The 288358-nt window shown below is 38.1% G+C and overlaps 1 protein-coding gene and 1 long non-coding RNA gene across 2 annotated transcripts; both read right to left on the reverse strand.

Annotated features, from left to right (window-relative positions):
- Positions 1-4251: 4251 nt before the first annotated feature.
- On the reverse strand, positions 4252-5667 carry LOC145127638 (uncharacterized). The gene is made up of 2 exons (XR_013716454.1): positions 5629-5667; positions 4252-4886 (listed from the first exon to the last, which is right to left on the reverse strand). It is a non-coding gene; the product is annotated as an uncharacterized LOC145127638 (long non-coding RNA).
- Positions 5668-53375: 47708 nt separating this feature from the next.
- LOC145126420 (uncharacterized) lies at positions 53376-54301 on the reverse strand. The gene has a single exon (XM_079061791.1). The coding sequence runs from the start codon at positions 54192-54194 to the stop codon at positions 53610-53612; it is 585 nt and encodes a 194-aa protein (XP_078917917.1). The 5' UTR covers positions 54195-54301; the 3' UTR covers positions 53376-53609.
- Positions 54302-288358: the final 234057 nt, after the last annotated feature.

The following is a 288358-nucleotide window of genomic DNA, read 5'->3' on the forward strand; positions in this document are numbered from 1 at the left end:
AGCATGAGAGCTTGTCAAGATGGAAACTTTATACCTCCAAAAGGTTGACAACAAGATGAATGATCTGGATCTACAAGGCCTGGAACTCTTAGATGCTTCTCTAAAGTCTTCTTCTTTAAAAGAGCACATGCAAAACAATTTAAAACCTCAAGGATCTCACATAAATGGGTAAGGTTTCGAAGGAACAGGATGGGAGGATGGAGGCTAGGTATGAAGAGGCTCTCAAGAGGTTTAGAGCCTTTAAATAGGCTTACAACCCCGAAAAAAGGGTTTGAGCTTCTACGAAATACGCGTTGTGTAGCTGGACTTACGCCCAACGTAAGTCATTAATTCCTCACGAGGAATCTTTCTCCTACGTTGAGCGTAGGAGGCCATCCTACGCCCCACATAAGACTCAAAATAGAAATAAGGCCTTAAAAAATTCAAGAAAAAATTAGACCTGTAGGATCGAGTGTTACAATCACCCTCAAACCTCAGAAAATCCCTAACCCTAATTCCCTTGGTGGTTCTTGGCCTTTTGGTGCAATTTGTTATCTTGAAGAAGAATAGAAGAAGGAGTAGAAGGGGTTTTATTAATGGAGCATCCAAGGAAATATCATCATCATCTTCTCATATTCTTTCTAGACCTTTGTAAGTGTCAAAGGCTCAAACTTTATTACCCTATTTTGCTAGATCTAGGATTTTGTCCCATTTTCTTCATGTTTGATCAAGTTGGAATGGAAGAGATCCATAAAGTTGGCAAATATATGGATTCTAAGGGTCCCTTGAGTGTTATAGAGTCTAGATCTAGAAATTGGTGGAATATTGGAGTCATGTATGAGAGTTTTGGTGTTATCTCTTTACTTTTGACCTACATTGGATTGAGGACATGCATGGAGCATGCATGTACATAAGGTGAATATTGTTATGGACCTTTGGAGTCCCCTTAAGCTTTTGGAAAAGTTAGGGTTGGAGACTTAATGGTTTAAGGACTTAAGTCATTAAGGGATGGTTCAGAATGAAGTCACAACGTGACACTAATGGTGTCACAACGTGACCAAGAAAGGAGTCCATGACTATTTTGTCTTTTTATGCTCACGACGTGACAGAGGAATGTTCATGTCGTGATGTTTGCTCAATGAGTTGTTCGTGAAGAGTTGGCTGAGTTGGAACGGAACGAGTTTGGGATCGAAGTGGGTGAGTTCTCACGACGTGACCAAGGGCTGGTCACGACATGAGGCTGAATGGTTAAAGTTATTGGCCGTTGACTTTGACTTTGACCATTGACTTATTGACCTGGCTTGACTTCTGGTCAAACTAAGGGTTTTTGAGTGTAGACTGAAACTCTTTATTGTTGTTAGGTGCCAAGTAGGATCAGTCTTTGATGGATGAGAGTTGTGGTGTTTAGCTACTACTTGCAAGGTGAGTCTTCTAGCTATACTTGCTTGTGTGGAAGAATATACATGTTGACCGGCTGGGTCTTATTTGTTGATTGTTGTTATATGTGAACTGAGTTGATGTTAATTCATGGACTGCTGATAGTCCCCAGAGATTCTGATAATCCGTGAGGCGTATTGTTAGCCCATTGGCATTGCTGATAGTCCCCAGGGTTGCTGATAACCCACAGTTGTTTATATTGTTGTGTTGTATGTGATATTCAAGACTGCTGATAGTCCCATGACTGCTAATAACCCTTAGCTAATTATTATGTTGTGTTGTATGTGGTATTTTGGGGAACTCACTAAGATTTGTGCTTTTATGGATTAACCATTTTGTAGGTGTTTATCAGATTGCAAAGGTGGGACTGTACACATACATCGACGGTTTTATGATTCGAGATTCCGCATTGTCTTCATTATAACTCTGATTTTTGAATACTGGTTTGTGAAAAAATGGTTTATCGTGGATATGGTTTTATTAAAAATGGTTGTTATATAATTTTAAAAATGAAAATTTTTGCCTGGTTTTTTGGGACATTACAACGTGAGGGGGATGGAGTGATGTTGGCTACACGGAGATGTCAGATCAAGCATCACGTTTAAGTGTAAGGTACATATGGTGAAAATACTAATTTGTATCACTCTCGAACGACAACGTATTGGGAAACGTCAGAGTAGTGAATGCAGAGAACCAGAGACAGTGTTACGGGTGAGAGTCGCACCTCACTTAGTGCACTAGGTCTTCAGGTCATGCTAGTAGCGAACAGGGTCTTTTGTGTAGGATTAGTGATGTTTTAGACCCAAGATAATGGTAGACATTAAAAGTAATTATAACGAAGATAGACAATTAATATTTACAATGGTGAAATGTCAAAGATTAATATATACGTTATATATTGCTAATAATAAACGGTGTAATGTAATTAATATGAAAGATATTGCGTGATTGTATGCGTGACTGATTGCATTGTATGAAATATGCATGTTTCCATACCTATTGTATTTGAGATTGACTCGTTGTGTTGTTGCCAACACTTGGTCTTGTTGTGTTTTGCCATGCTTGCCTTATAATTGTACATGTAGCTAAGGAGTAAGGTATGGTGAGTTTGGGGTGCACTTTTTGGGTAATTGTTATCTCTTAGTATTGATACCACTTGGACATATCAAGTTGTTTTTTTTTGGATTTTGAACTAGTTCATTCTTATGGTTTTGGACATGGTTGTTTTTACATAACGTTGGTGATTGTTAAACATTTTAATAAAGTCTTCCATTGCATTTTAACGTTAAATGATGTTTTAAAAAAAGGGTGAAAATCATGGCATTACAAATATTTATACCACATACACGTATCACAAGAGTTTGAGATATTCAATGGACCAGCCAAATTTAAACATGAGGCAGCGTAGATGGCTTGATGTGGTGAAAGATTATGATTGTGAGATTTTGTATCATCTGGAAAAGGCCAATGTAGTGGTTGATACGCTAAGTTGCAAGTTGACTGGCACACCTATATGGGATCTATGTTTGAGGATGACTGTTATGAATCCATTACTATAAATTATTAAGGGAGCGTAGGCTGAGGCAATTAAGGAATATAACTAGAAAAGTGAGAGGATACTGGATCAGGTCTCAACATTTGTTATAGACAATCGGGGTTTATTGACTCTGCATGGTAGAGTTTGGGTTCCTTATTCGAGTAGGGCCCAACATACTTTGGTGGAGGAGGCCCATAAATCAAAATTTTCAATCCGACTGGTTGCCGTGAAGATATAGGGATTTGAGACATGATTATTGGTGTCCATGCATGAAGAGGGACGTCGTTTGGTACGTCGAGAGGTGCTTGGCTTGCCGGAAGGTCAAGGCCGAACATCGGAGGCCTCACGGTAAGTTCCAGTCGTTGGACATCTTATTGTGGAAATAGGAGTAGATCACCATGGATTTCATCACTAAGCTACCACAAACTGTAAGGGGATTCAATGGTATTTGGGTCATCGTGGACCGACTGATCAAGAGCGCCTTTTGACAAAAAGTTGACTTTTTGACTAAGTTTGACCTTGGGTCAAACTTTAGGGTTTTAGGTCATATACTCAGGTTTGACCTTTATTTAATGTCTAGGTGGTTCATGAGACTGACCTTTACATTATTCGCGTGCAGTTGTGATCTTTGGATTTTTGTGAGGTGAGTTTTCTCCCTGTATACTTCTAACATAGTTGCTATGATATATTCTTAGCTAGACTAGTAGGGTCTTGGTTGTTGCTTGTTTCTTGTATGTTTACATGCTTTGTTCCGTTGAAATAGACATGTCGGGTTGCAACAGACGTGTTCGGTTGAAACATACATGTTGGGTTGAAACAGACCTGAAAGACATGTTGGGTTGAAGCATACCCGTTCGGTTAAAATAGACATGTTGGGTTGAAACATACTCGTTCGGTTAAAAAAGACATGTTGGGTTGAAACATACCCGTTCGGTTGAAAGACTTGTTGGGTTGAAACATACACGTGCGGTTGGAATAGACATGTTGGGTTAAAACATACCCGTTTGGTTGAAACATACATATTGGGTTGAAACAGACATGTTACTATTATGATTAGTTATATGTGATGTATGTGATATTTTGGGGAACTCACTAAGTCTTATGCTTACAATTGTGGATTAAAATATTTCAGGTATTTCTGAGGACCGTGGGAAAACGAATGCATGACTATTAATAGTCTGATCTTGAAATTTTGTTTGTGAAGAATGGTTTTGCTTTGATTATCCCTTTAATGAGATTTGGGAATTTATCTTGATTTTAAAATGAAAATTTTATTGTAAAAATTGGGACGTAACACATAATTAAACATTCACGGTTTGTTTCAAGCTGATACAAACGAGAAAATTTATCAGACAAAACCCGGTCACCCACCCAAATTTATTTACAAAATTTATCTGAGAACCATTACCAAGTCTTCTTTTTAAACCGAATTCTTAATAATGTTTTTTTTCTTGCAACAAATTTATAGACTTGATAATTCGAACCTATGACCCATTTCCTCGAACTCTGTTAGCAGCCAAATCAAAACCACCTTGATCCCCATATAAATCTTTAACAACCTTCACCCAGATCATATAATTACTATTAAGGAAACGCCATCTCTATTTTTTCAATAATGAATAATTTAGTGTTGCTAAACTTCTAATATCCAAACCACCTTTGTCTCTTTCGGCTAAGACCATATCACATTTGACCCATGACATCTTACCAACCTCACCATCCCCTCCCCCAAAAAAAACTTAGCTTCGTGCGAGTCTAGATCTTTAGCAACCTCAGTAAGAAGGAGAAAATAGACATGATAGGTGCAAACTAAACCAAGAACCGATTTTAGCAACATTGAGTGGCCACCAATAGACAAATTCGACACGTTCCACTTAGACCTAACACAATTATACAACATCAATCTGCTCTTGACCGGAAGAACAACCTACACCTAACATATCAAAAGAAATATATGTTGCAAATTAATTCCTGGTACAATATATAAAATATGACACGATGTCAGAATTGAAAAGAAACAAATTCCATATAAAAACAACTTTTGAAAAAATATACCAACATAAAATTACAAGAATTCATGACTGTGCAACATCTCATCGACCACCGGCTTGCATGGGCACCTTATCTTGGTTCAAAAAGAGTCCATTTCTTCATCACATGGACTATTGTTAAGAGGGCCCACTTGGTTTCGTATCTATTGGACTATTGGATTTTTGTTGGCTTTTTCCAATAATACTAGTACACATACATACTTAGGCACTTTCCATAGTACTAAGGGTGCACATCGGGACGATTTTATACTTTTATATAGTGTACCAGCAACCTCTCTCCTTATTGTAAATAATTTCGATTTTTTTTTACTATTATGTCACTATTATTTTTTTTTCCTTGGCATACCTACTATGAATCTTGTGTCCGTCTCTAACATCAGACTCGGTCTGGACATGTCCTTAACTTTTGTATATGTATGAGACCATTTCTAAAGGGTTCCTAGAGCAGGAAGTCTAAAGTCGGATCAAATCCACAGTACGGATTCAGTGCCATGTTTCAGCAAACTGATGGTCATCATCGAGCCTGTCTGGTCTCACCTAAAACTGGTCCGAAGAAACACCAAAAGATGGTCCAAAGCTTGTCCATAATGGTTTAGACTAAAAAAAATAAATTGGAGTTTGTACCTTCACATGACACTTCTTCCTCTTATAGCAATCTTTTCATATATCGTATTAAAGCTATAAGTTTTTTTTACAATAAATTTATATATAGAATTATGTACATTCTCAATGTCACCATTAACGATTGAGGTTACAGTATTACATTATTTTATTTATTCTAAGACATTCTATTAATAAGCATTTATTAATATTTAAGACATTTTGTTAATAGTCAATTGATGTATTACATTATTGTACTTTATTATTGTAGCGCGTTGAATTTGGAATAGTTTTATGCAACTACAACTAAATAAATTGTTCACTAAATGTAATTGGCGTGGCCAAATTTTTATTATTGTTGCTTTAATAGTTCGTTATGTTTCATTGTAGTTTAACTAGTTAGTTTATAATTTGTTATGTTTAATTATTTTAGTACAATTTATAAGTAGGTTAAAGCAAACGAACTGAAACCTAACCGGAAATTACTCTAAGCCAAAGCGAATGAAGGGAATGAAAAGACCATGAGAGACCATATTGGTCTATAACAAGACCGATGAGACCAGTTCTGAAAAACCAGTCTGAAAAATGACCGGTCCAAGCAAACATTGGTCCTAGAAAGGACCCGATAGTTTGTGCACCTCTACTTGCCACTACTATTTTTATATATAAGTTATAATTCTTAATTTTAAACTCTGGAGGATAACAAATATTAGAAAAAAATATATTGTCATTGCTATTATGCTATATCAAAAGCCTAATTTTAAAAAATAAATCTAACTCTATCCTAATATTTCGCTTGATAACTAATATTTCACATTCAAATAAATATAGATCTGTCAATGGCTTCTAACTTATCATGTACTGTCCTTTCCTTTTAAAGTCGAAAGTTCAAGTCAGAAACATAAAATAAAATAAAATAATAATAAATAAAAAAAAAAAAAAAAACCTTACAGATCTGCCCAACCATTTGATTCTTCTCGCAAAGCATGGCGAGGCAGTAGGGGCCTAGGGGGCAGCGGGGATGTTACTCACTTACTCCCCCTCTAACTCTTTAAATTGATGTAATACAGAGCCCTAAATAATTACCCCATTTTCAGCCCATCTTTAAAGCCAGCAACCCCCTATATGGCTATATGTTTAATATGTTTAGTTGGAAAACGATCATATCATAAAATGGCACGTATTAAGATTACACTGATTTTGCTTACCCTCATGCTTTTAATTTTTTTAACAGCTGTACGAAGGCTAGCTAAAAACTAGCAAAGAAACAAACAATTAGTTATAAGAAGATTTTGCATCTACTCATTTTAATTTTTTCTTGCCTTACGATTTCTATTAAAAAAAGAAAAAAATATATTTTCTGTATTTTGAAAGTCGCATATTTTTTAAAACCAAAGCAATATGGGCAATACCCGATCACCATTATTAAAATCTGTGCAATACTGAAATGGATTCTCCATTCAACACAAGGTAATTTTTTATTCTTATTATATATTTAATATTTTTTGTTGCTTGCAATTAATAATATTAGTATGATTGGTAAGCCCTTCTTATTCAAAAATTCTGAATCCGTTCCTACTTCCTATTGCAAAGTTAACATTTTTTTTTCCTTTTTGATGATTTGAGGTCTAAAAATAGTGGCAATGTCTACAACATCAAAATATCTGTTGGATTTACTTTACTTGTTATTCCAAAAGATTCCTACATGACAAGTGGGTCGTGTTTTTTGCATTTTCATGGCATCCCACACACCTTTGGCTTTCATGGCCCGTATCCATAACTTCAAATGGCCAAACCGTTTGTGGTCCACAAAAGGATCATATAGTCAAATACATGAACAATGAGAGTACTAGGCCAAGTGGCCAACCTCAAGTGGATATATACTAACTTAAACTCATGTTCTACGCTTTGAAGTTTGAAATATCAACTCACCCTTAAGAGCTTGATAACGACTAAGGATATATACAAGTATAGAGCCACAAGTTGACATATTTGCTTGATAACCTGCATAAAATGTTCTGGTTGTCCATGGTCATTCTTTATTATCTAAACTAACTGCAACAAATACAAGTATAGAACCTAAGCATCTATAATTTCCTACACACAAAAGGGTCGTCTTATGGGACTGAACTCTTTTACTAGCCATATAAGTATATAACAGGTCATTGTGTATTTGATTTCAATTTGATCATGTTGGGACAAGATGATGGGAGTTAGGGATTAGACGAAATAGTAACTTTTTTTCTTAAAAAAAGTAATTTAGAACCTTAATAAATTCATAAACATCGGGAAAAGTAACCTTAAGATTTTGAAAGATATAAATTGCATAAAGGGAAATAGTAACACCCCGTTTATTTATTAGATAATTACATAAATTAATAAACGAATAGTAGTCCTAAAATAAATAATTATATAGCAAGTTGTTGGTTTCCGGGAGCCAAAGGTTACAATGTTAGAAGTCGGGGGTTAAAGTGTAAAGTTTCAGATTAGATTCGTAAATATCTATGAAGGCAGGGACTAAAAATGTTAACATGGCTGAAGTTTGAGCATTGGACCTTAATTGAAAAGAATTTCTCAAACAAGGGGTGGTTTTGTAAATTCTGGATTAGTTTTGTAAGGATTTTAGAAGATAGAGGCTGTTTTAGTAAAATCTGGATTTAAAATGTAAAGGATTTAATGCTGAGGGTTTATATGGTAAATATAGGATCTATTTCGAAATAAATGGGAGCTGGAGGGACCATTTTGGTCATGATGGCAAAATCGTATAAGAGACGGTATATAAGGGTAAGGGAACCCTAACCCTAAAAGCATCACCCCTCTTGCAGCTGTCGGGTATCCTCCAGCCGCCACCACCCATTGCGTGCATCTCCCGGCCACCGGCGGTCTAGTTGTCGGACGTCACCGCAGTGTCGATGCCGGACATGTTGGGCCGCCGAATGAACCACCGAGCCATTGCTGTTAGTCGCGGTTGTTGTTCCGAACCACCATGACGTGAGCCGTTGCTGCCGCCCTTCGACGATGACGAAAGAAGAACCATCAAGAACGACTTCCGGGCGGCGTTTCTCCTGCTCCGCCTTCAGCCAACGTCGCCGACGTCGCTAGGGTTGCTGCTCCGTCGCCGCTTCGTCGACCTGTTGCTGCTAGACTCGATGTCGCGGTTAACCGCGGCTGTCGCCGCCATTCGCGCTGCTGCCACCGCCAGACGTTATGTTGTTGTGGCTGCCATCGCCGAGAGCCACCAGGTGGGTGGCTAAACCCTTGGACGGATTTGTTGCTGCTGCGTGGTCGTGAGCAACCGAAAACCTTCGGGAGCGGGAAGGAAATTCATCGCAGCCACCTGCTGCCGCCATGCGCCACCGCCGGCCACCACAAGGTGGTTGTGTGTGTATGTGTTTAGCCTAGTATGTGTGTGTGTGTGTGCGGTTTGGTTATTTCGTTGTAATTTTGTATTAATTGGAATAGTGAAGAAAATCCGTCACCACCATCGTTAGGTGGTGGTTGCCGCCACAGCCGCCGTGTCGGGTGGCGGTGTGCTTGCCTCGTTGAGTTTGATTCGTTTAGGGTACTTGAAACCCTAATGGGCCTTGTAAGCTCTAATGGACCCTAATTGACCCAAATAAAATCCTAATGGACTTAATGATATTCTAGTGGGCCTAATAGGCCTAATAAAGCCCTAATTGACCTAAAAGCCCAACAAATTGATAAATGGGCTAGTATTATGGTTGGAAACCCTAATTAGGGTTTGGAAAACCCTAATGCCAATAAACCCCTAATTTTGAGAATTAATCGGGACACACACATGAGAATTATTTAATAGCTTGAAATATTAAATAATAATCATTGGCAAAGATTAATCTAAGCAATATTCGACTTAATGGATTAAGTCCTTAGTGGATTAAGTCCTTAATGGGTTAAGTAGGAAACTTAACCCTAATCATCATTTTATGTGAAACCCTAATTTCACTTGGGCCTTAAGTTGGGCCTTTCTATTGGGCCTTGATGATTGGGTTATTAATGGGCCATCCAAAGTCAAGCAATTGGACTAGAATAATTTAATGGGCCTAGGGTAAGGCCCATGTAAGGGGTTTGGGCCCAATTTGGAAAATTGGGCCATAGATGGGCCATAGTTTGGGCCTTAATGATTATATGATGTTGGGCCTTAGAATAAGACCATGTATAGGCCTGGGCCCAATTTGGAAAATTGGGCCATGTGTTGGGCTTTGATTCCTATTTGAATTTGGGCCTATGGATTGGGCCTTGGGCTTGCATAAAGCCAAGCTTGGGGTAATGTAGTAATTATCCAAAGAATGCACTCATGGTTATGTAGTGGAACCTAATTATTAATTGGGTGTTATTTTTGTGATTGACAGTTCGGAAATATGTTATCCAGCAGCTTGGGTTGAGTCTGCGGGACTTCAGCAGTGTGGGATTGTGTCTACGGGACTTCAGCAGTGTGAGGTGAGTTACCTTCCAGTAGCGGTGGGTCTACGGCCACAATGTCGGCCCACCAGTAGGAGTTGTATGTTAGATGATTGTCTTTGTGATATTCATCTAGGTTTGCTACTACCTGATATGTTTATGTGCTCGCATGATATGTTATATGTGATAGTGGTAGTATGAGGGGAATAGTCCCCAAGTTCGGTTGTTAGGACCGAAGGGCAGTTCGGGCACCCCGGATATGCCCGACAGTATGTTTATGCTATGTTATTATGTGGTAGTAGTAGGAGGTGAAATAGTCCTCGTATCTCGGTCGTAGGGACCGAAGGGTAGGTCGGGCACCCCAGATATGCTTGACAATATGATTATGTTATGATATGTGTGATAGTAGTAGTAGGGGGTGAAATAGTCCCTGGAGTTCGGTTGTTAGGACCGAAGGGTAGTTCGGCACCCCAGAATGGCTTGACATGGGTAGGTCAGCACCCCAGAATGGATTGACATGGGTAGGCCAACACCCCAGAATGGCTTGACATGGGTAGGTCAGCATCCCAGAACTGCTTGACAGGGTAGGTCGGCACCCCAGAATGGCCGGACCGGGAAGGTCGGGCACCCCAGAATTGCCTGACAGTATGTATGCTACGTGATTGTATGGTATGTGGTAGGATGGGGGAACTCACTAAGCTTTGTGCTTACGGTTTACAGTTTTGGTTTCAGGTACTCGTTTTCAAAGGAAAGTAGTCGGCTTGATCGCAGCGCATCACACTATGTTTTCCGCACATGAGATCTTTGGGATTACACTCTGATATGGTTTTATGATAATATGTTTTGATTATTGACACTTTGGTTTTGACATGAGATATTAATATGAATGTTTTTATACTGATGGTTTTATATAATTACTTAATTAAAACGAAATTTTTGGTCTTGAATTTTGGGATGTTACAAGTTGGTATCAGAGCCTTGGTTTGAGGGATTCGGACACACTCCCGGGTGTGTCTGAACTCAAACTAAGGACTTGGTATGAAAATTTTCAAAAGTAAAACCCTTTTATAAAAAGAAGTTTGAAAGGAATTTGAAAAGAGAAAAGAACTTTGAAAAGAACAAAGTGTGTGATGCGTGCAATCAGCCGAGCTCAAGTAAGTTTTCCCCAAGATACCCATACATATTATGATATGTTATGTTATGACATGATTATGAGAACTGCATGCTAGTTTAGGGCTAAAGATCTAGGAATGATGCCTTATATGCCTATTGTATGTGCTTGTAGACTTTCATGCTAGTACTGATCAGTCAATGATAGGATAGTCTGTTTAGGTTATGCCTGATTGTATGAGCCTTTGAATTGCATGTACAGATTCCTGATTAGAGGATAGAATGATTTGATTGGAATATGATGGTTAGAGTTTCCATTGTCTGAATGCTGCTTGCTTTGTGCTTTGTGGGACTTTTAGTAATATGAGCTAACTATTAAGTGGATATGCTAAGTCACATGTGGCACAGGCTGGATAATCTCAGAGTGATAAATCTGACCCTATTGCGCAGCTCTTGTCTGAGTCCAACCGTTCTAGGGATGGGTCTATTACTCGAAGGATTATCTGATCTCTGTTGCATGTGGCTATATTCATGAGGTAGCTAGTTGACATTACTGGAAATCTTTTAGCAGTTGAGGACTGGGTGGGTACAGGAACCTAGGAAAGCCTTGGATATGTTTTGGTGGGTTAGTAGTGAGGCTCAGTGAGACTTGGGTGTACCAGTTGAGGAAGTGACTTGGAGGATCCGGGAGGATTGCTGAGGAAAGTATGGATAGGTGTGGAAGGTAGTATTGGGCCCGTACTACTGAAAGCACAGGATCCCTACTCAAATCGGTGAGAGTCTTGGAGAATCCGAGAAGCTTCAGGGAAGAGTTTGTGACCCAGTTTGGGGACAGAGGATGTTCCAGTTGTTGCAGCTTAGCCATTGGCAAGTGAGCTAGCGAGCGTGATAGGGTGTCAGACCTTGAAGGATATGACTTCCAAGAAGTTGCAGATGCGAGATCGTTTGGAGCACCCTGGAAAGAGAGGTTTGTGCCAGGTGCGTATAGTAGATGGTCCCGGGAAGAGACCCATGAATTTTGATCATCGGGTGAAAGGCCAGCAGGGTCGGAGTCAGTGCAGCACGTACATGAAAGTGCACAAGGGAGTTTGTCGCTCCAAGGGTTTAGGCTACTACAGGGTAGCGGGGTTGGTCATGTCAGCAGAAGGTGATTAGTATTCCTCCAGATGTTGCGGGTATTATTTAGAGGATAGTCGCTCAGGGTAAGATCGGTAGTTCTTCAGTGAAGACAGCGTTCAGTGGTTCTATCATGGTTCGGGTGTGGTCGACAATTGTCTATGGATGAACTTCGGAGTTCAAGGCACTACTGTTGTTAGGAAAGGACCGGTAGCATGAAGACGGTGATGTCAGCTGCGGGTGTTAGATGCATAAGTGGTTGGTCATTAGATGTTCAAGAAAATTGTATTTTCGCATGGGATGTGTTTCGGTTAGAGTTCTGTGGTGCTGCAAGATTGGAAGTGGGAATGAGGATTCGTCAGCCAGAGTGAAGATTAAGGCCTTCAGTTGACAGCATGGGAGATGGACTGAGGTGTCCGATTGGACCAGATTTCAAAGTACTCTTCAAGACTTCCGAGGATGGGCGATCTTAAGGTTAAACCGGTGATTAATGGCTGTCATCGGTAAGAACAGGTTGTCATCAGTGGGATACTAGAAAGCGAGAAGGATTGGGAATCCTTCAATTCTCGCGTACAGTGAAGACTTAGTCGAATCTAAGTGGGGGAGAGAATTTTTGTAAAGTTCTCCAAATGTGAGTTCTGGTTGCGCGAGGTGCAATCTCTTGGGCACCTTGTCAACCAGAAGGGTATTCTGGTCGATCCGGCCAAGATAGAGGTCGTGATGCAGTGGGAGATTCCGAGGTTTCCAACCGAGATTCGGAGTTTCTTGGGTCTAGCGGATTATTACCGGAGATTTATACGGGACTTCTCCGAGATTGAGGTTCCTTTGACCTGACTGACCAAGAAGTCGGTGGCCCTTCGTTGGGGGCCTGAGCAGCAGGCAGCCTTCGAGGCTCTCAGACAGAGGTTGTGCGAGGCACCGATTCTCACCCTGCCAGAGGGTGTAGATGATTTCGTGGTTTACTGTGACGCTTTGATCATGGGCATGGGTGCGGTACTGATACAGTGGGGTCACGTGATAGCAGGTTTCGGAAACCAGGTTAGAGTTTCGGTTAGGACTCAAGTTCAGTGGTGTGTTAGGTCGAGTGCGTGTTCGACCCAGTTTGGAAAGTGTTGTAAGACTACGGGGGTAGCCGTAGCATTCACTAGCAGTCAGATAGTTTGGAAAGTGTTGTAAGACTACGGGGGTAGCCGTAGCATTCACTAGCAGTCAGATAGTATGGAAAGTGTTGTAAGACTACGGGAGTAGCCGTAGCATTCACTAGCAGTCAGATAGTTTGGAAAATGTTGTAAGACTACGAGGGTAGCCGTAGCATTCACTAGCAGTCAGATAGTTTGGAAAGTGTTGTAAGACTACGGGGGTAGCCGTAACATTCACTAGCAGTCAGATAGTATGGAAAGTGTTGTAAGACTACGGGGGTAGCCGTAGCATTCACTAGTGGTCGGTTAGTATGGGAAATGTTGTAAGACTGTGGGGGTAGCCGTAGCATTCACCAGTGGTCAGTTAGCATGGGAAGTGTTGTAAGACTGCGGGGATAGTCGTAGCATTCACTAGCGGTCAGATAGTGATAGAGTGTCGTGAGACTGCGGGTGTAGCCGTAGCATTCACTAGGTTGGTAGATGGCATGAGCGTGTTGTTAGAATGCGGAAGGAACAGTAGTACCCACCAGTTCGGGTGCAACAGTGAGGATATGGAAATCCATAGATTGGATTTTGGTGTTACCCAGATGGATTAGATATGTTTGAGTCAGTGATAAGACTGTAGGAGCGCCACTACAGTTATGGGATCAGGAAAGCAATGGACTATATAAGATTGCTTGTGATATAAGGCTACCATCGGTTAGGTGGCAATCACTTTTAGCCTTGGATTTGATGATGACAGGATTCGATGCATGGACCCGCTCGGTTAGATCATAAAGTTGTTAGAGTCGCAGTGGCAGGGTAACTAGTGGCAACTAATTCCAGAGAAGAATTTCGTTCGGGAGTCGTGTGAGGCGACTAAGTAGGAGTCCTTTGGCTCCGCGACCGGGCCGGAACCCGGTATTTCAGGCGACTGATGGACGAATTTAGACCAGGAAGGTCTCGATAGATTTTGGGAAGCAGTTATGTAGCAGCGTATACTGCTTCAGGCAGTTCAGTGTTCGGGCAGTTTCAGCATTTGGGCAGCGATAGTATGTGTGTTTTAAGTTGCATGTACGCACGTAATAGCTGGTTTGTTGGGGAGTGAAAAGTCACCCACAGCGGGATTAGCTGAGCCTTGGCTAAGTGTAAGTGATTTGCAGGGATAGTTGGGTCTGTGAACCTGTTTTATAGTGAGAACCTAAAGCTATCAGAAGTTGAGTAGCCTGTTGAGGAATGAACGGACTGGATTCAATGATAATGATTCAGTATGAGTGGTCTGTTAAGGATTCAGGCCATCCCGAGATAGCAATTCCCAAATGGAGTAGATGTGATTTTGTTGCAAGGAGTTCGTTCGTTTCTTGGTTTAGAACCCTGCGAGGGATGATTTAGAATGCCTTGGAAAGGCTGGGGCTATGCTCGGAGTTGTGGCCGTATTACTAGAGTGGTTAGCGTGGAAGGAAGGGTAAGGAATGATTTCGAGGACGAAATCTAATTTAAGTGGGGGAGAGTTGTAACACCACATTTATTTATTAGATAAATAAATAAATTAATGAACGAATAGTAGTCCTAAAATAAATAATTATATAGCAAGGTGTTGGTTTCCGGGAGCCAAAGGCTACAATGTTAGAAGTCGGGGGTTAAAGTGTAAAGTTTCAGATTGGATTCGTAAATATCTATGAAGGCAGGGACTAAAAATGTTAACATGGCTGAATTTTGAGCATTGGACCTTAATTGAAAAGAATTTGTCAAACAAGGGGTGGTTTTGTAAATTCTGGATTAGTTTTGTAAGGATTTTAGAAGATAGAGGTTGTTTTAGTAAAATCCGGATTTAAAATGTAAGGATTTAATGCTGAGGGTTTATATGGTAAATATAGGATCTATTTTGAAATAAATGGGAGCTGGAGGGACCATTTTGGTCATTATGGCAAACTCGTTTAAGAGCCGGTATATAAGGGTAAGGGAACCCTAACCCTAAAAGCATCACCCCTCTTGCAGCCGTCGGGTATCCTCTAGCTGCCACCACCCATTGCGTGCATCTCCCGGCCACCGTCGGTCTAGTTGTCGGACGCCACTGCAGTGTCGATGCCGGACATGTTGGGCCGCCGAATGAACCACCGAGTCGTTGCTGTTAGTCGCGGCTGCTGTTCCGAACCACCATGACGTGCGCTGTTGCTGCCTCCCTTCGACGATGACGAACGAAGAACCACCGAGGACGACTTCCGGGTGGCGTTTCTCCTGCTCCGCCTTCAGCCAACGTCGCCGACGTCGCTAGGCTTGCTGCTCCGCCGCCGCTTCGTCGACCTGTTGCTGCTAGACTCGATGTCGCGGTTAACCGTGGCTGTCGCCGCCATTCGCGCCGCTGCCACCGCCAGACGTTATGTTGCTGTGGCTGCCATCGTCGAGAGCCACCTGGTGGGTGGCTAAACCCTTGAACGGATTTGTTGCTGCTGCGTAGTCGTGAGCAACTGGAAACCTTCGGGAGCGGGAAGGAAATTCATCGCAGCCACCTGCTGTCGCCATGCGCCACCTGTTGCCGCCTTGTGCCACCGTCGGCCACCACAAGGTAGTTGTGTGTGTATGTGTTTAGCCTAGTATGTGTGTGTGTGTGTGTGCGGTTTGATTATTTTGTTGTAATTTTGTATTAATTGGAATAGTGAAGAAAATCCGTCACCACCATCGTTAGGTGGTGGTTGCCGCCACCAGTCGCCGTGTCGGGTGGCGGTGTGCTTGCCTCGTTGAGTTCGATTCGTTTAGGGTACTTGAAACCCTAATGGGCCTTGTAAGCTCTAATGGACACTAATTGACCCAAATATAAACCCTAATGGACTTATTGATATTGTAGTGGGCCTAATAGGCCCAATAAAGCCCTAATTGACCTAAAAGCCCAACAAATTGATAAATGGGCTAGTATTTGGGTTGGAAACCCAAATTAGGGTTTGGAAAACCCTAATGCCAATAAAACCCTAATTTTGAGAATTAATCGGGACACACACACGGGAATTATTTAATAGCTTGAAATATTAAATAATAATCATTGGCAAAGATTAATCTAAGCAATATTCGACTTAATGGATTAAGTCCTTAGTGGATTAAATCCTTAATGGGTTAAGTAGGAAACTTAACCCTAATCATCATTTTATGTGAAACCCTAATTTCACTTGGGCCTTATGTTGGGCCTTTCTATTGGGCCTTGATGATTGGGTTATTAATGGGCCATCCAAAGTCAAGCAATTGGACTAGAATAATTTAATGGGCCTAGGGTAAGGCCCATGTAAGGGGTTTGGGCCCAATTTGGAAAATTGGGCCATAGATGGGCTATAGTTTGGGCCTTAATGATTATATGATGTTGGGCCTTAGAAAAAGACCATGTATAGGCCTGGGCCCAATTTGGAAAATTGGGCCATGTGTTGGCCTTTGATTCCTAGTTGACTTTGGGCCTATGGATTGGGCCTTGGGCTTGCATAAAGCCAAGCTTGGGGTAATGTAGTAATTATCCAAAGAATGCACTCATGGTTATGTAGTGGAACCCATTTATTAATTGTGTGTTATTTTTGTGATTGACAGTTCGGGAATCTGTCATCCAGCAGCTTGGGTTGAGTCTGTGGGACTTCAGCAGTGTGGGATTGTGTCTACGGGACTTCAATAGTGTGAGGTGAGTTACTTTCCAGTAGTGGTGGGTCTACGGCCACAATGCCGGCCCACCAGTAGGAGTTGTATGTTAGATGATTGTCTTTGTGATATTCATCTAGGTTTGCTACTACCTGATATGTTTATGTGCCCGCATGATATGTTATATGTGATAGTGGTAGTATGAGGGGAATAGTCCCCAAGTTCGGTTGTTAGGACCGAAGGGCAGTTCGGGCACCCCAGATATGCCTGACAGTATGTTTATGCTATGTTATTATGTGGTAGTAGTAGGAGGTGAAATAGTCCTCGTATCTCGGTCGTAGGGACCGAAGGGTAGGTCAGGCACCCCAGATATGCCTGACAGTATGATTATGTTATGATATGTGTGATAGTAGTAGTACGGGTGAAATAGTCCCCGGAGTTCGGTTGTTAGGACCGAAGGGTAGGTCGGCACCCCAGAATGGATTGACATGGGTAGGTCAGCACCTCATAATGGCTTGACATGGGTAGGTCAGCACCCCAGAATGGCTTGACATGGGTAGGTCAGCACCCCAGAACTGCTTGACAGGGTAGGTCGGCACCCCAGAATGGCCGGACCGGGAAGGTCGGGCACCCCAGAATTGCCCGGCAGTATGTATTCTACGTGATTGTATGGTATGTGGTAGGATGGGGGAACTCACTAAGCTTTTTGCTTACGGTTTACAGTTTTGGTTTTAGGTACTCGTTTCAAAGGAAAGGAGTCGGCTTGATCGCAGCGCATCACACTATGTTTTCCGCACATGAGATCTTTGGGATTACACTGTGATATGGTTTTGTGATAATATGTTTTGATTATTGACACTTTGGTTTTGACATGAGATATTAATATGAATGTTTTTATACTGATGGTTTTATATAATTACTTAATTAAAACGAAATTTTTGGTCTTCAATTTTGGGATGTTACAGGACATTCGGATGAAAAGATACATGTTTTTAAGGACATCATCGTAATTCTTTAAACCTAACTTGAAGTAGCTTTTGAATTGATATTCTTTTTATTCTCAACTAGCATGAAACCCAACTAAATTATTTGGGCATGATGCGTTTCACCCGAATAACAAGGACGAATAAGTGAATAGCTCGCTACCATCTAGTAAGCATGCAAAACCGCGTACTTCGAATATAAGGCTTGTATATCTAATAGACACAATACAAGATATATGGCTTATATGATTTGCTAGGACAAGGATCCTATATAAATAGAGAAAATATACAAAGCATAATGAACCCTATTCAAAAAAAATAAGGCTATGCGTGGTACTTCCCTGATACACAAGTAAACCATCCGATGAACCACTCCATGTATAAACTGAAAGAAATCAATGTATACGGTAAGCAAGATATATAACTCTCTCTCTCTCTCTCTCTCTCTCTCTCTCTCTCACTTTCACATAATACTTCGACCCTTTGAACCTAACTTAGGCATCAGAGAGTATTACCGAGAATACTATATAATGTGCCTGGCCATTTCATTGTGATACACATGAACTACGACGATCTCCTCCAATAACAAGAACTGGACTTCCAAACTGATATAGCATCATTGGCTTCATCTGTAGGATGATATGGGATTAACGTTGCACAAAACATGACACACTATGATAGAACACCTACTACATGAGACTTTCAAATCACTAAGAAAGACCCAATGGAACAATACAAGAGTCGATAATGTTTTCACTAAAACATTCATCTCTATAACAAAAACAAAAATAGAACAATACATACCTTAAACCCCACTATTGAATCCATCGAATTATCTGGTGTATTGGCCAACAACAAAGCAAACAATAAGCTATGTCCACGATAACAACACCTACAAACCAATTGTTCACTCAACAATACAGGTGTATGAAAAAATGCAAGCATTAGCAAGCCGTGTCGATCATTTCATACATGAAATGAGAAAATACAAAACTAATAGACAACTTTAGTTGATATTATTCATACAGACGTTGCAAGGCTCAATGTGATCATGATACAAACAATTACTAGTGAATGTTGTGATAGAATTTATGGAAATTATAGATATTGTTAAGGCTACGATACAAAGTCAGATCAGAAACATGCTCACCATCAGCGGAGAGTTCCGATTTAGTGTCAGCTGAAATGGCGCAGGGATTACATGTATCCATATCATCATGTGTAAGAATCTCCTAAGAAAAGGAAGTATAGGAAAGAAATAGCCTAGATGAGCTGCAGGAGGCGGCATTACCAAGAAAGAAAGATAGAGGACCCAAGTCAAACATGCGAAATTTAACCTAGAGAAGGGAAATAACTCAAGTGATGAGGGTAAGGGTAAAAGAAGTGAGAATGATGTCATCAATGTAACAGAAGAATGTATATTGTATCAGATCTGTGATGATAAGTGAATAGAGAGTTATCGGATTTGTTGCACCTGTTTGAGGCCATATAAGGCCTTTCACAGATGAAACATACAGTCAGGGAACTGAGGGTTAATAGACCTTGTAGGTTGGCACATGTAAACAGTTTCAGTAAGATCACCATGAAGGAAAACGTTTTTGACATAAAGATGTTAAATAGGCCAATGCCTAAATATGGAAATACTAAGAACCGTGTGAATGGTCACATGTTTTATAACAGGGTTGAAGGTGTCATCAAAATCCAAACCATGTTGTTAATAGAATCCTTGTGCAACTAAATGAACTTCGTACAGATCAATACGACTTTCACTGTCAAATTCATGGAGATAAATCCACTGAAAAACGACATTGTTAGCCGCGAGAGGCTTTGGAACAAGATTGTAATGCCCCAAATTTCAATCCAAAATTTTCAATTAAAACTATAAGTATTTATTTAATTCACAACTGCAAGATCTTAAAACATTTATCAGAGTATCATTAAAGTTATCAAGTACACAAGTCACCTATTGATGTGATGCAATCGGGTCGTTCCCCTCCTTTAATATAAGAAAACCTAAAACATGTAAACCACAAATCGTAAGCACAAAGCTTAGTCAGTTCCCCAAAATACCAAACACAACACAACACAAATAAACAGCTATGGATTATCAGCAACCCTGGAGACTATCAGCAGTCTTAGTAGGCTAACAGCACGCCAACAGGTTATCAGCAACCCTGGAAACTATCAGCAGTCTCATTCACATATAAACAACATAACACAATAATAATAGCTAGACGCAGCTGGTCATCAAAAATACAACTATTCTACCATACAGGCTCATACAACATGTGAGAGTCACAAAGGCAGCTAGTATCCTACATACATGATTTAGTGAGTCCACATTGGTGCCTTCGACTCACGAGCACCGGGAGAAGACTCAACTGAATCGAAGAACCCTAAGACACTACGACACAATCCCTTTTATGCACTGCTCGCACCCGCGTATCCACTAATACCAGAACCAGATAAAATGTTAAATAATAACCCGAAACCCTCAAGTTTAACCCACGGTCAAACTTGGTCAAAAATTCAACGGTTAACGGAAGTCAAAGTCAACAAGTCAACTTCAGGCTGAGTATGCCCAGCATACTCAGCTCATACGCATGGTGTACTCACCATCCAGAATCGGGACCCCATATGAGTACGTGCAACGTACTCGAAGGTACGCCTGACGTACTCGGCCAAAAGGCACTTTCCCATTAAGTGCTTAATCTCTTAACTCCTTTCATCCAACACTTAGATCTAGTCCCATAAAATCATTCTAAGTCATAAAGTTTCCACCCTTATGACTTTCCATGTCTAGAAAAAGGTCCAAAAGCCAAAACCTTAACTTATTAATCCATTAAGACATCATGACACTTTCATCGAAAGTATAGAAGGATCAAGATCACATTTTTATGGATCCTAAAAGCTCCATAATGGATAAAGTTTCCAACTTTATCCATTAGAATAGTCCAACCCACCAAGATCTAGCCTTTAAGCATCAAAGGGACCAAAAGTGCATCTTCTTCAACTTAATCCATTAAGTCCAAGTCTCCAACCTTCAGGTCTGAATCACAATGATGTTTAGATGGATAAAGTTTCCAACTTTATCCATAACAAGGTCACAAGCTTTCAAGATCTAAAATTTATGCACTAAAATGACCAAAAGCTCATAACATCCAAACCTAGCTAGATCTAACAAATACATCATCAATATTCAAACTTTATACCTCTAAAAAATAGATCAAGGTGAACAAAGTCTAGATCTACAAGCTCCAATGCAACCAACACTTCTCCAAGAAATTCCCTATTCTCCAAGGTACACCATGCATACTCCAAAGCACTCAAAAACACCTTCTTTTAGCTCACAATGCTCAACTAGGGTTAGGGTCTCATGAAAGGGGTGTTCGAGAGGTGGAAGCTGAGAATGGAGTGGGTTTGGGGAGTTAAGGAGCTTAAATATGGCTCAAACCACAAAAATAGGGTTTGAGCACTGATTTCATACGCCCAGCGTACTCATGGTGCCTCAGTATGCCCAGCGTACTCCCCTCTGTACACCCAGCGTACTCAACTTAACCCAAAACCAACCAAACTTCAAACGGTCATAACTTCTTCATTCTAACTCTGATTTCGACGTTCTTTATATCCACAGAAAGGTATTGAGGAGCTCTACAACCCTATCTAATTACTTTTAACTTAAAACACATCGAACTAAAATCCATAATTCATAAAAGAAGTCTGAAACACTATTTTCCCATTTTACCCTTTGACTGCAAAGCGAAAACCGAACTATTGGATCACATATCTACATTACCCACATCCAAACCTAATCCTATATTCCTACAAAGACCGAAGCCTTATGATACTTGATCTTTGGGTCACGGCCCCGGATTGTGAAACGACTTGAAACAGGGTGTTACAAACATCCCATATGTGATTGGATTGAAGGACCATGCATGTCTTGCATAGTAAACCATGGGATGGGGAATATTTATAGTGACAAAGAGATTAAGAAATTGTCAAGGCTTAAGAGAGTTGATGTGAGATCTAGTAAGCATGGGATAACTTATGGAAGAAGGAGAATGAGGCGGGGAAGGAGTTGAAGGTTCATTAGTAGTAAACGAATAAGTGTTGTGGGAGTGTCAGAGAAGTACTAGGTGGAAAAATATGATAAAAAAGGAACAATATGGCTGAGAGAGAGTGAAGATTGCTTATTATCAGGAATTAAAGTGTCATTGGCAGTATAAAGAGATGAAGGATGAAAATTACAATAAGAGAAATTAGTTTCGTCAAAAATAACATGCCAATAGATGATGACCATTTGTGTGATGATATATACGCAAAGTTGTATCAGCGGTGATCGGTAGAAGGACCGAGGTAGACACACGCTAAAGATGGAGGTTGAAACTTGTGAGCAACATTGGAAGCAGTATTTGTTGGGTTTTGAGCATTCTAACACTCCTATGGTGTACATGCAACCCTAAATACCTTGGATCTATGTTTTCTCTATTATACATGCAAATATCAATTTCCAAGGTATTGTTCTAACTAGCATAATATAAAGTACATATAATATAAAATCTGGTAGAATTACATACCTCTTGTTTGGTGCTTGATTCCATGGAGCTCAAGAGCCTAGTGCCCCAAGTGTGACACCTCAAATGGTTCACACAACATCATATGCACTTGGAATAACTTAGAGAGAAATCATCACTTCATGAAATCAGTTTGCCCTCCACACATAGACTTAGTGGCCTATTTTGACAAGAATGATATGTTTATATAGTGTGACACTATTAGGGTAAACCATAATTGTCATGGCTTTCCATTTCCTTGGATCCATGGGTTCAAATACACCATGGAGCATCCATGGAGCATCCTAATGGGTTTTAGCCCAACTTGACAATCCATGGAGCATTAGCCCACTATATAAGTATGGATGATTTACACAATCAACCCATATATTTAATTAGTCTTCTTTTGATCACTTAATTAATTCTAGATTAATTCTTAATCAATACTAATTAAATAATCTTATTAATATATTAGAACTTATAATATATTAATAAACCTAAAGTGTTATTTCTCTCATTTTAGTATATCCAAATGCACGATGCCATGCAACCCAAATGGACCATGCCGGGTCGGGTCAAGTATATACCAATTATAGTTATGGACTTAGACACTAATCCAACAGTCTCCCACTTGAATAAGTCTAATAACTAATATTGCAAGTACGCCTTCACAACCTGACCAGCAATCGTAGCTCTTAAAAGCTGCTGCCGAACTCTGAACAAATCAATGACGCGTCCATTAGATAAGTGATCATATATTCCTCCATTCTAGATATCATATGGACTGAGACATGGATTATAATCATTCTCTCTGTCCATTTGTTGTTTCCCGATTTCCGATTTATGACGACTGACTAATTGAACAAATCAAATCAGTCCAGGCCCGACCGAGCACTTACATTTTGTCATCACTAAATCATCGAGGGGCCCACAGATATCGCTTTTATCCCGAAGGTAAAAGGAATGGATAAACTTCGACTCATATGCTTGTACTGACTACTTGTTGAATCATACAAAAAGGCACGTTTTATAACATCGAGTTACCAATGCGTTTACATGCAATCAATGTATAACCAACTCATAGTCAACAACTCATATCTCTAGGTTTGAAGAATATAAGATATTATCGTCTCATGATTCACTCGTGATAAAATCCATGAAGTGATTCAAATGAGCGTGGGTTTAATCCAATACTCATAACTTATGAGCACTCATGAATGTTGTAGCAACCACTGCTATGTCTAATGCACATTAGACAAATCATACAAGCCAAATTCATGACAGTCTTGATTCATATCTAATTCCAACATATGACCGACTGTGGATGGTTTAAATAACTTAGTCATTCGGGAAGAATGGCCTAGTTATTCTGGAAGTCAAAACATGCAAAGTGAAACACAAAAATAATACTAATCCTGTATGGCCCCAACACTTTGAGTGTAAATAAAAACCCTTTTATCTAAGCACCATATTGATTACTCAGTATTCATGTTTCGATTAATCAACGTAATACTTGAATTGAAACAATAGTCATGCCATGCTCCAAGCATGCACACTATGTTCCTCCAAATAATAGCTATGCCATACTCCAAATATGCACACTATGTTTACATGCGGTCCTCTCTTTGTGAAACAGATTGATTGACAATATTTCAATGATGCTCATTTCACAATCCCAAATCCTTTACAATAAATGTAAGAACACCAAAATTCTTGTCATTTACCGTAATCTTGTTAGATTCTAAACTTATATGCAATGATCCTCTTGTAATGAATATGCACACAAGTCACAAAGACTTGGCAACAGACATTACAAAGTATTCCAATGGAAAGCAATTCCATGGAAACGAAGTCTCAAATTCAAAGTACATTCCTTTGAACATCCTTCTTTGCATTAAGTTCTTTAATCTTACAGATTCAAAAAATAACTTCCACCTATGGAAACAATTCCATATTCCTATTTTGACCATCACTTTTTGAACAAGAGTTGCCTCTTTTCAAAATATGTCAATATGATCCTTACTCTATACTTCCAATTGTCCATGAGTAACCAATCTTTGGTAAACCTCAAATTGTCCTCGACAATTGCTTAATCATTTTAGTCATATCCAGTTCTAATCCCTTTTCCCTTCTTAATGCCCTAAGCATTAGGAAAATTTAGAAAGGATAACTATTATAGCTCATGTAATCGATCCTATACCCGAAGCATATGGGACATGATTCATGCTATAAATTTTTTATTTGCCATATTCTCACAATTCGAACTATGAAGAGGTATGCCGTAATCATAAACGAACTTTAAGAACGCAACATATATAGAATTTCCTTATGTTGAACCATTCCAACATAACATTCATATATATTCTTGACTAAAGTTGATTAAAATCTCAATCTAAGCTTGTAGAATTGGAATGAAGCATAAAATCCTCTCCCTTAATTATAGCAAAACAACTTTTTCAAGGCGAATTGAAACTCTTGTTTTCTATAATTAATATTGCTGACTTGCAACACTTAACATAATAATCATGCTCCCACTAGCATAATGATTATTATCTTACTAGCATAACACTTATGCTCCCACTAGCTTTGACATGTATCCAGAGATCAGTTGGACTTTTAGAAATCAATACTTTATTGACTTTCTTACCAAAGTTCAGATTTCTGATACGCAATTGCTTTGATAAGACTTTATCAAAATCCTACACCTTTCCTTAGATAGCTCACTTGTGTGTCTAAACAATTATGAAGAGGGATGTCGTAATCATAATTTTTAGACCTTTTGTCATTCTCACAATTGCTATCTACTTAAAATCTACTTAGTGAAAGAGTTTCCTCACCATCATTTTCATGAATCGGAGAGAAACCTTATGACACTTAGATTTTATGGTGTAAGTGTTCCTATCCATGTGAATTTGTCATAACCATAATCACAAGACAAGGTTAGTGGCAAATCCAAACACATATGGACTGAACTTGTTCAATCTTAATTTCTTGCCACCCGGCAGCATAAGGGCCTACCATTGCTTCCAGGTTGTTATGCAAACAATTGAGAACTCATAGAACTCACATGCATAGTCAACTTTTAACTGGAATAGACACAGAAATAAGAATATGTCAACACGATAGGTTACAAACCTCAAGTCGTGGGTTAGTGATTAACAAAACTCTTGATTAGTTCTTGAAACTATTTCAGGATCTTTTAAACTCCCACTGTCCTCTTGACATATAAGACTCACTTGCCCAATATTCAAGAGATAGTGCAAATTCTTTTACAAACACTTCACACAATTGGCCTTAGTTGGTCTTTGTTTTATCCAAAACATCACAACTTACCAATTTCAAATGTACAAGAGTAAGAAAACATTTTACTCTACATTTGACAAGTGTTTTAAACCTTTCTTAAGGTTATGTCACTCAAGGCTCAATCTTGGAGTATGACTCTAAGACACAAGTACTCTCCCATCTCTTCAGATTGGAGAAACTTTTATCTTTCTGCCTTATTTGATTCTTCTTATTCAACCTTTGTGGTGGACCTGACTAGTGCACAACCTAATGTACCCGATCCTTTAATCCTTCGCTTGGCTCACATGCGAATGTGACCAAGGAATTAGTCTTAATTTACCAAAGATGAAAAATCTCATTCATCACACAATGCAACTTGCATGATTCCAAGTTTCTATCCAACTGAAACTTGGGTGATGAGAATCTTTCCTTATTTGATAAATTATGACACTACCACAAACGAAAGAATCAAATTCATTTTTCCAATATTGCTTATCAATGGAAACATATAAACTACAATTTTTCACAAATGCCTTTGTAAGGATACTTAAAATAAATAAAATCAAAACTTTTCTTTTATTTTTAAAACTTGCGGAAAAAACTTATCCTTACAATGCAAATTCATATGAAAACTTTGTTTTTATCTATTCCTAAGCAATATCTCATAACTCTTATGCAGTGGCTCTAAATTCTGGTCATCGAACCATGCGATCAGAATCAGCACACCTTTTCTTTAAGCTTCCTTTGATTCTTCAAAAACATCAAAATGTAATTACATTACATCATGTATTAAGAATCTCCAAAAGAGACTTAATAGAGTTAGATAACGGACTTTACCTGAAGTAGAGTCAAACTTTTGACTTTACCATCCTTATGAGGTTTCAGGTAAATTCGGCAGCTTCGCAACCAATGCCCCTTTCCTTTGGCAATAGGCACATATGGACTCTTTGGGAATGGTACATGGGACTATCTCAGAATTAGTCTTTTTCTTTACCATTTGGTCAACCGAGTTGACTATGGCCGATCCCTTTCCATTGGGAAGAGAAAGTTTTTCTGGATTTCCAGTGTTACCATTGTCAATGTCCATGAAGTTTTGGGAAGTCGATCTTCTAATCAAATTTGCTTTACCAGTGTTCCAAATCATTGCTGATTTAGCAGCACCAAGCAAATAGATAAGATCATTAAAGGGTCATGTCGCGATCTGTCATCAGGGAGTGACTGAAGAACCAAGTCAACAGCCAGCTACCTCGAGACTTCGACACCCGACTCTCCCGGCTTGTCAATATGTGACTTAATCTCCAAGACCTAAGCACATATAGACTTTGTTTTCCAATAGGGATTGAGTGACTTAGAACTTATCAAGTCTTGAAACTTGTGGGATAGGGAGATTTATTGGAGGAGGTGGAGGAAGTGAAGTATGATTTTCAGTCCCACTAATGCTCAATAAAGGGATTGATCTTTCACCTTGATTGCCATTTGGGATATCATCTTCATTAGGATAGCTTGTTCCTAAAGATTTGGGAAGACCATAGTTGTCTGAAGGAGACATCTATAAGGGAGAAATTCAAGTTAGTTGATTTAAAGTCCTTAATATAACACCCAATATGAAATATTAAGGCTAGGATCCAACAACCTATTTATAATTGGAAGAGGGATGCCGTAATCCAAATTATAAAATAGTTGAAGGTAGGTAAATGACGATTTACCAATTTCCACCATAAAAAACGAAATATAATTAAGTTTTAATTGGATTTGAAACTCCTAGATCTTTTGAGATACATTGAACTTTCAATGGCATGTTTGAATCTCGATTGTGCCCTCTCAAGTTTGTGACTGGGATGCCGAGGATCACAAACAAGGTGTGAATAACCATGCAAATTGACTTGGTACCCTTTAACTTTATCACCTAATCGATGTGCCGGTTAACCACACACGCTCCACCGATCTATAATAAACTCAAGTTACCCTTTGCCACTCTTACTAGTCCTTATTAATGTGCCGGTTAACCACACACGCTCCACTAACGACTTGGTAAGGTACAAAGTGTAATTTCATGGGTTAGCACCTATTTCACATTTTCCTAAGTAACCAAGATTGGGAATTTATAAGTGTTTAGTTACTTAGTATTTATCATTATACTTTTAATGAAGGGAGAATTATAGTCCTTTCCTACCCGTTCGGCTAACGACCCTCCACCAGTCAAGGAAGCGGTGGGTGAGAGTGGACACCCATTAAACTGCCATTTTATAGGCAGTAACCTTATACCCCCTTATAGACCGGCTTCGTGAATGAGGCCTACTAATGGTAAGATTGACTTTATCTTATACATATCTATATAATTAAAATTATAATAATAGTATAAGGGTGTATTTTAAACATTTAAAACACTTGGTGGTTTAATCTATTAATTAAACTATACTCTTAATTTAATTAAACTTAAACCATGTCTTTATGGAATTATTAACTCTTTTAATTAAACACTTTAATTAATTTAATGAAGTCCATAAAGTTTGAATTTTAGCTTTTAAAATTCTAAGGGTTCAATTTTGGAATTAAAGTATACATGAAGAGTAACTTTACAAATTCCAAAACTTGAGGGCAAGTTTTGAAACTATTCAAGACTTTTCATTTCATAACTTATGAGTTTTATGTACATTAAAATGAAGACTCTTCATTTTTATGTAACTCCTTATCTTTTAATGACATCTTTTAAAGAAGTGACTCTTTAACATCCATAACTTGAGGACAAGTTATGGAGTCATAATACTATTTAATGAAAAAGACTCTTCACTTTTATGTAACCTATGACACTTTTATGAGTTTTAAGATTCATAAATATGATTTTTCATATAAATTGAAGACAAGTTACAAAAACATATTTTATGAACTAACTCTAGATTAATTTGGATAAAAAAAAACTAAAACACAATTTTTTTTTCATTAATCTAAACTAACTCATAAATCAAGGAAACATAAAACTCTTGGTAATCCATAATTTGAGGACAAGTTATGGACTCCATACAATTTCATTGAGATCAAGAATTATACTAACAAACAATCTGCACATAATTCCTATGATCTACCAAAACTCATAAGCATGAACATTCATAATCAACATTTTTCAAGAATTACATAAACACATATAAAACTTGAAACTTTGATTATAGCATTGAAATTGGTTTAACATAATCATTACCACATTAAAAACAGGTTTTATAATACCAAAACAATCAAAGGTAATGATTCTAGACCAATTCCAGCACCAAAACTCGAAGATATGCTGTTTGGGGGTCCAACTCGTCGAGTGCACGAACCAACTCGGCGAGTTGGATGCATTTTGTCTTGGACTCGTCCCTGTTCAGACAGCACAAAACTTCGATTTTTAAGCAGTTTGCATCAAGTATAAGTGAAAACAAGCCTAGGCTCTGATACCACTGTTGGGTTTTGAGCATTCTAACACTCCTATGGTGTACATGCAACCCTCAATACCTTGGATCTATGTTTTCTCTATTATACATGCAAATATCAATTTCCAAGGTATTGTTCTAACTAGCATAATATAAAGTACATATAATATAAAATCTGGTAGAATTACATACCTCTTGTTTGGTGCTTGATTCCATGGAGCTCAAGAGCCTAGTGCCCCAAGTGTGACAGCTCAAATGGTTCACACAACATCATATGCACTTGGAATAACTTAGAGAGAAATCAGCACTTCATGAAATCGGTTTGCCCTCCACACATAGACTTAGTGGCCTATTTTGACAAGAATGATATGTTTATATAGTGTGACACTATTAGGGTAAACCCTAATTGTCATGGCTTTTCATTTCGTTGGATCCATGGATTCAAATACACCATGGAGCATCCATGGAGCATCCTAATGGGTTTTAGCCCAACTTGACAATCCATGGAGCATTAGCCCACTATATAAGTATGGATGATTTACACAATCAACCCATATATTTAATTAGTCTTCTTTTGATCACTTAATTAATTCTAGATTAATTCTTGATCAATACTAATTAAATAATCTTATTAATATATTAGAAATTATAATATATTAATAAACCTTAAGTGTTATTTCTCTCATTTTAGTCTATCCAAATGCACGATGCCATGCAACCCAAATGGACCATGCCGGGTCGGGTCAAGTATATACCAATTATAGTTATGGACTTAGACACTAATCCAACAGTATTAGGGTAATAAAGGTACCCAAAAACACGAAGGTGATCGTAGGAGGGAAAGAAACCAAAAATATTTTCAAATTGGGTTCGATATTTGAGAGCTTTGGTATGAAGAAGGTTGAAAGTGTGAGTGGAGAAAAGAAGGGCCTATACTTAAAACTTGGGTGGAAGGGAGCCCTAAATAAGAGAATTGTGAATGATATTATTAAGAGTTTCAATGGTGCGTTCAACTTACCCATTTTCTTGGGATGTGTAAGGTCTTGAAAAAATAGATATTTATGCCATTAATGTGAAAAAGATCAAGGAGAGGTTGATTTTTGAATTCTCTTCCATTGTTACACTAAAACAATTGAATATCCGTTTTGAATTAATTAATAACATAAACACGAAACTTTTTGCAGACAGAAAAAACATCATATTTAGAACATAATGGAATAACCCATAAAAAGTGAGAAAATTAATCAAGAAACTGAACATAATACTTGTATCCACTAAAACTGGTAAGTGGAGAAGACCAAAGATCAGATTGAATAAGTCAAATATAAAAGTAGTTTTAGTACATGGCAAAGACAAAGCTAAATGACAATGTTTTCCTATTTGACATGTGTCACATAAAGAAGAACTATGACTATAACAATAAATAAAGTTGCATGACTGAAGAAACTAAAATATAGACGAGCGAGGGTGGCCAAGTATTCGATTTTTGACATCAAAGAAGACAACAAAATGAAAAACAGGATAAAGATTAGAGTGGTTTTATTGCAGTGCTGCAACGGAGTACCTGTTTTAAGATCCTTCACAATGAAACCAAACGGATCAAACTCAAAAAACACAATATTTTTAATGGAAAAACGACGAACATAATTGAGGTTTTTGACAATTTTTTTTGATACAAGGACATTATTCAATAAGAAACGGTTGTGGAAAAAAGGAAAATAAGTTAGACCAATAAACTTATCAAGAAGGACAACCACATTACCAACCATTATGAATTTAAAAGTATAAGGGGTTAGCGAACACATTTTACCTTGACTAAAAGTCCTTTGAGAAATGGCATTGAAGTCCATGTAGTAGTTGTCATCTTAAGGGGGTTGAACAAACATAGCCTGAAAAATCGATGCAAAGTCCGTGTAATTTTGTTATCCAAAGTAGAGTAACATCCCCCCCCCCCTAAAAAAAAAGGTGTTGTTTGCTGTTGAGTTGAGCCCATGATCGGAGCATGTTAGGGTTGTACCAGGCTGAAAATGATTTTTAAGGATCCAAAAAGAGGTTTTTGTGTTGTTGGGAAAAGCTACTGGTGCAGTTGTCGATTGGTTGTCGGATAGTTGTTTGGAAGAAACCGAGAGCAGTTGAGGATGGTTGTTGTTGACCGACAACAGGAGGCTGCCAGAAGTTGTTGTAGGTTGTCAGAAGTGCATGGGGAGGGACAAGAAGGTCGTATTGTTGTAGAGAATGATTATCGCTTGCATTTTGCACTCCAAAAAAAGTTTAAACTTATGGTAAAGCGCCTTGACTAACTGAAAAAGAATTGGAACTAGTGGAAACATTAGTTTTACTACCTGGAAGCAACCCACTAATTTTTTTTACCTTTATAAAACGTAGATTTCGATTTCCCATGCGAAGAAGTGGAGTATAAAGTCGTAGCCGAGGAAAGTGAAGCATCTCCGGTAGGGTCAATGATTTCTTCGCGAGATTCATGAATAAGACTCTTGTGTTTGACATGCTTGTCTTGCGTTGGTACAAGTAGTTAAGGAGTAAGGCTTGGTGAGCACTTTTTGGGTAGTCGTGTTCTTGATGTTTCTTTAGTAGACGATATCATCTTGGGCATGTTGTTTGAGTTTTCATATATTGTTGGTTTTTGCAAACTTTAACTTTAATGAGGGTCATTTTTTACAATAAAGTAACATTGGTGATGTTTTCAACATAAATGTTAAATAAGACTTCCACTAACGTATTCTGTTAAAATGTTCTTTTAAAAATAAAATAAAATGAGTTGAAAAATCACATAGTTACAAAGAAACATGTTTTAGACTCAAGAAACAATATAAACGACTTTATATTGGTAGTGACATTGACAACTCTATGATAGGATGATGGAAATTAACGAAGAATTTACATTACCAGTTCCACTTCATTATTTTTGGAGTCACAGTCTGCTAGTGCATCGGCTAAGTTCTTCAAAGAGTAGAAAAATCAGTAATGGGGGAAGCACCTTTCTCGGTGTTGCGAATATTAAAGCATTCAAGATATCTTGTTGTTGAGGAAGAATTCATCGAGCTTGTCACATAAGTCCCTAGGGATACAATTTGTCGCTAGATATGATATGTAAGAGATTAACATCATAAGTAGAATAAAACCAGAATTTAATCTAAAGTCAATAGATGTCAATCCTCATCCTCACCTTGAGGTTGGTATTTTCCAGTAATATGGCCATGAACTTTATCACCTTTGCCTATGTCAAGAAAAATACATCGTCATTATCTGTACTTCGACTTATCAATCGACAGCTTAAAGCTAATTGTGAATACATATTAGTGAGGGCAAAAACAAGTTGGCTTACACTAGAAGTTAAGGCCATGTTAGTGCTATATGAGGATGCAAAAGTCATCGGCTCTTCCAAAGAAATCGAAAACAAGAATAATAAAATAAAAAACAAGAGACGGAGCACTTAACCGTGGGAAGAGGGACCAATCCACAGTGAATATTGTTGAAGAAGAGACCAGATGAACTCCATGAGAAGGACGGGTAGTAGGTGTGACAACCCGAAATTCCTATCTTGTGCAACCATTCAATTCAATCAAAGTCAGACTTGTTTCTGCTATCTATTAGCACTGTTTAGAGTCTGTTTGAGTGTTCTAAGCCTAGTACCTTCAAGAGGTAATTTTAGGAAGTATACTCTAGAGTTCATTGTGTAACATTTAAGCCATAAAATTCCAAGAATTGGAGTTTACAGCCATAAAATAGAGTTTACGGCCGTAAACTCTATGATATATATATGACACTTAGTCATTTTTTACCACTTTTACCCTTTCAAGCCAAAGAACTCATTCTCTCTCAAGTATCATCGAGTTCTTCACTTTGATCTTCAAAATTGTAAGAATTCTTTCCATTTAAATTGTTGATATAAAGCTTTATCTAGTACAACCCTTTGATTTCATCCATGAAATCTCTTCTTTTGGGTAGATCTTCAAGTGTTCTTCATTTCACCAAGAACACACACTAGTGTTTTTGGACCTTAATCACCCTATCAAGCTTCTATATCGTAAGTACTCTTTCCTTAGCTTGATATATACTTGAATCACATGATAAACACCTTGAAAACATCAAGAATTCAAGAACAAAAGGTGTTTACGGCCAAGACAATCTCCCTTGGCCGTAAACCCTAGTTAGAGGTGCATTTGAGCCATAAATCCACCCTAAAGGCTTCTAAACTCTTGAGTACCTTCCTATGTGTAGTACTTACTAGTTATGCTACTTGAAATCATCCAATATCCAAGATCAAAGAGAGTTTACGGCCAAGAGCATCTCCCTTGGCCGTAAACCCTAATTAGTGTGGCATAAGGACCATAACTTCTTCCTAAGGCTTAGACAAGAGACTAGAACACTTCCTTCATGATTTTAAGACCTTAAACACACAAAATGGTACAAATTACCATGAGTTTACGGCCGTAAACTCATTGGGCCGTAAACTCATGTTGGTAATGCCATTTGGGCCGTAAACTCCTATGTGAGGCCCTACACCCCTTATATGCAACCCTATGTGGTTTAACACTTCATTACAAGTGTTTCCTAGTCCCTAAGGTTGTTCCATTTCATGATTAGATGTTATAAACACTATATAGATACACATATTTGTCATTATATGCTAAATAGGATCCGTGTGTGCTCAAGCCTTCACTTGACACTTAGCATCCTTACCGATCTTTCATTCGTATCACTCACTACATGTGAGTTCATACCCCTTTAACTTATCTTTTAAATGATTTTAAATGCTTTTATGGGGGGGGGGGAATACAAGTAGAAAACATATTAGTTATATAATCAATCACATATGATTTATAACTGTGCTTCAAACAAAGGATTTCATATACTTCAAACTGTGTTTCAAACAAAGGATTTCTTATACTTAAACTGTATTATCAAACAAACTGTTTTTAAATCGTTTTATAAACTGGCATCAAGTCATTAATATTTATTGTTAAACTCTTTAAATGTATTACAAAACCTCTTTTAAACTTATATATTGTCAAAAGCATGTCTATATATGTATAGTTATATAAATAGTGTTTAAAGGACTTAGGACTGATAACACGCCTTACTTCCTGTTCCTTGTTTGGTTGTGGACTTAGGGTATTCGGTTGTTTGTCCGAATGTCGTCTAAATATTAGTTATATATTATGTATACATATGTAGGTATAAAAGTTCTATCAATCAGTTCAGTACCTTTGGGTAGCAAAGGTATACATTCATTCATTCAACTACAGAAATCACTAGTAAACTATAAAAGGTATAGTTTAGGAGAGCACTATTACTATAACAGAGAATACATAGCCTGATCACAGGTAGGCTTGGGGATGTGTGGTCAGTTCTGGGAATGACATAGCCTGATCAACTATGTTGGTCCGAGAAGTGATTAGCATATGCCCAAGAATGTTTGTGACGTTGCAACAAGTCTAAAAACTTACCAACACTACTACAATGATAACATTAGAACAGAACATAAACCTAAAATACTATAGGAGTATTTTGAGTTACTATAATTACTTATTTGAGAACTAAAAAGGTCTTTACTAGTAGGTCAATAGTTGCTAAGTGGATACATTAAGGTTATATGAGACTAAGGTGTCATAGACTTAGAATTTGTGATCTTTGCTTTACTTCCTGTTCCTTGTTTGGTTGTGGATTTGGAGTTAGGGTCACTTATTCGAAGGTCTATCCTGTTTTGATTTCATATAACTGGTATGCACTATGCAAGTATTGAAGTAACTGGTAAGGATCATCTTATAATTATCTTAAGTAGAACGTCTATTTATATAAGATTCTTATACCCCTTTTCTCGCGTAGATATCATGGCTGGATTCCATATCCTCGGAGACCCGTACTTCCCAAATCAAGGCAATGCTGGATGGCTTGAAGAAGAGCCAGAAGATGACCATCCAATCCCTTTGGATGATCACCATGCAGAAGGTTTTTCGGATGGTTCTGACTCCGAACCAGAAGTCAACAACCTACCTCAAGGGGTTCAAGTCCCAAATCTCAACCCCCGACCAGCATTTCAAGGTCCCACACCCTTGTGGGCGACAAACTTGAACCGTTGGAGTGACGAACAGGGTCAACCATTACCCTTCAATGGAGACCGAAGCTTTTACAATCTTGACGAGGGAGGCTCAGCCGACCGATTCCTGCCCATTATGGTCCGCAGGATTGCTCGAAATGATGAGCAAGGTCGGGCAGCCATCGATCGAGTTATGGAAGTTAACGCCAATTCGTGTGTTAACACATTCCGCATTCGCCATCTCGAAGAGGCTATGGAAGGGACTAGGAGAGCCAATAGGGCTCTGCAGCAGCAGCTAGCTGCATACCGAGCAGAAGTCATAGAACTTCGAGTGCGTCAAAGGACACATGAGCGACATCTTCAAGACGTAGTGCATCAACTGGAAGAACGGAGGGTTCGCCCAAGGAGTACCCGTCACCGGTAGAAGATGTTTGGCTCGTCTTTTCTTTTGGTTTAAGGAATAGGCTTCTTATCTGTGCTCTGTGAAGCACTTTTCCTGTAAAATATTCCTGTCTTTCAAGTACTATAACTAGACTCCATTGCTGTCAAAATTTTGCTACTCCTGATATGATGTAAGACCTACTCTTAGGTCCAATTTTCCCAAACTTATTACATCTTTAATATCAATGATATTGGCATTCAACTAAACTCCTGTGGAAATCTTTGTTCAAAAACTTTCATTCTTCTAAATTCTAGAACTCTATGGAACTTATACTCTCATCTAGTTGTTGAACTATGGCGATTTAGTTCATGGGATTCATTCATTAACTTCACTATTGAATTCTTATCATTGTACTCATCTTTTAAACTTATAGTTGAAAGATGCCTCCTCGTAAGTCAACAAGGCGTAATCCTCCGATTATTCCAACTCAAACACCACCTCCTCCACAATTTGATACGGAAGCTCTTAATACTGCGGTAGCTGCGGCTGTTGCTACAGCCATGGCACAATACCACAACAACCAGGGTACTAGCGGAGGTGGAACAGCCGTTCATTCCACACAAGGTGATGTCATTGTGCGCTCGCGAGAGTGTTCTTTTAAAGACTTCACCAACTGTAAACCCCGAGTCTTCAACGGGATCAGCGGAATCATTGCTCTGTCGCAATGGTTCGAAAAGACGGAATCGATCTTCGAGATCTGTTCCTGTACTGAAGGAAGCAAAGTCAAATTTGTTGCATGCACCTTTAGTGATAGAGCCCTGACGTGGTTGAATAGCCATGTCAAGTCACTAACTTTAATATTGGCTAATGCTATGGGCTGGGAAGCTCTTAAAGGGCTGATGATTGAAGAATACTGCCCGAGGGGCGAGGTTCAGAAATTGGAACAAGAACTCTGGAGTCTGACCATGAAGGGCTCCAACATAGTGGCTTACACTGCCAGATTCAGTGATCTGGTGGCACTATGTCCCACTATGGTTCCCAATGAGGGAAAGAATATTGAGAGGTACATTTGGGGGCTGGTGCCTCCATTTTAGGGGAATGTATTAGCTTCAAACCCCACTAACTTCGACAATGCCAAGCGATTGGAACAGCGACTCATCGATCACGGAGTCCCTACCCCGACAAAAACAACAACTCTGGCTATCTCAGAACCCTCCAAAGCCGCCGACAACAAACGGAAGTTCTGGGATAACAAGAAGGGAAAATCGGCGCAGAACTCTGCCATGAAGCAGCAAGTTGTGGCTGTTCATGCCGCGATTGCGCCTGCTGCTACTGCGCCGAGGAAGCAGTATACGGGAAATTTGCCCAAGTGCAACAAATGCACTTTCCATCATAATGGTGCCTGCCGAGAAATGCAGTGCGCAAACTGCAACAGGAAAGGGCACACTGCCCGATTCTGCAAGGCTCCGGCGAGGCCAATAAACCAAGCCCCCGACATTGTTGTGGGCCAGGCTTGCTATGGTTGTGGCGAGGTTGGTCATTTCAAGAGAGACTGCCCGAAGGCAGGAAATGCTGGTGGAGTGGGAAGAATTCTGGCAATAGGCCACGAGGAAGCCGTAGCTGAACCTACGGTAGTTACTGGTACGTTTCTCCTCGATAATTCATATGCTTGCATACTATTTGATAGTGGAGCGGAGAGGAGTTTCGTGAACCAGAATTTTGCTCACTTACTTAAACAAAAACCACGTGCACTGGAGGAATCATTCACTGTAGAAATGGCAAATGGGAAAACGGAAAGCACTAACTGCATATACATAGGTTGTACTTTAACTCTAGATAGTCATTCTTTCCAAATCGACCTCATGCCGGTCTCAATTAAAAGTTTCGACGTCATAATCGGCATGGATTGGTTGAGTCTTCTTCGCGCCGACATCATGTGCTTTGAGAAAGCAGTTCGCCCTAACCTCCCTAACAACGAATCACTAGTTATCTACGGCGACAAATCAAGTACGAACCTTCGTATCATTTCGTGTATTCAAGCTCAGAAGTTCTTGCGAAAGGAATACCACGCATTCCTTGCACACATCGTTGATACGAGCCAAGAAGTGAAAGACCTTCAGAACATCCCAGAAGTACGCGACTTTCCCGACATCTTTCCAAAAGAACTACCAGGATAACCACCACAGCGTCAAGTCATGTTCCGAATCGACTTAGTTCCAGGGGCTACCCCAGTAGCCAAATCGCCTTATCGTCTGGCACCAGCAGAGATGCAGGAACTTTCCAGTCAGCTTAACGAACTTCTCAGGAAGGGATTCATTAGGCCAAGCTTCTCACCATGGGGAGCACCGTTCTTGTTCGTGAAGAAGAAAGACAGCTCGTTTCGTATGTACATCGACTACAGAGAGCTGAACAAACTTACCGTCAAGAATCGTTACCCTCTACCCTGCATTGACGCCTTATTTGATCAACTTCAAGGAGCGAACTACTTCTCGAATATAGATCTAAGATCCGGGTATCACCAATTACGAGTGCTAGAGGAGGATGTCCCCAAGACAGCCTTCCGAACTCGTTATGGATACTACGAGTTTGTAGTGATGCCATTCGTATTAACCAACATACCAGCTGTATTCATGGATCTAATGAATAGGGTGTGTCGTCCTTACTTGGATCAGTTCGTCATTGTCTTGATTGATGACATACTTATCTACTCTCGAAGTAAGGAGGAGCATAGTCAGCACCTACGAAGAGTCTTAGAAACATTACGATCGGAGAAGCTCTATGCGAAGTTCTCTAAGTGCGAGTTTTGGAATCGAAGAGTCGAATTCTTGGGCAACGTTGTTAGCGAGAAGGGAATTCACGTGGACTCTTCCAAAATCAAGGCCATTGAGAACTGGTCAGCACCGAAGACACCTACTGAAATTCATCAATTTCTAGGTCTCGCTGGCTACTATCGCAGGTTCATACAGAACTTCTCTAGCATCGCTAAACCGCTTACTACACTGACCCAGAAAGGCGTGGCCTTTGACTGGGAAGAGAAACAAGAGAAGGCGTTCCAAACACTGAAACAAGCCTTGTGCACCGCACCGATATTATCCCTCCCAGAAGGGATAGAAGACTTTGTTGTGTATTGCGATGCATCTAACCAAGGGCTTGGTTGTGTTCTTATGCAAAGAGGAAAGGTCATTGCCTATGCCTCCCGTCAGCTTAAGACACACGAAGTCAACTATACAACACACGATCTTGAGTTAGGAGCAGTGGTATTTGCTCTGAAGATCTGGAGACACTACCTGTATGGTACAAAGAGCACTATCTTCACAGACCACAAGAGCCTTTAGCATATATTCGATCAGAAGGAGCTCAATGTGAGACAACGACGGTGGGTCGAGCTACTCAATGACTACGAATGCGAAATTCGTTATCATCCCGGTAAAGCCAACGTGGTAGCTGACGCCCTAAGTCGGAAAGAATACTTTGGACGGAGAGTCAAATCATTGACTATGACTATCCATTCACACTTGTCCACACAAATTAAGGAGGCTCAACTAGAAGCCTTGAAACCTGAAAATGTGGCGAGTGAATCCCTGAGAGGGATGGATAAAAACTTGGAAATCAAGGGTGGCGGAGCCTTATATCTCATGGATCGTATCTGGACACCGAAACACGGTGGTTTCAGAGACCTAGTCATGACTGAAGCGCACAACACTAGATATTCCGTCCACCCAGGTTCAGATAAAATGTATCTGGATCTTAAGAAACTATACTGGTGGCCTAACATGAAAGCAGATATGGCTACCTTCGTGAGTAAATGTCTTACTTGCGCAAAGGTTAAGGTCGAGTACCAGAAACCCTCAGGATTACTACAAAAACCGGAGATACCGGAGTGGAAATGGGAGCGGATTACTATGGATTTCATAACCAAGTTGCCCAAGACAACGGGTGGACTTGATACCATTTGGGTCATCGTCGATAGATTGACCAAATCGGCGCATTTCCTACCTATCAAGGAAACTGACAAGATGGAGAAACTAACAAGAACATACATTAGAGAGATAGTACGACTGCACGGTGTTCCCATATCCATTATCTCTGATAGAGATAGTAGATTCACTTCGAGGTTCTGGCAGTCGCTACAAAGTTCCCTAGGGACTAGGTTGGACATGAGTACAACCTACCATCCTCAAACTGACGGACAAAGTGGGAGAACTATCCAAACCTTGGAAGATATGTTGCGAGCCTGTGTGATCAACTTTGGGAAGGTATGGGATACTCATTTACCCCTTGTCGAGTTTTCCTACAACAACAGTTATCACACGAGCATAAAGGCTGCTCCATTTGAAGCCCTCTATGGCCGTAAGTGCAGATCCCCTCTGTGTTGGGCTGAGGTGGGCGACACACAGTTAGCTAAAGGACGCGTTCCTGACAGCACTCTCACAGGTTCGGAAATCATACGGGAAACGACAGAGAAGATCGTTCAGATTCGTGAACGATTGAAAGCCTCTAGAGACCGACAGAAAAGCTATGCTGACAAAAGGAGAAAACCTTTGGAATTCCAGGTTGGAGACCGCGTTCTATTGAAAGTCTCACCCTGGAAGGGCTTGATACGCTTTGGAAAGTGTGGAAAGCTAAATCCAAGATACGTAGGGCCTTTCGAGATTCTCGCTAGAATCGGTCTTGTAGCTTACAAACTCAATCTACCGCGTGAACTCAGTAACGTACATTCTACTTTCCACGTCTCGAAGTTGAAAAAGTGTCTGTCCGACGAGACTCTTGTAATTCCACTCGACGAGATCGAGATCAACGAGAGCCTCAACTTCATGGAAGAACCTGGACCGAGAGGTCAAACAAACGAAGCAAAGTCGTATCCCGATAGTGAAGGTTCGCTGGAACGCCAAGCGAGGACCTGAATTCACTTGGGAGCGCGAGGATCAAATGAAATTGAAATATCCTCATCTTTTCGCTTAGTTATTTTGTAACTTAATTGCTTAAACTCTAATTTCGGGACGAAATTCTCTCTAACGGGGGGATGATGTGACAACCCGAAATTCCTATCTTGTGCAACCATTCAATTCAATCAAAGTCAGACTTGTTTCTGCTATCTATTAGCACTGTTTAGAGTCTGTTTGAGTGCTTTAAGCCTAGTACCTTCAAGAGGTAATTTTAGGAAGTATACTCTAGAGTTCATTGTGTAACATTTAAGCCATAAAACTCCAAGAATTGGAGTTTACGGCCATAAAATAGAGTTTACGGCCGTAAACTCTATGGTATATATATGACACTTAGTCATTTTTTTACCACTTTTACCATTTCAAGCCAAAGAACTCATTCTCTCTCAAGTATCATCGAGTTCTTCACTTTGATCTTCAAAATTGTAAGAATTCTTTCCATTTGAATTGTTGATACAAAGCTTTATCTAGTACAACCCTTTGATTTCATCCATGAAATCTCTTCTTTTGGGTAGATCTTCAAGTGTTCTTCATTTCACCAAGAACACCAAGAACACACACTAGTGTTTTTGGACCTTAATCACCCTATCAAGCTTCTATATCGTAAGTACTCTTTCCTTAGCTTGATATATACTTGAATCACATGATAAACACCTTGAAAACATCAAGAATTCAAGAACAAAAGGTATTTACGGCCAAGACAATCTCCATTGACCGTAAACCCTAGTTAGAGGTGCATTTGAGCCATAAATCCACCCTAAAGGCTTCTAAACTCTTGAGTACCTTCCTATGTGTAGTACTTACTAGTTATGCTACTTGAAATCATCCAATATCCAAGATCAAAGAGAGTTTACGGCCAAGAGCATCTCCCTTGGCCGTAAACCCTAATTAGTGTGGCATAAGGACCATAACTTCTTCCTAAGGCTTAGACAAGAGACTATAACACTTCCTTCATGATTGTAAGACCTTAAACACACAAAATGGTACAAATTACCATGAGTTTACGACCGTAAACTCATTGGGCCGTAAACCCATGGGCCATAAACTCATGTTGGTAATGCCATTTGGGCCGTAAACTCCTATGTGAGGCCCTACACCCCTTATATGCAACCCTATGTGGTTTAACACTTCATTACAAGTGTTTCCTAGTCCCTTAGGTTGTTCCATTTCATGATTAGATGTTATAAACACTAATTAGATACACATATGTGTCATTATATGCTAAATAGGATCCGTGTGTGCTCAAGCCTTCACTTGACACTTAGCATCCTTACCGATCTTTCATTCGTATCACTTGCTACAGGTGAGTTCATACCCCTTTAACTTATCTTTTAAATGATTTTAAATGCTTTTATGGGGGGGGGATACAAGTAGAAAACATATTAGTTATATAATCAATCACATATGATTTATAAATGTGTTTCAAACAAAGGATTTCATATACTTCAAACTGTGTTTCAAACAAAGGATTTCTTATACTTAAACTGTATTATCAAACAAACTGTTTTTAAATCGTTTTATAAACTGACATCAAGTCATTAATATTTATTGTTAAACTCTTTAAATGTATTACAAAACCTCTTTTAAACTTATATATTGTCAAAAGCATGTTTATATATATATAGTTATATAAATAGTGTTTAAAGGACTTAGGACTGATAACTCGCCTTACTTCCTGTTCCTTGTTTGGTTTTGGACTTAGGGTATTCGGTTGTTTGTCCGAATGTCGTCTAAATATTAGTTATATATTATGTATACACATGTAGGTATAAAAGTTCTATCAATCAGTTCAGTACCTTTGGGTAGCAAAGGTATACATTCATTCATTCAACTACAGAAATCACTAGTAAACAATAATAGGTATAGTTTAGGAGAGCACTATTACTATAACAGAGAATACTATAACAGAGAATACTAGACAGATAATACTATAACAGAGAATATTATAAAAAGAGAATACTAGACAGAGAATACTATATAGAGAATACTATACATATAATACTATTACTATAACAAGGTTCAGAAATAACATAATGTGAGATACTACTTCATGACACAGCGACCATTTCGTTGTGTCACGTTTTGTAACCAGAATCTCCTGGAGGGAGAACGTGAGTTTGCGTATAGATCTATACTGGATTGACTATCCTACACCTTACTGTTCGCTACAGTGGGACTTGCAAGTCTACGGGTGCCAAATGTCATTTCTTCCGACGTCTTTCATCGTCGTGTTATAGTCGGTTTAGTATGGTAACAACCTCATCACATTTTACCTTATATAAGCCTTTTTGGTTTAAGGTAGTTATTACTACAGTGGTTACTACATATAATACTGTACTACACACACAGTTTCCCATTGCATTCAAATTGTGATCTTCTCACATAAAGGGTAATGTAAAACTTTATTTTGGTAATGATAGTCATATTTGGGAAAAACATTCATTTTTACAAAGGAACAAACATAAGAAACAGTCGAGTCTTGTTAGAAGACTACTTTTTATACTAGTAGAAAATATAGGATTTTCTAGGAGTTTTCAAACATATACAAACATTGACACTAAATACTTATGAACTCACCAGCTTAAATGTTGATCTACGTTTTCAAAATAACTTGTATTCTCAGGTCATCAGTAGACAGGTACAGCCGACCAGGTTTTGAGAAGACGGAGCATGTTCAAGACTCGTCTTTTATTTTGATTATTCATTTTGGTGTCTTATTACTATGAAAGAACACACTTGTATCAATTTATACTATTAATGTAATGGATGATGTTGTTGCTTATTTACTATTTTGCATTGTTATGATACTGTACATGACGTCCTCCGCCCCCGAACGTTTCCGTCGTTCCGGTTTTGGGGTGTGACAGTCGGTAGTTGAGGCAAGAGTGGTAGCTGGACAATGTTGTGCAATGGTAGGCAGCCGATTGTGATGATGACAGAGGAAGGAGTAGTCGACAACTAACGAAAAAATAGTGTTCCAAGAATTTTAGTAAAAATCGTAAATCATATGGTTCAATACCATTATAGATTGTATGGAAACCCACAATTAGGGTTGTCTCTATAGAAATCAATATAAATATACATTTTAAAAGGGGCCCCTATACTATATAAAGAGTATAAATGTAATATAAAAGTGTATAGAATAGTTGTCTAACAAAACGAAGCCAGCAAACAAGGAATTAATGTCTATGACATGGTGCTTTTAAGCTAACGGATTGTCACCGACAATGGGTTTTAAAGGACAATGGGTGTTAGAGGACTTGACCAATCAATTTGTTGACTTTAGAGGACAATGGGTGTTAGAGGACTTGACCAATCAATTTGTTGACATTCTTACCCATGACACAATTTAGCAAACCATGACATAATTTTTAAGACAGTGGTTCTTACTAAAATATGATTATCTAATATCTACCCAACTCTTTGTCAAAACATGACATACAATAACTTCACATAGATTACTTGAACTTCTGACTGTGATCTTTGTTGTTTAAACGATCTTAGGTGCCGTTTGTTTTTTTGAAGCAAAAATTGATAAAGTCTGCAGACCACCTCTGCAACCCTCTACAGTAGAAGAAGTGGACCAAACGGCTGAATACTGTAATAAGAAAGCGTGTTTGTTTTTTAACATCTGCATGCTGCTGTAGATATTAAAAAATTAAAATAAACTGATTTTATAAACCGAAATAGTTTTTTAATATCGAAAAATTAATAATGTATGACATTTCAGCAAGAATTTATGATATTTCAGCATAAAATAATGATATTTCAACAAAAAATAAAGATATTTTAGCAAAATAATGATATTTCATCAAGAAATTATCATTATTCAATATAAAAAGTCGAAAAAAAAAAAGAATTCAACAAGAATAAACAAAAAAAAACTAAAAAAAAACCTAAAATAAGATTTCAGTATCATATAATCAAGATTTTAGCAAGAAAAAATAAAAAGAAGAGGTTGGAAGAGGCTGGAAGAGACAGTACAAGTGTTGCGTCAAACATAATACACACATATGTTTTTTACTCTGAAGACTTCTAAAAAACAAACAGCTGCAAGATTAAAAGTGTTGCGCGTGTGTTGCGCCGCACAGCATTAAGAGGTCTGAAAAAGTTTTTTTTCAAAAAACAAAAAACAAACAGCACGTTAGTCATTTTAGGTCAATTCCAAATTCTATTTAACCAGCTATCAAGCGAAACAAATGACTTAGACTTTGAGGAGGTTTCATTAATACATATCACATTTATTTAGTCATAGAAAACACAGTAACATTGTAAGTTTGTAACTTTAGTAAATTTTCATACCCCATATAAAGTAAGAGATGTATATGTCACAAATTAAGCATAACATATCCGATATAGAGAAAAACAAAATGAACACGCTTACTTGCACGAAGCTGAAGCTACCACACCCACTAACCCAAGTCGCCACCTGCCAGCCGCCGAATGTCTCAAAAACAGCCCAACCCACAAAACCATGACTGTCAAACAGCTCACCAAGACCGTGACTTACATGGGCCCCACATTCTGGTTCAAAAGTTTAAAAAAGTCACTTTCGTTATCATGTGGGCTTCCGCTAAACGGGCCCACTTCTTTCGTATTTTTTTTGTTTTCTCGATTTTCTAATTACAATACTAATACTTGGTCTTTAAATACAAATAGACAGAGAAACGCAATATTACGCCGTTTGGGTCAGATTCAAGAAATAAACTTTTTGTAAAGTGCACATTTTTCTTAATGATTATGTAAGTTGATTTTGTGTCTTAATATCTTACTCTATAAAATATCTTCTCAACTAATTCAATGAGATTCTACATAGCATGTGGGTCGTTTTTTGCTTTTGCACTTTGATGTTGATACCCTACCAAATGTCTCCTAACTTAAACCCAAAACTAGAGGTCATTTAGATAAGAACAAGTTATTTGTATAGGTCTATCCAAATTACATGTATGCATAAAACCTAAATGTTGCAAATATCAAATGAAATAAATATGAGGAAAAATAAAAGATAAAAAGAAAAGCTAGTCTTAGATCAAAGACAAATATGGCACCCCACACACCTTTCGCTTTCATGGCCTTATCCATAACATCAAGTGGCCTAACCTTTTGTGGTCCATAAAAAGGATAGAAAGATTCAATCACATATGCAACCTAAATTGGATATCAAGTTTATCTAAAATAAGTTTTTTTTTTTTTTTTTTTTTTTTTTTTTTTTTTTTTTTTAATTAAGTTTTTTAAATAGTTCAAACAACACAACTTTTAAAAATTGAAAAAGCTATATTTTCAGGTTACTTGTTAATTGATAAAATTTTATTATGAGTATGTGTGAATCTTATAGTTTTTTTCAACTAAATATAACTGTAAAACATATACAAGAATACAATAAAAAGAATTAGAAAAAACTCTTTTGTCAAAGATACAATAAGCTTATTTTTTTTAAATTTTTAATAAAAAAAACTACACTAAAAGTTTTTTTGATTGAGGATGCACTAATAGAACAAAACTAGTTCATAAACCTCGCTATAACAAGAGATTCTTAACATCGAAATGACTATTTTTCATTTTTGAAAATCAAATTGTTTCTCGCCTTCCATAAATATAGAGAGTGGAGTAAGCAAGGGACGTCGCCAATTTCTGCATATTCTTACTACCCGACACCAAATTGATTAACTCCATCAGGTGCCCACTTGATGAGCCACGACCATAGATCTGAAGCAAAGCCACATGAGAAAAAAAAACGTGATATGTACTCTCCTCTACATTGCCACAAAAAGAACAGAGAACGGAGGAGATATGCACTCCTCTCTTGATCAGATTTCTATAGATAGGTATCCTATCTCTATACAGTCTCCACACGAAGCAATTAAGATTTAGAGAGATCCAATTAATCCAATCAGTTGGATTACAAACTTTTTGGTAGAAACCAAAAATTGAATGTTGAACCATTGATCTAAATGATTAAGTGTTCTTGGTAAAATCACTGAACATATCTCCTAAATAGAAAAACTTACCATTTTAACCTTTAATAAAAATAACTTCAAAAGACACGTAACTTAATTCACAATCTCTTTCCAAAAATGAAGATTCACATATTAACATTTTTTATTCCAGATTTAACTTCAAAATACACATAATTCAGATACAACACTCGTGGTCGGTGTGATTTTTTTTTAATCTCTAAGGACTCGTGGATTTGAATCTACTAGAATGCTTGAACTTGATGGATTTTACTTGAACTCGATGATCCAACAACAAAAAGATATGAACAATAATTTAGAAGTGTTAAGAAAATAATTCTAGAAACTTATGAATCTAAGAACTCACATATATTGACAGAATGAGGCAAGGTCCAAAGTCTAAGTGTTTAGGACGGAACGATGCTAGGTTGTAACATGAGGTCGTGATCCACTGGTTTGTATGCATTATATGTGTGACAAAATATATGATATACCGAGAAACTCATTAAGCTTTATGTTTATATTGTTAAGTTAGACATTTTTTAGGTTGTTTACGATGTGAAAGGAAGGGCGTGACGTGACTATACATTCACATCAATCATACATTGTCTTTTTGAGACTTCTGTTGGTTTTTATAATTTACTCTAATTTAACATTATGCTTTTGAAACAAATAAATGTTATGTTATATATTTAAAATAATGAATTTTGGATGTTTAACTTTTGTTTTACAAATAAAAATTTTGGTTTGAAATTTGGAACGTTACATGTAATTTCACAACTCTCTAAATGGTTCATACTCATTAGACTCATTGACAGAATCGATATCAGGTATTGCCCTCCTTCTTTGAGTTCGAAGGTTCATGTCTCGTCGTGGACATATGTGGATTTAAAGAGCGTTTAGGAGTAGATTAGATTTTTCGTTAAAAAAAAAGTCGGTCATAGTACTAAGCCAATTTATTTAGACCTTACTTTTAATTTAATCGTTGTCTCTCATAATGGTTCAGACTCATTTTTTAACTTAATGGTTCATATGCCTTTGACCGATTTAGAGGTTCAAATTAGATAATTCAAACGGTCTTAATAATTGAACCATTAAGTAGCTACCTCTACATAGAACAATTAAGAGGCATCAAACATGGCCTTATATCAACTCAACCCTAACCAAGGGCGAATCCAATATAGAGCCCGGGATACCCCTAAAAAAAATTCAGTGTAATTTTTTAGGAAAATTCTATTTTATGTAGTGTATATATATGCATCCCTTCACTTATAAACACGAACAAATAGTTGGTTTGTTGGTTAAGACATTGGCTTATTGAAGCAAATGTCTCAAGATTGATTCTCGCTCCTTACATATCTTTTGTTACCTTTGTTTTTAGTTTCCCAACTATTTTATCCCACATCGCCAAATACATGTTAACTCAGTCACTTTCGTCTATTATATAAACATGTTATCCTCATAGATATCTACTACTTTAAGCCACACATCGATTCAAGTATCAAAAGATACTTCAACTTCATGTTTATATAACAAGACTTGAGGTTAGCTAAAGATTCAATTAAGGTTTGGGTTTAAAACTGAAACAAAGCCGGGTAAAGCCAAGTATAAACCAAAAATCAAAACTCCGAACCGATGGGTTTGTATTAAGATACCTCTTTATTCTGACATTGGCTCCCCACTGTCCCTAACATGTTTAATCAAACGGATAGAGGCTCGTTCCACATTAATCCAAGTGGATAATAGATGAAGTTTTTTCTTATATTTTTCATCTGAATTTGTTAAATGAAAAGGTTAAAAATGTTGACTATATAAGAGAAACGACAAAGGAAGTGTATGATATGAAGCAAATATGATGGTAGATAGAATAACTTTAGTACAAAAATTTAGAACCAAGGTTCTAGCTTTTTTACTAAATATAAGATAATTAAATATAATCTTCCTCTTTACTTTGAAAATGGTATTCCAAAATTCTTTTTTCTCTTTTTGGAACGGCGAAAAGTTTTGTTAAAAAGCTAGTAAGATCTTAGAAAAAATTCATCACAACATATTACAAGCTAAAAGGAGGATTATGTAACCAAAAACTCCAATTTATCTTAGCTTTGCCACATCATCAAAAAGTAAGGACTTACGCATTACATATCCAAAAAAAAATGGAATTACAAAAAGTCCATAAACACCGATATATGGTCATTACCACAGCATCAAAAGTCTTTTGTTGACTGCTCCTTAACGCAATAGAATATAATCAAGAAAGAAGAGAATCATTAGATAATTGGTGAGGGATTTGAATGTCCAACCAAGGGCGTGTTTGGCAAAAATAGTTGTTAGCTGGAAACGAGTAGTGGTAGCTGGTAGCGTGTAGCGGGTAGCTGGTAGCGGGAAGTTGTAACTTTTATTTGTTATATAAGTGTTTGACAAAAGTAGCTGGTAGCTTTTGAAATATATAAAATTACATAAAAGGACAACTGATTAAAAATAAATAAATATATAAATATATTTTTAAGTGTAATTATGGAAATTTATTTCAAAAGCTCAGTAGCGTTTTGTTAAACGCTACGTGAAGTAGTTTTTAGATTTGGAGCGTTTTGTTTAAACTAAAAGCTAAACGCTCGTACTGCCAAACGAAGCTTTTTGTTTAAACTAGAGCGTTTTGTCAAAAGCTAAAAGCTAGAAGCTCTCAAACGCTTCTAAAAGCTCTGTGTCAAACACGTCTCAAATAGCAACATGGCTCCATAACTCAATCAACTAAACCTACAAAAAGATGATCAATAGACTCAACAAAAAGGGAGAGATGACATATGATCGAATCCACATAACGCCTCATAAAAAAATGTTTTCTTAAAAAAAACTTATGATTTTCCCAGTTAAATCTGCAGAACCTTTTATGATTTTTTTTTAAAAAGCAATGTTTTAAAAACCTTTTTTTTAGTTGAACCGGTATGGTGACCGGTTCCCGGTTTAACCGATTCGACCGCCGGGTTAACCGATTTCTATTATTTTCATCTTTTTTTTATATTTTCCTATACATACATACATACATACATACATATATAAATCATAAATTTGACGTTTATAAATTCAAACATTAAAATTACATATAAAAATAAGTCGTAGATCAATCCAAATACATTAAAATAACACATAACCATAAGTTTTAGTGTTTTACATCAATTCATATACGTCAAAAAGAAAATAAAGTATAATACCGAAACAAAATATAGTTTTAGATGAATACAAAAACACATCAAAAAGCTTTATAACATTTACCATATGTTTTTATTTAGAAAAAAACTAAATAGATTTGAAAAAAATCACTACAGTTTATTATGCAAATGGTTCTTATCCATGTATTTTTATTCGGTTTAACCAGTTTATTTTGACCGGTTCAACCGGGTTTTTCTAAAAACCGGCCGGTTCAATCCGGTTCAGAATCGACGTAAAACCGGTGATAGTTGAACCACTCAATCCTCCGGTTCACGGTCCAACCGGTTCGACCGACCGTTTCAAACCGATTTTTAAAACATTGAAAAAAAGCGCATGTTAAAAACTATGAATTCGCATGTCCAACCTGCATAATATTAATATTATTATTATTATTATTCATTTTTACATATCAAACCTACGGAAAAAGAAAACTTCTTATTTCAAAACGACGACGTTCTAGGATTTCGAAAGTCCCAGCAACTTTATACACATTGGTGATTGGACCAATGAAATTAGTGATTACTTGTGATAAAACATTTAAATGTGTATAAAATATTGGAAAAACATTAGCATTTTATATTTTTATTTTAATGATTACGCATATAGACCCGATAAGTTATATGTTAAAAACATCAATTTAAGTAGGGGTAAACATAGGCAGGTACCCGGCCAATTTTAGTGGAACCGGAACCGGAACCGGTGGTTCCTAAAATTTTGGAACCGGAACTGGTTACATCGGTTCCTTAAGTTTTGGAACCGCTCACGGAACCGCCAGAGCCGGTTCCGGTTCCGGGTACCCGTTTGTTAAAATCTTTCAAACTATTATAAGTCAAAAATCATGAAAGTTTTAGAATTTATTTATTTCGAGGGCTCGTAATCATTGTTTTGAAAAGTTTTAAAGTTGTTGGTGTTACCCTTCAAGCCCGAATACTTCAACCCATATATAGAGGTTTTATTCGAAACCATGTGATGAAGTGGAAATGAATTAAAGCGCATTCTCCATTTATAAGCAAAATAGTCTTCAAAGATTTGTTGCAGCAAGCAATGTGGGATAATATGCTTTTTCCATAAAATTCAATTTCCGGCAAATATAGAGCACATCAACAGAGATACCTTTTGTTGAATACTAAACTTAAGTGAATTGCAATACGATTTCATTGTATTTCTTATTAGTTATCAATAAATTTTGATACATTACTAAAAAAATTTAAATCAACGTCAATATTCTAAGAACTTGAGCTTTATTATTAGAATTATTTACTAATAGTTTTGTATTCCTATGTGAAATATATGTGTTTCGGTGTTTATTTTATGTGATTGGATTGAACAAAAAAACTTCATAATTCCTATTCAATGTTAACAATATATATATATATATATATATATATATATATATATATATATATATATATATATATATATATATATATATATATATATATATATATATATATATATATATCAACTGGTTCCAACAGTTACCCAGCGGGTAGCGGTTCCGAAAAAGTGAGAACCGGAACCAAAACCGTTTAAGGCGGTTCCACAACTTAAGGAACCGGAACCGCAACCGCTTAAAGCGGATACGGTTCCAGATCCGACGGTTCCGAAGTTGTTCCGGTTCCGAAGGCGGGTACCATGTACCGTTGCTCACCCCTAAATTTAACCCAACAACTTTTGGGTTAATGACTTATAAAAATAATAAATTTTATAAAATATATATATTTAATTACTTATATTTTTATATATTTTGTTTATTTATGTTTTTCACACACATATAAACATTAAACTAGGTTTTTATACACACATTATGATAACTTTATTTTTTTTCACATATAACCATCAATATCATATATGTAAAATAAAACATTAACATCCAAATATTTTAGAAAAAGAATATAATGGCCATATATCTTAAAAAAAATTCATTAACTAAATATATACGCGCTATAACAGCTTATTACTTTATAAAATATAAATCATTAACCTTTAATTAAGTGGGTTAGATTAGTAGTTCTCTTTTTTCAACCCCCAATTATGGATATGATATTTTTATGGTTAATCGTGGAAATATCTTTTCTCCATCATTACTTCTCCACCCGGTTAAGCTTTAACCATTTTTTTGTTTAAAATAAAGATGGTTAGATAATTAAACACTTAGATTTTTTTTCGTAAATATGGAACATTATAAAGTCTAATAGATTATCATATCATTTATAATTTTTTTTTATAATACACTAAACTCAAGAAAGACTCGATGAATATATTTTTAAAAAAATGTATTTATATTAAAAGAACATGTTAGAAAATTCAATGGCCACTAAATTTCATGTCCCGCTATACTTGAATTTAATTGATTAAATATCTCATTGAACCATTCTAGTAAATTATGGATTGTGCATCATATTATAATTAGAATATGATAATATATGATTATCGGATTTTAAAAATGATGTCAACTCCATTACTATCTAACCTTTTGCAACATGGAAGGGTTGGGTTCATTTATCTTATCTGTAGGCCACACTCCTACGTTGTAGATAAGATATATGATCTCACATTCATGGCATCTTTGCTACTTTTCCCTCCATGTTAGTTGAAACATGAAGCTACCAAAACCATCTCCCTAAATAACCAAAACTACAACACAAGTCTAATGGTTGAAAAATAAATGTTCTATATAAAAGGTCCAAAGAGACATCTAATAATCGTTAATATTTCATAGTACTTTTTTTTTTAAATTGATGTGCAAGTGGAAGAAGACGTCTCCAAGAAGAGGTCTTTATCCAACAAATGACTTCACTATCGAACTCTCCTCCTTATGGTTTAATATTTATATACACTTTATCACAAGTATCTTATAAAAATATTTATCTTTTGTTTAGTTTTTGTTTTCAATGGTCCCACTCATCTTTTTATAATAATGTTATGAATATTTATATTTTTAGTCTTTGTTTCGAATAATTATATGTGAAGTTATAGTTTTTTGGTTGTATTCTACAAATCCAACGGCCGATGATCAAATCCTCCAAAATTTGCACAGGCAAGATAGTCAATGGCGGTCACTTGAATTTACAATCGATGATGAAAGTCATATCACGGCACGATTCTCCAAATTTCTTGACTAAAAGTCAAGATCCATAAACACAGCAACTTTCGTTTTGGTAATTGTGTCCAATTTATCATCGATTAGTCTTCAAGATGTATACGAAAATAAGCTCCAAATCATGAAAGAGTGAACGTGATGATCTGAAATTGATAACCTGTTGAATAAGAAGACAAAAGAGCCATCAGATACAAATTAATAATTCAATTTAAAAAAAAAAAAAAAAAAGATAACGTTCAACATGACGACAACGGAAGGAATACGCTGAACACGAAGTGGAAATGACGGAGCTTAGAAACGGAAAACGAACGCAGTTAACGGAAAACGTTAAACTTAGATGGAATGGGAGAGAATAATTGAAGTTAATGGAACGATGATGAATATGGATACGGATATCATCAACAGAGTCAGATCTCTGGATAGAAATGAAGTGAAATTCGGTAACAGATGTGGTGAATTTAGTTACTTTTGTGAATTTTTAAGTGATTGGATTTTGTTTTTAGAGACTTGAAGCTGCTTCGTTAGCCATTAATGGCAGCAACCGATGATATTCATATATTCTCATCTATAAGTATATACAGACACAAGAGGAATCTATTATCCAGTTCAGGATTTCTTTCGGTAACCGGAATTTAAAAAAACCGTCCGTCCCGACTTCTTCAACCGCCGCCGACTCGCCGGGATCTGATTCAACACCACCGTGATTAGCTCCGGAGAGCTCAAACGAGATTCAAAAAATGACAAATCATCAAGCTTTAGACTTTAGTCATGGAAGATAAACGACTAAGCGTCGGTTGAAAACAAGTTCTCCGTCGCTGCTGATGAGACGACGGTCGAATCAACGCCGCAAGAGCTCTCCTGACCAAATCACCGCCTTCAACAGTGCCAATCCGTACCAACGAGTTTGTCATTGCGGACCTCCTCGCGTTGAGTCGATTCGAAGGATACGACACCGGAGTGTGATTGCTGTTAGAGTTCTTATGCAAGCTGCACCTAAACGAACCTGGATGCGAAGTAGGCGAACACATACACATCCTCCTCGGTTTATCCAACTGCTTTTTCGACGCCTGATTACTATTATTACTCCTCGGAATTACAGAGATCGAACGACTCGGAGAAATTTGACGATTGTCGAGAGAAAATCGTATATTCGACGCCGATGGAGATGATCCGAATACGTTGACACGTGTAGGTGACGAAGATCGGTTCAGAAAGAACGACGACGGGCTCGACGAGAAGGCGGAGGTGGAGGAAGCAAACGAGTTTGACGACGGCGAAGTGTAGAATCTTCCGGAAGGAGAGTGAGCTCGGAGTACGGGTCTTCGGGTCGGATTCGCCATTGATTTACAGTTAGAGAAATTTCGGGTTTTTTAGAAGATAAAGGAAGGGAGAAGATCAGAGAGATTTTTTAAAGACTGCTTTTCGCTTTCTAAATTGGCAAACCTATCTTCACTCGAGCTATCTATTTAAAGGAAAACGAAAAAAGAAATTTGTTTTTTTTGGAATTATTTTCTTTTATTGGTTTCTTAGGGTCGACGTAAAACGACAAGGATAGGAGCCGTTTTGGAAACGGGGTATGAATGTATGATGTGAGGTGGGGTAGTGGTGGGGTGCCACGTACGTAGTAAATACTCTATGGTGCCACGCTATACGAGGTATTATACATTAGTATAATACTTTTAACAAAAGTTTATTTATAGTTATTTAGCGATTATTATTATAATAATATATAACTTTGAGAAATTGCTATCATTTAATATTTTTTAATTTTTGTTTTATGGTTTCTTAAAAATATCTTTTCATTTTTGTTTTATATCTTGTCGTTTCATGTATAGAACAGGAGGAAGAATCCATCGACTTGAGGGATGGGGAGGCTCCTTTATTATTTGTATTTGGTCGGGGAAATCATAAAGGAAGAACGAATTTTAGAATTATTAGGATTTTGGTTTGAATAATTGAATATCTAAAACAATGTATCCTTAAGCCTTAAGGTATATGGAGGAGGAGGTTCTAGGTCATAGGAATTATTGAATGGACTCGATGTTGAATAAACTCTGAATTCAACACGTTTGATATATTCTTTTGAAAATCTGTAAAGGAATTAGAATCCACTAAACAGTTAAAAAACTTCGTCTTTTCCAAACCATTAACTAATCTTAAGATCAAGAGTAAACTATACGAATTGTCTTTCGTACAAATGTCTAAAAACACGTTCAGTTCTTATTTTCAAAAATTAATTCGGACCGTCCCACGTTTGGTTAAAATTTGCACATGTTATCCCTCGTTAGTTTAAATTTACACGTTTAATCATTGCGAGACACGAAATGACTATTCTGCCCTTTATATTTTATTTTTGCTTTATTTTATTTTTCTTACAATTATTTGCAATATACAAAATAAAATTAAAACCCACCCAACCCACCTTATCTAACCCGTCCCTTCTAAACTCTTTTTCCTTCTAAAGCAAAATCATCACCGCGTCGGACCACCGCCTACCATCATCTTTTTTCGCCAGAAACACTATTCACACCCCCTTCTTTCCTCGTTCTTCTTTCCATGAATCCCTAAGCCATCATCGTCGACCAACAGCTCATGTACAAACACCAGCCGGAGTAGAGAAATAGATAACACACACTTTTTGGGGGGTGCTGATGAGTACAAAGAGAGAGGGCAAGAGAGACGGAGATGGAACGGCCATCGCCACCTGTGTGTCGAACTGCCATCGTCATCTTCAACTGTTCGCAGATCTACACTCCGGGTGACGGTTGTTGGAGATGACTTTGTCTTTTACACCTGAACTCGTATTCGTTGATGTACACCCCAATAGATCCAGTGGTAGTCAACGATGTACAACCCAACAAATCTGATGGTCATCTATGAGATACAGCGTCGATGAACGGTTGTGTCAACAGATCTGCTACCTTCTCACTGGAAAAAGGAGAGGCGACTAGGGTTTAGGGCAACGAATGTGGTGCGCATGTGGCGATTGTAAAGATGAGATCCTTTTTGCAGACGGAGATAGAGGGTAAAGGCGGTGGACGATGGTTGTGGCTTAGTGGAGTCATGGGTTTGGGTAGAATTTGAATATGAATGTGAGTCTATGGTTCTGTTGTGCTCGTTTCCAGGGAAGAGGGAAGATAGAAGGAAAATGAAGGGGGTGGGGGTTGGTTGGTGATATTTATTTTTTTTAATCTAGAAAATAATAAATAAATAATAGATTTTTTTTTAAAAAAAAGTTATTAAGGGTAAAATAGTCACTTTATGTATGTAGGGACGGTCCGAGTGAAAAAATAATATTACAGGGACGGTCTGAGTTAATTTTTGAAAATAGGGACTAAATGTGTGTAACATCCATAAAATTCATGAAAATTTTAAATTTTTAAAACCAACCCATAAATCATCATTGTTTACAAAATAGTTTTCAAAACATATTCAATATCCGAGTTTTCCCCAAAATCATAAAACAACACACGAGGAGGTGCACGATCACGCCTTCGCCTTCTCGCGATCCTCTGAGGTACATGAAACATAACTCAAAACTGTAAACCCAAAGTTTAGTGAGTTTCCCCAAAATACCAACACATCACAATATCATAATAATAACAACAAACATCATGCATACAAAGCCTTCAGTCTGACTGGAACGCCTCACCGGCCTGCAGACTACCTGGTACGCTCACAAAACCTTCAGCATGACTGGGACGCCATACCGGGCCTTCATCCTATCTGGAACGTTCTCCGGGCCTTTGGCCTGACTGGTACGCTCCACTGGCCTTCAGTCTATCCGGGACGCCCTGGGTCTATTGGCCTTCAGCACAAAGCAGGACCGCCTCAACCCAACCACACATACACCGTGTCGACACACACACACACACACATATATATATATATATATATATATATATATATATATATATATATATATATATATATATATATATATATATATAACAGACAAGCATACAAATAACCAGCCAGTAAACAACAGACATATCTTATAGATTACTAAGCATAACATCATCCTATTTACCAGTATTTAGATTTAAAAGATTACTACAGCACACCATCATACGATAAACCAGGATAACAATCCAAATGGCCGACCTTCGACCCGTAAGTATAATGAGGAAAACTCACCTTGCAGACTGAACATAACTGATGAGGTCCGACTCCGAAATCTCAGTTCTCTAACCGATACATGTTCCCACCAAGTGACCAATTCCATCAAGATCCCAAAATACCCTCAAGGTCCAACTTGGTCAAAGTCAACGGTCAAGGTCAACAATCCATGTTGACCCAATACGCCGTGTTCCCCTTGGCCACGCCGTGTTCCGCGAGCATCCAAACAGTCGGGAAAACCTCAACCAACACGCCATGTTGACTTGCAAACACGTCGTGTTCGCCTGAGTTCCAATAGCTTAATACATCCAGCTGCCTTTTCGACTTCAAGAGCTCCAAAGCTCAGATCTAGACCAAAATGTGATTAGGAAGGGTAAAGTTTCCAACATTATCCATTGGGACTACCAAAAACGTCCAAAAACCTAAATCACAAGCTTGTTAATGCATGGGCTTAACCAAAATACTCTTAATCCTTAAGATCTGAACTCCATCCTTTCCAGAAGTGTTTCTAACACCAAAACCATCCCAAAGGTTGGTGCTTTTTAGACATGCATGCCTAATGTATGTCTTGAACCCATATTAGGTCAAAATGAGGATTTATGCCCTAATCTTTATGCATGGCATCCAAACTTGGTTATAGACTAGATCCAAGACACTACTAGGTCACCTTGACCTGGAGATTCATAAAGTTGCAAACTTTATGACATCCATCCGTTGCAACATTCAAGAACAAGGAGAAAAAGGGACAAAACTCAAGATCTAACAACTTTGATTGATAAAATCGGGTCTTGGACACTTACAAAGGTCCAGGAGAGTGCCAAACTGAAGAATGATGCTTGCTTGCTGGATCTTTTGCTTCCTTCTTCCACCTTCTTCCTACTTTTAGCCTCAAAACACCAAACTAGCTTCATAAATGGGAGATAAAATGATTTGGGTTTCTTTCAGGGCTGATGGGGGCTGAGGGTGAACAAACCCTAGCCTCTACATTCTTTTATATAGGGAGAAAAACCCGGAAACTTAGGGTTTCATTCCAGCCGTCAACACGCCGTGTTCCAAGAGCAAACACGTAGTGTTGCCCAAAATGAAACTCGCGCCTTCTCATATCTAAACACGCTGTGTTAGTGCCTCCAACATACCGTGTCCAACCTCAAATATATTCAAGGGTTCTACCACTTGACCAATTCACATGAAATAGAATTATATGGATGAATTTAGAAGTACCTTAACATCGGGATGTTACAACATGCGTTTTGGTATCTGTACGAGGGACGATTCGTGTAATTTACTCTAAGAGCAATTATGGCTGGTATCTCTTTTGGATTAGCTAGCTTATCACCTTTATAAGGAGGGAGACGACTCTGCTAATTCTTTAGCAGTATGCTTAGTATGCTTAGACATCAAGGTTTTTAGGAATACAAGGATGGGAAGCTCTTCGAGGTTGGAGGGGTTGAAAAGGTAAAATCATTCAACAAAATAATCTAGATTTATCAAACAAAACAACTTTTAAACTGTATCATAATAATAGTTGTTTGAAAGAGAAATTTAAAAACATGGACGATTTGTGCAATTTAATCTATTTTTATATGTGGCTATTTGGAGAGGGAAAATGGACTAACTACGCTTTTCCATTTCTCCCCGGAAGAACATGCAAATAGAGTTCTCCAACTAGTTTTCTTCATTCAAACAAAAAGATATTGACATTCTATTTTAACTAAAGACTTTCAGCGCTCATGCTATTTGAAAGTGATGTCAACGAATGTGATGATTAGCCTTTGTTGGCGACATTTGACTTTCTTATTATCATTGATTGAAAGAATACTAAAATCTATTGTATCTATTGTCACATGGAGAAATTATGTTGGTAGCTATTAATAATCAAATTTTAATACAATAAAACAATTAAAATATATTATTTAAAATGAAAAAGGTTAACTAAATGACATATGTTGGTAATTTTAGTGTTATCAACATATTTTAGTGTTGTTAGTATTACTATCGAGACATGATGAGTTTAGTTTACTTTTTTTGAGATTGGAGGTGTAAGGTGCACACTCGAATTGATAAACGTGGACTTGAGAATACAGGGGTACAGGGGAAGCATCCCTGGGGATAGGGTTCCAAGGGGCAACGCTCCCGGTGGGCTCTATGTGCAGCTCCCGTAGAAGGATCCAAGGGGCAGCGCCCCAAAACAAAAACGATTATATAACAAAGTAAAGAAACAATATTTTCCTTTATAACTACGCTCAACCACCATATTTAGTTGGCCCATTTTTGTCTTGTAACTGCCACCAACTGCCAGCTTCCATGTATCTAAGGAAGGTCGATATGGCACAAAAGATATAACAAGAAGAAAATTTGCATTGTTACTCTAAAAAAATATGTCTCTAAAATTCACAAATCACAACAGGTGTTCTTTGTTTCTAATTCTTATTAGGCCTATAATGATAATTGATATCCCACTTCTAAATTCGAGTACCCCACACAATAAGGATAAATTACAGATTTCTGAAAATGATACAATCACGATCCTTGAAACATCCAAGTTAATTGTTATTCGAAATCCCTAACTACTAACATTCAAAATCTGTAATTTTTTAAGGAATAATAATGGCATAATCTTTGAGGGACATGAGTTCCAAATTCCAGAAATTGGAAAAGTTTGAAGGAAATGACTTTCATTATTGGTAGAAGAAGGTGAACTTCCTTCTCACCACCCTAAAAGTTGTTAATGTTTTATGCCCCCTACACCAGAAGCAACAGACATGAAACTATGGAACATACCAGAAGAAGATGCAAGTAGGAGAAGGATGATTGCATATGTCGTGGGCACATCTTGAATTGTATGTCTAACTCCTTCTTTGATCTCTATCAAAATAATGAATCTACAAAAGATCTTTAGGATGCCCTTGAATCCAAATACATGGTTAAGGGTGCTTTTAGTAAGAAGTTCTTTGTGAGTAATATCCACAACTATAAAATGGTGGATTCAAGACCTATCATGGAACAATATAATAAACTCATGAGGACTTTAGGAAAAAATCGAACAAAAAAAGATAAAAATTGATGAATCCATTTTTGTTTCAAGTGTTATTGACAATTTTTCCCCATCCTAGAACGACTTCAAGAACACACCAAAACACCAAAAAGGAAGAGTTGTTTCTTGTACAACTTGATAGTGACTTCAGAATTAAGGAGGGCCTTTAAAGAAAGTGAAAAGGGAAAGGAAAAAGATCTTCCTATGTGTCTTACTAAGTTTCCCAACCTGACCCACTCAAATTATATGTATAACAGGTAACAGGTCAAAAGCTGTTGGAACTTGATTAGGATGCCGAGTGATTAAGAGACAACCTGCAATGGTGTTCAGGACTATTAGGTCTTTACACTGTAACAGACCGAATGGCCACATTCTAATGACTTTCCATTACACGACGCAACGAATATATAAGAAACTAAATTCTTGTGTCTATAGTAACACGTAAGCCATCTTCCATCTTATGTTAACAACTTGATATTTCCTCTTTTGGTCAAGGAATAATGAACTACAACCATATCATAGTTGGTATCATCTCTAGCTACTGGCTACTTATCCCTAATGAAGGATGCAATACTTCTGTCGATCACTTCGATCTTCTCCTTCTTCAGTCTCCCGACTAAATAGAACATGGTTCTATAAATCGATCAACTCACTTACACAGATTTATATTATTCTGGCTCAATCCTTCATGACCAATTGGGTCTGAATCAAAACTACTTTCCTAGTCTTCACCGTAACGTAGGTAATAACGGAAACATACAAACAACTCAACTTAGTGTCTTAGTAACCTCACAACGCTTCCTGATCTAAGTACGAATTATGTGCTTCTGGTAGTATAGACCTATACTACCTTTTACACCTATGCGTACTCGTCCCAAGAATTGGATTGCAGTTCCCAAGGTTTCCTAGACTCTACTAGGATTTTCGCGTCTTTTCCAGGTGCTCTAACAACAACATGTGCTTTACCAAACATGTACTAAAATCTCCTTGTCCATTACTATGGGTGTATCGTCACTTCAACTAAATGTGCTAAATTTACTTGGAGAAGTAAGTTCATTAGCACTTCACAACCCAATGTATATTTTCACCATCCTAGTGCTGTGCATTAACGTAAGTTTAACACACTATAGAATTCTCGAAAGGATGTGATATAAATCAACAATCGGTTTCCATGGGACAAATTTCATGTGATGTGTCACATGAACGATTAATAGATGTGTAGAAAGATGATTCCTTTGGGAATGAGATTATGTTCCTTATGGGGAAAGAGATGATGATTCCTTTCGGAATATATACAGATGATTCCTAAGGGAATGAGATTATGTGTGGTTAGATAAGAATGAGAAAGGTTCCATGAGCAGAACAAGATAAGAGAGTTCTTTGAAAGAACTTAGATGTGATTCGTGAGGGATTAAGATTACAGAATTTGAGAGTAATTCAAGAGAAGAAGAATGATTAAGGATCCATGAAGGATCATAAGAGAGGGGAGCAAGTTTGGATGAGTGTACGTGTTAAGGTTAGCGTTTTGTGTTCCCTTATTTGAAAGATGAAGTTGCCATATGAGATGGAACCATTGGGGTCTAATGGAGAATAGAATGATAAGACATTAGGAGTTAGGAATAGAGAGGTAGGTGTAAGAAGAGTATGAGAATACATGCTAAGAGTAAGAGGTATTGGAAGATCATACATAGAGTATAGGAAGAACGTACATTGTATGAAATAAGATAAGAGCGAGGGACAAGAAAAAAGATGCATAGAAAGAAGAGTATGAGAGAGATAGAGGAAGATAAGATAGAGATGTAAAGAGTGTGAGATGAGCCTAAGAAGAGGCTAAGGAAGAGTATATGATGAGAAGAAAAGATTAAAGAAGAGGAGTATAAGAAAGGAGTAGAAGTGATAGATGGGATGTGAAAGAATAACAAAGTATGCTATGATAAGAAAAGATGAGATTGCAGAGTATGAAAAGGAAAAAGATAAGAATGTTAGAGTATGGAGCGATGGAAATATTTAGAAGAAGAATAGATAAACATGAAAATAGAAATAATATAACTCACCAGAAATTTTGGTCTGATATAGTAGATAAGTTTCATGTTTTGCAGGTTCAGGTAGTAGTCATGGTACATGAGAAGATAGGAGCACAAGGACCTAGATTAAGAGTAATTTTATTTTAGTTGTATTTTCCTTGTTGCTTTAATTTGTATTTATGTTTTACTGTAAACTCGAATATAGCCTAGGATGTAAAATATTTTATTTCTGAGTTAATAGAATTCCACATTTTAGTAGAAAACTCTGATAATTCTCTAGTTAATTAGATAAGAAAAGTTTGGGTCATTACAATCACCCTTCGATTCCTCGTAATTTAAAATTTATGGACAAATTATTGTTGCTAAAGTTTTAGAGCAAAGACTACAATGTCTTATGTGTTGGATCAAGGTGTCTAAGCTCATAACTAAATTGGTATATTCTTGTAATTAGAAGCAAATTCCTTTTTGAGTTGCCCTTATACAGGGGCGGTTTTAAGGGTTCCCGGTGTGGCACCGGCAACACCTAATTTTTTTGTCCGCATTAAAAAAAATTTGAGTTTTCAATTTTTTTTACCTATTTTTCATATATATCGGCAACTCCTATTTCATTCCGGCAACACCTACTATGTATTCTTGCGTCCGCCCCTGCCCTTATAACCAAAAATAGCTAGAAATGGTATTAGGAAAAAGGAAATGATTGATACATTATATGATTAATATATTAATTAGAAATAGATAACTTATTTGTTAGTTTATTATGTAATTAATAAATTAATATGAGATCAATGGTTAAATAATTGATTTGTTAATTTATATGATTAATAAATTAATATAAAATCAATAAGAATTAATTAATTATTAATCAAAATTATTTAGAATTGATTTCTAGATTAATTGGAATTAGTTAAAGGTGCAAGGGATGAATTGTAATTGTTCAATAGTTGCAGAAAAGAGGAAATTCTAGAACCATCTAAAGCATGAACGATTTTGGGATCACTTCTAGGGTTTTTGGGAGCCTCCTAATTGGATATAAGGAAAAGATTTGAATTAGAAATTAAATCTATTTTTAATTATTCAAATATGGCTTTGTTTGCAAGTTACTTAAACTATAAATAGGACCTCTTGGATCATTATTTTCGTGCACAACCTTTCTAATAGGCTTATGAATGAAAATTCATTCTCCTTCATATCTTTCCTCTTCATTCTAGGGTTTATAGGGTTTTGGGTGTGAGCCATTAGAGACATCATACTTTTGGTGCTTACTTTCTAAAGACCAAGAAGGATTCAAAGAATTGTTTGCTATAATAATTCAAAAGGTAAGTAACCCTAATCTCATGATTTTCGATAATAATCTAAGGTTCTAGCAGTTCATTGTATGTTGTTATTATTTGTAAAGATATAGATCCTTGGGTTGTATGTATCCTTAAATGTTAAGTGAATTTCCGCAAGTATATTGAATTTGTAACCTTAAAATTCCATCAGTAGTATTAGAGCTATGGTCTTGCAATTGATTGAACATGAGTTGAATCAAACAAACAAAAAAAATTCGAAAAGGACGCACCACACCCTTCTGTTTTTTCATTTTGCATGCCTTTATCTGCCTAATCTGAAAGTAGGTCTAGTTTTTAGTCATTATCTGTTTTGAATCTGTCAAAATCCGATTTTTTATTCAAAAGATATGGTTAAAACCCTAATTTGGATTTTGAGGAGATAAATATGGAAATATAATTTTTAATTATAAGATAATTGAATTGAATTATGTGACAACCCGAAAATATTTGCCTTGTAAAGCCCAGCCAGTCAATTCAACTGAGTGTCAGACTCGTTTCTGCTATCATTTAGCCTTGTTTAGAGTCCGTTTAAAGGTTCAAAGCTCAGTACATTCAAGCATTGAGTATAGGGTTGGGCCGCGTACACTTCTAACCTTGAAATCAAGCCTTACACTCTATCATAAGGAGTGTACGGCCACACACCCCTCTCCTGGCAGCACACTCTCATGTATATAGGTGGCACTTAGCTTTCCTTTAACTCTTTTCACCCTGCCAAGCCAAGAACTCGACTTCTCTCTCAACTACCATCCGATTTTCATCATAGATCTTCAAGATTGTATATGTTCTTCCTATGATTTGTTGTTAATCTTATTAAACTAGTAACACCCTTTGATTTCATCCATTGGAAATCATATTTGGCTAGATCTCCAAATACTTCATCCATTTCACCAAGAACACCAAGAACATACACTTGTTCTTGGTGATTTTGACCCTTCATGAGCCTCCAGATCGTAAGTACTCCTTCCCTATGCTTAGTACTTGATAGGAACACTATATTAACACCTTAAAAATGCGCAGAACTCATGAACACAAGGTGTGTGCGGCCGCACACCCATGTGTGGCTGTACACCCCTCAAAACACCCCTAAAGGGCCTTCAAAATGCATTTCTAGCTTCAACACTTGATAAAAATTAGTCTCACAAGCCTCCCTACCTTTGGAAAACACTTTTGTGCACTCATTACCATGAGTATGCGGCCGCACACTCCCTGGCCGCACACCCATGGCCGCACACTCCTCAAAGTGGCCGTACACTCCCCTTAGATGAATCACATGTGATTCCAACACTTGGTAAAAGTGTTTCCTAGTCCCTTAAGGTGTTTCCTTGCATTTGGTTGCTTCTAAACCCTATATTCATGCCATTATATGCCAATATATGTCATTTAGGACTCGTTTGTGTCTCGGGACTTCATTGGTGGAACTTCTCATCCTTACGCGCATATTCGTTTGAATCACCCACATAAGGTGAGTTCATACCCCTATAATGAATCTTTTAACTGTTTTAAATGCTTTTAAGGGGGGGGGGGAATACAAGTTGAACACAATGATAATTGTGTAATTGTTTGTTATAAAAATCTTTCAAAAGATTGCTTATGTCTTATATAAGTGATCAAAACATTTCAAAAACTCTTTCAAAGTTATGTTACTTTATAGTTTAACAAAACTCCGTTTATAAAGTACTAGCATAACTTAGTAGAAAAAAATGAGTCTTTTCAATAACAGTTCAAGTAAAATACTAGCAAACTATAAGGGGTATAGTTTAGGGGTTCAGTCATACTAGATACTAGAGCATACTATAAAGAGAAACAGGGAGGTAGAAACAATACGCGATAACAAAGAGAATATACTAAGATACTATAAAAGAATGAACATACTAAGATGCTATAGCATAAGAACACTTCAGGATCTAATTGTACCAATGAATCACTAACTCATTGTTCTAAACAAAAGGTGATAGTTAAATTGGGTATACATGATCGTATAACTTTAATGTGAATTTACACGGCCTAGCAATTGTTTGCTGAAGTCGTGTTTGGTCCCCAGAATCTCTTGACAGGGAGAGCGTATAGTATGGGTACTAGCTTTCACATTATGACCTTAATAAAACAAACAAGTTTTAAGGTAATCAGTACGTCAGGATGTCAGTTCATAAGACAACTGAGTACTTATAATTTCATATTACTTTCATTTTGTGACAGTTCCACTTGAAAGTTAATGCAAACTATTTTTCGAGTCAAGATAGTTATAAACTAGGGAAAGTTTACATTTTACAAACGACAAACAGAACAGTCGAGTCTAGTACATTCAGTAGAAAGGGGGCATATAATGCTAACTTTATGATTCCTTAGTGTATGCATCCAGGGATATATAATAATCGGGTCCGACAGGTAGTAGGATGTGTGCTTTCCGCTTCATTTCCTGCTCCTTGTTTGGTTGTGGGCTTAGAGCAGATTCACCCAGCCTACTATCTACCCGATCTTAGCTATATATATGTTCCGTATACACCAAGTAATCATAAGGGGTACCAGGTATGGGCCAGGTCATAGGACACTAATTCAATGCATCGTTTTCTAGTGCAAAACATACTTTTCAAATAGAACTTTTGGTATACAAAACTAGAAACTTTCCCAGTAAAGGGTTTAATCCATTTTATTAAACCAGTGTAATTTAAAGGACCTTAGGTGGTTAATTTCATAATACCTTAGTTTATACATCAAGGTTACATATAATTAATATCCAATAGGTAGTTGGATGTGTGCTTTCCGCTTCATTCCCTGTTCCTTGTTTGGTTGTGGGCTTAGGGCAGATTCACACAATTAACTATCTGTTCGATATTAGATTATATATAGCTAGTATAAACTAAGTGATTATAGAAGGAACCACTGTGGTTACCATTTTTATTATAAGAAATAAGGGTTTTCTTAAAGAATCTTTTCATCAAATATAAAGGAACTATTACAGTTAACTACGTGAGTACCAAGTGAATACGCCAGGGTTATATACAACAATGATCTAACAAAAAATGGGATGTGTGTCTTCCGCCTCATTTCCTGTTCCTTTTTTGGTTGTGGGCTTAGGGCAGATACACACAACCGATTGTTTGTTTACTCTGAGTTTTATATAACTTGTATCCATTTAGTACTCACATAAGGGATTGTAGAGTCATTTTTACTTATCCTTCATCAAAGCAGGAAATATAGGATTTTCTGGAGGAACAGGCAAACTTTTCTAAACAGAACTTACAACTTACTACAACTTTCTTACAACTTACTTAAATCACTAAAATCTTATGAACTCACCAGCTTAAATGATGATCTACGCTTTCAAAATAACTTGTATTCTCAGGAGACCAGTAGACAGGTACGCGCACTGGGATTCAGAAGATGGAGCAGTATAGCTTCATGTCTTTTTGTTATTTGCTATGTATTCTATATTATGTGAATCGCATACTTTGTAAACACTTTCTTTCTAATGAAATGGTTGTTTATTACTTGCTTACTATGATGCATGTCTTGTGATACTAAACATGACATCCTCCACCCCAGAACGTTTCCGCCGTTCCGGTTTTGGGGTGTGACAGATTGGTATCAGAGCATTGTTTATAGTGAACTAAGTATATCAACCGATAAAAGATATACAACTATAAATACAATGGGGCCGAAGTGCTCTGGATAAGAATATATTTTAAATATAAATGATACCTTCTAAAAGTATACATACTTGCTTATACATATATACATACTAGAACAAGTGTCACAAGAAGAATAGAATAGAAGAAGTTAAAGGTTGAACACTGTGGTCAAACCTGGACAGTTATGTAATCATATCTAGGATCAATATAGCCTGATCAACTATATTGATTCGAGATGTGACCGACATGTGTTTGGGAGTGATGTGGTGTTGCAACGGTCTTAAAACTTACCTAACACCAGTCAAGAGAATTCTAGATCAAGTACATAGAGTTAGAATACTATAGGAGTATTCTATGATACTATAACGCGATAACAAGTTTAAAACACACCAAGTACATTACATTAAAATACTATAGGAGTATTTTAGGCACTATATAAATAACTTATGTGATAACTTAAAAGACCCTTACGGATAGGTCTATAATCTTGCAATGTATACTCCCAAGATTATATATAATTGAGATTTTATAGACTTAGAATATGTGATCTACGCTTCACTACCTGTTCCTTGTTTGGTTGTGGTTTTGGAGTAGGATCACTTATTCGAAGGTCTATTTAATCTTAAATTATATACAACTTGTATACATTGTGCAATATTAGAAGGACTCTGTAAGGATCACCCCATAAGGTTTCACTTAATCTCATAGATTCTCTAGACACTTCCATTCTCGTACGACAAACCCAGATAGATGTAAACACTTCCTCATAGCAGCCAACAGATGAGTCAAGGAGGAACAAGAGCAAGTTCATGAGAAGCTTTCAAAGAAGGATCAGCCGAAGTAGCCAAAACGTCTTATGCGTCACACTAATAAATAATAATCTTGTTTAACTCAATGGGCTAGTGGAAACACTGCTCACATTATGTGTTAGGATTACTTTCTTACATGCAGATGGTAACAGTTATTCAGGTAACATATATTCATTCGAGGATAGCCATTCCAAATTCATAAAGTTTATTTGGTATAGACTCTTTTATGAATTGTTTCCAGAACCCTGTGGAAGTCAGGACCCGATACACTCAGAACTAGGATGACCTTATCTTTTTAGCTTTCGACTTATGTCCACTGCTTTAGACTTATTCCATCTCATCTTTGCATTCTTTTAGCAAAGATTCCTCCTCGTCGATCAGCAAGACGCACTACTCCGATAACTCCAACTCTAACGCCACAATTCGATCCTGCTGCTCTTCAAGCAACGATATCCTCCGCAGTGGCAATTGCTCTAGCTCACTTCGGTGAAAGTAGTACCCTCGGATCTGGTAGCGGTACCCACTTAACCCACCCCAGAGATTCTCACGGACACCCAAGGGAGTGTTCGTACAAGGACTTCATGAACTGCAAACCCAATTCCTTTAATGGAAATGGTGGAGTCATCGCTCTGATGCGATGGTTCGAGAAAACAGATTCGGTCTTCGATATCTGTTCGTGCCCAGAAGGGAGCAAAGTGAAGTTTGTTGCCTGCACTGATAAAGCCCTGACATGGTGGAACAGCCATGTTAAGTCACTGACCCTATCAGTGGCTAACTCAATAGGTTGGGAGAACCTAAAAGAGTTAATGTTGGAAGAATACTACCCCTTGGGCGAAGTTCAAAAGCTGGAACAAGAACTATGGGAGCTCAAGATGGTCGGCTCAGACATAGTGGCCTACACTGACCGGTTCAGCGACCTAGTAGCTCTATGCCCCGGGATGGTTACCCCGGAGAGCAAGAAGATAGAAAGATACATCTGGGGTCTAACTGCCCCGATCCAAGAAGATGTGCTATCTTCTAACCCAGCCACATTTGATGGTGCTAAACCCCTGGCTCAGCGGCTCATCGAACATGGAGTCCGCCATGGTGTAGAAGTCCCCGTTCCCGAGCCATCAAAGGGAGATGACTATAAAAGGAAGTCGGGGAACAAGAGGAAGAAGAAGCGAACAACACAGGAAACCCCGCAGGAGCAACAAACGAGTACTATGTATGCCGCCACAACACCTGCTACTCCAGCACCTGCCAGTCGATTTGCTGGAACCCTTCTGAAGTGTGGAAAGTGCAACTATCACCACACCGGAGTATGCCGGGAAATGCAGTGCCTGAACTGCCACAGAAAGGGACACACAGTCCGTTTCTGCAGGGCACCGACTCAACCGATCTCCCAAGTCCCCGGAGCTGAAGAATTTCAAGCCTGGTATGGCTGTGGTGAGACAGGACACTACCAGAGGGACTGCCCGATAACAAAGAACTCAGGAGCGGATGGACGGATTCTGATGATCACTACAGGAGAATCAACCCTATAGTCGTCAACGAGCAGTGGTACGTTTTCGAAATGGTAATTACTTTAAAATTTAATTTATATTTGTATAATATTAAAACTTGGGGAAAACACTTAAAAGTAATTATAATAACTCACTTATTGAAATAAGTCACAATATTCAAGAGAACTAAGGAATCCGTTCTGAGAAGCTATGATGGCTTAGTATGTATGTTAGGGTTGTGCATAGCTAAGATTTTGTAGACTTAGAGTGAGTGATTTCTCCTTAATTCCTGTTCCTTGTTTGGTTGTGGATTTGAGGCAGAGTTACTCAGTCGAACGTCCAATTCATCTTAATTATTCATAACTTGCATATTCCAGGCGATCGTAGTGGTACCAAGGAGGATCGTAGTAAAAAGTATCGACACTAGTTATCAAAGCACTTTCACAGTATGTACTCGCTCATCGCGGTGCGATACGTAGAAGTGTTAACATCAAGGTGAAAACAGAAAGCACTAGAACGTTTACAAAGGGTACATTTTCGAGCACACTAGGGGTACATCATCGTATAACAAACGTTTCTTTCAAATCGGCCAAAACTTTGTTCAGTAAAGAGTCCGTTACTATCATTAGTCATGAGTGGGCGTGATCCTCACCATACTAAGTTCATATGTTTCTACCGCCGCGACCGTCAAATTCGCGAAACTTTCGTCATTCATAACGCCAGTCCGACTCAGACCTCAGTTTTGTCTTTCATATTCTAAACCCCGAAGTACTCATGCGAAGGGTACTTTGTCCTCCGAAGCCGTGCCGTCGTATGTTCCGCAGACCTTTCCGAAATACCACTCGTCCAGCAGACCAAGTTCGAGGACAGAGGCTAAGGACGAATACAGCCCACCTATCACTATTTAGTGTTTACGCGAGGGTGGTATATGATTATGATTACGCAGATCTAGTATGTGTGTTTCCGCCCTATCTCCTGTTCCTTGTTTGGTTGTGGACCTGGGGCAGAGTCGCACATCCGACCGTCTAACAAATCCTAATTATATACGACTTGTATACATGAGGTAATGATAGATGGACCGAGTATGAATCCTATCATGAACAGTAGGGCAAAGTTTCCAGGTCTACGAGTGGGTATTCTACCAATCAGAGGAGTGCAACCCCAGTAGTACTTCTAAGAAAGCTAATTTCAGGACGAAATTCCATCTAACGGGGGGGGAGGGGGGGATGATGTGACAACCCGAAATTTTTTGCCTTGTAAAGCCCAGCCAGTCAATTCAACTGAGTGTCAGACTCATTTCTGCTATCATTTAGCCTTGTTTAGAGTCCGTTTAAAGGTTCAAAGCTCAGTACATTTAAGCATTGAGTATAGGGTTGGGTCGCGCACACTTCTAACCTTGAAATCAAGCCTTACACTCCATCATAAGGAGTGTACGGCCGCACACTTGGGTGTGCGGCCACACACCCCTCTCCTGGCAGCACACTCTCATGTATATAGGTAGGACTTAGCTTTCCTTTAACTGTTTTCACCCTCCCAAGCCAAGAACTCGACTTCTCTCTCAACTACCATCTGATTTTCATCATAGATCTTCAAGATTGTAAGTGTTTGTGGCATCCCCATTTTCACGGCCAGAAAAGACCGATTTTGTTTATGCTTTATAAAAATCAGAGTACTTCTTTTAACAAAAATGTTGCGGAATTTGTTCCCAGAAAACATGATAAATACGTTATCAAAGCATTTCCGAGGAAATGTATTTTTATTCATTTTCAAAACATTGGGATGTCATTGTCAATACAGAAACATAAACATAAACAGAACTTACATTATTTACACTAGTGATCTACATCTCTTTTAAATCTCTCAGTGTAAAGTAGCTTCGTATCGACACCTGTGATACAAATAAGCTTGAGTGGGTCAGGTTGGGAAACCTGGTGAGTACATAGGGTTTTCAACCCACAATAATATACTTATTATGTTTAAACATCAAACAATTAACCCAATTACCCATCCCCATTATCTTCTTTACTCTTAAGGATCTACCCTAAGAATCAACTATTCCTCGTTTATTCATTCCAAAGGATCATCCTAAGGAATCGGCACGAAGTCCATCGTTGCCACGGTTTACACAACGGGCACTAAGTCTGCATAGTCGCCAGGGTTTAGGCATCAAGTCTGCATGATCACCAAGGTTTAGGCATCAAGTCTGCATGATCACCAAGGTTTAGGCATCAAGTCTGCATGATCACCAAGGTTTAGGCACCAAGTCTGCATGTTCACCAAGGTTTGGAGTACACCAGGTGAACACATCGTTCACAACACCTACAGTTTATGAGCCTGCTAGTGTTCCACTGGACTGTCTAGAATAGTCCGTGGTTGTCATCCATACTCTGCTGAATGACGGGGTCATCATTTGGGAACTAGGATTCTCACATCGTCCACCTCTCACCCTTACCTCATGGTCTATATCACCTCTCAACTCATCATCCAACTCATATTTCATCTACCCATGTTTTACCCAACATATTATGTAGATATAAATACTTATACAGTTTAAATCATATAAAACTTGTATAAAATCGTTCATCCAGCATAGATAGCAAGTATACAGATAATATGCACACATAGCACGTAGTTTATATAAAATACTTCATATCTATGTGTAAGATGAAAGTAACTATGCACTCACCTGATAAGGTGGTGATTTTGAATTCGGACAACGCTTCGTTACTTCTTAAAACAATTTCCCTCGACAAAACCTAGTATCATTACCACTAGGGTTTAACTCAATATTCACCGAGACTAATTAATAGTCTAGCTATTATTATTATTATTATTATTATTATATAAGCGTTAAAAAACACTACATAACTCATAATAATAGCCCAAATAATTATTTTAAGGTCCTAATAATGTTACTATATTAAAAATAAGCTATACTAAAGATAGGGTAGACATAACTCACTTACAACGGGTTTTTCGCAAAAACCGGGCTTCGCTGGAGCAGCGTTCCCGAGCCGAAAGGCTCTTTTCTCGGGACTCCGGGAGCCTCGGGGCTTCCTTCGGGTGCTAGGGGGTTTACCTAGGCTTTAGGGGGGGGGTTTGGGAGGCTAGAGAGAGAAACTAGAGAGAGAAAGTGAGTTTGGGAGGTGTGAAGAAATGGCAAGACCCGACACCTCTATTTATAGTGAAAATATATGATGGACTCGCCGAGTCTTGACTCAAACTCGCCGAGTTGGTGCATGTGGTAGCCTTCTGGTGGTGCCACGTGTCCAATTCTGGTGGTGCCACGTCACCCAATATCGCGTATCAGCCTCCCGACTTAGAAAAATCACAACTCTTGCATACGAGCTCCGTTTTCGACGTTCTTTTTTTCCTCGCGTAGGTAAAATCAAGATCTACAACTTTCATTTAGACTCCGTCGGCTAATTCTCGACCGATCTTAAATTTAACAGTAGGAGGAGTTTAGACTGTTAAATGACTGCGAAGAATTCGTAACTCCTTCATACGGACTCCGTTTTCGTCTGTCTTTTTACCGTTGAGTTCCTATTAATGAGATCTTCAACTCTCATTTAGGTTGCGTAAGCCAAAAACCGCTCGAACTAAAATTCAAGTTTCGGGCCGTGCACTTCTATGCCAAATCTTAGAAAATTTATAACTTACTCATACGAAGTCAGATTGGGCGTTCTTTTTTTGGATGTTATCGGTTTAACATATACTACAACTTTTGTTTAGATCACTAAGGCTAAAAAGTCATCTATTGTAAATTCACTATTTACGCTTCCCGGTGTCGTGCTGGTTTTGCTGTAAAACTTCGACGGGCCATAACTTCTTCGTTATAACTCGGATTTCGGCGTTCTTTATATGTACGAAACCCTTGAGACATATTATACAACTTGGTTAAGATTATTTATTCTAAATAATCTTTTGTCGAAAAGTCGTTTTCGACCCCTATTATCTCTAAATTGACTAGCCCGGATCTACGGGCGTTACAGTGTTCTTCCTATGATTTGTTGTTAATCTTCTTAAAATAGTAACACCCTTTGATTTCATCCATTGGAAATCATATTTGGCTAGATCTTCAAATACTTCATCCATTTCACCAAGAACACCAAGAACACACACTTGTTCTTGGTGATTTTAAGCCTTCATGAGCCTCCAGATCGTAAGTACTCCTTCCCTATGCTTAGTACTTGATAGGAACACTAGATTAACACCTTAAAAATGCCCAGAACTCATGAACACAAGGTGTGTGCGGCCGCACACCCATGTGTGGCCGTACACCCATCAAAACACCCCTAAAGGGCCTTCAAAATGCATTTCTAGCTTCAACACTTGATGAACATTAGTCCCACAAGCCTCCCTACCTTTGGAAAACACTTTTGTGCACTCATTAACATGAGTGTGCGGCCACACACTCCCTGACCGCACACACATGGCCGTACACTCCTCAAAGTGGCCGTACACTCCCCTTAGATGAATCACATGTGATTCCAACACTTGGTCAAAGTGTTTCCTAGTCCCTCAAGGTGTTTCCTTGCATTTGGTTGCTTCTAAACCCTATATTCATGCCATTATATGCCAATATATGTCATTTAGGACTCGTTTGTGTCTCGGGACTTCATTGGTGGAACTTCTCATCCTTACGCGCATATTCGTTTGAATCACCCACATAAGGTGAGTTCATACCCATATAATGAATCTTTTAACTGTTTTAAATGCTTTTAGGGGGGGGGGAATACAAGTTGAACACAATGATAATTGTGTAATTGTTTGTTATAAACATCTTTCAAAAGATTGCTTATGTCTTATATAAGTGATCAAAACATTTCAAAAACTCTTTCAAAGTTATGTTACTTTATAGTTTAACAAAACTCCGTTTATAAAGTACCAGCATAACCTAGTAGAAAAAAATGAGTCTTTTCAATAACAGTTCAAGTAAAATACTAGCAAACTATAAGGGGTATAGTTTAGGGGTTCAGTCATACTAGATACTAGAGCATACTATAAAGAGAAACAGGGAGGTAGAAACAATACGCGATAACAAAGAGAATATACTAAGATACTATAACAGAACGAACATACTAAGATGCTATAGCATAAGAACACTTCAGGATCTAATTATACCAATGAATCACTAACTCATTGTTCTAAACAAAAGGTGATAGTTAAATTGGGTATACATGATCGTATAACTTTAATGTGAATTTACACGGCCTAGCAATTGTTTGCTGAAGTCGTGTTTGGTCCCCAGAATCTCTTGACAGGGAGAGCGTATAGTATGGGTACTAGCTTTCACATTATGACCTTAATAAAACAAACAAGTTTTAAGGTAATCAGTACGTCAGGATGTCAGTTCATAAGACAACTGAGTACTTATAATTTCACATTACTTTCATTTTGTGACAGTTCCACTTGAAAGTTAATGCAAACTATTTTTCGAGTCAAGATAGTTATAAACTAGGGAAAGCTTACATTTTACAAACGACAAACAGAACAGTCGAGTCTAGTACATTCAGTAGAAAGGGGGCATATAATGCTAACTTTATGATTCCTTAGTGTATGCATCCAGGGATATATAATAATCGGGTCCGACAGGTAGTAGGATGTGTGCTTTCCGCTTCATTTCCTGCTCCTTGTTTGGTTGTGGGCTTAGAGCAGATTCACCCAGCCTACTATCTACCCGATCTTAGCTATATATATGTTCCGTATACACCAAGTAATCATAAGGGGTACCAGGTATGGGCCATGTCATAGGACACTAATTCATTGCACCGTTTTCTAGTGCAAAACATACTTTTCAAATAGAACTTTTGGTATACAAAACTAGAAACTTTCCCAGTAAAGGGTTTAATCCATTTTATTAAACCGGTGTAATTTAAAGGACCTTAGGTGGTTAATTTCATAATACCTTAGTTTATACATCAAGGTTACATATAATTAATATCCGATAGGTAGTTGGATGTGTGCTTTACGCTTCATTCCCTATTCCTTGTTTGGTTGTGGGCTTAGGGCAGATTCACACAATTAACTATCTGTTCGATATTAGATTATATATAGCTAGTATAAACTAAGTGATTATAGAAGGAACCACTGTGGTTACCATTTTTATTATAAGAAATAAGGGTTTTCTTAAAGAATCTTTTCATCAAATATAAAGGAACTATTACAGTTAACTCCGTGAGTACCAAGTGAATACGCCAGGGTTATATACAACAATGATCTAACAAACAATGCGATGTGTGTCTTCCGCCTCATTTCCTGTTCCTTGTTTGGTTGTGGGCTTAGGGCAGATACACACAACCGATTGTTTGTTTACTCTGAGTTTTATATAACTTGTATCCATTTAGTACTCACAGAAAGGATTGTAGAGTCATTTTTACTTATCCTTCATCAAAGCAGGAAATATAGGATTTTCTGGAGGAACAGGCAAACTTTTCTAAACAGAACTTACAACTTACTACAACTTTTTTACAACTTACTTACATCACTAAAATCTTATGAACTCACCGGCTTAAATGTTGATCTACGCTTTCAAAATAACTTGTATTCTCAGGAGACCAGTAGACAGGTACGCGCACTGGGATTCAAAAGATGGAGCAGTATAGCTTCATGTCTTTTTGTTATTTGCTATGTATTCTATATTATGTGAATCGCATACTTTGTAAACACTTTCTTTCTAATGAAATGGTTGTTTATTACTTGCTTACTATGATGCATGTCTTGTGATACTAAACATGACGTCCTCCACCCCAGAACGTTTCCGCCGTTCCGGTTTTGGGGTGTGACAAATTATCATTTATGGATTTTAATAATACATTTAATTAAATGATCAATTAAAAGATAAATATTAAATCCATAGTTGGTTAAATGATTTAAATTAATTTAATTAATAGTTTAATTAGAAGATAAAGATAGATAATTAATTGGTTTAAATAATTAATTAATTAATAGTTAATTTAAAATTAATTTTAAACCTTGAAGTCTTAAAAGGTGTAAAATACACCCTGTACATATGTATAAGAACTTTAATACTATATGTATAACAAAAGTCATTCGAGTCTCTAGCATGCCTCCTTCACAAAGACATACTGTAAGAGAGTTATAAGGAAACAACCTATAAAATGAGCGTTGAATGGGTGTGCTTTTCACCCACTGCTTCTTTGTGTGATGGGGGTCGTTAGCCGAACGAGTTTCATAGGACATAATTACATTAAAAGTATAATGATAGAAAGTACTAGAACATTCTTTTAAAATCTCACTCTAGTTACTTGAGGGAAAATGTGAAATATATGCTAATCCATGAAAACGCACATTGTTTCTTTATTAGTCGTTAGTGGAGCGTGTGTTGTTAACCAGCACACTAATATAGGACTATAAAGGTCAAATGATGAAACAACTCGGGTTTGTGATTGTTTATGGAGCGTGTGTATTTAACCAGCACATCAATGGGAGATCATAAATCGATCGAGGGTGTTTGAGCAGGTTTGCATGGTTGTTCACATCTTAATTGTGATCCTCAACATCCCAGTCACAATTGGTAAAAGCATAATCCGAGATTAAACACGTCATTGATGTTTCAATGAAAATCTTAAGAGATCATGGAGTTTCATGTGATTGAAATTGGTGTGATGTTTCTTCCTACCAGAAATAGTTTTGTGATATGACTACGACATCCCTCTTCATATGACGAAATGGAAATATAGATCCTAGCCTTAATTTAAATTTTGGGTTAACAATTAAGGATTAAAATCAACTAACTTGAATTCTCTTTTTTCCCACTTTTTAGATGTCTAGTCAAGAACAAAAATGATCTTCATCATTCTTTTGAAAATGGTTTTCCTCAATCTTCTGGAGATGGTCTTCCACATTCAAGTCAAGGTGAAATTGTTTTCCCTTCATTAGGAAATGGTGGAATTGGACATCGTCTCTCTTCAACTCTTCCACCTCCACCTCCTCCAGTGACTCTCCCAACGTCACGTTTTCCTTAAGTTGAATTATATGAAACTACTGAAGCCCTATTGGCATTTAAACACGAAGATGGAAGTTATGTATATGCGCATGTTCTGAAAATGAAATCGTACATTGACAAGTTGGGAAGAATGTGTAACACCAATCTCCTCAAGTATGAATTATTATTATTATTTTTTAAATAAAAACTTTAACTTTGGAGAAATTGGTCCTACACAGGGCGTAGGTATCTTCTTACGCATGGCGTAAGTCATTAAATCCATGCGAGGGTTTTATGCCTTATGCAAGGCGTAACTCGATCTACGCATGGCGTAGGTATGCAAGGTTCAAACCCTAATTGTGGGGTTGTGAGCCCTATTTAAGGGACTTAACTCCTTGAGACCCTCTCCGTACTAAACCTCCACCTCTCCATTCATTCACCTCGAAACCCTAGCCCCTAAGTGTGAACTTTGAAGCATTTGAGTGATTATTTGTGTGTTTTGTGAAGAAGGAGGCCATTGAAAGTGTACTTGGGAGTCAATAGCTTGTAGATCCAGACTTTGTTCTTCTTCAACATTATCCATGAGGTATAAAGATTTAACCTTGATGATTCCTTTGTTAGATCTAGTTAGCTTGTGGGGTTTTTATGTGCTTTTGTCCCCTAACCATGGTTTTAGTGAGTAGAAGCTACTCCATACCTTATGAGTGTCTTTTCCTATCATTTATGATATTGTAAATGAATAAAAAAAAGGGGAGATTGGTCACTCCCATCCTTTCATGCATGAGTTCTTGAGCATCGGAGTGTCTTATCAACATAGGGTTTGGTATTGTGCGATTTTAAGCCATGCAAACGCATAAAGTCAGAGACCTTATCACTTAGGATATTCTTTAATACTGGATTTGGGAATTAGATGTTTAGTCTTTAAGTATTAAGAGCTTATTATGAAGTTGGTAAAACAGAGTAGTACATAGGGCGTAATTTTGGCTACATAGGGCATATACTGATTTTCCCCCATTTATATTCGAAGGGTCTACGCTGCACGTAGAGCATGGGATGCATGTCGTAGGCCCAGTAGTTGATTTTTTGGACAAAATGGGGTTTAGGTCAAGTTGAGTGTATTCTAGCCATGGAAGGGTAGAATGTTATTTTACCCAAGTAAGACAACTATGAACAAAGACCCTTAGGTGGATTAGGATCTAAATTATGATTAGGGTTTTATTGTGAATTTGGTTAGTGTGAGGAGTTCCAACATCGGTAGTTCGGGTGTGCGTATTGCCTATTTTCAAACTGAGGTGAGTCTTCTCACTATACTCATGGGTCGAAGGCACCAATGCCGTCCCACTGGATTATTCTAGTTGTCTTTGTGACTCTTGCATGTGTATGTTGGATTGGGCCCAATGTTAATTATGTTGGGTTGAGCCCATTATTGTTTATGTTGGGCTGGGACCATTTATGTATGTTGGGTTGGACCTATTTACATATGTTAGGTTGGGCCCATTTATTTATATGTTGGGCTGGGACCATTTATATGGTATGTGGTATTTTGGGGAACTCACTAAGCTCTATGCTTATGGTTTTGTGGTTTAACATTTTCAGGTACTTCTAGTTCGAAATGGAAACGCCCGATATGATCGCATAATATCCCTTTGATTTTATTCCGCATTGACATTTGATTTTACTCTGATGTTGAGAATATTTTATACTATGGTTGATTTGAGACAAAATTGGTTGTAATTTTTGGGTGTTTGAAAAATGAAAATTTTACCAAGTCAAACGATCGGGTAGCGCCCGAATTAAAAAGAACTAGAGCAAGCAATCTGCTCACTAAGAACGTCCATAAACATTACAACATGAAACATAAGCATAAAAAATAATAAAAGCGCATAAATAAATGGGAAAGATACCCATAACCACGTCAGGAGTCGTACATGCCTCCTCAACCGTCAGCTGAAAAGCCCTGCTCTTCGCTACAGGGGCCGCTGTCTTGCCCTCCCGATCGTCTGTGATCTTCAATGTTGCTGGGGCGGGTGCTGCAACCGCCCCTACTGTTAAACTCATACAATCAGACTTCTTATGGCCCCTCTGATTGCAATGAAAGCAGATTAGACCTGAAGCATGGGTAGTTGTGGGGGGTGGCAGTGCAATATCTACCGAAGTGCACTGTCTTGCCGCACTTATAGCAGACCAAACCACCTGCCCTGCAAATCCCATCATGCATCCTCTCGCACTTGACACAGCGGCCACAGACCTGCTGGCCCCTCAATATAGAATAAAAAACCTTGGATTTCTTTGCTGATCCCCCAACCGTCTGCACATGCTCTACCTTCCTCTTTTCGAGGTGCTCCAAATCGATCTCCCGTTCTCAGACCCTAGATATCATGTCCTCCAATGTCTGACATGCTGAAAAACAAACAAACTCCCTAATATCTGATCTCGGCATGTCGTGGTACCGATTATTCTTCATCTCCTCATCTGTAGCGTATTGATCTCAGCATGTCGTGGTACCGATTCTTCTTCATCTCCAAAGCTCAGATCTAGTCCAAAACATAGTCTAGAAGGATAAAGTTTCCAACTTTATCCATTACGACCACCCCAAAAGTAAAAATTCCAAACCCTAGGTCAAAATAAGGCTAAATACCAAGATGTATTAACCATTAAGCCCTTAACCCAAAAAAGTACTTAACCCAATGCATGTCTTGAATCCATAAAGGTGGGTGCTTTATAGACATGCATGTCCAATGCATGTCTTAAATCCATAGAGGGTCCAAAATGTGGGTTTTTAATTAAAATATAATGCATGGCTCAAAAACTTATCTATACTTAGATCCAACCAAATAACCATTCCAAATGTTCCAAAGATTCATAAAGTTGCAAGCTTTATAAAATCTCACCACTCCAACTAACAAGAACAAGTAGATTATGGGCTAAAACTCAAGATCTAGCAACCTTACTTGTTGGATCTTAACTCATTTACTTCCTTCTCTCTTTAAAACATCCAAAACACCATAAGAGCTTCAACAACGGAGGAAAGAGGTTAGGGTTTGCTTCAAAGATTTTAGGGGCTGATGGAGGTTGAGGGTGAGCAAACTCTAGCCACCTCATTTCTTTAAATAGGGGTCCAACCCGAAAATCTAGGGTTTCATTCAAACCACATGCCACTCCGTGGCGGGTCATTAAACTCCACGACCAAGAAATCAGTCGCCACGCCGTGGTGAAGGTCCTCCATGTCGTGGACATCCAAGAAGGAAACTTATGAATTCAACATATTAGTTCATACCTGAAACAAGTGTTACATTTTTTTGTATAATATCCATGCATAAGGAAAACGTCAGTGTCGATAGAAGTTCCTTATAATGTAGGAGGAAGTGAGATGAGGATTCCTAAGAGAGTTTCGGAAATATCATAGCAAGTTTTGTATGTTGGATATTATAGAGTTGTGTGTTTTTCCTTAGTGGAGTGACTTAGAGGATTCAAGATGGTCCTTGAGGAATGTATGGATAAGTGTGGAAGGCGTACTACTGAAAGCACATGATCTATACTCGAGTCAAGGATGGTTTCGAAGATTCTAAGGAGCTTGTAGTGCGAAAGACCACACGAGTGTTGTTTCTGATCGTTGTATGTTTGTATTTCAGTATGGTGTCCACTCAAGAAGGAGGTTCTTGTTCTGGTTCTGGATCTGGTGCAGAACTGATGGATGAGAGGATGCCCGAGTTCATCACGTTATAGATTACTCGCGGTATTATGGAGGCCGCTCCTATGATTTTAGGTACCATCAAAGAGGGGATCCTAGAGATTTTGGATGAGCGTCTTATGGATTTTTGGGCCGAGATTGCGGCGGTACTGTTAGGGGCTTGAGCTCCCTCTTTTCGGGAGTTCAAGGTCTGTAGATATCCAGAGCATCTTAGGGCTTTTCGGGCCGAGATTGCTAGCTGCCGATGGATCTCTGACATGGAGATTGCTCAATGAATGAGCTTCTTCCCTGAGGGGTCGAAGGTGGGGTTCGCATCCTACCTTCTAATGGATCAAGATCATGACTGGTGGGAGGAGGTCGGTTACACATTGGGATATGTGGTCGTGGCGGTCATGACTTGGGGGGATTTTGTGACGATGTTCCGAGCGAATTTTGCACTGGATTTTGAGGTGCAACAACTGGCGAGGTAGTTTTTGGACTTTCTCCTGACCACAGAGACTATGGCGGAGATCATTGTTAAGTTTCAGGAGATAGCTCTAATGGTTCCACAATATGAAGCTGAGGAGAAGATGAAGAAGATGATGTACCATGACACGCTGAAGGATGACATCCATGAGTTCGTTAGTTTTTCGGGTTGCAAAACCTTGGATGATATGATTGTTAGAGCCCCAGAACGGGCGATTGATTTGGAGCTTCTGAGGAAGCGAAGACCAATACAGACACCGACAACGGAGGGCTAGGCTAAGAGGCCCAAGACTACTGAATCGAGATCGAGGGGCCATCAGACTCGGGGCTATTGTGCCAAGTGTGGGAAGAATCATGAGGGAGGTTGTCGAGAGAAAGGAGAGAGTTGTTTCATATGCGGTCAAACAGACCATTTCAGCAGAGATTGCCCCCATGGAGCATTTATATGCTTCCACTACAATTAGACTGGCCATAAAAAAGGCCGATTATCCGAGGCTAATAGAAGGGGCAGTGGCGGCGCCTGCGCCAAGCAATTTGAGGATCACTGATGGCCGCCAGGGCAAGGTGGAGTCATCTGTGGTGAAGAGCAAGGAATTCCAGTTGACAGTTGAGGAGGCGCGAGTAGCACTAGATGTGGTTAACGGTATGTATCTTTACCATATCTTTTACTGCTTTCCTTATTTATGCTTTTGTTTTATTGATAATGTATATGGACGTTCTTAGTCAATGGTATGGCTATGCATTTTCTATTCGATTAGAGTGCTACCTGATCTTTTGTGTCTCTTGCGCTTAATAAGAATTTTAACGATGCTCCAAGGACTCTAGATTACCCTTTGGAGGTGGAGATCATCGATAATCATTCATTTAGTGCTTCGAGGGTTCATTGGGATTGTGTTTTGAATATGTTCAGCGAGAGATATTTTATCGATTTGGTCCCGATTCCTCTGTGAGGGCGGAGGTTATAGTGGATATGGATTGGTTGGGCCCCAATAGGGGCTAAGATTGATTGTGAGCACCAGTTAGTGAGAGTTCGAACTGGTTATTCATGGCGAGGGTGCTCAGCATGGACCTACTCTCTGTTTAGCTGCGAGAGCTAGGAGATACCTTCAGAAGAGATGTTCTGGATTTCTGGCATATGTGATGGATACTTGAGTTGAGGGGGTGTCGGTCGTGGGGGATGTGCCTAATGTTCGAGAATTCCCTGATGAGTTTCCTGAAGAATTGTCGGGAGTGCCTCCTGAGAGGCAGGTGGAGTTTCAGATCGATTTGATTTCGGGCGCAACTCCGATAGCCAAGGCACCGTACCATTAAGCACCTCCAAATATGCAGGAGTTGTCTACACAACTTCAGGAGCTGTTAGACAAGGAATTTATCAGAGGTAGTAGTTCGCCATGGGGAGCACCGATCCTTTTCGTGAAAAAGAAGGATAGTTGACACCGGATGTTTATTGATTACCGGGAGTTGAACAAGCTGACGGTGAAGAAACGTTATCCGATCCCGAGGATAAATGACATATTCGACTAGCTTTAGGGTGCATGTTGGTTCTCCAAGATTGATTTGAGATCAGAATATCATCAGATGAGATTTATAGACAAGGATGTGCATAATACATCGAGACTCATTATGGTCATTATAAGTTTGTGATGATGCCCTTTCGTTCTCACCAATATACCAGTATTGTTCTTGGATCTCATGAACCAAGTGTGAAGACCGATGCTGGATCGGTCGGTGATAGTTTTTCATGATGATATTTTGGTCTACTCCAAGACCAAGGAGTGGCATGAGGAGCACTTGATGGAGGTTTTGGAGACCCTGAGGAGGGAGAGGCTTTATGCCAAGTTCTCTAAATGTGAGTTCTGGTTGTACGAGGTGCAGTTTTTGGGGCACATCGTCAACTAGAAGGGTATATTAGTCGATCCGGTCAAGATTGAGGTGGTGACGTGGTGGGAGGTTCCGAGAACACCCTCTGGGATTTGTAGTTTTCTTGGTTTAGCGGGCTATTATCGGAGATTTATTCAGGATTTAACCAAGATTGTTGTACCATTGACTTGCTTGAAAAAGAAGAATGTTACTTTCCGGTGAGGCCTGATTAGCAGGTAGATTTCGAGACTCCGAGATAGAGATTGTACGAGGCTTTAATTCCGACTCTTCCTGAGGGCATGAATGATTTTGTGGTTTATTATAACACATTAATTTTGGAGATTGGGGAGCAGTGCTCATGCAGATGGGTCACGTGAGTGGTTACGCTTCGAGGAAATTAAAGTCTCATGAGGCGAAGTAGACGACGCACAATTTGGAGCTGGAGGGTGTAGTTTTTCCCTCAATATTTGGAGGCATTACATGTATGGGGTCAGGTGTACTATCTATACAGACCATAAGAGTTTGAGGTATCTGATGGATCAGCCAAACTTGAACAAGAGGTAGTGGTTTGGGTCATCGTCAATAGATTGACCAAGAGTGATCATTTCATACCTATTGCTGAGAGCATATTTTTCTAGAAATTGGTTGACATCTACATCAGGGAGGTGGTGGTTTGGCACAGGGTGCTAGTTTTGGTGGTTTCGGATCGAGATGTTCATTTCACCTCCAGATTATGGAGGAAATTTCATGAGGAGTTGGGTACCTAGCTGCATTTAAGCACAACATACTACACCCAAACCGATGAACAGAGTGAGCGGACTATCCAGACGCTCGAGGATATGCTCAGAGCATGTGTGTTGGATTTTGGCGGGATTTGGAATACTTATCTTCCATTGACCGAGTTCTCCGACAAGAACAACTATCATCCCAGTATCGATCGAACTCCCTTCGAGATGCTTTATGAGAGGAGATCTCGAACCCCAGTTTGCTGAGGCGAGGCCGGGCATTGGGTTATAGGGAAAACTGAGGTAGTACTTAAGACCACCGAGTTGATCCAACAGGTGCGACGTCGAATGTAGACCGCACAGACTCTCCATAAGAGTTATGCTAACTGGGGATGACCAGACCTCGAGTTTCAAGTGGGAGATTATGTGCTTCTGAAGGTGTCACCTTGGAAAGATGTCATCAGATTCCGGAAGAGGGGAAAGATGGGTCCCTGGTATATTGGTCCCTTGAGGATTATCGTTCGGGTGGGCAAGGTTGCATACTATTTGGACCTGCCCGATGAGCTCAACTAGATCCACAACATATTGTACATCTCTTAGTTGTGAAAGTGTCTAGCTGATGATATTACAATGGTTCCCTTGGATAACTGTTAGGTGGATGAGCGCCTAAATTATATGGAGAGACTGATTGCGATTCTTGATAGGAAGATGAATACCTTTCACAACAAGGTGGTGGGCTTAGTTAAGGTGTAATGGCAACACAGGAAGGGTTTAGAGTGGACGTGTGAGCCTGAGGAGGAGATGAAAGAGCATTACCCATAGTTATTTGTAGTAGCGGACTTCAAGGACAAAGTATGATTCAACTGGGGGAGAGGTGGAACACATGTATCCTCAGGTACTTCCTTTTATTACTTTTGTTAAAGAAAAACCTTAACTTTGGAGAAATTGGTCCTATGAAGGGCATAGGTCTCTTCTTACTTAGGGCGTCAGTCATTAAATCCATTCGAGGATTTTATGCCTTACGCAGGGCGTAACGCTTTCTACACAGGGCATAGGTGTGTAGGGTTCAAACCCTAATTGTGGGTAGAGAGCCTTATTTAAGGGTCTTAACTCCTTGAGACCCTCCCCATTCTCAACCTCCACACCTCCTTTCATTCACCTCGCAACCCTAGCCCCTTAGTGTGAACTTTGAAGCGTTTGAGTGATTCTTTGCGTGTTTTGTGAAGAAGGAGGCCATTGAAGGTGTACTTAGGAGTGCATAGCTTGTAGATAAAGAATTTGTTCTTCTTCAACATTCTCCAGGAGGTATAAAGGTTGAACCTTGATGATTCCTTTATTAAATCTCGTTAGCTTGTGGATGTTCTTTAAGACCAGATCTGGGAATTGGACGTTTAGTCTTTAATTATTAAGAGCTTATTATGAAGTTGGCAAAACAATGTAGTACGTAGGGCGTAACTTTAGCTACGTAAGGGTTAGCTTGAATTTGACCCGTTTCCATCCGAAGGCTCTACGTTTGTTAGGACATACTTATATGTGGTTTGGGCTAGGCAATCTTTTGTATAGGTCTTTATAGGGTCTTGGTCTTTCTATTGTATGTTTTGGTGTTGTTTGCGGTTGTGTAGGTGTTCACGGCCATGAACCATGTTTGCGGCCAGTGTGTTCCTATAAATAGTGTCAGAGTCTGTCAGTGTCTAGTGACGTATCAGAAGAGTTTACGGTCATTGTGTGTGTTACTCAAGGTGTACCAGACGTTTCTTCTAATAGACGTGTGTATTGCTTGATAATCTTCTTCTTCTACTGCATTCTTGTTATTATTGATTGCTTACTATTTTGATAACTGGTTTGGATCACTGGATTGGGACTCTACAATTGGTATCAGAGCAGATCCAGTGTCAAAACAGATTCAAGTCACGTTTGCGGTTGAAGGAGTTTTTGTTTTCTTCATTTTCAAGCTTGTTTCTGCATCTGATCGTGTTTTCAAGGCTGAGGAAATCGAAATTTGATCCAAAACACTCGTTTTCATCAAAATTTGGGAGTTTACGGTTTGCTGTGTTGAAGGGAGTACGGCCGTAAATGCGTGTTTCAGCCGTAATCTATTCAAATTCAAGAACTGTAAACTGTTTCTGAACCATAATCGATTGCTTGACAGTGAACCATTCATCAAGTGTTGACCGTAAACACATCTTGGACCGTAAAGCATTGTTTGACCGTAATCAGTTGAACCGTGATTGAGTGTACGACCGCAAACAGATTCCGGATGTAAATAGATCTCAACCGTGAATAGATTCCAACCGTGAACTCTATTTTTGTTTTAACTTTTTGATTTCAAGTTCCTTTTCATTTAATTAAGAAAATTAAAAAATATAAAAAATATAAAAAAAATGGATTCACAAAACTCAACAATTCATCGTGAACTGGATTCCATAATGGGAACAACCACACGTATTCCTCGTTTGTTATCTGCTGAAGGTTTCTCGGAATGGAAATATCGGATGGAAAAATATATCAAAATGAAGGACTTCAAGATTTAGAGAAGTATTCTGAAAGGACCTGTCAGGATCACCACAACTCTCGAAAATGGAACAGTCGTTGATAAAGAAATTGAATATTATACTGATCAAGAGTTTCCGAAGATTGAAGAGCAAGAAAGAGCTCTTGCCACAATCACTATGGCTCTTTCAGCATATATTTTTCAGGGTTTTCAGGAATACACGTCTGCAAAAGCTCTATGGGAGGCATTGATTGAAGTTTATGAAGGGAACGAGGACATGAAACAAAGTCGTCAGGATATGCTGAGACAAAAGTTCAACATGTTCAATCATATCTTGGGAGAATATCTTGTGGCTCAACTGCAGAGGTTCATCACTCTTACAACCGAGATGAGCTCTACAGGTATCTTGGTCACCAGGTCCGAAATAAACAAGAAGCTACTCAATTCACTGCCAAAGTCATGGGACATGAACGTGTCTGTGATTAAGAAGACGAAGGACCTTAACCGTCTAAGTCTAGCTGAAACCATGGCAATTATTAAAGCTTGTGATCTGGATGACAAACAAAGGAGATCAATCACATTAATTCATACTCCACTGCTAATCTCGGGATTCAATCCAACAATGCTTTCTCCTCCTTCACCACTTCTCAAGTTCAACCGTTTGTTGCTCCTCAACCATCATCATATATCACTCCATCCATGCAAAGTGTTCAACCTCCAGTATCTTATCCACAAGTTGCTTCTTCTTCAAAAGCACCTGCTCCAGCTCCTGCTCCCAAGGAAAATGACGAAAACTTGGCTCTTGCTACCGGTCTTGTCAACTGCTACAATGCCTTCGTGGCTTGCGAGCTACCTCCTCAACTATCTTTCGCTGATTTGGATCAAATTCATCCCGAAGATGTTGAGGAGATGGACATCACATGGCAAATTGCTATGGCGGTGTTCAGGGCCAAATAGTTCTCCAAGAAAACAGGCAAAAATAATTGGGGAATGAATGCTGAAAAGAAGGTGGGTCAACAAAGGCAAACTCCGATGCTTCAACTACCATGAACCTGGCCATTTTGCCATAGACTGCCCAAAGCCTGACAGGAGGGAGAACAGCGAAAGAACGATGGTGCCAGTGGGTAGCAGCAGGGGAGCTACCACCAACAATCAGACCGCGAATCTTGCAGTGGTGGCTCAGTCGTTTGATTGGGACGACCAAATTCAGGCCCTGAGCATCTCAGGACCTGAAAATGCGCATATTGCCCAGATCAACAACACTGCAGAAGGAGAAGCTGAGATAGACCCAGAGGCGGAGATGATGGAACTACAATTTGCATTCATGGTTCAAAGTACCCCAGAACCTGCAAAGCCTGAGGTCAGTGAAAACATTTGCTCTCAATCTTGTATTAACACAATCAAATTTTTGCGTGATCAAATTAAATTAATAAAGAGAGAGAACGAGGACCTAAAATATGAGGGGTACCAACTTAGAAAAGGCCAGAAACCTTTAAAAGAACAACTAGAGGCCAAGATTAGTGATTTTGATAAATTGCAAGAAGAGTACAACAACAAAGGTGTCAACTATAAATATCTTAAGAAATAACTTGCTGTTGTAACTGCTGAACTTGACACGTTGAAGATCCGTTTTGCAAATGCTGATTTTAATTTCAAAAAATTCGATGGGTCAAGTGAAAGAGTTGCAACAATAATTGAACATCAAATGAAATGGAAGGACCAGAAGCAAGTAGGAATAGGTTATGAGAGTGTCCCTCCCCCATTCAATCACAATTACACCGCCACTCCATTGTCTCAAGCTGAGATAGACTGAGAACCATTTATGGTATACGGTAAACCAACTGCTGAACATGCAACCACATGTAGTGCTAGGAAATTGGATACTAACGTTTCTACTTCCGATGCGGATTCATCAGCAAGCCAGGGAAAGCAAGAGGATGGAAAGATTGAGTCTAACAATTTGGTGTCAAGATTTGGTGTTCCTATTGAGTCCGTGTCTGATGTTAAAACTGATTTTTTAATTTGTGATGATTTGGTGTCAAACTCTAATGTTTCTGATAAATGTGGTGTTGTTTTTATGAAATCTACTGAATCTGATACTATCACATCCACATCTTCTACACCTGTCACACAATCTAACTCATGCACTTGCACGTGTGGGAAAGTTAGAAAAGTCAATAAGAGCACGAAATCTGTTAAAGACGGTAATGATAATAAGCAAATATGTTTCAACTGTGGTACTGCCAGCCACATTGCTCGCAATTGTCCCAACAGGGCATTTGTGCATTTTTCTACACCAAGGAAAGAAAATGAGTCTCGAGGAAGGTCTCTAACGAGAAAGTCCTCGAGATCCCGTCTTCGTGATGATGATCGGAAAGTTAATAATGATAAGAAAAGGGCTGATTTTAAATCGAACAAACAGGTTTTCACTAAACAAGCCACAAGTGCTTTGCCAAAATCGAATGAGACTAAGCCAAGGTCGATTTCGTCAAAGGGTGCGTCTTGATCTTCGACTAATTCTAGCCAAAAATCTAAACGCTCAAAGCAAAAGAAAAATATTTCTAAATCACCTATAAATTCTTCAAAACCAAATTATCAGTGGGTGCCCAAATCTACACTTGTCCAATCATCATCATCATCTTCTGAAAGTGCTTCTGATAATAATGCAAAATTAAAAAATCAAAAGGATAAATATGTGAATGTCAAGGGTAAACCCAGGGATGTAATGACTTGGGTCTCTAAATCTAAATAATCCCGCTCATTGTACAGGAACAACTGCGAAGGAATGTCGCCAGACCATGGTATGTCGACAGCGGTTGTTTCGACACATGACAGGAGACATCTCGCAATTGCACAACATTCAAAATTTTAACGGGGGATATGTCTCCTTCACAGGAGGAGATGGAGGAAAAATCACTCAAAGGGGAACAATTTCTAATGGAGTGCTGAGCTTCGAGAATGTCAACTACGCACCCGAGTTAAAGCACAGTTTGTTGAGTGTCTCTCAAATTTGTGACAAGGGCTACTCGACACATTTCACCGATAAAGAATGTCTAATTTTGAAGCCAGGCATTGTCATCCCAGATGAATGGATTCTTGTAAAATCGAAACGGGATGGAAATGCATATATCATTGACATGAACAACAATCTTCCTGAACAAGTCACTTGCCATTTCTCAAAAGTTTCCGAGCACAATGCTATGCTGTGGCACCGAAGACTCGGACATGCTAACGCAAAGAACCTGAATCGACTTGAAAAGAATAACATAGTGCACGGGCTTCCTGTCAAGGATTTTATCACATTTGAAAAGTGTGTGGCATGCGCCCAAGGAAAGCATCACAGAAAGCCACACCTTCCAAAACAGGTCAATGCGATCAACCAGGTGCTCCAATTGTTGCATATGGTCTTATTTGGTCCGGTCAACATCCTCAGTATCAACAGAAATTCATATTGTCTGGTTGTGATCGATGATTTCTCGCGGTTCACGTGGGTTTTCTTTTTGTCCAACAAGGCTGGGGTTGTTGACTTGATTAAGAAGTTTATTGTGATGATAGAGAACCAGACCAATCATCGGGTGAAGGCGCTCAGAACTGACAACTGGACGGAATTCAAGAATGATGTTCTCAATCATTTTTGTGCGGAAAATGGGATAGTGCGTCAATACAGTGCCGTTCGCACACCGCAGCAAAATGGTGTTGCTGAGTGGCGGAACCGAACACTACAAGACGCCGCAAGGACGATGTTATGTGACTCCAAACTTCCGGTTTTCTTTTGGGCCGAGGCGATCAACACGGCGTGTTATGTTCAAAATCGTGTCCTGATCAAAAAAGCTTAGATGAAGACTCCATACGAGATTCTCTACGGTCACAAGCCATCTGTTAGTCACTTCTGTATCTTTGGCTGTCCTTGCACCCTCCTTCATCTGGAATCCAATCCCAAATTCAACGCCAAAGTCGATGATTGTTACTTTGTGGGGTATGCTTCTCGCACGGCATACAAGGTATACAATAAAAAGACAAAGCAAATCGTAGAATCCTTCGACGTGCGCTGGTTGGAGGAGAACGAGACGGATGCCAGAGTCGGTCCAGATTGGTTGTTTGACTACACATCTTTGTTCAAATCGTTTAATGTGTTTTCAGATGATTTGTCTGGTTCCAGCTCCGGTTCGAAGACTGTGATTGAAGATGAAGACGAAGAAGTTGTTTACAGACCGCCGGTGGTGTCCTCTACGACTCCTACAGTGGATGCATCTGTTCCAAGTAATTATTTAGAGTCTCTGAGTCAACAAAACAATCCAGATGCTGATGCCACTCCTCTTACTCCTGATGAAAGAGAGTTCATGTCCAGAGATGCTTCCGCTGTTACTCAAACATTTATGGAACTTATCTTTCCCGAACCGATTGCAAATGAGTTCATGGAAACCCCTCTCACGATTCCAGACTGTCTGAGGTGGATCATTCAGCAGATGATGGATTTGTCAATATTCACAACCTTCCCGTAACGCTCAATAACATCAGCCAAGAGCTTCCTTCTAGAATTCAACGCGATCACCCGATCGAAAACGTCATCGGTCAGCTGGGCGACGGTGTTCGAATGCGAAGCCAGAGTGGAGATGTAAATACATGTCTCTACTCTTGCTTTATCTCTCAAATAGATCCAAAGAATGTCGAAATGGCTTTGAATGACCCCAGCTGGGTGGATGCTATGCATGAGGAGTTGAATCAATTTGAAAAGCTGGGGGTTTGGAAGTTGGTTGAATTACTTAAGGGCAAGAAGTCACTCGACACGCGCTGGGTTTATAGAAACAAGCAAGATGATTCAGGTTTTATTGTGCGGAATAAGGCCTGATTGGTTGTACGTGGATTTTGCCAAATTGAGGGTCTAGACTACACCGAAGTTTATGCTCCAGTGGCTCGCTTGGAGGCTATTCGCATTTTCCTCGCATACACTTCCTACATGAACTTCACAGTTTATCAGATGGATGTCAAGACGGCCTTCCAATAAAGATCAAGATCGTGACGTGAAGATCATGATTGGAAGTCTAACATGAGATAGAGAGCGGGTCCATGATCGGGCACCGCCTGTAGTCAGGAAGTCTTAGAGTTAGATACTCGTTCGAAGAAACATCAAAGTTACGGTTATTACTTAGGATGAAGAGATAACGTATGGAGTCATCATGTGAGCCCTGTTTCGTTGATGATTCCGGGACGTAATCATCCTAAGGGGGAGATAATTGTAACGCCCGTAGATCTGGGCTAGTCAATTTAGAGATAATAGGGGTCGAAAATGACTTTTCGAAAAAAGATTATTTAGAATAAATAATCTTAACCAAGTTGTAGAATATGTCTCAAGGGTTCCGTACATATAAAGAACTCCGAAATCCGAGTTATAACGAAGAAGTTATGACCCGTCGAAGTTTTGCGACGGAACCGGCTCGGCACCGGGAAGACGTAAATAGTGAATTTACGATAGAGGACTTTTCGTTAAACCGAGAACATACAAAAAAAGAACGCCCAAATCTGACTTCGTATGAGGAAGTTATGATTTTTCTAAGTTTCGGCTTAGCAGTATGCAGCCCGGAGTTCGAATATTAGATCGAGTGATTTTTAGCCGACACAACCTAAATGAGAATCGAAGATCTCGTTAATAGTAGCGTAACGATAAAAAGATAGACGAAAACGGACGTCGGATGAAGAAGTTATGAATTTTTAACGGACTTTTCCTGTCCCGGCCTGTTAGAAGTATAACTTTAAAAATTAATTCAAAGTTAGCCGACGGAGTCCAAACAAAAGTTGTAGAGTACGGTCTGGCCTACGCGTGGATATAAAGAATGTCGAAAACGGAGCTCGTATGCGAAAGTTACGGATTTTAGAAGATAATTAGTTTTTGGGGTAATCTGCGAGTGACACGTGGCACAATCTGGGCCATAACTTCTTCCCCACGGCTTTGCGTGAGATCGCGACACGTGGCACATTACGCCCAGCGTAATTTTGAGTATGCTTAGCGTAACCCTTAAAAACCCATTACGCTCAGCGTAATTCTTGAGTATGCTCAGCGTACTCGGCGCTGACAGCTTATAAATAGAGGTGCAAATCTCCCATTTTCTTCACAGCTTTCATCCTCTTTCTCTCCCATTACTCCCAAGTCATTTCTTCCTTTCCCTAGCACTTCCTAAGTGCTAGAGGTGAGTCCCGAAGCGTCGGAAGGCTCCGAGAAGAAGAGCTTTCGGCTCAGAAGTTCTGCCCGCGCAGAGCCCGGTTCTTCGCTAAACTCCAATATAAGTGAGTTATGCCTACCCTATCTTTAGTATAGCTTATGTTTCAATATAGTAATGTTGTTAGAAACTTATAATGAGTATTTGGGCTATTATTATGATTTATATAAGTGTCGTTATAATATCTTTATAACCACTTGCGGTACGGGGAATCTGGTTTAAAGGGCCGCATAGGGTTGTTGGATTTCAGAAGTGCTATATGCCAAAATGGTCCTCCCTTCCGGTGTTTTATGTCTGGCCCCTGTCTGTACATAGTGGGCGAAGAGTATTGTTTAAACACTTATATAATAGTAATAATAGCTAGACTATTAATTAGTCGTGGTTAGCGTTAGACTAAACCCTAGTGGTATTGATACTAGGTTTTGTCAAGGGAAAAATTGTTTTGAGATAACGAAGTGCTGTCCGAGTACCGAGTCACTACCTTACCAGGTGAGTGCATAGTTACTTTCATCTTACACATAGATATGAAGTATTTTATATAAATTACGTGCTACGTGTGCATATTATCTGTATACTTGCTATCTATGCTGGATGAACGATTTTATACATGTTTTAATGATTTAAAATGTATATGTATTTTATATCTACAAAATGTGTTGGGTAAAACATGGGTAGATGTAATAGTTGCTGTGTGACAAAATAAAATAATGAGAGGCCTCGTTATAGATGTTATTGATGATCCAGTCATCTAGCGGAGTATAGATGACGACCACAGACTATTCTAGACAGTCCAGTGGAACGCTAGCAGGCTCGCAACCTGTAGGTGTTTATTTGAACTGTGTGCTCACCAGCAGTACTCCATCCCCCACATGGTTGCCTTATTTGACATGAATTGTTGAGGAACCCCCGAAGCATGTGTTGTCACCCCGATGAAAGTCCTTAGACTAGGCCGCTTGTGTTAGATGTTTTAGGGACGTAAAGTGAGGATAACGGGAAGGGGTAATCGGGTTTGATTGGTTTGATAAAGTTAATAAACTTATTTATTGTGGGTTGAAAACCCTATGTGCTCACCAGGCTCCCAAGCCTGACCCACTCAGTTTCTTGTATTACAGTTATTGGCGCATGAGCATAGATGTTTGGGATGAGAGATTATGGATATAGGCCTGTAGATATGAATAAATGTAGTAAGGCTTATATTGTACTGTTTATGCTTTTGATCTGTATCGAACATGAAATCCCAAGGTTTTAATGAAATACATTTCTTTAGAAATGCTTTGATAAATCTTTATCATATTTTATTTTGGGAACAAATTCCGCAACACTTTTATTTAAAATGTTACTCTGATTTTCAAACAAAGCATAAACAAAATCGGTCTTTTCTGGCCCTGAAAATGGGGATGTCACATCATGGCAGTGCAAGAAACAGCATACAGTCTCAACCTCAACGGCAGAGGCGGAATACATAGCTGCTTCTGCCTGTTGTTCTGAAGTTATTTGGATACAACATCAATTACTGGATTACGGTTTGAATTTTCTAAAAACCCCTATTTATTGTGATAATGAAGCTGCAATTCAAATTGCTAAAAATCCAGTCCAACACTCGAAAACCAAGCACATCGACATCAAAGTGCATTTTATCAGAGACTGTTATGAGCGTTCACTCATTCGGTTGGAATAGGTTCCCACTGTTAATAATGTGGCGGATCTGTTCACAAAACCGTTTAACAAAGCTCGATTCGATGTGCTTGTGGGGTTTTTGAAAATGATACGCTTTGAGGACTAATTTTTGTTTTAGGTCAGTTTAAATTTGCGCATTTAATTGTCATTCTCACCCATGCACAAATTTAGGGGGAGAAATAAACAAAAATTAGAAAATGAAAAAATCCAAAATCAGTTGCTTTTCTGTAGGTGTTGTGATTGGAAGTGATATAATCATGTGATAACAGGCAATTTGAATCTGTGTAAGGTACCAAAGTTGAATTGTCTAGGCTCTGTGTTCGATGCATTGGTAGGCGCGAAAGATTCATATGGACTTGACTAGGTACAGATGAACTTAAGGAATCTAGAGACTTGACAAATCTTGACCTTGATAGATCTGTTTAGCCTGACAATACGATGCTCGGGTAGGTTGAGCAGGGAGATATACATGGGAATTTGCGGATTACACTAAATAATCTGTATCTAGAACCGCGGTCTAACTTTTCCTCGATGTGCGGACTTTGTACTTAATTCTGGTATTGACGGGGCGACTGGGGAATTCCGATAAATTAGGTCTGTAGAAGGTTATTTTCTTGCTTTCTTTCTGTTAGTCATATGTTGCCTCCTCTGTGTGATTGAAATACATCCGACCTGGACTGCAACATATGCAATTCTATTTCTCTGCATCTTCTATCTATGCAATTCTTCCTGTCTGTTAGCCATATGTTGTCTCCTTTGCATGATTAACAATCCGACCTGGTACACAACATATGCACCATTCTACTTCTCAATCCCTCCAAACTCTAATTAGTCATATATTTCACCCTCTGCGTGATTGGAAGAGATCCGACCTGGGTGTACAGCATATGCATTCTAAATTTGTCTTCTCCCATAATAATTGTCTGCTCATCTAAAGTGAGGAGTATTTTGGAAGTCCCTGATTATTGGGGTATATCAGGAAGTGGGAAACATGTTCTAGTACATCTAAAATTGAACAATTAATAGGTTGTTTATAGATCTCGCTGCTCAATTTAGGTGGACAACAATATCCTTGGTCGTCGTCAGATGAATGGTCCTTAGGAATTTTATCTAGGAACGTAAGGTCACATTGTCTTGTCACTTGTAGTATATCCTAATTTTGTCACAATCTTTCGTGTTTAAGTGGACCACAATACCGACGATTGACCAGATCTATTCATGAAAGGAGAAGTGTTGATATACGGATTAAGGCTCTCTAACAACTTTGATCCCAAAATCACAAAAATATCATTAGCATTTGTAAAAATGAAATTAGTGTTAATTCATTTTAATTTCAATTTTATTTTTATTTTTACTTTTATTTCTATTTTTCTAAAAAATCTAAAATTAAAAAAAATATATAGTTTAGTTTAAATTTTTTAGATTTTATTTTATTTTATTTTCTAGTCCTCAAAATGCATTATTTTTAATTTTTTTTGGGTATTGGGCTTAATATTTAAAGCTTTATGGGTTGCAGCCCATGGTTGGTGGACCGGGTTTGGATCCGGGTATATATACCCATGTTCTCGGCTGAAGAACACTTTTTACCACTGTTTCTATCTGCGGCCGTGAACGTCTCCAACTCCTCTCGTTACTTTTCATCGACTCATCTTTACTTGTGTTTTTGATCCAAAATTGCTCATTGATTCGTGTAGGTATCATCAAGGCGATCATCATCATGCTAAAATAATCGAAAAACGAACGTGAATCGTGGCTTAAATCGAAGAAATTCAAATGTTATGCGTTTACGGCCGTTGAAGGGTTCACAACCCTTTGATGGGCTTACGGCCATTGAAGGGTTCACGGCCGTGAACCCGTTTACGGCCGTGAACCTCATTCCAACCGTGAACTCAAATTGATGACATGAACATTTAAAGCCCAATTAAAATTGTTTAAATGAGTAAAACCAAATCTTAATTGTTTAAATTTTTTGGTTTTCTCACTTGGTTTATTTTGTGGAAATAAAAGAAATGGCTAACTTGAAGTTTGCTGATGTTCACAACTTGGCTGTTTTCCTGGTCGATCCACCTGCAAATCACAATGATTTCAAGTCCATGGTTCATGGCTTGAAGAAGTGCTGCCTTGTTCATCCTCTCACTTCCAGCCCTGTGATTTATCAAAGCTTAATCAAGGATTTCTGGAGCACTGCTGTGGTACAAAGGGGTGAAAATGAGTCTGTATCCTTAGAGGCGACTGTCAAAGGAAAGAAGATTTTGGTAATGGAGCAGATCATTAGAGAAGTTTTGCAAATTGATGACCAGCAAGGTTTTCCGACTGAGATTTCAATGGATCAAATAGAAGCTATTCTTGAACAAATGGGATATGAAGGGGTGTTTCCCCCAACCATCAAAAAGTTGTTACCACCCTACTGGAGGTTTCTAGCTCATGTGTTCGTGAGCTGCATCTCAGGGAGGAGATCTGGGGCTGATGAAATTTCCTTGCTGAACACGGGTGCAATTGCAGCTCTTGCTATGGGTCTTGAATTCAACTTTTCCAAATTCATTCTGAATGAAATGGTTGGGAATGTTAAAGGAAAGTTTAAGGAGAAGTTTTTCATGTATCCAAGATTCCTGCAACTGATCTTAAACTTCAAACACCCATAAATTGAAAAAAGAGGAGAAACCCTTGATGTGAAATACCTTGGATCCAACACGTTTGGGATTATGAAGCAAAATCGTAAAGGAAAGTTCATGTTTCAGGGAAAATTTACGTTGGTAAAATTTGGAAATTTTGCTGAAGTCGATGATGCATCAGTCTCTGAGAGTTCATCTGGGCATGTGGAGACAGAAGAAGATGTGATTACTGTTTCTGATCATGAAGAAGAAAGAGTTCCTCCTGTCGCAATCATGGCAGAGGAACATGATCATTTGACATCTGTTGAAGTTCAAAGTGACTACAGTAAGGATGAAGATGTAGGCAATGATGATGATGATGAGTTTGATGATGATGAGATTTTTGGTAATAACGATGATCTTTTTGGTGGTAATATGTCGGGATTAAATGAAGATTTCAGTTTTGGGTTTGAAAACGTGTATTGCCCGTCAAATGAAGACCTTGACTCCTTTAACACTATCCATGATGTTGCTCAACATGTAACGGAGATAGGGGAGTTGAAGATGTTCAAGAAGTGACACCTCTTTCTACAGAACAAATGGCCGGTGTTTTTATTGATACTGATGCATTATCTAGGATTCCTCCCCTTGATGTTGATATTCCCACCTCGATGCCATCTGTGAGTGATCCAATTGTGACTCAAACCTCCCAGCCTCCGCTAAAAAGGAGAAGACATGATCCAAGGCCGAGAGTCCTTATTCAGGAGCAGGCCCCGCCAACACAACCTGCAACCGCAACACCAGCTACTACTTCCACTGTACCAATTCAGGCGGGACCTCGCACCATTTTTGAATCTGGGAGTTCTTCAGCTCTTGGAGGTTCCTCACCACCAAGGCCTGCGCACGACATCGCCTCTGTGAGGCTTGCAAGGGCCTTGGCTGCACAAGAAGCAACAGGCCTTCCTCCTCGTGGAAAAGGCATATCAATCGAGGAAGGTAACACAGAGGGAGTGGAGCCATCCAATACAGAGCTCAAGGTCGAGATAGGAGTGTTAAAACATACAATCATTGAAAAGGATCTCTTGATAGGTAAACTCAACGTTCGAGTTTCGGATGTTGAATCAGACAACAAAACCAAGTCAAAGCAGTTTACAGATCTCCAGACTCACCTTGGAGCTTTAACTACGTGCTATTATGATTTGAAGAATAAAATTTTTGAAGAATTTGGCGACAAGTTCAAGTCATCAGTCGAACAACCTGCAGCCACTGAAGGTTTTTCCAGTGTCCGTATTCAGCCTTCTCATCATGACAATCCTGTGGATCCACCACCTCCCTGAACCACAAGGATTGTCGATCGTTTTGAAACGGAACCTGACCAAGCCAATCATCGTATAACTATCAGGCAAGCTAAGAGAAAGGTTACTGCTGAGAAGAAAGAAGGAATGATTTTCATGCGGAACTCTGATGAGAACCGTCGTGCAAACCAGCCTCAAATTACAGTGACTAATCTTGAAAAGCGAAGGTTCGGAGACAAATTCGGAAACCGATCGGGAATTAGGATGTGGGGATATCACAGTGATTCAAATCTGTGGGTGGTGAAGAGGAATTATGGTAAAACAGAGTACTACAAGGACACTCATGATTTTAACTCCTAGACAAAAGTTGATCTATCTGAGCTTTCAAAAGCTCCATTCCACAATCCTTCAAAGGACCCAAAGGCCTCTAACTTCAAACTCTTTCTGGAAAGGCAGGTCAAAGAAAAATTTTCTGGAATGAAAACTGCGGATTCGCTCCTAAGAAGAGACACGGATGTGCTTGATCCCAGAACCAATGAGCCAATGAAGATAGTGTTATGGCCTGCGACTAAACAGTTGAAAGAAATTCCAATTCCTCAACACTTCCATGATGGATATCTGGATCGTATGGAATTCTACGCTTTTGATGAGGTCACAGCCACAACAGTAATCAAGTTCTCTGATAGCAATACAGTAATTCGTCTTGTTGATGCTAAAGATATGCTGCGGTTCAGGGAACGAGATATACACACCTTGGATCAACATCAAATCATCTGCAAAACGGATCTCATGGAGCCAATGGATAAAGAGTTCACAGGCATGGTGGCTAAGATCATTGAGAAGAGGCTTTGGATGGGGGTTATGGGAAAATCTGACGTGGTGTTCAAGCAGACCTGAGCTCATGCTAGTCCCAAACCAAGGGGGAGATTGTTAGGACATACTTATATGTGGTTTGGGCTTGGTAATAATTTGTATAAGTCTTTATAGGGTCTTGGTCTTTCTATTGTATGTTTTGGTGTTGTTTGCGGTTGTGTAGGTGTACACGGCCGTGAACCTGTTCACAGCTGTGAACCATGTTTGCGGCCAGTCTATTCCTATAAATAGTGTCAGAGTCTGTCAGAGTCTAGTGAAGTATCAGAAGAGTTTACGGTCATTGTGTGTGTTACTCAAGGTGTACCAAACGTTTCTTCTAATAGACGTGTGCATTGCTTGATAATCTTCTTCTTCTACTGCATTCTTGTTGATGTGTATGAAACAAACTAGTTTTAATCCTACCAACTTAAACACAAAATAAACACACGAAAGGTAGTGTACCTATCGATTAGTAATATAGTTCAAGCAAGTAGGGTATCGAACACAGGGAACGGTAAACAATTAAAATAAATGCTAATATTATCTAAATAAAACAAGTAATAGAAAGGGGGGTTTCTCTAGTTTTGCAAGACTAGAAACTTAACAATGAAATAAAACTCAAACTAAGCAACTAACAGCTAAAGCAAATAAACAATCACTAAATTCAATAATGGAGAAGACTTCTGTTTAGGTTCGACTCATTTACTCCTATGGTTGATTTTATGGTAAGTGCAATGGATTATTCGTTATTGGCTACCGATTAGTGTGATTAGGTTCACGTTCGCTATTACAAATCCTTAGAAAACAAATTAATTCAAACATTGGCCAATTGGTTAAACTAATGAGTTTCCTAGACTATTGATTCGGGTTAAGTAAGACTTGTAATTAGCTAATCAAATTACTAATTCAATTAACCTCTTGTTGATGGTTCGTCACACAAGGCTCACACATTAATTTATCTATTTTCTAGTTAACCCTAGTTTCACATTCATTATTCCTAGGCACATAATAATGTGTTCACATAAATCACATGAGATAAGCAGTTAAGAGATGTTCATGCAGCTTAATTACTTAGCTAATTAACAGAAAATAGTTGTTGTTAACACATGAGGATCTTTAACAAGCTTAACAAAACAAACTCACCAATTTCAATTAATCCAACCACAAAAATCAACACATAGTCATAAATTCATCTACCCTAAACAGAAGATATGAGTTTTAGCTTACGATTACAGCAGAAAGTTTATCAAAAACGAAATCTAATAGTTTACACATAGTTCAAACAAAAGATTAAGTAAAGAGTAAACCTAAATTGCCTTTCATATTCTCAAAATTGAAAGCTAGGGTTGTTCCACGAGTTCCAGGGCTTCTAGCTGCACCTCCAGTCGCAAATTAACCCCCAAGGGTTCCCCCATTCGTTAGGGTTCGAATGAGAAGCGTTATATATATATATATATATATATATATATATATATATATATATATATATATATATATATATATATATATATATATATATATATATATATATTCTGAAAACAGGGGCTACTCGGCGAGTCCAGTGACCTACGCGACGAGTCCATCACTTAAAATCCCGTGTACGGCAAGGCGAAGTCAAGAATCGCGAAACTTCTGACCAACTCGTCGAGTTGATGGCCTACTCGTCGAGTCCATTTGGAATCAACTTTTTCTCAAAACATGAAAGTCGTCCGAAATTGTGTGTAGTTTTCAGAACATTTTGAATCTCATCAATCGGAGTTACGGTTCATGAGATATGGCCAAAACACTGACGAGGGGTCAAGCTGTCCAGCAACATTCTTCTTTCTTCAAAATCTAAGATCCAAGCCTCCAATCGCTAGTTCCGCTTCCTTTTCCTTCCGAGCATGTCTTTTATTGCTGAAATTGAAATATTAAGCTAATTAAGTACTTTTTGTTCATTAAATGAGACAAAAACAACATAAAGTATTAAGATAATGCATGAATTTTATAACTAAATATGCCCATATCAAAATACCCCACACTTGACTTTTGCTTGCCCCCAAGCAAAACTAAATTTTAGCACACCAATATCACATACGACAATCCCAATCAAACCCAGCCATTATGTCAAGACCGCAACGCATGCATTTGTGTCTTAAATTTTTCCTAAGGACCCCCTTAATTCTAAATACTCACAATCCTCATAAACACTCGCCCACTTCTTTTGAACAACGTTCATTTTATGCATCCCTCCGAATCCATCCGCAGAAAACTTCCTAACCTCAAGGTATTTTTGGTTGAGCAACCCAAGCATACATAATCTAGACAATTACAACTTTTTGATACCACAATGGAGCTCTTTGGAATTCTTCACTTCTTTGTTATTTGATCTTGATTTCTTTGAATTCACCACTTTTTGATTTTTGGTATCTTCACTTTTGATCCTTCGGAATTTTGATCTTTTGATCTTTACTTTAATTGCTCCAAAATTCTTCAAACTTTTCTTGTAATTCTCTTTTTTTAACATGTAACTCACTTTTTCTTTCTTTTTTTTTTCTTTCACTCAAATCCTACATGCTTAAGCAGGGGCGCTCAACTTCAACCTTTATTGGTTAAAGTTAAAATTTTCCTAGATACATTTCTGGTACACGATGCTAAACATATTTCATCCCTCAAACTAAGCAAGGTTGTGTTTTTGTCCCATGATTTCACTAGAATAAAGGGGGCCACAAATGCACTATAACGTATGTAGGCTCAACTAAACATTTGGGTCTTCATGCAATCATCAAATATAACACTAGCATGGAATCCTAATTGTTTTTGCCAAAATTTTCTAAATTAATCCTAGTAAATTTTATGCAAATTTTTTTTAAAAATTATGCCTAAAATTAAGATTCTAAGTTATCTAATGTAACCAACCCCCTACCCCACACTTAATTCATGCAATGTCCCCATTGCATGCTATGCATGATAAAGAAAAACACAAAAACAAAGAGGGAATTGGAACAAACTCCCATGAGATAGCAGTTACGAGGTTGATCTTTGACATTGAAAGGTCCATCTTCAGCTAATTTTCGACATGGGAACAGCTCATCTATGCCTTGGGCGTCAAATCTCGTGTGGTAAAACTCTAATGTAGACGGAAAAACTCTCGGAAACGCTCGCAAAATGATCTTCAAAAATGCAGCCAATTGCCGCGTCAAATATCATCAAATCATCAGCTTAAGAGATAAAATAAGGCTCAAATCGTCGAGTTTGTAGGGTGGCTCGCCGAGTTGTAGCGCAATACTGGCAGAAGTCGAGTTTTTATATTGGGACTCGTCGAGTAGTTAAGTGCACTCGCCGAGTGCATCACTGTATGGGAAAAAATGTTTCTGCTCCAGGTCCGATTCTGATATGTTTGGGGAATATTAAATTGATACTTTCCCCATTTTTTTCTTCGGTAAATGAGCTCTTAATAACCTCTTTCATCATCGGACTCGTACTTAGACTCAACACTTCGTTTTCTCTCTCTAGCCTGGACTCGATTTTTCCCTTGGTTATCCTTGACTCTAGACTCTCGCATGCATCCTTACACTCAAACTGAAAAGATCAAAAACAAATACCAAGTAATAAAAAAAACATCAAAATAAAAATCCTAAATTATCCCTAAATACTGGAAGTTTAGAAAGAAAAAGAAAAGCAAACTCTAATGACGGGTTGCCTCCCGCAAGCGCTTCTTTTTGTGCGAGTCTTTAGCTGGACTCTTAACTTAATAAAGTTCCAATAAACTCAATGTCAATCCATCCGTTGGATTGAATATATTCTTTGGTGGACCAATTTGTAAAATTTGGCTCTTTGCTTCTAAAATTGGCCGAACGAGCTTGAATATATAAAACCCAAGAATCTTGATAAGGGTTGGGACCGGTTGGATACTAATCAGAAATGGATCGCGCTTCAGAACTTTCTCCAAAGTTGGAATCGTCACCAAATGCTTCGAAACACAAACCGGAAATACAGGGGGCCATGTCGTGGTAATGGTCAAACCACAGCTTGGTTCCTGCAATTCAGCTTGTTCTTGTTCTTCATCTGACCCTTCTGCCAGCAACCTTTCCAGCTCCTCCAAATCTCTTTCTGGATTAAATTCTTCATCTAGTAAATTTAGCTCTTGTAACTCACATTGTTCTTGTTCATTAGGCAAGATGTTATCTAACCATCTTCCAATTTTCTTCAATTCATCATCTGAGTCATACTCCTCATCTTCTTGCTTAATTTCTTGTACTACTTTCTCAAGAAAAGCATCAAAAGCATCGAGATTTGGAAAATACATAATAAATAAATAAAAATAAAAATTAAACTAAATATAAAAAAATCAATAAATTAAAAACGATTACAATTAGCAAATAAAATTAACTATTTGAACCGTTCCCCGGCAACGGCGCCAAAAACTTGATGTGTGTGAAACGAACTAGTTTTAATCCTACTAACTTAAACACAAAATAAACACACGAAAGGCAGTGTACCTATCGATTAGTAATATAGTTCAAGCAAGTAGGGTATCGAACACAGAGAACGGTAAACAATTAAAATAAATGCTAATATTATCTAAATAAAACAAGTAATAGAAAGGGGGGTTTCTCTAGTTTTGCAAGACTAGAAACTTAACAATGAAATAAAACTCAAACTAAGCAACTAACATCTAAAGCAAATAAACAATCACTAAATTCAATAATGGAGAAGTCTTCTGTTTAGGTTCGACTCATTTACTCCTATGGTTGATTTTATGGTAAGTGCAATGGATTATTCGTTATTGGCTACCGATTAGTGTGATTAGGTTCACGTTCGCTGTTACTAATCCTTAGAAAACAAATTAATTCAAACATTGGCCAATTGGTTAAACTAATGAGTTTCCTAGACTATTGATTCGGGTTAAGTAAGACTTGTAATTAGCTAATCAAATTACTAATTCAATTAACCTCTTGTTGATGGTTCGTCACACAAGGCTCACACATTAATTTACCTATTTTCTAGTTAACCCTAGTTTCACATTCATTATTCCTAGGCACATAACAATGTGTTCACATAAATCACATGAGATAAGCAGTTAAGAGATGTTCATGCAGCTTAATTACTTAGCTAATTAACAGAAAATAGTTATTGTTAACACATGAGGATCTTTAACAAGCTTAACAAAACAAACTCACCAATTTCAATTAATCCAACCACAAAAATCAACAAATAGTCATAAATTCATCTACCCTAAACAGAAGATATGAGTTTTAGCTTATGATTACAGCAGAAAGTTTATCAAAAACGAAATCTAATAGTTTACACATAGTTCAAACAAAAGATTAAGTAAAGAGTAAACCTAAATTGCCTTTTATATTCTCAAAATTGAAAGCTAGGGTTGTTCCACGAGTTCCAGGGCTTCTAGCTGCACCTCCAGTCGCAAATTAACCCCCAAGGGTTCCCCCATTCGTTAGGGTTCGAATGAGAAGCGTTTCTATATATATATTCTGAAAACAGGGGCTACTCGGCGAGTCCAGTGACCTACGCGACGAGTCCATCACTTAAAATCCCGTGTACGGCAAGGCGAAGTCAAGAATCGTGAAACTTCTGACCAACTCGTCGAGTTTATGGCCTACTCGTCGAGTCCATTTGGAATCAACTTTTTCTCAAAACATGAAAGTCGTCCCAAAATGTGTCTAGTTTTCAGAACATTTTGAATCTCGTCAATCGGAGTTACGGTTCATGAGATATGTCCAAAACATTGACGAGGGGTCAAACTGTCCAGCAACATTCTTCTTTCTTCAAAATCTAAGATCCAAGCCTCCAATCGCTAATTCCGCTTCCTTTTCCTTTCGAGCATGTCTTTTATTGCTGAAATTGAAATATTAAGCTAATTAAGTACTTTTTTTTCATTAAATGAGAAAAAACAACATAAAGTATTAAGATAATGCATAAATTTTATAACTAAATATGCCCATATCACTTGTTCTTATTGATTGCTTACTGTTTTGATCACTGGTTTGGATCACTGGATTGGGACTCTACAATGTTGGGCATAGAGCATGGTACGTATGGCATAGCCCCAGAAGTCGATTCTTTGGTCAAAGTGGGTTTTAGGTCAAGTAGGGTGGATTGTAACACCCCGACTCCCAGGTATAAAATTTAAAAGCTTAAAGTTACATTCTTGGACCTACTCGACGACTTAGTTGCCCCCAACTCATCATGTAGAATTGGATCAGGTTGCGTAAATTATGAGGTCTACTCGACGAGTCGGAGGACCCCGACTCGAAGAGTAGGAGCTGGAAAATGAAACCCTAATTTTTAGGGTTTGCATCCTATTTAAAGGACCTTAAGTCCTTTCCTTCAGCCCCTTACTACCTCTTGACGGCCAATAGAAACCCTGATCAATCTAGACCTTGTTCTTGAGTGTTTGTGAGATTTAAAGAGTGCTTTTGGTGCATTTTGTGAAGAAGGCTTGAAGTCTAAGGATCTTGGAGCAAAGATAAGCTTGTGGATCTGACTCTACTTCATCTTGGCATCATTTTGAAGGTAACAAGTCGTTACCTTGACTTATCTTTAGCAAGATCTCTTCATGCAAAGGTTTAGGGCCATTTATAGCATATTTGTGAGTCAATTCGGGTATTGGGCATGATCTGAAGTTGTAACTTCAGATCTGGACTCTTCTTGGTCCCTATAGTCATAAAGTTATCAGATATAGGAAGAATTCGCCTTTCTATTTAGGTTAAACCTTTCCCTTAGCTTGGTTTTGGCATTTAGGACAATGCATGTACGTAAAGTTTGCAACTTTACATGGAAACCATGCCCTAGGGGTTAGATCAGCAATATGGAAGCTTTAGGGTAGCTTAAAAACGTCTGGATGAGAAATAGGCTGAAGGGACTCGACAAGTCGCATAGCCGACTCGACGAGTCGGTTGAAAATTTCTTGTATTGGTTCTGTATGAACTCGGCAAGTCAGTAAGAAGACTCGACGAGTTAGTTAGGGTTTTCCCGACATTTAGACCCCGCATGGACTCGGCGAGTTGTCTGGAAACTCGGCCAGTCAATTAGGGTTTTTATGATTTCTTGAGTTCTTAAGGAACTCGACGAGTTGCTAGCTGCACTCGACGAGTTGGGTCAACATGGACTGTTGTCTTTGACAGTTGACTTTGACTTTGACCAAGGGTTGACCAAAATGGACTTTTAAGGGTATTTTGGTAATATGAGATTGTGATGGATTTGTAGTATGGTGGTTATAGGTGGTTGAGTTCATGGCTGTGATTCGGGAGTTTGATCTTATCACTACAGTTCGACATCATGAGGTGAGTTCTTCTCACTATATCAACAGGGTCTACGACACCAAGGCCGGCCCTTTATGATTTGTATCCTGGTTATAGGATGGTTGCTATGTTGGTGATCTATTAGATCGGTATCCTGGTTATAGGATAGCTGCTATGTTAGTAATCTGTTAGATCGGTTACCTGGTTATAGGATGGTTGCTATGTTAGTGGTCTGTTAGATCGGTATCCTGGTTATTGGATGGTTGCTATGTTAGTGATCGTTTAGATCAGTATCCTGGTTATAGGATGGTTGCTATGTTAGTGATCTGTTAGATCTGTATGATTATCTATACATGCCAGCTAGCGCATGATATTTATGTGCACATGATTGTTGGTTTGGGGGATTGGGTTGAGGCAGGTCCTGCTTTGTGCTGTAGGCCAAGATACCCAGGGCGGACCGGATAGACTGCAGACCCGGTAAGGGCATACTAGTCAGGCCGAAGGCCCAACGAGTGGTCCGGATAGGCTAAAGGCCCTGAGAGGCGGTCCATACGTGCTGATGGCTTGAATTATTATATGGAATATCTCATATTTCCCTGATCCTGACCCGGATCCAGTCACAAATCGTCGAGTAACCACCGCCTCCTCTCCAAGCCATCAGCACGTCTGGACCGCCTCTCAGGGTGGTTACTCAACGATTTGTGACTGGATCCGGGTCAGGATCAGGAGGCGGCGGACAGGAGGCACCAGCAGTGCGTGAGACTATCGGCCATATGGGGCCATAAGAGATTGACGCCAGGATTCGGGAGATCCTGCATGATGAGGTTGCTGCAATGTTCCGGGCTCAGTTACCGGAGATGTTTGGGTCTATTAAGACCGCTATGATGGAGTATTTCGATGAGCGTTACAGAGCCCTCACTGAGACGGCTGTCGCAGCAACTATAGTGGTTGTAACAGTAGCAGGGGGAGGAGCTAGTCGGGCATTCCAGTACCGGGACTTCGATAACACGAAGCCCCCGACTTTTGATGGGACTCTGGACCCCATCAAAGCCATGAGGTGGATTTATAACGTGGAGGGGTGTTTCTTCACATGTTCATGTCCTACTGAACAGAAGGTCAGATGTGCCCTAAACCTGCTTAGGTCCGGGGCAAAGGACTGGTGGAGGTTGATGATTGGATTTTACACTGATGATCAGAGAGTTGCGGTTACTTGGGAGCAGTTCAGGGATATGTTCCGCGCCCGCTACATCCCACAGGACGAGCGGGAAGAGTTAGCTCAGGAGTTCTTGGAGTTGAGACAGGATGGTGAGACGGTGACGGAGATCACTCGTATGTTCACGGAGAGGGCGATGTTCTGCTCGGAGTTTGCTTCTGAGCAGGCTTATATGATACGCTTCTAGATTTAGAGAAGGCCGCTAGGCGGCGTGAGTTAGAGATTGAGCTGCAGTTGAGGGAGCAGCGGAAGGCCCCGATACAGTCACAACCGGCGCCAAAGCGGTCTAAGATCGCTAATTCTAGGTCGGGAGGCCAGCATGGCCACACTTGTGGCAAGTGCGGGAAGATTCACTCTGGGGTTTTTAGATCGGGTAGTGCGTGCCGCAAATGTGACAAGGAGGGACAATTTGCGAGGGATTGTCTCCAGCTAGCCCCAGTTTAGGATATGAGGATCTGCTACCACTGTCATCAGGTTGGTCACGTGAAGACCAACTGTCAACTGCTCGTTGCCCGGACGGCGCATGCTCCAGCACCGGCTACACTGAGGATTACTGACGGGAGTCAGGGTAGAGCAGCGCCCCCGAGGGATCAGGGACGCGTCTTCCAGCTTACAGCAGAGGAGGCCAGGGCAGCGCCAGACGTGGTTGCTGGTACGTTTTTAGTGAACTCCTTACCTGCTTTGGAATTATTGACTCGGGGGCGAGTAAGTCGTTTGTCTCTTAGACATTTAGTAGGGAGTTCGGTTTGCCAGTAGGAGAGATAGAGTGTCCGTTGCGAGTCTCTATCGCCAACAAACACAGGATTTCCGCTTCTTCGGTCTATCGGGGTTGCGTATTGGAGATCTTCGGGGTATCTTTCCCGATAGAACTGATTCCGATTCCCATGGTGGATATATGTGTGATTGTTGGTATGGACTGGCTTAGTCGCTTCGGTGCCATGATTGACTGCGAGGTTCAGCGGGTGGTAGTTCGAACCCCAAGTGGGGGAGAACTGGTTATCTTCGGCGAGGGCACCAGATTGGGATTAGGGTTTTGCTCAGCTGCCAGGGCTCAGCAGTACATTCAGCACGGGTGTGCAGGTTATTTAGCGTATGTGGTAGATACATGGGTCGGGGGTCAGACTACGGTTTCAGAGGTTCCAGTAGTCAAGGAGTTTGCTGATGTGTTCCCGGAGGAGTTAGCTGGAGTGCCTACGGAGAGGTAGGTCTAGTTTAGGATCGACCTAGTGCCAGGTGTGGCCCCTATCGCCAAGGCGCCGTACCGATTGGCACCACCAGAGATGCAGGAGCATTCATCACAACTGCAGGAGCTGCTGGGCAAGCAATTCATTCTTCCTAGCAGTTATCCGTGGGTAGTGCCGATCCTCTTCGTCAGGAAGAATAATGGTTCACACCGGATGTGCATTGACTACCGGGAGTTGAACAAGTTGACGGTGAAGAACCGTTATCCACTCCCGAGGATAGATGATCTTTTCGATCAGTTGCAGGGAGAATCTTGGTTCTCCAAGATAGACCTGAGGTCTGGGTACCATCAGGTCAGGGTTAAGGAGGAGGACGTGGAGAATACCGCGTCCTGGACTCGTTTTGGACATTACGAGTTCGTGGTGATCCCATTTGGGCTCACCAACGCGCCAGCAATATTTATGGACCTGATGAATCGGTTCTGCAGACTGATTCTCGATCGCTTGGTCATTGTGTTCATAGATGATATCTTGGTGTACTCCAAGACCAGAGAGCAGCACGAGGAGAATCTTCGGGAGCTCTTGGGAGTCTTGAGGCGAGAACGACTTTATGCCAAGTTCTCGAAGTGCAAGTTTTAGTTACGAGAGGTTCAGTTCCTTGGACATCTCGTTAACCAGGAGGGGATTTTGGTCGATCCAGCCAAAATCATGGTGGTTATGCAGTGAGAGGTTCCAAAATCTCCCTCGGATATAAGGAGATTCTTAGGATTGGCAGGGTACTACCGGAGATTCATACATGATTTCTCCAAGATTGCAGTACCCCTCACTCGTCTGACGAGGAAGGGGTGGATTTCCGGTGGGGCCCTGAGCAGTAGAGGGCGTTTGAGACCCTCAGACAGCGATTATGCGAGGATCAAGTCTTGACTCTCCCGGAAGGAATTGAGGATTTTGTGGTATTCTATGATGCATTCATCACAGGACTAGGAGCGGTCCTCATGTAGAGAGGACGAGTGATAGCCTATGCATCGCGACAGTTGAATACGCATAAGACGAGATACCCTACTCATGATCTAGAGTTGGGAGCAGTGGTATTTGCTCCCAAGATTTGGAGACATTACCTATATGGGGTCCGCTGTACCATATACACGGACCACAAGAGTCTGAGGCACATCATGGATCATCCAAACCTGAACATGAGGCATCATAGGTGGCTTGACGTGGTCAAGGATTATGACTGCGATATCCTTTACCATACTGGTAAAGCGAACGTGGTTGCGGACGCTCTGAGCCGCCAGTCAGCTGGATCTTCTGCCACGGTGACGAGTATGATGATATCAATGGATTCTCCACTTGTGAACTTGAACAGGGAAGCTCAGGCTGAGGGTATGCGACAGGAGAATTGGAAGCTTGAGAGGATTAGGGGTGAGAACACCCGGTTTGTGCAGGATAGCCGGTGATTATTGACCCGTTGCGGTCGGGTCTGGGTTCCGATGCTGGTGGGGTCAGACATACTATATTGGAGGAGGCTTATAAGTCTCACTTCTCTATTCACCCGGGGGCCACCAAGATGTACCGGGATTTGCGATTGAGTTACTGGTGGCCGTGCATGAAGCGGGAGATCGCTTGGTATGTTGAGAGGTGCTTGACCTGCAGGATGGTCAAGGCCGAACACCAGATGCCGCATGGCAAGCTGCAACCTCTAGAGATTCCCATGTGGAAATGGGAGCAGATCACGATGGAATTTATCACCAAATTGCCGAGGGCGGCAAAGGGGTTCGACACTATATGGGTCATCATGGATCGATTGACCAAGAGTGCACATTTTCTGCCCATTCGGGAGAGCTCATCGGCCGAGAAGCTGTCCGATGTGTATATACGCGAGATTGTCGCTCGCCATGGGGTCCTGGTCTCTATTCTTTCCGACCGTGATGTTCGGTTTACCTCCCGTTTCTGGCAGAAGTTCCACAAGGAGCTGGGCACGCGACTGCATTTCAGTACAACGTATCATCTGCAGACAAACGGCCAGAGGCACACCATACAGACTCTCGAGGATATGCTGAGGGTCTGCATTATTGACTTCGGTAGGAGCTGGGACTGCTACCTACCCATGCAGAGTTCTCCTATAACAACAACTTTCACTCCAGCATTGGTGCTACACCTTATGAGCTGTTGTATGGACGGAGATGTCATACCCCTATTTGTTGGGGCGAGGTTGGTCACACGGTGATGGGTCGGACCGAGGTAGTCTTGCAGACTACCAATATGATTCAACAGATCAGACAGCGGTTGCAGACCACACAGAGTCGGCAGAAGAGTTACGCCAATCGGCGCCGATCTGAGTTGGAGTTTCAGGTCGGTGACATGGTATTCCTGAAGGTCTCACCCTTGAAGGGTGTGATTCGCTTCTGGAATAGGGGGAAGTTGGGTCCCCGATACATCGGGCCATTCAGGATCGCTTCCAGGGTTGGCAAGGTGGCGTATAGACTAGATCTCACTGAGGATCTTAGTCAGATCCACATCACTTTCCATGTTTCACAGTTGCGGAAGTGCATTCTGGATGAGGAGGCAGTAGTGTCATTAGATGATATTCAAGTCGATGAGCGCCTGAATTACGTGGAGAGGCCAGTGGGTGTTCTTGAGAGGAAGGTGAAGGTTCTACGAATCAAGGAAATGCCTTTGGTAAAGGTACAATGGCAACATCAGAAGGGGTCCGAGTGGACTTAGGAGCCGGAGGCAGAGATGTCGGAGCATTACCCCGAGTTAATTACCGAAGCAGACTTCAGGGACGAAGTCTAGTTCAAGTGGGGGAGAATTGTAACACCCCGACTCCTAGGTATAAATATTAAAAGATTAAAGTTATATTCTTGGACCTACTCGATGAGTTGGTTGCCCCCAACTCGTCGTGTAGAAGTGGATCAGGCCGCGTAATTTATGAGGTCTACTCGACGAGTCGGAGGACCCCGACTCGACGAGTAGGAACTGGAAACCCTAATTTTTAGGGTTTGTAAACTAGTTAAAGGACCTTAAGTCCTTTCCTTCAGCCCCTTACCACCTCTTGACGGATAGTAAAAACCCTAATCAATCTAGACCTTGTTCTTGAGTGTTTGTGAGATTTAAAGAGTGCTTTTGGTGCATTTTGTGAAGAAGGCTTGAAGTCTAAGGAGCTTGAAGCAAAGAGAAGCTTGTGGATCTGACTCTACTTCATCTTGGCATCATTTTGAAGGTAACAAGTCGTTACCTTGACTTATCTTTAGCAAGATCTCTTCATGCAAAGGTTTAGGGCCATTTATAGCATATTTGTGAGTCAATTCGGGTATTGGGCATGATCTGAAGTTGTAACTTCAGATCTGGACTCCTCTTGGTCCCTATAGTCATAAAGTTATCAAATTTAGCAAGCACTGGCCTTTCTCTTTGGGTTAAACCTTTCCCTTAGCTTGGTTTTGGCATTTAAGACCATGCATGTATGTAAAGTTTGCAACTTTATGTGGAAACCATGCCTTAGGAGGTTAGATCTGCAATATGGAAGATTTAGGGTAGCTTAAAAACGTCTGGATGAGAAATGGACCGAAGGGACTCGACGAGTCGCATATCCGATTGCATGTATTGGTTCTGCATGAACTCGGCGAGTCAGTAAGAAGACTCGACGAGTTAGTTAGGGTTTTCTCGACATTTGGACCCCGCATGGGCTCGGCGAGTTGTCTGGACACTCAGCAAGTCAATTAGGGTTTTTATGATTTCTTCAGTTCCTAAGGAACTCGACGAGTTGCTAGCTGCACTCGACGAGTTGGGTCGACATGGACTGTTGACTTTGACTTTTACCAAGGGTTGACCAGTTCGACTTTTAAGGGTATTTTGGTAATATGAGATTATGATGGACTTGTAGTATGGTGGTTATAGGTGGTTGAGTTCGTGGCTGTGATTCGGGAGTTTGATCTTATCACTACAGTTCGACATCGTGAGGAGAGTTCTTCTCACTATATCAACAGGGTCTACGGCACCAAGGCCGACCCTTTATGATTTGTATCCTGGTTATAGGATGGTTGCTATGTTAGTGATCTGTTAGATCGGTATCCTGCTTATAGGAAGGCTGCTATGTTAGTAATCTATTAGATCGTTATCCTGGTTATCGGATTGTTGCTATGTTAGTGATCTGTTAAATCGGTATCCTGGTTATAGGATGGTTGCTATGTTAGTGATCATTTAGATCGGTATCCTAGTTATAGGATGGTTGCAATGTTAGTGATCTGTTAGATCTGTGTGATTATCTGTACATGCCAGTTAGCGTATGATATTTATGTGCACATGATTATTGGTTTAGGGGATTGGGTAGAGGCAGGTCCTGCTTAGTGTTGTAGGCCAAGATACCCAGGGCGGACCGGATAGACTGCAGACCCGGTTAGGGCATACTAGTCAGGACAAAGGCCTGACGAGCGGTCCGGATAGTCTAAAGGCCCTGAGAGGCGGTGCAGACGTGCCGATGGCTCGGAGAGCGGTCCAGATAGACTGATGGCCCTGAAAGGCGGTCCAGTCAGACTGATGGCTCATTATGCATGCTGTGTTTGTTTATATGATATGGTTATATCTATATGGCGTTGGTATTTTGGGGGAACTAACTAAGCTTCGGGCTTAAAGTTGTTGATTTTGTTTCAAGTACTTCTGATGATCACGGGAAGGTGAATGCGTGATCATGCACCTCCTTAAATTTTCATGATTTGATTCTCGGGATGCTCTGATGTTTAAACTATTTTGAAAACAAATTGTAATAACTTAATGGTTTTAAATGTTTTAAATTGGCATGATTTTTATGGGTGTTACATGGATTCAAGCCATGGAAGGGTAAAATGGTCTTTTACGCAAGTAAGACAACTATGAACCAAGATGCTGAGGTGGATTAGCATCTAAATTCTAATTAGGGTTTTAGTATGAATTTGTTAGTATGAGGAGTTTCAGCATCGACAGGTCAGGTGTGTATATTGTCTATCTTCATATTGAGGCAAGTCTTCTCACTATACTCGTGGGTCGAAGGCGTCAATGTCGGCTCAATAGATTGTTCTAGTTGTCTTTGTGACTTTTGCATGTTTATGCTAGGCTGGGCCCATAATTATTTATGATGGATGGGCCCATTTGTATGATGGGCTAGGCCTATTATTACTTACGTTAGTCTGGGCCCATTTGTATGCTGGGATTGGCCCATTTATCTATGTTGGGTTGGGCTCATTTGTATGTTGGGTTGAGCCCTTTTATATATGTTGTGCAGGGTCCGTTTATATGGTATATGGTATTTGGGGGAACTCACCAAGATTTATGCTTACGGTTTTGTGGTTTAACATTTTCAGGTACTTCTTGTTCGAAAGGGAAGGGCCCGACGTGATCACACAACATCCTCTTGATTTTATTTTGCATTGACATTTGATTTTACTCTAATGTTGAGAATATTTTATACTATGGTTGATTTGAGACAATTTGATTGTAATTTTTGGATGTTTGAAAAATAAAAATTTTACCACTGTTTTTGGGATGTTACACAATGGGGGTCGTATTCCCGAAGGAGCAAGCCAATGATTTGGTTCTTCTGTCACTTCCAATGTCATATGGTTAGTTCGTTTCGAACTTTCATATGAGGAATCTCGATGTGGCCCTAATGGATCTGGCCCATATGTTGACAGTTGCTGAAGCAGAAATATTTAAGAACACAACTAAAGCAGAAATGCATATAGGGCCTAATCCCAAGAGTTCCATGGAAATTGACAATGATAATATTGGTGATCAAGAATATATTTCTCTTCCCAATCGAAAGGGATCAACCATGGTCAAACCATTTGATCGTATGGTAAAGAGAAGCTCATTCTAAGATCATTCCGTATGTTGACCCCAATGAGTCAATCTGTTTCTACTGCCAATTGAAGAGACACTAGAAGCGAAGCTGCCCAAAATATCCGAAGGATCTTAAAGATGGTAAAGTCAAGTTGTGTGACTCAACTTCATGTACATCCATTATCTAACTCCGTAAGTTCATATTCTTAGACTCTTAATACATAATGTGATGATCACATTTTGATGGTATTGCAAGATCTAAAAGAAGAAATGAAGCATGAGCAAAGTGAGCTGAATCTTATTGTGGGAAATGGACTTCGTTCGTATGGTTCGATGGTTAGAATTTAGAGCTACAAATAATGAGTTAGGATAATTTAAATAGATTGCTATTAATTTTTGAATATGTCTAGAAACATAGTTTTTCTTTTTTTATATTGTAAGGACAAGTTCCATTTTTTTATCAATAAAAGTGAGGTTATTGTTTATGAAGTTGCCTTATTTATATTTCCTTGCAATGAAATTAATGAATGTGTTACTAATAATAGCAATATTAGTTGTGGATTTGATTCTTATGATATTGCACTTGTGATACTGTCATAAGTGACCAAGTGAACAAAGATCTCATCACCAAGTTTCAATTGTACACAAACTTGGAGTCATACAATTCAAATTTCATGATGCATGAGAATCTTGTTCATTGGAAAGTTATGACTAAATCATTGTTCACATGTTTATGTGAGGCAAGTGAAGGAGTAATGGATCTAGTACATGTTGATATGGACTCTTCAAATCCACCACAAAGGACGATAACTCTATTTATCATGATTTACTCTTTCTTCAGTAAATATGATTTTGTTTACAAGAATAAGCATAATTCTAATACTTTTAAAAGGGTTCATGAGCAGCAGAATGACATAGAAGAATCTACTAGGCAGAATGATAAAAGATTCTCCAATCTGAATCGAAAGGAGAGTTCTTTAGTATCATTTTTATGATCATGTTAGTAATTGTGTAATTGTATCACAATTGATCCTCATTGAACATTTTAGTGCAATTTTATGACTAAGAAGAGGAATAGAACATTGTTGGAAATGGTTCTATCATAGATGAGTGATACTTGGCTCTAATCAAGTTTTAGAGTTGTGCTCTAGCAACTATAAATCGTATCTTAAAACTCATTTCAAACTAAGAAGGTTGATAACACCTTGTAATATGTGAAGTAATAATGCTTTCTTACTCTAGCACATTTAGAATTGCAGTTTTGATGTTTTCGTTGATCGAGAAACAAAAGATACACCGAGTCTAATTCTGTGAAGTGTTTTCTTATCGGAATCCACACGAACTTTTGAATATTTGTTTTAGCTCGTCAAGGAATTTTTCGAGAGAGAAAACATGTATGTTAAGAAGTCAGTGGGAGTCGTATTGATCTTAAAGATTACAAGAGTCATCCGAAAATGATCGTTTTAGTTATCACTAGCGCACAACCTGAGGTTGAAAACCTGTTGTGTTTCACTTGACACATTGTTATTCCTATGCACCTTCAGTTAAGTTAGCAATGCTTTTGATTTCCATGTTTTTTTCATTAACTGTAAAGTAAAGCGCGTTGGTCACTGAAATACACTGATCAATATGGGTGAGTTGCTAATGGCACGGAAGCACTGGTAGGACCTTGAGCCGCCGGAAAGCAAGAAATTAAGAATTGTAAAGTTTAGTCCATGAAGGAAAACTGAGTTTGAATTTGGTTTGTCCTACACATAGTCTTATGACTGTAGGTTTGAAGTGAATGATCCACATGGATAGGAATGTATGCACCTTCAAATTTAAGTGGAAAAATGTTTCGCTCTAATTCATGAATATGGTTATGAGGAAATACTTTTGCTGATATATTTTAAAGATCTGATAAAGATAAATATGGATATTGTTTGTGTTTATGGCATTCTCTTATTGACAATATGATTACGACATCCCTCTTCATATTTTGAATTGTGAGGATTGGAAAGGAATTGTTTAATCTTTTAAGAGATATATCTATCTAGTATTGAAGGGTTTACACACATACATACTATCCAACGAAGGTGTATAAGCTTAAGAAGTCTAATTAGAGACTTAAGGAAGCATCACGTAACATAAATCTACACATCTGTATGAAATTCAAAGGGTATTGATTTCTAGAAGTCCAGTTGATTTTTGGATACATGTCAAAGCTAGTGGGGGCATAATTGTTGTGATGGTATTGCGTGATGACAATATTTTAATACAAAACATTGTACGTAGGGAAATGTTTCGCTACGGTAAGCCTCGGGGAGAGGGCACACGTACTTTATTTCAAATCTAAAGATTTATATCGTATTGTTTAATAGAACTTAGCCAAAGACATATATGAATAACATGTTGAAATGTTTCAACATAGGAGATTCGATATATAGAAATAATATAGCAAGGAATTCAACAGATATGGAATCCTTGTAGAGGTGATAATGAGTCGAGTTCCATATGCTTTGGATATAGGATTGATCATGCATTCTATAATATTCACTTATTCTAATTTTTCAAATGCATTAAGCATTGTGAGAAAAGGATTAGAATTTTATGTGACTAAAGTTGTTGAACAACTGTTAGGAACATTCTAAGGTTTTACTGAAGATTGGTTGCTTTTGGACAGTTGGAAGTATGATATCATTTAGGGTGCACCATAGTGACACGTTTCGGATTATGATGATTCTTGGTAATAATTGATGGTTATATGAGAATATATAAATGTTTCCATAATGAAAGATGGTTGAAAAGTCTACACGTGAGTTGGAAACTTTAATGCAAGAGAAGTGTCTAAGGAGTGTACCTTGAGTTTGAGGCTTCATTAACATGGAATTGTTTCGAGTAATAAATTCCAGTGGAATATTGTGTAATATCAAAGGCTCACTCTCTATGACTTTAGAACCTCGACATGACACAAAGTCAATGCATGCAAAGATGAAATTCCACTACATCTTAGATCATAATAAGAATTAGGAGTTGTTAAATGACCATCGCTGGAGTAATGTCCAGTTGATCTATTCACAAATGAAGGACCATAGAAAGGCATAGTAGGCATTTTTTTAGAGCATGGCATGACTGATGTTGTTTGATTCAAGTGGTTAGTTCATTCCACGAAACAATCTACAATTTCGTAATTGTTATGGTGATTAGATAATAGAGATTTATTTATATTCAAGGGGTATGATACCATAATTAATTAGTTTATTATTGTGTTTCACTTTTCATGTTTACTTCCTTGAGTAATTTGAATATTATTCCAAATTCCACAGTCGGTCATGCTTTTGGGAGTAGATATTAAATTAAGATTGTCATGAATCGTCTGTAGATTGTCTATGGAGATTATACATTGCATAAGGATTGTTGCAATATTATTGAGTACTTAGAAAATGGAGATTTAAGTATTAGATAAACCTACGCTTAGAGATTACTTCATGGATTCAATCACAAGTAATTTTAAGACAATAGTATCTTCTATTCTTCAAACAGAGATACATAAGTTGTAATTTGCAAGTCAGTTGTGCATTGGTATTGCATAAACGCATCAATAACTTGATGTCGCCTTGAACTCCGTCCCCTGAACATGACTGCTTATGCAACTACTGTGCTAGAAAAATGGCAGGAGACCACATACCAAGAAAGAGGTATTACGCAAAAAGGGGCAGGCTATATTAGCTAATGTATCTCAGGCTCGATCAGGAGATAGGGAGGATCCAACAGAAGTACGGAATTCCGATTGTTCAGAAAATAAGATCGGTTCTATTAAGGACAGGTCATATTGATGACCAAGAAGACTCTAGAGAAGAAGCAAGCTTCAACCCTCCCCAAGACAACAGAGCCATCATTAGGGGAGGGTAAAGAGCAGCAGCTCACAGAAAGAGACGTGGGAAGGGGATTTCGGCCCGTGGACCCAGGCACCGATGCGTAGGCGGAATCTGGCTAGGGTGGAGACGACGAAAAGAGGGAAGGCCTAAATAAATAATCTGGTCTGGTATAGTAAGCCACCGCCTCTCTTCGCCATTCGGTGCCTCTGCCTTCCCTTTCTATAACATAGCCAAGCGCCCTCCTTTACAATCACTAAGAAAAAAGAAATACCAATCAAAGCCCTATCGTATCAGTACGTCTCTGTGATTTTTCCGACCCCAGGGGACTTTACTCGACCCATTCCCCAGTCTCCCGCACTGCTCAAGTAAGTGTGCGACTCCGTATGAGGACCTCCTTCCCTTCTGCCCACTCTCCGTTCACATGGTTCTCAAAGCAGAGGAGGAAGGGAGTGTCATATGAGATTTGATGAGTAAAGCGGTATCTGTGGGCCCCTTGGTGATTTGGGTTGATCGATAAGAACTAGGCCTGGTCCAGATTAAATTGATGTGTTCGATTTTGTAGTCTGAATTTTATAATGAAAATCTGAGACCAAGAAACAAACAAATGAACACGAGGTTGATCATTTAATCCATGACTTTGTTCATATGATATTTCTAGAACGAAGGAAGAGTCGATCACTTATCTTAGGGCCAACGTTTGATTTGAATCAGAGTTCGACACTGGCTTTGGAAAAGCACACTTTGTTGTTTGGTTCAAGGTTATACTTGCAGTTATAGTTATAGACTTATCCAAGTGGGAGACTGTTGGATTAAGGTGTCTAAGATCATAACTAAATTGGTATATTCTTGTAATTAGAAGCAAGTTACTTTTTAGGTTGCCCTCATAACTTGAAATAGCTAGAAATGGTATTAGGAGAAAGAGAGAAAGAGATGAAATGATTTGTTAATATATTATATGATTAATATATTAATTAGAAATAGATAATTGATTTGTTAATTTATTATGTGATTAATAAATTAATATGAGGTCAATGGTTAAATAATTGATTTGTTAATTTATATGATTAATAAATTAATATGAAATGAATAAGAACTAATTAATTATTAATCAAAATTAATATGGATTATTTGGAAATAATTAAAGGTGCACAGGGTGAATTTTAATTGTTCAATAGTTGTACAAAAGTGGCAATTCTAGAACCATGTAAAGCATGAACGATTTTAGGAGCACTTTTAGGGTTTTTGGAAGTCTCATAGCTGCATATAAGGAAATGAGTTGAATTAGGAGTTAAATGTATTATTTAATTATTCAAATTTGGCTTTGTCTGCTAGTTACCTAAACTATAAATAGGACGCTATGGCTCATTATTTTCATGCAAAAACTTTCTAAGAGGCTTATGAACGAAATTTCCTTCTCATTTCTCACTCCCCTCTTCATTCTAGGGTTTCTAGGATTTTGAGTATGAGCCATTAGAGGCATCATACTTTTGGTGCTTGCTTTCAAAAGACCAAGAGGGATTCAAAGAATTGTTTGCTAAAACAATTCAAAAGGTATGTAACCCTAATATCATGATTTTCAATTATAACCTAGGATTCTAGTAGTTCATTGTATGTTGCTATTAATTTTAAAGACATAAATCCTTAGGTTGCATGTGCACTTAAGTGTTAAGAGAATTTTCGTAGGTACATTGAAGTTGTAACCTTAGAATTCTATCTTTATGTCTATTTAATTAAAGAAAACCATGTATATTGGTCATCTTACGAATAACTAAGATTAGTTGATGAAAATGGAGTTATATTTACAGAATCCACATGATTAAGTCAAATTTTGACGTTATTAAATGATGCATTATTCATCTAACAATGTTTCAACACATTAGATCTTATATGGATCGTTAAAGATTATCTAATAGGTGTTATAATTGAAGTGGAAGAATATAATATAGAATTTTGAGGTCTTTACACGTCTTTCATGCCAAATACCATTTATATGGACCTGTAAATAGAAATAAATAAATTACACAAGTTGTATATATGTACTATTAATTCCCTAAAAGTGTGCATTTTTCTATTTCGAGTATGGTGGTCATTTGGTTGCATCTAGCAATCCCTTGTGGATAAAGAATGTTAAAGAGATATTTGTGGCTAATTAAGTTATGAATGGCCTAAATTAGAATATTTGTGTTTGATTAGTGATGTTACTTAATCACCAAATATAGGTGATCATTAAGATTTTGGGATTCAAATGAAGGATAAATATATCAACCTAAAAAAGAATATGTGAGTACATAGAATTATAATGACATATCAACTATATGATCGTTGTATTATGATTTTTCTTATGCATGTTCTAGCTAACATCCTCAATTTAGGGCTAGAATTTTTTTGTTCTAAGTTAAATAAGAACATAATTAATTAAATAGAAAATAAATAGATAAATAAATAAAATAAACCAACTTAATAAATTAAAATTTTAGTTATGAAAAAGTTTAGAATGTTGAAATTATAACATTTGAAAGTTAAGGACTAAAAATATCATAAAGGAAAAAGTGTGTTGAACAAGAGTTGACTCACTTAAAGATTAGTTAGACAATGAACTTCATAAAATGAATGAGTAAGGACTAATTTTGGAAACTCTATAAGTTAAGTGAAATAATTATGTTGAATGGTGTTGTATTGGCAAAAGCATGTTGAGGGTAGGGTTTGAAAATTTGGCAAATAATATGCACAAACACACTTATTCCTCCATAAGAACACTTTTAGAAGATGAGAAGCTCTCTAATGGAGATGTTGTGCACTTTTATAATCTAAGGTTTGATCCAAGCAATTATCAATCAATTGAAGCAAGTGGTGAAGAAATCTAGTGCTTGAAAAGTATCATTCCTCACCATTCATCTTCAAATTCGAGTTTGGGATGGGATAATAACCTAATTCTGTTTTAGGACAAATTGATGGATAAGGTTTTGTTTTCTAACCACACTTCAGTGGGTTATGGGGTTCTAAGCTCAAATCTATCATTTACATGATGGATTTTGTGTTTGGGTGAAAACCTATCTATAAACCCTAGATCTCAAGGTATGATAATGAAGTTGTTAAGCTAATTGATATTGGATTCTATGCTAATTGATAAGAATAAATCTATCATGGATGTAAAAAATCAAGGAATGAGATAATCAAGTTTAGATAATTGAAATTATGGATTCATTAGTTGAATGATGAATTTTACTTAACTTTTAGCATCTAATTGTATAGATGATACTTTAGATCATGAATTCATACATTGAGAATGACCTGGATGCAAAAACTGATAGGATTTAGGTAAAACAAATAAACTTAGAAGCCCTTAAGTTCACATGCAACCTAAAGGATCTATGGTTACACTATTGAACCTATACCTAAGAACACCAAATAATAAACCCTAGAAACCCTAGGTTATTTTCGAAAATACCAAAGAAGGGTTTAGGATTACATACCTTATTGTTATTATAGTAAATAACAAGAATCCTTCACTTGTAGATCTTCTGGAAGCTAGCACCACAAATGTGGAGCCTTTGATGGTTCACACCCAAGCTAGCAATAATGAAGATTGAAGAGAGAAGAGGAGTAAAAGAATTTCGGCCCTTTCTCAATGATAAAGGGGTGGCCGAATTTGAGGTATACAAGGTCCTATTTATAGTGCAACTAGGAAACCCTAGATATCCCTAAAACCAATATAATAATATTATTTTGACTTGGTAATTATCCAGCTTTCTAATTATCCTCCAAGGATAATTCTAGAACCCTAAAACGTCACCTAAAACCGTCCAAGGCTTCTAGGAAGGTTCTAGCATGCCTCTTGTTCAACTATTGAACAATTACACTTTAACCCCTGTACTTTCAATTAATCAAATTAATCCAAAAACTAATTCTAATTAATTCTTAATTAAATATTAATATTTTTAATTAATATATTATTCTCATAATATATTAATAAACTATTTATCTTGATTTATTAATCATATAATAAATCAATTTCTCTCTCTAATAGTCATCCTGTCCAATTGCTAGGTTTGACGGCAACCCAAAAGCACTGTGCTACTATCAATTCAAGTATATACCAATTATAGTTATGGGCTTAGACGCCTAATCCAACCGTCTCTCACTTGGATAAGTCTGTAACTATAACTGCCACTATAACTTCTGAATCGATCAACAAATTGTAGCTTCCAAAAACTGTTGCCGAACTCTGACACAATCAGTTACACATTCTAAGATATGTGATCATATAATCTTCTGTTCTGCAAGATATCATTCGAACATGAGACATGGAATAGAATCAATCTCATTGTCCAAGACTTTGTTTCCCGATTTCTGATTTGTGATGATATAGGACTTCTAATCGAACACATCAATTTATTCCTGGCTGGGACCAACACTATAAGTCAACACCAAATCACCGAGGGGACCAAAGATATCGCTTTTCCCATTAGGGAAAAAGGAATGAATAAACCTTGACTCATATGCTTGCATCTTTTGCTCATCTAATCATGCATGACAATATATTTTATAACATCAAGTTACTGATGCGTTTACGCATTACCAATGTACAACCGACTTGTAAATTACAACTCATATATATCCGTTTCAAGATCATAAGATATTATCATCTCAGAATTACTCGTGATGGAATTCATGAAGTAATTCTCTGAGCGTCGGTTATCCAATACTTAAATTTCCATTTCTAAGTACTCATGAACATTATAGCAATACAATTGCTATGTATAACTCCCTTAGATAATATACAATCCATATCATGACTGTCTTAATTCAATACTTACTTCCAAAAGTACGACCGACTGTGGAATTTGAATAATCATATTATTCAGGAAGTAAAACATGCAAAACGAAACAAAAGAATAAAAAAATTGACAAAAGGCGGTAAACAAACTCATAAATAATTCCCCATTATTTAATCACCAAAAAACAACTACAGTTATTTGTTACAAGTTTCGAACTAACTATCTAACTACTAAAACCAATATCATCTCTAAGACCAATGCTCCTAGCATGCTAACTGTGCTTGACCCTACTCAGAGCCTTCGTGAAAGGATCTGCAGGATTCTCTTCTGATGATACCATCTTCACGATGAGGTGACCTTCTTCTAATCTATGTGTGTTGTATTGGTACTTTCTGTCGATATTTCTAGACTTTCCATGATCTCTTGGTTCCTTAGTCAAGGCAACCGCTCCTTCATTATCGCAGAAAAGTTCCATTGGCTCCTGAATGGTCGGGACAACTCCGAGGCCACCGATGAAGTTCTTCATCCAATCCGATTCCTTTGATGCTTCACTTGCATCGATGTACTCTGATTCGCGGGTTGAATCAGCCATCGTGTCCTGTTTGGAACTCTTCCAAGGTACTGCTCTACCGTTTAGAATGAACACCAAGCCCGAATGAGAACAAAATTTGTCTCTATATGTCTAAAAGCTGGTGTCACTGTACCCACTCACTCTCAACGTATCACTACTACCAAGGACTAGAAGCATGTCTTTCATCCTCCACAAATACTTGAGAATGTTCTTAACCGCTGTCCAATGAGCTTTATCAGGATTTCCCTGATAGCGACTAACCATGCTCAAGGGAAAGAACACATCATGGCGAGTACATGTCATAGCGTACATGATAGACCCTACAGCCAAAGCGTAAGGTACCCGACTTATATCAGCTATCTCTTCATTTGTACTAGGGCTTTGAGTCTTACTCAAATTGGTATTGTTCTGGATAGGTATCTCTCATTTCTTGGAACTTTCCATACTAAACCTCTTTAGTACTTTATCCAAATATGTACTTTGACTAAGTCCAATTAGTCTCTTCTTTTTATCTCTCAAGATTCTTATCCCGAGAATGTAGATCGCTTCTCCAAGGTATTTCATGGCAAACACTTTCAAATCCAAGACTTAACTTCTTGCAAAGTCGGAATGTCGTTTCCCATGAGTAGTATGTCATCGACATACAACACCAGAAAAGTCACTATACTCCCCCTAGCCTTGATATACATACATGAATTATCTTCACTTCTAGAGAAACCAAACTCTTTGACTTTCTCATGGAAGGAAAGATTCCAGCTGTGAGATGCTTGTTTCATTCCATAAATGGATTTATCAAGCTTGTACACTATATTTGGAAACTTTGCATCTATAAAACCCTCTGGCCGACCCATGTAAACATCTTCAGCCAACTTCCTGTTAAGGTAAGCGGTTTTCACATCCATCTTCCAAATTTCATAGTCATAAAAGGCAGCTATGGCGAGCATTATCCTAATAGATTTTAACTATGCTACTGGTGAGAAGGTCTCATCATAGTCAACCCCCAGGGTTTGAGTGAAGCCCTTTGTAACTAGTCGAGCCTTGAAAGTGTGTACCTCTCCATCCATGTTGGTCTTCTTCTTAAAGATCCATTTGCACCCAACTGTCTTTCAACCTGGTACATTATCAACCAAATTCCAAACTTGGTTGTCATACGTGGAATTGATCTTGCTGTCCATTACCTCCTTCCATTTAGCAGCCTCAGGGCCTGTCATTGCTTCCTTGTAGCTAGTCGGCTCATCCAAATTTATCAATTTCCTATCACTGACAAATGTGTCACCATCTTTATTAATATGGAAACCACATAACTCAGGTGGCACGCTAAATCTACTGGAACGCCTAAGAGGTGATGACTTGTCTATCGATTCAACATGAACCTCTTCCTCTTGTTGAGTGCTATTATCATCTAAGGATCCTTAACTAGTCGACTCTTGAATTTCGTCAAGGTCAATGGTACTCCCACTGTCCTCTTTGAATATGATCTCTCTCACTCTCTCTCTCTCTCGAAAGACTCCTCTTCATGCTACAAAGACCACGTTCTCACTAGGTCTCTAGAACAAATATCTAAATGACTGTGTTGGGTAACCAATGAAAATACACTTCTCACTTCTACCTGCTAGCTTTTCATGAGTCTCTCGTCTTACGAAAGCTTCACAACCCCATACTTTCATATGTGCTAATGAGGGAACTTTCCCGGTCCACATCTCGTGAGGTGTTTTGGCAACCTTCTTCGTAGGGACAAGATTGAGGATGTGGGCAGCTGTCTCTAAGGCATACCCCCAGAAGTGAATAACAAGAGAAGCATGATTCATCATGGAACGAACCATGTCTAACAAGGTCTGATTCCGCCTCTCCTCCACACCATTCAACTGTGGTGTCCTAGGAGGAGTAAATCGTGAAACTATTCCACATTCCTTTAGGTAGTCGTTGAACTCGATACTAATATACTCTCTGCCTCTATCAGATGTAAGCATCTTTATCTTCCTGCCCAACTGATTCTCGACTTCATGTCTAAACTCTTTGAATTTTTCAAAGGTTTTTGAATTATGCTTGATTAAGTAGATATAACTATATCTGATATAATCATTTGTAAAAGTCACATAAAATCGATTAGCATCCTTTGTGGATGATCCGAAGGGTCCACATACATCTGTATGTATGAGATCCAACAAACCTTCATCTCTTTCATAAGATCATGTGAAAGGTGATTTTGTCATCTTTCCCAAAAGTCAAGATTCGCATGTATCATCTGACCTTAGGTTAAATGATTCCAACACTCCATCCTTTTGGAGTTGGGCGATGCGTTTCTTGTTAATGTGTCCAAGATGACAATGCCACAAGCACACTTTGTCTACACCATTAGACGAATCAATATGAAAAACATTATTGCCTAAATTATCAACACACGTCACAGTTTCATACACACCATCACAAGGTAATGCTTCAAATATAAAAACACCATTTTTATAAGCAGAAATATAACCATTTATTTCATTAAATGAATATCTAAAACCTTGTCTGAACAATGCATGAAATGAAATAATATTTCTTGTTATTTTTGACAAGTAGCAACAATTTATTAAATATAAAGAAACTTCACTACAAAGCACTAGACTATAAGTACAATCTTGGTAACAGGAGAAGATCGCTTATTCCCCATGATCAGGTTCATCCTTCCGTGCTCCACCACCTCACTTTCTTTTAGCCCCTGGAAATCAGAACAAATGTGAAATCCACATCCTATATCAAGGACCCAAGAACGGGAAGATGATGAGTTTTCAGATGAAATATTGTATATACATGCAGAAGATGGATTCACTTTGCCATCCTTGATATCTTGCAGATACTTTGGGCAGCTACGTTTCCAACAACCCTTATCATTGCAGTAAAAGCAATCGGCCTCTTTGGGATCATAAATGTGAGGAATGTTAGAATTGGGCTTGGCCTTCGGGCCACTGCTAGATGACCTGAAATGGGCCTTGCCCTTCCAGTTCTGCTTAAGAGGACCTTTCCTCTTCTTCCTCTTTCCTTGTCCAATAGCCAGAACGAGAGCACTAGTAGGAGTGGAGGCTAAAATATTTCCCTTCGTTCCTGCTTCAGTTGTCTGTAGTAGGTTGTGCAATTAAGCCAAGGTGGTCTCAATGTTGTTCAAATCATAAGTCAGAATGAACTGTTCATAACAACTTGGTAAGGAGTTTAGGATTGTATCAATAGCCAACTCCTCATCAAACTGCATATTTTGCCTAACAAGGAGCTCCTCGTATTGTTGCATTCTCTACACATGGCCATAGACAGAATCTCCCACTTTGAGCTTGCAAGCCATGAGGGCTTTGACCACTTTGTAATTTTCTTGATGAACTCGCTTGTGGAACTTTTCCACAAGGTCCTTGTTCATCTCAGATGACTAGTAGTCCTAATAGAACCTCTGCAACTCAGGGGACATAGTAGCGACCATGATCAAGCGACTTTTATCGTATCATCGTAGTGTTTCTTGTAGGAGGGTAGTTCTTCATGAGTGGCCTTCTCTTCATCGATTTCAATAAGTTACATCTCAAGGACATACTCCTTGTTCTTGAATAGAAGGACCATCTATATGTTACGCATCCAATCATTATAGTTGGTGCCATCCAATGTCACCTTTGAGCAGATCGACAATAATGAGAATTTATGGTGGTTGGAGGAGGAGAGAGCAGAAGCATCAGCTGGAGTACACATCTATAAAAAGAAGGTAGCTTTAGTTAGATAAGAATAATCCTTAATATAGTAACCCAAAATAAAATATTAAGGCTCGGACCCAACTATATAATTCACAACTTAGAAAAGGGATGTTGTAATCTAATTGTAAATTTTATAAAGGTAGGTAAATGAAAATTTACCAATTCCACCAGAAAAGAAATGAAATTAAGTGAAATTCCTAGGTCTTTTGAGATTCATTGAAACTATTAAATGACATGTGTATTCTCAGATTATGCTCTTCTATTTGTGTCACACCCCAAAACCAGAATGGCGGAAACGTTCTGGGGTGGAGGACGTCATGTATAGCATCACAACCAATGTATAATAGCAATCATAGCAACACAACCATTACAGTGAATACCAAAGTAAAAATGTTTAGATCAATTTGGAATTTGTCTGAAACTTGTTTGAATTACATCAAATAATGTGTATGAATATAAGCATAAAGCTCTTATTGCTCCAACTCCTCAAAAATCCAGCAGGTACCTGTCTACTGATTTCCTGAGTATACAAGCAGTTTGAAAGAATATCAACATAAAGCTGGTGAGTTCATAAGCGGTAGTTTGTAATGAAAACTTGTTGATGAGCTTGTAAAAGTGTTTATATAGTTTCAAGAAAATCCGATATTTTCTTTAATGAAAATGTAGTGTTCTCAATTCTGTATGAAACCGTGAAAGTTTGTTACTGAAAACTGTAGTGATGTGCGAAAATAATACTTCACGTGACTAGCTAATGCTAATCATGATGAATAAGTATTTCGTATGTGAAACCATTGTATGGTCAGTTCTGTTTGAAAACCCTGAAAGTTCTCCAGTTGTAATGTGTACTAGTTCTATTTAGTATAAATAAAACTGTTGAAGAGTGCCAGGTTGTAAACTAAAGGTGATTTATACATAATGTGAGTCGTATAACCATACTTGATATGACTAGAGACCTTTATAACGTTCTTCAGGCGTCGAGTTAAATAACATTTGTACACCCCAGGCGTGCCCGCCTAACTGTAGCTAGCAGTTCAGGTGTGGGATTGTCAGTCCCGAATAGATCTATACATAAATCTCACGCTCTCTCTCCAGGAGACTCTGGTTATACTATGATAGGATTTATCCATGTACACCTAAGGGTACATTATTGAAGTAGCGCCTCACAATATCATACAATCTAGTTTACATGTAGTGTAGTAGCGTTCTATCATAGTAAAAATCCGTATGTATACCGTATGTAGTGATAATTACAGTTATGAATACTATGAATAAGTAGTGATGTAAACTGTAACTATTTCTGTCTTAGTGCATATGTTTAGTTGTGAAAGTTTCTGTACTTGTTATGTTTAGAAAATCCCAAACTATACCGATTATAGTTTGCATGAATAATGTAGTGATTAGCGTGTCCGGAAAGCTATGCAATTTTAGTGAAAACGTCCCTTATGCTCAACATGGTACAAAAGGGTTAAAGTATAAGAATTGCATAAGTTTTGAAAGCATTCATGTTTAGCTTGTATTTCCCCCTCTTAAAACATTAAAAACATGAAAAATGTAGGGGTATGAACTCACAGTTTGACGTAAGACCCGAGCGTAAGGTCGGTGTGGATGCTGAGTGTCAACTGATGTTTCGTACGCAAGTGGATCCTATTAACATATGGTAACACATATATGTATTAGATGAGGACATAACACTATTTGTTATGGAAGGAAACCACCTTAGGGTCTAGGAAACACTTGAAACTAAGTGTTAGAATCACACGTGATTGAAGATGGGGAGTTTGCGGCCGTAATCAGGAGTGTACGGTCAGGGGTTTGAGGCCCAACAGGGTTTACGGCCCATGATTTTGCGGCCCAAGTGTTTGCGGTCCTCGGGTTTACGGCCCACGGGTTTACGGCCTGTGGATTTACGGCCCATGTGTTTACGGCCGTAAACACTTGGTGAAAGGTGCGGTTTTCGGTGTTTCAAGGTCCTTTCTAGCCTCTTGGGAGTGTTCTAAGCCTTGTGCCCAGCTCAAGGAAGAGCTTAAAGGCCAATAATCGACCAAAAATGGAGTTTACGGCCATTGAAGGGATTACGGCCGTAAACCCATTTCGTCTTCATGATTTCGGGTCGATTTTTAGGTGAAAACAAGTGATTCTTAGTAGATAACAAGCATAGGGAGTAGTTACTTACTGCAAGAGGCTTGGAATGAGGTTTTTAGTCACCAAGAACTAGTGTGTGTTCTTGGTAAGAGAGAAGATCTAGAAAAAGATGAAATTTATGATATGACACATGGATTCATCACTAGAAAAGGGATTGAAACACCTTAGAAGTGAAGAATCACTTACATTTTGAAGATCCTTGAGCAAAACTCGAAAATTGTAGAGAGAGAGTAGAGAGAGAAAGTCCTTTGAGTGCTTAAAGCTTGAAATGAAGGCCACTTATCCTTTATATATGGGTGAGTTTTCGGCCAATGGGTGGGGTGGGGGGTTTACGGCCGTAAACTCGAGTTTGCGGCCGTAAACTCGAGTTTGCGGCCGTAAACTCCTCTTGAAGGGGTGTTTGGCCCGGATGCTACGCTTTGACTTGGAAAAAATCATTCTTGGACCCAAACTTCGATTGTACTGAGTTCCAAATATTTAATTAGACCCGAGGTATAGCTGACAAGAGCATAAATAAATTCCGAATTGGTTTATGTTTAACGGTTTGAACGATAGAAATTTCGGGTTGTCACATCATCCCCCCGTTAGAGGGAATTTCGTCCCGAAATTCGAGCATAGAATACAAATCATGGATTTAGAAAGAGATGCGGATATTTCTGTTTCATCTGATCCTCGCGCTCCCAAGTGAATTCAGGTCCCCGCTTGGCATTCCAACGAACCTTCACTATCGGGATGCGACTTTGTTTCGTTCGTTTGATCTCTCTGTCCATGATTTCTACCGGTTCTTCCACGAAGTTGAGGTTCTCGTTGATTTCAATCTCGTCGAGAGGAATTACAAGTGTCTCATCGGACAGACACTTCTTTAGGTTCGATACGTGGAAGACAGGATGGATGTTGCTGAGCTCCCGTGGTAACTGGAGTTTGTATGCTACTGGACCGATCCTAGCAAGGATCTCAAACGGTCCAATGTACCTTGGGTTTAGCTTTCCACGCTTTCCAAAGTGTATTTTATTAAATAAATAAAGGATTAAGTAATTAAATTAATCAAATAATTTAATCCTAATTGTAGCCCACTTATTTTTGAAAATTAGGGTATAGGAGTTATCCAATTTATTATTATCCCTTTTAATCAAATTAAACTAACAATTATCTAAAATAGGAAACCCTAAAAACCTAGCCACTTTAAAAAAATCTTGGGGAGGAAGACTAGGGTTTCAAAAACCCTAACCCTAAATTTCAAAATCAAAGGGAAGGGGCTAGGGTTATGAAAACCCTAACCCTAGTAGAAATTCTTGGCTTGTAGAGTTTAATTTCTATAAACCCTAATTGATATAATTCTACTATTGTAACTATTCAATTGAGAACAAACCAAACGCTCTGATACCACTGATAGGATTCAGGTAAAATAAATAAACTTAAAAACCCTTAAGTTCACATGCAACCTAAAGGATCTATGTTTTCACTATTGAACATATAACTAAGAACATCAAATAATAAACCCTAGAAACCCTCAGTTATTTTCAAAAACACCAAAGAAGGGTTTAGGATTACATACCTTATTATTATTATAGTAAAAAACAAGAATCCTTCACTTGTATATCTTCTAGAAGCTAGCACCACAAATGTCGTGCCTCTGATGGTTCACACCCAAGCTAGCAACAATGAAGATTGAAGAGAGAGGAGGAGTAGAAGAATTTCAGCCCTTGCTCAATGGTTAAGTGGTGGCCGAAATTGAGGTATACAGGGTCCTATTTATAGTGCAACTACGAAACCCTGGATAGCCCTAAAACCAATATAATAATATTATTTTGACTTGGTAATTATCCAACTTCCTAATTATCCTCCAAGGATAATTCCAGAACCCTAAAACCTGTCCTAGAACCATCCAATGCTTATAGGAAGATTCTAGAATGCCTCTTGTTAAATTATTGAACAATTACACTTTAACCCTTGTGCTTTTAATTAATCCAATTAATCCAAAAAATTAATTCTAATTAATTCCTGATTAATTCTTAATTAAATATTACTGTTTCTAATTAATATATTATTCTCATAATATGTTAATAAATTATTTACATTTATTTATTAATCATATAATAAATCAATCTCTCTCTCTCTCTAATAGGCATCCTGTCCAATTGCTAGGTTTGAGGGCAACCACAAAGGATTGTGCTGCTATTAATTCAAGTATATATCAGTTATAGTTATAGGCTTCGACACCTAATCCAACAAAAATATAAAGGGATCTATAAGTGATTGTATGGATTGTGATTATGTAAGGACAAAAATGGAAATTAAGGAAATGGAATAGTGATTATGTAGTTAATTTTTCAGTTTACAACCATTTGAATAGAATTTTTCAGTTTACAACCATTTGAATAGACTGGAATTGGTGAAATGAATATACCTCTTCTAACAAACAAAACCAAAAAATGCCTATCCTAATAGCATAACATTTTGGAAATTATTGGAGACTATCTTTTAGAAATACTAATAATCTCTTAGATGGTAATGCATCCCAACAATTCAAGTATACATTATAAAATTTACCTTATTTACCTGATCCTCCATTTAATTTTCATATCATATACATGGTGTTTTTTTATAGTTTTTCCATATAAAATTTTTAAACACACCGACCTTGGTTTGCACGGGTTATAACCTAGTATTTTATGATCAAAATGTGGTGTATAATGATTTTAAGGGCTTCATGATTCATTAGTAAGTCTTTTGGATATTTTGAGCACTTAATTCCATAATAAGATTTTGATGATCAATAAAACTTAGAATGATAGTGATAAACTGAATGGATTAAGTTAAGATCTTATGCGTGTATAGATGCCTTCTAGATAGGTTTGGGAAGTCATATTTTGTTGTACTAATGAAGCACTATAAGGAAGCACAAATGTATATGCAAAGTAGATGGGCTAAATGATGTGAAAACTGGAAATATGGAAATTTGCTATATAGAATGCTTCAATTTCCCAAAAGGACATGAAACATACTGCAAATTATGAAGCCCAAGAGGGAAGTTGTCCGGTATGCGACACGTTCCCTAGTTAAGCATGACGCGTCATGAAGAACGCGATGTGTACCCCACTACCTAATATATTTTTGTGATTATGTAATATTTTTCATTTCCTAGGGTTTGGCTTAACCATTTGACCTGATTTCACTTTGGTAATTTGGTTATTTTTAGTAATTTCTTTTATATCGTATAAGTGGTGTTTGAGGATAACTTTCACTAAAGTAAAGAGTGGATTTTGAAGTTAGAAGTTGAGGTGAGTTACCAGGAACACATATCCCCTACAATATATTGCTTTTTTATTATATTTTTCAAAAATGATATTGCTTTCTACTTGTCTACTATACCTCTTATTGCATTAATGAAATGTCATTTTTGGAAATTGTGTAACTATAAAAGCAAAAAGCTTACATTCATTGAAAATTATTTAAGCATCCTACTTGTACATATGATGTTAGGATAGGTTGTAAGTATGATATCATGGGTACCCAAAATGACCTTTGTTGTAAATTTTATGAGTAGATTTTTAGATAATCCTCACATAAAGAAGTAGATGCTATCTATCTCTTGTGTGTCTTAGGGTGATAGCCCCAATGCATGGTTTGTGGATATTAGGGAAAAAGTTGGCGATTTTGTCCAACATGAGGTTTACATATCTGATGACCAAGACTAGTTGTGGATATTCGGTCAAAAGTTTACGATTTCGTCCGTCATGTGTTTTACATATCATGCCTTAGTTTGTGAGTTGGACTTATGATATGGATAAGGTATGGTGTAATTGAATGTATTGTATATCTTTCAAATACATTCATTACTTCTTCTTTTTATTCAATATGAATCAACCTCGGGTAAATCAGTAGGAAAATCCATTGCCTAACTTATTTTGATGTGTGTTTAGATTGAAGAATTTGTGAGATTAGAGGTGCAAGACATTTTAGAAGACTTGGACTTGTGGGCATTTAGACTTTGTTTATGATACCGATTCACACATCACATTTTGAAACTACTACACTTTTGAATACTTTTGGGACCTTATGTCATTATGCAAAACTTTTAAACTCTAAAATTTTAATTTTAAAACTAATTAAATATGTATTTTCAAATTACCTAGGGGTGTTACAATTTGGCATCAAATTAATGGATTAAGTGAACTAGGTAGTAGGATTAGTACTTGGACTTAAGCTAGGATTGCTCTAAGGATTGCTATTAAGTACTATGAATGACTCTTGAGATTAGTTGAAGTATATATGTGTATAACCCTCTCTATATTTAGTTATTATCTTAGATATAACATGTGGATATCTCAGAATAGTGAATACAAGAAGTTGATAAAATACCATGGAACCAAATGAGGAAAATATGAATGAAGTGGTTCAAATCGAACCAAACATGTTGGAGCAAATCCAAAACTTCATGGTTGATATGTTGGTGAAATGATAGGAGAAAGTTCTGGGAAAGTTCAAAACATGCTTGGAGGGCAAGAAGATCCTCTTCAGATTGAAGCAAAAAGAATGTATAGAGAACAAGTTGGACCGAAAGTGGGGGATGGTAACTATAGAGGTTCTTTTTGATTTATGAAGAATGAACATCCCACATAGACGATTTTAAAAAGCAAGGAAATGACCAAAAAGAAGTGTAGCTACAAAGATTTTTTGTATGTGCAAGCCACCCACATATGATGGATAAATGTATCCAATTGCACTCCATAATTGGATTGATGAAACATAAATAACACTTTTTGCTTGTTAAGACCCGGATAGTTAAAACGTGAATTACTTGATAACTATGCTAAAAATATTCTCTTGATTTGTGGCTTGAACTAAATTCAAATGTGAGCTTGAGAGTGCTTGATAGGTAAACTTGGTATAAATTCTTATAGAAGATGAAAGAAAGGTTTTTCTCAAAAGATGAAATATGTGACTCGGAAAGGGAATTTATTGAGTCAAAGAAAGACAAGATGATCGTGACATAGTACAATGAAAAGCTTCAAAAGTTCTTGAGCTTTGCAAGAAAATTGGAACCCAATGACGATACTAAATTCGATTGCTACAAGCGTGGCCTACCATGGGAATATAAACACAACTTTGGGAGTCAAGCTAATTTGGATCTTTCAATGAGAAAGGAAAGGGAATGTGTGAAGATGTTAGGGAAAAGATTAAGAAAGGGTAGGAAATTAAAGAATCAATAGGAAGACAAAGAGTGACATTGGAAACAAGAGTACTTTCATCCAAAAGAAGCCAAAACATGAAAGGGGAACATGAAGCACTCAATCGCATGGCAAGACTTTTGTTGCAATGATGTGGCATAGGTGTCGAGAGAATGGGAATTATGCTAATACATTCTCCAGGGAATTAAATAATTACACTCTAAAATGTTTCAATTTACAAGAAGAAGGACACAAAGCAAACGAGTTTCCAAAAAAGAAGAATGAGAAAAGCAGAGAAGCGGTAATAAAGAGGAGTCGAAGGCTAAAAGGAGAGCATTTGGTATACTACGAACAAGGAGAGTGAAAATGAAAATGTTGTTTTAGGTTCCTTTATAATAAATTCTTGCCCCATACTGTTACTTTTTGATTTGGTGGAAACGCACTCCTATGTGTCTGGTGATTATTGTGATAAACCTAAACTTCCTTCATGAAATTGAAAGCGGATTTGATAGTAGAAATAACGGATAGGGAAAAGTGCCATAGCAAGAAGAGAATGAGTTGATGTCACCTTGGAGTGTAGTGAGGTTGTGTTCAAAGTGTAATACCTAGAAATTCGGGCTATACATTTAAGATAATATATATATATATATATATATATGACTAAAGATGTAGTAGTCGTAATGACTATCTCGTGGATATAAGGACCACTTAAACCTGACTTCGTATGAAGAAGTTAGGTTTCTTCGAAGTTTTGCGATTAAACCGACATTGCTATGTGCGTCGTAAATAGTGAATCAGAAATAGGTTGGTTATTAGCCTAAGTAATCTAAATGAAAGTCGTAGTAATCATAAAAGCGAACTCGTGCATATAGAGAACGTCCAAATTTGACTTCATATGAGGAAGTTATGATTTTTCGAAGTTTTAGTATAATAGTGTGCGACACAGAATCTGGATTTTAGATCGTTCGATGATTAGGCAAAATGATCTAAATGATAGTTAAAGATCTCATGATTAGGAGTCCATCAATATAAAGACAGTTGAGAACGGATGTCTTACGAAAAAAGTTATGATTTTTATATGAACTTTAACAGCCTAAGACTGTTAAAAATATAATTTTAAAAATAAAGTGAGAATTAGCCGACAGAGTGTAAATGAAAGTTGTAGTACTCGTTGATAGCTACGCATGGATATAAAAAACGATTAAAAAGGAGCTCGTAAGAAGACGATATTATCACAGCCTGCCCAGTCAACAACGGAAACGCCAGGCAGTGCGACGTGGGGTTAATTAGATCTTGGCAATCAGATATATTGAACATCACACACAAGTATAATACAAACAATACTTTTATTTATTTTAAAGTGGGGATTACATTGTTTTAGTAGGCAAAACATATATCTTAAACGAAATTAAACATAGAACAAACAGAATCAACTTCCAACATTCTTCCGTGACGACTCCCTCTTTAGACTGCTTGTTCTCTACACTCATCTCCCCTGAGAATACATGTATTTAAAAAACGTCAATAGATTGTTGGTGAGTTCACAGATTTTTATTATTTTTCTGCTTTATATGATCTTTTGGATTTAAAAATCCCATTATTTACGGAAAATCTATTTTAAAACATTTTATTTTATTATTTGTGAATCCTAACCTCCTAAGTATTTTACGGTGTTCTAATTTATCCTAGATCTATCTTATCTTGGGATATCTTAACATTTTAACTACTTGAAGGCGTCCCTCTTGGTAGTCGCTACCCTTAATGTTGTTAATCACATTACCATGAACCCCTACAATCTAGAATAGACTTATAATAACCCCGCACGATGCTTCATCGCACGTTATAATATTAACTGATTAAGCTAGAAATCGCTAGTGGGGATGTCATACCCCGTATAGATCTATACATATCTTTCCAGCTCTCTTTAAGATTGACGATTATTGGTCAGGGTAGCCGAATTTAATCAAGGTTAAAGGATGAATAATTTAAGCTCACTAATACTTTAACCTTGGGTATTTTATCTTATCTTTAAATCTTTTATTTTATAAACACTCTTCATAGTTATCACAATATACTTTTATTATATATGATAATTATTATTTATTTATCACATAATTATCTTTGTATATATATAATCTTTTAACATATACATACCCTATAATTATGTTTATTTTGAAAACAGGATATGCGACATAGTAACAACTAAGTACAATGCATATCCTAATAATTTGATCAAACATAGTCTCTAGGTAGTAAGTTATCCTAGGAATTTGGCCAACTTAACATCTTGGTAAAATCATTCCCTAGACTATTGGGCATCATCACTCTTAGGCATAATATCATAGCTTACATCTAGACATGGTATCTATATATTGTCCTAAACTTGTATGCATTTATAAAAACTACTATTATATTTACAAAAATATTTTTATAAAGCAGTTTAAATATAACATGTATCCCCCCCCCCCCCCCCCGTGAAAACCTTTAAAATAGTAAAATGGAGCCATGAAACTCACCCTGGGTGTTTGAAACCGCTAGTGTAGGGTAAGATCGAGCTTGGGACTTCGGGGAACCGCCTAGGAAGCAACAATCTTCGAGGTAGAGAGTGTGAGAGAGAGGAAGAGAGATAGAGAGACTAGAGGTGGGCAGAGATGGAATGACACTGCCCTCTATTTATAGTTGAGATTTGGAGGTGCGCGCAAGGCAAGATCCCTGTGCGACGTGTATGAATATCGTGGCTCCATAGCAAGTTGCCACATGTCACTCCCCCAATAGGCCATGTCGCTCGTGATCTACTGAAATCTGGTGTTAGGTACGCGACGAGCATAGGGGCGCCCCTCACGCGCACAAAAAGGTTTTTCAAAAATCATAACTTTTTCGTACGAGCTCCGATCTAAGCCCTATTTATATCTATGCAACCTCTCAACTAGAACTACAACTTTCCTTTTGGTTGCGTTAGCTACTTTTGATTTTTATATTTTAACCCAAACGGGGGCAAGATTAAATTATTTTACAAAACTCATCTCTCTCATGCAGATCCTGTTTTCATCATTCTTTATCTTAAAGTTTTTATATCAAGGAGTACTACAAGTCTCCTTTTTACGACACTAGCAAAAACTCAACCGATCTCTTGATGCCATTTTGATGTAATTAACTTTAACTACGCGGTTGATTTTTACTTTTAACTAAATCCATAACTTCTCCAATCGGAGTCAGTATTTTACAAATTTTATATCCTTGAGATCACGTCGACGGGTTTAAAAGACAGTAAAAATTTTTGGACGCTAATTTTTGAGTCTAACAGTCAATTTAACTCTAAGGGTCTGTTTGATACCCATCTGACTCGGTTTGGGTCAGATATTTCGGCTTTTTTGGTCAGACATACTTGTTTAATACATGCTGATTTTTTCAGATTGTCTGGCCCAAATGGATGACTCGGTCAGATTAGAAGAAATTGCTGACTCACCCAAAAGACTATCCTACCCTCTAATTTCTATTTCTCTCGTGACCTAAAAGAAACATCGCCCAAAAATCAGACGCCTCCATTGACAGCTCCCAAACGCTGCCATCTCCCTTCGGATTTCCTCCCTCCTTTAGTCTGAGCTTCGTCTTCTTCGGCAGGTAAGCTCTAAAATCATAATCGTTTGTGTTTAGATGAGCTATAGTTACGAAATCAAATTTCTATTCCTGTTTGATTTATGATTTTTCTAATTTCTCTGATTTCTACATAATAGCTGACTGAGAATTGGTTTCGATTTTGGATTTTTCTGTTGAACATGTATATGGGTTCCGATTTCTGTCATGTTCATAAGTGAATGGTCCGATTTGTGTTGTTCTATTCCTGTTTAAACTTCTCTAAAAGTTCTGATTTTTGTTGTTATGTTCTTGTTTGAAAAGTTTTGATTTTTGATGTTGAATTCACATCTGTTCATACATATATCTGTTCTATAGCTTGAAATCATTTTTGATGTTGAATTCATATCTCATCATACACATTATTTGTTGTTACATTTCTGTTTAATCACTATTGATGCTCCAGTTATGGATGCTAATTATAACCAAATAGTATTTCACCTGCAACGTTATATTGGGGATCATAGTCCTTGAAATTGATTGAGGAGAGGTTTTGTTTAAAGAGAAGCAATGCAAGGGTCTGTTGAGGAGAACATTTTTTAGTGGTTTTGGAAAAAGAGGAAAAAGCAAAACAGATGAAGGAAAAGATAAGGGAAAAAGGAGAGAAACGACTTTGAATTACTCATTCTTTTAAATTGCCACAAATGTTTACACCTGCTACAAACATAGTATTTTAAAAAGATTGAACTCAAATCATTAAATAGATTGAACTCAAATCATTTTATAATGTAATGCGACTTGCAGTTAAATGAAGTTAAAATTCCAAAAAGATAATTGTCTTTGTTAAGGTTTGAAAGTGTGACTTTGGTTTGAAATCCCCTCTTCTTGTTCTTGATATTGGTTTGGATGAATTATGCAGCTAGTATTTGGTTTGAAATCCCATGTTCTTGATTCTTCAATTTCATCCATGACCTGCTTAAATTGATTGATGAATGTGAATATTGTCAATGAATGAATTGCTTGAATTGTTGAAAAACAATGAATCTATTTATAACTTTATAAAAACAATGATTTCTTTTATAATTTTTATTTGGATTTTTAAATGATTTGTGTGTAATTTACATTTTTTATGATAATTTTTATGTTTTTATAACTCTTCAGAAACTTCATCCATAATTATATAGAGCAACAGGGTAAAATGGTAATTTTTCATCAGTTAGCACATTCAGTCAGATGTATAATTAAACAACATCATTTCTTACTCAGTTAGTATTTCTTACCCCGACAGACCTTTTCCAGTCAGCACTTTCTCAATCAGCAACTATCAAACGGGACCTAAATGTCACATCATATTTGATTATATTATGGTATAAATCAAACAGTACAAGCCTAAGCTATTACATTTAATCTTTTCCTACCCTTTCCTAATGGTGATCGGTGATGGAATTTTTCCTAACTGTCATAGATATGAATATTTGAAAATCTAAAAAAAATTGTGTGTGCGTGGCAATGGGCGCGGTGCACAAACGCTTCTAGAAGGTGGGGGCGTGGTCCACCATTTGTTCGACACGTGTCACAAAACAGGAGAAACGACGTGGATGGAGGGCGTTACGTATACCTCTAAAGATGCGACACGCTTGGACGAAATTCAGGCTATAAAATCCCTTCAGCCCCTCATTATTCTCCTCACACTTTATGGATTCTCTCTCAACATATTAGTCCCTATTTTAAGATCTTTATTTGAGGTTTCAGAGTTTCTTTGTATAGCGAAGCTCTGGGTATCTAGGCACGACAATTAGAAGCTCTCGAGTCGGAGTTCTGCCAGTGCAATTGCCGACTTTTCGTTTGAAAATCTCCGTAAGTTAAGATGTACTTATCTTAATTCAAGTGTAACTTATATTTATATTCATAGTCGTTATTATGAATCATAAAATACGATTTATTAGTGATTCCGTGTCATAATACTAATTTATTTACCTACGGGTGATGTCTAGGCTAGATTTAGTGAGGTGTTTAAAGTGGGATTTCCAAACAGTAGAGTATATATACCAAACATACCCTACCTCCAATATTATTTTACCTGGTTGCTCCTTATCAACTATATATCAGTAGACATTGATATTGTTGAGGAATCTAGACTATCATTAGTCACAAGAATATAAGACTAAGACTTAGTGATATTCGTACCTAGGTCATATCAATGGAAAAGCTAAAGTGTTTGGTGAAGCGCTGCTTAAATTTTGAGTCATCTACTTTAACAGGTGAGTGCATATTTACTTTCATCTGATACATAGATATGAAGTATTTAACTACTTAGATGCTATGTGTGCCTATTGTCTGTATTTGTAATATTTGTACTCACTATGGCTTACTTGGTTATACTGTATTTAGATAAAATATTGAACTATTTATCTTATTATATCTAAAGTACATTGGGTAATGAAGGGTTATAGAAAGTAAAATATGATGAGAGATTGTAGCCAACATGGTATTACTATACTACTAGGGATTTGTCATCTAGTAGGGTATAGAGGATGACCCCAAACTATTCTAGACAAGTCTGGTGAAACATGTACAAACCTACAACCTATAGGTGTTTATAAGTCATACACGGGTAAGTTTACAACCTATAAGTGCTAATCGATCATACATGGGCAAGTTTACAACCTGTAGATATTAATAAATTGTATGCGGACAGGTCTACGAACTATAGGCATTAATGAATTGTACGCAGACAGGTCTACGACTTATAGTTGTTACTGAACTGTACATGGGCCGATCTTCGACATGTAGATGTTAAGGAACCACATATGGATAAAACTACAAACTGTAGGTTTGAATGAACTGTTCATGTAACGACCCAAAAATCAGGGGTAAAAATTTCATTTTTATAATAGTAAAAACACAGTTATCTTTTAAATCCAAGCATTCCAAAAACATTGCTTAATTAAAACAGTTATCAGAGTTACATCCCAAAATCACATAATGCGAAAAAACACGAGTGTCTGCGCTGTGATCGAGCCGGGCCCTACCTTTCCAAACCGATGATACCTGAAACAATAAATAAAACCATAAGCACGAAGCTTAGTGAGTTCCCCAGAGCATATCCCACACAATCTACATAACCACATAATCCCTATTAGCTATAACAGCTACATAAACCATATCAATCACATAAGCAACATAAGCCATGAATAGGATGCCGTGGAAACCCTCCAAGGTCTTACACACATAATCACATATACCACATTAGCTATAAAAGCTACATAAACCACATAAGCCATGCATACAACATATAGGGATGCCGTGGGCTCCACCCAGGGTCTTACTCCAGGATACCATGGGCTCCCCACATGGTCTTACACCTAAGTGTCATGGGCTTCCCCAGGGTCTTTAATGGGAAAGCCATGGGCTGCCCACATGGTCTTATATCCTAGTGCCATGGGCTCCCCCATGGTCTTTAATGGGAAAGCCATGGGCTCCCCACATGGTCCTACATCCATGTGCCATGGGCTCGCCCATGGTCTTTAATGGGAAAGCCATGGGCTCTCTAATGGTCTTACATCCAAGTGCCATGGGCTCTCCCATGGTCTTCCATACAAGTATACCACATATATACAACTAACATACCTCCTAGCACATAACCAGCTAACATGCCACATAACACTACATCAACTAGTGTACCACATATCATAAAATGGGCGGCCTTGGTGCCTTTGACCCATTGGTATGGTGAGTAGACTCTCCTCGAATGCAGAAGCTTCCCGAATGACATCCTTAACTGCTGCCCTGCCGACTTCCCGAGCTGTCAATACCAATCAGTGTACCCAATTAGCAATTGAGTTCCATACTATAATCGTTAATCCATACATGGGGTAAAATGACCATTCTACCTCTGGCCCAGTATGATCCAAAACTGAGGCCCAAGCCCAAGACAAAAGCCCAAAACCATACTCTCCATAACTCCATCAATGGACCTAATCTGAGAAGGCCCAATACCAAAAAGGCCTCAAATACTGAATGGTCAACCCTAGTAAACTCCTGGTCAAAGTCAAAGTCAACTGTCAAGGTCAACAGTCCATGTTGACCCAACTCGTCGAGTGCATCTATTAACTCATCAAGTTCCTTTAGTGTTTAGAAACCGGTAAAAACATTAGCCAACTCGCCGAGTTATCTCATCGGCTCGCCGAGTTTGCTCGATATCCAAAAAGCGGGAAAAACCGACCCAACTTGTCGATTTGCCAAGGCAACTCGTCGAGTTTCCCCTATCTCAACATATTCATCCCCCTTCCAATCGAATCTAAAGCCACAAACTACAGATCCAACCCCCTAGGGTTAAGATACCACGTAGGTTGCTAACTTTACATCCATGCAAGGCATCAAAGGCTAAAAACACTTAATCAAAGTTTGTCAAGGGACTTAGAGCATGAAGGAGGGCCAAGACTTGATAAAGTTGGCAACTTTAAGTCCCCAAAGGCCCTGAGATGTCCAGATCTAAAGCCATATCTTCATATCATGCTCAAAACCAAGATTGGTACCAAACAAGGCTATTAATGGCCATCAACTTTCATAGAAGAAGATCTAAGCAATGGAAGGTCAAGGTTTCGACTTTATACCTTAAAATGGTTGCCACAACAGAGTAAACATCGGATCTACAGCCTCTCCCTTCAGCTATGCACCAACTACTTCAAGATTCTTCACATAAACACCAAAAAGGCACTCCTTAAACCCTCACACACTCAAAATGGGAGATGAGAAACGATTTAGGGTTTCTCTGGACAAAAGGGGTGATAAGGGAGGCTACAAGTGATACTTAAGGCATTTAAATAGGGTACAAACCCTGAAAATTTTGGTTTTCCTTTCCAGTGTCTACTCGTCAAGTTGGGGCCTTCTAACTCATCCAGTAGACCCTTCATTCCACGTCCAAAATGATATCTACTTGACGAGTTGGAACTCCCTAACTCGTCGAGTTTCAATCCAAAACTCTCAAAATGCTGAAAACTGAATAACAAATAAACCAACCATTACTAATATCCCCCACTTGAACTAGACTTCATCCTCGAAGTCAGCTGATACACAGGGTCTGGTTAATGCTCCCTAATCTCCTCTTTCGGCCGCTGCTTACGAGCCATGCCCGTGACTTCCATCACCTACTATGACCCAACTGTTGATTCCCATTGCACCTTCACTAATCTTGCTACCTTACTTCCTCATGGCCTGCATTTTCTTTTCCATAACTAGTACTAACTTCCTCTCATGATTCAAACGCTCCTTTGCCTGAATATCTACTATAAGGAAGTACAGTAGAGTCGTCGTCCAAATACTTCCATGGCTGATACATAATATGCATTATGAATCAGTCTGAGCTTCCGCAACAGTCCTACACGATGCATCGCCTTGCCCGACCGAGCCAAATTCTGACCGAATCACAATACCTGGCCTTCAGTCCTGCTTCCCGACCCGGGTGTCACCCCTCAAGTCGAAGCCCTGAGAGTACTTCAACCTCGATAAAATTTGAGTATCCAACTTTTACCAATAATCTGCAAACCGTTCTGAACCCAACGAATACCGACACCCGACGTCCCGAGAGACACAACCGTCACCCCGATCATCCAATGGCCTTTCAAAAGGCAACATGACCCAACCACACCAGACTCTCTCCGATCCTGATTATTTCGGTGTTACCAACTAAATGAATTCACTTACTATACCCGGATACCGAACGCCTACATTCTAAATACCTGATTCCTGTCCGGTTGCTGAGCCGACTAGAAACCTCACACTCGCCCCACGCGACCTCCGAAAGAGACCTCGTCTAGAAATAATTGTCCTAGCTATACCACCACTCATGGCTCCATCAATCTTTCTAACACATCCAATCATAATAACCTGACAGCTTGTCGCCATAGAATCTAATACGAAAAGTGACTGCTACCAGAACCACTGTAGTCTTACATCGCGCGTGGTCTCCATTGACCCATCTTTTCCTCACTTCAAATACGCTAGGGCTCTTTCACGGATACGACTAACCCAAGACACACCACAATAACTCGACTGCTATCAACTAAGTCCACCCATTACCCTTGGACCTCGCAATTGTCTCCCTTGGCATAAAGATACCTCAAATCTCATCTCACTGAAACGAAATCCTGTACTGAACACGCGCGAACTCCGAGTCGGGATCCTTCCCAAAACGAATCGACATTCTACTCCTAGCCATACTTGACCGATAGATAAATACCCTTAGCCGATCCTCGAGACTACCAGTCTCGCACCTGGTCCAACCACCAGGTTCCCAAGAGATCAAATATCAGGACTACCCAGCCGTAACCCTACTGTGTCAAGTACTACTTATCCACATGATCCTACAACTCAAGATCCAAACCCTTGACTCAACAGTCTCTACCAGTTCCATCCTGAATTCCCATAACCATCTGGGCTCGCCCATGGATCACTGATCGGACAATCACCTCCGATCCCGATTCTAATTACGTTGTGGCCTCCCCACAACATTCAAACTGGCCTACCCTCGCCTAATTCATCTGAAGAATCTGTGAATGCTACGGCTATCTTGTAATCTAACGACACTTCCTACCCTATCCTGTAATCTGACGACACTTCCTCGATGGGGATCAGAAACTCATGCCGGTCTCTTACATGCTCCTATCCTGAATACCTACGCGATTCTCCCCCACTTAGAATCGACTAAGTCTTCGTAATACATGAGATTTGAAGGATTCCCAATCCTTCTTACTCTTTAATAACCAACTACTGACAACCTGCTGCTTACCTGTGCTAGTGTTCTATTACTGGCCCAAACCCCAAAGACCACACAACTCCTAAAGATCAGACGAACACTTCCCGAACCCTAGCGAAACTAATAATCTCAGACGCCTTGAAATGATGCCACACTTATATCTTGAAGTCCAAATAATCGATGCCCAGACCAAAGCCTCTGCGGTAGACCACTTCCTCTGGAGCTTCCAAAAGCCGACCCAAGAACAATGGCTGAGTCACCAATCCTGACCTTAGACCTTCTGCATCATGTCCCTGAACCGATCTCGACCATAGAACCGGATAACATTGAACGCTCTAAACCAACAAAGAGTGAAACGACCTTTCACTAACCACCCCGGACAACTCCATCGTGCAGTTTCCCGCAAGTGCTGCACTGAATCCGGCCCTGCTGGCCTCTCAAAAGCTGATCCGAACTCTGCAGTCTCTTCCCGAGATCCTCCACTAAATTCACATGACCTGAAACTCTCTTATCGAGGTACTCTAAATCGATTTTCCTTCCTCGGCTCTGGGACCCATATCATTCAGGGTCTCGCACCCTGACCCACTCACCAGCTCAATCGTCAACGGCTGAACTGCAATAGCTGGAGCAACCTCTGCTCTAAACCGGGCTACTAACTACCCCCAAGACATTGTCTCCAATCCCAAAAGTGCAATAGATCGCATAATCAATCATTTCCGCCTGATACAATAGATCCAAGGCGAACCCAAAATCCTAGCAGTCCTTTCACTAAGTGGGTCACCACCGGAGTTGGGACCAAACCCTGGTCCTTCCCCTTGCGTGCTCATCCTCATTCTGCACAACAGCTATTCCCACGGTCCAATCATAACCAAGAATTCTCCTTCCATAGGGTTCTTAGATTCTCCAAAACTCTCACCGATTTGAGTATGGATCTAGTGCTTTCAGTAGTACGGGCCCAATACTACCTTCCACACCTCTCCATACTTTCCTCAGCAATCCTCTTGAATCCTATAAGTCACCTACTCTACCGATGCGTCAAATATCCGCTAAACAGCAGCACGATACCCACCAAAGCAACTCCTAGGCTCCCCCTAGGTTCCCAACCTCATCGAACCGCCCCACTAACTCACTGGAGCATATCCTAGGTTCCCAACCTCGCCCTGCCATTAGCTGCTGAAGAACTCCTCATGATGCCAGCTATCCACCTCCTGAATATCGTCATTTTTCACTAAGTAGCTGACTCCCATCATTCAAGAGTTCCACAAAGCACAAAGCAAGCCGCATTCGTGCAGTAGCACTCCGATCCAAAGAACTATCATAGAAAATTCAGCCCACATACCACAACTCATGCTATCCACATCCATCCATCCTCACTGTCGGCTGCCTTATGCATGCAAATTTTACACTGAATAGGATATAATAGACTGTCGAATAAGAGACTTTACCCTAAGACCACAACTATACAAGGTGTAACGACCCAATTTTTCAAAAGAAAATTTTCATTTTTGAATAATCCAAACATTTCCAATAAATCACAAAATCTTAAGAACAATTGTTTTCAAATTCATAACATCAATAATTTTATTTCAAATATCAGAGTGTCCCATAAAAACGTCTGAGAGAGTGCATGCCGCACCATCAAGCCTTACCCTTGCCCTTAGGCTCAGAAGTACCTGAAACAAATCAACAAACTGTAAGCTAATGCTTAGTGAGTTCCCCAAAGCATACCCCCACACATACAACATAATCACATAATCCATACTAGCAATAAAAGCTACACAAACCATATAAGCCATGCATACAAACATATAAGGATGTCGTGGGCTCCTCCCCGGGTCTTACTCCAGGATGCCATGGGCTCCCCCACATGGTCTTACACCTAAGTGCCATGGGCTCCCCCATGGTCCTTAGCTGGAAAGCCATGGGCTCCCCCAGATGGTCTTACATCCCAGTGGCATGGGCTCCCTCCATGGTATTTACTTGAAAAGCCATGGGCTCCCCCACATGGTCTTACATCCAAGCGCCATGGACTCCCTCATGGTCTTCCCTGCAAGTATCACATATATAACTAGCATACCACTTAGCATATAACTAACTATCATACCACATATCAGTACATCAACTAGTATACCACATATCACGAAATGGGCCGGCCTTGGTGCCTTCTGTTGGGTTTTTAAGCATTCTAACACTCCTATGGTGTACATGCAACCCTAGAAACCTTGGATCTATGTTTGACTAAGATACATGCAAATAATTATTTTTCCAAGGTTCTTATCCTAACTAGCATGGCATGGGGTACTTGAATCAAATAAAACTAGTAAAATTACTTACCTTGTAGTAGTAGTTGATTGCTTGGAGTTTGAGAGCCTAGCACCAATAATGTGGATGCCTTAAATGGAAGTCACAAATCACCACAAACTTGGAAACTTGAGAGAATAGTCACAAACTTCTTGAAATCGGCCCTCTTAGTTTACACACATCAACTAGTACAATTTCAAGAACCAAAGCCTCCTTTATATAGTGTGGTGGATTAGGGTTACATCCATGTAAACCCTAATACCCATGTCTTTTCATTTCCATGAGATCCATGGGTTAAAGTTCCATGGAGTATCCATGGACTTTCCATGCAAGCCTAGCCCATTCCAAATAAGCATTAGCCCACACTATATAAATACAAGAGCCTATATTTAATTAGTCATACTTTTGATCTCTAAATTAATTCTAAATTAATTATAGATCAATACTAATTAAATAATATGATTTTATATTAATATATTAGGACTTATAATATATTAATAAATCATAACTTATACTATTCTCAAACGATTATCCATAAATTGTTCGGGTGAAGTGCAACCCAAATGGACCATGCCGGGTCGGGTCAAGTACATACCAAATATATTTATGGACTTAGACACTATATCCAACAGTCTCCCACTTGGATAAGTCTAATAACTATAGTTGCAAGTATGACTTGAGGAACCGATCAGCAATCGTAGCTCTTTAAACTCTGTTGAACTATGAAGTGCCATTTTAGATAAGTGATCATATAATCCTCTGTTCTAGATATCAGCCGGACAAATACATGGAACATGGTCTTGTTTATTGTCCAGCATTTGTTTCCTGATTTCCGATTTGTTTGACATAGAACTTAACTGAACACATCAATTTAGTTCTGACCGGGCCCGGTACATAGGTCAAAACAAAATCATCGAGGGGCCCAGATATCGCTTCTAATCCTAGAAGGAACAGATAAACTTCGACTCATATGTTTGCTCTACTACTTGTTGAATTACACACAAAAGCACGGTTTATAACATCGAGTTACCAATGCGTTTTCGTGCAATCAATGCATAACCAACTCATAGGCAACAAATCATATCTCTAGGTTTGAAGACTTATATGATATTACCGTCTCACGAGCACTCGAGATAAATTCCATGAAGTGATACAAGTGAGCGTGGGTTGAATCCAATACTCAGAACTTATGAGCACTCATGAGTGCTGTAGCCCTGCTTTGTCTAACATCTTAGACCTCTATAAGCCAACCCATGACAGTCTTGATTCATATCTACTTCCAACATATGACCGACTGTGGAGAGTTTGAATAATATGATATAAACCATAACATAATTATTCTGGAAGTCAAAACATGCAAAAAGAAATAATAGTAAACGATTGACAAGAGATAGCAACACTTTACTCATAAATAACAGCTTTTATTTATCATCAAATGTCAATTACATTTTACAAATTTCAAGATTATCTAACTACTAAAACTAATATCATCCTTCAGCCCTATGCTCCGAGCATGCTGGAGATGCTTAGCCCGAGTCAGTCCCTTCGTGAGGGGATCTGCTGGGTTCTCATCCGATGATACCCTCTTTGCCACGAGGATTCCTTCTTCTATTCGATGTCTGATGAAGTGATATTTTCTGTCAGTGTGTCTGGATCTCCCATGATCTCTTGGTTCCTTGGCTAAGGCAACCGCACTATTGCTGTCACAGAAAATCTCCATTGGCTCCTTTATAGCTGGTACAACTCCAAGGTCTCCGATGAAGTTCTTTAGCCATATAGCCTCCTTTGCTGCCTCGCTTGCTGCTATATACTCTGATTCACAAGTGGAATCAGCCACTGTCTCCTGCTTGGAACTTTTCCAAGTAATTGCCCCTCCGTTTAGAGTAAAGACCCAGCCCGACTGAGAGCGGAAATTATCCCTGTCAGTCTGAAAGCTAGCATCACTGTACCCTACAACTCTCAAGTCCTTACTGCCACCGAGGGTAAGGACCCAGTCCTTAGTCCTCCGTAGGTACTTGAGGATATTCTTTACCGCAATCCAGTGTGCCTTGCCAGGGTTCCCCTGATACCTGCTAACCATGCTCAAAGCAAAGGCTACATCAGGTCGAGTACACGTCATAGCATACATGATCGATGCTACAGCTAAAGCATAAGGTATTCGACTCATTTCTGCTATCTCAACCTCAGTACTAGGGCTTTGTGTCTTACTCAATCTGGCGTTACTCTGGATGGGTAACTCTCCTTTCTTGGAGTTATGCATGTTGAACCTTTCAAACACTTTGTCCACATAGGTGCTTTGACTAAGTCCAATTAGTCTTTTACTCATGTTTCTCAAAATCCTTATCCCTAGGATATAGGCAGCTTCTCCAAGGTCCTTCATAGCGAAACACTTCCCAAGCCAAGACTTTACTTCCTGCAGGGTTGGGATGTCATTTCCTATGAGTAGTATGTCATCCACATACAGTACCAAAAAGCTGACTATACTCCCACTAGCCTTGATATAGACACAAGATTCATCTTCACTCCTTGAAAAGCCAAATTCTTTGATTTTCTCATCAAAGCAAAGATTCCATCTGCGAGGTGCCTGTTTTAATCCATAAATGGATTTCTCGAGCTTACACACTCTACTGGGGTACTCTGTACTGACAAAACCCTCTGGCTGAACCATGTAAACATCTTCAGCCAACTTTCCATTAAGGAAAGTGGTTTTGACATCCATTTGCCATATTTCATAATCATGAAATGCAGCAATGGCTAACAGAACCCTAATAGACTTAATCTTGGCCACTGGTGAAAAGGTCTCATCATAATCAACTCCCGGAGTTTGAGAATAACCCTTTGCAACCAGTCGTGCCTTATAAGTGTGTACATTACCATCCATGTCGGTCTTCTTCTTGAAGATCCATTTGCACCCAACTATCTTACGATCAGGTACATTGTCAACCAAGTTCCAAACTTGATTGTCATACATGGACTGTATCTCGCTATCCATAGCCTCTTTCCATTTAGCAGCCTCAGGGCCTGCCATGGCTTCCGTGTAGCTGTTAGGCTCATCCAGATTTACCAGTGTGTTATCACTGATAAGTGTCTCACCTTCTGCAGTAATATGAAAACCATAATAATGCTCAGGTGCATTCCTAACTCTGGTGGAACGCCTCAGAGGAATAGATTCTTCAGTCGGCTCAACAGGAGTTTTCTCCTCAGGTTGAGGGCTAGGGTTTGAGGTTCCTTCACCACTTGACTCTTGAATTTCCTCAAGGTCAATTTGCCTCCCACTGTCTCCTTGGCTCATGAATTCTCTCTCTCGAAAGAATCCTCTTCTTGCTACAAAGACCACATTATCACTAGGTCTGTAGAAGATGTAACCAAAGGATTTCTGTGGGTAGCCGATGAAAATACACCTTTCGCTTCGGGGTTCGAGCTTATCGTGAGTCTCGCGTCTCACGAAAGCCTCGCAACCCCAAATCTTGATGTGGTCTAGATTGGGAACTTTTCCAGTCCACACCTCGTGAGGTGTTTTGGCAACCTTCTTTGTAGGGACTAGATTAAGGATATGGGCGGCAGTTTCTAAGGCATACCCCCAAAATGAGATTGGTAGCGAAGCTCGACTCATCATGGAACGAACCATGTCCAACAAGGTCCGATTGCGCCTCTCAGCTACACCATTCAACTGTGGTGTCCTAGGAGGTGTCAATTGTGAGACAATCCCACATTCCTTAAGATAGTCAAGGAACTCAGTACTAAGATACTCACCACCACGATCGGATCGAAGCATCTTAATGTTCCTGCCCAACTGATTCTCCACTTCTTGCTTAAACTCTTTGAATTTCTCAAAGGTTTCTGACTTATGCTTGATTAGGTAGACATATCCATATCTACTAAAATCATCAGTAAAAGTCACATAGAACCGATTAGCATCTCTTGTGGCGGTTCTGAAGGGGTCCACACACATCCGTGTGTATGAGGTCCGACAAACCTTCACCCCTAGCACAAGTGCCAGTAAAAGGTGACTTTGTCATTTTACCAAGCAAACAAGATTCACAACTATCATCTGACTTTAGGTCAAATGACTCCAAGACTCCATCCTTTTGGAGTTGGCCTATGCGTTTCTTGCTTACATGTCCAAGACGACAATGCCATAAGGATGCTTTATCTAAGCTTGTGGAAGAGTTAATACACAATACATTATTTCCTAGATTATCTACAACAGATACAGTTTCATACACGTCATCACAAGGTAATGCTTTAAAATAAAGAACATTATTAAAGAAAGCATCAATACTACCATTATTATTATCAAAATAAAAGGTAAAACCTTGTTTATACAATGCATGAAAGGAAATAACATTTCTTGCCATTTCTGGCGAATAATAACATTTATTCAAATCTAATGTAAACCCACTATTTAGCACTAAGGAATAAACTCCTATCTTGGTGACAGGTGAAGCTTTCCTGTTTCCCATGATCAAGTTTATCTTTCCCTGCTCCACATTCTCACTTCTTTTTAGTCCCTGCAAATCACAACATATGTGAATACCACAACCTGTATCAAGGACCCAAGACGTAGAATGGGGTGAGTTATTAGACAATATAGTGTATATACCTGCATGGTTGGGTTTTACTTTCCCATCCTTCAAATCTTGCTGGTACTTTGGGTAGTTTCGCTTCCAGTGCGACTTTTCATGGCAATAGAAGCATTCAGCCTCATTAGGGTTAGCAGAAGGAGTGACAAAACCTTTCTTGGTTTTGCTTGAAGAGGAGCCTTCAAGGGTCTTACCCTTGGTACCCTTAGAAGGGTTCTTTCTCTTCTTCCCTTTGCCATGCCTGATTGCCAAGACATTGGTCGCAGTTGGAGTAGGAGTAGGAGTAGTAACAACCGACTTACCCTTTAGACCACTTTCGGCGGTCTTCAAGAGTCCTTGAAGTTTGATGAGGGTGACTTCTTCCTTGTTCATGTGATATGTCATGCGGAATTGATCATAACACGATGGCAAGGAGTGCAAAATGATGTCTATTGCTAACTCCTCAGGGAAGTTCACATTCAGCTTCAGTAAACGGTCCACATACCTGTGCATTTTCTGTATGTGGCCCGTGATGGGTTCACCATCCTTCATTCGGGTTGTTATCATGGAGGAGATTATTTCATATCGCTCTTGACGAGCACTTTGATGGTAGCGATCCATCAAGTCCTGGTACATCTCAAAAGGATAATAGTCCTCATAGGACTTTTGGAGCTCGGCTATCATGGTGGCCATCATGATGCATGCCACTTTTGTAGCATCTCTTTCATGTACCTCATATTCAGCAAGCTCTTCAGGAGTAGCATTTGGCTCGAGTACCTTCAGCTCCTTGTCGAGAACATATTCTTTGTTCTCATACCGAGTGACCATCCTGATGTTTCTGATCCAATCTGTAAAGTTGGACCCATCAAAGATGACTCTCCCACAAAGATTCATGAGAGAGAAGGAGCTAGTAGGGTTTGAGCCAGAAGCATTGTTATTGGAAGACATCTGAAAAGAAGAGGGAATAGATTAGATTAGATATAGAGATAGTCCTTAACAAAACACCCAAATGTTATATTAAAGCTAGGACCCAACACAATATTTTATAACTTAGAAGAGGGATGCCGTAATCTAAGCTATAAGATATTTGAAGGTAGGTGAATGACGATTCACCAATTTCCACCATGAAAAACGAAAAGTTTAATTAGGTTTTAATTGGTTTAGAAACTCCTAGATTCTTTCAGATTCATTGAACTATCTTCAATGGCATGTTTCAATCTCGAGTGTCCCCTTCAAGTTTTGTGACTGGGATGCCGAGGATCACAAAACAAGGTGTGAAGTAACCATGCAAATTACTTGGTACCCTTAATGTATTACCCCTCAATCGATGTGCCGGTTAACCACACACGCTCCATCGATACTATGATAAACATTAAGTCACCCTTTACCTACCTTGTTAAGTTCAAGTTAGTGTGCCGGTTAACCACACACGCTCCACTAACGACTTAAACAAAGTGTAAAGTGTAATTTCATGGATTAGCACCTTATTCACATTTTCCTAAAATAACTAACATTGGGAATTCAATAAAGTTTAGTTACTTTAGTATTATCATTATACTTTTAATGAGAATTTATAAGTCCTTGTCCTACCCGTTCGGCTAACGACCCTCCACCGATCAAGGAAGCGGTGGGTGAGAGTGGACACCCATTAAGTTGCCATTTTGTAGGCAACAACCTTATACCCCCCTTATAGACCGGCTTCGTGAATGAAGCGTACTAGCGGTAAGACGACTTGATCTTATACATATATATATATATATATATATATATATATATATATATATATATATATATATATATATATATATATATATATATATATATATATTATTAACTTATAATATTATAAAGTATAAGGGTTGAATTTTAACTTTTAAAATTCTAGGGGTTGGAACTAAAGTTTTTAATATGACTTTACATGTTCCAAAACTTGAGGGCAAGTTTTGTAAACTTTCAAAACTTTTCATTTCTCATAACTTATGAGTTAATGGTTATTAAAAATGAAGACTCTTCATTTTTTTTGTAACCTATGTGTTCTTTTAATGGTTATTTATAAATGTGACTTTTGGTTATCCATAACTTAAGAACTAGTTATGGACTCCATTAAAACACATAAAGATCAAGAATTAATCTAATCAATTATTAGCACATAATTTCTATGATCTTCTTAAACTCATATGTTTATGAATGTTCATATCAAAAATTTCAAGAATCGTAAGTACATATACAAAACTTGAAATTTTGATACGAGCTTTTGAACAAAACTTCGATTTTCAAGTTTTTTTTTTTTTTTTGCATCAAGTATCAAATAAACAAACCAGGCTCTAATACCACTGATGGGTTTTTGAGCATTCTAACACTCCTATGGTGTACATGCAACCCTAGAAACCTTGGATCTATGTTTGACTAAGATACATGCAAATAATTATTTTTCCAAGGTTCTTATCCTAACTAGCATGGCATGGGGTACTTGAATCAAATAAAACTAGTAGAATTACTTACCTTGTAGTAGTAGTTGATTGCTTGGAGTTTGAGAGCCTAGCACCAATAATGTGGATGCCTCAAATGGAAGTCACAAATCACCACAAACTTGGAAACTTGAGAGAATAGTCACAAACTTCTTGAAATCGGCCCTCTTAGTTTACACACATCAACTAGTACAATTTCAAGAACCAAAGCCTCCTTTATATAGTGTGGTGGATTAGGGTTACATCCATGTAAACCCTAATACCCATGTCTTTTCATTTCCATGAGATCCATGGGCTAAAGCTCCATGGAGTATCCATGGACTTTCCATGCAAGCCTAGCCCATTCCAAATAAGCATTAGCCCACACTATATAAATACAAGAGCCTATATTTAATTAGTCATACTTTTGATCTCTAAATTAATTCTAAATTAATTATAGATCAATACTAATTAAATAATATGATTTTATATTAATATATTAGGACTTATAATATATTAATAAATCATAACTTATACTATTCTCAAACGATTATCCATAAATTGTTCGGGTGAAGTGCGACCCAAATGGACCATGCCGGGTCGGGTCAAGTACATACCAAATATAGTTATGGACTTAGACACTATATCCAACACCTTCGACCTATTGGTATGGTGAGGAGACTCACCTCACAAGAATGCTGAACCGATAAGATGGGATCAGATAAGTCCCAACGCGCGGCTCCAACTTGACCGCCTATAAACATCATGTGATTAACTTGTCAAAATCCGGAAATACCATAAATACCATCAAATTCAAACTTGGTCAACCCTGGTCAAAGTCCAAGTCAACAGCAAGGTCAACAGTCCTTGTTGACCTCAACTCATCGAGTGCATCTAGCAACTCGTCGAGTTCCTTCAGAGTCCAGAAAGTCGGGACAAACTCTAGCCAACTCGCCGAGTTGTCATATCAACTCGACGAGTTCACTCAATATCCAGTAGACGGGGAAACCCGATCCAACTCGTCGAGTTTCCAGGGAAACTCATCGAGTTCCCCCCTGTTTGGTTATTCCGATGATACATCGATTGCAGGGACTTTAGAGCTTAGATCTGAAACCTAAAGGTTTCTAGAATGATAATGTTTCCAACTTTATCCTCTAGAACCACTCCGAATGCTCTAAAGCCCTTAACAAAGGTTGGAAAGCTCAAAAGTTTAGCCATGTGGTTCAAGACTCTAGGGATCTGGAATCCCTCCTTTCCAGAAGAGGTTCTAATCCTCAAAACGTTCCAAAGATGGAGGCTTTATGGACATGCATGTCCAATGCATGTCTTGAAGTCAAAATGGCCAAAAAAGGAAAATATACTCTAAAATCCATGCATGGCATCCACGCATGACCAAAAGATAGATCTAGCCCACCATGGGACCATTTTTCCCTGGAGATTTATAAAGTTGCAAACTTTATGAACCCCATGCATGCAATCGACAAGAATGATGGGAAATGAAGAGTAAACTCAAGATCGAGTCATATTCAAAGAAAAAAATCGAATCTTGAATGCTTACAATGGTCCACAAGATGGTCAAGCTCAAGAGTGAAGGCTTTGTTTGCTGGATCTCCTCCTTCTTCTCACTATCTTCTTCTTCTTAAGCTCCAAAACTCACTTTAGCTTACAATATGAGAGAAAATGGGGATTAGGGTTTACTACTGCCATTCTTAGGGTTTGGAGGCTGATGGAAGGTCAACCTCAAGGTATTAAGGAGATTATATAGGGTGCAAACCTTAAAATTTATGGTTTTCCTTTACAACGCCTACTCGTCGAGTTGGGCCTTCCAACTCGTCGAGTAGGTCCTAAATCCCATGTCCCACAATGATCTCTACTCGACGAGTTGGAGTTCCCCAACTCGTTGAGTTCCAGTCTAAAACCCTAAAATTATGAAAAGAAGTAGATACCTGAAATGAGCATTACAAATCTCCCCCGCTTGAGCTAGACTTCGTCCCCGAAGTCTGCTGATGCGAACAAATCTGGGTAGTGCTCTCGTATCTCATCCTCCGGCTCCCATGTCCATTCAGAGCCCCTTCGGTGCTGCCATTGCACCTTTACTAACTTCACCTCCTTGTTCCGAAGAACCTTGGTCTTGCTATCCAAAATCACAACGGGCCTCTCAATGTAGTTCAGGCTCTCGTCCACCAGAATGTCATCCAACGAAACAACCACGACCTCGTCTGTGACACATTTCCGAAGCTGAGACACGTGGAAGGTGTTGTGTATATGGCTAAGCTCGTCCGACAGATCCAAACCATAGGACACCTTTGCCTGCCCGGGCAGTAATCCTGGATGGTCCAATAGATCGGGGCCCTAGCTTGCCCCTCTCACAAAACCTAATGGAACCCTTCCATGGTGACACTTTCAGTAAGACGAAATCCCCCACCTGAAACTCAAGATCCGATCCACGCCGGTCAACATAGATTTTCTGACGGCTCTGTGCGACTCGTAGCTTGTCACGTACCTGCGGAATCAACTCAGTCGTCTTGAGCACCACCTCGGTGCTCCGCATGACCCGGTGCCCTACCTCACCCCAACAAACAGGGGTCCTACACCTCCGACCATACAACATCTCAAACGGTGGTCGGTCGATACTAGCATGATAACTATTGTTGTATGAAAACTCTGCTAGTGGGAGGTATGTATCCCAACTCCCTCCAAAGTCCAACACGCATGCCCAAAGCATATCCTAGAGTGTCTGGATCGTCCTCTCGCTCAGGCCATCTGTCCGGGGGTGGTACGTCGTGCTGAAATGTAACTGAGTGCCCAGTTCCTCATGGAACTTCTTCCAGAATCTAGATGTAAATTGAACATCTCTGTCAGAGACTACTGACACTGGAACCCTGTGCCTAACCACTACCTCTCGCACATAAATATCCGCTAATTTCTCAACGGATATGCTCTCGGAAATCAGAATAAAGTGGGCACTCTTCGTCAATCTATCCACAATAACCCATATGGTATCCACACCCATCGCCGTCCTCGGTAACTTCGTGATGAAGTCCATGGTGATATCTTCCCACTTCCATATAGGAATGGGTAGCGGCTGAACCTTGCTATGTGGCTGCTGATGTTCGGTCTTGACCTTCTTGCAAGTCAAGCACCGATCCACGAACTAAGCGATCTCCCACTTCATGCAGGGCCACCAATAGCTCAGTCTCAGATCTCTATACATTTTTGTAGCCCCCGGATGTATAGAAAACTTGGACTTGTGTGCCTCCTCCAATATCTTCTATCTCGCTCCCCCAGTCACCGGTACCCACACTGTGTCAAGAGCCCCCGACCATCCCGTACAAATAAGAGAAACTGCCCCCGAATCTGCTCTATCTTCCAGTTCTCTTTCTTCAAACCCTCCACTCGAGCCTTCTTGATCATATCTAGTAGTGGAGAGACTACTGTCATCCTCAGAAAAACGTTCTCAATTGGAGAACCTACTGTCTTGCTTCTCAAAGCATCGGCCACCACGTTGGCCTTCCTGGGATGGTATAAGATCTCACAGTCATAATCTTTCAGCACATCCAACCACCTCCTCTGTCGCATGTTGAGGTTCTGCTGATCTATCAAATACTTCAAACTCTTATGATCAGTATAAATAGTGCACCGTACTCCATACAAGTAGTGTCTCAAAATCTTGAGGGCAAACATCACTGCCCCCAATTCCAGGTCGTGAGTGGGGTAATTCGCCTCATGAGGCTTCAACTTCCTCGAGGCGTAAGCAATCACATGCCCCCTCTCCATCAGTACCGCCCCTAACCTTGAGATCGATGCATCACAATACACTACCAAATCATCCAGCCCCTCCGGTAGCACTAGAATCGGGGCCCCACATAACTTTTGCCTCAAGATCTCAAAAGCCGACTGCTGGTCCGGGCCCCACCGGAAAGTCACATTCTTCTTGGTCAAACTGGTCAAAGGCACACCGATCTTGGAGAAATCCTGCATAAATCTCTGATAATAGCCCACTAAACCCTAGAAGCTACGGATCTCAGATGCGTTCTTCGATACTTCCTACAGCATCACTGCCTCAACCTTGGCTGGATCCACCGAAATACCCTCCTGGTTGATGGTGTGCCCCAAAAACTGCACCTCTCGCAGCCAGAAATCACACTTTGAGAACTTGGCATAAAGCCTTTCCGTTATCAGTGTCTCCAATACCTCCCACAGATGCTACTCATGCTGCTCCTTGGTCTTAGAATAGACCAGGATATCATCAATAAAAACGATCACCGACCGATCCAGCATCGGTCTACACACCCTGTTCATGAGATCCATGAACGCTGCTGGGGCATTGGTGAGCCCAAATGGCATCACCACAAACTCATAGTGCTTGTACCGAGTCCTGAAAGCTGTCTTTGGTATATCCTCTTTCTGAATCCTCATCTAACGGTACCCCGACCGAAGATCAATCTTGGAAAACCAAGACGCACCCTGCAGCTACTCGAACAAATCATCGATCCTCGGTAGTGGATAACGGTTTTTCACCGTTAGTTTGTTCAGCTCTCGATAATCAATACACATCCTGCGTGACCCGTCCTTCTTTTTCACGAACAAGATAGGTGCTCCTCACGGGGAAATGCTCGGACGGATAAACCCTCGGTCTAGCAGCTCCTGAAGCTGCGTAGATAGCTCATGCATCTCGGGCAGAGCTAGCCGGTACGGTGCCTTGGCTATCGGAGCGGCACCCGGCAGCAAATCAATGAGAAACTCGACCTGCCTCTCTGGAGGCACCCCAGGTACCTCCTCAGGAAAGACATCCCGTAACTCATGTACAACCGGTACACTGCCCACGTCCATCGTGGTCTCGATCCTCGTATCTGAGATATAAACCAAAAATCCCGAACAACCCCGATGAAGCAATCTCCTAGCCCTCGCAACTGAACATAGGGTTGGCCCCTAAGAGGCCCTCTCTCCAAGAATAACCAGTTCTCCCCCACTTGGGGTTTGAACCCTCACCAGCTGGCGCTCGCAATCGATCATGGCCCCATTGGCCCCCAACCAGTCCATCCCGACGATCACCTTCAACCCTCGCAACAGTATCGGAACTAGATCAACACGAAACCTCTCCCCAAGCACATTCATGACACAACCCCGATACACTCTCGCAGCATTCACAATGTGGTCATCTGCAATTTCAACCTCAAGCGGGGACTCCAAAGTCCTCGGCGTATCCCATAACTTCTTGCTAAGCTCAAGAGATACAAACGATCGGGTAGCACCCGTATCAAATTGGACTTGAGTCGACATACCATTGACCAAAAAGGTCCCAATACATGAGCACACACACACACACATATATATATATATATATATATATATATATATATATATATACACACATACACACATAAGCAATACAAATCAATGTCAAGTAGGAAAGATAAAACATGTACCATCCACGACGTTTGGCGCTGCCCGAGCCTCCTCGGTAGTCAACTGCAACATGCGGCTCTTCACCGCTAGAGCATCCGCCTTAGCAGGGCGACCATCAGGGATCCTCAGTGTGGCAGGCGCAGGCGCCGCCACTGCTCCTCATCCTCCCTACAACTTCGGACAATCGGCCCGTTTGTGGCCGGTCTGGTTGTAGTGGAAACAAATCAAGCCCTTCTTGGGGAAATCCCTGCTGAAGCGACCCGGCTAGCCACATGCGTAACATCCTGAGCCTGCTACCCGACAAGCCCCACTGTGCAGTTTACCACACTTGGCACACCGGCCACGACCCTGCTAGCCCCTACTGGATATCATCCCTCAACATGTAAAGCTCACAAACTAACGGATATCATCCCTCAGTATGGAATGATACCTCGTCCTACTCATATCCTCATCCACAGCACACTACGAGATCAATAGTGCTCGTTCCTGAAACTTGGCGGTGATCTCCGCCACAGTCTCGGTGGTTTGCTGAAGCTCCTGAAACTCCCTCACTAACCGTTGCACCTCAATATATGGTGCAAACTCCAGATCAAATCGTCTGACAAAATCGGACCATGTCATCTCAGCCATACCAGCTGTCCCCACCTGGCTAGTCACCTCTCCTCACCAGTCCCGGGCTCGATCCCTCAGTATATATGAAGCAAACCCCACCTTTGCCGCATCCAGCCAAGAAGTCATGCGCTGGGCATTCTCTATTTCCGCCACCCAGCATCGGCTAACTATGGGATCCTTGACCCCAAAGAACTCTGGCGCCCCGCACGCCTTGAACTCCTGGAACGAGGGAGTTCGGGCCCCGACCTGGCCCGCAACAAACTCGGCTCTAAATGCTTGAGCCTCTCCTCCATAATCCCTATCATCCCTTCCTTGACCGTCCCAAAAATCAATGGGGTAGCGTACAGGATCCCCCTCGTAACCTGGGTTCAATGAGCTCGCGCAGCCTCTCATCAATGGGCTCGGTACTGTCGCCCGGCCCAGATCCGGATCCTGATCCTGATCCCCCCTGCTCCAAATCGTGTCACCACCATACTGAACTGCATTGTCATAAATCATAATGATCAAGATGTCCAAAAAGGGGAGCCGGTTCTCCTTAGAGCTTCCAGATCTAATATCAGTTCGGTTACATGTCCTGTGCTTTCAGTAGTACGGGCCCAATACTACCTTTCACACCTATCTGTACCTTCCCCAAGGTTCTACCTGATAACTCTAATTCGTCCCAGAACAAAACATATCTCACAGACTACAACATAACTCAAATCCTAGGTGATTCTAAGATTTGCTCTACCCACATCAAACCAGAAATCAGACCAATCATAACATGTTTCCTTTATGCATGCAAATTACATACAGAAAAGGATCAAATAGACTTTTGAATAATAGATTCTACCCTAGGACCACAACCGAACAAGGAACAAGAAATAAGGCAAAATCAATCATTCTAAGGCTATGAGCTCCTAACCGTATACAATTTTAGAAGCATACACATAGCAAATCCATCCGGCTATCATAATCCAAATATCAGTATAACATGGCTGACATATTGGGGAACTACTTACCTGGCTCGGCCGATCACCCGCATTGCACTCTCCTTTTTTCCATTTTAAGAAGTTTTTTGCTTTTATTTTTTTGAAAACAATTTTACCATTTCCTTAGTTTGAGTCATGACAAACCCAAGAGTGTGCCCGAATCCCTCAAACCAAGGCTCTGATACCAACTTGTAACGACCCAATTTTTCAAAAGAAAATTTTCATTTTAACATTTCCAATAAATCACAAAATCTTAAGAACAATTTTTTTCAAATTCATTACATCAATAATTTTATTTCAAATATCAGAGTGTCCCAAAAAAACGCCTGAGAGAGTGCATGTCGCGCCATCAAGCCTTGCCCTTGCCCTTAGGCTCAGAAGTACCTGAAACAAATCAACCAACTGTAAGCTAATGCTTAGTGAGTTCCCCGGAGCATACCCCACAAAAACCACATAATCACATAATCCATACTATCTATAAAAGCTACACAAACCATATAATCCATGCATACAAACATATAAGGATGTCGTGGGCTCCTCCCATGGTCTTACTCCAGGTTACCATGGGCTCCCTTACATGGTCTTACACCTAAGTGCCATGGGCTCCCCCCATGGTCTTTAGCTGGAAAGCCATGGGCTCCCCCACATGGTCTTACATCCAAGTGTCGTGGGCTCCCCCATGGTCTTTACTTGAAACGCCATGGGCTCCCCCACATGGTCTTACATCCAAGCGCTATGGGCTCCCCCATGGTCTTCCTTGTAAGTATCACACATATAATTAGCATACCACTTAGCATTTAACTAACTATCATACCACATATCACTACATCAAATAGTGTACCACAATGCACGAAATGGGTCGGCCTTGGTGCCTTCGCCCCATTGGTATGGCGAGGAGACTCACCTCACAAGAATGCTGAACCGATAAGATGGGATCAGATAAGTCCCAACACGCAGCTCCAACTTAACCGCCTATAGCCATCATGTGATTAACTTGTCAAAATCCCAAAATACCATAAATACCCTCAAAGTCAAACTTGGTCAACCCTGTTTAAAGTCCAAGTCAACAGTTAAGGTCAACGGTCCATGTTGACCCCAACTCGTCGAGTGCATCTAGCAACTCGCCGAGTTCCTTCAGAGTCCAGAAAGCCGGAACAAACTCTAGCCAACTCGCCGAGTTTTTGTTGGTATTTATGTACTATAACACTCATATGGTGCACATACAACCCTAATGCTTTGGATCTAAGTTTTCTCTAGTTATACATGCAATTTTTCATTTTCCAAAGCATGAAGCCTAACTAGCATATATCATTAATATTTTAAACATAAAAACAAGTTAGATGATTACCTTTTTGTTGTAGCTTGTAGAACTTGGACTTTCAAGAGCTTAGCACCTCAAGTGTGATGCCTCAAATGGTTCACAAAACACCACCAACAATTGGAGGACAATGAGAGAGAGGCTAGGAACCACCAAAAATGTCTAGGGTTTCCTCGTGAAAAACACCAGACCCGATTTTAGGGTTGAAGGGGTTACATATATAGCGTAGAATTCAAAAGGTCACTTGTAAACCCTAATTCATACACTTAGGCTTTTGATCCAATTATTCATTTGGACTAACACTTCATGACTCTCACATAAGCTTAGTCCATCATAAATCAATCATGGATCATTAGCCCAAACTATATGTATCGTTGATTTACATAATCAACCCCTGTTAATTTAATTAGTCTCTTTTCATCACTAAATTAATTCCAAATTAATTCTTGATCAATACCAATTAAATAATATGATTTCTCAATTAATATATTATTCTTATAATATATTAATAAATCACAAATAACCTCTTTCTCAAATATCCTTCTTATCAAATTGCTCCGGTGAATGCAACCCAAAATGGACCATGCTACTCTCGGGCCAAGTACATACCAATTATAGTTATGGGCTTAGACACCTAATCCAATAGTCTCCCACTTGGATAAGTCTAATAAGTAAAACTGCAAGTACGAATTCAAAAACCGACTAGCAATTATAGCTCTCAAAACCCGTTGTCGAACTATAACGTGTCCATTAGATAAGGGATCATATATTCCTCCATTCTACAAGATATCATATGAACTGAGACATCGATTATAATCATTCTCTCCGTCCATGTGTTGTTTCCCGATTTCCGATTTATGACGACTGACTAATTAAACAAATCAAACAAGTCCAGGCTTGGCCAAGCGCTTAGGGTGTCATCACTAAATCATCAAGAGGCCCACATATATCGCTTTTATCCCTCTTAGGGTAATATGAACGGATAAACTTCGACTCGTATGCTTGTACTATTTACTCATCAAATCACACACAATAATACATTTTAAAACATCAAGTTACTGATGCGTTTACGTATTATCAATGTGCAACCGACTTGTAAAAAACAACTTATCTCTCTCCGTTTCAATAATATAAGATATTATCGTCTCACAATCACTCGTGATAAAATTCATGAAGTGATTCAAATGAGCGTGGGTTTAATCCAATACTCAAAATTATTACATGAGTACTCATAAACACTGCAACAAACTTGTGCTATGTCTAAACACTTAGACAATCTACAGTCAGATCCATGACAGTCTTACCTCATTACTTACTTCCAAAGTATGATTGACTGTGGATGTTTGATTAACCTAGTTATTCTGGAAGTAAAACATGCAAAGTGAAACACAAGAATAATCGAATCCAATATGGTTTCAAAACTTTTGAATATAAATAAAACACTTATTATTTAATCACCATATTGATTACACATTATTCATTGTATAATGTTTCGACTAATCAACTCAACACTTGAATTAAAACAATAGTCATACCTTGCTCCAAGCATGTACACTATGTTTATCTATGGTCCTTACTTTTTGAAATAGATCAATTGTAAACATTTCCAATGATATTCATTTCACAATTCCAAACCCTTATCGTAAGTGTAAGAATACCAAATTCTTGCCATTTACTGTATTCTGTTAGATTCTAAACTTAAATGCAATGATCCTTTTGTAATGACTATGCAAAAAAGTCACAAAGACTTTGGCAAAAAATATTACAAAGTATTCCAATGGAAAACAATTCGATGGAAACGAAGTCTCACACTCAAAGTATATTCCTTTGAATATCCTTTTTGCACTAAGTTTTCTAATCTTACACGGATTTGTGATTAACTTCCACTAATGGAAACATTTCCATATTCTCATTTTGACAATCACTTCTGAACAAGAGTTACCTCTTCTCAGAACATGTTAATATGCTCCTTCCAAAATCATACTATACTTCCAATTGTCCATAAACAACCAATCTTTGGTAAACCTCAGATTGTTCTCGACAATTGTTTAACAACTTTAGTCATAATACGTTCTAGTCCTTTTTCCCTCTTAATACCCTAGGCATTTGGAAAATTAGAACATATTAATATTATAGCATATGTAATCGATCCTATATCCGAAGCATATGGGATACGATTCATAACGTCTCGCATAAAGACATGATACTTTACCAGTATCTCGCTATAATATTTCCACATATAGAATTTCATTATGTTGAATAATTTCAACATAATATTCACATATGTCCATGACTAAATTAAAATTTCAATCTAAACTTTTATGTTTGAAATGAAGTATGAGTATTTTCTCCCTATGACTTACTATAGCGAAACAATATCCAAACTTGCAACTTTGCAATTTGTAACCTTTGTTTCCTATAATAGTTGCGCTCCCACTAGCTTGACAATTATACTCTTTCTAGCATAACAATTTTCCTTACTCTAGCACAACACTTATGCTCCCACTAGCCTTGACATTTATCCAGAATTCAGCTTGACTTTTAGAAATCAATACTTATTGACTTTCAGACCAAAGTTCATATTTCTGATATGTGATGCTTCGATAAGTCCTTGCCCGAACTTTTCAAGCTCATGCATCTTTCAGATTAAATAGCACAAGTGTATGTTTGAACCTTTCAAAAAATTATAGTCAATAAGTCTCGAATGTTCAAACTAATTGCCATTTCTCACAATTCGAACTATGAAGAGGGATGCCGTAGTTATACTCGAATTTGAGAACGTAATTATCACAACTGCTAACTATAACCCTTTAAGATCTACTTAGTGGAAGAGTTTCCACACAATCATTTTCATGAATTGTAGAGAAACCTTTTGCCACTTCAGATTTTATGGTGTATGTGTTCCTATCCATATAAATCTGTCATTTCCAACCACTATCATAACACAAGATTTTATGACAAATCCAAACTCATATGGACTGAACTTATTTAATCTTAATTTCTTTTCATCTGTTAGCATAAGGGTCATAGCATTGCTTCCATGTTATTGAGCATCTCACCCCTACAGATAAATGTACTTTCCATTGATTAAGGTGCTTTGCCTTATGCAATCAAATGAGAACACACATGCATAGTCAAATTAACTGGAATAGGCACAGAAATAAGAATATGTCACCACGATAGGATATAAACCTCAAGTCGTGTGCTAGTGATAAAAAAATAGGTTTATTCTTGATTAGTTCTTGAAACTATTTAGAACCATTAAGACTCCCACTGACATCTTGACATATAAGATTCTCTTGTCAAGAAACATTCCTTGACAACTATATATTCAAGAGTTAGTGTGAGACCATATCAAGACAACACTTCATGTAATTGGTCTTAGTTTTATCCAAAACATCACAACTACCAATTTAAAATGTGCAAGAATAAGAAACATTTCTACTCCACATTTCATGAGGCATTATAAACCTACTTAAGGTATGTCACTCAATGTACAATCTTGGAGTATGACTCTAAGACTTGATACTGGAATGAAGTATGACTCATCTTCTTAACCATTTCAACAATTTCCGATTCCTCTTCTTAGCCATACAAGTACACTAAGGTGTCCTTAGAGGATCAATTGTGATATGGTTCCCTAATCACTAAGATGATCATAAAACATGATACATAAGTACTCTTCTTTCCTTCCAGATTGGAGAAACCTTTTATTTTTCTGCCTAATTTGATTATTCTTATTTGTTCTGCTATATATTGAAACTTTTCAATATATCAGAATTATACTTAATCTTGTAAGCACAATCATATTTACTGAATCATTAGTAAATCCTGACGAATAGCCTTTATCATTCTTTGTGGTGAATCTGATCAGTTCACATCAATGTGTACTAGATCCTTTTTATCTTTCACTTGACTTACATACTTATGTAAACAAGGAATTAGTCCTAATTTTCCCAAGTACCAAGATTTTCATACATCACATGATTCAAGTCACATGATTCCAAGTTTCTATCCAATTGAAACTTGGGCGATGAGAATCTTTCCTTACTTAGAAAATTTGGACGCTACCACAATTGATATAGCTAAGAATCAAACCATTTTCAACATTGCAATTAATGGAAACACATATAAACAACAATTTTCACAAATGTCATTGCAAGGAAACATAAAATAAGATAAAATCAAATTTTCTTTATTTATTAAAAAAGTGCGGAAAACTTGTCCTTACAATGAAATTAAAAATGAAACTATGTTGCTATCTATTCCTAAGTAATCTATCATAACTCTTAAGTAGCAGCTCAAAAAATCCGATCATCGAACCATGCGATCGAAATCCATCTCTTCGCGATCAGAATCAAATCATTCTTCCTTTAAGCTTCCTTTCTCTTTTTTGATCCTACAAAACATCAAAATGCAATCTTATCACATCATGTATTAAGAATCTAAAAGTGGGAACTTAATAGAGTTAGATAGTAGACTTACCTGAAGTAAAGTCATACATCTTGACTTTTCCATCCTTGCGATCTTTCAGGTAAATATGGCAGCTTCGCATCCAATGTCCCTTCTCTTGGCAATAGAAACAAACAGACTCTTTCGGAATGGTACATGGGACAATCTCATATTCAGCCTTTCTCTTTACCATTTGGTGAATCGAACTTTGGGAAGTAGATCTTCCAATCAAATTTGCTTTACTAGTACGCCAAATCATTGCTGATTCAGCAACAATAAGCAAATAGGTTAGATCAATAAGGGTCACGTCGTGGTTTGTCATATAGTAATATTTAACGAACTCGCTATATGACTCAGGAAGTGACTGAAGAACCAAGTCAACAACCAGTTTTCTTGGGAAGACGACACCTAACATTCCCAGCCTGTCAATATGCAACTTCATCTCCAAGACGTGAGCACATACAGACTTTCCATCTTCGTGTTTGCTTGCCAATAGGGCTTGAGTGACCTTAAACTTTTCAAGTCGACGAACATGTGGGTCAAGGAGAATAATTGGAGGAGGTGGAGGAAATGAAGTATGATTTCCATTTTCACAATCGAAACGTGGAACATCATCTCCATGAGGAAAGATATTTCCAAAAGATTCGGGAAGACCATAGTTGTCATAACTAGACATCTATAAGGGAGAAATTCAAGTTAGTTGATTTAGTCCTTAATATAACACCCAAATGAAATATCAAGACTAGGACCCGACACAATAATTTACAATTCGGAAGAGGGATGCCGTAATCCAATTGCAAGCTATTTGTTGGTAGGTAAATGACGATTTACCAATTCCACAACGAAAACGAAAAGGTTTTTAAATGAAACTCCTAGATCTTTTGAGATTCATTGAACTTTTCAATGGCATGTTTAATCTCGATTATGCCCTTCAAATTTGCGACTGGGATATCGAGGATCACAAACAAAGTGTGAATAACCAAAGAAATTAGCTTGGTACTCTCGATGTCATTAATCACCTAATCAATGTGCCAGTTAACCACACACGCTCCATTGATCAATGATAATTCACGAGCTACCCATTTCCATCCTTCATTAGTCCCATATTAGTGTGCCGGTTAACCACACACTGTAAGGTCCTAGAAATGGATCTTAACCAGTGATCAAGCAATCTAACAATCAAATAAGATGAGAATTGAGTAGAAGAAGAATGAACCAAAGCTTGCACACGTTTATTATCAGAAAACGTCTAGTACAACTTGGACATTGACCGTAAACTCAATAGATCATTAACAACGACTAACAGACTCGGACACAACCTATATATAGGGAGAAAGACTTGGTCGTAAAGAGGTTTACGGCCGTAAACACACTCTGGCCTTAAACACACCAACATACTTCAATTACAAGTCTCCAAACACAAAAAGACCTATACATCAATTAGCCTAGCCCAAACCATTAACTAGACCCTTCAATCTCCCCCTTGGTTTGGGGCTAGCTGTGACTCAGTCCTTTTCAATTATAAGCACATCGGATCCTCCCATTGCCCCTTTCCACATCTCTTTTCCAATAATCTCAGCAACCATTGTTGTGTACTCTTTTGCAGCAGACTCGAAAATCTCTTCATCTACCTTAATGTTATGAAGAGCCAGATGATGAATATCCCACTTTCCAAATTGAAGTAGGTCTCTTTTGTTGTACAAGCGAAAGCAACCATCTTGGAACTTGATGATAGCAGTCGCAGTGGTTTCATTATATACCCAGTATAGCATGTTTGCAAGAGATCCATCACTGAAGGTCTGCATCACTGGTATTTGTCTAACTTGATTGGTTGGCGGCCACATAACAGTCTGGAAAGGCTCATTTGTTTTGGGATCCAGTACATTAGGAAATCTTTTAATGAAAGACTCAACAGTATTCATGCCAGAAAATCCCTTCTTTACTTGGTCCTCCAAGAACAGCTTGAAATGAGTTGCCTTTGGATCTCCAGAAGGATTTGCGAATGGAGCACTTGCTAGTTCTGAAAGGTCAACCCTAGTCTAGGAACTGAAATCATGGAAGTCTTTGTAATTGCTTTTTCTTGTCAGATGCTGCAATTTTTGTACGTTTAAGAGCAACTACATTTGGTGCTTGAACTGGTTCGGTCTCAAATCGATCAACGATCCGAGTACTTCTTTGAGTGGGCGGGTCAGCAGGAGGATCTTGAGATGACTGGCCAGCATTGAATTGTTGAACAGAAGACTTGAACTTGACGCCAAATTCCTCTGCCAGTTTCTTCTTTAAATCAAAGTAACTTGCAGTTAAGGATCCCAGATGGGTTTGCAGATCAGAAATTTGATGAGATTTCAGAGTTTTGTCCTCTTCAAGATCTGCAAACTGAATTTTAAGTTGGGCCTTTTCAGCTTCAAGATCAGTCACACGGATATCAAGTTCAATATTCTTCTGGCTGAGCACGCTAATCTCCTTTTGAAGTCCAAGAATGGTGGGATCACCCTCTCCTGAGTGGCCTTCCTCAATAAAAATTCCTTTAGCTCGGGAGGAAGGCACTGAGCTTTGTTCTTGTGCCAGATGTAGCATCATGATAAGGCCTAAGAGGAGATGATCCTGAGGGTACTGATGAACCACCAGCTTCATAACAGGTGCTTGGTTCTTAATGGGATGACATGGATGAAGTAGCAAAAGAAGTAGTTATTGGTTGAGTCGGAAGGCCTTGAGATAGTTCTGGAACAAATACTCCCGGTCTTGGATCAAATCTTCTCCTCTTCAATGCAGGCGAGGAGGTCTCAGTTGTCAGTGGTTCACTCACTGTTGGCTCAATAGTAGGAGTAACATTCTCAAAGGGAGGAATCTCTGAAGATGTCTCCATAGGAGTTGAAGTTTCAGCCATTTCATTTGGGGAAAGAGGCGTAGTTTCGGGAACGTCTTCTGAATCCCTTATCTCCGTTGCTAGATGAGCAACATCATGGATAGTGTCAAAGAACGTGTCAAGATCCTCATTGGACAAGATATTAGCATTGCCTCCAAGATTCAAGGAAATATCATCCTTGTCAAAACCTGTAAGATCCAAATTATCAAAAGAATCAACATCATTTCCTTCGTTCTCTGTCGCATCCTCTGTTGTTCCCTCGTTGAAATCACTCTCAACCTGTACGGAGTGCAAGTCATGCTCTTCAGCTACCATCGCAACAGGTCTATCAGCATCATCTTCATGATCAGAGACTGGAATAACATCATCTTCAGAAAAGATGTCATCTTCAGAGGTCATGCGGTCTGATGATACATGAGACTCAGATGCCTCACATGAATCGGCAAACAAGCCAAACTTTACTAAGGGATACTTGCCTTGAAAGGTAACTTTTCCTTTTCGGTTTTGCTTCATTAACCCGATGGTGTTCAGCCCAAGAGACTTCATGTCGAGGTTTTCTCCATCTTTAGCCATTTCGGGAAATTGTTCATTAATAAACATTTGAATGAACCTAGGGTACAACAAGAACTTGTCCCTAGTCTTTCCTTTGATGTTTGCAATCAGTTCTTCGAGAATAAACTTTGAGTAGTTGTAATTCAGTCCCGCAGCCAGAGAGATGATGGCACCAGTGTTTCTCAGAGAAATTTCATCTGCCCCTGACTTTCTTCCGGAAATGCAGCTCACGAAGACATGAGCTAAGAATCTCCAGAACGGTGGCAGCAACTTCTTCATGGTCGGAGGGAAAGCACCTTCATATCCCATTTTGATAAGAAATTCTTCAACTTGAGTGATCTCGATCTCAGAGGGGAAGGTTGATTGATCATCAATTTTGAGAACATCCCTGATGAATTGTTCCGTGATGATAATTTTGCAATTTTTACTGTAGCTTCAACAGTAACAGATCCATCACTTCCTTTCTTCACATCTACTGACTTCCAGAATTCCTTGATCAAGCCTTTATAGATATCTGGATTGACAGTCAGAGCAGTAGACATACAACATTCTTGCAGTCTATGCATCATTGATTTGAAGTCTCCGTGAGCAGCCGGAGGATCAGCCAAGAGGATAGCCAGGTTGTGACTATCAGCAAATTTGAGTTCTGCCATTTCAATCTGCACTAAAACAAGCCCAGTGAGAAAACAATTTAAACATTTAAAATTGATTTTTTACTCAAGTTTGCAGTTCAAATTGGCTTTTAAGTGAAACATACAAAGAAAAATCAATTTTTATTGACTAAAGGGAGTTCACGGCCGTAAACTGCCTGGCCGGAAACAGCCTGGCCGTAAACGCCGACAGTTTGATTTTTCTTCGATTAAGCCCTTAAAACACGTCGATTTGAAGCGAAAAGAGCATATCCTTGGTCGGAATCAGTATACCTTTGATGTTAACGGATCAATTTCACAAAAAAAATTTAGAGAGAGAGAGAATTAGGAGTTTGCGGCCGAGAATAAGAAAATGAGGAGTGAAAATGGTTCTCGGCTGGAAACTTAATCTTATATACTCGGTCAAAAAGGGCTGCAACCCAAAATGCCTTAAAAAACAAAGTCCAATACCCTAAAACTTTATTAAAAATAAAAACATTTTGAGGACAATAAAATAAAGTAGAATAAAATAAAACTAATTTCTAAAACTAAACTTAAAAAATTTATCAAAAATTTTATCAAAATAAAAAATAAAATTAAAAATAAAAATAAAAATAAAAATAAAAATAAAATTGAAATTCTCTCAAAATTTAAAGAGAAATAAAACTTATTTCACCTTAACTAACACTAAAAGTATTTTTGAGACACTGGGATCAATGTTATTAGACAGCCTTATTCCGCTTATCGGTATTTCTACCTTCATGTCTATGTCTGGTCGATCGACGGTATTGTGGTCCACTTAAACACGAAAGGTTGTGACAAATTTAGGATATACTATAAGTGACAAGACATTAGATCCTATGAACTTAGATAATTTTCCTAAAAGACCATTCAGCTGACGACGACCAAGAATATTGTTGTCCACCTAAATTGAGCAGCGAGATCTACAGACAACTTATAAGTGTTCAATTTTAATTGTATTAGAACGTGTTTCCCGCTTCCTGATATACCCCAATAATCAAGGACTTCCAGAATACCCTTACTTCAGATGAGCAGACAATTATTAAGGAAGAAGTCAGAGAGTGAAACATATGACTAACTAGAGTTTAGAGGGATTGAGAAGTAGAAGGTTGCATATGCTGTGTACCAGGTCGGATTGTTAATCACGCAAAAGAGACAGCATATGGCTAACAGGTAGAAAGAATAGCATAGAAGAAGATGCAGAGAGACAGAGTTGCATATGTTACAGTCCAGGTCGGATCTTTCGATCACACAAAGGAGGTAACATATGACTGACAGTAAGAAAGAAAGAAAATAACTTTCTACATACCTAATTTATCGGAATTCCCCAATCGCCCCGTCAATACCGGAATTAAGGACAAAGTCCACACATCGAGGAAAAGTTAATCCACAGTTCTAGATATAGATCATTTAATGTATCCGCAAATTCCCATGTATATCTCTCTGCTCAACCTACCCAAGCGTCGTATTGTCAGGCTAAATGGAACTATCTAGGTCAAGATTTGTCAAGTCTCTAAATTCCTTAAGTTCATCTGATCCTAGTCAAGTCCATTTTAAAAACTTTCGTGCCTACCGGCGCATCGAACACAGAGCTTAGACAATTCGACTTTGGCACCTTACACAGATTCAGATTGTCTGTTATCACATGATTATATCACTTCCCAGCACATCACCTACAAAAAAAACTATTAACAACATATTTTTGATTTTTTGATTTTCTAATGTTTTTGGAATATTTTCTGAAAAAAATAAAACAGAAATAACACTATTTTTGGATTTTTAATTTTCTAATTTTTTTGTTTGGTTTTTGTTTATTTCTCCCCCTAAATTTGTGCATGGGTGAGAATGAAATTAAAATGCGCAAATTTAAACTAACCTAATGCAAAAATTAGTCCTCAAAACGTAGCATTTTCAAAAAGCGTACAAGCACATCGAATCGAGCTTTGTTGAACGACTTTGTGAACAGATCCGCTACATTTTTAGCAGTAGGAACCTGGTCCAGCCGAATGAGCGAACGCTCATAACAATCTCTGATGAAATGAATTTTGATGTCAATGTGCTTGGTTTTGGAATGTTGGACTGGATTTTTAGCAATCTGAATTGCAGCCTCTTTATCACAAAATATAGGGGTTTCTAAATAATTCAAACCGTAATCCAACAGCTGATGTTGGATCCATATAACTTGAGAGCAACAAGCAGAGGCAGCAACATATTCCGCTTTTGCTGTTGAGGTTGAGACAGTGTGCTGTTTCTTGCACTGCCAAGATACTAGCCGGTCACCAAGGAATTGACACCCTCCGGACGTAGATTTCCTGTCAAGCTCACAGCCTCCATAATTACTGTCAGCAAATACATATAAATCAAATTCAGAATTTTTCGGATACCAAAGACCCAATTTTAGGCTGCCTTTGAGGTACCGAAAGATTCTTTTGACAGCAATAAGATGTGAAAGTTTAGGATTAGCCTGATAACGTGTGCATTGACAAACTGCAAACATGATGTCTGGTCGGCTTGCAGTTAGATACATCAACGAACCGATCATTGATCTCTAGTGAGTTTAATCTACGGATTCGCCATCAGTATCTGGAGTCAGAAGGGCTCTCTCGGCTATTGGCGTCAAAGCAGGTTTTGCGTCTTGAAACCCAAACTTCTCAAGTATATCCTCCACATACTTTGCTTAATGGAGCAGGATCCCGGTTGATCTTTGTTGGACCTGAAGCCCCAAAAACATGGTCATTTCGCCTAACGAGCTCATCTCGAACGTCTTTTTCATCACTCCTTCGAACTCTTTGCATAGCTACGGATTTGTAGCCCCGAAGATAATGTCGTCAACATAGATCTGAACTAGAATCTGATCATTACCCACATGCTTGATGAACAAAGTTTGATCGATAGTGCCGCGAGAATATCCATGTTCGAGCAAGTTCTTTGTGAGAGTTGCATACCACGCTCGAGGAGCTTGATGTAACCCATACAACGCCTTGTCCAACTTATAGACATGATTGGGAAACTTCGAGTTAACAAACCCATGGGTTGATCAACATAGATTTCTTCCTTCACTTTGCCATACAAGAAGGCCGTCTTGACATCCATCTGATGAACGGTGAAGTTCATGTAGGAAGCATCTGCAAGGAAGATACGGATAGCCTCCAAGCGAGCCACCGGAGCATAAACATCGGTGTAGTCAAGACGCTCGATCTGTCTAAACCCACGAACCACCAATCTTGCCTTATTGCGCACTATGACTCCAGAATCATCCTCCTTATTTCAACATACCCAGCGTGTGTCAAGAGACTTTTTGCCCTTAGGAAGTTCAACCAGCGTCCAAACCCCGAGTTTTTCAAATTGATTTAACTCTTCGTGTATAGCATCTACCCAGCTGGGCTTATTCAAAGCCATTTCAACGTTCTTTGGCTCTATTTGAGAGATAAAGCAAGAATAGAGACATGTATTAACATCTCCACTCTGGCTTCTTGTTCTAACACCATCACCCAGCTGGCCAATGACATTATCGATCGGATGATCGCGTTGAATGAGTAAAGGTATCTCCTGGCTGATGTCATTGAGTGAAACAGGAAGATTGTGAATGTTGATAACTCCATCATTTGCCGAATGATCCACTTCAGATGAACTTGTCTCATTAGTAGGATCTGCCACAAACTCATTTTCAATTTGCTCAGGAAAGAGAAGTTCCATAAAACATTGAGTAACAGCGGAAGCATCTCTGGTCATGAACTCTCTTTCATCAGGAGTAAGAGGTGTAGCATCAGCATCTGGAGCTTGTTGATGACTTGGAGATTCTGGACAAGTAATTGGAACAGATGAATCCACCGTAGGAATTGCAGAAGACACTATCGGCGGTCTGTAAACAACTTCTTCGTCTTCATCTTCAGGTACAGTCTTCGAACAAGAAGTAGAACCAGATAAACTATCGGAACACACATTGAACGATTTGAACAAAGATGTGTAATCAAACAGCCAATATGGACCCACTCTAGCATCCGTTTCATTCTCCTCCAGCCAGCGCACATCGAAGGATTCTACAATATGTTTTTTTCTTTTGTTGTAGACCCTGTACGCAGTGTGAGCAGCATACCCCACAAAATAGCAGTCATCATCTTTGGCATTAAACTTCGGGTTGGACTCCAGGTGAAGAAGGGTACAAGGGCAGCCAAATACGCGGAAATGGCTGACAGATGGCTTGTGACCATATAGAATTTCGTATGGAGTCTTCATCTGGGCTTTGTTGATCAAAACACGATTCTAAACATAGCAAGCAGTGTTGATCGCCTCAGCCCAAAAGAAAACTGGTAACTTTGAGTCACACAGCATCGTCCTTGCAACGTCTTGTAGCGTTCGATTCATCCGTTCAGCAACACCGTTTTGTTGAGGTGTGCGAACTGAACTATATTGACGCACAATTCCCTTTTCTGCGCAAAAGTGATCAATAACCACATTCTTGAATTCTGTTCCATTATCAGTACAAAGCGCCTTCACCCGACTATTGGTTTGGTTCTCAATCATTACGATGAACTTCTTGATCAGATCTGATACCCCAGCTTTGGTGGATAAGAAGAAAACCCACGAAAAACGCGAGAAGTCATCAATCACAACTAGACAGTATGAATTCCTGTTGATGCTTTGGACATTGACCGGACCAAATAAGTCCATGTGCAATAATTGGAGCACCTGGCTGATTGAATTGACCTGTTTTGGCAGATGTGGTTTTCTGTGATGCTTTCCTTGGGCACATGACACACATTTTTCAAATGTTATGAAGTCTCTGACAGGCAGGCCACGCACCATTTCATTTTTAGCAAGACGATTCATATTCTTAGCGTTCGCATGACCGATTCGTCGGTGCCACAACATAGCATTTTGTTCTGAGACTTTTGAAAAGAGGCAGGTGACTTGCTCAGGAATGTTGCTATTCATTTCGATGATGTATGCATTTCCATCCCGCTTTGATTTAACAAGAATCCACTCATCCGGGATGACAATGCCTGGCTTTAAGATCAGACACTCTTTATCAGTAAAATACGTTGAATAACCCTTGTCGCAAATCTGAGAGACGCTCAACAAGATGTGCTTTAACTCGGGAGCATAGTTGACGTTCTCGAAACTCAGCACTCCGTTTATCACAGTTCCTCTCTGAGTGATTTTTCTGCCTTCTCCGCCCACAAAGGAAACAAATCCCCCATTAAAAGTTTGAATGTTGGTCAATTGGGATATGTCTCCTGTCATATGCCGGGAACAGCCGTTGTCGACATACCATGGTCTGACAACATTCCTCCGCAACTGTCCCTGCAAAATGAGCGGGATCATTTAGATTTGGGAACCCAGGTCATTACTTTCCTGGGTTGACCCTTTACGATCACAGATTTATCTTTTCAACCTTTTGATGTTGAATAATCATTTAAAATACTTTCAGAGGATGACGATGATTGGTTGGAAGTTAATTTGGGCACCCACTGTATTTAGTTTTTGAAAACTCATAGGTGATTTTGAAACATTTTTCTTTTCAGTTTGCTTTGAGCATTTGGATTTTCTACCAGAATTGGTTGAAGATTCAGATTTGCTCTTTGACAAAATCGACCTCGGCTTAGCCTTGTTCGATTTTGGAAAACTATTTGTGACTTTATTATTGAAAACCTATTTGTTCTTTTGAAAAACTACCCTTTTCTTGTTTTTATTAGCCTTCCAATCATCATCTCGAGGGCGAGATCTCAAGGAATTTCTAGTTAAAGACCTTCCTCGAGACTCGTTCTCTCCTCTTTGAGACGAAAAATGCACTAATGCCCTATTCGGACAATTCCTAGCGATGTGACCGGCAGTACCACAGTTAAAACAAATTTGCTTATTATTATTGTAATTGGTACTGCCTTTGTCTGATTTACTTTCTTTACTGACACCCTTACTTTTCCCACAAGAACATGTGCAAGAATCAGATTGTGTGATAGGTGAGGGTGAATCCGGTTTTGTGATTGGTGAAGTGGATGTGCTTGAAACAGAAACATCAAATTCAGGAACATCAGGATTATTAAACAAATCATCTGTAGTGACAAAGAACATGGTTTGGCATGCGGAATTAAAGTTTACACAATTGAACATGGTGATTTGGGTGCTAAAAGATATATTCGATCATAGTAAATGAGTATAAAAAGGGATCTAGTCTAGAACTTCATAAATATCTCACTCACTAATCACTATGAACTACATCTCTCAAGCACACCTCTACAAGTGGTATGAACCCACTATTTATAGAGGTGTTTACATGTCTCTCTCTCACTCTCTAATACTCATTAGTCAAAAGGCTAATGCACCACATGCAAGTGGGTCTACACAAGTCAACCCATTACAAAGTCATACATGAAGAACTTTGCACCCCTAACATTCTCCCCCTCAAAGTTAGGAATGGATGACCCACTTCAAATCTTCCAAAATCGAGCATCTACGCGATTCGAGCCTCAAAGGTGACACATATCAAAACGAACTTCAATCTTCAATTCTTCCATGATTCTTCAATTTGAGCTCTAGGATGTGAGACCGTACAAACCGAGCAGCAACGAATGATTAACTTCAAATAATCACCCAAAAGTTGCGCATAAAAACACATCCCAAAAATCTTCAATAAAACCAAACCCATTTCGAATACATCACTTCCGAACTTCCAATTGCATCATCTCGTAAGCTTCAAAACTTCAAGATCACTTCGGTCTTCAAATTCGCGTAATATGAAAAATTCAAGTTCGAATTTCCATATAAAACTTCTCCCCCTTTTTATAATCGAAAATTGATTATAAAACTCCCAAGGAAAAAGAACGTGCTCTATTCTGAATTTTTCGTGTCAAAACTCCCCCTTAACATGTGGCATAAACATTGTGCTTTAATCCGGAAAATTCAAAAAATATTGAATTTTTAGCTTCGTTCACGGATTGCCTTTGACAAAATTTCTCAAAAATGGGTAGAAATTGTCAATTTCAAAATTTTGTAGTGACCCGGTGTGCCCAAAACAACAAAATATGCAAAACTCTCCCCCTTTTCCAAAGCTGGGTAGAAAGCGTCAATTTGCACAAACTGCAGGGGCTTGAAATGCATATTCTTCAATTTTCAGCAAAATTAGTCCTTTTTCGAAATTGGGTGCAAACTACCAAAAATTCGAAGTCTTACGGACCATTTTCGAAAATTCTGCTCTTTGTGTCCAAATCATACGAAGCATGCCCAAAATATACGAAGCTCCAAAATTTTTTCGAATTTGGGTGAAAAGTGTCAAACATACGAAACTTGGGTTAATTTTCGAAGTGTCAAATATTCGAAGGTTCAGGGGCTGTTTTTGAAACTTTTGCTTTTTCAATTCATATGAAACTTTTACCAAATATACGAAGGGTTCAATCATACAAAGTTTTTCCATTTGACAAACATTCGAAACTTCAAGGACGAAATTTGAAACTTTTCCTTCTTTAATTCATACGAATCCCCCTTTATTTTTGCGTACGAAATCCCAAACATCAGTGCTTACAAATCCAAACACACGAAATTTCATCCAAACACACGAAATTTCATTCTCTCTCCTCTTCGTACGAAAATCATCTTCTCTCTCCCCTTCCTTAGAAATCTATAACACCAAATTAACGAAAATTTTTTCTTCCCTAATTTCGTATCCCAGGCATTTGTTCCAATCTTACGAACTCATCTACCCCATTTTAACAAAAAATTTTCATTCTTAGGAAATCCTTTCCAACTCTTCGTACATTAAAAATTTCTTCCCAAAATCAATCCAAAACAAATTATCCCAAATCGATCACCAATACAGTTGAACTTTGATTCCAAAATCGACATCACAGTCTATTTCTTCAACATCAATCCAAGAACAACAATATTCGAAATCAGATCCAACCAAACGATTTCCAATGAACCACAGCTTTGCTTTTTCATTCAACCTCATATAGACCCCATCCCTTACTGTTCGTCATCAATCATCGACTCGCTATTCCAAAATCAAGAATCAATTTCACATCACCAAATCTTCGAAATCAAAATCATTCACCCTTATAACCCCATCTCCAATTGATTTCGACCCTCAACCCATTTGAAATCGATTCTAATAATTTGATATCAGAAGTAAAAGAACGAAATCACTCAAACTAATTTTGACTCCAAGAAGTCAACTACAACGTGATTTCGTCAAGCATTTCCAAATGGGATCTGAATAACAGCTTCAATCAATTTATCATTCTGCTTGCAACTATAAACATCGAAATCAACAATTCATTGAACAATTTCAGATCAAACTCCCACTTTCAACCAAAAATTTCTACAGTTCTTCCCATGTTCTTGACTACGCTTCATCACCAGTTCTTCAACGTGTTTATCAATCAACAACAATAATCCGGAAATTATCTCCAATTTCTCGATTATAAAGTACAACGTGATGTAAACTAAAAACAAGAAACGAGTTTTTTGAAATTCAAGAGTTGATAAAAACGACAATGAAGAACAATCGATTAATCTGAGTGATTCATGAATCGTTAAATGTTTTTGAAATTAAAAAACGATTTGAGAAAGAAATTAGATTCACACATTTAAACAACTAAGAAATTGAATCAAGGATTGATACAATCAAGAAACACGAACCGAATGAACAGCAGACAAATGAACGAAATCGAGAAATAGTTTGACTTCAAGAAAAATCGGATGTGGATATTTTGAATTTCGGCTTCAAATTGATTAAACAAATAGTAATCGGAATACAAAATTTATTGGGCCTCAAATGAATTGATGAACAGTAACAATTATTATTTTGATTTTGGGTCAAGTTTTGAATCAAACAAACAATTGAAATTCGAGAATCAAATCGAACAAACGAACCTGAGATTGGATTGGGCTTTGATCAACAAAAAATTTATTGGATCACAACAATTGGGTTTTTCAAGAAAAATTTGATCCAACAAGTCAAATGATCACAAATCAAAAACACAACGCATGAATTCAATGATATTAAGAGAGATCATAGAGAGAGACTCACCAAAATTGTTCAAATTGCGACAAAAGTTGCCAAACCGAGAATCGTTCTTCAAAAATCACCTTGATCTTGAAGACCCGCTCTGATACCAATTGTAGTGACAAAGAACATGGTTTGGCATGCGGAATTAAAGTTTACACAATTGAACATGGTGATTTGGGTGCTAAAAGATATATTCGATCATAGTAAATGAGTATAAAAAGGGATCTAGTCTAGAACTTCATAAATATCTCACTCACTAATCACTATGAACTACATCTCTCAAGCACACCTCTACAAGTGGTATGAACCCACTATTTATAGAGGTGTTTACATGTCTATCTCTCACTCTCTAATACTCATTAGTCAAAAGGCTAATGCACCACATGCAAGTGGGTCTACACAAGTCAACCCATTACAAAGTCATACATGAAGAACTTTGCACCCCAACATCATCAAATATGTCAAAACAATTGTAATCAACATGATCCGATGCAGAAGTATCACAAGATGTATCATTGATTTTAACATCAGAAACAAAAGAGTCATTTTTTGAAACAGAAACAGCAAATTCAAAAACTTTTTTATTTTCAGAAACACATCCGTCAGCTTCTTGCTTTGAGTGACTTAAAGATTGATCTGCATGGGAAGTAGAAACATTAGTATTTTCAACATTAATACTACCTCCTGACACAAATCCATATTTAAGAAATGGTTCTCTGTCAATCTCTTCTTTAGACAATGGCTTAAACTGATAATTATGATTATAAGGAGGAGGCACTTTGTCATATCCTAAACCCTTTTGCTGATTCTCTTTGAATTTCAAATTAGTTTCTATCATGGATGCAACTACTTCACTTGACACATCAAATTTTCTAAAAGTAAAATCTGCATTTTCAAATTTGTTTTTTAATGTGTCAAGTTCAGCAGTTACCTCAGCAAGTTGTTCAGTCACATATCTATAACTCACACTCTTATTGTTATATTCTTCCTGAAGTTTTCTAAAGTCTTTGGTTTTTGCTTCTAATTCAGCCTTCAGGGGTTTCTGTCCTTTCCTAAGTTGATACCCTTCATATTTCAAGTCCTCGTTCTCTCTACGTAATAATTCTATATGCTCAAGGAGATTGTTAACTTTATCAATGCATGTTTGAGAACAAGAAGACTAACTTACCTCTTTCTTTTCAGGTTCTGAAGTAGAAGATACCATAAAGGCAAACTGCAACTCCATCATCTCTTCTTCAGGATCAACTTCAGCTTTTTCCACAGGAGTATCATTGATTTGAGCCAAGTGAGCATTTTCAGGTCCTGAAATATTCAGTGCTTGAATCTGGTCGTCCCAGTCAAAGGACTGAGCAACCACTGCCAGATTAGCAGTCTCACTGTTGACAGCCGCATTTCCACGACCATTTCCCACTGGAACCATTGTTCGATCACTACTTACTCTTCTGTCTGGTTTAGGACACTCATGAGCAAAATGACCCGGCTCGTGACAGTTGTAGCAACGCAACTTTCCCTTGTTAAACCCTACTTTCTTATCTACATTCATTCCCCAATTATTCTTTCCTGTCTTCTTAGCAAATTGATTTGCCCTGAACACTGCCATAGCTATCTGCCAAGTAATATCCATTTCTTCCACATCCTCTGGATGAATTTGATCCATGTCAGCAAATGAGAGTTGAGGTGGAAGCTCTCCAGCTACAAAAGCATTGTAGCAATTGACAAGTCCAGTGGCAAGGGCTAAGTTTTCATCGTTTTCTTTGGAATTGGGAGCAGGAACCATAACTGGTGCATTGGAGGAGGAAACAGCTTGTGGAACAACGAAAGACTGACTTTGTGGGTGAGACATAGATGAGGAAGCAACAAATGGTGCAACTGATGGAGTAATAAAGGTTTGATTCTGAGGTTGTTGAACAGCAAAAGCTTGACTTGGAGAGGAGGTAAAAGATGAAAAGGAATTATTTGAAGAAATCCCAAGATTTGCAGTCGAGTAGGAGTTCACATGATTAATCTCGCGTTGTTTATCATCAAGATCACAGGCTTTGATGATTGCCATTGTTTCAGCAAGACTGAGACGATTGAGATCTTTTGTCTTCTTGATGACAGCCACATTCATATCCCACGTCTTCGGAAGTGAATTCAGCAACTTTTTGTTTATCTCAGACTTAGTCAAGTAAATTCCAGCTATACTCATCTCAGTAGTGAGTGCAGTAAATCGCTGCAACTGAGCTTCAAGAGTTTCTCCAGGGATATAATTGAACATATTGAACTTCTGTCTTAACATATCCTGACGGCTCTCTTTCATATCTTCATTTCCCTCGTAGACCTCAATTAAAGCTTCATACAGTGTATTCTCTGAATCCTTGAGCAATATCGGGAGATAAAGCCATAGTCAAAGTAGCCAGTGCCCTTTCCTGTTCTTCAACCTTTTCGAAATCTTCATCGGTGTAATCAGCATACAATTTGTCAATTATTTGTCCATTCGGAAGATTAGTAGTGACTCTGACTGATCCTTTGAGAATGCTTCGCCAAACCTTAAAATCTTTCATTTTGATGTATTTCTCGATCCTGTATTCCCATTCCGGGAACCCTTCTGCAGATAACAATCGTGGAATGCGAGTGGTTGTTCCCATGATGGAATCCAATTCATGATGAAGTGCTTGACCTTGAGAATCCATTTTTTTAAATTTTTTTTAAATGAAAATGACTTAAAAAAATTAAACTAAAATGTCAAACAAACAGTTTGCGGTCACACGATTATCGTCGTAAACAGGAGTTTACGGTCAACGTTTACGGTTGAGTTCACGGTTGAGTGGAGTTTACGGTTAAGTTCACGGTTAAGGGGAGTTAACGGTTGAGGAGAGTTTACGGTCAATGAAGATTGTATGTTTACGGTTAATGAAGATTGCCTCTTTACGGTTAATGAATAGAAGTTTACGGCCGTAAACCCTTGACCGTAAATGCCCAGATCTTGATGAAAACACGAATTTTAGGCAGATCTGATCCCCTTTTGCTACGAAAACACCAAATCCAATCTCGAACAGTGATGAAACTAAGCTCCTTTGACCAAAAACGAGATTGAAAGATGATTTGACACCGGGTTTTTCTCTGATACCAATTGTAAGGTCCTAGAAACGGATCTTAACCAGTGATCACGCAACTAACAATCAAATAAGATGAGAATTGAGTAGAAGAATAATGAACCAAAGCTTGCACACGTTTATTATCAGAAAACGTCTAGTACAACTTGGACAAATGACCGTAAAATCAGTGGATCATCAACAACAACTAAAAGACTCATACACAACCTATATATAGGGAGAAAGACTTGGCCGTAAACAGGTTTACGGCCGTAAACCTGTTTACGGCCGTAAACACACTCTGGCCGTAAACACACCAACATACTTCAATTACAAGACTCCAAACACAAAAAGACCTATACATCAATTAGCCTAGCCCAAACCATTAACTAGACCCTTCACACACGCTCCACTAACGACCAATAAGGTGCAATGTGCAATTTCATTGGTTAGCATCAAATTCACATTTTTCCTAAAGTAACTAAGATTAGGAATTTATAAAACATTTAGTTATTTTATATTTCATTATACTTTTAATGAGGGTTTAAGTGTCCTGTCAAACCCATTCGGCTAACGACCCTCCACTGGCCAAGGAAGCGGTGAGTGAGAGTGGACACTCATTCAATCGCCATTTTATAGGCAATTTCCTTATACCCCCTTTATAGACCAGTTTCGTGAATGAGGCCTACTAACGGTAAGACTGACTTTTAACTTATACATATATAATATATTAGACTTTTAATTTTATATAGTATAAGGGTGTATTTTAAACTTTTAAAATACTAAGTGGTTTAATCTATTAATAAATTAGACTTTTAATTTAATTAAACTTTAAACCATTCTATTATGGATTTATTAATACTCTTTTAATTAATTATCAACAAAGCCATAATTAAAACATTTTAATTCTTAATTTAGGTTATGGAAACCAAGAGTTTTAGTATTTATTTTTTCATAATTAAGACTTTTAATCAAATTTTAAATTCCAAAACTTGAGGGCAAGCTTTGAAACTCTTCAAAACCTTTTGGATCCTAAAACTTGATGGCAAGTTTTGTAACTCTTTCAAGACCTTTTGAATTCCAAAACTTGATGGCAAGTTTTGTAACTCTTCAAAATCTTTTTAAATCAATTTTTTTTAAACTAATAAAACAATCATATAATTTTATCTTTTATTAATTTGACCTAATTCAATCCATATAGCAAGATGATTCAAATTCTACAAATAATTAGTTTTTCACAAAATCAAGTAATTATCTTAAATTTTGACAATCATCATTTAATTGGATGAGGATAATCATTACCTTATCATTAAAGTCGGATTTTATCAGCCAAAACAGTTTGTGGTAATGATCTTAATCCAATTCTGGCCAAAAAACCCGAAAAAATGCCAACTGATGATCCAAGTCGTCGAGTCGGATAATGGACTTGTCGAGTTGGCTTGTATAATGCACAACTCGTCGAGTCAGTTCATAGGAATCTTCGAGTCCACTGATCAGACAACAATTTTCCAATTTGTTTAACTTTGAACAATTAACCAATGCATCAATATAACAGAAAACACCCATGGCTCTGATACCACTGTTGGGATTTATGTACTATAAAACTCCTATGGTGCACATACAACCCTAATGCTTTGGATCTAAGCTTTCTCTAGTTATACATGCAATTTTTCATTTTCCAAAGCATGAAGCCTAACTAGCATATAACATTGATATTTTAAACATAAAAACAAGTTAGATGATTACCTTTTTGTTGTAGCTTGTAGAACTTGGCCTTTCAAGAGCTTAGCACCTCAAGTGTGATGCCTCAAATGGTTCACAAAACACCACCAACAATTGGAGGACAATCAGAGAGAGGCTAGGAACCACCAAAAACGGCTAGGGTTTCGTCATGAAAAACACCAGACCCGATTTTAGGGTTGAAGGGGTTACATATATAGCATAGAATTCAAAAGGTCACTTGTAAACCCTAATTCATACACTTAGGATTTTGATCCAATAATTCATTTGGACTAACACTTCATGGACTCTCACATAAGCTTATTCCATCATAAATCAATCATGGATCATTAGCCCAAACTATATGTATCACTGATTTACATAATCAGCCCCTGTTAATTTAATTAGTCTCTTTTGATCACTAAATTAATTCCAAATTAATTCTTGATCAATACCAATTAAATAATATGATTTCTCAATTAATATATTATTCTTATAATATATTAATAAATCACAAATAACCTCTTTCTCAAATATCCTTCCTATCAAATTGCTCCGGTGAATGCAACCCAAAATGGACTATGCTACTCTCGGGTCAAGTGCATACCAATTATAGTTATGGGCTTAGGCACCTAATCCAAAAGTTGTCTCATCAACTCGAAGAGTTCACTCAATATCCGGTAGACGGGGAAACCCGATCCAACTCGTAGAGTTGCCAGGGCAACTCGTCGAGTTCCCCCCTGTTTGCTTATTCCGATGATACGTCGATTGCAGGGACTCTAGGGCTTAGATCTGAAACCTAAAGGTGTCTAGAAGGATAAAGTTTCCAACTTTATTCTCTAGAACCACTCCGAATGCTCTAAAGCCCTTAACAAAGGTCGGAAAGCTCAACATCTTAGCCATGTGGTTCAAGAATCTAGGGATTTGGAATCCCTCCTTTCCAGAAGAGGTTCTAATCCTCAAAACATTCCAAAGATAGAGGCTTTATGGACATGCATGTCCAATGCATGTCTTTGAAGTGAAAATGGCCAAAAAGTGAAAATATACTCTAAAATCCATGCATGACATCAATTCTTGACCAAAAGATAGATCTAGCCCACCATGGGACCATTTTGCCCTGGAGATTCATAAAGTTGCAAACTTTATGAACCCCATGCATGCAATCGACAAGAAGGATGGGAAATGAAGACTAAACTCAAGATCGAGTCACATTCTAAGATAAAAATAGAATCTTGAATGCTTACAATAGTCCACAAGATGGTCAAGCTCAAGAGTGAAGGCTTTGTTTACTGGATCTCCTCCTTCTTCTCACTATCTTCTTCTTCTTAAGCTCCAAAAGTCACTCTAGCTCACAATATGAGAGAAAATGGGGATTAGGGTTTAGTATTGATGTTCTTAGGGTTTGGAGGTTAATGGAAGGCCAGCCTCAAGGTTTTAAGGAGATTATATAGGGTGCAAACCCTAAAATTTAGGGCTTTCCTTTACAGCGCCTACTCGTCGAGTTGGGCCTTCCAACTCGTCGAGTAGGTCCTAAATCCCGCGTTCCATAATGACCTCTACTCAATGAGTTGGAGCTCCCCAACTCGTCGAGTTCCAGTCTAAAACTCTAAAATTATGAAAAGAAATAGATACCTGAAATGAGCGTTACACAAGGAACAGGAAATAAGGCCAAATCAATTATTCTAAGGCTATAAGATCCTAACCGTATACAATTTTCAAAGCATACACTTAGCAGTTACCAATACCAATAATCCTTCTCATTCCAGCATGGCATCCAGTATCCCCAAGGCTACAAGCATCACATATCAGTCCAAACTATCGCTAACTACTCAACACTAGCATGCAAGTCTACCAGCTCATACAACATATAAAGGCATCTCTCCTAGACCTAACTAGCATTCGATTCACAGATTCATCAATCAAGTCATAACAGATAACATATGTGGGTATTCTGGGGAAACTTACTTGAGTTCGGCCGATTGCATGCACCGCACCCTTTCTTGTCTTAGAAAAACTCTTTCCTTGAAAACATTTTTCTTTTGAAAAATTTACAGATCCTCAGTTTGAGTCCAGACACACCCGAAAATATGTTCGAATCCCTCAAACCAAGGCTCTGATACCAACTTGTAATGACCCAAAAATCAGGGGTAAAAATTTCGTTTTTATAATAGTAAAAACACAGTTATCTTTTAAATCTGAGCATTCCAAAAACATTGCTTAATTAAAACAGTTATCAGAGTTACATCCCAAAATCAGATAATGCGGAAAAACACGAGTGTGTGCGTTGCGATCAAGTCGGGCCCTTCCTTTCCAAACCGATGATACCTGAAACCATAAACAAAACTGTAAGCACGAAGCTTAGTGAGTTCCCCAGAGCATACCCCACACAATCCACATAACCACATAATCCATATTATCTATAACAGTTACATAAACCATATCAATCACATAAGCAACATAAGCCATGCATAGGATGCCGTGGAAACCCTCCAAAGTCTTACAAACATAATCACATATACCATATCAGCTATAAAAGCTACATAAACCACATAAGCCATGCATACAACATATAAGGATGTCGTGGGCTCCCCCCAGGGTCGTACTCCAGGATGCCATGGGCTCCCCACATGGTCTTACACCTAAGTGCCATGGGCTCCCCCCATGGTCTTTAATGGAAAAGCCATGGGTTCCCCATATGGTCTTACATCCAAGTGTCATGGGCTCTCCCCATGGTCTTTAATGGGAAAGCCATGGGCTCCCCACATGGTCTTACATCCAAGTGTCATGGGCTCCCCCCATGGTCTTTAATGGGAAATCCATGGGCTCTCCACATGGTCTTACATCCAAGTTCCATGGGCTCTCCCATGGTCTTCCATACAAGTATACCACATATACAACTAACATACCTCCTAGCACATAACCAACTAGCATGCTACATAACACTACATCAACTAGTGTACCACATATCATAAAATGGGTCGGCCTTAGTGCCTTCGACCCATTGGTATGGTGAAGAGACTCACCTCGAATGTAGAAGCTTCCCGAATGGCATCCTTAATTGCTGCCCTGCCGACTTCTCGAGCTGTCAATACCAATCAGTATTCCCAATTAGCAATTAAGTTTCATACTATAATCCTTAATCCTTATATGGGGTAAAATGACCATTCTACCCCTGGCCCAATATGATCCAAAACTGAGGTCCAAGCCCAAGACAAAATCCCAACACTATATTGTTCATAACTCCATCAATGGACCTATTCCGAGAAGGCTCAATACCAAAAAGGCCTCAAATACTGAATGGTCAACCCTAGTCAACTCCTGGTCAAAGTCAAAGTCAACAGTCAAGGTCAACAGTCCATGTTGACCCAACTCGTCGAGTGCATCTAGCAACTCGTCGAGTTCCTTCAGTGTTCAGAAACCGGGAAAAACCCTAGCCAACTCACCGAGTTATCTCATCGGCTCGCCGAGTTTGCTCGGTATCCAAAAAGAGGGAAAAACCGACCCAACTCATCAAGTTGCGAGGGCAACTCGTCGAGTTTCCCCTGTCTCTACATATTCAGCCCCCTTCCAGTCGAATCTAAAGCCCCAAACTACAGATCCAGCCCCCTAGGGTTAAGATACCACGTAAAGTTGCTAACTTTACATCCATGTAAGGCATCAAAGGCTAAAAACACTTAATCAAATCTTGTCAAGGGACTTAGAGCATGAAAGAGGGCCAAGACTTGATAAAGTTGGCAACTTTAAGTCCCCAAAGGCCCTGAGATGTCCAGATCTAAAGCCATATCTTCATATCATGCTCAAAACCAAGAATGGTACCAAACAAGTCTAATAATGGCCATAAACTTTCATAGAAGAAGATCTAAGCAATGGAAGGTCAAGGTTTCGACTTTATACCTTAAAATGGTTGCCACAACAGAGTAAACACCGGATCTATAGCCTCTCCCTTCAGCTATGCACCAACCACTTCAAGCTTCTTCACATAAACACAAAAAGGCACTCCTTAAGCCCCACACACTCAGAATGGGAGATGAGATACGATTTAGGGTTTCTCTGGACAAAAGGGGTGATAAGGGAGGCTACAAGTGAGGCTTAAGGCCTTTAAATAAGGTACAAACCCTGAAAATTAGGGTTTTCCTTTCCAGTGTCTACTCGTCGAGTCGGGGCCTTCCAACTCGTCGAGTAGACCCTTCATTCCGCGTCCAAAATGATCTCTACTCGACGAGTTGGAACTCCCCAACTCGTCGAGTTCCAGTCCAAAAGTCTCAAAATGCTGAAAACTGAATAACACATAAACCAAGCGTTACAATTCATGTGGGTACTCTGTCACCCCATGGTTGTCTTATTAGTACATATTGCTAAGGAATCCCGAGGCATCATTGTTCGCTTAGAGATCCTTTATGATAAATACCTTGACATCATCAGTTTAGAATTAAGGAGTGAGAATAACGAGAATGGGTAATCGGGTTATTTGTTGGATGTGAAATATATAATTAAAACAAATTAATTATATTATTATGGGTTGAAAACCCTATATGCTCATCAGGCTCCCAAGTCTGACCCACTCAGTTTCTTTGTATCGCAGGTAGCAGTAGAAAAGTACATGGATAGTTAGGTCTGGACCTGATGAGAGATTCGATGAAATGTTGGCCATTAGTATAATAAGATATTGTAAGGCCTGTAATGACTATGTTTATGCTTATGTTTCTTATATTAGTTATGACATCCCAAACTTTTAATAATCAATGAAAAACATTTCTTCGGAAATACTTTTTATGGGACAAATTCTGCAATATAAAGAATACTCTGTTTTAAAATAAGCATAAAGAAAATGTCTTTTCGGACCGTAAAAATGGGGATGTCACACAAATTCAACCTTGTTCCAATGAAGTTTAGAAAAAATTTTGTTATTATTGTCATGGATTGATTGTCAAAATACAAAGTCGAAATCCTTTATGGAAAGAAGATAGTCAGAGTAAATGCAGTAGAAGGGGAAAATCCTCATTTATGGAGATTAATAATGATTACCAAATGCAATAATTAATCTGATGAAAGGTCGGAAGTGTTTGAAGAAGGATTTCAAGCATACTTGGCATATGTTGTAACACCCGACAACTTAACATAAAGTACACACCATTTTTTTCACTTTTATATCACAAAAAATGGGTATACTTTAATATTAAACCACATGATACAAGTAGTTATCAAAATATGTAATACAATAAATCTACGGATCGTGCCAAGTAGCTATCAAATGTTCTATTACTCAGTTGCACCCTTATCCATATTAGTGTTACTTGGTCCTGCAAAGAATTTCAACAAATAATAGGTAAGTTTTGTAGGTTTAGTGAGTAAGCATATCAATACAAAGTAATGATACAACTAATAATGGTAAACATCAATAATACACAACAAGTAGTCATATCCCATTTAGCTTTCTAGTTTCAACATGAGGTTTTTAGCTTTATTTGTTTTATTTAGATATATCTTTCAGACTATATACGATCTCAACTTTCAACTAGTTCACTACGATAGTTATATTCAGCAATAACCTTTGGTGTACAATAATAATAGTTATATTATGTTATAACCATTTGACTATATAAAATCTCATCTTTCAGCTTATACATTATGCTATTTATATTCAGCTATAACCATTTACGTGTAGTAATAATAGTTATATTCAACTATAACTATTAACTAGACTCCATTACTGCTGATACCAAACCAACAGTTCATATAATTTAGTTATATCACATAACATGCTAGTATAACATTTATCCTTTACGGAGGATATAAAAGATTACTCACCTTGAAATAGCTTGATTACATGAGGCTCTAACACTTTTAGTCATGTATTTGATCTTGACCATTGAGATCAATTGATTAAATCTTGCATGATTCTAACTTAAATACTGATAGTAGAGTTAATTAATATCATGACCATTGAGTTAATGTTCTTATCGTCATAAGGGTTAGAATCGAACCAAAAGGCTTAACCATACTAGGAATCGGTAGATAATAACTAATATCCATTTCACTTTATAGAAATCAACAATAACTAAAAGGGGGTAATCGAATCTATGTGAAAGCACATTTATTATTCTTTTTTTCAACTTTATTTAGTTTTAGATTATTTCTTGTTCTTTAGAGTTAAATAGAATTTTCCAAATTTAATTATTATTTTAGGTTAATTGGTAATCGAATTTTCTGAACTAAATCATACTCGTTCCACATTAGTTCGATATCAAATGCTATATAATAATCCGTTTAGGTACATTTTCTTAATTGTGTAATAATCCATAACATTGGTAATTTTCCTATATAAATTTAATACTAGATTTTACACATACATCACTAAAACAAACTACATACATCTTATAAAATTCTAATTTTGGATTTGAAACCAAATTCAAACTCTAGATCCAATTATAAGTTACAGAAGGAAGAGTTTATACAATTTTTTGCTAGATGTTGGGTTCCTAGCTTCAAACCCTAGTTTTTCTTCCACACTATAGATATTTATAGAAGTAGGAAAATCGCCCATGAGAGCTCTTTCCCTCTTCGAATTCGTGTTCCTCTTTCAACTGGGGAGAACCCCTCGTATATACACTCATATTTTCAATCCATAGCAAAAATAGCCCCTTATTTCTCTTAGTTATAGTATTTGACATTATTTTCATTAAATTCTTTATGACATATCTATATTTCTCATATAAACCTCATAATCATCTTGCACTCACAAAATGGTCATTTACTAGGTCAACACTTAATTTACAAGTTTGTCTACTTGTCATCTTTAGCCGTTCTTCTATAATTTTTTTACTTAAAGTTCATATTGTTTATTCTCGTATGATTATTTATCAACAAATATTGTAAAAATTCTAAGAAATTATTACGTAATTTATTTTAATTTATATTTATATTTATTTAACTAGAATCTTAATTGGCCCATAAAATATAGAATGTTACAATAATCAAGTACGATGTCTTTCTCAGCATTCACTCTCGAGTCTTAAGTTTTAACTTGTTGCTTTCTCAAATTTATTTTGTCGTTCCAAAAATTAAAATTTGAGGACTGAAAAAAGATTGAGCGTTCCAAAAATTAAAATTTGAGGACTGAAAAAAGATTGAGCAAATTGTCAAATTGAAAATTTAATATCAACCTATATGGTTACTGTCTCTTTTAAAGCATTTGAGGATTGCTTTAATTGTTTATTAGAACTATGAAATATAATATTTTATCTAATCTAATTTGAACTATGGTCATGAAGTTTGGGTTGATTTGTGTGATAAATTTGTTATTTTAATATTAATTATTGAATATGAAATATTGGCGTATTAATTTTCATAAGTTTATATGATTCGTATTGTTCAAAATAATAAGAATATAATATGAATCGAAAAGGAAAACAATTAAATCTTCGATAATTTATGCTAAAGAAATCAAAAGGAAAATAATATGATATGCGATAATTTATGGGATGTACAACTTTAATATTAAGCAACTTTTTATAAATAATGTTTTGAATTTCGATTATGTTTGTATTCCTCTATTTATATTTATGGTTCTGCCACTTTATTCAACATTAAATAATTAAGAGTTGACCAACAGGGGCAGATTTAGGCCGGGTCACTAGTGGCACCGGCAACCCCTAAATTTTCTGGCTGCAGTGGAAATTTTTTCGAAATCTTTTAAAATTTTTATTTTTTCTATTATCGTACAACTTAACTTTCTCGTGCAACCCCTACTGTGAAATTCTGTGTTCGTCCCTGATTACCAAACAACTTCTAACACCGATTAAACCCATCATCTTAGAAGTGTTTTGCTAGTGATTGAATACTTTATAGTATTTTGAAAACATAATATAACAAAAATGTTCGTTATTGGTTAATAGTTAAAATTCTGAATGTGATCTTAGAGTTTTTTTATACGAAAAAGAATATTGCTTATACCATTGTTGAACCACGTTTAGTTAAGAAATTAGAATATAACAATAATCATTTATTGTGATTATTGTTAATGATTTTTTTTTATATTTTATAAATTATTGCATATAAAATAATTGGAATAAATAATAGTGAACCCAAATACCCCTCCCCCATTTATCATTGCATTTTGGCCACATTATTAATAAATCAGCATGTTCCCAACACGTAAAACATCTTCTATTTTAAGAAAATCATATTGTCCATTAAAATAATGTTACTTATTATTATTTTTAGATTCTTTCATTAAATATAATCGTCACAATCTTTTCCGCCTTAAATGTATATCTTTGGTCGGCAAATACATTTTTTTGGAAACGGCCAATATTATAAAAACGCACCCAAATAGTAAGAAACTATAGGGGAAAATTTAGCGGTTACATATTACATATATAAAGAAAATTAAGTCTTAAGACGAAAAAAGACAAGATAGCCACTCTTCATATGTGATATTTTTGTTTCTAAATTCTTTAATTATTTTTACATATTGAAAATCACGATTTAACGAGATTTTCAAGTTATAATACGAGAAAACTATTTGTGGTTTGTATTTTTTTTATTGAATTCTAAAAAAGTTCAAATGTAGTGATTTTGACTTAGTTTGGTTGTTTGTGAATTTGGTCACCCGTAAATTTGAATGGATTATTATGCTATTTTAATTTATTTTTTATATTTTGAATATTTAATTTAACATTATATTAATTATAAAATGAAAAAGATCCCCAATCAAATCCACCCCACCCCCAACCTCTCCATTTACCCTTTGTTATTGAGTTCGATTTAACCAAGGAATAAAAAAAATAGATGAAAATGAAAAGAAAGTAAAAAAATTATGTTCTCGATTTTCATTAAACGATGAAAGTCGAAAGAAATGCAATGATTATTTTCTCTCTTAATTTTCCTTTCAATTTCAAAGGATTTGGAAAGAAAGAAATAAAATATTTAACTTTTTTTTTCATTTCTCTCCAACTTAGAAACTCACAATATAAATTTCTTTTTTTTTTCCTTACTTTCATTTCATTTCATTTCATTTCTTTTGCTAAAACTTAGGATGTCTTTGTCTCTCTTGTCCTTACTTTAGGTTTCTCTGAGCCGTCAATGTTATCATCTATTAACCTTCAACGATCCGGCTGTTGCAGCCCATGCCTCCGAGCCCACCCAAAAACACACATCGTTGTTCCTTATCTATTTCAATTTCAATATTTTTGGAAATAGATTAGATTTTCATCTGGGTTATCTAAATTTCAGAAGCTACGATTTTTGTACCAATTTTAATGATATTGAGATTTCAAGTTTTTTTTGTCGTTGCATTGATTTTCTAGTGTCGAAAGATCAGAAGAAACTATGATGATTTTGTAAGAAATTAAGTGATCCATGAAGAAATCTAGAAAGTAAGGATGTGTTTGCTTTTGCATGTTACTAGTTTGATGTTTGTAATTGTATTTTAAGCATGAAGAAATCTAAAAATCTAAGTGTTTAATTTAATTCATGTATTTGAATTTTAAATTGTGGTAGACTATTTAAATGATCTATTTTTTGTTTCCTTGATGGGTTTGGTTTTATTTACCAACAATAGACACAAATAAGATGAGATGTGTGGGTGTTCATGAAGAAGACCGGGATGTGGAAGAATGGAAGTGTAAATGAGAGTTAGTGGATGCGAAACTCTATCCCATTTGCGAAACTGGGCATAAAGTGTAAATTCGCACAAACTGCAGAGAATGAACTTGTAAATTCTTCAATTTCTTAGCTTTGTTACCCCAATTTTGAAATTGACAATTTCTACCCAAATTTGTGAAATTTGTGAACAAAGCTGAAAATTGAAGATTTTTTGGATTTTCTGGATTGAAGCAAAATATTTATGTCATGTGTTAAGGGGGAGTTTTGGATAGAAAAATTCCGAATTTAGCGCTTTCTCATTGCCTTTTTGGTTTTATAATCAATTTTTTTATTATAAAAAGGGGGAGAATGATGGGTATTTGAAGCGGTTTTTTCGGGTATTTATTTGTGGATTTGAAGACCGGTGTTAATTCGAGGAGAAGTTTGGTCTTAATCACGTGAGCTCGTTGGATATTGAAGCCGATACATCAAATCCTAACTTTGAGGGGAAGAATGTTAGGGTGCAAAGTCACGCTTGGATGTGGAGTGTTTAGGCTTACCTTCTTGTATGTGTAAATGAGTTGAGTCTTTTTCCTATAAATAGGAAGTGTGTGACTCTCATTATGTAACGAGCCATTTGGAGAGCATTAGTTTTAGAGAGAGAAACTAGCAAACTCATTTGTATCTTTCTAATCCATACTAATGAGAGCTTGAAAAGATTTATTTACTCCATGTGTTCATGATTTGTATGATGATTCGCTAGATCTTTCTTATTTCGCATTTGTCATCATAATCAACACCACTACAAGTGATGATTGTTTTGGTGTAGGAGGAGATAGAGAAAACAAAGTGAGGGGTAATCCTAACTACTAAAGAAAAAGGGTAGAAGGGATGTGGGAGGCGAAGGAGATTCTAGAAAAAATGGTGGTCAGGATGACACAACGTCGTGATGTGATCGTTGTCAATAATGGTTGTTTTGGTGTAGGAGGAGACAGAGAAAACAAAGTGATGGGTAATCCTAACTAATAAAGGAAAACGGAAGAGGGGGTGGGAGATAATGTGTGCGGTTGGACTGTTTTTTATTTTCAAATAATATACGTATAAAAAATATAAAAAATAATTTAAAAGATAGAAAAATAATTTAAAATTTGATAGAGAACATAAACATAATAAAAGGTGGGAGACTAGAAGTGTAAATTAGAGGTGGGAGGTGAAGGAGCTTCTAGAAAAAAATGGTGTCCAGGATGGTACAACATCGTGATGCGATCATCGTTAGTAATAATTGTTTTGGTGTAGGAGGAGATAGAGAAAACAAAGTGAAAGATAATCCTAACTAATAAAGGAAAATGGTATAAGGGGTGGGAAATAAGGTGTGTGGTTGGACTTTTTTTTATTTTCAAATGACATAGGTATAAAAGAATATTAAAAAAAATTATAAAAAATTTAAAAGATATAACAATAATTTAAAATTTGATAGAGAACAAAAACATAATAAGAGATGGGAGACTAAAGTGTACCTGAGAATTAGTGGATGGGGATTGGAGGGGGAGTCACCGGTAAGAGGTGGGAGGTGAAGGAGATACATGTAATTTGAAGTTTTACAAGATGTAGACATAATTCTCCAATAAAACTTTGTAAAAGGATTTTGAAAGTTGAAACCATTTTAGAATTAAGTACAATGCCAAACATATTATTATTTTTGTAATTTTCTTTGTATTTTTTAATTAATTAATTAATTAATTTATTTACTTATCTTTTTGAACGGCAAACTAATCTAATCCTAAACTACTTCTAATTTCATATATGTCTCCGACAAATTATATTTTAAAAACTTGGTCATTACCGATACCAATCATCAATACATCAACGTGATTTGTAGTCACAAGCTCATATACATTTCCAACCAATCGTACATCATAAATGTATTATTCTACTATAAAAAATAGAAAAAAAAATTTGTTAGATAAATTCTTTTGTTTGTATTTATCTATTTGTATATAGTACATGGACCAATAAATAAAGAGATAATCTAAAAATATCTTTCATTGATGTCGACTACTAACCGTTTCTAGGTCATCGTCATTCATCAAACTAACGTGATTTGGTTGATTTATTAGTGGGTTTTTATTCGAATCTCAAGTTTTTTCTCACGGATATTCATGTAAGATCTTTCTTATTCGATCAAGAAGTCTAGTTATGGACTATGCATGTTTCTTGATCCAAGTTACATTACAGGATTGAGGATTGGTTTCAATTCTTTGCATTTGATTGTGGAGGCACACTTAATTAGTCATTTTCTTAATTTATGAATATGATTAATCAATGTAGATGGAAGGTTGTTGATCATCGTATGGGATCATATCATTGAGGGGTGGTTTATTCGAAACATTAGGCCTTCTTCCTATTTGTATCGAATAACATGACTACCCATGAACTTTAAAAACATGTTACTATTGGAAATATATCCATACTCACAACAAGTTAGTAATATTTATAAAATTAAAAGGTCTTTTAGGGTACCAACCCAATGGGTGGGGCAAGATGGGCGACGGCCCATGGCCCCTTAACCAATGGGAGCCCCAAGATCGAGTATATTAAAGTTTATGTAGGTTGTACATATAAATTGTTGCTAAAAGAGAATAGATTTCGTCTGCACCCTTAATTGGTAAAGCGCCTACAATTGACTATAAAGAATCCGTATTCAAATCCTTTCTTTAACATTTTTTTTCGCTCATATAGCTTGTTTTCTTTATTTATAAGTTTATGTTTGATGTTAAAAGAAGAGCTACTATAGTCTGATTGGTTAATTTCTTTTTATTTTCCTAAAATGGTTTATAACAATTGTTTTGTTAAAATTAACTAATTGGAAGTGGTTTAAGTTTGGTTCTAAGGCCAAAAGGTATGGAGTGAGAAATGAGTGAGGGAAAGTTTCCCGCACCCTGGAACACCATAACAGGGTTGTGAGAAAAAAGTTGCGGGAAAAGGGTGAGGGGAGACTGTCCATCACTCTCTCTCCTCGTATGATTGGTCAACCTTTTATATGTTATTTTTTTTCAAAATTTTTAATATTGATTAAATTATATATATATATATATATATATATATATATATATATATATATATATATATATATATATATATATACACACACACACACACACTAGGAAACATGAAAAGGGTTGTGATAATCACGACCCTTGGGTATCAATTCATAAGCTAAGTTTGATAACAGTAAGTAGAAACGTAAATCAGATTATATTAGATCAAGAATAACTGCCAATGTCAATAAAAGATAACACTAATATGAGTTTTGAGCTTTGATTGTAAACGACTAAAATATATTTTCTAAAATAATCTTAAAAATATTATGTAGAAGAAATTACAAACAGTGTAATTAAACTAATTTTACAATTACTAATAATACATAACAACAAATAAATGAATCTCACGACTGCGAAATTAGCTGATCTGGTCCTATATATTGTTGGATTAGGTGTCTAAGCCCATAACTATAATTGGTATGTACTTGAATTGATGGCAGCACAGTCCTTTTGGGTTGCCCTCAACCTAGCAACTGGACAAGGAAATTATGAATGGAGAGATATTAATTTATAAGATTAATAAATTAATATATAAATGATTTATTAATATGTTAGTGGATTAATATATTAATTAGAAATCATTATGTTTAATTAATAGTTAGCCAGAAATTAATCAGAATTAATTTTGGGGTTAAAAGAATTAATTATAAAGTGCAGGACTAGTTTGCAATTAACTAATAGTTGAGTGGAAGGATCCAGAACCTCCTTGGAAGGAGGTGGACGAAATCCATAGGGGAAACCCTAGAGATTTCGTCCAAGGGGTTCTAGATAAGGCCCTTGGGCTTTGCTTAGGCCTTAAGCAAGGAGCATTAGGGTTTTCCCAAAACCCTAGATCCCTCAGCTATTTAAGGAGCCTCCTGGCTCACATTTTCGGTCACTCTGTTCTTTGAAAGAAACCCTAGGCCGAAATTGCATACTCTCTCCATCCTCTCTCCTTCTAGTTTCTTTCTTGCTAGTTCTTGGGTGTGATTCCATTAGAGGCATTACACTTGTGGTGCTAAGCTTCCAAGAAGATCAAGATCAAGATCAAGGGAATTATCAATTGTTTGCTATAACAATTGAAAGGTATGTAACTCCTAAACCCTAGTTTACTATTTTCGAAAATAGCCTCCTCCTCTAGGGTTCTTGTTTTGCAAATCAAAGTTGTATGTTCAATAGTTAAAACATAGATCCAAAGTAGGTTGCATGTGAACTTAGGAATTGTTTTCTGGTTTATTTGTTTTATCAAAAACCCATCAGTGGTATCAGAGCCATTGTTTGTTTTAAATTGAATTGCTATAATTGTTGAATTGAAAATTAGGGTTTATAGCTATTAAACCCTAAAGGCCAAATTCTCGAAATTAGGGTTTTGGATAAAAGGGTTTTCGAAAACCCTAGCCTCCAAAGAACCCTAATCGAAATTAGGGTTAGGGTTTTGAAAAACCCTAGCCTCCTCCCTTAAGAATTTCGAAATATGCCTAGTTGTTTTAGGGTTTCTTGTTTTGGATAATTGTTACTTGATTAGATTAATTGGATAGTTATCCTTACCCTATTTTTCGAAATTTAGAGGGATAAGGATTATGATTAAATTAATTGATTAATTTGATTAGATAATCCTTACAAGATTTAATAAATTGATTAAAAGTTAATTAATAGATAAATATTAAATCTAGTTAATTGGTTTATTTAAATTTAAATTTAATAGTTTGAATTTCGAAATTTATATAAACCTTGAAGTTTTAAAAAGTTTTAAAACACACCTTATATATGTATTATGATTAAATGTTTAATATTATATATGTATAAGAATATGGTCAGTCAAATCGCTAGTATGCCTCATTCACGAAGCTAGTCTATAAGGGGGGTATAAGGAAACTGCCTATAAAATGGTAGTTGAATGGGTGTCCACTCTCACCCACCGCTGCCTTGATTAGTGGAGGGTCGTTAGCAGAACGGATTTGATAGGACAACTACTTCTCATTAAAAGTATAATGCTATTAAAGAAAGTACTAGAACATTATTTTACAAAATCCCAACTCTAGTTACTTTTAGAAAAAATGTGAAAAGTATGCTAATCCATGAAATTGCAAATTATGCTTTATTGGTCGTTAGTGGAGCGTGTGTGGTTAACCAGCACACTAAAAGGCACTAATAAAGAGTAGTAATGGGTATCTCATAATTATCATTTTGATGGAGCGTGTGTGGTTTACCAGCACGTCAATAGTTAATGATAAAGACAATGAGGTTACCAAGCACATTTGCATGGTTATTCACATCTTGTTTGTGATCCTCGGCATCCCAATCACAAATAGAAGAGCATAATCTGAGATTAAAACATGCCATTGAATAGTTTCAATGTATCTCAAAAGAATTAGGAATTTCACTTCGTTTGTTTCGTCTAATGGTGGAATTGGTGAATCGTCATTCACCTACCTTTATGAAATTTACTCTTGGATCTCGGCATCCCATTTCTAAGTTGTGAATCTTCATAGTTGGATCCTAACCTTGATATTTTATCTTTGGGTTATTATATTGAGGTATCTTGAAATCTAACTAAAACTTTCTTTCTTTTCAGATGTCTACTCCTGGAAACACTTCTGCTTCATCCTCCTCCAACCAAAACTTCTCTTTGCTCAATATCTGCTCCAAAGTCGTTATGGATGGCTCCAACTATAACGATTGGATGCGCAACATCAAGATGGCTCTTCATTTTGAGAACAAAGAATATCTTCTTGAAAAGGAGCTCAAAGAACTTGATGAGTCTGAAGCTACTCCTGAAGAACTTGCTGCCTACAAGAAACATTACGATGATGCTACAAAAGTGGCATGCATCATGGTAGCAACTATGTCCCCAGAACTGCAGAGGTACTATGAGGACTACTGGCCTTTTGAGATGAACAAGGACCTTATGGAAAAGTACCATAAGCGAGCTCGTCAAGAAAAATTTGAAGTAGTCAAGCCACTCATGGCTTGCAAGATGAAAGAAGGGGAGTCGGTTGTGTCACATGTGCAAAGAATGCAACGCTACATAGAGCGTTTGGTCAAGCTCAACATTCACTTTGATGAGGAATTGGCCATTGACATGGTTTTGAACTCACTTCCTGAATGTTATGGTCAGTTTATTCTAACTTACCATTTGAACAACACTGAGCAGACTCTGGCCCAATTGCACAACTTGTTGCAGACAGCTGAAGCAGGGATGAAGGGTAAAAGTATACCCTCCACACCTGCAAGTGCCCCTGTCTTGGCTATTGGACAGGGAAAGGGGAAAAGGAGGAAAGGTCCCCCCAAGCAAAAATGGAAGAGCAAGGCTCAAGCTGGGTCATCTAGTAATGGCCCAAAGGCTAAGCCCAATGCTACCACTCCCCATGTTTCTGATCCAAAAGAGGCCATTTGCTTTTATTGCAATCAAAAGGGGCATTGGAAGAGATCTTGCCCTCAATATCTGCAAGATATTAAGGATGGCAAAGTGAAATAATGTGGTTTTCATATCTGTTCTGATATGCAGGGGCTAAAGGAAAGTGAGGAGATAGAGCGAGGAAGGATAAACTTGATCATGGGAAACAGAAAGTCTTCACCAGTAACCAAGATCGGAGTTTATCAGCTTTTGCTTAGTAATGATGTTAGATTAGATTTGATAAATTGTTGCTATTCGTCTGAGATGACGAGAAACATTATTTCATTTCATGCATTGTTCAAACAAGGTTTTAAATATTCTTTTAATGATTTGAATGGTTCAATTTCTGTTTATAAGAATGGTATTTTTATGTTTGAAGCTTTACCTTGTGATGGTGTGTATGAAACAGTGACTTGTGTTGATAGCTTAGGAAATAGTGTACTTAATATTGACTTGTCTAATAGTGTAGACAAGGCATGCTTGTGGCATTGTCGTCTTGGACACATTAACAAGAAACGCATAGCCCAACTCCAAAAGGATGGAGTGTTGGAATCATTTGACCTAAAATCAGATGATATGTGTGAATCTTGTCTTTTGGGAAAGATGACAAAATCACCATTCACAGGGTCTTGTGAAAGAGGTGAAGGTCTGTTGGATCTCATACACACAGATGTGTGTGGGCCCTTCAGATCAACTACAAGAGATGCTAATCGATTTTATGTGACTTTCACTGACGATTACAGCAGATATGGTTATATCTACTTGATCAAGCATAAGTCAGAAACCTTTGAAAAGTTCAAAGAGTTTAAGCATGAGGTCGAAAATCAATTGGGCAGGAAGATAAAGATACTTAGATCCGATAGAGGCGGGGAGTATCTTAGTATCGAGTTTAACGACTATCTGAAAGAATGTGGGATAGTCTCACAATTGACTCCTCCTAGGACACCACAGTTAAATGGTGTAGCTGAGAGGCGTAATCGGACCTTGTTAGACATGGTTCGTTCTATGATGAGTCATGCTTCGCTTCCTATTCACTTCTGGGGGTATGCCTTAGAGACAGCCGCCCATATCCTCAATCTTGTCCCTACAAAGAAGGTTGCCAAAACACCTCACAAAATGTGGACGGGGAAAGTTCCCTCGTTGGCACATATTAAAGTCTGGGGTTGTGAAGCTTTCGTAAGACGAGAGACTCACGACAAGCTAGCAGCTAGAAGTGAGAAATGTGTTTTCATTGGTTACCCAAAGCAGTCTTTTGGATATTTGTTCTACATGCCTAGTGAAAACGTGGTCTTTGTAGCAGGAAGAGGAGTCTTTCTAGAAAGGGAGCTCATATTCAAAGAGGACAGTGGGAGCACCATTGAACTTGAAGAAATTCAAGAGTTAGCCAATGAAGGAACCTTAGATGACACTAGCACTCAACCAGAGGAAACAGTTCCTGTTGAACCAGTTGATAATTCATTACCTCTTCGAAGGTCCACTAGGGTGAGTGTGCCACATGAGTTGTATGGTTTTCATATTACTTCAGATGGTGACACATTCATAAGTGACAGAACACTGGTAAACTTAGATGAACCAGTCACTTATAAGGAAGTAATGGCAGGCCCAGAGGCTTCCAAGTGGAAAGAGGCAATGGACAGCGAGATTAAGTCCATGTATGACAACCAAGTTTGGAATTTGGTTGATAGTGCACCAGGTCGTAAGACAGTTGGGTGCAAATGGATCTTCAAGAAGAAGACATACATGGATGGGAATGTGCATACATTCAAGGCTCGACTGGTTGCAAAAGGTTTCACTCAAACCCCAGGGGTTGACTATGATGAGACCTTTTCGCCAGTAGCTAAGATTAAATCTATTAGGATATTGTTCGCCATAGCTGCCTTTCATGACCATGAAATCTGGCAGATGGATGTCAAGACTGCTTTCCTTAACGGGAAGTTGGCTGAGGATGTTTACATGAATCAGCCAGAGGGTTTTGTTGAAGCAAAGTTTCCCAATAGAGTGTGCAAGCTTGAGAAATCCATTTATGGATTGAAACAAGCATCTCGCAGCTGTAATCTTTGCTTCCATGAGAAAGTCAAAGAGTTTGGTTTCTCTAGAAGTGAAGATGAGTTTTGTGTGTATATCAAGGCTAGTGGGAGTATAGTAACTTTTCTGGTGTTATATGTCGATGACATATTACTCATTGGTAACGACGTTCCAACCTTAAGAGATGTTAAGTCTTGGCTTGGAAAGTGTTTTTCCATGAAAGACCTTAGAGAAGCTGCCTATATTCCTGGGATTAGAATATTGAGAGATAGAAAGAAAAGACTAATTGGACTTAGTCAGAGCACATACTTGGATAAGGTACTAAAGAGGTTTAGTATGGAAAATTCCAAGAAGGGAGAGCTACCTATCCAGAGCAATACCAAATTGAGTAAGACTCAATGACCGAGTATAGATGTTGAAATAGATGACATGAGTCGTGTACCTTATGCTTCCGCTGTCGGATCGATCATGTACGCTATGACATGTACTCGCCCTGATGTGGCATTTGCTTTAAGCATGGTCAGTCGCTATCAGGGAAACCCGGGTAGAGCTCATTGGATAGCAGTAAAGAATATACTCAAGTATTTGCGAAGGACAAAGGACTGGGTCCTTGTACTTGGTGGCAATGATACTTTGAGAGTAGATGGTTACAGTGATGCCAGCTTTCAGACGGATAGAGATAACGTCCGTTCTCAATCAGGCTGGGTATTTCTACTGAACGGAGGAGCAGTAACTTGGAAAAGTTCCAAGCAAGATACGGTGGCTGATTCTACTTGTGAATCAGAGTACATAACAGCGAGTGAAGCGTCGAAAGAAGCAGCTTGGTTGAGGAACTTCATCGGAGATCTCGGAGTTGTTCCAACCATCCAGGAGCCTATGGAACTGTTCTGCGATAATGAAGGAGCGGTTGCCTTGACAAAGGAACCGAGAGATCATGGTAAAACCAGACATATCAACAGAAAGTACCATTTCATCAGACATAGAGTAGAAGAAGGCCATCTTGTAGTAAAGAGGGTGTCATCTGAAGATAACCCAGCAGATCCCCTCACAAAGGGTCTGAGTAGGGCTAAGCATATTCAGCATGCTCGGAGCATAGGACTGAAAGATGATATTAGTTTTAGTAGTTAGATCAGTTTTGTTCTGAAACTTGTAACAAAATAATGTAATTGACTCTTGGTGATTAAATAATAAAGTATTGTTTATTAGTTTGATTACTGCCTTTTGTCAATTGTTTATTATTGTGTTTCATATTTTGCATGTTTTACTTCCTGAATAATAAGATTATTCAAACTCCACAGTCGCTCATACTTTTGGAAGTAAGTAGTGAATTAAGACTGTCATGAACTGGATTGTAGATTGTCTAAGGATAGACATGACAATAGAATTGCTGCAACGTTCATGAGTACTCAGAAATTGAGATTTGAGTATTGGATAAACCCTCGCTCAGAGTATCACTTCATGGAATTCATCACGAGTAATACTGAGACGATAATATCTTATAATCTTGAAACGAAGATATATGAGTTGCAATTTACAAGTCGGTCATGCATTGGTGATACGAAAACGCATCAGTAACTTGGTGTTATAAAACGTATTGTCATGTATAATTTGATGAGTAAAAGATACAAGCATATGAGTCAACGTTTATTCGTTCCTTTTGCCCTAACCGGAAAAGCGATATCTGTGGGCCCCTCGATGATTGGTGTTGACTTATGTGTTGGGCCCAGCCAGGACTAAATTGATGTGTTCAATTAGAAGTCCTACACTATCACAAATAAGAAATCGGGAAACATAGATTCTGGACAAAGAGATTGATTACGTTCCATGTCTTATGTTTGGGGATATCTTGAAGAACGAAGGATTATATGATCACTTATCTTAGGACATGTAACTGACTGGGTCAGAGTTCAACAGCAGCTTTTGGAAGCTACAATTTGCTGGTCAAATTTAGAAGGCATACTAGCAATTATAGTTACAGACTTATCCAAGTGGGAGACTGTTGGATTAGGTGTCTAAGCCCATAACTATAATTGGTATGTACTTGAATTGATGGCAACACATTCCTTTTGGGTTGCCCTCAACCTAGCAACTGGACAAGGAAATTATGAAAGGAGAGATATTAATTTATAAGATTAATAAATTAATATATAAATGATTTATTAATATGTTAGGGGATTAATATATTAATTAGAAATCATTATGTTTAATTAATAGTTAGCCAGAAATTAATCAGAATTAATTTTGGGGTTAAAAGAATTAATTATAAAGTGCAGGGACTAGTTTGCAATTAACTAATAGTTGAGTGGAAGGATCCAGAACCTCCTTGGAAGGAGGTGGACGAAATCCATAGGGGAAACCCTAGAGATTTCGTCCAAGGGGTTCTAGATAAGGCCCTTGGGCTTTGCTTAGGCCTTAAGCAAGGAGCATTAGGGTTTTCCCAAAACCCTAGATCCCTCAGCTATTTAAGGAGCCTCCTGGCTCACATTTTCAGTCACTCTGTTCTTTGAAAGAAACCCTAGGCTGAAATTGCATACTCTCTCCATCCTCTCTCCTTCTAGTTTCTTTCTTGCTAGTTCTTGGGTGTGATTCCATTAGAGGCATTACACTTGTGGTGCTAAGCTTCCAAGAAGATCAAGATCAAGATCAAGGGAATTATCAATTGTTTGCTATAACAATTGAAAGGTATGTAACTCCTAAACCCTAGTTTACTATTTTCAAAAATAGCCTCCTCCTCTAGGGTTCTTGTTTTGCAATTCAAAGTTGTATGTTCAATAGTTAAAACATAGATCCAAAGTAGGTTGCATGTGAACTGAGGAATTGTTTTCTAGTTTATTTGTTTTATCAAAAACCCATCATATATATATATATATATATATATATATATATATATATATATATATATATATATATATATCACAAAAACATAATAAATAAATAAAATCATATGAAAGGCTTTACATGCATAAATTCAACTAATAGGGAAAACATGAGTAAGCAATCACATCCAAAGAATCGATTTGAAATGTAAGATGCCTAAAAGTAAGATCAAATGAGGTAAAGCTTGAAGTAAATGACAATACATATGTGGTCGACCTCAAAATAAATAGAATGAATAAGATAGATGTTATGAAAATTATAAATCTAGATTGTAATAAAAACTTGATAGGTGCACTTTATGCACCTATTTTGCATGTTTATTTTCGTCCTTTCATAACATTCTACTTCATTATTCTTGCATTTAGTTAATTATTTGGTCAATTGCATATTTCATTAAAAATGTTTGGTACTTCACCATTTTTCATTTATTTTGCAGGCATTATGGAGCTTGGAGCATGGAACTTGGAGCATGGGGCATGGAGTTTTGGAGCATAAAGAGAAGATGGACCGATCATGTCATGGAAGAAAACATGAAGACATAACCAGAGTCCCTGTTGCATTATAATCATAGCAAAGGACTACATATGAAACAAGGTTCATGTCACACCGATACGGGTCGTGTTTGTCCTTTCTCATCTTATATTTGAGCAACATGACTCATGGTGAAGCTAGACTGAAAATGGAGCCAACAGTGAAGACTTATTGAACTTTTAGCAAAAAGCATGAGCCATGCCAAAAACACATGGTCAAGACAAATGGCCATGCCAAAAACACATAGGCTAAAGGCATGACCATGCTAAAAATGCATGGTCTTATGGCAAGCATGTGAGCCCTTAATAAAGCAGGGGAAGGCGTCATTTTTAGGCAGAGACAGTTTCTGGAGCAATTTTTGGGCGATCTTGGGTAATTTTCGGAGATTTCGTGGAGCTTTTGAGAAGACCAAGTCATTGCAAACACTTTTGATTTCATTTTGTAAGCATTAAACATTTCCAATTCCATATTTCTCTTTGATTGATTTGTTCTTAGCCATGTGTGGCTAAGAAACCCCAATTTCTAGTTCTTGTTCAAAACATGTTGATTGCTTGACTTGATGCATATGATTTGATGTTGGATTTATGATTCTATTCTAGTGATTATGTTTTCGCTTAAACTAGAATCCTTGAATTTGATTGGCCACTTTCATGAATTGAATTTTTGTGTAGTTAATTAACTTTTAGGGCACCTAATCGTTCTGTTAAGTTAATAATTGGTAACAAACAATAAGTTTTCTAATTGTAAAACATACATCACATGTTTTCATACTTCCGAGCGCATGAGAAGAAATGAACATTGTTGGGAAGCTTGTACAAAACTTAATGCAGTTTTTCAATACAATCTAAGAGCGTGTTTAGGTTGAATTAGTAAAGTTAGGTCTAGTCAAAGAGCGTGTTTTGGTTAGATAATTTGACAAGCGAGAGGTATTAGAGCGTGTTAATATCTTACAGTACCAACTTAGAATAGCAATCATGAATTGCATCAAGTCATAATTAAGATGAACAACAACATTGAGAACTAGAACTAGAACCATTCAATCAAATTGTTTACAAGTTTATCTCATTTTGTGCATGCTTTTAAAGTAGATTGTAATTTTATTATTTTACTTTTGCAAACAAAACCCCCTTTGTGACCAAAGTACCTTGCGCAAAGAGGTATAGACTTTTATCCCGTGTTTATGTGGTTATGCAGTTCATGCAGCGTTGGCCCCCCCACGGTCAGTAGGTTGCCCTACCCTCTCCGAACATCGTGGACAATGCTTAATCTTAAGCTTGGGGAGGGGTTTTTGTACATTAGGTTCTAGTTTTCACATGCATTTCATCATTTAAAAAAAAATCCAAAATGATTTTTCTTTTCTTATTTTCATTTTTTTCATGCATTCATTTCAAAGCATTGAAAAAAAAATCCAAAAAGATTTTCTATTTTTAGAATTTTTATCTTTTTGCATTATAAAAATAAATAAATAATAATAATAATAAATAAATATCAATCTAAAGGAACCTATCTTCTTGAACTAGTTGAAGTGGTAAATGAGTCGTGGCTTGAGTTCAGAACTTGTTCGTTTTTCATTAAAAAACCTAATGCAACCTAATCACACACGAACACGTCTCCTGAAGCTACTCGTGCAAAACAAAAAATGATAAGGTTATCAACACCGAAGCATAACAATAGGTATAGGTTAGCCCTTGGAGCACACGACCGGTCTTATGAGTAGTAAATGGTCAATCACACCCAAACTCCAAATTCAAAAGAACCATAAAATGAATATAAAATTTCAGTGACCCGAATCTTCCAGCGCTCTAAAAAGTTCTTTCTACCCATTCCCTTCTAAATACCATGCTTGGGGACATTGTTTCCAACTATACTTACGAGTATTTGCGCGTTTACATCAGTCCCCCGAAAAAATGTTTTAGAAGCCCCTCACGGTAATAGACCGTGAGATGTTCCATAATAGAAAAGTCAATGACGGAAATATAAAGAAATAAGCCTAGCGAATAAATTAAAAAGAGTATTATGTGTTGTCTTAGCTTTTAATTATTCAAAAAAAAAAATTTAAAAACTATTATTAAGTTAATCTGTGACCTTTGGGACTCGAATGAGTAAACTCCGAGGGGTGTTCTACACCAAATCGTTTAAAGCTGAATTGTTTGGGATTGATTGGGTTGAAAGTTCGCTACACGGGTTCCATAGAAAGTCAGCTACACGGGTTCCATAGAAAGTCATGAACTTGATAATTAAAAAAAATATAGATATGTATAGGTATCCAAATAAAGCTACTGCTACTCTGTGGCCTTTGAGGTTCGGGTAAGTAAACCCGAGGGATTTCTTTAAATCTAGCACACTAAGGTCATTTGGTCTGGATGTGTTGATTGGAAGCCCGTTACATAGATTTCAAAGAAAGCGATGAGCTTTATATGTAGGAATAATATAATTAGATGGTACATATATATTTATGTTTATAGTCTAATTGAATAATACGCATTATTGTATATACTTAAGTTAGGATAAATGCTTGGCTGCCAAAAGATCTCCTTGGACTTGAACTTGAGCTTATGACATCGGGACTAACTGTGAACTACTTTGACTGGTGTAAGTGGTTTGAAACATGTAACCAATCTGGGTAAGTATTAGGGAATGTTTAGAAAATATTTTTTAGAAAAATATTGTTGTTAGTCAACAAATAGCTAGAGTCGGTCATTGTCATGCTTTGTAAAATGAAAATGATTGAGTATGTTTTTCATCACATGATTTCAAGAGAGTAAGACCATAACTTGTTCCATGTGCTAACCCAATACCTCTAAAAGTGAACAAGTGTTGTAACTTTTGATTTTGTTGAGTTGTGTTAGGGAGTGGCTAAAAAAATCTTGTTTTAAATGTTATATATCTTTATAGGGTTAATGCTAATTTATCTCAAGGCACGATAGGTACACCTTCGATAGTATGACACAATGAGGTTAATTGGATTGAATCTGTTCGTGTTGTTTTGTTTATTGCATTTATGTTTGAAAAAACTCTTTGAAGATTTGTTAATCTTTTTGTACATATGTTATTTTCATTAGTTTTTCTTTTATTGCATGCATTCACTCTTAATTCCCTTTAGGTCCTTTTCATTCCTTCCGTTCTTTTCATCTTAGTTTCTTTTTAGTCACCTATCGTCTTCTCTAGGGTGATTCTTAATTTTGTTCTTTCATGAGGACAAGAGAGGTCTAAGCTTGGGAGGTTTGATAGGTGCATTTTATGCAATCTGAACTTGCTGAATTCGAACACAATAAGGTTTGGATACTAGTTCCAAAACCTGTTGATGTTTCAGTCATTGGATTAAAATGGATCTTTAAAAATAAAACTAACAAAGAAGGTAAGGTTGTTCGAAAGAAAGCACGACTGGTTGTAAAAGGATATTCGCAACAAGAAGGTATTGACTATGATGAAACCTTTTCCCCTGTCGCGAGACTCGAGACTGTTTGAATATTTCTTGCTTATGCAGCACACAAAGACTTTGATGTATAACAAATGGATGTCAAGTGCGCTTTTCTCAACGGAGTCCTGGAAGAAACTGTTTATGTCGAAAAACCACCAGGTTTTGTAAATGAAAGATTCCCTAATCATTGTTATATTCTTGATAAAGACGTTTGTGGCTTAAAGCAAGCACCTCGATCCTGGTATGAAACTCTTACCAATTTATTGAAACTCTCTAAATTCCAACAAGGATCAGTTGATCCTACTTTATTTCGAAAGAAAGTAGGGGATCATCTGATGCTAGTTCAAATTTATGTAGATGATATTATTTTTGGCTCGACTGACCCTTCGTTGTCTAGGGAATTTGAGAATATGATGAAAAGCCATTTCGAAATGAGTATGATGGGTAAGATAAATAATTTTTTGGGGTTGAATATTGTTGGGTCTAAAATATAGTTTATACTTTACTTTTCTAGGCAATTGTAGTTTTCGCTGTAGGACCGAAAACAGCCTTGGGTTTACGGTTGGGTGGCGTTTACGGTTGTAACGTGTTTACGGTTGTAAACATGTTTACGGCTACTGTTCCCTATAAATAGTGTCAGTAGATGTCAGATGGAAGAGGGAGTTTACGGTCAAGTGTGTGTGTAAATCAAGGTGTTCTAGAGAGAGAAAGTTAGAGAGAGAACTAGTGTGTTTTTTGGATCTTGTATGTTGGAGCTTCATTCTTATCATCAATACATCATAGATTCATCTAGTTCTTCTTCTTCTTCTTCTTCTTCTTCTTCTTCTTCTTCATTTGATCTTGCATCATCCACTTGATTGGGATTCCGCACCATCAAGTGGATTTGATTGATACATCAAGCAAATTTTAGGGACTTATAGTTGGTATCAGAGCTTGGATTGTATCAATCTCTTTGGCAAGATCTGAAGCGTTTTTGCACTTTTTCTTGAAGGATTTTCTGTTTTTAAATATTTTTTGACAAAATATTGGGGGTTTGTTCTTCGTGTTTTTCATAAAAATGGCTTTTTGATCGAGTTTTGGAGCTAAAAAGGTGAAAAATCGCGTTTTTTGGTCGTATACAGCGAAATCCGGTGGCCATTTTCGCATTCAGCGTGTTTTTCCGAAGTGTTTACAGGCGTAAACCCACTTAGATCTGTAAACTCGTTTACAGCCGGAGGAGCGTGTCCGAGTTTGCGGTCCGAAGCGTTTACAACCGAAGGAGCGTGTCCGAGTTTGCGGTCCGAAGCGTTTACAGTCGTGATCTGTTTTCGGCTTCGGACATTGCGCACGTGTTCGGTCCGAGTTCCAACACGTGTTCTACTTGCGTTCTCAGTCAGCTCATGCGAGTTCTTGGTCAGCAACGAATAATTAAAAAAATCTGGGGGTCGCAAGATTAGAACCCGGGTCTTTCTCTCATACAACCCACGCCTTACCAATTGATCTAACAAGCCAGATGTTTAAAATCTCCCCTTTTTAAATCATATAGCTTCGCAATTCCGTTCCTATTTTCGAATTTTGCAATTTTAGCCCAAAAATCAATTTTTTGAATTTTAAAATTCCATTTTCTACCCAAAATTTTGGTTTTTAATTTTTGACTATCATTTTTGGTTTTTGACCTCAAAAATTGACTTTGACTCTCAAGTTTGACCTTTGACTTTAAACTTTGACTTTCTCGTTTAACTTTCAAATTTTCACTTTTAGCTTTTCGGTTTGAATTTTCAAGTTTGACTTTTTAAACTTGACTTTTAAGGTTGACTTTTGAGGTTTATAGTCAAAGGGCATTTTTGGTAAACAATGAGTTCCTCAAACATCCCGGTCAATGAAGTTTTATGTTCTCAATCTTGTGAAGCTACGATTAAGTTTCTTCGTGAACAAAATGATTTGCTAAAAAGGGAAAATGAGGACCTTAAATATGAAGGATATACACTTAGGAAGGCCCAAAAACCTTTAAAAGCACAACTAGAGGCCAAAATCATGGATTTTAGAACACTTCAAGAGGAATACAGCAAGAAATGTGAAAATTATACATATGTTAAGGAAAAGCTTGCTAACTTGACTGCCGAACTTGATACATTAAAAGCTAAATAGAAAGATACAAATTTTACCTTAAAGAAATTTGATGTATCAAGTGAGGTAGTTGCATCGATGATAGAAAAACAACTAATATTTAAAAATAATCTAAACAAGGGTCTAGGGTATCATAGTGTTCCACCTCCTTTAAATGACAACTATTCCACACCCATTGAGACCAATGAGGAAGAAATGCCCACTCAGTATGGCCAACCCTCTGTTCCAGTTTCAGTTAAGACTGAACAATTAGGGCTAACTGAGAGTGTTGAGGTGAAGGATTCTAATGTTTCTACTTCCTATGTAGTTAAAGTAGTGGAAGAAGAGAACAAGGAGAACAAAATTGATTCTAGTTTTGTTAATTCTACTGACTGTCAAACTAATGTCTCCTTGAACTCTGAATCTGTTGCTTCTAACTCAGTTACTTCTAATCAACATGTTGTTGGTATATACAGGCCACCAAAACAAGCAAAACAAAGTGCCTGCTGCAAGTGTGCTTGTGGGAACAATCAGAGACAAGGAAAGGGCACGCCACCAGGGGCAGGAAGAAACAATTCCTACGTGAAGAAAAAGACATGTTTTCACTGTGGAACACCTGGACACATTGCCAGAAATTGTCCAAATCGCGCATACATTCCCTAATCTGCTCAAGGCTGGTAGAACGCACAAAGAGGGAGCTTTTCCAAACGAAACCCTTCGAGGCCACATTCAAACAATGGTGGCTGGAATGCGCAGAAGGCCAAGAATCAAAATCCCAAAGTCAAAAAGGGAATACCGACCAAGAAGTCCAATCCAAAAGATGCTCCAGTGAAACCAAGATCAGTTAGACCTAAGTCATCTTGAAGATCGTCTTCAAGTCAAAATCAAGTGCCGAGGCACCCATCCGCTCGAACAAGAAATGAGTTAAATCCAACTACAGATGGGTACCAAAGGTTCAATCTCCCAAATCGACTAATGATTCTAACATTTCTTCATCTTCTGTTTGTGATAAGCAGGATATGTCATGGGAGAGAGTACCTTGCAAAGATGACAAAGGTCGACCCAGTTTCAAAATGGACTGGGTTCCAAAGACCAACTGATCCCGCTCTGTGCTGGAGCAGATATGGTGGCATATCATCAGACTTCGGTTTGTTGGTAGGGCTGTCCAGACACATGATAGGGGGCATCTCTCAACTGTATAACATTCACAACTTTGTTTGAGAGTATGTATCCTTTGCGGGAAGGGAAGAAAGGAAAGGGTCACACATGGGGTTTGTGCTTAGCGATGTGAAGAATTTTCGGATCTGTTCTGAGATGGAAATATGTATGCTTTTCTCAGACCTTCTGGATGCAAATTCAATCGGTGACTTACGTTTTGAGTTTTCTTCTCGATACTCCTGAGTTTTCTCTTACAATGATTCGTTTTGAAGACAATCTTTTATGTTCTTATAGTTTTTGGTTTGCAGGTATTGTTTGGGAAGTGATATGGAGTCTAGTGCTAAAGGGCAATCTGAAATTCGTGTAATGCACTAAAGCCAAATTGTTTAGACTCTGTGCTCAATGTGTTGGTAGGCACGAAGGATTCAAAAGGACTAGACTTAGATTGACAAATGAAAGGACTTGACAGTATGGACTTAGATAGTTTCATTTGGAATGACAATACAACGCTTGGGTAGATTGAGCAGTGAGATAAACATGGGAACTTGCAGGATACACTAAAAGTCATATGTATCTAGAACTGTGGCTCAACATTTCCTCGATGTATGGACTTATGTCCTTAATTCCAATTCTGATAGGGCGACTGGGGGGTTCTGATAAAGTAGGTCTGTAGGAAATTATTTTCTTGCTTTCTATCTGTCAGTCATATGTTGCCTCCTCTGCGCGATTGGAACATATCCGACCTGGAATGCAACATATGCAACTCAGTCTCTATACATCTCCTTATCTATGAAATTATTTCTATCTATTAGTCATATGCTATCCCCTCTACGTGATCGGAAGATCCGACCTGCGACACAACATATGCCCCCTACTATCTCTCTAATCCTCTATCTATGTTAGTCATATGTTGTTCCCCCTGCGTGATTGGAAGACATCCGACCTGGGATACAACATATGCACTTCTATATCTGACTTCTTTCTTAATGATTGAATACTCATATAAAGTAAGGAGTTCTTTGGAAGTTCTTGATTACCGGGGTATGTCGGGAAGTGGGAAACACGTTCTAGTACATCTAAAATTCAATTACTTAAAAGGTTGTTTGTAGATCTCGTTGCTGAATTTAAGTGGACAACAATACCCGTGGTCGTCGTCAGCTAAATGGTCCATTTAGGAATATATATCACAATGACTTGTCACTTATAATCTGTAAAATTTGTAAAATATCCTTTTTGTTTAAGTGGACCACAATATCGGTGATTGACCAGATCTAGACATGCAGGCGTGTGCTGATAAACGATATTGAATTGCCCGACAACTTTGATCCCAAAATAGTCTTAAATTTAGTTATTATTTTTCTTTTGGTTAAATTTGTTAATAGTTTTCCTCTATACACAAATTTAGGGGGAGAATTACAATTAAAAAAAAACAAACAAAAATCAGAAAACCAAAAATCCAAAAATAGTGTTATTTCTGTTTTATTTCTTTTTCAGAAAATTAAAAAATCCAAAAATATTTTTGTTTATGTTTTATTTTTTTCCAGAAAATATGAAAAATCCAAAAATATTGTGTGCCAAGTTTTCTTTTAGTTTTGTTTTTATCTCAAATTTTCGTTGTCTTGAAAAGCGATTTCAGACGTAGATGAGACTCAAGGAGACTGTATCGAGATTTTTTGAGCCAAAGCCTCATCCGTGATTGTCGAAAAATATTCATTCGAAGGAACAAGAAATAAATATTATTCTTTCAACATTCAATCTTTCAACCCCAGAAGCAAGGTGAAGCTGTACTTGAAGATTATGTGACAGATTGCATTGAAGCCTCCTCAATCAATTTGCTGCTATCTATGTACCTGCTGAAGTGATCCAAAAGATTCGTTCTCTCTGATATTCTCTCTGAAGATTCTCAAGCTGAAAGCGTCAATTTTCAAGAATCTCTACATGAAGCCTCCACACCCAACGTGCGTTCAATGTCATATTTTGAAGAGAAGCCCAAATGTTCAAGATGAAGTCATTCACATAGAATATTCATTTGTTCATCTTGAAGCTGTGAAGAAATTGAAGATAAACGTTGAAGCCAAGCTCACGGAGTGAAGACTGAGAAGAAATGCAAGCCACAATCCTAGGGGGAGTTTGTTGGTCAAAAAGAAAAGAAAGCTATAAACCAAGGGGGAGATTGTTGGGTCTAAAATATGGTTTATACTTTATTTTTCTAGGCAATTGTAGTTTTCGGTCTAGGACCGAAAACAGCCTTGGGTTTACGGTTGGGTGGCGTTTACGGTTGTAAACGTGTTTACGGCTACTTTCCCTCTAAATAGTGTCAGTAGATGTCAGATGGAAGTAGGGAGTTTACGGTCAAGTGTGTGTGTAAATCAAGATGTTCTAGAGAGAGAAAATTAGAGAGAGAACTAGTGTGTGTTTTTGGATCTTGTATGTTGGAGCTTCATTCTTATCATCAATACATCATAGATTCATCTAGTTATTCTTCTTCTTCTTCTCCATTTGATCTTGCATCATCCACTTGATTGGGATTCCGCACCATTAAGTGGATTTGATTGATACATCAAAAAAAATTTAAGGACTTTCAAATATTTGTCAAAGCTTGGATGGAACTTTCATAAATCAAGAGAAGTACTCTCGTAACCCTCTTGAGAAATTTGGCATGACGAATAGTTCGAAATTGAAAGTACCAATGCCAGTCGGCACACTCTTAAGACCTTCATTGGATAAGTCAGCTATGGATCTCACTATGTACATAAGCATGATAGGTTCTTTATTATATGTCTCACCCCGCTAAAGCAGAAACACGGGATGCGACAGTATAAAGGGTCTCATAGCAAAAGTTAAAAGACAACACCAACCATAGTATTAAAAAGTATTACAATATACAATGAGTTTGAACAACTTTTCAAAATAAATTACAATGTACTTGAAATATAACACATGCAAATGCTCCTACAAATGATGTGTTTCTAGGTGCCTCTTACTAGATGATTCCTGAAAAAGCATGTAAAATGAGCGTCAACTATAAAAATAGTTGGTGAGTTCATAGGTTTACAAAAATATTGGTTTCATATAGAAGTTTCCATAAATAAAAGTACATTTCTAAAATGAGTAAATAAGTTTCCATAAACAAAGTTCTTTGTCATCATGAGAAATAAAGTACGTTGCCAAAATGAGATGCAAAGTTCATATTCTCATGGGAAATATAGTTCGTTGCTAAAACGAGTAAACAAGTTTCGTTGCTAAAATAAGTGTACAAGTTTTGTTGCTAAATTGAGTATACAAGTTTCACTACTAAAATGAGTATACAGGTTTCATTGCTAAAATGAGTATACAAGTTTCGTATGTGCATAAAGATTTCATTCATGAGTTCACAACCCAACCCTAATGACCAAATTGTGCCCTATTTATTACTATGTGTATCGCAAACATAGTGTATAAAATGGTAAAATGCACTCAAGCGAATCGTGCGAGTGAGGAGTTGTCTACCTCCTAATAGCGCTATCCATAATAACAATGGGCTCAAAAGAGTTAATGAGTTGTGTCAAATGATTCCATGGACTTAACCGCGATACAGTCCTCGTGAATTAAAGTAATATACACATACATGCAAAATATAGCAACCAAGTTTATACGAGTCAAAATAAATACAACGAACACAAATAGTTTAGGACATGTTTTTCCACCCTAAAACGTAAAAATCGAAAATAGGGGGAGGCGTGAATACTCAGAATGATGCGTGAAGGTATTTGTGATGACTTAAGCTAACTTCCCTCACGTCCTACTACCGATTTCCTACGATAAGGTTACACACTAGTAAGTCTGTAGTCGAAAATCTAACACTAGTATACTTAAATTCTACAATAGAATTATACCAATATTGTGTCAAAATTAGGCTTTGTATAAGTTGCAAATACTTTTCTGAAAATTCAGATTTCCATATACCAATTGACTTATTAACATTTACAAGTGACAAATCTCATTTTGTGTTATTGTTTGAAATGCATTTTAGCACTTTTGGAAGGGGTTTACAAACAAAAAATCCAAAACTACATCAAATCAGTTTTGAAAATTTCCAAACTTTACATTTTAGTTCTAACTATAATTTAGAACCCTCTTGTAATTTTTCATGATTTTTAAATATGTTTAACTATTTTTCTACCATTTATTTCCTTGAAAACATCACAAAATCGTGAAAAATAATAAACAGTAAATAAAAATTCCCAATCTCTTTGTAAAACTGTTATACATTGTAGATAAACTGGGAAAAATACTCAAATTGATTTTCAAACAGTTTAACCCGATTTTATGATTTTTGTGTGTTTATTCTAACAAAAAATAGAGATAATTAGAAAAAAGTTTATAAAATTTCCCAAAGTTTTTGTAATAGTGTTATTAGACATATAAAAGCTGGAACAAATATAAAAGTTGATTTCCAAATAGTGTAGATATTTTATTTGTTTTATTCACTTCAACAAATATTAATTCGTGAATAATTATTAAACAGTAGATGAAAATTACCAAGCTTTTCGTAAAACTCATATACAGTGTACATAAGCTGGAAAAATTAACAAAATTGATTTTCATATATTGGAGTCTGAGTTTTGGATTTATGTGTATTTAATATAAGAAATATAGCATAAATAGAAAAAGGATTCGATAATTCTTTACAAATTTTGTAAAATTTTTAATTGATGTATTAAAACTGGAAAAAAATATCAAAACTAGTTTTTGAACAACTTAACCTATTTTTATGATTTTTGTGTATTTACTTTATTAAAAATAAAAATAAATAATAACTATTTAGAAAACTACCCAAACTTTATATTTGTGGTTAAACTGTAATACACAACGTTATGGAAATTTCTTGTAATTTTTAGAACAGTTTAAATAGTTTTCCCTGATTTATTCTCATAAATAAGCATTAATTCATGAAAAATTAATAAACAGTAAAAGAAATTCATTAAACATTTTATTTACGATTAATATGTATTATAGGATATTCGGGTAATGTTTTATAATTTTTGGACAAGTGTAGCTATTTATTACCAATTTAACACATTAAACCTTTATTAAATCGGGAAAAATAAGAAATACTCATGGAAAAATCTATAAATTTGTGTATGTAGTATTTATGATGTTCATAATATGATAAAATTATTAAATATGACTTTGGACACTTATAACTTAATTTTACTATTTATTTCTCGTCAACAAAAATAAGTTTGAAATCAACAGAACGTAGTCACATAAATGCATTAAGCTTCATGGAACATCTTTAATCAGTATATGGGTAATATCAGAAATTTTCCCGAATTTATTGACCGCAAAAACTATTTTATTTGAATTATTGCTATATTTTCTTTCAATAATTATAATAATTCGAAAAAATTAAGTTATCTTCTGAAAATTTGCAGAACTTCTCATTTTGTTGGTGGGATTCTTAAAAAAATCGGATTTGATCAGAAAAGAAGTTTTAGATATTTATTTGGGAATAAATCCTTTATGAACATATTTGAAAGCTTTTAACAACAAACTTTGACTATCTAGCATCTAAGCTTGAAGATCATCAGATGCATGTTGGTTTGAAGACCATTCATGAGTTTGAAATGTTCAAAAGTCATTTTTAAAAGAAAACTTAGGGTGCATGTGGTCATTTTCCACCAAAACTTGTAGAAAAGTGCATTATGTTGATTTTGACTTAGGTTTTGGTCATGAGACTTCACCATGTACAACATGCATGTTGTTTTTGGGTGAAATCCTAACACCATCATCATCAAAACTGTATGTGTGTGTATGTGTTCATGATTTTTCATTATAAAGGGGTAGAAGAAGAAGATATGCATGAAAATCTTAGTGAAATGAAGGTAAAATGAAGGGAGAAGGAAGGATTTTCGGGTTTACCTTTAAGAACACTTCTATATGATGAAGATTTAGAGTTTAAGGTGTGTTATTGGACCTATTATCTGGAAAATTTCGTGAGTTTGAGAGAGAAGAAGAATAGAGAGAAAATGAAGTGGTGGTGTTGGAAAAATGAGAGAGAATGAGGGAGATGGAGTGTGGAGAAAAAGTAATTAGGTGGAAATGTGGGTTTTCAAGTAAGAGAGAGAGAGAGAGAGAGAGAGAGAGAGAGATCTGAATTTAAGAGAGAGAAGAGAGGATATTTATTTTTTCTTCCATTAATTTTATAAACTGCTCCAATTCTTTTATAAAATTCCTCCAAATTTTATAAAATGTGTATTTTAAATAAGATTTGTTAATAACTCTTCAGTTTTCAGCTTGTGGAATAAGGTTAAATATTAATGACTTAAACTTTATTTCTCCTTGATTATATTTTACTAAATTTAGTTATTTTAATTTGATATTATAAAGTCCATACCAAATTTTATGGATTTTTAGGTGTTAAAGTTTATAAATTTGAGTTTTTAGGGTTTTTAGGGTCTTGAGATTTAATAAATATTTGGATATCAAAATAAATTGATTCTTTGAGACTTTAAATTATTTTAGAGTCTTATAACTATTTTATAGATATAAATAATGTTTGTAATATATTTTTATCGGTTTATTGGCATTTCTATGTAGTGATTTTGAGATTCAAGGGAAACGTAAGAATCAAGTATACTATTCATAGTTTCAATGTTGACTTAAGTTCCTATGAGACTCGGACCTAATTTCTACTACTAGGTCAAGTGCATGATGTGTGTATATGATTCATGCAAAGATGTTCGAGTCAAAGAATGACCCGAATATGGATACTCACTACAGTTAAATAGTTGTAGAATTTACATATCAATGTGAAATCTAAGTACACTATCCTTCGATTCTACTTGTTTCCAAGTTTCTAGTAGGTTATAATTTAGCTTCTAGTTACAAAGTCTAGTATGTGTTGTGCCTATATGTGCAACTAAGTTTATTCAAATCTAGAACTGTCTCAAATATTGACGGTTGTGACATTATACTTAACTGGTAGTAGACCTGATATCATGTTCGTTGTTCTCAATTGTGCTAGGTATCAATCGAATCTCAGAGAACCCCATCTAACAACGGTGAAGAATATCTTTCGATATGTCAATGGAACTGTGTCGTTGGGTTTGTGGTACCCTTCGAAGAATGGTTTTTTTATTCAAGGGTTTTCGGATGCAGACCTTGGTGGGTGTCAACTTGACAGAAAAAGTACAACTGGTGGATGTCAACTTTTGGACGGGAAGCTTGTTAGCTGGCAGTTGAAGAAACAAACTTGTGTTTCGATTTCCACAGCAGAAGCATAATATTTTGCTACTGCAGCTTGCACTTCTCAGGTCATATGGATTCAAAGCCAACTTCGTGATTACACAATCAATATGAAAAAGATACCTTTATATTGTGATTCACAAAGTGCCATACGCATCTTCCATAATCCGGTTCAACATTCGAAGACAAAGCGCATAGCACTTCGATACCATTTTATCAAGAATCATGTTGAAGATGGTAATATAGAGGTTAATTTTGTCAAGACGACGGATCAACTTGCCAACATTTTCACAATGCCTTTGGATGAGAAATCATTTCTAAGGATCTTGAATAATTTAGGAATGCTCGATGCAAGCTCCGTTCCAAGTTCGTCCTCATTGTGAATCAATATATGTCGATGTACTGCTGAAGTGTTCAGACGTTAATGTTCAACATTCAGCATTCAACCACAATCGAATTTGAAATGCCTCTGAATGGTTCAGATCAACCTTCATTGTCTGAGAAGAATTACTGTTCGATGTACACTGTCTGGAAGTGGATACTTCTTACATCGAATGTTTGGTAACATTTTACTATTTTTGATTCTGGTTTTATAAAACAAAAATTCTAAAAAGATTTACTTATTTTTGTCTTTAAAATTCAAAAACAAAATTTCCAAAAAGTTTTTCTTATTTTTGTCTTTACATTTCAAACACAAAAATTCAAGAAAAAGATTTTCTTACTTTTGTTTTTAAATTTCAAAAACAAAAACTCCAAACAAATTTTCTTATTTTTGTCTTTTAAATTCAAGGAAAAAAATCCAAAAATATTTTCTTCGTTTTTTTGTATGTTTAACATTTTTCTGTGTCTCATTGAATCAACATATTGTGGTGGCAAATGCTCAATGGAATATATTCAAAAGCGGGCAGGTACAATTTCGAATCTTTGAACAAGTTAGGTGTCCTTAGAAGCATGCTGATGTATGTTGACCATAAGCCTCACAGACTCAATGTGTTTCGAAGCCTTAATGGATCTCTCACTACGAGTATTCCTTACCAATTAGGCTATATTCACATTAGTCGAAGAGCTACCTTTCTCTTCTCGTTTTGAGTGAAGAGATTTCTGCTATGTCCATATCATTCGCAGAGGTACACAGTGTTTTCTTAACCAATCTTTTTCACCAAAAATTGTTCTTCACGAATCACACACCTCACTTGGATATCCTCGAAATCTCTGGTAGAAACCAACCAGAATGTAGACATTGCACAAGTCTGTGTTTATGATCTTGATTCATTTTTCCATGATGATGGTGAAACCCAACAATCCCAACTTTTATGGAATTGACAGTGAACTTTATGTTCAAGATTTTAACGAAACATTTGTTTCTGTACCACAATTCGATATCGAAAATCGTATTCCTTTCGTTATGCATGGTCTTGACAAAATGCTCTTTCACCAAGACATTTTCACCTAACAAGATCCAACTTTTTTTTGGAATATGGTTTCCGTATGAATCTCTATTCAAACCTTCGACACTTTGAAATATTTTCACAACCTCACTTGTTCCTGACTACACCGGTCATACAAGTAATTTTTTTCATTTTACTCATATTTATTTTAAGTTGTGGTTTTGGACAAAATTGAGTCTACCTTCGACGCCTGTGCCAAAAGAAGCCCTTCGATGCTCATTAAGGAGTATTCGATTGTACTTCATAGGATACCACACAAGCAGTTCGATATCTCTCTTGATGTCGAATGAAGTGATCTTTTCCCGGGATCCATCTGCTTTACATCAAATGCTTATTTGATGTCACTATACGCACATTTTTTAATTTGGTTCCCGCTATTTCTTTGGCACACATTTGCATTGAAATCCTCAAGGTCTAGGATAATACCAAATCAAACCTAGATTTCGCAAAGTCTAGCTATGATTTCGTTTTCCAATCCCAAAAGCGAATGAGCCTTACCTCAAAGCAAAGGTCAAAGTGCTCTCTTGATGACAAAGCTTTACAATGTCATAACGAAGGTCAAGTGATGATTCTTCTCTTCTTGGGGAAAACGAAACGTTCGACAGATGTGACAGTTCAGTTTTTCACGCATTTTTAGGAAATTGTGATCATCACTTTTCTGACGTGGCGACTCTTCCGGAAACTGACCCACTATCCAAGACAACACGTGGCAAAATTTTATTGGTGAACGATTCAAATTCAAATTCTACGTTGAGTATAAAAGGATTTTGGTGGGCTAAATTGAAGATTCACTTCCTCTGGTGAAAATTTTCCCCAAATATTCTTTCACGATAATCATCTTTTCACAAAGTTCTCAAAAACCCTAATATGGTGGCACCAACTGGTCATGTTGATCCATCAAACACCACCAATGAAGAAGCAACATCTCAACCGTTGACGAAGATTCAAAGCTCCAACTTCCATGTTCAACCAGATGTTTCGAAGTATCCTGAACAATTACAAATGATGATTGTTGCTGTCAATCATTTTGTTCTTTCAGCGGTTATGTCTTCTTCATTCTCAGTTCCCATGACATGGTTATAACTGGGTGGCTCAACTGCAGTGTTTAACAAGACATCTAAAGTGGTGACGTTTCAACTCACGAATGACAAGTTGTACAAACTTACCAAGAGGCAGTTTGCTCAAATCTTGAAACTTCTAAATACAAGTCCGTTTTATGAAGTTACGAATGAACAGGTTGTTCACATGTTCAATGAGATGGGTCATCAACCCCCATTCACAGGATTCAGTCATTTTCGAAAGACTGCTTTGCCTTGTATCTGGAATTTCTTGTTTGGGATTTTGATTCGTTGTTTAACTGGTCGTAGTTCTGGTCTCGATAAAGCGAAATTGGAAGTCTATGCCATGATTACAGGACTTTACTATGATCTCAATGTTGGTTATGTAACTCAGTTGTGGGAAGAATTCGGAACAAGTATTTCTCATACAAATGTCACGAATGACGTATCATGTGCGAGGTATTGGAGCTTGATTTTACGAGAAGTTTATGAGAAAGAGGGAATTTTGGTACCATTTGAATATGCCAAGGAAGAGTTTTGAATATGTCAACATCCTAAATTTGGTTCTGATGATCCTGTGTTATTTCCCACTGTGGCTCGAATTCCAGATGCCATGTTACAAAAAGTAGATCCTGCCCATCCAGTTCTGGTTCATTATTTGACAACTATTAACCTTGATGTTCAAGTAGGGGTTTTGTTGCCAAAAGGGGAAGAAGGCACCTTAAAGGTTGTTAAAGTTTCTAAGAAACCAAAGAAGCTAGAACAACCTAAATCAGTTCCTGTGCAAATCGAGAAGAAGGTAACGAAACCGGTTCAAGAAACTGTTGCAAAAGAAGTTCAAAAGGAGGTTGTTCCTTCGAAGACGGGTATTCTGAAATGTACCAAGAAGGCTGCACATCGTCCTAGACACTCTCCTAAAGCACCGATCATTGAAGATGCTTATGATGAGCCAATTTCATTACCAAAAGAGGGATCTATTTCGAAGATCAGGAAAGCTTGTAAACCCCAACTTAACCGAAGAGGTGTGCGTATTCAGGATGTTCTAGTTCGAATGTCGTTAGCATCAAAGAAATGTAAAGCTCAAGACATAGTCAAAAAGTTCAAAAAGATGAAAAAGCAGCTGGCTGATCCACTTGACGATGTAGTCGTTGAAACTGATTTCGAAAGTGGAAGCGATAGATCTCCGATTCGTCATGATATTGGAGTGGGCGTCGAGACCCCTCAAAGGGAATCTCCGGTTAAGTTGACTTTCAAGGAGACTGGAGGTCTTAGTGTAAATGTACATATATCTCATACGGATACAACCACTAATTTGGGTGAATCTCCAACTACTATCATCCCTGCTAAGGCAGATGTCATAACACTCGAGGTTTCGAGGACTGAGTCTGTTTTAGAGGAGGTTTGAACCTCAGGCAGCACTGTGAACATATCTGATATGGACACAAATGTCAATATGGGTGAAGGGGTGCTAAATAACGAAGCTCAAGGTACATCTTACATAGACACATCTTTTATTCCTACATGACTTATCATATCCTCTACCATCAAAACAACCATCATTGATAGTTCTACATCTTTACCACCATTCTCTATTCCAATCCCATCTTAATTACCTGCTTCTACCATTTCACCCACTTTTTTCAAACATCATGCATCAACCAATTACTTCACTTTTCTCTTCCCAATGATGTTAATCCATTGAAGGGGAAAAGTCAGTTCCAGAAGATGACCACGATGATGATGATGTGATGGTATCCTTTGCAGAGATTCAGTTTGATCCTGAAGAAGATAACATTCCTGATCATATGCTTATGTCAGGGAAACAGTTTAAAATTCTTAATAACAAGTTGAATTCGTTGTTACAAATTCAGGAAGGTACAGGGGGTCGAAATTCAGTGTCTGGGATTGAGGTGGATGTTATGCTTAAGTCACAAGAGAATCGTTTAAAGCTGGCTATGGAACAGACTGAGAAGAAACATGAAGAGCGTTTAAAGCTTCATGTTGAAAATTTCCAATTTGAGGTGACCAAGATTCGTGAGGTTGCAAAAGAATGTCATATCCTTTTTTTAGGAAGCTGAGAAGGTGGGGGAGGTTGTCAATCTCAAAGTAGGGGAACTCAAGTCAGATATGTCGAAGGAGGTGGCAAAGATAGAACAAAACTATTCAAGTCTTCATGGCAAGGTAGATGTTATTGCTGATGCGATAATGAAGCTAGTGGAGTATTAAACTTCATTTTCTACCAAGCTCGATGCCAAGACAAAAACAAATTCGAAAGTGTTTGAAAAGATGAAGGATTTTTTGGGAAGCTTGAAGGAGTCTATATCGAAGATTGATCTTTCTCAACAATCTTCTGTTTCTCAGGAGTCTATATTGAAGATGATTTCTTCTCTTGAAACGAATCTCAAAGCAGAACTTGCTCCTCTTCTCAAGTTAGTACATCTAATGCCAACGGATTCCCCACCTGTGAAACAAGTGGTGCAAGGGGGGGGGGGAGGGGGAGATAAGGTGGTTGGCTATTCGAAGGATCCTCATTAAGGAAAAGTTATGGGGAAGGTGATGTCGATGCAAATTCCAACATCACTTATTGTTTCTCTAACAACCACCTCTTTATCAATAACTTCAAGGCTAATAACCAAAGGCATTGTTATTTGAGAAACTCTTGGAGGATCGAGTTCGAGTTCAAAGCTACCACCTTCTAAGGATGATAAAGGTGACAAAGGAAAGGCTATTGAGAAAGTGATTTCTGAGGAAGAGAAAAAGAAAAATGTGGAGAAGGAAATAGAGAGGCAAAGGCAAATAAACATCATTCTGAGACAAAGGCAAAGTCATCCACCTGGTTTAAACAAAGGTAATCCGAATAAACATTGGTGTTACGAGACAATCGAGCAAGTAGTCTCTTCGGGAAAGATGCATGACTTTGGAAAGTTTCCGAAGAAAAGTTATGAGATCGAAAATACTGATTTTAATCAGCTGGATTTTCCAATTAATCACATGATGTTCATCTCTGCTCAGTATCAGTTGGTTGATTAGTTCAAAGAGAAAAATGAGTATAACATATTAAAGATGAGATTTCATGCTGTTTTGGGAAAGAAGGAAGAGGAAGTGTGGTCTTTGGTCAAGATTGTTAAAGTGTTGAATATATCAAGAGAAAGTTTATTTGAAGGGTTGTTGCAGAATTTTCGATACTATGTGCTTAGAGCAAACAATGTGGCTTTTGACTTCTCGGTGGCAGACTTTCCTCTTATGAATCTTAATGATCTTATTAATGCGACGAAGATATTAAGCACCGTCGGTGTCTCAAAGCTTCAAGTTAACAACAAAGATGATTTCTTGATTGGTTTTGCTCATACAAAAGTTTTCATAGATAATTACTATGATTGCTTGGTTGTGACAGATATCGAGCTTACTATAACACTAAATAGAACACTAAAGGTGCCTCAGTCGATGTTGAAAGGGCAAGGTAGTCTCAAGGACTATGAGGATGGGGAGATTGTTCACAAACCTTTGGGAGTTGTCTTTGTTGGAAAGAACAAGAATAAAAAGATAACATAACTTTTGTTCCAAGTTTGTGATGTGGAGAGGTACATGAACTATCAGTATACGAGTCTTCTGGTTCGTCTTAACAACTGTAAGAGAAATTATGCAGAAAATAAAGCTGAAATCCGAAAGACGATCATTTGGTATACGGAGGTTCGTCGAGTACTTCACCAGGCTGTGAAGATGATGATGACATAGATTCAATACTTCTCACCAAGGGGGAGATTGTAAAGTTCGAAGTATGTAGTGAGGTGTCAAAGTATAGTTAGGCCTGGTTTGTGTCGAAGTTGTTGTGATGGATTTTGAATGTATGTATTACATAAGGCATTGTTAGAGGTTGAAGCTCTCATGTGTAGTCCTTATGTATTTTTTGTATGCGTTTGTATGTTCCTACAAATAGGGAAAATATAGGTGTCGAGAGTACTTTTTGAGAGCTTGAGTGCTTGTACTCTTTGGTGTTCCTGTATTCTTTTAGACGTAATCAAAGTGACAAACAAATTCTATTTATATCTTTGTTCTTAATTCAATATGTACTTGATTTCGTTCTTAACACTCGATTCATATGAACTGCAATATAAAATGTTTTATAAAATCTAATTTTAAAATGTTTAAAAATGATCGTGTTCCAAAAGATAAGTTAAAATGGTTTAACTGAATAAAAATTAAAACCCATTTTCTATAAAATGTGAATCTTGTGCTACCCATGAAAAATCACACATTTAAAAAATATTCTTTCGATGTGGGGAAGTTCCAAATCTGACACGTTGCTCATGCTTTAGCCAAAATGATGTGATACTCGAGATAACCCGATAATCACGGACCAAGTTGTTGATTTACGATCTGAGGTTGTGATCCATGACAAACCTGTCTTGAGAAAAGATAAGCCAGTAAGGGATTAAACATGAGATTGACCAAAAGTCAATGAATCCCGATATATCTGGAAATTTCATAGAGATTGTAATTTGCAAAAGGTATTGCCTATCAAAATAACCTCTAGTTGTAGTTACGAGAATTTTTTTTTTGCAATTGTAGGTGAAATATGGATCGTAACCATGTAAAATAAAATTTTGGTTAAGTATTTTCTAAGGATTATTTTTAAGACAACTGACTAAAATGACACTTTATTTCGATAGATGTCGTCAACAAACAACTCGTTATCTACAAAATTTTCAATGCTATCAATCCTATCAAAGGATAACGTAACTAGCTCAAATTATCTTAAGTGTATTTGTAATGTGAGAATTGTTCATAAATACGGAAATATAACTCAAGAGTTGATGAATCTCTTCCTAAGGCTCCTCTGGCTGGGAAACTGGGGTCGTCATAGACGGATATTTAAAACATCTTAATGAGTTAAATGAGGTGACATGTGTCATGTTGGAGACCATGGTTTGTGAACTCCAAACGAACTTCAAGAACCTTGGGGAATTCAACATGGTTAATCAACTTAATGTCATGTTCTTAAAATGAAGGAATATATTGACCTACTCCAGCGAATAGGTTTTCCTGAGTAGTTAGGGGTTGGCCATAAACATTTTCCTCAAATCTCTTAGTAGTTTACATGGTATATTCATACTAAACATTAATATGAACAATTTATAAAAGTCTATCATGAAAGTACATGACATGCTTAAGTTCGTTGAATCTTAAATGACCAAAGGAAAACAATCCAACTCAATCTCTCCCATACTAGTCATTAATGAGGGAAGTGTTAAGAAGAAGAAGTCCAACCATCCTAAGGGTATAGAGATGGGTAAATTTGAGTTACCTAACTCCAAACCTAACTCTAAGGGTAAAAGAAAGGCCGACCCCGAGATACTTCTTTCAAGCAATCTAGAACACGCGACATGTTTCCATAGTAGGGAGACGAGACACTGGAAGCGTAAATGTCCTAAACACTTAGAAGAGATAAATAAGACCAAAGCCAATGGGTACGAAACTTCAGGTACATATATGATTAATTTCCATAGTACTTCTGCTTCTAACTATTGGGTCTTAGACACAGGGCGTGGTACTTGAATTTTTATTGATGTATAGTGACTAAAAGGATGTAGAAAGCTGAGACATGAAGGGTTGGAACTGATCATGAGCAATAGACAAACAATTTCTATCAAAAGGAGTGGGAACTACGAACTCACACTCTCTAGTGATTTTTCTATGATGTTATTAGACTGGATCTATTCGCCTGATATGGAAAGAAACATTATTTCTTTTCATGCATTATATGGAGATTGTATTGACTTTATGTTTGAAAATGTTTCATTTTTCGTTTTTATAAATGATGTTATTTATTTAAAGAAAATATTTGTCATGGAATCTAGAAAAACTATTATAGGCACTAGGAGAAATAATAGAAAAATCTTCAATTTTGATTCGAAATCACCTAAAGACGGTTTGGATAAATCTTGTTGGTGAAATTGTCGTCCTTATCATATAAACAGGAAATACATCGCCAAACTCCATGTGGATGGGAATTTGGAATCATTTAACTGAGAGTCTGATGATGAATATGAGTTCTAATTATTTAGAAATATGAAAAAGCACCATTCTTCAGAAATATTAAGAGCTGAAGGATCCATCAGATCTTATACATACATATGTATATGGGCCATTCAGATCAACTACAATACATGGTGTGAGGTACTTTATTACATGTACCGATCAAACAATATATTGATAGGTTTTATATGTTACAAAATTCATGTGGCGGAAAATAATTTAACTCTTAAGTTCACATGCAACCTAAATGGAGCCATGTCTTCACTATTGAAAGCTATAATCTATGAATATCAAAGAACCCTATGGAAACCCTAGTATTTTTGAAATTAATATATAATTTAGGGTTTACATACCTTTTGATTATTCTTGTAAATAGTCAATGAATTCCTTCTTCAATAGCTTTTGGAAGCAAGCACTAGAAATCCCGTACCTCTGATGGTTCACACCCAAACCCTAGCAACCAAGGAAACATGATGAGAGAGGAGAGGGGAGGCAATTTTCAGATACCCTTCTAAAAGAATGAGTGGCCGAAATATGAAGGGTGTAAGGCCCTGCTGAAGATGATGAGTTCGCAAAGCGAAGTTCCATTTTAATGTTTTGCATCCAATCATTGTAATTGGAACCATCCAAAATGACTTTGGAGCAGATTGATAGCAATGAGAAGTTGTGCTGGGAGGAGGATGAGGATGCAGAAGCATCAGACTTCGTAGACATCTATAAAAGAAAGTAGTTTTAGTTAGTTAACAATAATCCAGTTAGTTAACAATAATCCTTAATAGAAAAACCCAAAATATAGTAGTAAGGCTAGGATCACAACTTAGAAAAGGGATGATATAATCTAATTGTAAATTTTATAAAGGTAGGTAAATGACGATTTACCAATTCCACCTATAGAAAATGAAATTTAAAAGAAATTAGGTTTAGTGAAATTCCTAGGTCTTTTGAGATTCATTGAAATTATTCAATGGCATGTTTAATCTCAGATTATGTTCTATAATTTGTGACTGGGATACCGAGAATCATAAACAAGATGTGAATAACCATTCAAATGTGCTTGGTAACCTCAATGTCGTTTATCATCTCAAATGATGTGCTGGTAAACCACACACGCTCCATTAACAACGATAATTTATGAGATACTGATTACAACTCTTTAATAGTCCCTATTAGTGTGCTGGTTAACCACACACGCTCCAATAAAGACTTAAAAAGTATAATGTGCAATTTCATGGGTTAGCATACAAATTCACATTTTTCTAAAGTAACTAAGATTGGGATTTTTAATAAGTTTAGTTACTTTTAATAGCATTATACTTTTAATGAGAATTAATTTGTCCTATCAAAACCGTTCGGCTAGTGACCCTCCACTAATCAAGGAAGCGGTGGGTGAGAGTTGGCATCCATTCAACTACGATTTTATAGACAGTTTCCTTATACCCCTTATAGAATAGCTTCGTGAATGAGGCGTACTAGCGGTTCAACTGACTTAGTCTTATACATATAGTAATTATTAAACTTTTGATTTTACATATAGTATAAGGTGTATTTTAAAACTTTTTAAAAATAATAGGTTTAGAATAAAATTTCAAAAATTAATAACTAATTTAAATTTAAAAATAAACCAATTGATTTAATATTTATCTATTAATTAACAATTAATTAAATATATTAAATAAAATAAGGATTAACTAATTAAATTAATCAAATAATTTAATCCTAATCGTCACCCTCTAAATTTTTGAAAAATGGGTATAGGATTTATCCAATTTTAATTATCTCTTTTTAGGAAAGTAAAATGATAATTACCAAAATTTGAAAAACCCTAAAAACTTACCTAATTTTCGAAAATTTCCTTGGGGAGGAAGGTTAGGGTTTCAAAACTCTAACCCTAATATCGAAATTTTAAGCCTTTTAGGGTTTAATTTACATTACCGTAATTTGATCAAATTCAACAATTTTAGGAAATTCAACTGAAAACAAACCAAACGCTCTGATACCACGATGAGTTTTAGGCATAACAAAACAAACTTAAAACGCTTAAATGTGCATACAACCTAAAACAAGATCTATAGTTTCACTATTCAACCTATAACTAAGAACATCAAAATAATAACCCTAGAAACCCAAGGTAATTTTCGAAAAACACAATAAAGGGTTTAGGATTACATACCTTGTTGTTATTATAGCAGATAACAATTATCCTAAACTTGTAGATCCTTTTGAAGCATGCACCACAAATGTCATGCCTCTAATGGTTCACACCAAAGTTAGCAAGAATGAGATTTTGGAGAGAGGAGAGGGGAGGCTTAGAATTCCGGCTATCCTTTTGAATGGAATGGTGGCCAAAAATACAAGGGCTATGGCCATTTTAGACAATCCTAATTTGAATTAAATAATATTAGTTCAAATTTGGTAATTATCTTCTTCCCTATTATCCACATGGGATATTCTAGAAACCCTACAATATCCCTCCTAAAACTGTCCACCCCATGTGCGGAAGGTGCTAGAGCCTTTTGTTCAACTATTGAACAATTACACTTTAGAACCTGCAATTTCAATTAATTCCTTTAATCCCAAAATTAATTCCAATTAATTTTGTGATTAATTATTAATTAAATATTAATATTTCTAATTCATATATTATTCTCATAGTATATTAATAAATTATTTATTTCCATTTATTAATCAAATAATAAATCAAACTCTCTCTCTCCAAGAGTCATCCTGTCCAATTGCTTGGTTTGAGGGCAACCCAAATGATTGTGGTACTATCAATTCAAGTTTATACCAACTATAGTTATGGGCTTAGACACCTAATCCAATAGTTAACATCATTTCTCAAACCAATGCTCCTAGTATGTTGACTATGTTTAACCCTACACAGAACCTCCGTGGAAGGATCTGCAGGATTGTCTTCTGATGACACTCTCTTCACTATGAGATGACCTTCTTCAACTCTATATATGATATAATGGTACTTTCTGTCGATATGTCAGAATTTACCATGATCTCTCCGTTCTTTGGTCAAAACAACCGCCTATTCATTATCGCAGAAAAGTTTCATTGGCCCCTGAATGGTCGGAACTACTTCGAGATCGCTGATGAAGTTCTTCAACCAAGGCGCTTGCTTTAATGGTTCACTCGTTGCTAGGTACTCTAATTCACAAGTAGAATTAACCATCGTGTCCTTCTTGGAAGTTTTCTAAGTAACTGCCCCTCCATTTAATAGGAATACCCATCCATATTGAGAACGAAGGTTTTCCCTATCTGTTTGAAAGCAGGCATCACTATACCCACACACTCTCAACATATCACTGCCACCAAGGACTAGAACCATGTCCTTTATCCTTCACAAATACTTGAAAATGTTCCTCACTACTATCCAATGAGCTATGCCAGGATTTCCATGAAAACGACTAACCATGCTTAAAGAAAAAGACACATCAGGGCGAGTACATGTCACAACGTACATGATCGATCCTACAGCCGAAGCATATGGGACTCAACTTTTTTCCGCTATCTCTTCATCTATACTAGGGCTTTGAGTCTTACTCAACTTGGAATTTATTTGAATAGGTAGCTCTCCTTTCTTGGAATTTTCCATAGTAAAACGTTTTAGTACGTCATCTAAGTATGTACTCTGACTAAGATCAATTAGTCTTTTCTTTCTATCCCTTAAAATTCTTATCGCGAGAATGTAGGCTGCGTCTCCCAGATCCTTCATAGCAAAATACTTTCCAAGCGAAGACTTTACTTCTTGCAATGTTGGAATGTCGTTTCCTATAAGGAGTATTTCATCAACCTATGATACTAGAAAGGTTACTATATTCCCACTAGCCTCGACATACACACATGACTCACCCTCACTCCTAGAAAAACTAAATTCTTTGACTTTTTCATGGAAGCAAAGATTCCAGCTGCGAGATGCTTGTTTCAACTCATAAATGGATTTCTCAATCTTACACACTCTATTAGGAAAGTTTGCATCTACAAAACCCTCTGGCTGACTCATGTAAACATCCTCAGCCAACTTCCCGTTAAGGAAAGCGGTTTTGACATCCATATGCATATTTCATAATCATGAAAGGCAGCTACGACGATAATTATCCTAGTAGACTTTATCTTGGCCACTGGTGAGAAAGTCTCATGATAGCCAATCCCTATGGTTTGAGTAAAGCCCTTCACAACAGTTGTTCCTTAAAAGTGTGTACCTTTCAATCCATGTCGGTCTTCTTCTTGAAGATCCATTTGCAACCCACTGTCTTTCAACCAGGTTCTTGATCAACCAAATTCAAAAATTGGTTATCATACATGGATTTGATCTCACTGTCCATTGCCTCTTTCCACTTAGAAGCTTTAGGTTCTACCATTGCTTCCTTCTAGTTAGCTGGCTCGTCCAAATTTTCCATCCTTGATGTCCTACAAGTACTTGGGACAACTTCATTTCCAATGGCCCTTTTCACTGCAATAGAAGCAAGTGGCCTCTTTGGGATCACTAACGGAAGGAATTTTAGAACTGGGCATTGCTTTTGGGTCATTGCTAAACGACCCAACATGGGCCTTTCCCTTCCAGTTCATCTTAGGAGCACCTTTCCTCTTTTTCCTTTGTTTTGTCTAATGGCAAGAACTGGAGCACTAGTAGGTGTAGAGTTTTGATTTTTCTTTAAACCCGACTCAACTGTTTGCTATAAGTTGTGGAGTTGGGCCAATGTGGTTTCAATATTGTTAAAGTGATAAGCCAAAATGAACTAATCATAACAAGGTGGCAAGGAGTTGAGGACCATGTCAATGGCCAACTCCTTGTCGAAATTCACATGAAGCCTTTCAAGGCACTCCACGTATCTCTCTATCCATTGCATATGATTGCATACCGACTTGTTGGATAAGGTGTCTAAGTCCGTAACTATATGTGCTATGTACTTGACCCGACCCGGCATGGTCCATTTGGGTTGCTGCACTTCACCGAAACAATTTGTATGGATAATCTTTTGAGAATAGTATATTTATGATTTATTAATATATTATAAGTTATAATATCTTAATATGAAATCATATTATTTAATTAGTATTGATCAAGAATTAATTTGGAATTAATTTAGTGATCAAAAGGGTCTAATTAAATAGGGACTCTTATATATATATATATATATATATATATATATATATATATATATATATATATATATATATATATATATATATATAGAATGGCCAAAGTTCGATTAGCACAGGCTAAGCTTGCATGGACAGTCCATGGAGTTTTTAACCCATGCATCCTATGGAAATGAAAGGTCATGGGTATTAGGGTTTACATGGATGTAACCCTAATCCTACATACTATATAAAGAGGTCTTTGGCACATGAAATGGCACTAGTGTGTGAGTGAATAAGTGTGGGCCGTTTTCTACAAGTGCATACTACTCTCTGAAGTTTTACAAGTTGATTTGGTGATTTGTGATTCCACTTGAGGCATCCACATTATTGGTGCTAGGCTCTCAAGACTCCAAGCAATCAACCACAAGAAAAGGTATGTTATTCTACTAAGGTTTTATGTTACAAGTACCCCATAACATGCTAGTTAGGTTGAGATCCTTGGAAAAATCAAATTTGCATGTATATTAGTGAAAACATAGATCCAAGGTTTCTAGGGTTGCATGTACACCGTAGGAGTGTTAGAATGCTCAAATCCCATCAGCGGTATCAGAGCCTAGGCTTGTTTTCAATATACTTGATGCAAACTGCTTGAAAAATTCGAATTTCTACTCACTGTTCAGTGAATTCGCCGAGTCCATGGGGGACTCGAAGAGTAGGAGGGCCTGTGTGCAGATTTTTGAGTTTTGTTGCTGGAAATGGGCTAGAATCATTACCCTAAACTGTTTTGGACTTGTAAAACATGTTTTTGATGTGGTAATGATTATGCTAATCCATTTTTCCAATGATAATTATCAAAGTTTCAAGTTTTATATATGTTTATGTGATTCTTGAAATTGTTGATATGAATGTTCATCAGTTTTAGTAGATCATAGGAATTATTTGCAAATTGTTTGTTAGTGTAATTCTTGATCTAAATGCCATTTAATGGACTCCATGACTTGTCCTCAAGTTATGGAATTCCAAAAGTCTTTTCTTTAAAACCATTAAAACTCATAAGTTATAGAAATGAAAAGTATTGAATAGTTTCAAAACTTGCCCTCAAGTCTTGGAATTTGTAAAGTCTCACACACAGTTTAATTCCAAACCCTAGAGTTTTTAAAAGTTAAAATTCAACCCTTATACTTTATAGCATTATAAGTTAATAATATATATGTATAAGATCAAGTCAGTCTTACCGTAGTAGGCCTCATTCACGAAACCGGTCAATAAGGGGGGTATAAGGTTGTTGCCTATAAAATGGCATCTTAATGGATGTCCACTCTCACCCACCGCTTCCTTGACTGGTGGAGGGTCGTTAGCCGAACGGGTAGGACAAAGACTATAATCCTCATTAAAAGTATAATGAATATAAAGTAACTAAATGTTTTATAAATTCCCAATATTTGTTACTTTAGGAAAATGTGAATTTGGTGCTAACCCATGAAATTACACTTTGTACCTTACCAAGTCGTTAGTGGAGCGTGTGTGGCTAACCGGCACACTAACATGGACTAGTAAGTGTGGCAAATGGTAACTTAATGTTTATCATAGATCGGTGGAGCACGTGTGGTTAACCGACACACCGATTAGGTGATAATATAAAGGATACCAAGTTAATTTGCATGGTTATTCACACCTTGTTTGTGATCCTCGGCATCCCAGTCACAAACTTGAGAGGGCACAATCGAGATTTAAACATGCCATTGAAAAGTTCAATGAATCTCAAAAGAATATAGGAGTTTCAATCCAATTAAAAACCTAATAATTTATTTCATTTTTCATGGTGGAAATTGGTGAATCGTCATTCGCCTACCTTCAAATATTTTATAGCTTGGATTACGGCATCCCTCTTCCAAGTTATAAGATATTGTGTTGGGTCCTAGCCTTAATATTACATTTGGGTGTCTTATTAAGGATTCTATATCTAATCTAAACTTGTCTTTCTTCTTTTTTAGATGTCTTCCAACAATGCTGCTTCTGGCTCAAACCCAACAGACTCCTTCTCTCTCATGAACCTCTGTGGGAGAGTCATCTTTGATGGTTCCAACTTTAATGATTGGATCAGGAACATCAGGATGGTCACGCGTTACGAGGACAAGGAATATGTCCTTGACAAGGAGCTGAAAGAAATTGGTGAGTCTACTGCTACTCCATAGGAGATCGCTGACTTTAGGACTCATGAGAGAGATGCCACCAAGGTGACATGTATCATGTTGGCTACAATGACAGCTGAACTCCAGAAGTCCTATGAGGACTTTTACCCTTTTGAGATGCACATGGACCTGATGGACAGATACCATAAGAGTGCCTATCAAGAGAGGTATGAAATCATCTCTTCCATGATAACAACCCGAATGAAGGATGGTGAACCCGTCACGGGCCACATGCAAAAAATGCAATGGTTTGTGGACCGTTTGCTGAAGTTGAATATGAACTTCCCGGAGGAGTTGGCTATTGACATCATACTGCACTCCTTACTTACTCGTTATGATCAGTTTCGAATGACCTATCTTATGAACAAGAAGGAGGTCACACTCAACAAGCTTCAAGGACTTTTGAAGATCGCCGAAAGTGGTCTCAAAGGTAAATCGGTTGTTACTACTCCTACTCCTAACACCGCCCCTGTTCTGGCAATCGGGCAAAGTAGAGGGAAGAAGAGGAAGACCCCTTCGAAGGGTACCAAGGGAAAGTCTCTTGATGGCTCCTCTTCGAGTGGAACCAAAGGTGGTTCTGTCACTCCTTCTTCCAACCCAAAGGAAGCGGAATGCTTCTATTGTCATGATAAGGGGCACTGGAAACGAAATTGCCCCAAGGACTTGCAAGATGTTAAGGATGGGAAGGTCAAACCTACCCATGCAGGTATTTACACTATATTGTCTAATAACTCACCGCATACTAATTCTTGGGTCCTTGATACAGGTTGTGGTATTCATATATGTTCTGATTTGCAGGGCCTAAGAAGAAGTGAGGATGTGGAGCATGGAAAGATAAACTTGATCATGAGGAATAGTCTAGCTTCACCTGTCACCAAGATTGGAGTTTATTCTTTGTTGCTAAGTGGTGGGTTAGTGTTAGATTTGAATAAGTGTTGTTACTCGTCTGAAATGGCGAGAAATATTATTTCTTTTCACGATTTGTACAAACAAGGGTTTACTTTTTCATTTGATAATGAATGTGGTGGTATTAATGCTTTTTATAATAATGTTCTTTATTTTAAAGCATTACCTTGTGATGGTGTATATGAAACTGTGTCGGTTGTAGACAACTTAGGAAATAATGTGTTGCATATCTATTCTTCCACTAGTTTGGATAGGGCATCCTTGTGGCATTGTCGTCTTGGACATGTCAACAAGAAGCGTATAGGCCAACTCCAAAAGGTTGGAGTCTTGGAGTCATTTGACTTAAGGTCAGATGATAGTTGCGAATCTTGTTTATTTGGAAATATGACTAAGTCACCCTTCACTGGTACTTTTGCTAGGGGTAAATGTTTATTGGAACTCATACACACAGATGTGTGTGGACCCTTCAGAACCGCCACAAGGGATGCTAATCGCTTCTATGTGACTTTTACTGATGATTAAAGTAGATATGGTTATGTCTACTTAATCAAGCATAAGTCAGAAACCTTTGAAAAGTTCAAAGAGTTTAAAGAGTAAGTGGAGAATCAGCTGGGCAGGAACATTCGATCCGATCGAGGAGGAGAGTATCTTAGTACAGAGTTCCTTCACTATCTTAAGGAATGTGGAATTGTTTCACAATTGATACCTCACAGGACACCACAGCTTAATGGTGTGGCTGAGAGGCGCAATCGAACCTTGTTGGACATGGTTCGTTCCATGATGAGTCGAGCTTCGTTACCAATCTCATTCTGGGGGTATGCCTTGGAGGCTGCCGCCTATATCCTTAATCTAGTCCTTACCAAGAAGGTTGCCAAAACACCTCACGAGATGTGGACTGGGAAAGTTCCCAATTTAGACGACATCAAGATTTGGGGTTGCGAGGCTTTCGTGAGACGTGAGACTCAGGACAAGCTCGAACCTCGTAGTGAGCGGTGTATTTTCATCGACTACCCACATAAATCCTTTGGTTACCTCTTTTACAGACCCAGTGAGAATGTGGTCTTTGTGACAAGGAAAGGGGTCTTTCGCGAGAGAGAATTTATAAGCCAAGGAAACAGTGGGAGGCAAATTGACCTTGAAGAGCTTCAAGAGTCAAGTGGTGAAGGAACCTCAAACCCTAGCAATCAACATGAGGAGGAAACTCCTGTTGAACCAACTGACGATACTGTACCTCTGAGGCGTTCCACTAGATTTAGGAATGCACCTGAGCATTACTATGGTTTCCATATTACCGCGGAAGGTGATACATTTATCAGTGATAGTACACTGTTAAATTTGGATGAACCTAACAGCTATAGGGAAGCCATGGCAGGCCCCGAGTCTGCTATTGAAAGAGGCTATGGACAACGAGATTCAGTCCATGTATGACAATCAAGTTTGGAACTTGGTTGACAATGTACCGGGTCGTAAGACGGTCGGGTGCAAGTAGATCTTCAAGAAGAAGACCGAAAAGGATGGAAAAGTGCACACTTATAAGGCGCGACATGTTGCGAAGGGCTTCACTCAAACTCAGAGAGTTGACTATGATGAAATCTTCTCACCAGTAGCGAAGATTAAGTCGATTAGGGTTATGCTAGCCATTGCTGCATTTCATGATTATGAAATATGGAAAATGGATGTCAAAACCGCTTTCCTTAATGGAAAGTTGGCTGAGGATGTTTACATGAGTCAGCCAGAGGGTTTTGTCAATGCAGAGTACCCTGATAGAGTGTGCAAGCTTGAGAAATCCATTTAAGGATTGAAACAAGCATCTCGCAGCTGGAATCTTTGTTTTGATGAGAAAGTCAAAGAGTTTGGTTTTTTGAGAAGCGAAGATGAGTCCTATGTATATGTCAGAGCTAGTGGGAGTATAGTTAGCTTTTTGGTACTATATGTGGATGACATACTACTCATGGGAAATGACATCCCAACTTTGTAGGAGATTAAGTCATGGCTTGGGACGTGTTTCTCTATGAAGGACCTTGGAGAAGCTGCCTATATCCTAGGGATAAGGATATTGTGAGAGAGAGAGAGGAGTAAAAGACTAAATGGACTTAGTCAGAGCACCTACCTGGACAAGGTGTTGAAAAGGTTCAACATGCAGAATTCCAAGAAAGGTGATTCACCGATCCAAAGCAATGCCAAACTGAGAAAGGCTCAGAGTCCGAGTACAGAGGCTGAAATAGCTGAGATGAGTCGATTACCATATGCTTCCGTTGTGGGCTCGATCGTGTATGCTTTGACTTGTACCCGCCCTGATTTGACCTTTGCTTTGAGCATGGTCAACAGATATTAGGGGAATCCTGGCAAGGATCGCTGGACTGCGGTGAAGAACATTCTCAAGTACCTGTGGAGGACTAAGGACTGGGTCCTTACCCTTGGTGGGAGTGATGACTTGAGAGTAGTGGCGTATAGTGACGCTAGCTTTCAGACTGATAGGGATAATTTCCGCTCTCAGGCGGGCTGGGTCTTTACCATGAATGGAAGAGAAATTACCTGGAAAAGTTCCAAGCAGGAGACAGTAGCTGATTCGACTTGTGAATCAGAGTACATAGCAGCGAGTGAAGCGGAAAAGGAGGCGATATGGCTGAGGAACTTCATCGGAGACCTTGGAGTTGTACCGGCTATAAAGGAGCCTGTGGAGATTTTCTGTGACAGCAATAGTGCGGTTGCCTTAGCCAAGGAACCGAGAGATCATGGCAGATCCATACACATTGACAGAAAATATCACCTCATAAGACACAAGATAGAAGAAGGACTCCTCGTGGCAAAGAGGGTATCGTCAGAAGAGAACCCAAAAGATCCCCTCACGAAGGGACTGACTAGGGTTAGGCATATGCAGGATGCGAGGCGCATCGGGCTGAAGGACGATATTAGTTTTACAGATTAGATAGCTATTTCTGAAACTTGTAAAATGTAATTGACATTTGATGAATAAATAAAAGTTGTTGTTTATTTATAAGTAAGGTGTTGCTATCTTGTGTCAATCGTTCACTGTTGTTTCAACTTTGCATGTTTTGAATTCCAGAATAATTATTTTATTCAAACTCTCCACAGTCAGTCGTACTTTAGAAGTAGGAATGAATCAAAACTGTCATAAATTGGGCTTGTAGATGTCTAAGGTGGTTAGACATAGCAAAAGTTGCTACAAAATTCATGAGTGCTCATAAGTTCTAAGTATTGGATTAAACCCACACTCACTTGTATCACTTAATGGAATTTATCTCGAGTGATCGTGAGACGGTAATATCATATAAGTCTTCAAACCTAGAGATATGAGTTGTTGCCTATGAGTTGGTTGTTCATTGATTGTACGAAAATGCATCAGTAACATGATGTTATAAAACGTGCCTTTGTGTATGATTCAACAAGTAGTAGAACAAGCATATGAGTCGAAGTTTATCTGTTCCTTTTAGTCCTTAGAGGATTAAAAGCGATATCTGGGCCCCTCGATGATTTTGTTTTGACGTATGTGCCGATCCCGGTCAGAACCAAATTGATGTGTTCAGTTTAGTTCTATGTCAAACAAATCGGAAATCGGGAAACAAACTGCTGGACAATAAGTATGACATTGTTCCATGTATTTGTCCGACTGATATGTAGAATAGAGGATTATATGATCACTTATCTAAAATGACACTTCATAGTTCAACAGAGTTTTAAGAGCTACGATTGCTGGTCAGTTCTTGAATTCACACTTGCAACTATAGTTATTAGACTTATCCAAGTGGGAGACTGTTAGATAAGGTGTCTAAGTCTGTAACTATATTTGGTATGTACTTGACCCGACCCGGCATGGTCCATTTGTGTTGCACTTCACCAAAACAATTTGTATGGATAATATTTTGAGAATAGTATATTTATGATTTATTAATATATTATAAGTTATAATATATTAATATGAAATCATATTATTTAATTAGTATTGATCAAGAATTAATTTGGAATTAATCTAGTGATCAAAAGGGACTAATTAAATATGGACTCTTATATATATATATATATATATATATATATATATATATAGAATGGGCCAAAGTTCATTTAGGATGGGCTAAGCTTGCATGGACAGTCCATGGAGTTTTTGACCCATGAATCCTATGGAAATGAAAGGTCATGGGTATTACGGTTTACATGGATGTAACCCTAATCCTACATACTATATAAAGAGGTCTTTGGCACATGAAATGGCACTAGTGTGTGAGTGAACAAGTGTGGGCCGATTTCTACAAGTGCATACTACTCTCTCAAGTTTTCCAAGTTGATTTGGTGATTTGTGATTCCACTTGAGGCATCATATTGGTGCTAGGCTCTCAAGACTCCAAGCAATCAACCACAAGAAAAGGTATGTTATTCTACTAAGGTTTTTGATGAGTTGAAAAACTATTAGATCGATTAGATCTTCAACAGATTAAACAATAAAATCAAAAGAACACAGAGAACACAATATGGAATCAAATAATGCTGAATGATTCAAACGTAGTCACGCCTCAGCAGAGCTCGACCAAGAACTTCCACTGTAGAGGCGAGCTAGGGTTTTGTAGTACCAATCAAAACAATAATAAGCAAAGCTCTGTCTTCTAAGGCTGCATGCATGCACCTTAAATACTAAACCCTAAACAAAACAATCACAGTTGGACAGGCCCAAACTGGATAGCAAAACCGGGCTAAGGACCGAGCCCATGACGCAACACTATTTAACCCAACAATCTCCCCCTTTGCGTCGAATGAGGCGAGAGATTATTTCTGTTGAGTAGCTTTCATTGTCTTCACAACTTTGAACAGCCGAGGAATTATAGCAAGAAGTGTCTGCCGAAACTGAATATACCATCGTAGCATGTCAGTAAACAACTTGTCAGCTGCATAATTCTGATTGCAGCTGTGGATAATCTCCAAAATATGCTCCAAGCAAGCAGTTGAGAATAGGTGCTTATCACAAAGAGAAAAAAGACATTTGTGATTTTCACCCCTGACAAACATCACTGTATGAAATTAGGGGTCGATTTTGCCCTTGACCATAACATTCACATTGCCAGTCCTTCCAGATGGTTTTATCGTTGGTCGCTTGTGAATGGCAGATGCGATTTCTTGATCCATTTTCGCTACTTCATGAATGTAGCAAACAAGCATCCACTTGATATGATCTATAATCGGCTGATACTCCTGAGGATTGGACAGCAGAATGTTGTTGAGGAGTATCTAGTCATGAGGGTTGAGGTTCGGTAGATCAGCCAAGGAAAAATTATGAACCAAGCCTTCAGAGCCTCGGGTCACTTTAAATTTGACGTTGACAAATTTCCCAACTGAATAAGGCTTCAGTACCTTGACAATAGTAATCTTCTGTAAGCTCCATGTCAAGTACTGTGGTCGAGCGAATTCCAGATAAAACTCCAACAGATCCCGATCTACCTTCTGGTCCGGAGAGGGAATAGCAACAGTGGAGTTGAATCAATGAAAGATAAATGCCTTTCGAGTGATTAGCATATCAAATTGAGCGTCCTTCGAGTTTTCAAGGCCGAATGACATTACAGGTTCAAGCCAATGAGTACTCGGTTCATCTATGGCTTCTCTCTGGAGCGAATCAATGGTCCATTCTGGAAAAATGGACTTCTTTTTATCCAAGAGCTCCTTTTCTTTTAGCTTCTTCTCCAACTCAACCGTTTTCTTTTCAATCTTTTCTGCAAGCTCCTTATCAGTGGGTTTTGATTTCTGAAAGGGCTTAGAGGGATTTTCACCCAAGGTATCTTCAAAATCATCATCATCATCATCATCATCTTCACCAATTTTCTTCTTTTTCTTTTCCCTTTTGCTGACCGAAGCTACATTAACCTTCGGTGCAGCTGTTGATTTGGGTTCGGGAGGAGGTTGAGTATTGACCTTTTCCTTTTCCTTTTCTCCCCCTTGTTTCGGCTGGACAGAAGTCACCGAAACACCCTCTATCCGACTTAGAATATCCAACGCAGGTCTGAGTTTCTCAGATAAATGGCGTCTAATGGATATTGTCAAAATAGAGTCGTGGGCGTCAAGAAGATGTAACAGAATGGAATGAACGTCACCCACGGAGCTTCTAATCACTTCTCTTTCAGACTTTAAATCATTAAGCTCAGTGGTTGCAGAACGAAGCTTAAGATTTTGAATTTTGAGCTGAGAAGGTCGTTTGTCAAGCTCATCCATAATTCGATTTTCAACAGCCAGTTCGGCTTCCAGCTGAGTCAGACGCTCCTTGACATTATCATGAAGATTTTCATTGGCAGCTTCAATGGCCTGTCGAGCGGCTTCAAGATTAGTCCGTTCGGTTTCAAGAGAACGCTGGAGATTTTCAACCGAAGCATTTACAGTCTGAGCGTTCTTTTGAGCAGCAGCCTGCAATGAATGGAGGAATAACTGAGCTTCTGAAATTAGTTTTTCGACTTTTGCGGTCGCATCTTTGCATTCTTTTGTTGAGGCCTCAACAGCAAGCGAGGCCTTCTGACATTGGGAAGTGGAAGCATCAATGGACTTTGCTGCGGCGGAGAGAGATGCATCATGCTCTTTGACAACAGAAGAAAATAATGCTTTTAGAGCAGCTTCAGAGTAAGCACCAGTTGATGTGGAAGAAAGAAGTTGATCGAGTTTGTCAGTAACCATCTTTAGATGGCACTTGGTAACAGGGGCATCGTCATCATCATCACTCTGAACACGGTAGGGACTGAAGTAAGTGGAATCAAACTCCAAGTCCTCACCTCCAAGAACAGTGTTGGTTTCGGTAGATGGGGTAGGTGATGGCCGTTCGGTAGTTACTGGAGGTTCGGTAGTGACAGGGGGTTCGGTAGTGACCGAGGGTTCGGGTGCTGAAGAACGAGCCCCCGTATCAGATACGTTGGTTCGAACTCCAGTAGTGGTGGTAGTAGTAGACTCAGTGAAGATGGGTGCAGGAATGGAAATAGTAGAGGATGGCTGAGATATAATGATAGGAAAAATCGGGGGGATGGAGACAGGAACAAAAACAGGGGGAGGAGAAGGAGCTTGGGACCGAACAGGTACCTCGGGTGTAGGCGAGCGTGGTGGTGTATCACCACGAACCGAACCTTCAACCTCTGAGCGTTCGCTGTCAGATTCACTGGGAGGAATTGGTGATTGATTAGGAGGCACGTACTCTGAATCATAATCACTTGAGGATTGGAGTATTAGCTGGCGGGCAGGTTTCTTGCCTTTCTTAGCCTTAGGCTGAGCCGGCGCTGCTTTCTCTGACTTTCGCTTCCTAGGGGTTTGAGCTTTTGAGACTTGGCCCCCCTTATCTCCCTTTTTGACTTCTGGCTTTTTGCCTCTTTTGGCAGGTTTGTCTGCGTCTTCGATTGATTTTACCATGTCAACAGTGAGTTCCCTTGCACCAGAGGAGGGAAGCTTCTTGTATTCCTAAATGATCTTGCTTGAAGGAGGCACAAAGGCAGACATCGACTCAGGAATGGACCCAGCAAAAGCAAATTTTGAAGGATGAGTAACAATAATGTTGGTGGTGTGAAATGTAGCAATGGAAGAAAGCATGGAGTCTGCCATGATAGGAACATGAAAACGATCCATTATCCGCTGAGTGATAACAGTCCAGAATCGAGCACAAGAGATTTCGGTGTGGCGAGAAGAAGATGATAAGCTCTGAATCAGTTGAAGCCACAAAACCATTCCATAATCTAGATTTAGACCGTGGTACACACCATAAAATAGACTCATGAAGGACTTACTCGCGCCGTCAGAACCAGCACTACGTTCAGAAAGCCCTTTGAAGAGTAGAGTAAAAAGGCCATTCCATTGAGGAGGAAGGCAGGACTTTTTGAACCTTGTCACAGTGGTTAGGGTTTCAGTGTAACCCATGTTGTAGAACATCGAGAATAGTTGACTTGTGGTGATAGAATCAGGATTAACCATGGAGTCTTCATATGCAAGCCCTAGAAGAGTGCAGAAACGATTCTTGGAGATTGAGGCTTTTTGCTTAAGAATATCAAAGAAAATTTTGTCTGCCCCTTTGTCATATGTTGCAGAAGAATAAATTTGAGAGAGACAGGACATCGGAACAACTTCGACTGTGGTTAGGGCTTTGGCGAGTGGGGAATATTTCAGGCATTCCACCACTTGATACATGTATGTATCGTAGAGTAAAGGGGAAAGATCGATCAGCAGGTTCTGATTAGGTTTGATTGCAAGAAGAGTGGAACGAGCAGTAGTTTCTTGAACTGAGGATGATTCTGCCATTAATGAAGCTTGTTGAGGAAGAAAATGAACAATGAGAAATTGATCGCCTGTTTTTGCTCTAGTGAATAGAAGTGTGATAAGGAACAGTCGCACTGAAATTAGCCCTTATATACGATCTTGGAGAGAGAAAAATCGTAAGTGATGATTGCTGAAATCTTGGAAACAACTGCTGAAAAGGCGTGATTTTGACAGCTTGCAACTCCGATAAAGTAGAGATGACGCATGCTGACCAATTCAAATTCTAGCGCCTTCGAATCTTATCCATAATTCAAATCGTCAAGCGTTTAAACTTCCTGCTGAGTCATCAGATGAGTCTTCAATAAAATGCGATTACCATTATAATTCAAAGACGTTACACCAAACCGTCGCTTTTAATTTTGAAACCATCTGCATTAACTTGTTAAGAACTGAACAAGACCTCTTTAAGAATATAGAATGTGTGTGCATAAGGGTGTAAATGAGAAAGAAATAAAGCAAAGTCTTTGTGGGAAATTGTGATGTCTATTAAGACATAAAGCTATTGATCCCGGGCATGAATCTCTTCCTTCAAAGTCAAGAGAGACTTCAAAGTGCTTGTGTGGCTTCCTGTTGAATAACGATCAAGTACTTGCTAAGAAGCATTGAAAGGCATCTTTTTAATTAAAGCTATAAAGGGTGGCTTTCTCTTCAATTCATGATTTCGATACTTGATATAAGACCGAAACATAACGAAGTACTTGTGGGGCCAATGTAGCCGTTTGAACAAGTAGATATGAAACATATTTAGTGACTTGTTGAAAAGTTTTGGACAGGAAATCTCATAAAAAACATAAAAACTGGATCCTTTAGGAAGAAAGAGTCTTGGTGAGAAACAATTTCATAAGGATCTCGCAAAAAGAAAGTTGGAGATTTCAAAAGATAACATATAATAGTTAGAACGTTGAAGAGATCACCGTCAATTCATTATGGGAGTTAGATTTTGGGTTTCACTTAATTCGTGGTGAACGAAACTAAGATCATCAACACAGAAAGAGTGTAACCATAAACCTCAGTGGTTATTGCTGAGAGCCTCAAGGGTTACAAAATGTGAAGCGAACATGGATGGAGAAAAATAAGGTGGGTAAGAGAACCGAATGTGCCTCTGTTACAAAAGATTGACAAAACAGAAAACTCTTGACTCAATGAGAGAAGAGTAAGGCAGCTCATGATTAGAGTAAATTTGACAGCCTGATTGGTGAGACAAGATTTGTATGTATCAAGTCATTAAGGCTTTACTCAAAATCGTTCGAGGCTTTGGTCAACATACAACAGCATGCTTCTAGGGACACTTAGCTAGTACATAGTTTGAGATTGATACCTGCCCCAGCTGCACTAGCGAGAGATATTCTTGTACATAGAGAAACGAAAGAGAATATTTTTGGATTTTATAAAATATACTGAAAAAGAATTAAAATATTTTTGAATTTTATAAAACATAGAAGAAAAACATAAAGGAAGTTGCTGGAAAAGAGTATACATACTATACAACCGAAACCATAAGATAGAAATTAGAGGCGAAACGAGCCCGGTGAAACCGAACCCGAAATGGACCGAGCGTTCGGGGTATTTCGGTTCCCAGAAATGGACCGAACGTTCGCTCTATTTCGCTTCTAACTTTTATTGAAACGTTGGAGATTTTGGTACGGATTCAGCTTCCATCATTCCTAAGCCTTGCAGTATTTTATTAAAACTTGCTTCAGGAAAGGCCTTAGTGAAGATGTCAGCCAACTGATCAGTGGTTCTTACAAAATGAATTTCAACGTTACCATCTTCCACATGATCTTTGATAAAATGATACCTCAGTGCTATGTGTTTCGTCTTTGAGTGTTGCACTGGGTTGTGACAAATCCTAATTGCGCTTTCAGAATCACAATATAGAGGGATTTTCTTCATATTCAGGCCGAAGTCATGAAGTTGACTTTGTATCCAGATGACCTGAGATGTGGATGATGATGCGGCAATGTCTTCTGCTTCGGTAGTGGAGAGAGATACACATGTTTGTTTCTTCGATTGCCAGCTTACGAGTTTGGCATCCAGAAATTGACATCCTCCAGTGGTACTCTTCCGGTCGAGTCCACATCCTCCAAGATCAGCATCTGAAAATGCTTGAACAAAGAACCCTGATTTGGCTGGGTACCATAACCCGAGAGACGTAGTCCGTTTTAGATACCGAAAGATGTTCTTTACTGCCAATAGATGAGGTTCGCGTGGATTTGCTTGAAACCTGGCACAATAACAAACAGAGAACATTATATCTGGCCGACTAGCAGTTAGATACATTAGAGACCCAATCATCTGACGATAAAGAGTCATGTCAGCGGCCGGTTTGTCCAGGGAAGGTGTCAGCTTTGTGCCAAACGCCATAGGAACCTTCACTTTCGAATCTCCCAACATTCCAAACTTGGCAAGCAATGTCTTCGTGTAAGCCTCTTGATTAATGAAAATGCCTTCGGGTCCCTGTCTTATATTCAGACCAAGGAAAAAGTTAATAGGACCCATTGAGCTCATTTCAAATTTAGTTTCCATCAGCTTCCGGAATTCAGCAGTTAAGCTTGGATTTGTGGAGCCGAAGATGATGTCATCAACGTAAATTTGAACGATCCTTAGGTGGTTACCCTCTTTCTTACGAAAGAAGGTTGGGTCAACCGAACCTTGTTTAAATTTGGACATTTTCAAAAATCTTGTTAGAGTTTCATACCAAGCCCGTGGAGCTTGCTTGAGACCATAGACCGCCTTGTCCAGAATGTAGCAGTGATCTGGATAGTTTTCGTTCACAAAGCCCGGATGTTGCTCTACATACACAGTTTCTTCCAGTTCTCCGTTTAAGAAGGCACACTTTACATCCATTTGAAAGACTTCAAAGTTTTTGTGTGCAGCATAGGCGAGAAAAATGCGAACCGATTCTAGCCTTGCCACTGGAGCGAAGGTCTCTTCATAATCTATCCCTTCTTCTTGACAATAGCCTTTCACAACCAACCTCTCCTTGTTTCGTATCACATTCCCTTCCTTGTCCATCTTATTTCTGAACACCCATTTTAATCCAACCACAGAAGCATCCTTTGGTGTTGGAATCAGTCTCCACACTTTATTTCGTTCGAATTCATGAAGTTCGTCCTGCATTGCCTGTACCCAATCAAAATGATCAAGTGCAGTCTTGACTGTCTTCGTTTCGACTTTTGAGACGAAAGAATTGAACATACAAAATTCTACTTTTGAAAAGAGTGCTGTTCGTTTCTCTTTTAATTGAGATCGTGTAAGAACTTTTTCTGTGGAATCACCAATGACTTGTGATTGGGGATGATCTTTGGTCCATTTGATGAGTGGAGGATAATTAGGATCAAACGAAGGATCCAGTTCAGCGTTCACTTCTACTTCAAACTCCGACTTAGTGTCATCATCGTTAATGTTCACATTCTCCCCCTCGAACGATGATACATCCTCTGTTGCAAGATTAGAATCTTTCACTTCGAAAGATGAGACTTCCTCAGTTTCAGGGTCAGAATGTTCCATTTAGACTTGACTTTCGGTTGTAGAGTTCTCCCCCTCGAATGTTGGATCTTGGTTGGGAAGATCAGACGAACACTCCCCCTGAGCTTGAGAGCAATCTTTTTGAGGTTCTCATGTGTCTGGCCTGTTGGATTCCACAGGTTGTTCTTCTTCCATATTCGCTGCAGCATCATCGATTATCTTCTTCAAGTTGTCTACCTTGTTGTCTGCCGCTTTGGATTCAGAGAGAATAGCTTTTTCGGGCTCATCACACAGCAGCATGTATTGTTCAAATAGGTTCGAAATGGGTATTGTAACTTGACCAGAAGTTGGAAATATATCCTCCACAGAACCTTCGGTGGTTTTGAGCCTCTTGACGTAGTTATCGTCGAAGGTAACATAATAGGTCTCCTCGATTTTCTTTGATCGTTTGTTGAGAACCCTATATGCTTTGGAGGTTAAGGAATAACCTAGAAAGATTCCCTCATCTGCTTTTACATCAAACTTATTTCGGTGCTCCTTTGAATTAAAGATGAAGCACCTTGAACCGAACACATGAAAGAACTTGACATTTGGCTTTCGGTTGTTTAAGATCTCATAAGGAGTGATCGAAAAACGTTTGTTGAGATAAGATCTATTCTGTGTAAAGCATGCAGCCGCAATGGCATCAGCCCAGAAATACAGAGGTAGTGAAGCGAAGCTCAGCATTGTTCGGGCTGCTTCACTCAGAGATCGGTTTCGCCTTTCGACAATGTCGTTCTGTTGTGGAGTGTATGGGGCCGAGAAGTTGTGAGTTGTCCCTTTCTCTGCAAGAAACTCTTCGAATTCTTTGTTCTTAAACTCCAACCCATTGTCACTTCTTATGTTACGAACAACCTTTCTCAGCTGGACTTCGACCTGTTTGATGAAGATCTTTAGTTTAGGAGTAGCCTCTGATTTCTGTTTTAAGAAGAATACCCATGTAAATCGTGAGAAGTCATCTACAATGACAAGTATATACTTGTTTCCACCAACACTTTCAATTGAAGATGGACCACACAAATCAATATGAAGCAATTCAAGCGGTTCAATTATTTTTGTGTTGACCCGAGAAGGATGACTCTGTCGACTTTGCTTCCCCATTTCACATGCAGCACACAGGTGTTCTTTATCGAATTTCAGAACAGGAAGACCCCGAACATGATCCCCAAGCACCAATTTGTTGATGTCTTTAAAATTCAGATGGGAGATTCTACGGTGCAAAAGCCAGCTTTCGTTTGATTGAGCCTTTGACAGCAAGCAGATAGCTGGTTTTCCCCGTATGGGATTGAGATTCAAAGGGTACATCTCTCCTTTTCGCTTTGATTTCAGCAAAACATTGTTTGACTTCTTTTCAGTAATCTCTGATCCCTCGTCATCGAATGACACTTTTAGCCCAGTACCAACCACCAGTTGAGAAACGCTAATTAGGTTGTGTTGCAAACCCTCAACATACGCCACTTTTCTTATCGAGAACTCGCCGTTGGTAATCATACTATAACCTTTGATCGTGCCATAAGAGTTGTTACCATACTTGACACTTCCACCATTTGTAAGGGACCGAAACTCCCTCAGTTCTTCCCTTCTTCCTGTCATATGACGCGAGCAGCCACTGTCTATATACCATTCATTGTCAAACTGCTCGTCACGTATAACCTGCAAAATTTAAGCAGATTTAGGAACCCAAAGTTTCTTGGGTCCTCGTGAGTCTTTTACAGAGTAGGGAATTGTAAGCGAAACATCAACTAAAAAGGTTCTTTTTATTAGCGTTGTTTCATCTTTTCTTTTTAGGGTGAAAACTCTGATTTTATTTTTAGGTGGAGTTGCCGAATATGTGTAATTTACGTTAGCATACATTCGATCAACATTAGGCTTAGTTGACGAATCCTTTGAATTTGCTGGACAAAGCTTTTCTTTTCCTTTTTGATCATTCTGTGAGAGGAGGTTAGAGCTAGGAAAATGAGATTTGGAAACTGAGTTAGCCTTTTGGATATTGCTCGTTTGTGATTGAGAGTGAAAATTGCTTTCCTTTCGTTTCTGCTCACTGCTCAGTCTGGAACCGAAACCTCCCTTTCGGTATTTCTCATCTCGAGAACCGAAGCCTTGTGTTCGGTTGACATCCTTTGGTGGACCGAATCTCTGTTTTCGGTTTGTCTGATGTTGAGGACCGAAACTCTGCTTTCGGTTGGTTTGATATTGAGGACCGAAACTCTGCTTTCGGTTGGTTTGATGTTGAGGACCGAAACTCTGCTTTCGGTTGTTTTCGCCATGAGTGTGAGTGCTAGGATTTTCTTTTCCTACCTCCTTTTGCTTAGAAGGTTTTTCATAGCGAATGTAGTTGGGATTTTGAGACTGCCAGAACTGCTTCCTTTCAGTAAGGTTTTTCTTGTACCTTACATTCCTTTGATGCTTTCTTTCTTTTACCTGTTTTGGATTTAGGTGGATGTTAGCATTTTTCTCAGATTTTTGAACATTAGCATTGTTCTTTGGTGAATAGGGTTTGCTGGAGACAACCACTTGTTCATCTGAAGGCATTTTGGTACCACTTGTGCTGGGCTCATCAAAACGAGTAGGATCATTAAGTGGTTCGGCTACATATCTTCCTTTCACTCTCCACGAAGTTTTCTGTGACAGACCTACTGTTTCATCAGCGTTATCAATGGGTGCTGACCAGAAAAATTCATCACAGCCTTCAGCATTATCTTCTGCTACTATTGCCGTCAGTTCGGCTGTTTGTTGCAGAGTGACTCAATTAACTTTGTAAACCTGATTTGGAGTAGTTTGGACCTTTTGATACACTACGACCTTTTCTTTAAGGACTTTGGTCTTGTCATTGGATAAACGAGCAAACTCAACCGAATTTTCAGAAATAAGATTTTTGTTAGTTTCGGGTTCGCTTTTGACAAATTCTGAACAATCAACCATGTCATCCACAAAAATGTCACTCATATCATCATCCTCATCGAATTCAGAAATATTTTCAACAACAATTTTATTTTCTGAACTCAACTTAGCATTCAACAAGTCAAATTTTTTTACGGTTTCAGTTTGGATTTTCAATTTGTCATTTTCATCCAACAAATTTTTGAGCATGTCCTTATGGTCTTTGGACTTTATAAAGGACTCTATTTTGTCAAGACCAATTCTGTAGGCAGGGGAAATATCCTCAGAAGAAACAAAGTTTTCACAGTCATATGTGTCGGCATCGATTTCATCCTCCTTCAACTCAAGGAAGGGTAAAATCATACGATGTATCTTCTTGCCTATTTCACAATCAAGATGCAATTGAGTAATATTGGAATATAACCGCTTAGCAATTAAACAAAACACATTTCTTTGTTTTAAAAGCTTCAAATTATCTCTTTGCAAATAAATTGTTTCATCCCTAGACCTAATCAACTCCTTCTCCTTCTGCTCAATCCACATTCGCCTCTCCTCACTCTTTGATGACACCCTGCTGATTTGATCAGTTAGGTTAGAGTTTGTGACGCGAGTTTGAGTTAAACTTCCACTTAAAGTAGAAAATTTAGATTTTAATCCATTGAGTTCATTTTCATAGTTAGTGATTGGAATTTTCAGAGAGATAAGAATAGATTGTACCTTCTGGATCAACTCGTCGCAATCGTTGATATGCTGACTGACAGGCTTTGCTGCGAAACAGTGGTCTTCTCTCTCCTTCTCTCCATCATTTCCTCCATCAGTGGTATACCCTCGCATGTGTGACACACCAGACGTCACCATCAAACACCTTCCTGCAGTGTCCTCTTCCTTTACCAAAAGAGCCTTGCCATGAGTCGGCTTCCTCACTTCCTCGTCCTCTGAATCAGTCGACCAAATTTCAACGCCTCCAAATTCATCATCGACTACATTTCCCTGCAAAATAAGAGCATTCATGGTGTTGTTAGCTCCTGCTTTCTTCTTCCTGATTTCCTCCAAACGCCTTGTGAGGTTCGTTTCCTCGTCCTCATCTTCGTTCTTCTCAGACATCTTTCTTAGCATGCAGTCTTTAGCGAAGTGATTTTTACCTCCACAGTAGTGACAAGTAAAGCCCGAGTCACCTCCAAGTTTCTGTTCCTTCTTTGGTTCTTCCGACTGGGAAACACTTTTCGGTTCCTCCTTTGCTTTCTCAGCGCTGTAACTGCCTTGCCAGTTTCGGTTTTTGTTTGTTGGAAATCTTCTCTTGATGAACTTTTTGGGATTTGACACCATCAGAGAATACTCTTTGCTTGTTAGATCATATTCAGAGAGATCTAAATCTTCCTCTTCCTCAACAGCATTCTTACCTTTGGAGATTAGAGCCAACGAACCCATGCCAGAAACCACATTAGATTCTTTAGTCAAGGCGTTCTCGTGTGACTTAAGTATCCCCATCAATTTTGCAAGAGAATAACTTTTGAATTGTTCATGTGCCTTCACTGTTGACACCACAACCATCCATTCTGATCTAAGGCCATTCATGAATGTTACCTTTTGTTCAATGACCTTCCTCTCAATCCCATGGTTAATCATCTTGCTTAAGAGATGATTGAAGCGATCGAAGGATTGAACGAGCTTCTCTTCAGGCTTTTGCTTAAAATCTCCAAATTCTGAGAGTAGTAGTGTTTGGATAGAGTGCTCAAGATCTTCATCCGTAGAGTACAATTCCTTCAACCTGACCCATATTTCCTTTGCTGTCGTGCATGAGCTTACCGGCCGAAATGTGTCTGACTGTAATGCAAACCTTATCATCCTTAAAGCTTTGATGTTGCACTGAAACTTTTCCTTCTCGTCTTGAGGTATATCTTTCACGTCACCGATAAGTTGATTATATTCCTTTTGAGTTTTAACAACTCTTGAAGTACTTGCATGAACGAAAGGACCAACAGTGATCGCCTCCCAGATTAAGTATCCATTATCTTCTGAGCCAATCACGTAGTCTTCAAAGTGATTCGCCCAGACCTCATAATCTTGAGTGTATAAAATAGGAATCATTGTCGTCGATCCTATGCTGTTTGAGATGTTGATCGGATTTGACTGAGAATCGTCCATGGATGTGTTGATGCTTGTTTAAACCTGCTTAAGATCAGACTTGTAAATAACGTTAGGGTAAGATCAAATATTTAAAGAGCCACGTCAATAGCAGATGACGGCTCTATTAATATCAATCCAAGCGGAAAACCCTAAGATCTTCTTCAACAGAAGAGATGTGTATGAATTACAGAGTCTCCTGCTCTGATACCAATTGATGAGTTGAAAAACTCTTAGATCGATTAGATCTTCAACAGATTAAACAATAAAATCAAAAGAACACAGAGAACACAATATGGAATCAAATAATGCTGAATGATTCAAACGTAGTCACGCCTCAGCAGAGCTCGACCAAGAACTTCCACTGTAGAGGCGAGCTAGGGTTTTGTAGTACCAATCAAAACAATAATAATCAAAGCTCTATCTTCTAAGGCTGCATGCATGCACCTCAAATACTAAACCCTAAACAAAACAATCACAGTTGGACAGGCCCAAACTGGATAGCAAAACCGGGCTAAGGACCGAGCCCATGACGCAACACTATTTAACCCAACAGTTTTATGTTACATGTACCCCATAACATTCTAGTTAGGTTGAGAACCTTGGAAAAATCAAATTTTCATGTATATTAGTGAAAACATAGATCCAAGGTTCTAGGGTTGCATGTACACCATAGGAGTGTTAGAATGCTCAAATCCCATCACGACTCTCCTTCCTTCAACTTACAAGCCATTAGTGCTTTGAAAACCTCATACTTTTCTTGAAGAGCTCTCTTGTGAAACTTTTCCACAAGATCCAAGTTCATATTGTATGGCCAGTAGTCCTCAAAGAACCTTTGCAAATCGGGAACCATGGTGGTAACCATGATGAAAGCAACCTTAGCTGCGTCGTCATAATGTTTCTTATAGGAGGCTATTTCTTCAGGAATAGTGGTGGCTTCATCAATCTCAACAAGTTGTTTTTCAAGAACATACTCTTTGCCCTCGTATTAAACAACCATCTTGATGTTACACATCCATTCATTGTAGTTGGTGCCATCCAATGTCACATTGGACACCATCGAGAGTAGTGAGAAGTTGTTGGTAGAAGTTTGAGAAGCAAAAGCATCACCAGGAGTAGACATCTATAGAGAAAAAGTAGTTTTAGTTAGATGAAATAAATCCTTAATATTTTAACCCATAATAAATATTTAAGGCTATGATCCAAAATAACAATTCATAACTAAGAAGACGGATGCCTTAATATTAAACTATTAATTAAATAGTTTGAATTTATTCTTAATCCTCACCCTTCAAGATTTTTCGAAAATCAAGGGTATAGGGATTATCCAATTTTACTTATTCTATTTTATCTAATTAAAATAATAATTATCAAATAAGGAAACCGTAACAACCTTACCAAAATTTTGAAAAAAGGGGCAAAAATCGTTGTTTTTGGTCGTAACCAGCGAGGCGGCGGCGGCGTTTACGGTCACCAGCTAGGGTTTCCGAGGTTTACGGTTCGGAGTTTACGGTCCGAGGTTTACGGTCTGGAGTTTGTGGCCCGGCGGTGTACGGCCGGAGTATACGGCCCGGATCGCGTCATCGGTTTCCGAGGTTTGAGGTCCAGCAGCCTCGGTCTTCGCTTCGGAGTTGATCCTCGCACGTCCTCGCATCGCGTCATCGGCCTCGTCCTCGCAGTAGCATCTTCGCCTCGCATACACTAAAAAAAGGGGAGACGCTTTGTAGTTGCCGGGGATAGAACCCGGGTCTCCCATTCCTTCCTCCTTCGCGCCTTACCAGTTGAACCAACCAGCCACTTGCTTCTTTCCTTCGAAATCTAATTCAAAAGGCATCTTTCTTCGATCCAAGTTTCGCAATTTTGACAAATTCAGCCCAAAATTCAATTTCTTTTCATTTTAAGTTCCAATTTCAACCAAAAAAAAATTTTAGTGTTTAATTTTTGACTTTTATTTTTGACTTTTTATTTAAAATTTTGACTTTGACTTTTAAAACTTGACCTTTGACTTTAAACTTTGACTTTCTCGTTTAACTTTTAAATTTTCAAATTTAGCTTTTCGGTTTGACTTTTGAGTTTGACTTTTTAAATTTGACTTTTGAGGTTGACTTTTGAGTTTTAGTCAAAGGGTATATTTAAAAAAAATGAGTTCTTCAAACGTTCCAGTCAATGAAGTTTCATGTAATCCATCTTGTAAAACTACGATTAAGTTTCTTCGAGAACAAATTGAATTATTAAAAAGAGAAGTTGAGGACCTGAGATATGAAGGATATCAACTCAGGAAAGGATAGAAACCCTAAAGGCCCAGTTAGAGACAAAAATAAAGGACTTTAAGAGAATTCAGACAGAATACAGTGAAAAATGTGAACTTTATGATTATATTAAGAGACAGAATGATGAGTTAATTATTGAGCTTGATACATTAAAGAGACAATTTGAAACTGCAAATTTTGATTTTAGAAAATTTGATGGATCAAGCGAGGTAGTTGCCAACATGATTGACCATTGTTTGCAGTTCAAACGAAACCAACAAAAGGGTTTAGGATACGATAATGTACCTCCTCCGTTTAATCATACATATCAATATCAACCTTTGTCAAAAGAGGAGATTGCCAACGAACCATTCATGGTTTATGGCAAGCCATCTGGTTTCGTTTCAGGAGGATTTATTAATGTTGAAAGTACTAACGTTTCTACTTCCCTTGCAGATCAATCTTTAGATCAGGCAAAGCAAGTAGTTGGAGAATCTGTTTCTGATAATAAAACTGAGTCTGATTCTGATGTTAAAAATGACAATGTTTTTTGTGATGCTTCTACATCTGCTCCTGTTGAATTTAATTTCTTTGAAATATTTGATTATTTGTTTGAAAATACTGATGTTCCTGTTTCTAGCACATCTACTTCATGTGCATGTAAAGTAGTAGAGGATGAGAACAAGGAGAACACCACTGAACAAACCAACATCTCCTTGAGCTCTGAATCTGTTGCTTCGAACTCAGCTGCTTCTGATCAACCTGTTATTGAGAAATACAGGCCACCAATTCCAATGAAACAGAGTGCCTGTTGTAATTATTCTTGTGGGAACAATAAGAGACAAGGCAAGGATACGCCACCAGGGGCAGGAAGAAACAACTTCACAATGAAGAAAAAGACATGTTTTCACTGTGGAACACCTGGACACATTGCCAGAAATTGTCCTAATCGCGCATACGTTCCCTACTATGCACAAGGCTGGCAGAACGCACCAAGAGGGAGATACTTCAAAAGAAACCCCTCAAGGTCACGTTCAGACCATGGTGACTGGAATGCGCAGAAGGCCAAGGATCAAACCCACAAGGCCAAGAATCCGGATCCCAAGGGCAAGAAGGGAATGTCGGCCAAGAAGCCCAATCCAAGAGATGCTCCAGTGAAACAAAGATCGGTTAGGTCAAAGTCATCTCAACGGCCGACATCAAATTCAAAATCAAGTACCGAGCCACCCATCAGATCATAAAAGAAATGGGTTAAACCCAACTACAAATGGGTTCCAAAGGCTCACTCTCCCAAATCTTCTAACGATTCTAATATTTCTACATCTTCTGTTTGTGATAAGCAGGACATGTCATGGGAGAGAGTACTATGCAAGGATGAAAATGGTCAACCCAGTTTCAAAATGGACTGGGTTCCAAAGACCAACTAATCCCACTCTGTGTCGGAGCAGCTATGGAGGCATATCATCAGACTTCGGTTTGTTGGTAGTGGCTGTTCCAGGCACATGATAGGGGACATCTCTCAACGGTACAACATCCAGATCTTTGTTTGGGAGTATGTGTCCTTTTCGGGAAAGGAAGAAAGGATGGGATCACACATGGGGTTAGTGCTTAATGACATGAAGAATTTTCGGATCTGTTCTGAGATTACGCGTGCTGTTCTCAGACCTTCTGGATGCAAATTCAATCGGTGACTTACGGTTTGAGTTTTCTTCTCTATACTCCTGAGTTTTTCTTAAGCTGATTCGCTTTAAAGACTAATTTTTGTTTTAGGATAGTTTAAATTTGCGCATTTATTTTCGTTTCTCTCCTATGCACAAATTTAGGGGGAGAAATAAAAACAAAACAAAAACTAGAAAATTTTAAAAAATCCAAAAACATTAGAAAATCAGAAAATCCAAAAATATGTTGGTTATGAAATGTGCTTGAGGGAGATGTTTTGGGAAGTGATATAATCGTGTGATAACAGGCAATCTGAATCTATGTAAGGGACTGAATCTGAATTGTGTAGGCTCTGTGTTTGATGCGCTGGTAGGCACGAGAGATTAAAATGGACTTGACTAGGCATTAATGAACTTAAGGAATCTAGAGAATTGAAAAAATCTTGACCTAGATAGATCCATTTAGCCTGACAATACGACGCTCAGATAGGTTGAGCAGGGAGATATATATGATAATCCACCGCTCACACTAAAATAATCTGTTTCTAGAACCGTGGTTTAACTCTTCTTCGATGTATGAATTCTGTCCTTAATTCCGGTATTGATGGGGTGACTGGTGAATTCCGATAAATTAGGTCTGTAGAAAATTGTTTTCTCTCTATCGGTCTGTTAGTCATATGTTGCTTCCTTTGCGTGATCGAGAGATCCGACATGGACTGTAACATATGCAACTCTATTTCTCTGCATCCTCTATCTATGTAATTCTTTCTATCTGTTAGCCATATATTGTCTCCTTTGCGTGACTCACAATCCGACCTGGTACACAGTATATGCATCATTCTTTTTCTCAATCCCTCTAAAACTTCAGTTAGTCATACGTTTCACCCTCTGCGTGATTGGAAGAGATCCGACTTGGGTGTATAGCATATGCATTCTAAATCTATCTTCTCTCTTAATAATTGTCTGCTCACCCGATGTAAGGAGTATTCTGGAAGTCCTTGATTACTGGAGCATAGCAGGAAGCGGGAAACATGTTCTAGTACAATTAAAATTGAACACTTACAGATTGTCTATAGATCTCGCTGCTCAATTTAGGTGGACAACAATATCCCTGGTCGTCGTCAGCTGAATGGTCCTTAAGGAATATTATCTAGGAACTTAGGATCACATTGTCTTGTCACTTATAGTATGTCCTAATTTTGTCACAATCTCTCGTGTTTAAGTGGACCACAATACCGGAAATTGACCAGATCTATTCATGAAGTGAGAGGTACTGATAAACGGATAAAGGCTGTCTAAAAACTTTGATCCCAAATCACTCTTAAAGTTAGATATCATTTTATTTTTGTTAAATTTGTTCATAGGTTCTTCTAATTTAAATATTAGGGGAGAATTAAAAATTTTAAAAACCAAACAAAAATCAAAAAAATTAAAAAAAAAATCCAAAAATAGTGTTATTTCTGTTTTATTTTTTTCAAATATATGAAAAATCCAAAAATATTGTGTGCTAAAATTTTCTTTTAGTTTTGTTTTGTCTTGAATAGTGAATTCAGGAGAAGATGAAACTCATGGAAGTTTGTGTCGAAGATTTCTGAGCCAAGGCTTCATCCGTGCTCATCGAAGAATTCTCATTCTAAGGAGCAAGAAATGAAGATTATTCTTTTAACATTCAATCTTTCAACCCCAAAAGCAAGGTGAAGTTGAAATTGAAGATTATGTGACGGATTGCATTGAAGCCTCCTCAATCAGTCTGCTGCTATCTTGAACCTGCTGAAGTGATCCAGAAGATTTGTTCTCTCTGATGTTCTCTCTGAAGATTCGCAAGCTGAAAGCGCTATCCTTCAAGAATCAGTACAAGAAGCCTCCTCACCCAATGTGCGTTCAATGCCAACTTCTGAAGAAAAGCTCAAGTGCTCAAGATGAAGTCATTCATTGAAGATAAATGCTGAAGCCAAGCTCTCGATGAAGATTAACAAGAAAAGCCAGCTACTTTTTAGGGGGAGCTTGTTGGGTCAATTAAGAAAAGAAAGCTATAAACCAAGGGGGAGATTGTTGGGTCAAAAATATGGTTTATACTTTGCTTTTCTAGTTGATTGTAATTTTCTGTAATATTTTATGAGTTTACGGTCAGGTTTATGGCCAAGGGGGTGTTTACGGCCGTAAACAGGTTTACGACCGTAAACCCTGTTTACGGCCCAATGGGTGTTTACGGCCCAATGGATGTTTACGGCCGTAAACCCATTTACGGTCGTAAACCCATTTATGGCCCATATTCCCCAAGTATATATATAGGTGTTAGGGGTGTGAGGAACACATTGATGAACAGAGAAGGAGTGTACGGAATAGAGAGATAGAGGAGCTTTACTATGTGTAAGTGTGTGAATCTTGTGTAAGGGAACTTCATTCTAATCAATACATTCAAGATTCATCATCTTCTTATTCTCCTTCTCTTTTATTTGATCTGGCATCATCCAATTGATTAGGATTCCACACCATCAATTGGATCTGATTGATACTCAAGCAGATTAGGGACTTACAGGCTCTGATACTACTGATAGTTTTTATAGGTTACAAAATTAATGTGGCAGAAAATAACTTAACTTTTAAGTTCACAGGCAACCTAATTAGATCTATATTTTCACTATTGAAATCTATTATCTATGAACATCAAAGAACCCTATGGAAACCCTAGTACTTTTGAAATTAATATATAAGTTAGAGTTTACATACCTTTTGATTATTCTTGTAATTAATTAATGAATTCCTTCTTCAATAACTTTTGGAAGCAAGCACCAGAAATCTCGTGCCTCTAATGATTCACACCCAAACCCTAGCAACTAAGGAAACCTGAAGAGAAAGGAGAGGGGAGGCAATTTTGGGCTATCCTTCTAAAGGAACAAGTGGTCGAAATATGAAGGATGTAAGGCCCTATTTATAGTTGTACTAGGAAACACTCGAAACCCTAATTTGAATATAATATTATTATTTCAAATTAGGTAATTATCCAATCTCCTAATTATGTTTAAGTGATATTCTAGAAACGCTAGAATATGCCTCAAAAATGTCCACCACCTTGAGAAGGTTCTAGAGTCCGTTTTGTTCAACTATTGAACAATTACAGCTTAGGTCCTTGCACTTTTCATTAATCTAATTAATCCCAAAATTAATTCTAATGATTTCTTAATTAAATAATAATATTTCTAATTAATATATTATTCTCATAATATATTAATAAATTATTTATTTCTCTTTATTAATCATCTAATAAATCAATAAATCAGTCTCTCTCTCTCTCTCTCTCTCTCTCTCTCTCTCTCTCTCTCTCTCTAAAAGTCATCCTACTCAATTACCACGTTTAAGGGCAACCTAAAAGGACTTTGCTAATAATTCAAGTATATACCAATTTAGTTATTGGCTTAAACACCTAATCCAACATATATATGGTTATGTTTATTTGATTAACCATACTTCTGAAACCTTTGAGGTGTTCAAGACATTCGAAAACTAAGCAGAGAATCAAATAGGAAAAATGATTAAGAATCTCTAATACGATAGGGTGGATAATATGTTAGTAAAAATTTAGTGATCATATAAGGAATTATTTAATTGTTTCACACTTGACTCATCTCGGAACAACGTAACATAATAGTGTGACCAAGAGGATAAACTGGAAATTACTTTATATGGTTCAATCCATGAAGAGTCGTGACACGCTTCCAATTAGTTTTCGAGGTTAAGCCTTAGACATTGTTGCTAGATTCCTTAACCTTGTATCAACAAAAAAGGTTTTCAAGAAACCCTCTAAACTCTGGAATGGGGTTACTCGCTCATTAGCACATTTGAAAGTATAGGGTTGTGAGGCTTAGGTTAATCATTAAGCTCTCGACAAAATAGAACCTAAAGCATAGCGATGTTACTTTGTTGGATGTCCTACTAGATATTTTGTGTATTTTTTTTGAGAAATCTCTAGAGAATAAAGTCTTTATTTATTGACGAGTAGTCCTTGATGAATGGAATCCGATGTCTAAAGAGGCTAGTGAGATCCAAATTGATCTTGAAGAGATTCAAGATTCAACCAACAAAGAACCTTAAGTTGAAACTAGTTCTTAACTATTGGTTAAAAAACATGTTGACCCTCAACGAAGGGTTGATGATTATGTCATAACTCCACCTCCTATCTGAAGGTATGATAGAGTATTTTCATGCACCTAAATTATATGGATTACATATTACTAAGGGTGACGAGTCTTTGGTAGATCATGATGAGCCTACCAGCTAACAGGAAGCCGCGATAGGCTTTGAGGCTGCTATGTAGAAGAAATCTATAAAGAGTGAGATGAAATCCATGTATGATAAACAAGTATGGGAATTAATCGATATATCACCATGCATTTGACACAGTTGCATGCAAATGGATCTTTAACAAGGAAACATACATGGATGGTAAGGTACACACCTATACCGCAAGACTAGTTGCAAAAATTTATACTCATGCTTAAGTATTTAATTATTAGGAAACCTTTTAACAACTGGAAATGATTAAATCTATTAGGATATTTCTAGATGTAGTAGTATCTGATGACTATGATTTGGCAATGGATGTAAAGACTGCTTTCTTGAATGAGAAAGTGATAGAGGATGTGTATATGACACAACCAAAGGGTTTTGTATAGTCCAAGTATCCTAATAAGGTGTGTAAACTTCAAAAGTCAATATATGGACTTAAACAAGAATCTCACAGTTGGAATCTATGTTTCAATATGAAATTGAAAGAGTTTGTCTTTATGAGAAGCGAAGATGAGCTATGTATATACATCAGAACAACTAGTGGGACTTTTGTAGTGTTCCTTATTCTGTATGTGGATGACATAGTTCTTATAAGAAATGATGTCACAAATAGATGAAATCCATCGGAGATGTAGTAAACATATCAGGCATAAAGATCTATGTAGATAGATCAAGGTAACTTATTGGATTAAATTAACAGACATATATAGATAATGTCTTGAGAAGATTCAAGATATAGGACTCCAAGAAGGGGTCGTACCTATGCAACATGGTGTAACACTAATGTAGGAAGTATGCCCAGTGCCACAACAATTTGGTAATATTACAATTAATAGCATTGTCTTTTTGGGTTACATTGAAGAACAGTTTTAAGCAATAATTGAAAAGAGAGAAATTATGAGGATCTAGTATGTTAATTTATTAGGGATAATTACTTAGGGACCAACTAATTATCCAACTGGGAAACTTATCTATCCCCTATAAATAGAGGTGCCTAGAACCGGTGTTAACACTCTGTCGCGGGCGTATTAAACAAATCAAATTTCAGTGCTGGTTGCACTAATGATATAGCATAGGGAAGCATATTCGAATCCTCAGGGATAGGGTTGTTCACTGTTCGGATAAAATCGAATTGTCCAATTGGACAATTTGGATTGGACTATTTGGTTCGGATAGTTGGATTTTTGGATTGGTTTTTAGCAAAACCGAGTTATTATTTTGGATTGGTTTTGGTTTATAAAAAAAAACCGAATAGTCCAAAAAACCAAATAATTATTTATCGTTTGTTTATTTATATACATTGTTTGTTTTTAATATACTTCTTTTAATTATTTTTTAAGTGTAAATTGTTTTTTTAATAGATTTGAATGTATTTCCCAATAAAAAACCTAAATATGTACTTCTCAAATGTTTTATCTATAGAATATAAATGATAACACATTTTTCTTAACGATTGTTCATAGATTTTAATTCACAACTAAACAATTTATTTTTGTTTAAATTTGTCGAACATTCAAGTTTTATAAGTTTTAAATGTTACGCCTCTTGAAAACCGAATTGCAAAAACCGATCCAACCGAATTGTAATTTGGTTGGTTCGCATCGGATTTTGAATTTAGTTTAGATTGTTCGGATCCATGTTTTGAAAACTGAAATCCATTTGGATTCACTTGATTTGATCGGATCGAACCGATCCATCCAAACGAACACCCCTACTCAGGGAAACACCCTAACAGTTAATGCCTTTTTGCGTAACGCACATTCTAGTCAAGACAGAAAAATAATAAAAAGGGGTTTTTAATTATTAACTAAAAAACTAAAATTGCAGTGAAAGTAAATTAAATAAAGCTCATTAATAAAAACGATTTCAGCTCTGCTGTGAGTTTCCTAATCATGCAATCAGCCCATATTTGGTTATTCAGAATGTGTTCTATCTAAGCTGGTACTAAGAAAAACTAATGAAATCTAGTATAATCTCTTTTACCTAGTTTAATTAACCAAACCAATATCTTCAGTTTACCCTAACTTTTTTACTTTCTAATTAAACAAGGTCTTAATTAAGATCAGAAAAGTTGCATTAAGTTTTGTGTAAAATTCCCAGCAATACCCAATACTTCTGACAAGCTCGTAAGTGCAAATATATGATTTTTGAGTTTAAACTAGAGTTAAATCCCAAACTCGGAACCAATCTGATACTTGTTACTTATTATTAGTTGACAAGAACAATTACAGATTCTATTAACTGATTAAATGGAATGATTAAACCCTATCTAGTTGATCAGACAAACAAGAATTAAAAATCAAACATTCATTACGTTCAAAACTAAGAAATCTGGATAGAAACACAAAAAGAAAATCAGATCTCATAACTGATCACATGAAAAGTATTAGTCTATGCAGAACTGAAAACTAGGGTTTAGCCAGACATGGCTAAAAATGAATCTAAACTAATAAAAAGAAACATTAAATGTTTACTCTTCTAAACTAGGTTTATGAGATGATCCTCAACTTTCAGATCTTCAGAAATCTGTCAAATCGTCTTGAATTGCCTTAGAAATCATCTTTTTTGTCGTCTTGAGCTTCAGGAATCATCCAGCCCTCAATCTAATCAAAGAGGTGTCCTATATATACAAGCTAGATTCTTCGAGACCAAGAAACCCAAAAATTTGATCGAAGTTTTTGAGGTCTGATCGAATTTTGCATTTTTTTTATTGTTAGGAATTTTTTTCTGCGAAGTATAAATTCGATCGGATTTTTGCATTTTTTTTCACAAGCACGAAAGTTGTCCGAAATTTTGTTTAGTTTCTAGAACATTTTGAATCTCGTCAATCGGAGTTACGAGTCATGAGATATGGTCAAAATATTAACAAGGAGTCAAAGCTGCCAACAACGTCCTTTAGGCTTTAGAATGTAGCAATCTATCTTCGTAGGATCAGTTCGATCGAATTTTTCTTGACCAAAACAACTTCTAACAATTAATCAACATCCTTCATAAGTTCCAAGCTCTAATTAACTCCGGTGCTCCATTAAATGCATCGAAATCTGCTCCCGAAGTATTGCTCCACTCGAATTATCTGAAAACGACACAAAAATGCTAGTAGTATGGGAATTCTGATAAAAGACATGAGTTGAACAGCATTTAAGCTAATGACATGAAAATGTACAAAATATTATGCTAAATGATATTAAAAATACCCTAAAAGATGCATAAAATGAAATTTATCAACCGACCATGAGGTTTCAAAAATCACCGATTTGGTTTTAGCCTCTCCCATTTTCTCAATTCCCGATCTTCGCTGAGTACGCTCCACGTTTTCACAATCTAGACGACATGTCCAGTACTAGAAAAACTCGTACTAGCATTGATATGTGTAACTCTATGTTTACGAAGGTATTTTCAAGATCACCACATAGAAGTATTATCTAGCCAACCAATAACACAAGTATTGCAGAAACCAGAAAAATATGGGCGCCTCACCAAATGGGCGACCGAGCTCGGTGAGCATAACATCGATTACAGATCTCGAACGAGCATGAAGGACCAAGCCCTTGCAGAATTCCCAACATAAATACCATAAGTAGAACATTGTTAGAATAAATATTAGAGTTGATCGATAGATTCAAGAAATGGAATAAGAATCAAACACAAGAATACGATGATCAAAGTTGTGCTGAATGATTATAATCTATTCCTTAGAAGAGCTCGATTAAGAACTGCTACTGTAAAGGCACGTTTATGGTTACAAGAGTATCGACATTAAACACGGTGCATGCATGCACTATTTATAGTTAAACCCTAATCATTAATAACCGGGTTAGACATACCCAACCTGTTACACAAAATGGACTATACTAAATAATTACAATTGACGCATTCCATTCGACCCAACAATCTCCCCCTTTGTGTCAATTGAGGAAGGAGACTCTTCACGGTTGTGTTCGTTTTTGTGTCTTGAAGACCTTGGGTATGATACTGATCAATGAGCTACGAACTGCTATGTACCATCGTATCATATCTAAGTATCACTTCTTCGCAGATGCATCATTTGCATTACATTGCTCTATGATCTCCAAAACATAGTTCAAGCATGCAGTGGAGAACATGTGTTGATCGGGCAAAGCAAATAGACATTTCTGAATGTCGCCCCTTTCTTTTGATCCCCGTTGAAACATCACACTCCGGTTGTCCTTTTCAAGTTTCCCTATCTTCATCTTCCCAATGTCTTTCGCAGAAGCTTCAGGAAGGACTGTTGGTTTCTTTCGCAACACAGTGGCAATTTCAACATCCATCTTTGCCACTTCATGAATGTACGAAACCAACATCCTCTTGATATGAGCAATAATTGGTAAATTCTTCTTTTCTTCCTTCATCAAGAGATGTAATATAGTGATCCAATCGTAGGGATTTAAACATGGCAGATCAACGAGAGAGAACTCAAACACTGAACTCTCCGCACATCGAGCTGTTTTATATTTGGCATTGACAAAGCTCTCAGTTTCTATTAGTCCAATAACCTTGACAACAGTTACTTTCTGTGAACTCCAGGTCTGGTATTGTGGCTTGCCATGCTTCAGATAGAATGCGATCAAGGACTTGTTCACATTATCATCCGATTCAAAAGCATTCGTAGTAACATCAAAGCGGCGAAACAAGAAGGCTTTCAGAGTGATAGGGAAATCCAGTTGCGAATCCAGTGTGTTCTGCAGATCGAACGAGGTGACCGGCTCTAACCAGTGAATGCTTGGGTTGTCAATTGCTTCGGTTAAAATTCTCTCCACGGACCAAGGAGGAAATAACAACTTTTTAGCTTCTAGAGCAGTCTGAGCATCACGAAGTGCTTTCTCTTTTTCTTCTGCTTCTCTTGCGATTCGCAGGTTTTCATCAAGAATTGCATCATGTGCTTTGCGTTTGAGTTTCGTATTTTCGTCCTCTTCATCATTAATGATATTTTCCTTTCCCTTAGATCCTGAAGCTACATTAACCTTCGGTTCAGATCCCTTTGCCTTTTCATCTTCACCAGAAGTTCCAACAGCTTTCTGGGGTTCTTTCGTAGATTGGTTCTCAGTTTATCCCCCTTGTTTTGGAAGTGTGCTAGACTCCGAAACACCCTCAAGCCGGTGGAGCATTGCAAACACATGCCAAAGTTTTCCAGCCAGATGCTTCCTGACAGTGATCAAGATTAGAGAATCACGAGTCTCAATGATATCGGAGAGTAAGGCGTTCACATTAGCAGAGCAACTCTTCATCACAACTTTTTTGGATAAGAGCGTAATGATCTTCTTTTCTGCATGAGCCATCTTGACATAAAGAACCTTCAGTTTTTCTATTTTGACATCAAGCTTATGCATTATTTTCTTCTCAATAGCCAAATCTTCATGAAGCTTGTCTATCTTGGAAGAGTTGGAGGTGTGAAACTCTTTGTTGTCAGAGGAAATACTAGTGCGAACTTTCTCAAGATGATCCTTCTCAGTACGAAGGGTAGATCCAAGACTGATTATTACGTAGTCGGCTTTTCAGTGTTCGTTTCAAATGAAGTCTGGAATGTGGTCATGAAAGATTGAGCATCAGAAAGTAGTTTATCGACTTTTTCGGTCGTATTTTTGCAAACATTCGCAGAGTCGTTAACAGCCTTGTTTGATTTGTCAAGGTTCATAGCGTTCTCTTTGGTAAGGGTTTCAAGGAATGCCTTGACAGTTTCCTTGGAATAATCACTGTGAGAATATGCTTTGGTAGAATGAAGCAATGTATCCAACTTCTCGTTGATGGCCTTGAGTTGCCCTTTGGTAAGTGGAGCATCATCATCACTATCTTCTCGAACTGTAAAGGGACTATGAGGAAAAGCTTCAAAATCTTCATAACCCCTGAAAACAGTATCTGGATCATGTTGTAGGAGTGGTGAGAAAGGATTAGAGCCCTGACCAAGAGTAAAACCTAAAGCACCTCCCCCCGCATCAGATACGTTGACAGAAACTGGAGGTGCACTGGTGGGTGTGGTTGTTGTTGCTGTAGAATCAGTAAACAATGGAGTAGACTGTGCGAGAGTTGCTTGAGGTTGCGAAACAGTCATAGTTGGAAATGGAGCAATAGTGATAGGAGTGGTGGTAGTAATTGGAGAGTGAGGAGGTGTGAAACCCTGAAAGAAGTCATCTGTGATTGGAACAGATGTTGGCAGGTGAAAAGTAACCTCAGGGTTCGTAGGTATTCGCTGTGAAACTTGGGGATGCGAAGTCGTAGCAGTGCCATCTTGTTCATTCTAGACTTGCTGTTCGATGCGAATCTCAGAGATAGTGTTCGATTACGAGTCCTCCTCATTGCTTGGGGTTGGAGTTTGTGGTTTGCGAGCGACTCGCTTCACTTTCTTCTTTGGAGTCTGGACAGGTTCGAATGGACCAGCCTTCCCCTTTCGTTTTCCCCCCTTCTTTGGCTTATCAGCCTCGGCAAGAACCTTTCGTATTTCATCAGTCATTGGTCTTGGACCAGAAGCCGGTAAACTGCGATAGGCTTGAATTACTTCACTCGCAGCTGGGACGTTGCGAAGCATTGATTCCAGGATTGATCCGATAAAGGTGAATCTGGAAGCGCCTGACAGAATGATGTTGGTGGTGTGGAAAATTTGAATGTTTTCCATAATCGAACCCTCAATTACCGGAATGTTAATGCGATCGATGGCCCTTTGTACAACAAGAGTCCAAAAACATGCACATGAGATCTCATTGTGCCTAGTAGTGGAAATCGTACTCTGAACTAGTTGAGCCTAAAGCACCAATCCATAGTCGAGATTTACTCCAGAGTAAACACCATACATAATGTTCATGAACAGCTTGCTTGCACAGTCTGAGCTTTTTACCCTCTCAGAAAAGCTTTTGAAGATTAGGGTGAACAATCCATTCCCCATTGGCGGCAAGTTCGGCTTCTTGAATTTAGAGACGGAGGCTAGAGACTCCCTGTAGCCAATTTGATGAAACATCTCCAAGATATCAGAGTTGGATATGGATTCCGGATCGGCTTGGTCACGACCTTGAGGAACTCCTAGGAGGTTACAGAACCTGGACTTGGTTATCTGTGTTTTCTTGTTGTCGATTTCAAAAGTGATCCTGTCTTCCCCTTGTTGGTAGCTAGCAGTAGAATATACCTTGGACAGATGAACCAAGGGCACATCCTCAGTTTTCGTCAGGGTGATTACCAGCGGTGAATAGCGCAAGAACTCGATTATAGGTTGAAGAAAGGCGTTGTATTTGCTTGGTTCAAGGTCCATAATTAGATTCTGGTTAGCCTTGATGTTGAGAAGAGTTGATTGGGCAATTTGATCAACAACAGATGGTGTTTTAGAGGAGGCGGCCATTGATACTTGGTGAAGAAGATGATGAACAGTAGAGAGAGAAATCGTCGGATGAATTTCGAATGCTTTGAAAGTAGGGGTGTTTGTTTGGATGGATTGGTTCGATCCGATCCAATCAGCTGAATCCAAATGGATTTCGGTTTTCAAAACATGGATCCGAACAATCCAAGCTAAATTCAAATTCGATCCGAACCAACCAAATTACAATTCGGTTGGATCGGTTTTTACAATTCGGTTTTCAAGAGGCGTAACAATTAAAACTTATAAAACTTGAATGTTAGATAAACTTAAACAAAAATAAATTGTTTAGTTGTGAGTTAAAATCTATGAACAACCGTTAAGAAAAATGTGTTATCATTTAATATTCTATACATAAAACATCTGAGAAGTACATATTTAGGTTTTTTATTGGGTAATACATTCAAATCTATTAAAAAACAATTAAAACTTAAAAAATAATTAAAAGAAGTATATTAAAAACAAACAATGTATATAAATAAAAAATGATAAATAGTTATTCGGTTTTTTGGACTATTTGGTTTTTATTTTATAAACCAAAACCAATCCGAAATCCAAAATAAGAACTCGGTTTTGCTAAAAACCAATCCAAAAATCCAACTATCCGAACCAAATAGTGCAATCCAAATTGCCCAATTGGACAATTCGGTTTTATCCGAACAGTGAACGACCCTATTTGAAAGTGGTAATGAATAATGAACCGTAGAAATCCTTATATACGATATGGTAGGAAAGAGAAATCCGGCGGTTGATGATCCCAAATCACTGAAAAAGCGCCTAAAAAGGTGTGACTGACAACTGTGACGTCAGGCGGTGGAACTGACAGCAGGCGTCGTTTCAATTTTCATGCTCCCAAATTCAAATCTTATCCACAAATACCTTCGTTTCTGTTGCTGTCTTTCGCAGTTACATACTTTCGCAAGTACTACTTTCGGAATTGATTACCGTTTACTTTACCACGAACCTGAAAGTAATCATTAGGACAACGAACCAGATTTTTGAAAATCATAATGATCTTCGTGTAGGAGTGTGCCAAAGAAAAAGAAATAAACAAACTGTCTTAGGGATTCTAGTGATGTCATTAAAGACATAAAGCAAATGGATCCCGGGCAATGATCTCTTCATTCGCGGTTAAGAGAGACTTTGAAGTGCTTGTGTGGTGTCCCATTGAATTACGATCATCTGTTTGTGGAGAAACACTGAAAGGCTTCTTTTAAAAAGGCGAAAGGGGTGGCTTCTTCTTCAACTAAGTCCGAAACTCAAAATAAGTCCGAACGTTCGTATGAAGTACTTCTCTGACCACTGTAGCCATAAGAACAAGTATGCTTAGGAATTATTTTTAGTGGCTAGATAAGTGTAGAAATCTCAAGAAAAAAATAAAAACTGGATCTATTAGGAAGAAAAGTCTTAGGTCTATAACATTTCATTAATATTACACAAAAATAAAAACAGATTTCAGGGTACAAGCCACGAAGGTGGACATTCGTTAATTCCTTGGTGAAGATCTAGAACATTTATCTTGTTCACCGTCAATTCTTGAATATGTATTCGATTTTGGGTTTCACTCAATTCGTGATTGTAACGAATTTAAGATCATAAGCGCAGATGTTGTGTAGCCATAAACCTCAGTGGTAATTTCTGAGAGTCTCAAGGGTTACATTTATGAATGCGAAAGTGATGGAGAAGTGGTAGGAGGTGGTTCCAAAGAAAAATGTACCTCTGCTATGTGAAAGTGACCAAGCAGTCAAATCTTAACTCAATATAAGAATAGTAAGGTAGCACATGACATATGTGAATTAATAGCCTAATTAGGAAGAACCGAATGGTATTATCGATTCATTAAGGCTTCAACATAGAGTCTCAGACGCTTCAGACTACATGCAACAGCATGCTTCTAGGGACACTTAACTAATGTAAGGATTAGAAATTCAATACCTGCCCCATCACTCGTAATTGAGAGTATCAAGAAATGATATGACAGTCCTTCTCAATTATCTATTGTTTTGATTGTTATATATAAAAGGAAAATAAAAATAAAAATAGAAAATAGAAAATATTTTTGGATTTTTTTTGAGTTTTCTGAAAAAGAAATAAAAACAAAAAGAAATAAAATATTTTCGGATTTTGATTTTTCTGAAAAAGAAATAAAAAACAGAAATATAAATATGTAAAAACACGCGAAACATACAAAAGTATACAAGAAGCTCTGAAACTTCGAATGAACAATGGACTGCGAGCCACTACGAGCGTTTGCAGATGAACAATAAATTGTGAATCACTACGAACTTTCGCAGATGAACAATTGACTATGAATTACTACGAACGTTCGCACCCATTCGTAGTTCAGTCAATACTTACTTAGAGCGAAGATAGTTTCGGAACTGATTCGGTGTCAATCATTCCTAAGCCTTGAAGAATGTGATTAAAGGTTTGTTCAGGTAAGGCTTTTGTAAAGATGTCAGCCAGCTGATCAGCACATCTAACAAAGTGAATCTCGACATTTCCATCTTGCACGTGATATTTGATGAAGTGATAACTCAGTGCAATGTGTTTGGTCTTAGAGTGTTGCACTGGGTTGTGACATATGCAAATGGCGCTCTTAGAATCGCAATATAATGGGATTCACTTCATATTGATACCATAGTTACGAAACTGAATTTGAATCCAGATAATTTGTGAAGTACATGAGGCAGCGGCTATGTACTCTACTTCAACAGTTGATAGGGAGACGTAGGTTTGTTTCTTTGATTGCCAACTAACAAGTTTTCCATCAAGGAATTGACATTCTCCCGTTGTACTCTTCCGATCTAAACCGCAACCTCCGAGATCAACATCCGAAAATGCTTGCACAAAGAACCCTGAACTAGAAGGGTACCATATTCCAAGTGAGGAGGTTCGTTTAAGATACCTGAATATGTTCTTGACAGCGGTCATGTGGGGTTCGCTTGAAACCTGGCACAATAGCAAACAAAAAACATGATGTCTGGACGACTAGCGGTTAGATACATTAGAGAACCTATCATTTGGCGATACATTAGTGCACAACAGCCGGTTTGTCCAAAGATTGTGTTAGTTTTGTTCCGAATTGATGGGTTTTAGGTGAAACAAATAAACTAGAAAAACAATTCCTAAGTTCACATGCAACCTACTTTGGATCTATGTTTTAAGTATTGAACATATAACTTTGAATTGCAAACCAAGAACCCTAGAGGAGAGAGGCTATTTTCGAAATTAACAAACTAGGGTTTTAGAATTACATACCTTTCAATTGTTATAGCAAACTGTTGTTAATCCTCTTGGAAGCCTAGCACCACAAATGTAATGCCTCTAATGGAGTCACACCCAAAAGCTAGCAAGAAGGAAACTAGAAGGAGAGAGAGTAGGGTATGAAAAATTCGGCCCTAGGGTTTCACAAGGGAAGGAGTGGCCGAATTTAGGAGCTGGGAGGCTCCTTATATAGCTGAGGGATCTAGGGTTTAGGGAAAACCCTAATACTTCTTTGCTTGGGGCCTAAGCTAATCCAAAGGCCTTATCCAAGCCCCTTGGACGAAATCCTTAGGGTTTCCCCTATAGATTTCGTCCACCTCCTTCCAAGGAGGTTCTGGAGCCTTCCACTCAACTATTTGATAATTGCAAACTAGTCCCTGCACTTTATAATTAATACAATTAACCCCAAAATTAATTCTAATTAATTTCTGGCTAACTATTAATTAAACCTTATGATTTCTAATTAATATATTAATATTTTAACATATTAATAAATCATTTATATTAATTTAGTAATCTTATAATAAATCAATATCTATCCTTTCATAATTTTCTTGTCTAGTTGCTAGGTTTGAGGGCAACCCAAAAGGACTGTGTTGCTATCATTTCAAGTACATACCAATTATAGTTATGGGCTTAGACACCTAATCCAACAGTCTCCCACTTGGATAAGTCTGTAACTATAATTGCTAGTATGCCTTCTAAATTTGACCAGCAAATTGTAGCTTCCAAAAGCTACTGCTGAACTCTGACCCAGCCAGTTACATGTCCTTAGATAAGTGATCATATAATCCTTCGTTCTGCAAGATATCCCCAGACATAAGACATGGAATGTAATCAATCTCTTTGTCCAGAATCTATGTTTCCCGATTTCTGATTTGTGATGATGTAGGACTTCTAATTGAACACATCAATTTAGTCTTGGCTGGGCCCATCACATAAGTCAACACCAAATCATCGAGGGGCCCACAGATATCGCTTTTCCGGTTAGGGCAAAAGGAACGAATAAACTTTGACTCATATGCTTGTATCTTTTACTCATCAAATTATACATGACAATACGTTTTATAAAACCAAGTTACTGATGCGTTTTTGTATCACCAATGTATAACCGACTTTGTAAATTACAACTCATATATCTTCGTTTCAAGATTATAAGATATTATCGTCTCAATATTACTTGTGATGAATTCCATGAAGTGATATGAGCGAGGGTTTATCCAATACTCAAATCTCAATTTCTGAGTACTCATGAACACTGCAGCAATTCTATTGCTATGTCTATCCTTAGACAATCTGCAATCCAATTTACGACAGTCTTAATTCACTACTTACTTCCAAAAGTATGAGCGACTGTTGAGTTTGAATAATCATATTATTCGGTAAGTAAAAACATGCAAAAAATGAAACACAATAATAAACAATTGACAAAAGGCAGTAAACAAACTCATAAATAATACTTTATTATTTAATCACCAAAAGTCAATTACATTTACTTTGTAACAAGTTTCTGAACTAGACTAATCTAACTACTAAAACTAATATCATCTTTCAGTCTTATGCTCCGAGCATGCTGAATATGCTTAGCCCTACTCAGACCCTTTGTGAGGGGGTCTGTTGGGTTATCTTCAGATGACACCCTCTTTACTACAAGATGGCCTTCTTCTACACTATGCCTGATGAAATGGTACTTTCTGTCGATATGCCTGGTTTTACCATGATCTTTGGGTTCCTTAGTTAAGGCAACCGCTCCGTCATTATCGCAGAACAGTTCCATAGGCTCCTGGATGGTTGGAACAACTCCGAGATCTCCGATGAAGTTCCTCAACCAAGCTTCTTCTTTCGACGCTTCACTCGCTGCTATGTACTCTGATTCACAAGTAGAATCAGCCACCCTATCTTGCTTGGAACTTTTCCAAGTAACCGCTCCTCCATTCAGTAAAAATACCCAGCCAGACTGAGAACGGAAGTTATCTCTATCCGTTTGAAAACTGGCATCACTGTAACCATCTACTCTCAAAGTATCATTGCCACCAAGCACAAGGACCCAATCCTTTGTCCTTTGCAAATACTTGAGTATATTCTTAACCGCTATCCAATGAGCTCTACCCGGGTTTCCCTGATAGCGACTGACCATGCTCAAAGCAAATACCACATCAGGGCGAGTACATATCATAGCGTACATGATCGATCCGACAGCGGAAGCATAAGGTACACGACTCATGTCTGCTATTTCGTCATCTATACTCGGGCATTGAGTCTTACTCAATTTGGTATTGCTTTGGATAGGTAGCTCTCCCTTCTTGGAATTTTCCATACTAAACCTCTTCAATACCTTATCCAAGTATGCACTTTGACCAAGTCCAATGAGTCTCTTCTTTCTATCTCTCAATATTCTAATCCCAAGAATATAGGAAGATTATCCAAGGTCTTTCATGGCAAAACACTTTCCAAGCCAAGACTTAACATCTTTCAAGGTTGGAACGTCGTTACCAATGAGTAATATGTCATCGACATATAACACCAGAAAAGTTACTATACTCCCACTAGCCTTGATATACACACAAAACTCATCTTCACTTCTAGAGAAACCAAACTCTTTGACTTTCTCATGGAAGCAAAGATTCTAGCTGTGAGATGCTTGTTTCAATCCATAAATGGATTTCTCAAGCTTGCACACTCTATTGGGAAACTTTGCATCAACAAAACCCTCTGGCTGATTCATTTAAACATCCTCAGCCAACTTCCCGTTAAGGAAAGCAGTCTTGACATCCATCTGCCAGATTTCATAGTCATGAAAGGCAGCTATGGCGAGCAATATCCTAATAGATTTAATCTTAGCTACTGGCGAGAAGGTCTCATCATAGTTAACCCCTGGGGTTTGAGTGAAACCTTTTGCAACCAGTCGAGCCTTGAATTTATGCACATTTCCATCCATGTATGTCTTCTTCTTGAAGATCCATTTGCACCCAACTGTGTTATGACCTGATGCACTATCAACCAAATTCCAAACTTGGTTGTCATACATGGACTTAATCTCGCTGTCCATTGCCTCTTTCCACTTGGAAGCCTCTGGGCCTACCATTTCTTCCTTGTAAGTAACTGGTTCATCTAAATTTACAAGTGTCCTATCACTGATGAATGTGTCACCATCTGAAGTAATAGGAAAACCATACAACTCAGGTGGCACACTCACCCTAGTGGATCTTCGAAGAGGTAATGATTTATCAACTGGTTCAACAGGAACTGTTTCCTCTGGTTAAGTGCTAGTATCATCTAAGGTTCCTTCATTGGCCAACTCTTGAATTTCTTTAAGGTCTATGGTGCTCCCATTGTCCTCTTTGAATATGAGCTCTCTTTCTAGAAAGACTCCTCTTCGTGCTACAAAGACCACGTTTTCACTAGGTCTGTAGAACAAATATCCAAAAGACTGCTTTGGGTAACCAATGAAAACACATTTCTCACTTCTAGCTACTAGCTTGTCATGAGTCTCTCATCTTACGAAAGCTTCACAACCCCAGACTTTAATATGCGCTAACGAGGGAACTTTCCCCGTCCACATTTCGTGAGGTGTTTTGGCAACCTTCTTTGTAGGGACAAGATTGAGGATGTGGGTGGCTGTCTCTAAGGCATACCCCCAAAAGTGAATAGGAAGCGAAGCACGACTCATCATAGAACGAACCATGTCTAACAAGGTTCGATTATGCCTCTCAGCTACACTATTTAACTTTGGTGTCCTAGGAGGAGTTAATTGTGAGACTATCCCACATTCTTTTAGATAGTCGTTGAACTCGATACTAAGATACTCCCCACCTCTATCGGATCTAAGTACCTTTATCTTCCTGCCCAATTGATTCTCGACCTCATGCTTAAACTCTTTGAAGTTTTCAAAGGTTTCTGACTTATGTTTGATTAAGTAGATATAGCCATATCTGCCATAATCATCAGTGAAAGTCACATAGAATCGATTAACATCCCTTGTAGTTGATCTGAAGGGCCCACACACATCTGTATGTATGACATCCAACAGACCTTCACCTCTTTCACAAGACCCTGTGAATGGTGATTTCGTCATCTTTCCCAAAAGACAAGATTCACACATATCATCTGATTTTAGGTCAAATGATTCCAACACTCCATCCTTTTGGAGTTGGGCTATACGTTTCTTGTTAATGTGTCCAAGACGACAATGCCACAAGCATGCCTTGTCTACACTATTAGACAAGTCAATATTAAACACACTATTTCCTAAGCTATCAACACAAGTCACTGTTTCATACACACCATCACAAGGTAAAGCTTCAAACACGAAAAAACCATTCTTATAAACAGAAATTGAACCATTCAAATCATTAAAAGAATATTTAAAACCTTGTCTGAACAATGCATGAAATGAAATAATGTTTCTCATCATCTCAGACGAATAGCAACAATTTAATAAATCTAATCTAACATCATTACTAAGCAAAAGTTGATAAACTCCGATCTTGGTCGCTGGTGAAGACTTCTTGTTTCCCATGATCAAGTTTATCCTTCCTCGCTCTATCTCCTCACTTTCTTTTAGCCCCTGCAAATCAGAACAGATGTGAAAACCACATCCTGTATCAAGGACCCATGAATGAGAAGATAATGATTTATTAGAAGAAATAATGTAAATACCTGCTGATGATGGCTTCACTTTGCCATCTTTGATATCCTGCAGATATTTTGGGCAGCTTCTCTTCCAGTGCCCTTTGTCATTGCAATAAAAGCAATCAGCATCCTTTGGATCAGAAACATGGGGAATGGTAGCATTGGGCTTAGCCTTTTGGCCATTTGTAGATGACCCAGCTTGAGCTTTGCTTTTCCAATTTTGCTTAGGAGGACCTTTCCTCTTTTTCCCCTTTCCCTGTCCAATAGCCAAGACAAGGGAACTTGCAGTAGTGGAGGCTATACTTTTACCCTTCATCCCTGCTTCAGCTGTCTGCAACAAGTTGTGCAATTGGGCCAGTGTCTGCTTAGTGTTGTTCAAATGGTAAGTTAGGATAAACTGACCATAACAATCAGGTAGTGAGTTCAAGACCATGCCAATGGCCAATTCCTCATCAAAGTGAATGTTGAGCTTGACCAAACGCTCTATGTAGCGTTGCATTCTTTGCACATGAGATACAACCGACTCCACTTCTTTCATCTTGCAAGCCATGAGTGACTTGACTACTTCAAACTTTTCTTGACGAGCTCGCTTATGGTACTTTTCCATAAGGTCCTTGTTCATCTCAAAGGGCCAGTAGTCCTCATAGTACCTTTGCAGTTCTGGGGACATGGTTGCGACCATGATGCATGCCACTTTGGTAGCATCATCATAGTGTTTCTTGTAGGCAGCATATTCTTCAGGAGTAGCTTTAGACTCATCAAGCTCTTTGAGCTCCTTTTCAAGGACATATTCTTTGTCCTCAAATCGAAGCACCATCTTGATGTTACGCATCCAATCGTTATAGTAAGAGCCATCCATAACCTTCTTTGGAGCAAATGTTGAGCAAAGAGAAGTTGTGGTTGGAGGATGATGAAGCAGAAGTGTTTCCAGGAGTAGACATCTTTAAAGAAAGAAAATTTTAGTTAGATTTCAAGATACCTCAATATAATAACCTAAAGATATAATATCAAGGTTAGGATCCAACTATGAAGATTCACAAGTTAGAAATGGGATGCCGAGATCCAAGTGTAAATTTCATAAAGGTAGGTGAATGACGATTCACCAATTCCACTATTAGATGAAATAAACAAAGTGAAATTCCTAATTCCTTTTGAGATACATTGAAACTATTCAATGGCATGATTTAATCTCGGATTATGCTCTTCTATTTGTGACTAGGATACCGAGGATCACAAACAAGATGTGAATAACCATGCAAACGTGCTTGGTAACCTCATTGTCTTTATCATTAACTATTGATGTGCCGGTAAACCACACACGCTCCACCAAAATGATAATTATGAGATACCTATTACTACTCTTTATTAGTGCCTATTAGTGTGCTGGTAATCCACACACGCTCCACTAACAACCAATAAAGCATAATGTGCAATTTCATGGATTAGCATACTTTTCACATTTTTCCTAAAGTAACTAGAGTTGGGATTTTGTAAAATAATGTTCTAGTACTTTATTTAATAACATTATACTTTTAATGAGATGTAGTTGTCCTATCAAACCCGTTCTGCTAACGACCCTCCACTAATCAAGGAAGCGGTAGGTGAGAGTGGACACCCATTCAACTACCGTTTTATAGGCAGTTTCCTTATACCCCCCTTATAGACTAGCTTCATGAATGAGACATACTAGCGATTTGACTGACCATATTCTTATACATATATAACATTTAACTTTTAATTATAATACATATATATATATATATATATATATATATATATATATATATATATATATATATATATATAAGGTGTGTTTTAAACTTTTTAAAACTTTAAGGTTTAAATAAATTTCGAAAAATTAAACTATTAATTTAAATTTAAAATAAACCAAATAACTAGATTTAATAATTATCTATTAATTAACTTTTAATTAATTTATTAAATCTTGTAAGGATTATCTAATTAAATTAATCAATTAATTTAATCCTAATCCATATCCCTTCTAGATTTCGAAAATATGGGGATAGGATAATTTCCTTATTTTTCTCAATTATCCAATAAGGCAACAATTATCCCAAAAACAAGAAACCCTAAATTACCACACATATTTCGAAAATCAAGGGACGAGGCTAGGGTTTCCAAAACCCTAACCCTAATTTCGATTAGGGTTCATGGAGGCTAGGGGTTTTCAAAAACCCTTTGAACCAAAACCCTAAAAATCGAAAATTTTGGCCTTTAGGGTTTAATAGCTATAAACCCTAATTTGCAATTCAACTATTATAGCAATTCAATTTAAAAACAAACAATGGCTCTGATACCACTGATGGGTTTTAGGTGAAACAAATAAAGTAGAAAAACAATTCCTAAGTTCACATGCAACCTACTTTGGATCTATGTTTTAACTATTGAACATATAACTTTGAATTGCAAAACAAGAACCCTAGAGGAGAGAGGCTATTTTCGAAATTAACAAACTAGAGTTTTAGAATTACATACCTTTCAATTGTTATAGCAAACAATTGTTAATCCTCTTGAACTTGATCTTCTTGGAAGCCTAGCACCACAAATGTAATGCCTCTAATGGAGTCACACCCAAAAGCTAGCAAGAAGGAAAATAGAAGGAGAGAGAGTAGGGTATGCAAAATTCGGCCCTAGGGTTTCACAAGGGAAGGAGTGGCCGAATTTAGGAGCTGGGAGGCTCCTTATATAGCTGAGGGATCTAGGGTTTAGGGAAAACCCTAATACTCCTTTGCTTGGGGCCTAAGCTAATCCAAAGGCCTTATCCAAGCCCCTTGGACGAAATCCTTAGGGTTTCCCCTATAGATTTCGTCCACCTCCTTCCAAGGAAGTTCTGGAGCCTTCCACTCAACTATTTGATAATTGCAAACTAGTCCCTACACTTTATAATTAATACAATTAACCCCAAAATTAATTCTAATTAATTTCTGGCTAATTATTAATTAAACCTTATGATTTCTAATTAATATATTAATCTTTTAAGATATTAATAAACCATTTATATTAATTTATTAATCTTATAATAAATTAATATCTCTCCTTTCATAATTTTCTTGTCTAGTTGCTAGGTTTGAGGGCAACCCAAAAGGACTGTGCTGCTATCATTTCAAGTACATACCGATTATAGTTATGGGCTTAGACACCTAATCCAACACGAATGTCATTGGAACCTTCACGTTCGAATCATCCACCATTCCAAACTTAGCAAGCAAGGTCTTCATGTAAGCTTCCTGGTTGAAAAAAATTCCCTCTTGACTCTGTCTTATATTCAAACCAAGGAAAAAGTTAATCCGACCCATAGAGCTAATCTTAAATTTAGTTTCCATCAACTTTCGGAACTCAACAGTTAAACTAGGATTTGTAGAACCGAAAATGATGTCATCGACATAAATTTGGACAATCATAAAATGGTCACCATCTTTCTTGCGAAAGAAGGTTGGGTCAACCGAACCGTGTTTAAATTTAGCTTGTTTTAAGAATCTAGTAAGAGTTTTATACCAGGCTCGTGGAGCTTGTTTCAGACCATAGACTGCTTTATTGAGAATGTAACAGTGGTTCGGATATTTCTCATTTACGAACCCTGGGGATTGTTCCACATACATTGTTTATTCAAGTTCCCCATTTAGAAAGACACACTTAACATCCATTTGAAACACTTCGAAGTTCTTGTGAGCTGCATACGCCAGAAAGATACGAATAGACTCCAGCCTTGCAACTGGCGCGAAGGTTTCTTCATAGTCAATGCCTTCTTCTTGGCAATAACCCTTAACAACGAGTCGTGCCTTGTTTCGTATCACATTTCCCTCTTTGTCTAGCTTGTTACGAAATACCAATTTTAGACCTTGTTACGTTCGAACTCATTGAGCTTTTCTTGCATTGCTTGCACCCAATCAGAATGATCAAGAGGAACCTTAACATTTTAGGTTCAATTTTGGAGATAAAGGAATTAAACATGCAATATTCCACTTTAGAGAATAATGCAGTCTTCTTTTCCTTTTGTTGTGCTCTCGTAAGAACTCTGAAGATGATTCTCCAAATACTTGTGTTTTGGGATGATCTCTGGTCCATTTGGTCAAAGGAGCGTAATTAGGATCATGGGTTGGGTCCAGTTCAGCATTTACATCCTCAAGTTCTGATTGCACATCCAAATCATCATTCGTATTTTCATTCTCCCCCTCGAGTGATGTATGTTCCTCTTCTTCTGGAATTGGATTCTCCCCTGGAACTGACTTTCGTGGGTCACCTGAGGAGTTGAATGCTCCCCCTGGAAAGGTGTACCAGGTGTGGAGGTTGATGTAGAACCCTCTCCCTGAAATGGAGCATTCGCAGCTTGTGGATCTTTCGGATTCTGAGGTTCGATTTCTAGATTCTTTGCAGCTTCATCAACAATTTTCTTTAATTCATCCCCCTTGTTATCTGCTGCTTTGGATTGGGAAGATATCGCTTTCTCTGGCTCATCAAATTAATTCATGAATTCGTCGTAGAGATTGGAGAGTGGAATTGTTGTTGGATTCGGCTTGGGAAAGATCTCCTTTGATTGACTGTCATCTTTCTGATACTTCCTTAAGTAATTGTCATCGAATGTGACATAGTTGGTTTCTTCTATCTTTTTAGAATTTTAGTTGAGAACGCTATACGCCTTAGAAGTCAGAGAATACCTTAAGAAAATACATCCATCAGCCTTCACATCGAATTTGTTCCTTTGCTCGTTGGAATTGAAAATGAAGCACCTGGAACCAAATACATGACATAACTTGACATTAGGTTTTCGATTATTCAATATCTCATATAGAGTAATAGAAAATCACTTGTTGAGGATTGAACAATTTTGAGTAAAGCAGATTGTTCCAATAGCATCCGCCCAGAAGTAAAGTGGCAGATTCGCAAATGATAGCATGGTTCTCGCAGCTTCGCACAAAGATCGGTTTCTTCTTTCAATGACCCTGTTTTTGTTGAGGAGTGTAAGGAGCCGAAAATTTGTGAGTTACTCCTTTCGCAGTCTGGAATTCTTCAAACGCCTGGTTTTTGAATTCCAAACCGTTGTCACTGCGAATGTTACGAACCAGCTTTCGCAATTGAATCTCTATTTGCATTATAAAATCCTTTAGCTTGGAAGTATATATTACAAGTATATATTTGTTACCACCAATGCTTTCAATTGCTGAAGGACAACAAAGGTCTATATGCAAATGTTCAAGTGGTTCTATGACTTTGGTGTTCAAAACTGTTGGATGACTCTTCCTGCTCTGCTTCCCTAATTCGCAGGCTGCACAAAGATGTTCCTTATCAAATTTCAAGAGTGGAAGCCCTCGCACATGATCACCAATAACGAGTTTATTGATGTCTTTGAAATTGAGGTGTGAGAGTCTACGGTGTCACAGCCAGCTATCATCTGAAGAAGCTTTCACAAGTAGGCAGATAGCAAGTTTCCCTTTGATGGGGTTCAGATTTAGAGGATACACCTCGCCTTTTCGCTTGTACTTCAAGAGCACAGTTTTGGATTTCTTCTCAATTATCTTGGATCCCTCGTCGCAAAAGATACCTTCAATCCAGTACCTACAACCAATTGAGAGACACTTATGAGGTTGTGTTGCAGGCCTTCCACGTATTCTACCTTGCGAATGGAAAATTCTTCATTCATGATCATTCCGTATCCCTTGATTTCTCCAAGTGAATTGTTGTCGTACTTCACTCTTCTTCCATCCCTCAGTGCTCTAAACTCTCTCAGCTCTTCCTTCCTTCCTGTCATGTGACGCGAGCAGCCACTGTCAATGTACCATTCAGATTCAAACTGCTCATCACCAATCACCTACAAAAATCAAAGAGATTTAGGAACCCAAACTTCTTTGGGTCCACGTGAGGCTTTCACAGGAAAAGTAATTGCAACATCAACTAAATAAGATCTTTTGATTAAGGTGAAGTTATCTTTCTTTTTGATCTTAAAAACAGTGAGCCTATTATCTTTTATGTTCTTATCCTTTGTGGTTATTTTCCTTTGTTTATCTTGGATTCGTTGCTTAACAAACTTCTTCTCAACTCTCTTTGGGTTAGTTTCGGACTTCTTGGAAGAAGTTTTAGGCTCAGAAACTATCTTTTCTTTGCTCTTAATATCTTTCGATGTCTTGGTAGATTGTGAAACATTGTTGTTAGGAGAGAAATCAGACTTAGACTTCTGCGAAGGTTTCGCTTGATTTGGAAAAGAAGGTTTTTGAAAAACGTTTTGTTTTGAAACCTGTGGAGACTGAGATAGAGTTCGTGACAAACTCCTAGGGTTCGCATGTGAAGAGAATTTCGCATTTGGATTGGTTGATTTTTCTTGATAAACGAAGTTAGGATTTTTAGAATTCCAGAAATGCTTTCTTTCCTTTAGATTTTTATTATATCTCGCATTTCTTTGACGTTTTTGAGCAGCAAATTGCTCAGAGGACTTATGCACACTAGCCCTAGGTTTCGACTTTCTGACAGGGGTTTCAGCCTGTTCGAATGATGTATCATTTGGAACATTCTTGGTTCCACTCGGACTCCCTTTCTCGTAGCTTGAGTTGACCTTGTTCATCGGTTCTGCTACGTATCTTCCCTTTGTTCTCCAAGAGGTCATTTCAGAGAGACCTTTGGTTTCGTCTGCATTGTCAATGGGGGCTGACCAAAAATATTCGTCGCACCCATCAGCATTGTCATCTTCTATCTAGGACGGTAGTTCTGCAGTCTGATTTTTGTTCAGTCCGGTAGTTGCGAAAACTTGGTTAGGAACTGTTCTAACATTTTGGAAAATTAAAGCTTTTTCTTTTAAAATCTTTGGATTATTTTCAGAAATACGAGCAAACTCGACTGAATTTTCAGAAATTAAGAATATCGTAGGTTCAGGTTCGCTTTTAACAAATTCAGAACAATCAACCTCATCCTCCACAGAGATATCACTCATGTCATTGTCATCGTCGAATTCAGATACATTTTCAACATTAAGTTTATTTTCTGAACTCAACTTAGTGCATAAAGAGTTAAATTTATGTACAGTTTCAGATTTGATGTTCTCGTTATCTTTTTCATCCAATATTTGTCTTAACATCTCTTTATGGTCTTTGGATTGTATGTAAGATTCAATTTTGTCCAGACCGATTTTGTAGGCATCCGAGACTTCTTCTGATGATACGATTGATTCGCACCTGTAAGATTCTGCATCAATTTTTTCCTCTTTCAATTCAAGAAAGTGAAAAATCATTATGTGGATTTTCTTTCCTATTTCACAGTCAATATGCAGTTCTGTAATATTAAAATAAAGCCCTTTTGCAATCAAACAAAAAATATTTCGTTGTTTTATAAGCCCCAAATTGTCACGTTGCGAATAAAGTAAATCATCCCTAGACCTAGCTAAATCCGAATCTAACTTCTCAATCCACATGCGCCTCTCTTCACTTTTCTTCGAAACCCTGCCGAGTTGATCGGTTAAGTCAGAATTAGTTAAATGAGTTCGTTTTAGACTATCACTGAAACTTGAAAATGTAAACCTTAGGTCTTTTAATCCAGTTTCATATCGGGAAATAGGAATGTTTAGAAATTCGAGAATAGAATTTACCTTACTGATCATCTTCTCACACTCACTGATTTTCTCCATAACAGGTTTCCGTGCGAAGCAGTTGTCAGAATCCCAGCCCCCATCAGTAGCGTAACCCCTTTGCTCTGAAACTTCACTGCTGACCATCAAGCTTCTTCCATTGAACTGCGAAACTTCATCCTTTGCAACAAAGCTTCTCCCGTGAGTTGGTCTGCGAACCTCTCTGAATCAGTCGACCACAATTCGACTCTTCCAAACTCATCATCCTGTTCCTACACAATCAAAGAAGGTTTAGCGTCATCAGCATTTTTCTTCTTTTTAATTTCCTCTAGCTTCCTGAGAAAATAAGCCTCATCATCATCTTCCTCTTTCTTCTCATTCATTCTCCTTAGCATGCACTCCTTAGCCAGATGATTTTTGCCATGACAATAATTACAGTCATAGCCGGAGTCTCCTACAAGCTTTTTCTCCTTCTTCACTTCTTCCTTTTGAGAATTGTTAGAACTCTCATCCTTCACCTTCTCCAAGCTGTAACTTCCTTTCCAGTTTCGGTTTTTGTTGTGTCCAAGTTTCTTCTTGGAGAACCTTTTTGGATTTGACACCATCATAGCATATTCTTCTTTAGAGATTTCACTATCGGAGAGTTCAGACTCCGAACCATCATCAACAACCATCTTACCCTTTGCTACAAGAGCTAGCGAACCCATGCTAGTAACAACTTTTCCTTCACGTGTAACTTCATCCTCATGTGACCTAAGAATACCAACAAGCTTTGCGAAGGAGTAGTTTTTGAATCGCTCATGTGCTTTAACTGTCGACACCACAACCTTCCATTCGGATCTCAACCCGTTCATAAACGTGACCTTCTACTCTATCAGTTCACGGTTTATCTTGTGCTTCACCATGCTACTCAAAAGATGGTTATAACGGTTGAATGTGTGGTCCGGTTTCTCTTCAGGATTTTGAACAAAAGCTCCAAACTCTGAAAGTAATAAAGTCTGAATAGAATGCTCAAGATTAGCGTCACCTGAGTAGAGTTCCCTAATCCTATCCCATATTTCTTTTGCTGTTTCAAAGGAGCTCACCAAGCGAAACGTGTCGGCAGGCAAAGCAAATCGGATGATCCTCATAGCCTTGACATTACTGATTAGCTTGTCTTTTTATCTTTAGGCACTTCTTTAACTTCCAGAAGAAGTTCGTTGTACTGGGCTGGAGTTTTTATAACCCTTTTTGTACCAGTATGAGAAAATGTCTCCTTTGTTATGGCATTGCATATCAAGGATCCATTATCTTCAAGCCGTAACACATAATCCTCAAAGTGTAGTGCCCATACTTCATAATCATTTGGAAAGAGTATAGGGATCCTTGTTGTAGATGCGATGCTACTTGAGAGATTGATGGAGTTAACGTGAGAATCGTCAGGCTGCATGTTTGTTGATTCTATAAAACTTGTAAGAACCAGATGTGTAAACCTAAGATCGAGTTTAGGGTAATATAAAGATCAAGATTCAGCATCTGTAATCGATAAAAACGAAGAAGTAGGAAATAACCAGATCGTATTAAAGCAGAAACCCTAAAAGCTCTTTAACAGAAGAGACGCGTACAGATTACACAGTCTCCTGCTCTGATACCAATTGTTAGAATAAATATTAGAGTTGATCGATAGATTCAAGAACATGAATAAGAATCAAACACAAGAATACGATGATCAAAGTTGTGCTGAATGATTATAATATATGCCTTAGAAGAGCTCGATTAAGAACTGCTACTATAAGGGAACGTTTAGGGTTATAAGAGTATCGACACTAAACATGGTGCATGCATGCGGTATTTATAGTTAAACCGTAATCATTAATAATCAGGTTACACAGGCCCAAGCCGTTACACAAAATAAACTATACTAAATAATTACAATTGACGCAATCCATTCGACCCAAAAAACATAAATCAATACAACTCAATGTAATCAAGCCAACCCCAAACTCGACCGTTCAGGACCTATGGATTCTTCAGATAAATGGGTCCCCCACCAAGGAAGTATCCAAAGCAGGCCTAGTATTAAAAAGTCCAAAAGGTGAAAAAATAACTTTTATTTTGACGCTTCAACTTCATCACCTCCAACAACGATGAAGAATATGAAGCACAACTGGTAGAAAAAATAAGTAGATGCGCTCAACAAACTTGCCACCATAGCCTTTGACCATTTGTCAAAAAAGTACTTGTAGAAGTTCTATCAATCAGGAGCAATGACACATATGAAATAGCAGAACTAAGGGATGAAGCACTGAACTGGATGACACCATAATATTAGTTTGTGCACCATGGAGTCCTACCAGGAGATCATTATGAAGCCATAAACATTTAGATAAAAGCACCATCATTCAACATTCTCAAAGACACCCTCTACCATAAAAGTCACCAGGCACCATGGCTCAAATGCATAACACGTAAGGGAGGTAAGAATCTGCTGAAAGAGAATTCACACCGAAAAAAATTAGAGCACTCGAAGGAGCATGGCGCTTATATGGAAGACCTTAAGAGTAGGACTATATTGTCCCTACATACACAAGGACGCCATAGAGACCATCCACTAGTGCACCCAATGCAACATATGTGTACCACTCCAGCACTTGCTGACTACACCGCTAAGCAACATTATATCTCTATGGATTGTTTGCCAGTGGGCAATAGACATCGTGGGGTCATTCCCAGAAGCCTCGTAATGTCAAATTCCTGATCGTGGTTGTAGAATATTGAAGCCAAAGGATGTTAGGTTGAAGAGCTCTCTATATTATTGTGGTCATATTGCACAAGTACACGAACAAGCACAAAAGGAACATTGTTTAGTTTGACGTACCAAATGGAAGTAGTGTTACCCTCGAACTAATAATAGGCTCCGCACGAACAATACACTTCGAGGACAAGCAGAACATGTAGAACTTGCATCAAAAATTCGACATGATTGACGAGAAAAGAGAAGTAGCATCCATACGACATGCATCCTACAAAGTAGCCACAACAAAATACTACAACCAATGCATTAATAGACGAACTTTCAAAATTTGAGATTAGGTATGAACAAAGAATGAAGCCAGTCGACAAGAACTCGGTGAAAATCTAGGGTAAACATGGGAAGACCCCTATCACATTGTAGAAACACTCCGCAAAGGAGCCTACATTCATCAAACTCCAAAAGGGAGACCTATCCCATGAACATGACACATGTAGAACCTAAGACACTTTTACTATTAAGAGCTAAATACATGAGGAAACTCTCATAAATGCACTCCACAAAAACCATTAGCAACATTTACAGTCTTTTTTATAGTATTTATTATTTTCCAAAAACTTGCACAAAATAGGTTGGTCTAATCAC

This window comes from Lactuca virosa, chromosome 7, assembly GCF_052849685.1.
Source record: "Lactuca virosa cultivar CGN04683 chromosome 7, Lactuca_virosa_CGN04683_v6, whole genome shotgun sequence".
Classification (NCBI taxonomy): domain Eukaryota; kingdom Viridiplantae; phylum Streptophyta; class Magnoliopsida; order Asterales; family Asteraceae; genus Lactuca; species Lactuca virosa.

Coding starts and splice junctions, on each gene's coding strand:
- LOC145126420 (XM_079061791.1), bottom strand. CDS start 54,194: ATGGCGAATCCGACCCGAAGACCCGTACTCCGAGCTCACTCTCCTTCC.